The sequence below is a fragment of the Lissotriton helveticus genome, chromosome 6 (genome assembly GCF_964261635.1).
Source record: "Lissotriton helveticus chromosome 6, aLisHel1.1, whole genome shotgun sequence".
Lineage (NCBI taxonomy): Eukaryota > Metazoa > Chordata > Amphibia > Caudata > Salamandridae > Lissotriton > Lissotriton helveticus.
Genome location: NC_136067.1, coordinates 400,866,898 through 401,155,255, shown reverse-complemented (window position 1 = coordinate 401,155,255; position 288,358 = coordinate 400,866,898). Strand labels below are relative to the sequence as shown.

Here is a 288,358-nt window from a genome sequence, read left to right as displayed (position 1 = left end):
CAGTAGGACTGACAAACGACAGGAACACCAACTCAAATGCCATCGCTGTGGTTATGATTTCCCTCATACAGAGACTTGTCCTGCATTAGGCCAAAAATGCAGGAAGTGCGTAAGGGACAACCACTTTGAGAGCGTCTGTGGAACACCTCGCAAAGACACCCAGCAAGACAAGTACAGGCAACCCAATCAATCCAACACACGCCATCATGCTAAAGCAGTGTGGGATCGCAGAGATTCTTCCACTGGTTCGTCAGAGTCCAGTTGTCATTCTCATGGGACATATCAATCCCGTCGCTCACAATCTCGTGAGTCAAGATCGCTGTCGCCAATATCGCAAGACAGCGATGAGTATGTCTGCATGTTCGCCGATCCTGACAGGCTGAAGAAATATCCACGCCTACCTATTCAAACGGACACACACTTGGCCAAGTTTGTTCTGGACAGTGGGGCATCGCTCAACTACATTTCCGTTGCAGAATACAACAAAATTAACCCGCAACCAGTCTTGCTCAAAGCTAATGTACGGGTCTACAGTTGAATGTCAAAAGAACCCCTTCCTCATCTAGGGCAATTCCCGACCAATCTCACCTACAAGGACAGGACTATTCCGGCGCATATTCATGTCATTGATGGCCCTGAGGCGGATTGTCTTTTTAGTTTGCCCTCGGCCAAACGACTTCGACTAGTGGAAATATTGTACAAAGTTGATGACGAACCTGACATAGTTCACAAGTTTCCAAAACTATTCACAGGACTTGGAAAGATGGCTCACTGTCAAGTTCGATTGCATATAAATGAACGAGTAAACCCCATAGCACATCACAGAAAAATGCCATTTCATCTTCAACAATCTGTAGGGGAGGAACTGCAGGATCTTCTCCGGGCTGACATCATCGAGAGGACACCAGGATCCACCCCTTGGGTCTCTCCAGTGGTTATAGTACCAAAAAAAGGCTCGCCTGACAAAGTGCGTGTGGACATGAGAGCACCCAACACCGCCATTGAAAGAGAGAGACACCCAGGACCCCACATCAGTGATATGATTGCGTCACTCAATGGTGCGCAAATATTTCCCAAATTAGACCTCAACAAAGGCTATCACCAGCTGGAACTCCACGAGAAGTCAAGATATATTACACCTTCTCAACCCATCTAGGTTTATTTAGATACAAAAGACTCAGTTTTGGGGTTTTATCCGCAGCCGAGATGAGGCCCTCAGGAAGGTAATTCATCACATTCCCAACACCTTGAACTACAGTGATAACATTCTCGTCTATGGCGCAACAGTACAAGAACATGACACAGCGCAGCAACGAGTGGGTCATGCTCTATTGGATGCCAACCTCACACTAAACAAGGACAAATGTGAATTTCGCAAATCCACTCTAAAATTCTTCTGACACATCTTCTCAGGCGCTGGCATGTGACCTGATCCTGAAAAGATCGCGGCATTGAATGATACCCCCAGACCACGAGATGCTGGGGATGTACGGTTGTTTTTAGGCATGGCCAGCTACTGTGCACGATACATGAAAGATTACGCCACGATCAGTTATCCTTTAAGAATATTGACCAAACAGGGTCATTCATTTCACTGGACCACGAGATGTTATCAAGCATTTCAGGAGATTAAAGCATCGGTTGACTCTGCCAACAACCTCGCATATTTCAATCCTCGATGGAAAACCGAAATTACTGTGGATGCAAGTCCTGTGGGCCTGGGAGCGATATTAGCTCAATATGACAAGGACAATGATCAATGTTACATTATAGCGTATGCCAGTCGGAGTCTAACGGATACATAGAGAGTTTATTCGCAGCCTGAAAAGGAAAGATTAGCGATTAGCAGTAGGTTGGGCATGCAAACATTTTCACATTTTCATCTATGGAAAACACTGCACGCTTATTACAGATCATCAGGCCTTAATAACCATCTTTGGAAATCCCCGAGCCAAGATGCCACCCGTATAGAGTGTTGGGGCATTCGACTTCAAGAGTACACCTACACCATCATCCACAAGCCTGGAAAGGCTGCAAATCCAGCTGACTACATGTCCAGACATCCGAAGATAACATCCAAATCCCATCCATCGCTGGCGGAGGAATATATATTCACTTTGTAGTGGCCCAAGCCAAACCACCAGCAGTCCCGTTGGAGGCTATATATATACTTGAAGCCACCAAGGAAGATGTCACTTTACAAAATGTAAAACATCGCGTCCAGACAAACAGTTGGAGGCATCTGGAGGAATCCGGCCAGAGTGAACACATCGACAGTCATGAATTGTCCTCATTTAGACATGTCAAGGATGAACTGTCCATCACCTCAGATGGTCTGTTACTAAGAGACAAACTAATCATCATTCCGAAACTGCTGCGGCAAGGAGTTATTAACTTAGCACATGAAGGGCACAGAGGTATTGTAGCAACGAAGAGAGCGCTGCGGGAGCGAGTCTGGTTCCCTACTCTGGATCAGATGGTTGAACTTACTCTGAAAGACTGCCCACAATGTCAGCTAGTGAGTCGAGACGATCCCCCCGCAGTTTTCCAAATGTCCAGGTGGCATCTGGCAACATGTGGCAATAGATTTCTTTGGCCCTTTGCAATCTGGCAAATACATTCTAGTCATCATGGATGAATATTCACGTTTCCCAATTACGCACCTCATTGCGTCAGCCAAAGCTGTCACCATCATACCTGTGTTGGATGAGGTTTTTGCAGCATGGGGCATACCGAAGATAGTAAAAACAGAAAATGGCCCCCATTTAATGAACAAGACTTTGCCGACTTTGCCAGTCACCTGAATTTCAAAGACCGGAAGATTACTCTGTTGTGGCCGCAAGCAAATGGGATGGTAGAAAGATTCATGGCCACTCTCAAGAAAAACATCCAACAAGCAGAACTGTCAAAGTGTGATGTGCAGGTGGCTCTAAATGAGGTGTTATGAGCTAATCGCACCACACCACACTCTACCACAGACAGATGCCCTGCAACTCTAATGCTGGGTCGCACAGTGCACACCCGAATACCGGCTTTGGAAGTTGGAGCTTTTGGAGTTCATCAGGCCTCGGATCATGAAAAACTAGCAACAAGAGACAGAGTGAAGAAGGAGAAAATGAAGGAATATGCAGACAAACGGAGAAGAGCCACACAGCCATCCATCCAGGAGGGAGACTGGGTACTAGTGCGGCAAGATCAACAGAGAAAAGCAGACTGTCGATATCATGCATGCCCACTGCTGGTGACAAAACAAAAGGGAACCATGATCACAGCCACGTCAGATGACAAGAGAATTACAAGGAATGTAACACACTTTCAGAAATGTACACCCAATCTCAGGGAAGCATTGACTGCACCCAGCAGTGCATCTAAAGGAACACCATCTGATTTGGCAAGTGATCCGCGGCCGTCCATGTCTTCTGATGAAGAGGAGCAGCCGACTCCAGAAGCAGCTCTCTGGCCGCAGCGAACTCACAGAAGACCAATTCGTTTGATTGAAGAAGTGTAACTATGACATTTTATATTGATGGTCAATGTATGTGCAGAAACTTCTCTGAGGTGTTTCTTCAAGTTGTTAAGAAAGGGGGAGATGTAATATTGCAAGATGTGCTGGGCGTTAGGACCAGCACAGAAGGTAAACGTGGGAGGGGAGAGGGGAGGCAGAACAGGAGGAGCCTCGAGGGACACGAGTTAGGAGTAGGAAAGTAATGAGACAAGTAAGATAAGAATAAAGATCCTTACCACATGCACTTGTCGGTGTCGTCTTTACGTCCACGGCGACATTACACAAAGAATAACATATTATTCCCCAGGAACTCCAGAATGGTACAGCAGAACCATAACCCCTAAGGCAAGAGAACAGACTCAGGTTGTGACAGCCTAGTGCTCACACATAGGAATTCACGACTCTCTGTCCACCAGTTTTCATCCACAAAGTAATGGGTAAACAAAAAGATTGAAGCAGTGTATAACACAATGCTTTCTGTCTTTCCGACAAGATACCCCTTGGTCTTGGAAAGTTATGCTTTGGCTTGCAAAATGTGCCTATAATGCAGTTCCACATTCCTCAACACCCTTTTCACCTTTTTATGTTAACTTTGGTTACCATCTCAGTCTTATCCGCTGCTAATCCCATACAAGGATGAGACAGTGCCTTTTGTCTCCGAACACATCCAACAGCTCACTCAAATCGCACGCCATACCAAAGGACATGTGAAAACAGCAAAAAATAAATATAAACTGTTCTCTGACAAACACTGACAACGCAGACTAGATAATCAAGTGGGGACCAAGGTCTAGTTCGCAAGCTACCATTTATGGTTTAGAAAGCCTCACAAGTTTCCTCCATGATTCATTAGACCTTTTGAGATCCCTTAGAAAATAAACCCAGTTAGCTAACAGTTGATACTGCCGGCACTACGAGAATGCACCTCATTTTCTACATTTCTCTGTTACAGCCGCCCTCAGAAAAAGCTCGCCCCTATCTGCCACCTCTCTTCATCAAGAGTTCATTGGAATCTAAAATCAATGCCATAGAAGATATGCGTAGGCATAGGGCACATGTTTGTTCCTTGATCCCCTGGGCTAATTATGAACCGGAAAAAGATTCTTGGGAACCAGCGCACTCTATTCATGCTCCTCGTTTAATTTGCAGTTTTGCCACCCACAGCTCTCCTCCTGTGTGAGTTGGGCTTAGAAAAAGAAGTACCGTCATAACCCATGGGGTGTGGGCCCATCTTGTCAGGGATCCACTCCACAGGATCCGTCCGCAGTAACAAAGCTCCACCTCCGGACCTCCCGAACACCCCGAATGTAAAATCACAGGGTGTTCAGGCGATACGGCGAGGGATAAAACCCCAAAAGGGGAAAAACCCGGGAAGGGAAAGGAAGGGGGCTGCAGGGAAAGGGAAGCTGTAAAATAGAATACACAGCAGGTTAATACAGCATGTAAAGACTACTCTCTTTATATTTTCGCTACGGGGAAATGAGATCACCTGTGCTTTTTCATCTTTCTCCTCTTCCCTGCAGTGGTCTCTCATCAGACACCTTCTAGTCCTAAAGAGTACAATGACAATTCGTTACCAATCCATTCAGCAACAACACTGTATTTTCATGTGCATTACTAAGACTATATACATACCCCCTAATTCTGTGGTAAGGTCCGTAAACTATATACACCTTGGATCCACTTGAAACATATAGCCTTCAGAATCTGGGACCAAGGTAAAGAAACAAGCAAGGATCCTACTACTCCTCCAAACAAGGTTCTTCGACTGAACCCTAATCGATAACAGATTACCTCATCTGCAATAGTTAGAGTAGGGTGTTGCAATCCGGGGTGGCAATTATAAAACCCAAACACGGTAGGGCGTGGCAACCACCACCGCCGTCCGCTTTGGTAATTGTATTCCACAATAGTGATTTATGTATCACGCCTTCATGACGGTCATGCGGAGATAATTCCCCCTGCACTCCGCCACTATGTTCCAAACAACCTAACGTGTCCAAAGAATAAATATATAATGATACATACAGAGTCACTCGTAACCCGAATGAGCGCCGTTGGAAAGTACTGAACCAAAACCCAAAACGAGGAAAAGTATATACATATAGACCTGCGACTGTTGCCAGAGCTACCCGCTCTCACCATCAACAGCGCAGTGACATTACCAGATAGACGCCTTCCTCCGGACATCCGTCTTCCAGCAGCACAACGAAACACGGAACAGTTCGAAAAGCAAGAGCAGCTGCTCCCGCTCACACGATGGAATCAGGTACGCCTTCCCTACGGGCACGCCGAGCTATATCCGGCCGGCCCGGAGGATCATGGGAGTTGTAGTCGAACCCCCTGGGCCCATGGGAATTGTAGTTCCGAAGTCTAATGTTCAGGCAGGCGCTTCGGTAAAACCTGACAGTATACCCTCCTCCCTAGCGCCTCCTAGGGCCAGGCTTGGAGGGGAATCTCACATAGAAGGAACGAACAGCTCTAGGAGCGTGTACTTGATCCCAAGGCTCCCAGGAATCGTCCTCCGCAGAATACCCCTTCCATGACACAAGGTACCACAGTACCCCCCTACGCAACTTCGAGTCACGGATGGATTTCACCTCATATTCAACACCCCCTTCACATTCTACAGGAGGTGGCACCCTCCGACATGCTGTGAGCGCCCCCTTCAACAGATGGACGTGGAACACCGGGTGGATTCTCAAAGAACCAGGCAACTTAAGCTTGTATGCCACAGGATTGATCTGTCGCACAATAGGATAAGGACCGATAAACCGAGGGTGAAACACGCTTCTGAATTTAAACCGAATGTATCTGGTACACAGCCACACTCTGTCACCCACTCTGAACTGAGGACCCGGAGTCCAGTGTTTGTCTTCCCAACGTTTGTACACTTCCTTGGCTTTTAACAAATGTTTTTGCACACCTTTGTGCACTTTTCTCAAAGACCTAATGTGTTCCAGCACAGTAGGCTGATTACTTAAGTCGGTTGGGATGTGGCCGGGTAACATGTTTGCGTCATAACCATAATTGGCTTTGAAAGGCGATACACCTGTAGAGCTGTGCCATGCATTGTTGTACGCCAATTCAGCCATCCAAAGCAGCTCAACCCAAGACTCATGCGCCTCCTTCGCATAACAGCGCAAATATTTTTTCAGAGTTTGGTTTAGCCTTTCAGTCTGTCCATCAGTCTGCGGATGAAAGCTTGTTGAGAGAGCCGCTTCGATACCTAGAGCCTGACACCATTTCTTCCAAAATCGGGCAACGAATTGTGGCCCCCCTATCTGACACGATCACCTGAGGTATGCCATGGAGTTTTATGACCTGAGAAGCCAGTAGTTGCGCAGTTTGGCAGGCCGTGGGGAGGTTTTTACACGGAACAAAATGTCCCATCTTGGTTAGGTTATCCACCACCACCAAAACAGCCGTACACCCCTGATCAGCGGGTAGTCCCGTTATGAAATCCAGGCTGATATTCTGCCACGGGCGAGCAGGAGTGGGCATGGGCATTAGTTGGCCTTTCTTCTTTGTATTCACCCCTTTTGCTCTTGCACACTCTTCACAACTCATTACCCACTGAGTCACGTCCCTGACCAAGGAGTCCCACCAAAAATACCTCCGAAGCAGACTCACTGTTTTGGTGATGCCTGGATGCCCAGCCATGGGCGCTACGTGACACCATAGAAAAGCCTTTTTCCTTAACTCGATTGTTGGTAAATACAGACCTTCTCCCCTGAAAGGCAACCCTTGTCCCACCACTCTGCCAGGTTCGCTGGCGGCCCATCGCTTCCATTCAACCAACGACCTGGAGCCCTTAACCTCCTCAAGGAATCTTTCCGCCCATACCACACACACCACTTTGGATGCAGGGATAATAGCCTGAGGAACCTCCTCCACAAGCTCCGCTGGCATCACTTGCCTAGACAAAGCGTCGGCCTTCCGGTTGTCAATGCCAGGTCTGTAAGTAACCACAAAGTTATACTCTGCAAAAAAAGCATCCAGCGCATCTGTCTTTGCGTCAAATGTCTAGCTGAAGACATATACTGGAGGTTTCTGTGATCCGTGTAGACCGTCACAGCGTGACACGCCCCCCACAGGTATTGCCTCCACTCCTGAAAAGCACGTTTTATAGCCAGGAGTTCCTTTTCCGCTATGGTGTAATTTGCCTCTGCAGGACTCAGTTTTCTAGAGAGGTATGCCACCGGATGGAGCTGTCCAGTAAGCGAGTTCCTCTGAGATAACACAGCCCCTATCGCTTCATCTGAAGCGTCAGCTTCTACCACAAAGGGATGTTCGATTACAGGATGTGCCAACACAGGAGCAGTGACAAAAGCCTTTTTCAATGTCGTAAAAGCCACATCGGCCTCTCTGGTCCATACAAACTGAGCCCCTTTCCTTAACAACCTGGTAATGGGGACCGCCTTTTGTGAAAACTGCATGATGAAACGGCGATAATAATTTGCGAACGCCAAAAAACTCTGTACCTCCCTCACATTTCTTGGGGCTGGCCATTCCTGAACTGCCTAAACTTTCCTCTCAGACATTTGCAAACCTTTCGGTGTGAGGTTCACTCCCAGAAACTCCACCTCACGGACACCAAACTCACACTTACTCAGCTTCACATACAGACAGTGTTCCCTTAGTTTTTCCAGGACTTTACACACTTGATCTGTATGACAAGATACTTCATGGGAGTATATCAGGATGTCATCAATATACACTACCACGAAGTGGTCCACATAGTCCTTCAGCACATCATTGATAAAAAATTGGAAAGCCGCAGGGGCATTACAAAGCCCAAAAGGCCATATCGCGTCTTGAAGGCCGTTTTCCATTCATCCCCCTCGCGCACCCTGACCAGGTGATAGGTCCCCCATAAGTCCAACCGGGTATAGATCTTTGCCTCCCTCACCTGGTCAAGCAAAACGGAAATGAGGGGGAGAGGATAACGGTTGCGGATGGTGTTCCTGTTCAAGACGCTATAGTCTACACAAGCCCTTAGGTCCCCGTTGGCTTTCGCTATGAAGAACATTGGGGATGCTGCTGGGGATCTGGAGGGTCGGATAAACCCCAAACGAAGGTAGTGATCGATATACTCCTTCAAGTGAGCTGTCTCCGGCACTGATAATACGTACACCCTGCAAGTAGGGATTGTAGCCCCTTCCACCAGATCAATACGGCAATCGTACTCCCTGTGGGGAGGTAAAGTTTCAGCCTTGATCTCACTGAATACATCTCTGTAGAGACAGTATTCCTCAGGAAGCTTAACATTAGTTTCTACCGCAGTTGCCGCCATATACGGGGTGGCCAACACAGCAACATGAGCAGAAGGGCATGAAACCATATGGTCCTGGCAAAAGTCGGGTAAGAACTGGAACGTTTTATTTTTCCAGTCTATCACAGGATTATGGTGACTTAGCCATGGCATGCCTAGGATCACCTCATACTGCGGAGCTGCAATGATGTTTAGTGACAAAAGCTCCGCATGTACGTTCCCTTGCATTACCACGGATAACCCTACCTCTCTTGTTCTCTCCGTTATCTGACCTGACTTCAAGGGCTGCCCGTCTACCGCCAAAATCTCCTCAGGCTTCTCTCTCGGGATACGAGGCAAAGCCAGGCGAGACACCAGACCGTCATCTATAAAGTTGCCTGTTGCCCCCGAGTCTATCATAACCATAACATGATGGTACTCCTGCTCACATTCTAGTGTCATTCCTATCACCAAATGTGATTCGGTTTCTCCTATCCCCACCGTGGATAAAGAAGTGAGCTTCCAGTCTTTTTTCCCTTCCATACCTGAACTAAGATTCTCTGGCAATTCCATCTCTGGTGCAGTGGACGACACAGCCACTCTCTTACTCTTGTTCCCGGTGCCTTATGCCTTGGGTTTGGAGGGACATTCTCTGACGTAATGTCCCTTCTTCCCACAATACATGCACAATCCTTGTGTTCTCCTGACCTCTCTCTCTTCTCTAGATAATGGAGCCCTGAGGGCTCCGATTTCCATGGGTTCAGGGTTATTGTCCGAACCCCCTGATACCTTGCGGGGGAAACGTTCAAAACCAACCGATCCTCTTTCCAATCGTCTCCTACTACCCCCTCTCTCTGACATCCTGCTATCTAACCGTAACGCCAGATTAATCATATCCACACACGTGGTTGGCTGGGGATCAATTTGGGCCACCACGTCTTTTAGATCCTCTTTCAACCCCTGATAGAAAAGAGACATCATTTTCTCCTCCGGCCATTCAGACTCAGCCACCAATCTGTTAAACGTGGTCAAATACGTAATCAGTTCATTTTTACCTTGTCTCAACTCTAGGAGTTCCTTGTCCGCACTGAATGTAGTTGCCCTACGATCGAATACCTTCTCAAATTCAGACCTAAAGGAAGACCAATCTGAGACGAGGGCATCGTTGTTCTTTACTAAGGGCACCGCCCAATTAGCCGCGTCCCCCACCATATAGGAAATGGCGAAAGCCACTCTAGAGTAATTTGTAGGGAAAGATGATGGTTTGCACGAGAAGTGCAACAATACCAGTGTCAAAAAAACCTGAATCTTTCGGGGGTCACCTGAGAACCTTTCGGGATTGGCCAAAGGAATGGGCGGAGGTACCGAGACTTGTATGGCAGGAGCAGTGGAAGAGGTATTAAAAGGATTTCTAGTAAGTTGCTCTACCTTGTCTTTTAAGGCTGCAATCTCTGCTTTGGACGTGGCCAACTTCTGTTGGACCAGTACCAATGCATGCAACACATCCTTCATGGACGCCATTGTCACTACAAACGGACCGGGCGGAGTACAATTCTTGGGTACCTGATTCTGTCAGGGATCCACTCCGCAGGATCCATCCGCAGTAACAAAGCTCCACCTCCGGACCTCCCGAAAACCCCGAATGTAAAATCACAGGGTGTTCAGGCGATACGGCGAGGGAAAAAACCCCAAAAGGGGAAAAACCCGGGAAGGGAAAGGAAGGGGGCTGCAGGGAAAGGGAAGCTGTAAAATAGAATACACAGCAGGTTAATACAGCATGTAAAGGCTACTCTCTTTATATTCTCGCTACGGGGAAATGAGATCCCCTGTGCTTTTTCATCTTTCTCCTCTTCCCTGCAGTGGTCTCTCATCAGACACCTTCTAGTCCTAAAGAGTACAATGACAATTCGTTACCAATCCATTCAGCAACAACACTGTATTTTCATGTGCATTACTAAGACTATATACATACCCCCTAATTCTGTGGTAAGGTCCGTAAACTATATACACCTTGGATCCACTTGAAACATATAGCCTTCAGAATCTGGGACCAAGGAAAAGAAACAAGCAAGGATCCTACTACTCCTCCAAACTAGGTTCTTCGACTGAACCCTAACCGATAACAGATTACCTCATCTGCAATAGTTAGAGTAGGGTGTTGCAATCCAGGGTGGCAATTATAAAACCCAAACACGGTAGGGCGTGGCAACCACCACCGCCGTCCGCTTTGGTAATTGTATTCCACAATAGTGATTTATGTATCACGCCTTCGTGACGGTGATGCAGAGATAATTCCCCCTGCACTCCGCCACTATGTTCCAAACAACCTAACGTGTCCAAAGAATAAATATATAATGATGCATACAGAGTCACTCGTAACCCGAATGAGCTCCGTTGGAAAGTACTGAACCAAAACCCAAAACGAGGAAAAGTATATACATATAGACCTGCGACTGTTGCCAGAGCTACCCGCTCTCACCATCAACAGCGCAGTGACAGTACCAGATAGACGCCTTCCTCCGGACATCCGTCTTCCAGCAGCACAACGAAACACGGAACAGTTCGAAAAGCAAGAGCAGCCGCTCCCGCTCACACGATGGAATCAGGTACGCCTTCCCTACTGGCACGTCGAGCTATCTCCGGCCGGCCCGGAGGATCATGGGAGTTGTAGTCGAACCCCCTGGGCCCATGGGAATTGTAGTTCCGAAGTCTAATGTTCAGGCAGGCGCTTCGGTAAAACCTGACACATCTCGTGCCCTTGGTTGCCTCCTCGTGCATCAGGTGGTCCAGGCATCCATGGATGCAGATAGTGGTACTGTGGGCAATTGCCCATTGTAAGATGGATGCCACATTGCTCTCACTAATCCTGCCCAGTTTAAATTGACCACCATGGATACAATCTAATGAGGAATGGAACATCTCCCGAGAGCGCTCAACTCTTGGTGGCATCTTTAGTCTGCAGGCTATTTAAGGCACACTGGTCCCTTTTCACATGCCTGTTAGTTGCCAAGTTCCAGACAAGCTGAGGTGGCACGTAGGCAGCACTCACCACAGTTATCAGCATGGGTAGGAGAAACCCTACTGTGGGTTCTTGTAAGACCATCTTTTGGCCAGTTTCAATTTTTACACAAACTGAGAGAATACTGAGTGAAGAAACTTGGGATGGTCTACAGAAGTTATTGGCCATGGAGAGTACAGCAAAGGACAATCTGGCATTTCTGTTATGGTAGAAACAGTTCAAAGAGATCTCTGTTATAACTCGCTATCTATGTCTGAAATGTATGTGATATATGGGAGTGCATTAACATTTGTCATATAGGATGAACAGGTTTACATATTTGTGTGATGTTAACAGAAAGTTATACAGTGTTCCAAGATTGGATAAAGTGTACAAAAGGGTACCCTTGTATATTCATACTTGGGATCTACATTCTCCTCTAGTCATCCTCTGTGCACAATCAGTTTTTAGAATAAGAACAAACTTACAGTGTTTTGAAACTCAGGGGAATAGTTATTAAAAAATCATGCAGTGCAGCCAGTCATCTGGCAGAGCTGGGGCAGAGTAACGCAGTGATTTGCGCTACGTTGTGCTACTCTAGATTTATCAAGCTGCGCATGGCCATACAAAGTGAACTTGCATGGCCTGATCAATTTAAATTAAGAGTAGCATTGCTCTTGTATCCCATTGCGTGGAGCAGGGCAATGCATGACTTTGATAAATTTGGCCATCAGTGTATTACTTTTTAGGTCTCCTCCCAAAGCAGTACCCTCCCTAATTTCCCTTTCTCCCATCTGGCTACTCCGAAACTCTGTGGACTTTCCCAATCTGAGTCAGAGCCGATGGAAGATGGGCTTCTGGGAGGTACTGTTCCTGAGGATCAAAACCCCTCATGACAATTTCATTTTCCCTTACACCTCCTGCCTGCCATAGGCCCACTTCGACATTAATTGTTTAATGAATATTCCATTATCTTCTAGATCCCCTGCCTGACATTGGTCTCTTAGACCTTAGGCGCACACCAGCATTAAGTTTTTAAGGATTATTTAAGTTTCCCCTGCACCTCCTGCCTGCCATAGGCACACACCAACATTCATTTTTTAAGGATTTTTTCATTAACCCTTTTTTAATGGTTATCCCATTATTACGCTGTATCCCCTGTCTGCCACAGGTCTCTTAGTTCATAGGTGCACACCAGCATTTGTAAGGATTATACCATTTTTCCCTGCACTCCCTGCCTGCCATAGGTCTCTTAGGCCATAGGTGCACACAAGCATTATTTTTGTAAGGATTATTCCATTATCCCCTGCATCCCCTGCCTGCCACAGGTGTTGCATAGGCCTTAGAGGCACATAAAGTAAATCTGTATTTTGTTATTGAAATACTATGTTATGGTTTGGATTGGAATGGATACACTAAAGCTCAGTAAGCTGGCAATAAAGTGTCGGGCTTGTATGGAAGCCAGTATGTCTTCTGAGCATGTTTTCAGTGCAACTGACACAGTAGTCACAGTCAGAAGGACCAGTCTCTTGCATCAAAACATGGAGAGATTGAACATGATTTAAAATAAAACAACACTTCATACCACAAGATAACATTGTCCCTGAAACAGCACAGAAAGAGGATGTAAGCAATTGGTTGGACTCTAGTGTGTTAACTGATGAACTTCTGGGCGAGCCCCCTGAGCTTAAGGACGAACTATACTTCCCTGACTGAGTAGGCCACAACAGAACTTTCGTTGACTGCTTTGAAAAAGAAATTGTATAGGAGAACCTTTATATAGCTCGTGCTTGACTTGTGCAGCCTGACATTTATTCACATTTATGGACTGGGGTAAATTTGGACCAATATGAACAGAGGCTGCCTCGTGACAGCATGTCTCTCCAGCAATTCGCCTGCTGGATCCCTGCACATAAATACTCTCTCCGAGCGTCCCAAAAGTGAACTTAGTGTCTGTCTATTTGGTCATACATTTATGCATGTCGACGCCATATTGGAGCAGTGTCAAAATCTTAGAAATCCTATTGTTAGGATAGAAAGTTTGTCAAACTGATTGATTTGATGTGGTGTAGTGAAATATCTATATATATAAAAACGAATGTATGTCTGTCTGTCTGTTTGTCCTTTATGCAGTACTACACCATTCATCCGATCGCCATGAAACTTTGGGAAGTTGTTGATCCTCTCCAGCGAAGGTTTCTGGCATACAATTATTTTAAATATCGCCCCCCCCCAGGGCCCTCATAATCTTTCGAATATCGCGCGGAATTGCAAAAATCATCAGTGGCTCAGTGCACGTGCTATATTAGCAGCTACGAACAACTATGTAAATGCCATCAATTTCAGCATTCAAAACGGAATACCAGGCGAAGCGACAACGTATAAGTCCATCGATACTGTGATGAATCAAGACGAAGCTGTCAATTACCCAATGGAATTCTTGAATTCACTGGATTTGCCCGGTATGCCACCGCACATTTTGACATTAAAAAATGGCGTGCCTATCATTCTTCTCCGAAACATCAATCCAGCAAGACTTTGCAACGGTACAAGACTTTCGGTGAAAAAGATGATTAACAATGTCATCGAAGCTACAATTTTGAATGGGAAATTCATGGGGGAAGATGTACTGTTTCCTTGAATTTCCTTTCTTCTGAGATCGCAGCAACGCGCGACGGGTAAGCTAGTATATATATAAAATTGCTCAATATATACAATTATTTGAACAGTTAAGCTCCAAACATAGATGGGATTCATCATACTGTAATATTGGTGAGGTGGGCGAGAATGTGGTGGCATGCCTTTATGGGCTATAACCTACAAGCCGGTTTACCGCTATTTAGCAGGCACCATACTCCTGTATCATTATTAACCTCTACGAAAGGACACCTTTTTTTCCTTCCGGCACATGTAGAGCAATTTTACTCCAGGAACACATTATAGGAGCACTTCCCAGTCTCTGTGGGCGGGTTCCTTAAAATATTATACATGAGCAGGACCAGATACATTGACTCATATGACATCTCTTGTTTTATTTTGAGTTACTTATCTTTGCATTTTTTCACTTAGTCTTGCGGTCTGTTTTGGTCACGTATATGGTTGCATGCTCTGTTTTAACCTTCCCAATAGCTTTCACATACATGCTGCATGCACTCTTGCAATATTTACATTTTTTGTGAGCTATAGATATTTAGGCATGCACACATAACAGTATACATATAATGCAAGAGTATTTCTCAAGATGGGGACACTATGGGGTGGGCTGAAAAGATGGCCACACAGTAGTGAGGCTCCGTCAGCCCTGGAAGCAATATTCAGAAGTTATCTTGAATTCATGGGCGATCCCCGCTAAAACCAGCTCCATCGGATGTGGAAAGGCTTGCTGTCAAGGATGAGAGTCTGCTAGTCGAGATAACCCCGCTGCGCACTGTTCTCAGCTGCGGCCTAGAAGCCACGCTGCCGCCCCTCCGGGGGCCTACCGGACGACCAGCGAAACACTGCGGCAGAGCCAGACACTGATCAGCCGACGAGGCCGGACGAGATCGTGGCACAGGGGACACAGGCCGACTATGTGGCACCGAGGTGAAAACGAGCGGATGCCCTCCTGCCTCAGAGGGAGCGCCTCATATCCTGACAGTGAGTGACCCATGACTGGATTGGTAGCTATGCAAGGCCGCAGATTGTGGCCTATCCCCGAGAGAGCGCGGCCCAACACACAGTCATGGAGGAACGTCCCGTCAACCAGTAACCAGAGCCAAGGAAACACCTGCCTACAAGAAGAGGTCGGGAGATAAGCAAGCGCGAGCCCGGACACTGACACACTAGCGCTGTACTGACTGGCTGATTATGGGCACTGATCAGAGAGGTGAGAGGTTGGGGTCCACACGACAGACGTGGGCAGCGCGCCGCATCCGGCGCTAACAAATATTAGTTGCTGGCATGGACACGCATTCCCGCTAGGCCCAAGTGAATGCCTGCCGGCGCATCTCCCCATACTTCGGGAACCAAATCTCCTCAGTCCTGCAAAACACAGAGGCTGGTCGAAGAGCGGACCTTCACAGTGAGTACACCGTCCAGTTAAAATGTGGGGAGATACAGTAAATTTGAGGCTGCTGCCACTGCCTGTTCTAGCTGTTAATGTTAATGTTATTGTTATGGGTGTCTTATATAGCGCTCGGCTACTCCGAGGAGTGTCCCGGCGCTTTCAAACCCACAGCAGACTAACAGAAGGCAGAAAGAAGAAAGAAAAGAAACATCAGATCATTGCCCATAGAGCCATAGCTGGACATAATGCTGTCCCCGCTACTGGGGAGAGATACCTGTACCCACCAAGCGAGACAGGCCCTATCTGCGTGGTCACGTCTTCTCCGCCCCTCCGCCTCGCGGAGGGCACGGTCAGTCTAATGCAAAAGCTGGTGCCGCTCACACATTATCTGTCTCTTAACTGGCGCAGGGGGCTTAGATGCCCCCCCGAGCATGCCCTCCATTCTGCCATGGGCTCCTTACGGGCTGCTCCGCTTAGCCCTGGGACCCTGGGCATAATCACATGCCTGCCGCACTCAGGACATACGGTGTCTCGAGTACCGCAGAGCTCCCCCCCTCAGTAACATACAGCTAATTGTCGCAACCATCTGAGCTGCCGTAAAGACGCTGCACAGTGCAACCCTTCACGCCTAGAAAGAACGATTGTGGGGACGATCGGGAGCCAGAGGTCACCCTCCTCCTCTCCCTAATAGGTCCCTATAATGGGGAAGCCAAACAGAAGACAGCCTAAACTGCACTTTGATACTCAGAAGACAACCAGGGGACAGCCGCCCGATGTGGAGCAAGTTGGCACGAGCTCTGGGTCGCAAGGCACGGAGGAGTGGACATGAAGACGCTGCTTCACACAATGAAGGTGAGCTTTGCCTCTATTGAGGGCAAGTCGGCCTCTATATGCGCCAGCATGGAGCAAATCACTCCGAAACTTGAAAAACAAGACGGGAGGATGAAGGAGGCTGAAGCGCCCATCTCTTCCCAGAAAGATGATCACTCACAAGCTGCAGGGCAACTCACAGACATTGACAAACTGCTGAAAGTGATCGCCGCCAAAAAAGAAGACATCGAAGCACGCTCTAGGCCGAATAATATTCGCATAACAGGAATCCCCAAGTCCACAAACACTGGAAGGCTAGAGGACTACCTGGAGCGGCTGCTCACCAACTGCTTTGGTCAGGAGGCTTGTTCCAGGATGATCATTGTGGAGCGGGCACACCGCACATTAGCACCCAAAACCCAGGAGCCCCGCCTAGACCCATAGTGGCTTGGATCCTCAATTTCCGTGATCGTGATGCGGCCTTGAGCAGGGCAAGGGAACTGAAGAATGTCGTATTCAAGAATAACGTCATATCACTCTACCCAGATTTCACCCTTAACTTCCAGGAAGCACGGAAGAAATGTTTTCCTATCAAGAAGAAGCTCCAGCAGGAAGGGGTGGAATATGCAATGCTCTACCCCACACGTTTACGACTTACCTTCCATGGAAAACACTTCATCTGCAACACTCCGCAACAAGTGGAAGACTTCTTAAAAAAACACAGTGCTGGCAGCCAAGAGAGCAGAGAGATCCCCGGCGAGAGACGGAGATGGCCTGGAACAACAGGAAGAGGACTGAGAGTGCCGTATACAGCAGATGCAACAATGGGGACAGATTGCTCTGATGGCACGGTAGGACTGGCTGTGCGGCTCAATATGCAGGTAACACGAAAATAAACTGTTATACTGCCTCCCGACCCCTCTTCAGCCTTCTACTAGGCGGGGAGGACCCTATTGGGTACTGTATCGATACTCCAGGGCCCCCTCTGCACTCTTCCTGGGTGCGGGAGGTGCCGCCATGCCCCCTAGCACACACCTCTATAAGGGTGCTCCCCTTTCCACTTCTTATGGGGACTTTACTGTTAGGCTGTTGCCTTTGTTGTGTTTCTAAAGAGACATTGTCACCATGGAGTGCCATTTGCCATGAGCACTGGTTACTAGCTGTAACCTTGAGCATTCGCGCCTGTCTGTTCAAGCACAGTGCTCTATTTCTGCTTAGATGGTCACTTCACCCTGAAATAAGATTAGTGCATTACCTGATAAGAGTCTTGGTGGCACCATTGTATCATGGGTATTTTAATGTGTGTGGAGGGATGCAGAGTGAGGGTTCACTGCATGGCCGTTGTGGGGGTAATGTTGGGGTAGAATGGTAGGCATAGTAGATTTAGTAATGTATGATTACTGCGTGGCTGCTACACATACTTACATACAAGTGCAGACCCAAATTCACAACATACTAACCGGAACTTAGGAAATGGCAAGTGAGAACTGCACACTAGACCCCACCTGACACTTGGGCCTGCTCACCTGGAATGTTAGGGGACTGGGTGATCCCAGGAAAAAACGTCACATACTAGCATATTTAGACAGACACCGAGTTGGTATTGCTATGCTGCAGGAGACACACACCCTCGCTGTCCAGCAGCCCCAGTTCGCTACCCGATGGGCCTCACATTGGTACTTTTCCTCTTACTCAGCTTATTCTAGAGGTGCAGCAATACTGATGAAGAAAGGAGTGCCTTACACTTAAGCTGGACACTCGGTGGATACGCAAGGGGGAGACTGGCCTCCGCCTCTGTTATCCTAGTATGTAGCTATGGGCCAAACGTGGAAGACGAAGACTATTACATAACACTATGGGTGAAAGTAACAAGCATCGGATCAACACATCTTATCTGGGGGGGACTTCAATCTCAAGCTGCAACCCTCGCAGGATTGTACCCACCCACTACCACACCATTATACTAAGGCGCAACGCCAGCTAAAACAAATTATCACAGACAACCTACTTGTGGACATATGGCGCCATAACCACCCGGCACAGCGGGAGGGAACCTTTCACTTTGCAGTACACAACACCTGGTCTAGGCTTGACATGTGTGTCCTCTCGCAAGACATAGCATTACACGCCCTGTCCTCATGTCACCTGGTGCGAACATACTCGGACAACTCTCCGGTACTCATGGTTATACACCCACACGGGCTTTCATCCCAGTCTAGACAATGGCGTTTACAACCCACGGCACTCCTAGATATGGTATTTTGGACAAAACTGGGGGAAACACTGGAGGAATTTTTGCGACTTAACGTTGTATCGATGTCCACTCTGGCTACGGTATGGGAGGCTCTAAAGGTCACAGTCAGAGGCCACTGCATTGCTAAATCTGGGAGTATTCTCAGAGATATACGCACATCTATCGCTAACTTAGAACGCCCGATTAAACAGCATGAAACACACAGGCACATGGCCGGAGATGAATCTACATTAGCCACGATACGGAAACTAACTCCTCACTCATTATCAAGCTGAGGCGGAGAGGGAATGCCTATTTCGTAGCAAATATTACACAGTGCGCATATACGGAGAGGGAGAACGCCCTGGGAAGGCACTAGCCGAGACTAACCGACCACCTAGAACGGGGAATCATGTGCTGGCTATTCGGGATGAGTCAGGAGTACTCCACCGCGATGTAGCTACCATAACGGAAGGGTTTATAGAACACTATCGCAAATTGTACACGACATGTGCAACACCCCAAGCCGAGACCCGACAATATCTACAACAGGTGGAACTGGCCAAGCTCAACAATGGGCAACGTGAATTCTTAGCCTCTGACCTAGAGGTGGACGAAATAAGCTAAGCCATCCTGCATATTGGGAATGGCAAGGCACCCGGACCAGACGGTCTAGGCATCGAGTTCTATAAGACTTATATTTATACGCTTGCCCCCTTTCTAAAAGCGGTCTATGAGGAGGCAGCCCAGATGAGTACGCTCCCGCCTACCATAAGGGAGGCCATGCTGATCTCGCTGCTGAAACCCGGGAAAACCCCCGAATCCACAGACACATATAGACCGCTTTCTCTGATGCGCAAGATCCTGCAGAAGGGCTAAACCCCATGATACGCAAAATTATCACCATAAACTGTGGAAAATCCCAAATTATGTCTCACTAATTGCACTGCCCTATTCCCCTTTGACTACCCACTGCAGTGGTGTGAGGATGAGGTCCGCTACCTGGTCGTCACTGTCACCAAAGATAGAGATGAGTTATTACGAGCTAACCATGGAGTGGTTTACGAAGGTGGAGGAGTTAATCACTAGATGGATAGCTCTCCTGCTCTTCCTGGCGGGCTGGGTGGCTCTAATGAAAATGGTCATCATACCAAAATTCTTATACCTTTTCACAAACATCCCATATGCCCCTGGGCGCCCCTTTTTCACTAGGCTAGAGAGCCAGCTCATCTGCTTGGCGTGGGGTGGGAAGCAACCCCAAATTAAATGGTCCACCCTCATGCTCCCGTTTGCTCAGGGAGGTTTTGAAGCACCCGACCCTGAATTATACTATCTCAGTGCCCAGGAGCACTTTGCGGCATACTGGTTCTCACCTCCCCCTTATGACTCATATAGCCGTTGAACAAGGGATTATGGACCCTACCCCACTTGCTGGATTCCTGGGGACAGACGACAACTGAGCTGGGGGAAAAAGATTCACAGTTGCCTGCACTAACAATGCTTGGAGAGCCTTGGCCAAACAGTCCCAACCCCCTATGCTATATTCACTGCTCCTACCCTTACGTGACCAACATAACTTGCCAGTCACACAAGAAGGTATTTGCAAACGCATGCTCCTCAAACTCGGCATACACACTTGGGGTGATCTATACCATAAGGGGCAATTTAAAGCTGCTGCGGAATTCTTCGGCGACACCGCCCCTCCGTCATGGACCGCTTTCTATATTTTCGATTGAGGCATGCAGTTAAGGCCACGACCCCAGGGTTCCCAGAAGAACCCTACCCACACTGCTCCCACTTCACCACTTGCTCCGCGTGGGGGCATCCCACGCTGTGTCCTGTATATATAGAGCTCTATTCAGGGCGGGGACATACAACACCCTGAAGGCAAAGCAGGGATGGGAAGCCGAACTGGGTCACTCCCTCACAGACGAAGCCTGGGCCATTAGTTGCCAACAAACTAAGCACATCACAGCTACTAGTAGATTCAGAATTATATATTTCAAATATCTCCATAGAATGTACTACACTCCGGTAAAACTGCTTAAACTACATCTGCGAGACAGCAACCGTCGCATGGGAATATGAGTCTGTGGCGCGCTGCTGGATGGAGGTGGGGAATGCCTTGGGGGACATGGTGGTTGGTCCCCTGACACTTATACCAGAAATGGGTATCCTGGGACACCTCCCAGGTTACAGAGGACGTGTGAGGCGCTTCCTAGCGATGGGTCTTCTGGTAGCCAAACAAAGAATAGCTTGCAGATGGGGCAGGGGTAGAGCCCCCAAGTTCAAGGGCTGGTTAACTGACCTTTCGTATTGTCAAGAACAAAATAAAATATATGCTGAGTTACTTCCTGCCCGATCGAAACCCTGTGACATCTGGGAGCCTCTAACTAGCTTCCTGTTACGGATGGCAGAGGGAAGCATAGAGTGTAACTCTGCCCCGACGCGGTCTGACCACCCCGCAAAAGATAACTGGCAGGATACAGTGATTCACCATTGAGGGGGGCAATGTGTAAACTCACTGTGTATACGCCTAAAGAAATGTTTTGGATACTGCACTGCGTGACTATATTTTTACATTGTATTGATGTAACCACGCAGACTTTAGGTAATGATTATTGATAGGAATTTGCTGTAATCTGGCATTCCTAGGGCCAGGGCTCAGCTCTCAACTCTAGTAAAGCATTAATGCTTTTGTTGTCCCATGGTATCTGATCAGACACATCCTTATGTGTCAGCCTCTGTAGTGGCTTTGTCACTGGGGAAAATCTGGGTACCCACTGTCAACAGTAGCCTACCAGTTCCAAAAACATCCTTACTTCTCTCTGCCTATTGGGGAACGTTTATTTCCAGAATGTCTGAGATTCCATATTGTGACACCTTCCTTTGTCCTTTCTCAATGTGACGTCCCAGGTACAGGACTACTTTCTTGGGAGCACTTTATGTCCATTTTTGGTCAGATGGTTCAACAGGGGCATAGTATCTTCTCTGCTACTACTAGCAGGTCATCAATATATTGATATTCAAACAATTAGAGCCTCACCTAAATACAATTGCATCCGTATAGAAGACCGACAAGCAAGGGATACTTATTATTAATACTCCCCGGAATATGTCCAATGACATTAATCCTTAGGTCTGGATGCGTTCTTCACCAATATAAAATCACACAGGACCACATACAATTCACCCAAGAAAAGGTGTGAAGGATAGAGAGAGTACCTCACGGTAGAACAACCCGAGGGGGTTCCCGGTTAACAATTGCCAGTATACCCACTTCTCATCATTGGCCACTCTCTCTATGTGAAAAGACAAACGTGCACTAAAAGGGAAGGTAGTGCGGACGTGAGAATAGTGATGGAAAACACATATAGTGACAAACGTATCAACACTGACACCCACTTGTAGTGTACAGAAACATATAAATAGACCCCTAACCAACCACAAGAAAAATAAATTGTGTGGCAGGGCTTTGCTTGCTTTTACCGTTTTATTCTAACGCAGCAAAACCCCACTATTAAAAAATGGTTACTTATATACCATCAAGATTTATGTCCTCAAGCCGACATGTTTCATCGCTCCTAGTTTTAGCGATTTCATCAGGGCATCAGAGGGGTTGTCTATTCTCAGTCTTTTCAGAAAAGTATGGACCTGTGTGAAGAAATAAAACAGAAAGACGCTCAAAGCGCCATTCATACACCTCTCAGGGGAGGCACTACCAGTGCAGCATATATTGACACGCAGTTTTTCGGGCATATTTACCTTGAGTGCGCTATGTCAGCACGTACCAGCATCACTCATCCGGACACCGTGCCCATTGATCACATGTCCAAAAAGTGACCAGAAGTAGTCACAGCCACCTATACATGTTTAAAAACAAATTCAGCGTAAAATGAAGGTTTACAGGCAAAAACGCTGACAACAGGATGATAAGGAGTTGTTCGTTAATACTGACCCCAATACCAAGCCTTATGCAACAATGCACTCGCAATTAAGTGCTTCAAATCATTTCTCATTTACATGACTCGTAATGCTCCCGGTTGTAAATAGCCAAATTACGTGTATGCATTACAAACTGAGTCCACTACTCCAACATGCCCGGATATTACTCTTACTTAAAGCTGTTCATGAGCTCATGCCCGGACACTGGTCCCTTTTAGACCTCAAACTCGCACTGCGCTTGTCAATGAAATCATTCGAACTTTCATCAATATATTGAACCAAGACTGAGTTACACAGCAACTTTAGAGTCTCTAAATTGTTTTTCAAAACCTGATTGAAGAATGAAGGGCTCACTGTTTACCCTTGCGGGACTCTGCACAATGGCAACATTCTGTTTCTGAACAGGAACACAGAGAGAAATTTACTTGTTTTGTGCAGTGGAATGGAAAAGAGAGCTTGGCATAAATCAACAACTGTTAACCACTCGGCTTCATTGGCATTATGAATCAATATTACAGCAGGCTTTGGTACCACAAGAGAACAGGGGACAACAATGTTCTTAATCTTCTGCACTATAAGATACTTGCCATTAGGCTTCTGCAGGCCCATAATAAGGGCCTCCCCTTGTTTAGCAATTTTAACCATGCATTTTGAACTCATCACCCTCTGGTGTAAGTAAATGGTGCAATTTAACTTGCACAATAAATCATGGCCCTAAAGGCTCACTAGACTAGAGATACAGACAACGAACTGATAGTCGTCTTCGAAGGACCCTATCTTAAGTGGGACCTTTTCTGATACCGGGGTTACAATCTGTTTATGTGCAACACCTCCAATTTGGATCTGTTTTCCGAGAGGGGCTGGTTGGGACTTCCCCTGTTCTAACATTGGAAGGGGGGGATGTACGTCATTACGACGCACACTTTTACAACGCGTTCCATTACAACACGGTTGTAACAACGCTAGTCGTTACAACGACTTGCGTTGGGGGGGCGCAAATTTAAAAAAAATTATTTACTATTCCAACACCAGTCCCCGTGGATAGTAGGGAAGGTGTTGGGATAGTAAATTAAATGATTTACTATCCTTGAGCGCCCCCTAGCGCAATTCGTTGTAACAACTTTCGTTGTTATGACCGCGTCGTAATGGAACGGCGTTGTAACGCTTGCATCGTAAACGTCGCATACCGAAGGGGGTATCACCAGTATCAATCAAAAAGTGCATTTGGTGGCCATTCACCTCCCCTTCTACCAATGGGCCACTTTGGTCTACCTTCGAGACTGCGCCAAGCATGGAGTCTTCCTCCCCAGTCTGGCATCCTCATTGTGATTAATATGACCCATAGTTTCTAGAAGTATCGAAGACCAGGATCTGTTGGAATTTGGCTTGCTATGAAAGGGGATTTAGATTAGCTCTTGGAACTTGGCTCGCATAGAACCTTGGGTTGCCCTTATTTGTGGGACCAACAAGGCTACATCATTGGGACTTGTAACATATCGGCATTCTGAGGTCTCTGCATCTGTACATTTCGCATCTGCATTGGATTTTCATTTGACCATCACCAGGCATTTGTGTTGAACCTACACTCCCTCTTCCAGTGGCCCAACTTATTACAATAATGACAGGGATTGTATTGCTTCAACATCGCTATAACTATTCCTGTGCAATTATCTATTGGAACACCCCAACCTCTACTTTGTGGAATTCCATTTCTACCCTGCATCATCTTTAATTCACTTTGAAATCTAACTCCCTGCATTCCGCCACCAAAACCTTCCCATATACGAGCCATTCTGGAACACTTTCTGGACGAACATGGTCTGTGACACAATAAACTTCTCCTTATGCCTGTTTTGTTTCATCTCTCGCTCATTGCAGCAATATGTTGCATAGGAAAAATTAGCATAAATGGGCTTAATTTGCAAACACATTACATTCTGCTGGATATTCATATTAATCTCTGGACGTAAACCAAGAATGAACTATGATACAAAATTGCTCATAACACCCTTTTCAGGGTTGTAGACACCGCTATGCTGCCTGAATACGGAAACAAGGTTTATTGCAAGTATGCACTAACTCATTAGCTTCCTGCATGGTCTGATTTATTTTCAACCAGTCAATCCCCTTCTGTAGGACCTTTCCCTTCAGCTGATCATATTTCTGTATCACTATAGGAGACAGTGCTTTAGTCTGAGCTACTCTCCGAGGCTCAGCGTTTGGCCACTATACTTACACTTTACATTCAGCCCACAATTCACTAGGAAACACAATGTCAAAAAAGGCAGTCAGTCAAATAACTTTAGTCGATTCATTTGAATCATAAAACTTTACATGCATACATAAAATAATTTAAATATACATAAAAGCGCGGGGAGGAGCTACGCTAGCCAACAAGATGGCCGCTTAGGCTCCCGACTCCGCCGACCTCCGTCTCCTGCCGGACGATCCTGTCATACATCCTGTGTTTACGCCCGACCTCCGTGTGGATGAACCGGTGTACAGTCTGATGATGCAATCCCGAGAATTTTACTGGCTTGGTTGACGGAGTTACATCGTGTTTCAGTTCGCGGCCTAGCCCAGCTTGTGAGCCGGGGCCTCGAGTACTGGCCCAGCCGGGTTACAGTTGAACAACATTGGCCGTGGGAATCAGGCAGGGTCCGGTCTATCGCTGTGGAGGTTGTCTTTGCCCGATTTTGATGGCAGTCATTTGGGTCGATTAACATCGAAGGAGTGGTGACGAGGCACGACTGAGGCTGTGGGCGGAGGTCCCTGACCCAGAGACCCGGTTTGCCGCCCCGCCTGTGCTCGGTGGGTCGGGGTCTTCGCTCGCGGTAGCGGAGTACAGATCTCTGCTGTGGTAAACGATAAGTCGCCCTCCGCTGCCGTCCGTTCCGCTCTTGCCTGTTCCCCCGGAGGGACCGGGCTCTCTGGGGGAAGTGAACATGGTCGATACCGAGCGAGAAGAGATGGGTCAGACGGAGTGTGAACCGTCGCTGAGGACCGTACTGGCAGCCATCGGGGCACTTTACTCGCATGTGGAAGCCCTTGTCCACAAAATGACTGCGGGTACATTTGAGACAGGGCGTGTGAGACCGGACTTTGCTCCATTGCAAGATCTAAAGCGAGCTAAGATTCCCACGATGACCATTTTAACAGAAGATGAGGGCCCCATGCAGCAAGAGGTATCGAAGCCTTTGGTAAGTGTGCTGGTGGATAATCACGAGCTTGACGCTTCGAACGGATCATTACGCCTAACATCGCTGCTGATTGTGGAAGGACTAATCGGTGCTCCCTTCCCGGAGACTCCTGTTGGTAACTGTTCTCGGATTGAAACAACATCTTTTCCCTCCCTGGCAGTTTCACTACGGTCGTGGAGGAAACAACGTTGGGATTTAATGTCGGGGAGGGGGATCTTCTGTGCGGATGGGGTTCTTAAAGACTTAACATTTTTGATTTGTTTCAGACTGAATTTTTTTTAACTCTTTTCGCACTTCGATTCTCTTGTGGATGGGGTAGTTCGACCGGAAGGATCGGAAGGGGCAAGGATGAGACTGATTGACTGGGTTTGATATCGTGGCCTCAATGGATGTGGGATTTGCTACCATTGTGCTTACGGTAGGTTGGGCGGTGTTTACAGCTTCCCCAGTTTTGTTCTGTCTGGGTTTCCTGATAGATTCTTGGTTCTTTTTCAGGGGTTGCTTGTTTCTGGCGGGGGAGGGGGGACCGGGAGCCCATACAAAGATGCGCTCCTCCATTTTCTATTTTTAGTATTTAGTTAGATGGGGCGACAGGCACACTGCTAGTTGGAGTTAGGCGAAAGCCATATGCAGGGGTGCAGGGTGGGGGGAAGGGGTTCTTTGTAGAGAAGTGTGGCTCAATGGTTAGAGCGGCAGACCCTGATGCAGTAGTCTGGCTGGGACCAGGGTTCAATTCCCACCTCGGTGGGTCTCGGGCTCAATTTTCCTCGGACCTGATAATTCTCGCGTCGGTGCCTATTCTAATCATGAGTCCCACTCTGCACCTCTGGGCAATAGCTTGCTTAATCTCTACAACGGCCCCAACAACGCTGAGGATGCCTGACTTCACCTTGGGGGTGCCCAGGAGTGGGCTCCTCACAGGGAAAGGCCAGGAAGGGTTCCTCGGCGGTATTCGTACAAGCGCCGAGATGCCTACGGGTAGTCGAGCGCTATACAAGTGCGTAATCATTTCATTTCATTTGTATTGTTTATGTTTTCGTTTCTATGTTTAATATCCTATTAGTATCCTGATATTGGGGGCCTTCCTGATGGGTAATCCTGTTTGGTGAGTAGACGGGTCCTGGGGGCGGTATTGTTTGCTCTGATCTCTACAATGTGTTGCGTTTTATTGCTGCGTGCGGGTTGCGGTCGTTGTTTAGTCCACTGCTCTACTGTGTTACGCTCTCCTGCCACTCGAAATTGCCCTGCTCATGACAATCCTGTTCCTTTGGGTGGTGGGGTTTGTGATCAGTCCTGGTTGGACTGAACTTCATACTGTATACTACACGGCCGCACGCCAGTTACAATTCATGACTCAGCTTTTGCCTCCGGGGTCATCCGTCTATTCTGCGCTATATGTTTGTATAATTGTTGTTTGTTCAGTGATGTAAGGCACCTGCCGTTGGTTTTTCTTGTTTTCAACTAATAAAAAGATTTATTTTTAAAAAAACATACATAAAAGCTTATGAAAAAGTCAAGCATAAAATACATATATATAAACTTCAGTTTAAAATTTTAAAACACAAAACTTAAACTCCTGTTACAATTCATAGCGCTTCCTAATTACTAAAGCAGTTCGCATAAAGTTGAGCACACCGATACAAATAGCAGCAGTGGATAGAGATCGTAAATAATTAAAACCCTCTTTATAAGAACAGGGACAAATCTCGCTCAACACAGGCTTAATAAAACACGCCCATGGGTCTTTGTAGAGTTTACAAAATAGCATAAAGTGCATCGTGCTTTGTTGGGCTGAGTTACTGCATGGACAGGGGGTTAGTCTCTCACACCAACTTGCCTGTTTAGGAAAGGCCACAAGAAAATGCAAGGTGCAAAGATGAAATCTGGTCATATGGAAATGTGATTGTACATGAATAGAAAGGACAAATAAAATTGGGGATGGTTTTGGCGCCCATCTACACAATCCACGATCCTGATTAGACATACTTAATTCAGCATAATATGCATTTTTTATGATCAATTTCATATTAGATCCAATACAATCGGGATTATCATAATAGTACCCTAGCCCAAACTTATTATAATTGTCTTCAACATATCAAAGCCAGGGGATAGCAAGAGCCGTTTCAAGGTTCAAGCAACCTCTAAGGTTACTCCTTGGAAATGATAAATCCTCTGAGGTTCAAACTTTCCCCCAAAGGATCAGTGGAGCGATGTTTATACTATCTTCTACAAAATCCAACCCCACTTCCGAGTGGCAGAAAGATGTTGGGGAACTAATCCGGATCATTAATAATCTTTTTAAGAAGTTATTTTCCAGAATTTGTATCTGAGAACTTTTATGATGCCCCCATATGCCTGCCCCGTATGTAGCTACTGACAGGCATTTGGATTTGCATAGGGTTATCATTTCTGCAACCGGCTTATGTCCCAATTTACAATCAAAACGAAACAGCCCCTTTACTATTCTGCTAGTGTGTTGGACACTGGTCGCAATCAGTTGCTCCCAACTCAGCTTATTATTAAAAACATTACCCAAGTAAGTAAAATTGGCCACCTTATCGATAATCTTTTCCTTCACCACAAATGTCCTTGTTTTGGTTCGGTTAGGACCACACACCATGATAAAAGATTTACAAAAATGTACTTTTAGATCCAATTCCAGCATGAAGCCAGTGAAAGCATTTAAGGTTTTTTGGAGGCCGTTGGCCGTCAAAGCCGTCAAGACAGTGTCTTCACCATATGATAACAAAGGTACTAATTTGCCTCTTATGCTGGGAAAATCTAATTGCTGCTCTAGCAGAAATGACTCCAAACCATTTTTGTATAAAAAATAAAAGGAATAGAAAAGGGGCCAATATACAACCTTGGAGAGCCCCTCTGTAGGAGCAATAGACCTTGTCTTTCGCCCCCCAGGACCGTAACGAATGACAACCGTAGTAGATTCATACAACCTGCTCAACAATGTGATAAGTGGTTCCTCAAAGCCCCTTTTTTCCATTAATTTCCACAGCTTCCCCCGATTTACTGTATCGAATGCACTGAATAAGTCCATGAAGGCCAGGTGGATTGACCCCCCCGGCCTTCAATATACTTACCCATAATCAGTGATACATTGAGGCACTGTTAATTTGTTCCCATACCCCTTCTGAAGCCATATTGTGTATTGGAAGGAAGTCCAGAGGCATTGGCCCATGATTCCAGGCGTACAAGTATCACCCTCCCCAGGACTTTACATGTGGCATCGATTAAGGAGATGGGTCTGTAGCATACGGGATCATTCCTGTTACCTTTTTTATAGATTGGCACTACTGCTGCCTCTTTCCATGATGAAGGAATGCGACCCACTATTGCTGCTTTAAAAACATTTACCATCAAGGGGGCCCATAGTTGGGGATTGCTTTTAAACATATCCAAGGGCACCTCATCAGGGCCTGGTGCTTTCGAGGAGATACCCTTTGCCAAGGCATCATCAACCTCACTTACAGTCAGGGAAGAACTACGTTGGTGTGCCGTATCCAAATTAATTACTGCTTCTTCCCTTTGGTCTTCTGGTGAGATGTGGTTTGGGTTGAATATTTTGGAGAAGTGGAGTTCCCAAACTTCCCCCGATATTGTCGATTCCATACCCCGTGCTTCGTTAGAGAAAAGGGGACGGTTAATAACTTCCCAAAAACTCTTAGAATCCCTGAGATTGCTGGCTCTTTCAAGATCTTCCCAGGCCAGTCTTCTCAGTTCAACCTTCCTCTAGCCAATAACACGTTTATAGGTTTGTCTTGCTCTCTTAATTAAAATGTGGTCCCGCTGGGTTATATGCAAGGCTTTCTTAAGATCTTTATGTACCCCGGATCATCTTGGTTCCTGAGATTCCCTCATTTTCACTGACTTTGTTAAGTCTTTAGCAACATTTTTACAAATTATTTCAAAGTCCTGTATGATCACATCTGGGGGTGAATCATAAGATAAACATGACATGATTTGGCTTAAATTAGTTTTAACAATATTCTCTTCAAATTGAGAGGGATTTATCTTACTCCATTTTAGTCTCACTCCCTGATTGTGGTTATACTTCAGTGGGTACTTATCAAGCTTACCCACCTGCGCCATTGCATAAAAAGAAACAGTGAGGGGATTGTGGTCACTGGCAGGGTTTGGTTCAACTGCAAAACTATCTACAAGATACACATATTTTCTAGAGATTAACAAAAAAACAATTGTACTTGTCTTGCCTCCACCTATATAAGATGCATACTGTATGAGTGGGGTACTAACCAAGGAGTCGACCAAACATAAATCGTTTATGACAATGATGGAATTTAATGCTTCACCCTGCGGAGTATGTTTAAAGTGTGACAAGGGTTGATTCTCAGTATCAAGTACCACACATACTTCATTTAAGCTATGCCAGCATAATGTGCAATTAAAATCGCCTGCCCAAATTATACACATAGGATAACATTTCCCCGCAGCCTTGTCGATTTCCTTCTTGAGGGTATTAAATACTCCATAGTTATTCGAATAAAAAATATTGTAATACCAGTGAACCAGTAATATTGTAGCATCAATCAAATCATAGATCAGAATAAGCTAGTACCAAGGGGAATCAGATATGTTCTCTATTTTCACTGACCCATATTTAACAGAAATCAATGTCACCAATCCTCCCTTTGCTCTCCCTGCGAGTGATGGTGTTGCCTAGACGTTAAAGGAACAATTTCCATCTATGTCGATATCGTCCCTACTCCAGGTTTCCAAGGCAGAAGTAATGTCAAATATCTTAACATATTGTAACCAGGTCTCATCTATTAGTTTTGAGGAAATGCCCGCGATATTCCAAGAGATGAGTCTAAGAGGATGGATATTATGATCATAGGCCGCTGTAACTTCCCCAGTGATATTAGGAATAACTGGAGCTGCAGGCAAGATATCTATATTCAGTCCTACACTTCCTTCTCTCCTAATACCCAAGGGTAAAGGAGGGTATAAACTATTTTCAGACTCATGGTCATATGTGTGAAGGGAGGCAGCTATGCTATCTGTTACATTAGGGACATTCTCTGGTTCCTTATTAAGGGTGTCCATTTTCTCCAAATTTCTCTCAATGGGAATTAGTCAGTCTATATCTGCAAGTCCACTCAGTGCCTCAAAACGATTTGGGTCAAACCAAGGAGGGTGGAAAGGGCGCTCGTTTGCCCACGTGAACCTCTCCCCCTCGACAATATGCCATGAAGTTCTGGGTGGTTGGTAGAAAAATCCCAGGGGTAAGAGTGTTATCCCCCTTGAACGTGCGGGCCAATTGACCATTTTCTCTAACATTGTCTTGATCAAGCCTGGGGATCTGATTATAAAACTATACAGTCTCCAGGGAAAGTCTTAACGGATTGCCCCACCCACCCAATCCGACGCACCATCTTAAATTCTGAGAATAACAAATTATTATTAATCCCCGTACTTGCACTCAGGAAGTGCATTGATTTATTCTTCAATGTTGACCAATGCTCTGAATCCCTGGGCAACAATGGAGGAACATTGGCCAATGCCACGGTGTATGGGGTTGCTTCCGGTGGTAAATGCAAATTGTTACGAGGGTCAAAAGAGCCTCTATGGTCGGGGATCTGTCCTTTTATGGGGCTGATAGTCAGAGATCTCTCAACCTAGCGAGAGACTAATCTTATTAACACGGGCTCTGCTTCGGTCGTCTGTGATCTGCCCCTGCTTAATGGTCAATCCTTCTATCTGATGTGATGTTTCATTACCATTTAACAGAGTACATGCTGCCCTAGAGCCTGGCAAATCTTCTCAAGGTCTCAGAGGTGGTCCCGGGTGATGCAAGCCCCCTCACGGCAATACCCTGAGGTGGATCATTAGGGGAAATAACCTCTACCCTCTCTTGGGAGTGATCATGCAAAGTTGGGATGGATCCACTAATCACTCTTTTTTCAAGGCTAGTTAGTCTTGCCTCGATTTCAGTTAACTTTTGCAATATTGGATCAAAAAGGGTTGAGACCGTTAACTCCAGCTTTTTCAAAAAATCTTCCTCCTCCTGGATTGGTAGTGCTCCCTTAGATACCACATCTTTTACAATCGGAGAAGGCCCCTGATTATGTTCTTTCTCAACTAGTTTACTCCTACGTCCTAATGATTTAGGCAAGAGGTAGTTTTGTTTACCAGGGGCCTGCCCTTTCCTTTTCTTGGCTGGCGGTGCCTGGCTATTCCCATGCTTGGATTTTGCTTTTTGGCCCTGTGTCACTACATTTGGCATAATGGAACTATCAGATTTACCAATAGTATCAGCGGCAATAATAAATTTCGTATCCCAGACCTTAGAGTGTAGCATGCTGATATGCGATTTATTTACTTCCAGGTTAGGTTGTAGCACAGGGATAGTGGGAGCAGATCTGTTGTGTGAGTTTTGGGGCTCCAGGGATCATCTACGCACTGTGAGCTCGATTTCATGAATGAGCGCGGACTCAGCCCTCAACAAAAAAGCGTCCAGAGTCCCCACAACCCCCTGACCATTTCCACCTCTAGGCCTGCTCATTTTTTTTCCCCCTTGGGGCACAATCATGAAAGTAATGTCAATATAACAGTCCTTTAGATGGTAATACAGGTTAACCTTTGGTCCATAGATTTCAATAACGTGGCCCAGCCCAGCCTCCTTCGGTCCCCAACAGGCACAGATGAGCCCGTCCTTGGCCTGGGCTTTGCCCGGCCGTGGCCCGGGCACACCCTTGCACGTCCCGCGCTGCGGAAGCCCTGGCCAGCTTATAAGCGCCTCCAGGCGCTCTTCCCCTTATGTTGTCGGCGTGCGCGCCGTGTGGGCTGCTGGGCAATGTGGTCCAATATGGTCCTGGGGTGCGGCGGCAACAAAGTATCTTTAGCCAGAGTTCAAAAGGCTCCTGTCGCCGGGTTATAAGCGCCTCTGGGCGCTCTTCCCCTTACGTTGGTGGTCTGCGCGCCGCATGGGCTGCTGGGCAATGTGGTCCAATTTGGTCAAGGGGGTGAGGTGGTAACAAAGTATCGTTAGCAAGAGTTAAAAGGCTAATTTTTCTTCTAGTAAAGTAATAAAGCTCTAAAAATAAGCAACATTGAAATCCTGAATATCCTACAGAGCAGCAGGGCTGGGAATATATGTCATTCTATTGAGTAGGGGATTTATTGTCAGTAACTTGTGAACATTGGACTTTATTTGAACATGAGAGAAAGAATTCGACCACCAGGAATGCATCGGTCGTGTTGCACCGCAGAGCAGCGGTCATCTTGAAGTATGCAGTATAGGACGGACAATCGGGGCCACAAACACCAACATCACATAATCCTTCACCCACGTCAGCCTCTGCTCTGTCGAACGTCTTAGCACAGCTACTCTCTTCCTCCTTGGACCCCGCTGATGCTGCTGTTCATCCTCTGTTAACAGCAAAGCTGATGTCAAATTCAGCCGTTACTGTTCTACAAACCTTCACAGATGCGCCAATTCCATTGTCACTATCCCGCGGTCAGCGGCAACCTGCCCCAAATTTCTTCCTTGCTTCTCTGTCTCCTCTGTCAGGCATTCAAATCCCCCCACAAAACATTTGATACCTTCACAAATCCATCAGCCTGAGTATATCATAAGTGGAGCTTTTCTCTTAATTTTGGGAATTGTTTTGTAAAAGTAGCAATATCACTGTGATTTAGGAGCACATGTACATATCCTCCTCTGTGTACTTTCCTGAAATGGAAATCATCTATATTGTGTCCTTCCATGGGGTTAATTTTTGTGCCCCGTGTTCTCCTTCCTTTTCCTTTTCTGTTCCTTTCTCATCCATCTGTCTCGTATCTTGTCCAAGTTGCACCATTTTTGTATGCTTATTACCATCTCTTAATGTGGATCTTCATCCCAGAAGTCTTCATAGTTGTGATCATCTCTTCATCGACATAAAGGTCATTTACAAATAAGGACTCTTGATATATCAATATCATACTCATTTGCTAACTCCTCCAATTTCTTGTGTGCCTTTGAAGCAAGCTGAGTTATTTGTTTACTTAAAAATGGGAGCTCAATTTTTTAAACGTGTCCAGATATGATGTATCCAAATTTTCCTTAAGGAGTCCATCCAGTTCCACAACCAGTCTAGAAACATCATTCGAGGCAAAGGACCCTGATGCACTTCTTCTATCTCTCCATTTCTCTGGAATACCCGCCACTTAGGGGCTGTGCTCCTAAACCAGAGAACCCAGTAGCACCCTGAGCAATCAGTGTCATAAACACAAAAGTTGGTTCAGAAGCTACTGCTCCTTTAAGCAGTTTGGGATTACATATAACCACTTACGAGTTCTTAGTCGCGGGAACAGTAGCAGTAACAGACCCTCCTGTAACTGCACCTGAGATCACAGGGATCGAGGCAGTGGCAGGCAGGGTGGTCACCACAGGAACATTTACCGTCTGAGGTGTGAAAAAAGAGGTAGTCACAACTGGAATCTTCAAGACTGGGGCAGTACTAATAGAAACTGTCAGAATGAGCGTTATCTGAGGTGGGGAAGTCACAACTGGAACTGTCTGGACTAGTTCTCTGTTATGAGTTCAAACAGCCAACAGGTGCAGTTGCACAATTGCCATTACTTTGGGAATTACCATTATCGGGGTGAACTGCATTGTAGGGAGATGTTCAGAAGGAAAGCAAGTCCTCCAATCACTAGAATCGCTATCCATGCTAGACTTGTTCTGGGCATCAGTGTTCCTATCTCCCTGTGCTTTTCTTTTATTGGGCCTGTTATTCTTCAATACTGTGTACAATCTAGCTACCTCAATCATGTGTCATCTCCACACCTGCTGCCAGCATTCCACTTGGGATTAACCCAAATGTGAACTTTTCTCTTAACTTTATTCCTATATTTTCTTTATTTTAAGCATGTGCAGCCTGTTTCCAAGCATTTGAATTCTGTGCTGTTCTAGGTGTAGGTTTCGTGTCATATAACTTTTGTCTCAGGTTCTCAATTACATTTAGATTAAAGGTACAATATTGGGGAAAAAGCAAAGCCCCTAGTTTCTCAGTGATCTTGTTCCATTGTTTAAGCCAAATGCATGTATGGAGCTCAACATTGATAGCCATGTTAGGATAGGATAGGATTTAAGTTTATCCAGCGCTCGAATGCCGAGGCGTCTTGGCGCTAGAGTGAGAGAAGAGATCTAAGAGTGTTAAAAAACTAAACAGTTAGGACGCCGGAAATAGCCATGTTTTTATTTGCTTCTTAAAAACAGTCATGCTTGGTTGATGTCTGAGTATCATGGGCAGTTGGTTCCACAGCCTGGCTGCACACAATGACATACTTCCCCCCACCACCTAGCTCTGCGAACTTTAGTAGTACAAATGAGAACGGAGTTTGCCGACCTGAGACTTCTGGTGGGAATATACCACTGGAAGATTCTTTGCAGATCGGTCTCCCGTTCACCATATAAAGTCCTATGCACAAGGCATAGGACCCTAAATTCCATGCGTTGCTGTATGGGAAGCCAATGTAATGATTTAATAGCCACAGAAGTGGGGTGACCTTTTGGAATATTTAGGAGTATTCTTGCAGACGCATTTTGTATGGACTGCAGTTTGATCTTCTATGCCTTATCACTGCCCACGCAAAGAGCATTGCAGTAACCTAATCGGGATAGGACTAAGACCAACACCACAGTTTTTCGTAGCTCCTGCGAAATAAAAGGGAACACCTTTCGCAACAGCTTCAAAATATAGAAGCAAGTGGAGGTTACATGGTTAATCTGCGCAGAAAAACCCAGTTGATCGTCGAAGATGATCCCCAGGTTATTTACTTTTATGGATGATGTTGGGCACATACCCGACTCTGCCGGCCACCATGTGTGATCCCACAGGGACGGACCGCCACCAAACTCCATGACCTATGTATTATCAATGTTGATCTTAAGGTAATTATTACTCATCCAGCTCATGATGTGACTCAGACACGCATGGAATCTAGCGACTACCTGCTCTGACTGTTTTGAAACCGAGATGATGATTTGGGTATCGTCGGCATACGACACAAATGAGAACCCATGCTGTGTAATGAGACTGACGAGAGGGGTTACATAGATATTAAATAGCGTCGGTGACAGCGCCAAATCCTGTGGAACTCCACACAGCAGATGGAAGGTTTTTGACTGCAGACTTTCCCAGTGTAGAGTTTGTTCCCTATCATGTCCTGCCATTCCTTTCGGAGTAGCTTCTATGACCTCTCAGACAGGAACTCTCACATCACTGCTCACAGAATCTCTAAAATATCCTAAAACATTTCATTTTAGCAGCAATTTCTTGACAATTGGAAATGAACTATCGCAGTTTAAACAACTGAGGATTCTCTACCAATCACAATGTAATAATATCAATGCTCAATTTCAGTGCAGCACCTTGTATGCAAGCTTTTTACAGTGCTGCACTTGATTACACAGCAACCAATCCAAGCACGGCATCCACACTAACCAACCAATACCCATGCAGAACCTTATGAAATAGGTTGCATTACTTTGCGGCTCTCCCTCCTTTACAATTCCTTAATGCGAGTAAAGCTTTTAGAAAGACACTACAAGAAGTTCAACTAATTCCTGTCTGTTTCACTAAAGAAAATGAAAGTTATCACTTACTCAAGGGAATAACAAGGGATAATGCTTTCCAATGATATCACACACACAAGTGAAATCTTGACCAGCAGAACATACCCTGACCAATGTAGCTTCTCCTCTGTGGAACAGGATCTACCAACACCAATCACTATTAGTACATTCACAACAGTCAGTTACAGTTCCCTATCTCAAATGTGTGGCTTATGGCACCCTCCAGATCAACACTTTAAGCCTTAGCAGACAAATTTGACCACAATATACTTCTTATCTATCCCGGGATCTTGGACTGTGATAAAAATTTCAACTCATCAACAACAAGCAGTTATTCCTTTACATTAGCAGAAGTATACACAAAAAAACAAACTAAGGTTTCAATTCTGCTTTCCAGCCTTCTTAGGCTTACAATGGACACCACAAAGTGAAATATACACAATCTTGACATACTGAACCGTGACATACACAATTTGCGATGTGCAACCCTACTTATACTAACTCCTCGAACACCACGACCACCTTCAGAACTCCAGAAAAGTTGCTGATACTCAGGGTCACAGACTTTAGCGACGTGGACAAGACTTGGACAAGTTCTGGATCTTTTCTGGAATGTACTAGCTCCCTACACATCAGTGGCAAACCATCCTAGTTCTGTTTCCACTTGATGGGGTGGATTTTCTTGTGCCTAAATATTTTAGTGTTGTTGTCATACAGGATCCTCCAATGGTTGTGCTGACCTTTGGTTGTTGACTGAATGCATCTGGAAAGAGCTAGCATCAACAATACTTTTCAATAACAGTAAAACCAATTTGGTTCTACAATAATGAGAGGATGGTGTCCAAATCATGAAGGTTTATTAGCCACATTTTGTAAAGGTTACAGGAACCATCATTCAGTAAAATCAATGCATTCAAAAGCAATCCATATCAATATAATTGAGCCATCTGAATTTGTAGATCATTCAAAAGAAGATGCAAAATATAACTAGGTACAAAGCAAAGAATACATAGTGAACATAAAAAAAAATCCCTAATAGATACAAAGCTTCAAAAGGGAGAAGGGAAAAATTGAAAACATAGGTGTCAGCCTCAGAAGAACCAAATTAAGGTTCTGGGGAAAGAAAGGGCATTGAAGCTTGAATCTCAAAACCCTGAGCAGACAAAATCAGCAGAGTTTGATCAAGGTCTTCTCTCAGCAAAGTCAGGACAGGATCTGCTAACTATTCTAAAAAAAAGCACAATTAATACACAGTTGAAGACACTGTAAAAGGCAGCACCGGCTCCTCCGTTAAGGCGGAGGAGCGTCGCCCCACTGCATTTTGAGAGGTGGATAAAAGCAAAATAAAATGATAATAACACTAGGTTATTATCATTTTATTTTTCCAGTTTATTGGGCGGCGTGGAGCTTGGACGTGTCACAGCCAGAAAGGAGGAGGAGTGGTGGGCACTTAAGTGGGCATGACTGCTTGGCCCGGTCATACAGTCATGAGCACTTGCTTGGTGCGGAACACGTAAAGGCTCCTACTGCCTTTCTCAGCGCCGAGCCACGGCGCTCAGACCAATCACAACGCTACATTGCAGTGGTGTGAATGGTTGGGGGAGCCTGTATGTGAGAGGACGGTGCGAGATGAGGCTGCGGTCAGAGAGCAAGGTAAGTAATTTTTTATATTTTTATTTTTTTATATTGATTTTCCTATGCCGCGCACCCGTGATACAGGGCAGTACCTGTCACTGGTAGAAGGTTCTGAAAGCTGCATCTGAAGAAATATAATCCTCTTAAGGGGTTCACTGATACACCTGGTCCTTTTAACCAACAAAGAAGAGATAGGCAAAGAAGCTGTAATATAAAAATAATGCATTTATTAACCTCAGATGAGGGAGACTACGTCACACAGTACCCTCAGGCCACTGTACGAGGCATTTTAAGGAGTACAGAGAACAGGGGCCTTATATATGCATAGGTTACATTAGTCAGCATAAAACCAAGGGGAGGTCCTGGCACATAACAACATGCGTACTGACTAATATGGGTATACAAAATTTGCTTGCTAAACAAAGTGGGAGGAGAGACATTTCTCCTTACATCAGCAAGAATAGCCTGACAGTTCTATACTAGGAGCAGGTGCATTCTAATAGCTAGGCCTTTCTAAGCATGTGCAAAGCTCTGGAAGAGGGAGAATGCACATGGCAAGCACATGGCTAACTAAGATGGCTGCCAAGTACAAAATGGCATTCAGCTCATGCTAACAGCGATCCCTGCAATCTTTAACACATCCACCAACTCCCTCTGAAGGATTCAATCAGAAGACGAGGTTCTCTGGGAGCAGATAGACTCCCGAGGTTCCCAGCGTCAACAAGGAATATACAGCTGTAAGGACTTGAAGTTTACAACAGTTTGGTCTGCCTGGTACAGGAAGATCTTTCTGATTCCACATACTATAGGCCAGATTTAGCATTGTTTTGCATCGCCTTGGCGACACATGGCCACAATAAACGTACTTTCAGATTTACCAAGCGTTAGCTTGCGTGGCTTTGTAAATCTTGTGTAATGCAAGGCAGCGCACGTTGTTATTTTGTGTTAAACTGCATGGTGGGGTCATTACATGGGGCAGAGCATGAGTGTTCCCAAGCATCCTGACGCATTCCCAGATTTATCAACACTGGTAGACCTGGGATGCATCACAGTTGTATGCCTTCCCACCAGAGGCGCAACAAGGAGAAATATTTTTATTTCTTCTAGTTGTTGTCTCTTTGCAAGTGTGCTGCATTCTGCAGCACACTTAGAAAGAAGAAAATACCTCTAATGATTGTTTTTGTGCAGGAAGGTGCCTACTGTGGCGCAAAGTATCACATTGTACACCACTACAGGCAGAGAGAAGGAATGAGACATGCATTGGTAAATATGGTGTAATACTGTCCTCTCACTTTCACACAGCATAGCAATTTGTCTTGCTGCATGACAGTATGGTAAATCTGCCCCTACTAGTCCACAGCCACATTTCAATTAGTTGAGCTTCATCTAACAGTTCTCTAAAATAAACAAATACCTTATTCTAACTAACGAGCAGTCTTGGATAACGCACCGGCAGAGGAAAAAAAAACATGCAATGCGTTTATTAAAGAAATAATTAGAGTGACTGAGGCCTATGCACAAGTTATGTCAAATGCAAGACAAAAAGATGGCAGCCAACCGAGTACAGTTTAGCATAAGTAAATGCATTGTTTATAATTGGTTATACATGTCACTGCGGGTAAATGCAGCCACCTATTGTTATTTGACTAATACAGTGCATACAGACTAACATTTTTATTGTATAACATGTAAATATGATGCATATGTGCTTAAAACGCTAAAGTGCGCTACACCAGCAGCCTAAGGATCCGTGTCAGTAGCATGATGTAGAAGATAGTGTTTTAACCATCAAGGATATTTGAAGATGAAAAGAAAGAGTCATGTCGAACATACCTCTGTGTACTTTACTATAGTAGCTGCATGCCTTGTAGCTTGTACGGGTTGAAAAATGTCAGACAGATGTCTCTTCTAAGCACTTAGGTTATAATGCTTTTCAGCCATTGATAGTACTCAATCCAGTGATCCATATCTATTAGCAGCATTTACAATGCAATAGGTCTCACAATTGTGACTTTTCGAGCTAATGGCATTGTAAATGGCAATGTCTTTTATAAAAAAATTAAAGGCATTGTCATTTACAATACAAAGGCAACACCTATTGCATTGCAGAACAGTGTCCATGAGGCGGTTGATGCGCTCATTAAAGTTAAAAACAAAAAAAAAAGAGCGGGGTGACCCTGAAGCAGGTGCCATGCTCATAACTAAAGTAAATAAAAAAATAATGAAAACGAGCACAGTGTCCCTGAAGCGGGTGCCCCGCTAGGGATTAATTAAAAAAAAAAAAAAAAAAATAGAGTGCGGATCCCTGAAGCGGACCCCACGCTCGAATTAAATAAAATATTATAAAAAAAATAAACAGAGCGCGGTGTCCCTAAAGCGGGTGCTTCACTCAGCAAAACAAAAACAAAACAAAAGCAGCCTCCATTGTCCCCAACAGTGTCCTAAAACAAAATAGTGCTCACTCACTAGATAAAGCCGACCATGTAACAAACCATGTAACAAACCAAGTAAAAGGTCCAGTCGTTATGGGCGGCAACAAATGCAAACAAGGCGGTACCAAGGCAGGACTAACAAGTCTATTTACATATCAGAAGGCACTATTTAAGAAGGACAATGACACAAAGCCAATGCCAAATGTGGGCGGAGAATGGGCAGGGCTGCTAGTGCATACCCTACTACAGCATGCCTCGCAGAGTGAGCAGTGCATGGGCACTGCGGCTAAGCTCGACCTAAAAATCAAGTGTAAAAATCAAGAAACATAATTTCAAAGACAGGCAGCAAGTATGACTGCACAGGAACCAAATGTCCCAGAAAGATAGCAAGTACTCCATCAGGTTACCAATTGTCAAAGACATTTTGAAATTTGGAGGCAGATCGCGGAGCACATATGGTTCTATTCTCCCTTGCAATCTCCCTCTGTATTTAAACAAATTTGATGGAATACTGGAGAGGTTTGAAAACCCACCTCCTATGATCTGCACAGGGCCTGCGTTTACTCGCCTGCCCTTGTATGCTGTTTCTTTCCACCTACCTCAAGTAAATGGCAGGGTGACTTGAGCATTCTATAACCATAATAAAATAAAAGGCAATCAAGGGTCAATGACAAGAAACTAAGCCCACAAGCCAATAGTCCATTGAGTAATACCCAGTAATCCCATATTCAAAACAAGGACACAAGCATCAATGCCAGACAAAGTAGCTTCAAGTGCCAAGCAACCAAGCTTGAATGCCCATTAGACAACCATTAACATTAAGCAACTAAGCATTAGCTTAAGACACCCACGAATATAGCCAAGTAACCAAATGTAAATGTTGTGCATCCAGTGTCTATAGCATGCAACCAAACATCAATTTCAAGCAACTCAGAAAGTAGACAAGTAACCAAGTATCAATACCAAGCAATCAACTGTCAACATAAATTGTAAAGCAATAATATCAAGCAACCAAGTACACAGGCAAGTAATCAAGTCATTGCCAAACAGCCAAACCTCAGCAATCGACCAAAAACACATAGACAAGAAACCATGAGACAATACCAAGCAGCCAACTGTCAACATCAAGCAACCAAGCATTAATATCAAGCAATGAAGAAGGCAACCAAGTGTCCATGCCAAGTGACCACTACTCCAACAACATATAACCAAGTGTCATGTGTTAATGCTCCAACACAGAGCATCAACTTCAACAAGTCACTTGTCAAAGACAAGCAGCCAGTATTATTGCCAAGAAGTCTCCATATAGCAAACAACAGCTATTGGCTTTTAGAAATGGTCTATTAAATGAGAATACTGGTAAAAATAAAACAGAGCCATTTCTCATCTATTCAAATTTGGTTTCCATCCAGAGAAGCTCCCAGTCATCAACTGGACATGGCAAAGCACTTCCTACCTTCTGGGTAGGCCTGCTTTCCAGAAACAAAGGATGCACCTAGCACCACAAACCCTGGATAACATGGATGGACCCTGGCAGTACCATGACTAGTAACAGACATTGAGCACAGCATATCTGAGACAGGGTAAGACCCTAAGAGCTCCAGATCAGCGATCCGGAGACTATGAGCTCCATGCCCTGAGAGCTTATAACTGACAAGAGCACCCCAAGGCTTCGGGTCAGACCCGGTGATAGCCTCACAAATCCTGAAGATTAGAGGCCACACACTGAGAAGTCCTGGGAGCAAAGACAAAATGGCAAAACCCGAAACCGAAAGCGTCAGAGCGTGATAACTCCTGGGTGAGCTGACAGCTCTGTCCACCCTGGAGATTAGTATAGGTATGCAGGTCACCCATGACAGCTGATAGAAAATACCACTGTGGCGAACCCTGCACGTGCATGTGGAGAGGCGCCTCTGCTAACCTACGACTGAGGGTCAGACCCAGAGAATGTCTGTAAAGAGAGGACTCAGCAATACCTGTGACTGAGTCAGACCCTCGGAGTGTCTGTAAATAGACAGCTCAGGGTATCCTGTGACTGAGGGGCTAATCCTGAGAGTGTTTTTATAGAGAGGGGTCATCAATTCCTGTGACGGATGTTCAGATCCAGAGAGTGTTTTAATAAAGACAGCTCAGCAAATTCTGAGACTAAGGGTAAGATCCTGAGAGAGTGTCGATCTAGGGATAGCTCAGGAGGGAAGCTGAGAGAAACAGCAGATCCTGGGATTTTTCAGTCACGCTCGCTCTGACTGGTCGCTTGGGGAGGGGGTTGCTGTAAACACCAGGAAACATGAGCTTGGGCTGGGTGGCAGAGCCCCTCTCCAGTCAGACCATGCCAGCCCAAGGGAGTGGGGGCGGGGAGAGCTCCAGTACACGGAGGATGCTTCCAGAATGCATCTGCTAACAAAGAAAACGTGATTAGAGCGGTCCATAAACACCGGATGATGCCCAATTCTTTCCCGGCAATCGCATTAAAGGGGCCGGCGGCCCATTTAAGGAGGGGAAAAACTATCCTTTTAAAAAATCTATTAGCAGGGCTCCTCCTAGCTCTCTCCTTCCTCCCACCCCCTCCTCTCTGCGGACCCTCCTTTCCCTCCACCCTGCCCACTAACATCCCCACTGAGGGCCCTCTACCTCCCTGCGGTAACGCCCTCTCATCTTCCTCTGCGCCCCCCCACACACACATACACCCTTCACCAGGAGCCTTCCCCTCCCCCAGCTGCCTTTATGAAAGGCAGATAATGCTATTTGTATTTTAGTTCAATTATTGTCCAGATCTCATCCGTCTTCGCTCAGATTTTCTATCAATTTAAAATGCGGGTGAGTGTGTTTGTGTGTGTGGAGGAGGGATGTACATGCATCCGCAGAGAGAGAGATAGAACGAAGAAAGTGACAGGAAGAGAAACACACATAGCGAGACCGAGAGAGAAAGAGAAGAGACAGAAGCAGGCAGGTGCAGAGGGTGTGGGGTGACATAGTGTGTGGAGAGACTGGCAGATGGAGATACCGGAAGTAGAAGGACAGTCACAAGACGGTGGGTTAGAGGCAGGGACAGAAAGAAAGACGGACACCGTGGAAGAGAGTTAACTGCGGCAAGCATAGTGCAGGTTAGACAGGGACAGGCAGACAGTGAATTGGGGCAGTGACAGAATGGGGGAGGGTGGCAGGGTGCGTATGGCGGCAATATACTCAGAGGCCCAGAGACACCGCCACGGAACAGGCATTTACAATGGAATATAAAACAAGCATTTGCAATGCAATAGGACTCGCATTTAGGCGAGACCTATTGCATTGCAAACGGGAGTGCGGGCCCGGGGCAGGACGGCGGGAAGGCACGAACAACGGGAGTGCGGGCAGGTGGGGTGGGCGGGAAGGCATGGGATAAAAATGGTGCTCACAATGTAAATAACACATACCATGCAACACTCGATGTAAAGATGCCAGTAGCCATGGAAGGATACAAATGACGACATGGCCATCTTAAGGAGGGACTAACAGCCTATAAACCAATCAGAAGGCAGCATTTAGAAAGGACAAAGACACAAGCCAATGAAAAAGATGGGTGGGGGAGTGGGCGGATTTTCCACTCCATACTCCATTACTACATTCCTCGCAGAGTGAGCAGCGCATGCGCGCTGCCGCTATAGACTCGACCTAAAAAAGGGATTATATTGTTGATATGTTCCTCAATGTTGTCAAGACAGATGCTGATATGTACTTTGTCATGGGAGAATATGTAATACCCCCAACAGGTAATGCACCATACATATGTTGATAAAGATATATTATCACATATTATTACATTCATTTGATTGGTTTATTAATACATTACTAACCATATGAGTCATTCATCAAACTTTTCTTGTCTTAATCAGCAATATAGGTATCAAAGAAAGTAGGAAAAACCACCCTGAGAGTGATTGTGCTTAGTGAATACAGAACAGTGACTACAATTGAGAAGCATGAGGGTTGAAAACATTTATGCACATTGATTTGTCTGATAATTCTCACACAAATACGTACACTCATAAAAAATCATGGGACAATTGGATTTATTGTTTTGAATGTCCCTTTTTGCGCATATAGGATGCTAAGGACATGGACTTGCAGTGCTTAATTGCAAGTTAAGTATGTTCCACACGTTGGTTTTACAGCTCTTTGTCAAGTCCACTGATTGTTGATGTGTTTCAACACTCCGTGGATTTGTGGTCTCCTTTGGACTACGACTTAGTGCTGTCTGTGTTAAAAAAAGAAATAGAGGCTATTATTTAGGCCTGCTGCGGTAATGAAATGGTGGATCAAAAAGTAATTCAGGAGGTGGCAACCCTATGTGCTTAATGTGGCATACTATTCTCAACCGACATAAGATTTAGATCACAGAGTAATTCAAACCAAGTCAATTGAAAAAAAGAAATAGATTTATAAGGTATAAGAGCAAGGAAAAACGTGTTTCTTTAAAGGTGCAATCTGTAGTCCATTGCTTGATCTTCGTATTCGTTTTTCACTATTTTGTCACATCAACTGAGCAAATTGGCATTTTTTTGTAAAGATACTTTAATTACATTTTTTACTGAGAACCTCATTATACCATGGATGCCTTCATACATTAGATACTGCATCATTCATATTATCATAACAACAAGTATACCTACCCACCCCCATCCACCTCTGGCACAGTATTACTTATATGTATTCGCCTTTATAGATATATTATATTTCTGTGTACCAAATTCAGTGATAATAATGCAGTAATAGCCACACTTACTTCCCTCTGATAATTTCATGTTTGTTATTGATTCTCAAGCCGTAATGAACCTTTCTCAGGACTCTTAGTTAGGGAAGGCATGTCACCCCTCGATGTAGATCAGTCAGTACGGATTACCAGATTCTTAAAAAGTTATCCCGTTCTTTAGTGAGAACCACTGCCAGCCTTTCCCCTGAAAATAGTCCCAAATCATCCAGGATCCTTTGTGCTAGTTGGGCTTATTTTTTGTTTTCGATATCTGGCTATTTTTATTCTAGCTATATGTTGGTAAATTCGTTTTCAATTCCCATGTGGGATCTCTTGCCACATTGGGCGTCATAAGATTAGTATTGTAACATCTGGGTACTCTGGTATTGGGGCCCCTACTATTTTCATAAAACATGCTAAGATTTATGCCCAATATATGTATATTCTGGGACAAGACAACCATATGTGTAGATGCATTCTCTCCTCTCCTCACATCTTCTAGCACCTATCTGCAGGTCTAAGGAATATTTTGTGGAGTTTGTATGGGGTTAGGTACTAGCCTGTTGTAACTTTTACAGCCGATTCCCTAAGACTGTGCAGACTTTTTATCTGTCACTCCATAAGATTTCCCACCTCTCTTTTTGTATTGCTTTGTCCATCTATCCATGTATTTCCAGGTAATGTCCTTCTAAGGTGTTCTGAAAGTATATATATATATATATATAGCTGACACCCAGCCTGTGGTACCATGATATGTTAAGATCCTTTCCCGTGGTTTAAGCAGACACATGGCTGCCTCTTTAACAGGTGGTTGTAGAACTCCACTGTGAGAAATTGGGTTGTTGGTTGAGTGGGAAGGAAACCCTGCTCAAGCGACAGCCACAATCCCTGTCGAGGTGAACCATTAAAGTCATTAAATTAACATGTGCTCAAACCTTTGGTGGCTTGGAATAAAAGCAGTCAGGCTTAACTTAGAGGCAATATGTATAGAATTTATGACACAACATACGAAAAATCCCACACCAATGTAGAAAAACTGAGTACATTTTAATTAATTATTTGACATCAAAACAACAAACATTAAATCAGTAGAACTTTACAATAATTATTAAACATTAGGGTAAAAACTAGTACCAAAAATAAAAGAACCAACTGCAAACATCTAGTCGTGGGACACTGGGTCAAATGAGAAAAATATGGCCAACTGCAATGGAGAGTGTGTCAGATACAAGAAGTGGATTGGGCCAGGTCAGCACATACTTTTGAACTTAGAAGACATTTTGTGGGAAAATGCCTGAGAAAGTAAAGTTCAGATGCAGCAAAGCAGTCTTCTGATGTACACAGCAGCAGGTACTCCACTGAGAGCCTTTCTGCAGCTCCACAAAGTAAACTGAAGAGTCTGTCACATGGTCCTATTGTTACACCTGTTGCTAGGCTGGCCAGAGCTCATGGAGTTGCCGAAAAACTCTACAAACTTCCGCAGAGTTCCGTGAGTGGGCAGAGTAGACCCACTCGGTGACCATCTCTACTGGCACAGCTTAAGTACTCCTCCTCTTGCACGCGATGTCCCCAAGCTCCACCGAGTCACACTGTTAGTGGTGGCCTCAGCGTGTTCTAGTGCTTGTCACTGCTACTGAGTGAAAGGTTGTGCAAAACGTTTGGGAGCAGGCAAGCGGAGAAAACTTGCTGTTGTGAGAAAGACGGCCCTCATTAACCACAGGGCAGAGACTTCAGAGTAATGGCTAAGAGAGAGAAGGAGCAGAGATGGGCCCCTGTCTCCTGTCCCATCCTTCCACGCGGCAGACAGTGTATAGTGAAGTGACAGTTTGGCACTGACCTTGAAAATCTTCTGTGCTTGGATTCCCACTCAGCATGCAGTGACCATGTGGATAGCTTGCACAAAACCTTTTTTATATATAGATAGTACTGAAATTGTATTAGAGAAGAAACATACAAAGTCATGTCATGCTAACTTGAAGTATTTGACATAGAAACTCAAAGCGCTGGCCTAAACTACGGTATGCAGTGTACACCTGCAGCAGCAGCAGTACATCTCCACTGATAATACTTATCCTTGAGTCTAATTTACATCTGCAAGAGGCAATTTCTGGAGAAAAAAGCTCACGCTCTCCTTCCCCGCCGTTCCCCTCCTCTCTTGCCCTATGTCTCTCTCAAATGCTCTAAAACAAGCTCTACGTCACAGGAATGTGCTGAAGACATAGACAAAGCTGCCAGCTGACCCCTCAGGGGTTAAAGAGTCACGGATGCAGCTAAAGTAATAACAATACCGATTAGGTTAGGTGAATCAAGGTTTGCCACGCCTCGCTGTTTTTGTTTTACCAAAAAGTTATCAGTTGTTATTGCTCAGAACTGGACCCAAACACATATCATGCTGGGAGACTAACAGATTTATTTATCCTAAACGAAAGTGGCTGCTGTTAAATGTTACTATTGCTTAATATACAAGCATTGGAAAGGGCAATATCTGGTCAGTCAAGTTAATGTTTTCAATCTTCACCCTTATTTCTCCACCCCAACTTACTATTACTAGTATTACTATTACTTATTATACAAGCATTAGAAAGGGCAATATCTGATCAGTCAAGTTAAGGACTCAATCTTATTTCTGAGAGGCGTGAATCAGAGCTGCCTCTTTTGAGAGCCATCCCTCAGGAGAGTTATGAGAGCGCCGCACTCAGACCCAGCTCGAGGTATACAGGCTGCATGCAGCAACAGTTATCCAAATAGGAAGGTGCTTGCCCTTGATTTCAAGAATGCCACCTTATTCAGCAAGAAGAAACCCACAGGCTGCATCACCCTTGGCAGAAGGTGCTGCACGTCCAAAGAAGCCCCATACTAAATGTGCTGCAATGCAACGCGACTCCTAGCATATTAATGGTGTTGTGCTTCTTACCATTGCCTGCTATTATTACACAAACCTTTCTTGGCTCGGCTCTATTGTATCCAATATGCTGCCATTGGTGCCCTGTGGCACTAACAAGGGGTCAACCCTCCTCCAAACACTGCCATGCTATTGCGCCTATTCTTAAAGAATCTTGGGGTGCAAGGAGCAGAAGGACCGCCAGTTTCAACATGACTGCAGAATACATTCTGCCATGAAATAAGCTGTCAAGCAACTCGGAAGTACTAACGTTAACGCCAAATTAAGGTGAGCGTGCCAGCAAGCTCCGCTCCGAAGGCAGTTGCGGAGTTTGTGCCAAACTCCAAGTGAAGTGAGGAGTGGCAAAACTCTGCGTACCCCGCCGGCGGAGTGGAATTTGCCGCCCACCCCCTCTGTTGCCTGCTTTGGGAGATGTTTCTAGAGATTCACTCTGAAGTTCTTGGAATTTCCTGCCTCTCCTGCCCTGGCTACTGACTGGCTGCAGGCACAATGGACTAGTGTGAAGTTCTTTGTGTGAAGGCAGAGCACAGCTTGTTGACTTCCAAGTGGGGCTGAGCCCTGCTCCGTCTCCATCCTGCCAGTAATGGTCCATCCAGACAAACCTAGTCCCTCCACTGTGTGGCTGTCTAGGAGGAATATACAAATTCCAACAGTCAACCACACTCTGTCATGTGACCCAGGACAGGCTGCAGGCATCAAATAGTTAGGGCAGGAAAATGCCAACTGTTTAAATGTTAAATTTTTTCTTAATTGCAACTTAAAATTCGACTTTACCATTAAAGAGGAATTAAAATTACGATTTCTCAGACACCTAACAAACATGAATTTACTACCTTTTCACAATCAAATGTTAGCACTTATTAAATGGTATACCGCTCGCAGCCGAGACTCTTGCCGCCACACTAGCCGGGGACTACCAGGACCAGCAGCCCCTGCCCATCAACGCACCTGTTATCACTTGTGCTTGCTCCTGAATATGGCTCGCGGCCCCCGCTTTGCGGGAGCCGCTCGCAGCCGAGACTCTTGCCGCCACACTAACCGGGGACTACCAGGACCAGGACCAGCAGCCAGCAGCCCCTGTCCATCAACGCGCCTTTTGTCACTTGTGCTTGCTTCTGAATACGGCTCGCGGCCCCCGCTTCGCGGGAGCCACTCGCAGCCGAGACTCTTGCCGCCACACTAGCCGGGGACTACCAGGACCAGCAGCCCCTTCCCATCAATGCACTTGTTGTCACTTGTGCTTGCTCCGGAATACGGCTCGCGGCCCCCGCTTTGCGGGCGCCGCTCGCAGCCGAAACTCTTGCCACCACACTAGCCGGGGACTACCAGGACCAGCAGCCCCTGCCCATCAACGCACCTGTTGTCACTTGAGCTTACTCCTGAATACGGCTCGCGGCCCCTGCTTTGCGGGAGCCGCTCGCAGCCAAGACTCTTGCCGCCACACTAGCCGGGGACTACCAGGACCAGCAGCCCCTGCCCATCAACGCACCTGTTGTCACTTGTGCTAGCTCCTGAATACGGCTCGCGGTCCCCGCTTCGCGGGAGCCGCTCGCAGCCGAGACTCTTGCCGCCACACTAGCCTGGGACTACCAGGACCAGCAGCCCCTGCCCATCAATGCACTTGTTGCCACTTGAGTTCCTCTACATCACGGCTCAAGGCGAGAGCCGGGCGAAGCCTGGGCCAAGGGCGGACCCGTTTGAGCCCGTTAGAGCCAGGTAGAGGCTGGGCTGGGCCACCCCTCTAAGGTCAGTGATCTTATCAAGGCACTGCAAGTGGTAGTAAGACCTATTCATTATTATCGGTGTGCTAAAGTCATCTGTTCCTGATCCTGATACGCAATGTCAGCTCGTGACGGAAGAGGGAGGAAAGGAGTGGGAACCAGGTATGTGGCAGGGACTCTCGATTAATTTATAACAAGGGCCACCTCAGTACTGGCACATGAAATTGCCCTCACAGAACGTCGCCTCTCCAGGGACCCAGTATTCTCTAAAAGATCGTCGTTGGGGGATAAACATGGCCAGAACACTGTGGCAAATGTGTCACAGGCTGTGAACATTAGCACACAGGAAATTTCAGCTACCTCAACTCCGGGTAGTATAGGGATGAATTCGCCAAAGAACATAGTAACGAGTGTAGTAGCAGTTCATGAAGAGCCCCGCCAACCAACTAATCAACCGAAGGGGGCCGCTTCGAAAAGAAAGCGAGGAGTAACACGAGGTGGCACTCAGCAGAAAGGAAAGAAGTCTAAGAACTCTAATCAAAGTACACAGAAGGAGATTGCCAACCCTGATCTCTCAATTACTTCAGCCTCACAAGTAGCCCAGTCAGGGGGGAATGACCCAAATATGGCTGATCCCGTAACCACAACAGGACTATTGCAGCATGACGAATTGTACAGGAGGAAAATAGGGGCCCTGCTAACATCTCATTTAAAGCCCCTAATGGAAAGACTTGCTGCAATTGAGAACAGACTTGGGAATGCAGAGAGACTGATAATGCACACATTGGGGAATATTGATGACAAAGTAGCAAAGTGGGGCCATCCCAAGAAGTCAGGGAGGGAGGGTGAAATGGAGGGTTGTGCTGGCGTGATTCCCACTGTTCCAGCTGTGGTGGATCCCAATGTACATTCAATGGCTATAGATAAGTCAGGGGGGGAAACTGCAGGCAGTGGAAGGGCAGATTGTGCAAGGCCATGTGGAGTATTAAGTAATGAGGATGAGGAAAGGAATATGGAAAGGAAACCGTATCCCCCTTTAGATTTACCCCCAGATTGTTCGCCATATGTTGCTGTCCTGACAGGGGTCCCTGAATTAAAATTGGGCACAGAGGAATCATATGACCAACTTAAAAATAAAACAACATATTGGTTAAATCAAAATAGGACTCTGCCCAGAGATTTCCATTGTAAGATGTTAGGCGAGTGAGCTGGGTGGGACATAGGCCAAAAAATGCACCATCAGCAGACTGTATTGTTGTGAATTTTAAAGACCCAAAGGCAGTGCACTATGTTACACAAGGCCCCCAGACAGGCTCATGATTTAAAATCCAGGTGCAGGATTTAAGCTATTTCTATAGGCCCGAATACTACAGGCCTAATTGTGGGCCTTGGGAAATTGTTAGCGGGAGGAGGGCACAGCCTGACAGATTGAGAGGAGGGGCAGACAATGTGAGGAGTGAGATTGTGGAACTAGTCACATTGGGAGGACACATACATGATAGCCAGGTGGCCCCTTACTCCCACTATTCAACAAATATGCTCCACTTGGTGAGGGAAGACACCTCAGCGAAGTGGATTGACTACAGGACGAAGAGACCGGTAAAGAAAGGGAGCAAAACCCAGCACCACAAATAGGGCACCATCTGGAAAGCATAGCTCTGAATGAAAACCAGTTGTCACTGAGTAGTCCATATCTAGCTAGACCAGAGGGTGCCCAAACCAGTAATGGTCGTATCACGGCCATTCGTCCCCTCACTAACCGTCAAGGGAGCTCCATTGAACTTATATCCTGGAATGTGGCCGGCTCATCTGCTAAAATTTAAAATACAGAGTGGTTGGAATACACTAACAGATTTAATATAATCTGTATGCAGGAAACCTGGGAAGTATATTATACTAACTTCCATTTAGCCGGATATAAATCTTTCGGGCCCCCGCAAATAGGTCCGCGGCGGGAAGAGCGAGGGGTGGTTTGTTAATACTAGTAGATCTGGGACAGGAAGGGGTTTGGACTGACCTAAATTGGAACTCGGAATGTATGATAGGTGTAAGGTTTAAGAATAGAGATTTTAATTTAATTCTGGTCAATTTTTATAATGCGGGAGGATGTAGAGCAAGAGAGTTGGAGGAAAGACTGGGGTTACTGAGAGAGCAGGATCAGGGTGTAACGGTCCCGCTGATTTTAATAGCTGGGGTTTTTAATTGCCATTTATGTCCGAAGCACATACGGTGGAAGGTAGGGAACTGAGCAAGGTAATGAATAGATATACAATGGAACACTCAATGGACCCATTATCCATCGAAACCAATAAGCAGGTTCCCTCCACCTTTAAAGGAAGGGGATGTAGCTCATATAAGGATTTCATATTAGTGTCCCAGTTGCTCAAAAAGCGGGTCCTGGGTTTTCTGATTGAGTGGAGTGGCTTTAGTGACCACAACCCACTAATACTGTCGGTGGCAGTGACAAAGGCCAGTAAGGCTATTAGGAGTGGGGTGGGGCCAAACAGGGAGAAGGTCAAGGATCAAGGTAGGCGCTTGAAATGGTCTACCCTTAATGGAGAAAGTTTTTACAAGTCCTTTGCAGAGGGGAAACAGCTTTTGGAGGTGTGTTTAGATTTAGCAGTGGAAGGATCCCCGTTAGTGGAGGCATTTGAAGAGATAGGGCGTCTGATAGATGGTCTAATGCAAACGACGGGGTAGGGTAAGAGCAGAAACGAGCCCAAGTGGTTCGATATAGGGTGCTCTTTAGCCCAGAGTTATTTGAGAGCAGCACTTAAACTTAAGCCGAGGGATAAACAGAGGGTTATGCGCTGCAGATTAACCTATAAGCAAGCAGTAAGGCGTCGGAAGCACGCACTCCAAACTCAAATGTGGGAGGACTTGAGAGGAGCGGCGGAACGGAAAGACCTGACCACTTTTTTAATATCCCCTGTTTTCAGGACAGAAATAGCCCGCAGATAGCGTCAAATGTGCTCCCTGAACAGTGGGTGGAACACTTCAGAGGACTACACAACTGGGGGACCCCTGAGACCCAGGAGAATGAGGACTGTGGGGGGGTGGAAGGGGGTGCTAGAATTTACTCTAGAGGAGATCACGGCGGGTATTAGAGGCCTAACTCGAAACAAAGCCTTGGGACCAGATGGATCCCTCCGGATCTCTTCCTAAGTAAGGTGGACCTGTGGGACCCAGTCCTAACAAGAGTGATGAATGCTGCCATAACCTCAGGGCTCGCCCGCTCATGGTCAACAGCCACACTAGTTCCAATTTTTAAAAAGGGGAATAGAGATAGTCCCCAATGCTACCGCCCCATCTCTCTGATAGATGTGTCTGCCAAGGTGCTGGGCCGTGTAGTCTTAAACCGTTTGATGAGCTGGGAAGAAGAACATCATATCCTGACTGATGTGCAGTATGGATTTAGGGCCAACAGGTCAACAACAGACCAATGTCTAAACCTATATGTACTGGTCACAAAATATACCATAGCTAATAATGAAGCGGTTTAGTTAGCCTTCATGGATTTGTCCGCAGCTTTTGACTGCGTGAACAGGAAGAAGCTGTGGGCCATAATGTCTAGCTTAGGGGCGGATACGGATCTTATTAAAATTTTGATAGCTTTACACTGGAATACGTCAGCCAAAGTTAGGTACAATCTGGAAGGAGGTAACACCGAGCCTTTCATTGGCACCAGTGGGGTTAGACAGGGATGTATTATGGCCCTGTTCCTGTTCTCCCTGTATATCAATGTTTTGGAACAATCACTAAGTAGACTAAAAGTGGACTCTCCCAGAGTAGGCAGAAGAGCGATCCCCGTCTTTCTCTACGCAGAGGACGCGGTCCTGCTTGCACGCACTCCACTGGGACGGCAGTGTCTGATAGACGGCTTGTGGATTTTATGACCAGTTTAGACCTATCTGCCAACTTGACTAAATCATACGTTATGGAGGTGGGACCTAAACCCAGAAAAAACTTTAACTATAAAATAGGTGCTTCTAGCCTGGCGAAGGTACAGTCTTTTTCATACACAACAAAGAGAGGAGTACCCCCTGCAGGTGTAACAGAGAACTTCTCTGTGCCTAAGGCTTAAGGCTTCATAAAGCTCTTGCGCCCAACCTTTGCGCAGGACAAAGCATGTCCTTTAAGAAGACCCCTCACTCAGGTTGGGCACAAGCGCTTTATGAAGCCTTAAGCCTTAGGCACAGAGAAGTTCTCTGTTACGCCTGCAGGGGGTACTCCTCTCTTTGTTGTGTAAAAATCCTTAACAGGGGACCGGGAGTTCCCACCTTACATTTCTGTTAAACACCCTTACTCTCTCTTATTGTTTGCAATACAGTCTTTTTCATACCTGGGAATTTTATTTGATAGGGGCCTAAATTTTAAATCATTGACTGAGGAACAATGTAATAAGTTAATATCTAGCTCAGGGGAAATAATGAATTTTGGTCGCAGATTGGGGCGATGGTCGCCTGAGCAAATGATGACCTTATACAATTAAATCTGCTACTCAAAAGTGGCGTATGGGGCAGAACTGTGGGGGTTTGTTGATGTAGGTAAATTACAGATAGAGGAGAACAAATATCTGAGAAAGCTCCTCAAAGTCCCACAGTGTGCATCCTCCTACATCATACATGAAGAACTGGGTGGAGTGTTCATAGAGGATAGGGTGGGGTGCAGGCCCCTGCTAGCATGGTTAAAGATTTGGGTTAACCCAGAAGCCAGACTGACAAAACAAATAATTAGGGACTGTTTGGGGAGGGATAGAGGAATGAATATCCCATGGCTTAAGTATGTAAAGGGTGTATTGGAAGGCATCGGCTGTGAGGACCTTTTTTTGACGCCGGCTTGTATAACAGGGCGGGATCAGGCTAGGCAAAGGCACTGTTTTTCAAACATAAAGCCAAAGCCCGAGCAGTGAATGAGGGGGACAAACAATCAGTTAAGGCACATGCTTTAGTCAGGTCCTGTGAAGGAATGGAGCCTTACCTTGCCCTCATACATAATGCCCAGGACAGATAATTACTCATTTTAGGCTCAACTTTTTACATCATTTATTAGCAGGTTTTACGAATTCGGTTGAGTCAAAGGGTCCCTGTGGCTGCGATCAACGATCTCCACAGGACACCCTTCATTTTGTATTATTGTGCCAATTTTATACATTGCCCATGTGTTGTTTTTTTTGTTAGTTTGCTGAAAAAGGCCAAACTTAGGGGTCGATTAGGATGGCGGACGGAAACGGGTATTGTCCGCCATGTTCAGGGAAATTTTACTCCCAGCCGCGCCGCGGAGAATCCGCGGTTGCGATTAGGATATTCATGTCACGAAACTCCGAACGGCAATGACCGCGGAAAAAGACACATTTACCGCCATACCTGTGAAAACTCCGTGTCCGCAATTAGGATAAATCTGCCTGTACCACGGTACGCACAGCCATCCACGTCCGCGGCGGAAAGAATGCAACGATAAACAGTGCATCACTGCGGGAGGCCAACACGCACAACATCCCTAACGTCAAACAAATGTCAGAAAGTGTACCGCAAGTAATTAGCAAACACACGAAAATTGACAACCCCCCCACCTGATACACCAACACCAAGCCCAAGCCACCATGACACCCCCCAAGTACCCGATAATGCACACTAGTCAACACCCCCACCTACCACCTGACTGCCAACAACCATTGAGACACGACTATAAAATGACACCCACCCACTACCACAATCCTTTGCATCACAGCATTGCTGCTAGCAAGAGGCCCTAATCGATATACAGCACCACCCTACCACACCCACCACACAAACACCCACCACACCATTCCTACACATCACACACCACACACCTGCAACCCCCAACTCACTCAACCCACACACTGAGCACCACACACCATGGCACCCAAAAAAAACCTAAATTCACGGAGACTGAGTTGAAGGTAATGGTAGATGAAATCATCCGTGTTGAGCCCCACATCTTCGGGGCCCAAGTCCAGCAGACCTCCGTGGCGCAAAAGAATCACATGTGGGACAGAATCGTCAGTCGGGTGAATGCGTCAGGGACCGTGCCAAGGACGAAGCACGAAATTCAGAGGCGGTGGCATGACCTGAAGACCAGGGTGAAAGGCATCTGCGCCAAAAACTATGCAAGAGCCAATCATACTGGCGGCGGAACACCCCCGGAGCCCATACCCTACACCGATTGGGAGGAGAAGGTGCTGGTTATACTTCACCCAGAGAGCCTAGACGGACTTGAGGAAGGAGAAGAGGCTGGTAAGTACAAACCAAGCACCACGATCAGTACGACATGGTCAGGCTCACACAACTGAGAAGACACATCTCCTACGCCCCAACCCATGCACGTCGGACACATACTCACCAAAATGTACATGGCTACCAACAGGCCCCCATGTTCACAGGGAGGGTGGTGGTGGTGGGGTGTGTGAGAGCTCACAACTACAACTCCCAACAGGCCCCCATGTTCACGGGGAGGGTGGTGGTGGTGGGTGGGGTGTGTGAGAGCTCACAACTACAACTCCCAACAGGCCCCCATGTTCACGGGGAGGGTGGTGGTGGGTGGGGTGTGTGAGAGCTCACAACTACAACTCCCAACAGGCCCCCATGTTCACGGGGAGGGTGGTGGTGGTGGGTGGGGTGTGTGAGAGCTCACAACTACAACTCCCAACAGGCCCCCATGTTCACGGGGAGGGTGGTGGTGGTGTGTGGGGTGTGTGAGAGCTCACAACTACAACTCCCAACAGGCCCCCATGTTCACGGGGAGGGTGGTGGTGGTGGGTGGGGTGTGTGAGAGCTCACAACTACAACTCCCAACAGGCCCCCATGTTCACGGGGAGGGTGGTGGTGGTGGGTGGGGTGTGTGAGAGCTCACAACTACAACTCCCAACAGGCCCCCACGTTCACGGGGAGGGTGGTGGTGGTGGGTGGGGTGATTGAGAGCTCACAACTACAACTCCCAACAGGCCCCCATGTTCACGGGGAGGGTGGTGGTGGGTGGTGGAGGGTAGGGTGTGTGGGGTGTGTGCGACAGGACACAGAAATGTTTACAAATCGATATGAACATGTAATGTCCACATTACTGACCAGCTCAATCTTGTCCCTCAGGTGATCGTGAACTGACTGGGGAAACCAGCACCCGGCCGCAAGACTCGCCTCCCACACATACCGGACTCTCTGGGGACGATGACACAGGCAGCTCCGGTGCGGAGAATGGTGCGGGCCCAAGCAGACAGCCAGGGCCATCTGGCTCACAGGGACTCCCGGGCCCGACAACCGTCGCATGTGTGACTCCAGCGACACCTGCCTCAGTGATCTGCAGAGTCCCCACCACCACCACCACCACCAGTACCACCAGTACCACCACTCCTGCCTGTGCCACCCTGCCTAACCCAGCGCACGACGCAGGTCCATCGGCCTCACACCCAAGCAGGGTGAGTGGGCCACAAAGGAGAGAGGCGACGGCACATCAGGCAATCAGGCGACCCACACTCCGCCGCACTGAGGAAGGACACCTACCCCATCCTGTGGCAGAGTCCCTTGAAGCCCTAGCCAGGTGCCAGGCTTCATACGACTGTTCCCAGGAACATGCAGATCGTGCACACCAGGACTCGGTGGACAACACGAACATGTTGCGTGAAATTTCGGGGTACCTTGGCCAGATAGTGCACATCATGGGCCAGCAGACAACAATGTGGAGGGAATGGATTGGCCGGAACAACCCCACCCCCCCTCCACCAATTGTCGTTGCGCCACCGCCACCGTCACCTCCACCTCCACCGCCACCATCACCACCACCTGTGCCCCTGGCGACGGATGTGGCCCATGAACAACCTGCTCCCCAGCTGACTCAGTTCCACCTCAAAGACGGAGGGGCCGCCCGAGGCTGGAAGTGGGTGAGAGCAGTGTGGGTGCGCTATCCACACGCTCCAAGAGGGGCCGCCAATGACTTTGTCACTGCCTGAGCCAGACATTCACCCTGCAAAGTATCCTGTCCCACATAGACAATCATTGGCACTGGTCTGCTGGACTAGCCTGACACCCCCCAATGTGGTGTCAGCACGGACATTTCATCTGCCATTACCTTCAACTCCAACTCCCCCCCCCCCACTTACTTGTAAATATTCACCAGCACAAATGCACAACCCGTAAATAAATGTCACTTACACACTCAATGATGTTTTGCCTCCATGTTTATTCACATGATTGCCTTCAGAAACAGACGTAAACAGGTGCAGGGATCCTAGTCGTACATAATCATGGCGCTGCGGGAGTGACCTAGGGAAAATCAGAGACAGCAAACACACGTCAGGAAACAGATTCACACACATCACAACACACTGCACAGCAACATTCCACAAACTACACTCATCACAAAAGCATGGGATGAGAGGACACACATCATGGAGACTTGTATGTCCAAAGAAATGAAGACACACATATGCAACCATCACAAACCAGAACACACAGCTGATGCACCCCACATCCACACAACACCAGCAAACATACATAAGGCATTGTCAACCGGCGCAAGAGGTAGTTACTCACATTCAAGGGAAGTAGCGATCAATGAGCTGGCGCCTCTGGTCCACACCTTCCTCCTCACCACTATCCTCATCAGTCGACATGGGTGGGATGTGAGGCCGAGGAACTTGTTGGTCTTCAGGGTCCAAGAGCAGTTTAATGTCATTGCGCACGGCCAGGTTGTGGAGCATGCAGCAGGCAATCACGATCCTGCATACTTTGCCTGGTGAGTAAGGCAGGGCCCTCCGGTCTTATCCAGGCACCGAAACCTAGACTTTAGCAGTCCAAAGGTACGTTCAATCACTCTCCGTGTCCTTCCATGTGCATCATTGTAGCGCATTTCACCCGCTGTTATAGGATTACGTATGGGACTCAGGAGCCAGGGCCGGTTTGGGTACGCCGAGTCGCCTATGTAGGGGGATGACAGACACAAATATCACAACAAGATATGGTGGGTACCCCATGCCACACAGAGATCACAAAAGTCCCCACTGCACACTCACCAACAAGCCACGCTTGACCGGGTCGCAGATTTGCCATCAGTTGGGGGACAATGCTGCTCCGCATGATGTGGGCGTCATGTGCGGAGCCTGGAAATCTTGCACACACATGGGAGATGATGTTGTTTGCCAGGCACACCACCTGCACGTTCAGCGAATGGAAGTGCTTGCGATTCCTAAAAACCTGCTCACGTGCCCGTGGTGGAATGATAGCGATATGTGTGCCATCAATTGAACCCACTACGTGTGGTATCTGGCCCAGTGCATAGAAGTCTGCTTTGACTGCTGGCAACTCTTCCGGCCGTGGGAAATGGATGTAGTCATTCTTGTACAGCATCATAGCTCTTAAAACATCCTGAAGTACCGTGCTGAACATGGACTTGACATCCCCCCGGCATGTCCAACTGTGTACTGAAAGGTGCCAGTAGCAAAGAAATGTAGTGTCGCCATAACCTTTGCTGTGGGTGTAATAGAACCAGGATACGTCCTTCGTGGCTGCAGATGAGGAGACAATTGGGCAACAAGCTCCATCAACTGACGTCGATCCAGCCCGAATTTCCTAATCACCTCCTCGTCAACCATATCCTCCAGCACAGTGTATGGCCGATGCACATTTGGAGCCCTCCTGTGTGGGAGAGAGATGTAACTTGAGTCAACTTACAAACGACGCATACGTGTGCAACTCCATCACATGTAAGCCAACATTAGCAAGAACAAAAATGTTTGGAGAATGGTCATATGTGTGACATCTCGGATAGTTAATACAATACGGAGTGGCCCTTTAACAATGTGCAGCCACTTGCAACAGGAAGTGTGTCAACACGTACAACGCAACTTAGTCACATGTGAACATTACTGACAATACGTGTGTCTTGACCCTAATGTTTAGAAGCCACATCACAGACACACATGCAAGTGCATGCACACAAACGATAATGATACACACACACCATGTCATCATGCACCAATGCCAACACCAATAATGTTGAGCATACGGTAATTACATGCATGGTGACACAACATCCAAGACACATACACTGAATGCATGTGTACCACCACCATTGTAGTCACCTCGCCAGAACCACACACTGACAACAGATTCATAATTTGGCCATACAGCCACACAGTGTAGTTGTGAAGATGTAATAACGTCTGTAGGGTCACACCCGACGTCAACACGTCAAAATGCACATCTGTTGCACATTGTGTGCCCACCGATGGGCATAGTATGGACACACATGGAATAGTGAATGACATATGACGTTTCCCTATCACGCTCACAACCCTCATGACGCAACTGCAGACAACACATCACGGTGCAGCGTCTGACAAGATAAAATCATTGGCGCCGCCATGGCGGTGCACAGCTTCCGCTACTTTCCAATGGCCATACGCGGCCAGCGTCCCTCTTCCCATTGGCTGCATGTGCACGACCGTCACGGGCACACATCGGCAACCGCACGTGCAAGCTTCCTGCACGGAAGCTTCAGTTGCATCAATGTTCTATTAGTGGCGCCACCATGGCGGTGCACGTACTCAGCGGGGGAGGTGCAGGCCTATACACCCTTTAGATGTACTCAATGGACATGGCAGTTCATGTCCCCTCTTACAGTCACATTGCATCATCCACCGTACACCGGCCGGAGCGGCCGGGCCTAGGACGGCCGTGCCAGCCATGTCCACAGCGGTTGTGGACATGGCCGGAAAGGCCGTCCTAGGCCCGGCGGTTGTGGACATGGCTGGCACGGCGGTTGTGGACATGGCCGGAAAGGCCGTCCTAGGCCCGGCCTGGCACGGCGATGTGTGACCGTGACGGTCCGTGCACATGCAGCCAATGGGAAGAGGGACGCTGGCCGCGTATGCCCAATCGAAAGTAGCGGAAGCAGTGCACCGCAACACCAGGGCCAGTCATTGGCCCTTTTACGAACACACATCCAGGGCTGACCAATTGCTGGCGACGTATGCCACTGACACGTGCTGAGGGCCCTATATATGTGTGTTGTCCAAAAGCACACATCCTACCCTGGGAACCAGTGCTGCCTGTTCACCTCGACCTGCTGCTGCTGCTGAGCTGACCACCGACTGCTGCCTGTGACCATCACCTCGACCTGCTGCTGAGCTGACCACCGACTGCTGCCTGTGACCATCACCTCGACCTGCTGCTGAGCTGACCACCGACTGCTGCCTGTGACCATCACCTCGACCTGCTGCTGCTGCTGAGCTGACCACCGACTGCTGCCTGTGACCATCACCTCGACCTGCTGCTGAGCTGACCACCGACTGCTGCCTGTGACCATCACCTCGACCTGCTGCTGCTGCTGAGCTGACCACCGACTGCTGCCTGTGACCATCACCTCTACCTGCTGCTGAGCTGACCACCGACTGCTGCTCTAGTGCCATACTCCGTGATCTTGCCATGTCGAGAGCCAAAGAGATCCGGTCTCGTCCCTTCACCGCCGCGGAGCTTGATGTCCTCGTGGACGGTATGCTCCGCAACTATGGACGGCTCTACGGCGCACCCGGACAGGTGGTAAGTGCACTGTTTGACATGTTGGTGTGCATGAGGGGGCCAATGACTCCTGGCTACTGCAATCTTAGCTGTGTAGTGTGGGCTCGACATATTTTCTGGATTGTGCATGGCGGATGACAGATACGTGTTGCCCCTATCTGTGTGACAGGCCAACTGTCCACTGACTTACACCCTTTTGTCTCCCATCATGGTAGGTCAAGCTGCACCTTCGCAAGGACGTGTGGAGGAGCATTGCACGTGAAGTACGGGCATTGGGGGTGTGCAACAGACGACATACACACTGCCACAAACGCTGAGCAAGAATGTAGCGGAAGTGACACTGGGGATGATTCCAAGGACGCCACGTCTGGCCCGACGCTCCATGACCCCTCTCATGCACCGTATCATTGCTGTGACGCATCCTGACCTGTCCAAACGGCTGAGTGTCGATCAACAGCAAACTAGCGGTGAGCATACTGTCTGTGTAGGAAACTTGGGAGTGCAATGCATGTATTGGTGCACAGACACAGTATTGAGTTCCGTGGTGCGTATGTATCTCTGCGATGCCATGTTGGTCCCATTGGGTGGGTGTAATTTGACATCCAGGTCCGGCATGTTGACACGCCACTTGCTTAGTAGTTGAGTGATGAAGCACATGCCGTAGTGGTCCGTGGCCCCATGGCAAGACATGTGTGCAGATGTACATGCTCCTGCCCTGTCCGCATGCTGTACATGTGTCACGGCCACCAACGCTTATGTAATGTGAGGATGACTGGTAGAGGTGGACCGTGTGCAGGATGGGGGCTACAAGAACTTTGTCAGCAATGGAATTAGGGAATCCTTGTCCTTCTGTACGTGAGTGTGCCCATGACTTACACCTCTTTTATGTGCATTTCAGCTATGACAGAGGACACTCAGCCACAGACGGAGGAGATTAGTGGAGGCAATGAGTCCGGGTCAGACTTCGCACACACGCAGACTGACACAGAGGAGGGCAGCGCCGGAGAGGGGGACAGGACCGTCCCTGAGGACTCGCATGTGGAGTCTCATCTTCGGAAAATCTTGGTGAGCCAGCACTGTTGTCACAGACTGGGAGTGGGCAATCAACACCTTCTGTCAGAACACAGCACACAGGGCCCACACTTCCGCCAACTGCACCATGTACTGTTCGTGCACGCAGGAGTAGGGGGAGCAGAGTGGCGTTCGGTGCAGGCACCGCTGCCCCTGCCACGGTGAGCCAAAATGCACTGTGTGCTGAGGCCGTTGATCTGCTGCGACAGCTGTGTGTGGGGCAGACCAATATGACAAATGCTTTCCAATACCATGATAGGAAGTTGGGGCAGGTGGTGGCATTCATGGAAGGGATGCATGGCGATCTTGCTGGTCTACACAGGACAGTGCAGTCATTGGCAAGCAGTGAGTCATCTGCAATAGTACAGTCGCATGGACAGGGTGCTACTTCTGTTTCCCCATCTACACCACTGGATGTCTCAGGGGGTAGTGATTATTCTGAGCAGGACTCTAATACAGGTTATTGCACTAGAAGCAGCGTCAGACAGCACGTCAGGGCACGGAGGTTGTGCCCTCTCCTGTTGCAGGTCCTGGCAGTGTATCTGGGTCTATGGCTCATGTGTCAGTGAGTAGATCTGTGGCTGTGTCGCACACTCCTGTTTCTGGTGCTGGCAGTCTGTCTGGGTCAGTGGCTCACGTGTCAGTCACTACATCTGTGGCTGTGTCTCACATTCCTGTTGCTGGTGCTGGCAGTGTGTCTGGGTCTGTGGCCCATGTGTCTGTCACTCGGGCTGTGGCTGTGTCTCACATTCCTGTTTCTGGTGCTGGCAGTGTGTCTGGGTCTGTGGCCCATGTGTCTGTCACTCGGGCTGTGGCTGTGTCTCACATTCCTGTTTCTGGTGCCGGCAGTGTGTCTGGGTCTGTGGCCCATGTGTCTGTCACTCGGGCTGTGGCTGTGTCTCACACTCCTGTTTCTGGTGCTGGCAGTGTGTCCGAGGCAGGTAGTTCACGCAGTCCACCTGATTCTGTGATGTGAGGTGCTGATCACTTCACTCACTTGTTATTTCACATGGTGTGTCCATTGTCCATTGAGAACAGTCTTGCACTGTTGTGGTCCCTGGGACGGTTTGGTTGGGACACGTACTTGTGCTGCCTCTGATGTACATGCTCTGTTGTCCACAATGCCCTGTTGCTGTTCTGATACTGCATTCTGCCCTCTCGTTTACTGCCTCTGATGTACCTGCTCTGTTGGGCACAATGCCCTGTAGCTGTTCTGATACTGCATTCCTCCCTCTCACGTGCTGCCTCTGATGTACCTGCTCTGTTGTCCACAATGCCCTGTTGATGCTGTGATACTGCATTCCTCCCTCTCACGTGCTGCCTCTGATGTTCATGCTCTGGTGCCCACTTTGCCCATGCTCACGCATACACTGTGATTATACCCCTATTATGTGCAATAAAGGTAGTCAATCATGTCTCGTGGTTTGTCGTTGTCATTCATGCTTGCGTACTACAAATGTGTATTTCTATTTGCTTCTCATCAGTGGTTTCGGTAACATGACACTCCCCCTCCCTACGTCACGACCCTTGCAGGTATTCCCCTCCATGAAGCCAATGGTTTGTGCCTTACCTGCGTCGGCGTCCATGGTGGGCCAAGACTAGGACGTGGTGGATCGCGAAGAGCATCGGGAAAGCGTGTAGCGCTGGGTCCATGGTGGCGAGCAGCTTGTGGTGGGTATCTCTGCTATGTATCTTTTCTTCGCTGTGGGGAATCCGCCGTGTTCAGACAGGTTGTTTTTCCGCTGCGGTTTTATGTGTAATTTCCGCCATCTTGATTTGGGGGACGGTCTTAGACGTCAGTACGTACGGCGGAGTCTCAGGATGTGTTCCGTCCGCCGCGTGGTTGGGTGTAGTTGGGCGGCGGTGCGTGCTTTTCCGTCGCGGACGGAAATTTGACACTGTTTCCTATCCTGATATGGCGGACGGAGTGTCCGCGGCAGGCGGACACGGAAAAGGCATTTTCCGCGTACTCCAGGGCCGCGGTAGCTCCTCCGTCCGCCATCCTAATGAGCCCCCTAGACATGAGAAGGAAGCACTTTTATATTTACAAATGGCCCAAGACCCCCTGACCCTACTTTCTGTGACAAGTTTTTTAAGATTAGCCGTCAAGTTAAGAGACACCAGAGGGGCATGCTGAACTAAATTCTACTCTGATGTTTAATTAACAGGTGAGGTGAAGTATCAGTTTTTGTATCCTTCTTGTTTCTGTTTTAGACTGTATATGTTGTTGTTTTAAATTGTACTTTTATGGTGTTAAATGTAAAATGCCAAATGAAGATTTGGAACGAACGACAAATTGTAATAAAGCAACCCAAAGTTCTCCTATGGGAGAGATAAGCCTCTCAGGAGTGAAAAACACATTTGTGAGTTATTTACTAGCAGGAAATTAAAAACTTACAAGTACATGTCACACCTCTTAATTGCAATACAGACTGTTCTATGGGCTGCCTAGGTCCTACCTAATAGGTGAATTATATGTACTAAAGGTCGAGCTTAAGGCTCGGCAAGGGGGTTATTTTGTCAAGTCAAACTGGCAGTTTAAAACTGCATTCAGGCTTCAATGGGCATCCTGTCCCAATAGTGCTCAATGTGTTGGTGGCCCTGTAATCAATGTGCCGACTCTGTTACGCAATTCCTCTTAGACCTCTCTATCAGAGACATGGATCTAGGGTGGGAGGGGGTGGGACGGCGAGGGGCTAATATGAGGATCTACATCCTATGGCTGTACTCAGTAAATGAATGTACCACAGACAGCCTTAATCATTGGAAGTTGGTCCTGCATTTTATAAATTTGCCTCTTGTATGTGTATTGTAATCTAACAATTTCAGTCATCTATTCCTTTGGGTAAGTTTGGGGAATGTTAATGTCTGAGTAAACATTTTTGCAACCATAATTGCGGTTGCCATCCATTTCCTCCAATGAGAGGAGGCATCTTCTGTGTCAGACATGTCATGGAGGAAATATAGTTTGGCCATGTTCCCAAAGTGGCGTAAGCTGATGTCCCGCAGAGTGCTCCAAATGCCACTCCAGTTTTGGCCCAGTCATGTGCATGACTATCACAAGTAGACAAGGCTGCATTCCAGTAGTGCATGTCCATCAATGTTTGCAGTTTGCATCGGGGCCAATACCTTATTAAGCACTTTGAAGTATGAGTGCTTCAGTCTGATTTCTCTCAAAGTGCAGTAAGGATAGTCCATGACAGTTGCCCAGTCCTCGTCGATGTATTCTAGCATTAGTTTTGTCTGCCAGAGTACTTTGATCTTGTGTCTCATGGTGAGTGAGTGTACCACATCAATTAGGATTATTACATACTGTGCCTCTTGATTTCCTACATGCTACCAAGTATTTCGGGAGCGGTGATTCAGGCAAAGTGGTGGGATCAGGCTAAAGCCTGCTTTTCAGCCAGCATTGCATTTGTTGGTATAGCAGTGGTGAGTGTGGATTCTTGTGGTCTTAGCAAAGGGTTTCAAAAGACATAATGGGCTCTCTGTCATATATGAAACCTATAGTTTGTATACCGCATCTATCCCATTTAGCTCACAAGATAAATGTTCTGCCTGTTCATGATACCTGTATTGGACCACAAAGGTACTTTGGTTTGTATGCGGCTATGTATGAACAGAATATTCTGTGAGTCTTTCAAAGTCAGCAACATAAACTTGATCTGAAGGGAGCCGACAATTGTGTTCAGTGGCCTGTCCCTGTTAGACCCAGGCCAAAGAGCACCTGCACTGCAAGGCACTCCATGGTTACCCAGATGGTTAGTTCATTGCTACCACCTAACAGATATACCAATTGGGATAGATGATGTGCCAGGTAATACAAGCGGTACAAAAGGGGGTGGTGATGGACGGAGCATCTGAATCAATCAAACACTCACATCCAGTCAAGAGATCTGGGTTTAATCCATCACCGTTCTTTAGCCCACTCTGCCACCCCAGTTCAGACATGGCTATATGCAAATCAGTCTGACCCTGTGCCTCATGGGAACAGTCCAGCCCGAACTGCCAAGCCATGTCTTCCCTGGACCGGAAACAAGCTTCCGAGGACCGGTTTCTGGCATTCCAGCCGTCTTCAGCCCGGCTTGCTTGAATCCAGTGGCAAAGTGAGCAAGGGACTCACGTCTGAGCATACCCTGCCACACTTATGGCGGCCAAAAGCGGTACAAAAGGGGGTGGTGATGGACGGAGCATCTGAATCAATCAAACACTCACATCAAGTCAAGAGATCTGGGTTTAATCCATCACCAGTATTTAGCCCACTCTGCCACCCCAGTTCAGACATGGCTATATGCAAATCAGTCTGACCCTGTGCCTCATGGGAACAGTCCAGCCCGCACTGCCAAGCCATGTCTTCCCTGGACCGGAAACAAGCTTCCGAGGACCGGTTTCTGGCATTCCAGCCGTCTTCAGCCCGGCTTGCTTGAATCCAGTGGCAAAGTGTGCAAGGGACTCACGTCTGAGCATACCCTGCCACACTTATGGCGGCCAAAAGCGGTACAAAAGGGGGTGGTGATGGACGGAGCATCTGAATCAATCAAACACTCACATCCAGTCAAGAGATCTGGGTTTAATCCATTACCGTTCTTTAGCCCACTCTGCCACCCCAGTTCAGACATGGCTATATGCAAATCAGTCTGACCCTGTGCCTCATGTGAACAGTCCAGCCCGAACTGCCAAGCCATGTCTTCCCTGGACCGGAAACAAGCTTCCGAGGACCGGTTTCTGGCATTCCAGCCGTCTTCAGCCCGGCCTGCTTGAATCCAGTGGCAAAGAAAGCAAGGGACTCACGTCTGAGCATACCCTGCCACACTTATGGCGGCCAAAAGCGGTACAAAAGGGGGTGGTGATGGACGGAGCATCTGAATCAATCAAACACTCACATCCAGTCAAGAGATCTGGGTTTAATCCATCACCGTTCTTTAGCCCACTCTGCCACCCCAGTTCAGACATGGCTATATGCAAATCAGTCTGACCCTGTGCCTAATGGGAACAGTCCAGCCCGAACTGCCAAGCCATGTCTTCCCTGGACCGGAAACAAGCTTCCGAGGACCGGTTTCTGGCATTCCAGCCGTCTTCAGCCCGGCTTGCTTGAATCCAGTGGCAAAGTGAGCAAGGGACTCACGTCTGAGCATACCCTGCCACACTTATGGCGGCCAAAAGCGGTACAAAAGGGGGTGGTGATGGACGGAGCATCTGAATCAATCAAACACTCACATCCAGTCAAGAGATCTGGGTTTAATCCATCACCGTTCTTTAGCCCACTCTGCCACCCCAGTTCAGACATGGCTATATGCAAATCAGTCTGACCCTGTGCCTCATGGGAACAGTCCAGCCCGAACTGCCAAGCCATGTCTTCCCTGGACCGGAAACAAACTTCCGAGGATCGGTTTCTGGCATTCCAGCCGTCTTCAGCCCGGCTTGCTTGAATCCAGTGGCAAAGTGAGCAAGGGACTCACGTCTGAGCATACCCTGCCACACTTATGGCGGCCAAAAGCGGTACTAAAGGGGGTGGTGATGGACGGAGCATCTGAATCAATCAAACACTCACATCCAGTCAAGAAATCTGGGTTTAATCCATCACCGTTCTTTAGCCCACTCTGCCACCCCAGTTCAGACATGGCTATTTGCAAATCAGTCTGACCCTGTGCCTCATGGGAACAGTCCAGCCCGAACTGCCAAGCCATGTCTTCCCTGGACCGGAAACAAGCTTCCGAGGACCCGTTTCTGGCATTCCAGCCGTCTTCAGCCCGGCTTGCTTGAATCCAGTGGCAAAGTGAGCAAGGGACTCACGTCTGAGCATACCCTGCCACACTTATGGCGGCCAAAAGCGGTACAAAAGGGGGTGGTGATGGACGGAGCATCTGAATCAATCAAACACTCACATCCAGTCAAGAGATCTGGGTTTAATCCATCACCGTTCTTTAGCCCACTCTGCCACCCCAGTTCAGACATGGCTATATGCAAATCAGTCTGACCCTGTGCCTCATGGGAACAGTCCAGCCCGAACTGCCAAGCCATGTCTTCCCTGGACCGTAAACAAGCTTCCGAGGACCGGTTTCTGGCATTCCAGCCATCTTCAGCCCGGCTTGCTTGAATCCAGTGGCAAAGTGAGCAAGGGACTCACGTCTGAGCATACCCTGCCACACTTATGGCGGCCAAAAGCGGTACAAAAGGGGGTGGTGATGGACGGAGCATCTAAATCAATCAAACACTCACATCCAGTCAAGAGATCTGGGTTTAATCCATCACCGTTCTTTAGCCCACTCTGCCACCCCAGCTCAGACATGGCTATATGCAAATCAGTCTGACCCTGTGCCTCATGGGAACAGTCCAGCCCGAACTGCCAAGCCATGTCTTCCCTGGACCGGAAACAAGCTTCCGAGGACCCGTTTCTGGCATTCCAGCCGTCTTCAGCCCGGCTTGCTTGAATCCAGTGGCAAAGTGAGCAAGGGACTCACGTCTGAGCATACCCTGCCACACCAGCACCAGTGTAGAAACCAGTAACGGGGAAGAGATAATGAAAAATACGCACTCAGAAGGGAGTATGAATCACCAGGTGTTTAATCCATATCGTTACGCGTTTCGACACTCAGCGGTGTCTTGGTCACACGATACATTGAGTATACACAAACGTGCTTAAATTAATAATAAACATAAACGAGGCACTACATTCCTGCCTGTTTCTGCATCTTTCATGGTCGCCATCTTAGAACAGGTTTCTTACAATGTTAAACATAGCTTTTGCTGTAAACATTATACTCATTCAACAATACCCATTAAACATTGAACATCTCAGCATAGGTAATACAAGTACATGTCTGGAAGCCTTAATCTCCCAGCTCATGCAACTTTGAAAGTGTCTTGCCCGCCTACAAAAATGTTTTGATGCCCTTATTTAATACGCGGAGCATCCTTTTAGGTATCTGTAATAACATTATGCCAAAGATGTAGTTGAGTCTGGGGCCGTTACTATCTACACCACTTGAATTCTGCTCCATAATGACAATTGGAGAGGACTACCTAAGGAATTCATTCTGAATTCACATCACCTCATCATAGATTGTAAGTTGTCTGTCACAAGACTAGGGGTGGGCGTAGTTCGCGAAGTAGCGCTACGCGAAGCTACGCGAAGTGCACTTCGCACTACGCGAACTTCACGTAGCACTACGCGAGTTGCGTAGTAGCATGTTCGCACTGTGCAAGATGCATTTTCAATGATTGCACAGTGCGGACAAGCATCCGGCACTGTGCAAGCATTGAAAACGCATCTTGCACAGTGTGAGCTGTAGTTTTCTGCTGCTCGAGGAGATTATTACTCGAGCGGCAGCTTTCTCAACGCGAACAGGTAGTTTCTCATTGAGAGCGGTCGCGAGCATGCGCAACCACTCACAATGAGAAACCTGACCTCCTCGCGTTGAGAATCTCGCCGGGATGTCATTTTGCTTGCTCGCGGTCGCGAACATGACGTTCAGGACCGCGAACAAGCAAAAAATTAGCACTACGCATGTTCGCACTGTGCTACGTGCCGCTCGCGTAGTGCGAAGTTGCAAAAACTTCGCAAACTCCGCGAGCGGAGCGTAGTGCTTCGCCCAGGCCTACACAAGACCCCTGTTAAGTATAACCCAATATCTCAGATAGGATATCTTTAAGGTAAACGCATGGCTGTTATTGACATGTCTAGTTGTGCCTTTAGTTATGGGCAGTGCTTCGCTCTTATTCCAACTTAACCTATATCTAAAGAACATAGAGAAAGCACCAATTAGGGATATGAGGGGTGATATCGAAACATCAGGATCCCTTAATGTTAAGAGGATGTCGTCTGTATATATTATTGTTTTAGTTTGCCCCACTGCCAACTCAATGCCCCTAATTTAGTTACTTTGGTTGAATGGCAGTTCCAGAACCAGTAGGAACAGAAATGGTGGCAGTGGACTTTCCCAGCCGTGTGCCATATTTAATTTTAAAGATCTGTGAGATTTGTCCTCCTCAGTTGATTTGTGTTTAAGGGTCAGCAGCAAGCCGCCTTCTTTTGGCCAAATATTTTGGGACCACCCCCTGTCCTTTCCAGTGTACAGAATAGGCCCTCCTCATTTACCCAGGTTGAATGCCTTTTCCGCGTCTAGGGATATTAGGATCTTATCATACATGTCTGCTCTCACCAGCCATAGCACATGCGTTATTGTTCTCATATGGTTTCTGGAAGAATTTCTGATACACAATGGAATGTGAGTCTAGCATGGGGCTTAGAGGCACCCTCTTTAGCTGGGTGGCAGTTCCCTGGCCAGAATTTTCATGTCTGTGGTCTCAAAAAGCTTTGACGATAAATAGGACACTAGGTGGGATCCTTGTCCATTTTCAAAACAAGGCTGATCATTGCCTTATTTTACTCAGTGTGCAGTCTGCCTGAGTCCTCAGCTCACCTGACGACCTTATGTAGTGGGGGGGGGAGGGGAATTATCTGCTTGGTCAATTTTATAAAACTAAGTGAGAAATGCGTCATATCTGGGTAACTTATTGAAGGGAATGTCTAGAATGGGCTCTGAGATCTCTTGCAGTTACTTCTCCCTCCAACATCTGTTTCCTCCTCTGTTATGTCTCCTTCTAACATCCGTCTGTTGTTTTCAGAGAGTACGGGTAGGTGTATCCCCTCTAAACATGCTTACTCTCTCTTATGGTTTTTGGGAGCCTCTATGCTGTATAACTCACCTAAGAAATGGTCAAGTGCTTCTGCAATGACCACAAAGAAGGTAACTAAGGGATTATTCCGGATGCCTATGGGTGGTATGGCTTCACGTTGGGGGAGCTGTGCTGCCAGCAACCATCTCACCTTTTCACCTTCCTCATGCTTTAACTTTAAATGCAGTAGAGCATATTCCGCTTCCAAGGTAAAGTAAGAGTTTAGTTCACACTATACTTTTTCACATTGTAGTAGGAGTGGGTTGTGGGATTGGGTGGTCAGTATTAGGGGTGGATGGTTAACTCCACTCTGCCAGCAGAGTTTGCAGACTTTTGCTACTGAGTTTGGAAAAAACTCAGCCGCATGGAGAAGTTTATCACCCACTATTTTCCAAAACTAAATTATTGCTGTTCCAATATGGCTTCTTTCTTAGGAAGTCTGTCTAGTAGATCTCTAGCTGTTTTTCACTGTTTATTGTTCAGCCAACGTCACATGTTGATTGCAACTGTAGTAGTAAGACTGTTATTCCTCTCTGTGCTACGCAGCTACGGTGTGACGGAGGCACCTTGGAGCAAGAGAGAAGAAATGGCAAAAGCAGAGTGAGAGTACATTTTGGGAGCTGCTTCTTTCCAAAGAGGGATAGGGGCAGAGTGGAGAATTGTCCGAGTGAGGCATTCTGCAGAGTACGGGTGAACTATAAAAGTGTCAAATGAGAAGGGCTGCAGTGTTGTGCTTATATCTCTAGGGATGCATTTTAGAAACATGATACCTTAATTAACACTAGGAAAACTACTGTTTATTTCTTGTTTAGAATGTATCCAACGCTCAACCTTTGACCCTGCCCCTTCATTTGTGTACTTGTCCAAACACATCATCATTCATATTACCCTCCTGGCACCACAGTGCCTTAGGTACTGTGGTGTCGGGGTATGGCAGCCCTATTGAGGATGGGAGGCCTAGCACCTAAATGTCACGGACACAGTAATGAGTCTGAGGAGTGCTGTCCGTGCATGAGTCACGAGCGACCCTGCGCCATTTATTTATAGCTGAGCCTGGCCCCTTGGGTGTATGAAGCTACAAAGTATGGTAGTGGCCGGATGGCTCACTACATCCCTCCTAACCTTGAGGGTTGAAACAAAACAACAAGTAAATTCACAGGTGTCACATTACAGGGTAGACCCATTGTTTTTAACCCCTTCGGCGCTCATGACGAGCTCAGCTCGTCATGAGTGTAACCTGCGCTACGCTGATGACGAGCTGAGCTCGTCATGTAACGCGGGTTTTTTCAAATCGCAGCGCGCAGCGGGAAAACCGCTAGCGCGCATGCGGTTAACATACAATGTCTTTTAACCGTTGATTCCATTAAGGATTGGGTCTCAACTGGTACGGATGCCCTCGTGCTTGCTCCGGCATTACCTCAGCATGACTTGCCCCTTCCGGAGAACTGTGTGTGAACTGCCCCAGTTCAGGTGACTCAAAATCACCCAGTTCATCTTCCTCTCCTTCATAATTGTCTCAATGGGTGACTACTGTACTGAGACACTCGGCTCTGAGTTCTTCACTGGTCGAGGGACTCAGTCCTTCTTGAATCCTCACCCTCCTGAATAAAGAACTGTTTCTTGACACTAAGACATTCCCTCTTTTCACAGTGATCATCGTTCCATTGATTTCAATAACTTCCCACTTTTCAGTATCAAATGGAGTCTGCTACTTCTATCCCAGACGGCGGTCTTTAACTTCAACTGAATCACCTATGCTGAAGTTCAGCTCTGAGATTTCCTAGTCCTGCTGGCTCAGTCATTGGTGACTTTTCTTTTCTCCTGGGCCACTTCTATGTCAAGGTTAGCTGGTGCCCACTTTAAGCAGACAGGGATGAGGTCTCTTACTGATCTCCTTATGAGCACGTCACTGGAGGCGCATCCTGTTGTGGATTGTGGCGTCTGTCTGTATGCCATTCAAAACTGGTGTAGACACACTTCTGGATTTTCACCTTGGTTTACTCCTATGCGCAAAGCCTTGTTTAGAGTTTTCATAAAATGTTCCACCTCTCCCTTTGCTTGCAGCCACAGAGGGGTAATCTTTTGGTGTCGCACATTGAGGCTGTGCAGGTAATCTTTAAATTCCGTCCCCTGGAAGGGCAGACCGTTGTCTGTTTTGACTTAATCTGGAATCCCGAGCATTGCGAATATCTTCTCCAGAGCTGGTTTAACAAATTCAAAATCAGTTGATAGTACCAAGTCCACGGCAGGGAATTTTGAATGACTGTCAATCACCACCGGGGAGAGCCTCCCATCTGGAAAACTGCCTTCCGCTCCTGTTATGAGGCATGAATGGCATTCCCTCACTGTTTCTTCCACCACCTTGTCTGCAGCCACAAACCACACTTTTGCAATGCCTTGATGTCCCTGATGAGCCAACTCAACTATTCGCTTCCACAGGCTTCTCAGAACCACTATTTGTGGGCCCCTTAGTACCAAACCTTCAGCACTCTCACTTAACTCATTGCAGCACTTCCACAGGCTCGTGAGCATTTCTCTCTCTTCGTCAACAAGATCCCTTGCTCCTTGTAGAAAATCCTTCCACTGGTGCGCTCTTAAGGCTGCCTTGACTTTCTGTAATCCACTGTCCAGTGCTGTGTCTTCAGCCAACTCTTCGATGGACATGGCTCTCGGGCATGCATTCTCAGTCACAAACTTAACAAATTCTTCCACCCCGCCATCTGTTTTGGGTGGCGCCGTAGGGTCATCTGCCATAGGATGTCTTGAAAGATAGTCTGCCCGTTGCTGGCTCCTGGGCGATAGGCCACCTCAAAGTCATACTGTTCTGTTATGTTATTTTGAATTTCTAATGCTCACGTTCATCTGCAGGTCTCTTGGTGGTGGAATTGATTGTGGAGTAACCGGTGTCAGAAAATTTCAGTCTAATTGGGCGCTTGAGTGAAAAGCCAAGTCTTCAGCATCTTTTGAAATCACAGATAGTCTGTTTCGAGTCTTAAGGTAGTAGGTAAGGAGTTCCAAAATTGGGGGCCTAGTATTGAAAACCATGACCCTCCTGTCCGTTTGCATCTGAATCTGGGGACTACCAATAAATTCATGTGCATGGATCTTAAGGAACGCTGGGGGAGGATTTAAGAATTCTTGAAGATAAATCCTTGGAACCAATGCCATGTATAGCTTTAAACAGGATGCAACCTGTTTTGAACAGAGAGTGCTGCTCCACTGGGAGCCAGTGAAGTTGAAGCTGTACCGCCCACCTTTCAATGCGTGGTGGTCTGTTTCATGTTGATCCATTAAATAATGGAACCAGGGGCTTATGACCTGTGATGACTTTGAATGTGTGGCCAGAAAGATATATGTAGAAATGCTGGCATGCCCACTGAATGGCCCGGCCTTCCCTCTCAATCTGCCCGTACCAAGTTTCTATCGCTGTCAGCGCCCGACTGGCGTACGCAATTGGCAGCCACTCATCACCTTCTTTATGCTGTAGGAGGACGGCTCCTACCCTACTGGGTTGGCATGCACAATGAGTTCCCTCTTTCCTTCCGGCCTGGAGTATGCCACAGTTGCCCCTCGAAGCAAGGCTCTTTTTACTTCATTAAATGCCCGTGATGTTTCCTTCGTCCACTTTCACTGCATGTCTGCATTTTGTTAACTTGCGTAGAGGCTCTGTTAAGGTTGCCATCTGTGGAATGAAACGTTCGCAGTAGTTGACCATCCCTAGAAAGCTCAGCATTTCCGTAGGGTTGTGGGGAATTGTTGCCACCCAAATCACCTCCGCCTTTGCTGGATCTACCTGCAGACCATCCTTTGAGGATCGATACCCAAAAAACTCCACCTCGTTTGTGTGAAATAAGCACTTGTTCTTGTGAAGTGTCAGCCCCTGTTCCTCCAATCTTTGTAGTGTGGCCCTCAGTCTGGCATTGTGCTCCTCGAGGGTCTCTGAGAATATCAGGACGTCACCGCTTACATTGATGACGCCGACTAATCCAGAAAGCGTTTCCCTAAAGCCACTCAGGAAAACTTCAGCAGCAGATGAAACTCTGAAGCTCAGTCTTTGGAACCGATGTAGCCCCACATGGGTAGAGAACATGGTGACATATTGACTTCCTTCATCTAATAGGAGCTGATGATAGCCAGAGTTTAGATCCACCTTTGAAAACTACTTGGCTCCATTGATGTCTGTTACAGTCTCATCGATTGTTGGGGTGATGTGTCACTCCTTCTTTATTGCTTTGTTAGGCATTTGCATATCAACACAGCCTGATAGCCTCCGGCTGCTTGAGTTTAGGGGCTATGACGAGAGGCGAAAACCATGGAGTTGGTCCAGATACGTTCTCAATAACCCCTTCTCTCTCTAAGCGATCTAGTTCCACCTCTACATGAGGCAGCAGGTGAAATGGCACTCGTCGGTGCAACAGCACCACCTGACGCACCCTTTTGTCAATGTGTAGCTTGACTTTACCTCCTCTTAGGCATCCTAAGCCTTGGAATAGATGTGGAAAATCCCTCATGATGTCTTCGCCGTGTAACCGATGTACTTGGTTCGCAAAGAAGACCATACCCAAATCCTCTGCAGTGTGACACCCTAACAGCGTACTTGCGCTCTCTTTTGTGACGTAGAACTTGGTGCATACTTGGGTGGGCCCTTTTCGCACATCCACCTCGATGACACCTTGAAGTGGACAGTCTCCTCTGTAATTGAATAGCTTGGCTTTGGTCTTTGCTAGGGCTGGACATGGATTGAGATGCAAATATTGTTCGCCATCAATCACATTCACTGACGCACCAGTGTCAATAAGTTATGTCATTCTGGCCCCACTCATCTCGACAGTACAGATGGGTGGAGGCCTCTTCTGGTTCTGACTGCCAGCAAAGAATACAGTGAACATGTCCCCTTCATTGTCTTCCTCCTCCTTTAGCTGCATCATCTGTCTTTTGAATCTCGCTGGCGAGGTTTGATTTTCCTTCCTTTCTGATACTGCTCTCACTTTTACAGCATTATTTGCAGTGCCTTCACTCCGGCACACTCTCCCAGACTGCAAACACATTTTGCCTTTAGAAGGACAGTTTTTCAATGGATGACTGGCAAATCCACAATTCCTCTAAAAAAAGAGAGAGGGGTCCAACACTCCAAAGGGACAGGACACCACAAAGACGGTTAGGTCTGAAAGAAACTCCCTTTGGGGTATTATGTTAGCATACCAGCCATGCACTCACAGCACACATACAACTCAATATCAACACGGGTCAGTGTCTTAGTTACTAGTAAGTCAATTCTCACTAAAATTTCTGAAAAAATATATAAATGTTTTAATTTTATTAAGTTAGTTCAGGAAAAAGTATATTCATAAAAACATCTATTCGCATTAGAAATCATACATCATGATGCAAGTTGAAAACAAAACAAATAAAATGATGTTAAAATTTTCCTTTTGGGACCAAAGATTTACAGGTTCTACAGAACGCAATAGTATTCAACAATAGATTCAATGTGTTCTTAGATTCTATCGGCTAACACAAACACAACGTGTATTCATAGGCCAAGAAAAAGCGACGCGTTTCGGAGGGTTTACAAAGGTCCAACGTCCTTCTTCAGGCTTCTCAACACTTGGTCATGACAGCAGTATCTATATACAGAAAGACATATTTACAAATACTGCAATTTATAACAACAAGTGCATATAAAAACATGATAAAACATGACCCAACCATCGATTATCGTCCTATATCTAAACAATATTATTACCTAATATTATAGCAATCTTGAGTGGTTTACAAAAGAAGCTCATAAGTCTGAACCCTTGAATTGCTGGTACTGAACATTACTGAAGACCCTTCAACCAACCATCTCACTAGGGCCATCTTGCCCACTTAACATAATTCACAACCATACTTATATTTATTCATTCAACCCAAACCACTGTACCAAGATGGGCTAATTATGCTCCATCCTAGCTGTGTAAAGTTATTTATACAAACTGTAGGATCCACATAGCCATGCACCTGTGTTCCTATCAACTTTGATGGTAGGTTATAATTTCAGTACTTATAGGTACCTATTTAATGCATTGTCTAAACTGTAGCAGACATGCTGCTTCAGACATTGATGCAATCGAGAGTGAATATATGATGTAAGTATTGATGGAGCTTTTTCTATTATAGGACACATAGAGTGTGGACTTAAGAATCCGATGAAAGCAACGGGCACTAGCAGCAATCTTTTAGGCTGATTTAAACATATTCCTGCAAGGACAAAAATTGACTTAAAGATTTAGAGAACATGACACATGGATTGAGTTTTTATCCGGTGGGTATTTATATGCTATAGTGCACCCCCATATTGTCAGAACCAATGTACAAATGGTATCCCACTGATAATGTATTACTAATTAGTGATGAGATGTCAGGTTGCAAACCCACTTGTCAGTATACCGGTAATCTTGACACAGATATATAGGTGTATCTGTTGACTTCTACATGTAAAGAGAGGGGAGGAGTATCTAATCTAGCCCAAATAGATCGCTGTCATTCTAATTAGAGCATTTTTATAGCAAAAGGTGTAAGGATATGCCCGCTTTGTAGATCGGCACAATATGGTTAAGATGGAGTGTAATTATCCCATCTTGCTGAATGAGGCTGTTCTGGTTAGACAATGCTCTGAGAGCATGGAGGGGGAAGAGAATTGGGCTCTCTCGCTTTATTAATCCGGCACTCTAGGAACACAGGTGCATGGCTATGTGGATCCTACAGTTTGTATAAATAACTTTACGCAGCTAGGGTGGAGCATAATTAGCCCATCTTGGTACAGTGGTTTGGGTTGAATGAATAAATGTAAGTATGGTTGTGAATTATGTTAAGTGGGCCAGATGGTCCTAGTGAGATGGTTGGTTGAGGGGTCTTCAGTAATGTTCAGTACCAGCAATTCAAGGGTTCAGACTTATGAGCGTCTTTTGTAAACAACTCAAGATTGCTATAATATTAGGTAATAATATTGTTTAGATGTAGGATGATAATAGATGGATGGTTCATGTTTTATCATGTTTTTATGTGCACTTGTTGTTATAAATTGCAGTATTTGTAAAAATGTCTTCATGTATATAGATACTGCTGTCATGACCAAGTGTTGAGAAGCCTGAAGAAGGAGGTTGGACCTTTGTAAACCCTCCAAAACGCGTCGCTTTTTCTTGGTCTATGAATACACGTTGTGTTTGTGTTAACTGATATAATCTAAGAACACATTATTGAATCTATTACTGTATACTACTGTGTTCTGTAGTAAATGAACCTGTAAATCTTTGGTCACAAAAGGAAAATGTTAACATAATTTTTATTTGTTTTGTTTTTAACTTGCATCAGGATGTATGATTTCTAATGCAAATAGATTTTTTTATGAATATACTTTTTCTTGAACTAACTTAATAAAATTAAAAAATTGTTCTATTTTTTCAGAAATTTGAGTGAGAATTGACTTACTGGTACCTGAGACACTGGCCCGTGTTGATATTGAGTGGTATGTGTGCTGTGAGTGCATGGCTGGTATGCTAACATAATACCCGACAGGGAGTTTTTTTCAAATCCACATTTCCCACACACTTTTGGCGTGGCATCTGTTGCAGCTTTGCCTCAGCCTCGTCCCGTTCCGCTCCAGATGGCATCCACCCGCTCTTCTTTGATAGTGCATGTCGTCGCCACAGTGTCCGCTGTCGTCCTGCGGCCTAGCGCTGTTTCAATCTCTCCTGCTCTCACATCAGCCAACTCATGTGAGCAGCCCCGGACCAGTATTTCAACTAGGAATATTCACGCCTGGCAAAGGATCAGTTTTCTCAACTTGGCTGAAAAGCATTCCTGAATGAGTTGTGCCCTTATTCCCAGTTGCTTACCGATCCCAGTGCATACACTTGCCAGTTTCCGTAAACGTGCGAAAAACTTGTCGTCAGACTCCCCTTCATGCTGTTGCGCCTGCTACTGCTGTATTGTAATCATTCTGGTTTCCTGTGTTTGGCAAATTTTGGAATAAGTCACAAAGCTCACCCCCCCTGCCCCCCCCCCCCATATGGAGCATAGTAGACCTTTTGACTGTTCCTTCCGTTTCCTGTTCTGCGAGAAAATGATTTTCTAATCTACCAATCCATTTTCTCCATTGGGGCGCCCCTGTTGCAGGATCAGCCAACTGACTGAATGGTGATAACTCTGATAACATGGACTGAGCACCCCTCTCGTGATGTCAATCCATTTCTTCATTCTCCTGCACTAACATGTTCCTTCTACTGTATGTTTGTTGTTGTTTTGTTTACTTAAATGTAATGTCTCTTTATTGAAGTTGATTCCTAGTGCCGCGTGTAGGTAAGCTTTAAATGGCCCCGTCTTCCGAGTGCCTGATCTGTGTAATTGTGTGGTGCGACCCTTTGTCCTTCTTTCCTTTCCTTTTCTTATCTTTTTTTTTTTCACTCTCCTTGCTGCCACCCACCCCTCTCATCTCCCAGCTGTGGCACCTTTGCGTCCACGTGCAAGACTGCGTTGCTTATGCGGCCTGCACACACCTGTACTCAGTGCCGTGTAGAGGCCATGCCTCCTCCGCAGTACGTGCATTGCTTGGATATCCTGCCCGGCTTCCTCGCTCTGCGCTGCTGCTCCCCAACAACCTCCAGTTGCTGCCAGTTACTACCTCTTCGGTGCAGGTGTCGTGTTGCAGCTCACTCCTTCAGGCGTCACCACAGTTGCTCACTCCTTTGACTTTGAGCGAGCGTGTTTCCTGACTCGGACGCATCAATGAGATCCCACCATAATACTTCAGGTATAATTTTGATGATCAGATGACATTAGCTTTCGTGAATTTAACACGTCAAGGCGATAAAGAGCCAAAGGATTGTCTTAAACTGCAGACCAGCACAGATTGATTTCCGCTACTGCTGTCTACTATAAATGTCTGTGGATATTACAGTGACAGTGAGGACTTCACTGACTCTTGAGGGTCAATCATTTTCATTTGTTTAGTCCTGAAGATGGTCTTACAGACGTCAGCATAAAGACCGAAACGTCGACAGTTGCACTTTTTTTCTGTTGAAGAACAACATAAGCTGAATTCTTCTGTATTTATCAGTTGATTCATAAGATTTGTATTTGGAAAAAGTGTACACAATTGGAACTGTGAAGTCTAACATTTGGATTGTATGATATCTTCTTGTTTCATTGTGCTTTAAATCAATCAGTACCCTTTCTCTATTTTTGTTTATGATAAAAATCTGCTTTTTAACATACACCCGTGTGTTTGAATTGACAATTTGTTACAATATTGTTTTGATATGATTTGATACATTGTCACATTTTCATCGGAAAAATTATAACTGTTTATAAATTGTGTTTATATAAATGACCAATTCTAAACAAAAGAAACTAATCTGCAAGAAAGTTAGACAAACTTGCATCTTATATAAAAAGAAACTAATTTGCAAGAAAGTTATATAAACTTGCATCGAGCAAAGAACATAAATTATTGAGAATCAAGTATTAGAAAAATCCCTTGAAGGCACACTTACCAGTCATATTACTTTGCCCAAGCCGTCAAGGGTTGATTGGGTAACCCCTTTTCATTTTACACTCCTCCTTCAGGCATCAGCACAGCCTCCTCACCTGAGGGACGCCACAAACGTGCGCTCCCCTCTGCACCGGCTCCCGGTCGAGAGTTCTCTTGCCCCATCACCATGCTTACCACAGGATGCTCTCCTCACCACCGGGCCACACACCGCCAGTGTGTACGGCCGCCTCACTGAGAAGCGGCAATGAAAGATGCTCCTGTCTTCGCAATGCAGCACTTTCACAGCTGCTGTCGACAGCTGAACCCTTTGTGCCCACAGGGTAAGTACCCCTTCATCCTCAATGTGGTGTCAGGGTATGGGAGCCGTATCAGGAGATGGGAGGCCTGTCACCTAAACGTCATGGACACAGTAATGAGTCTGAGGAGTGCTGTCCGTGCATGAGTTATGAGCGACCCTGCACCATTTATTTATAGAAGAGGAGCCGAGTCTGGCCCCTCAGATGTATGAAGATACAAAGTATGGTAGTGGCTGGTTGGCTCACTACAGGTACCATGAGACAATCCTCTTGAGCTCTCCTTTCACACCAGGAGCCTACAGTGCCAGAGGATAAGCCCGGCATTCTCTCCTCACCCTAGCATGTACAGCGACAAGCAACACCCTCACTGTCCATTCATGCTGACGCACTGCATGTAGTCCCAGAACACAGTGCCTCTCTTTCCTTCACCGTAAACCCTAAGGAGAAGAAAAGAAAACAGTTCTCACGCCTACCCAGTGCCTGTACTGTCAAAACACTTCCCTTTTCCTACTTGACCAAGAACCTTTGTTTCCCCTTCACGGAACTGCCTAATGATAACACATCTAATTGTTCCTGTACGGTAGTGCCCGAATGAATGATACATCTCCCTTGTTCTCACGTCACCCCAGTGCCTGCACTATTGGAACACACCCCTTCTCTAGCATACTTCCTAAATCCCTTTGATGTATGTTCTAGGCTGGTGAAAGCTGAACTTTAAATGCAGTAGTAGGGTGATGCTCATGTTCCCAAATCTTCCATTAAGTCCTGATATTGTTTATTTATAAATCACCTTCAGTTTCGAAGAATAATGACATGTGACAACAATGCTGTCAGAATTGAATGACCCTAAAGGCATGAAAAACGGAAAACTATACTATTTGAAAACAGCCGCTTTCTATTTGCTATTGGTGTGAGCATTGTAAGCACACCTTATAATACCAAACCAGATATTGCACTTCATTCCACGACAGATTACATTTCAGTGTTTTACAGATGAAATATGCAGAAGATAGCACCTGGACCTTGGTCCTCTGGTAGGGTACTGAGTTATCATCACCGTCAGCACGTGGCTCTTCTGTTATTGTGCTCAGAAATGTTCCAGCCTCAGCGAGGTCATTACTGGAAGTCTACTCCTAAAAGAATCCTGTCTATGTGTTGCCCAGGACTCTATCTCTCAATCCTTTGTGTAGTTTTTTTTTTTTAATTGGAGTCTCTAGCACGCAAATTGTGTCTCACTTGGCTTGTGTTGCTCTCTGTATGAAGGCAGCAGTCTAGACCTCACCATGGTACTATAACAAGCAGCATCTGGCAACAGAGATAAAGGGGATTTGCATGAATCCCCCATACTCCACCCGCTTGCGGAACTCCATGGAACTTCACAGAGGTATTCGGTAACTCCACGGAATTCCACAAACTTAAATTCTGAGTTCTGCCTAGGCTTAGTCAGTATATTGTATAGTCAGTGGGCTTTTGTCTAGTTCTATTTGTCTTTGTTGTTCCTGTGTCTTCCTAGTTTTCGCTAGGTGGAGTCCCCCATCAACTCCCCTCATTTAACCAATTTTCCTGTGGCGCAGTACTTGAGATGACTAGAGAAAAGTCTTGCTTTCCACCAGGTACTTGTGTAAGTGAGCAGTAAGCTTCTGTCTTTTGTTGTTAATTTATAGTGAGACATATTTAGTCTCAAGCGGTTAGGGGAAGGCAAGATGTGACAAGTTCCATTTTTAGAATCACTGGGGGTGGTCTGAAATACCCCTCTTCTCTAGTCTGTAGTCTCTCACCATGGTTATTGAGTGGTTCAGAAAAAAGTAATCATCCTAGAGCACATCCCATGTACACACAAGAGTAAGGTGTATTATTTTTCTTCTGAGTGTGTCAGGAGGTGCGGATCAGTCCATTTGTTTTCCCTCATAATGTCTGTCAATACTGCTTTGTCTTTAGCATTAGACTTGCCATAAGAGATGGTCCTATCTATGTAGGGTTCTAAGGCTATGTTCCAGACCCCACCGACTATTATTGGCATTTGGCAAAATTCGTTCTGGAGTATAGGGATGATAGGAGAGTTACTATGTTATTGTTAGGCACACATATGGATTCGACCACCATGATCATTTCCACATTGTTATAATCTTTGCAAAGACATATTGGACCAACAGCTTGGTCCACACCTTCTTTACTGTGAACTGCAGTGATTTAAAACAGAATGCCAAATAAACATTTTTGGGGAGCGGATCTAAAAGTAGATACACCAGAAGGACTTCACTAACTCTTCCATATATATAATTTGCAAAAAAACATAAATTGCATCAAAGACTGCTCTGCCATCCCATCACAGGAGCAGGCTGACAACCAGCTCTCCCAGGGCTTCAAATCACCAGGGAAGTACAATAGGCACCAGACTGTACCTTCCCTAAATCTAAACAAAGTGACTTTCCCCACCGCGAAAGTTCCACATGCAGATAAATTCCTTGTAGCTAAAAGGATATAATAATCCAGTGTATGGCACTTAATAAAAACACTGTCCATTCTTTGTAAGCTACATAACTCTAGGTGATGGGACTTAACTAACCTCCTGTCAAACTTTTTCTAATTTGTTGGGCGGTAAACATTTCATGGAGTCCTATATCTGAAAGCATCTTATTAACATATTTCAGCCCGGGTATAGATGGACCCTTATCTAGACTGAGATAATCTAAAACACTCTCCCTGGTAAAGCTTTGTTCCGGGTTTCTCGATAATTTAACCCGCAGTAAAAGCATCATCAGCTTAACTGCGTCGGAAACATAACATTGGTTAAGCTCAGAATGCAGAATAAAGTTGGAGCTAATTCGGGGGAGGTTTAGTAGTTGCCTACATAGCTGAATTCCTCCACTTGCAAAGGGGAAGCATTATGGAACCCCCACACCCCTGCCCCATAAGTCACTGAGTAGACCTCTGCCTTCCTTATGAGTAAGGTCAAATAGGGACCCAGCAGCCCAATTTCACCTAAGATGAGCAGCATTGACCTGGTACTGTCAAGAGCCTGTGGAATCAAAAATGACACCCAGGTAAGTAACATTTTGGACAGAACTCAAGTGCTGATCTAAAGCCCGCAGAGGGTGCATACTTCTCTTCCCCTCTGCCACATGTCAATATGTGAGTCTTCCCAAATATGGTTGCCAGATCCAGGCTCCCCATGAACCTAATGAAGGATTCAACCAAAATACGCAAGGCATTGGTAGTGTGAGCCATCAAGACAGCGACATCGGAGTACGGGAGTTTAGTGGCTATGCATGTGAGACCTTATTCCTTTTAATGTAATGGGTCATACCAGGTAAATTGAGTGATAGTTTGTGGAGATTCTTCGACTGGGAGTATGTAGTCATAGTATGGTCAGGCCTTTTGGTAACCAGCAGCTAGGCAACTATATGATAGGTAGTACAGTCAAAAGGATGCTAGACCTGGAGGTGTGTAGGTCCTTACCCTGTAAGCGCACAGTACTTCTTGATTTCTGGGGTGCTGTGTGCCCAGCCTGGATGGTTAGTCTAAAGTGTGTCCTGTTTGTGAGAAATGTGGATAAACCATGGAAATGTGAGGCAACAGGGAGTAATGATACAACACATAAAACTAGCTAGTATCAGGAACTTTTTCAGGATATGTCTTAAGTTGCTATTTGCAAAACTATAAAACTTTCTTACCATGTAACTTTCTTTATACAGACAATATCTACTCATTCCACTCAGCTCTCCCAGCACTCGTAGTACATCAAAGTCTCTGGGACTCATTTCTATTCTGCACATTAGCATTAAAACCAGCAGACAGATGAGGGGAAATGCTAGCCCAACAGTATGTGACATCGTTTTTGACCATTGCTAAGTTCCGTGCCTCTGAAGAGGGTGGGCACAATTCAAGTCCTGCTTGCGTTCCAATGTCAGTATTCATATTTTGACAGATCTTACCCGGTATCCTGTGGTGGGTGGGTCTGTTCCTAATTCATTGGCTCCCTTTTTCTTTGTACGGCCAGTTAAGCCTTTAAAGGGGAGAGCAGTTTATTTCTGTCTCTCAGGTTTTCTTTGAAGGAATCTCTTTTGTCTCTTCCTTCCCAATATTTTGTAACATTTTCTAGTCTCTGCTGCTCCAAACAGGGGTCATCACTGACAGTTGTGCTATCTGAAGCTCAGATGGCTCCTTGGTCAGTCGTAGAAGCTGGAGCGTCTGTAGGCCATGATGAATCCATCTCTTTATGGTTGAATGATTCTAGAAAATGTTCCTAGTCTGCTGGGCCTTCAAATTACTCGTGTGTCATGTTGAAAGTGATCAGTATAGAGGAGGGTTTTAACAACCCATTACAGGTGCCTGGCTTTTAGAGCAGAGGTCACAGTTCAAGAAATCTTTTGCTGTGAATCTTTGTTTTCTGGGGAAAATCTGATGCATTGTATATGTCAATATCTTTGCAGATAAAAGGGCCATTGTGCTGTTTTGCAGCCACAATGAGCTGCCTGGCCTGCTGAGTCCTCAGAAGGCAGGTTGTAATTGGCCGGGGTATCAACCTGTCTCTGTCTCCTGGGGAGCGGATTTAATGAGCTCATTGGAACTCTAGCACTGCTGTAATGTAAATGTAAATGTAAATGTGTTGGACTTCTAAAGCACACGGCTGCCCGTAAGCGTCCCGGCGCTGGGGTACCCATCCTGGCTTTCCCTGTGAGATGGTCCTTTCTGGGTATCTCCAAGGTGAAACCAGGCATCCCCGGTGTCTGTGGGGGGCCGTTGTAGAGATGAGGCAAGCTTAATGCCCAGAGTTGCTGAGTGTGATCCCTGGTTAGAGTAGGCACCGAGGCGAGAATTGTCGAGTCCGCTGACCCTGGTCCACGACCCTGCCGCGTCGGGAATTGAACCCTGGTCCCGGGCCGTTCTCTGCTTCCGGGTCTGCCGCCTCTAACCAGTGAGCCACACCACCCCACATGTAAACATGAGGCCTGCGAGTTCAGGGAGGAAGGATGCTAAACATCTGTTCATATCATCTGGTCTCTGACCTCTTCGGGACACCCATAAAGCGAACATTATTCCTCCTATTCTGCTCCTCTTTGTCTATTAGTTTCAAGAATCCTAACAAAGCAGGTATCCGATTTTCACAGGCTGGTACCTTACTTCACATTTAATCAATCTTTGATATGCTCATAGCGATTTTAGTTGGCCGGCTGCTGTTTAGTGTCTTTGCAGACCGAGTCCGTCGTCGTTTTAATGGTAGTAAGTTTTCTCTTCATGTGAATTCAGCATAATTCTTCTTGCCACAGATGTTGCCATCTAGCCACCACTTCAGGGATTAGAAGTTGGAGTGTCGCCTTGCCTTTGGGCATTTGTGGTGGTAGGAGGGGAAGAAGAGGGCAGAGAGAGGATATTGTCTAGGCCCCTCTGATGGTGTCCTCCTGCCAACCTCGGTAAATGGTAGTGTTGTATAAGGCCTCACCCCACCTTCTTCTTCCTTTACCTGAGAATTAAAGTGTGACAGCTTAGTTCTGAGTGCTAGAGTTCACACAACAGGCTTGCACAGCCCTATTCCTCCAAAAGAGAGGGGGGGGGGGTGTTTTAACCCAGAGTTTCAAGTAATATATCAGTCCTCTTCTGTACTTTCATGAGCGTCTCCTCATCCCTCGTTGAGCCAACTTCCAGTAGGTGGAACTGGGGGGCAACAGGAGGGCTAGATTTTCTGGTTCAGTGATGGGTCCTCAATGCTTTTGTTACAGCTCTCTAATGAATGGGGCTGGGTTAAAGAGGCTGCTTAGAAGTTTAAAAGGATTAATTCCTGTTCACAGCACCATCTGCCAACTTCGACAAGTCTTCTGCTTGCTATGATAGTGTTCATCCATTGGACTGCAGCCATCTCTCAACCCCCTTGTAGGCAGTTCTGCATTTAGGGCCTTATTTTTTTTTAACTATGCCTTTATTGATTTTCAAGAAATACATGTTCGTCCAACATGTTGGGAATACATTACCATACACAACTGTACTGTAGTAATAACCACGTACAAGAGAAGAGGCATAAGTGATAACATCTCTAAAACGCATTGATAGACATTTTGCAATGATATCCAGTTCTATAGTGTTTGACCAGCAGTCGGTTGAGTATGTGCAGAACAAATCTGTAACATTTTAACCTGAAAGCACGAGGGGTGGGATGAAACTCCTGTTTTAGGTTCTTTTATCTGTGGTGTGGAGGAATAAGAGTCAAGAAACAGTGTGATGTGTGGGGGGGGGTACATGGTGATTGCATAACGTCCTGTAACTGAAGCCTAATTATTGTGGGGCATGGGATAGCTTTAGCTCGATCACCGCAAGGTGTGTCTTCCAGTCTTGGGAGTTAGAGGCAGCAGGATTGCCTGATACTGTGCAGCAAGATATTTCGGTTTCAGCCACCAGGGCTCTAAGGAGATCAGCAAGCCTCAGCTGAATCGAAGGGGCTAAGTGAGATTTCCAGGACATAGCTAGTCTCTACTTGGCTAAAACCAACACTAAATCTATGAATTCATGAGGGCTTTCCATTGGGCAGTGCGTTGCATGACACCCAGTAGGAAATGTATGCCCTGCGTGGTAATTCTCGTGTCTGTGGTCTCCATGAGTGTATCCTCTACTGACAGCCAGTATTATTGTAATTGTGAGCATTCACATACCGTGTGTTCAAATTTGGCGTTTGTGAGATGGCATCTAGGACAGATGTCTGACATGCATGCCAGTCTGTGAGAGGTGAGGTATGTATGATAGAGATAGTTGAATTGCATGTACTTGAGTCTGGCATTTGTAGAAATAAGCTTCGGACCTCCAAACATTGCTCCCATTGTTTGTCAGTCAAAGTTGTGGAGAGCACAGAGTCCCATTAGCCCCTTCGGGGCTCATGACAAGCTCAGCTCGTCATGGCATATATCTCTCAGGTGCTCATGACGAGCTGAGCTCGTCATGACCACACCTGTTTTTATTACGGCCCAGCACTGCAGGAGAATCACTCGAGCAGCCATGAGGTTAGTTCTTCAGTCCCAACAAAGGTATAGTGTTTTCTAGTCATCGCCAGGTATATAGCATAGTGATAGCCTGTCTACCTGGGCCGTGGGTGAGCAGGGTTTGGAGTGTTCTGTATATCGCTGGCTCGTTGTGTGTTTGTTTCTATATCCTGTGTAGCTGGCATGAGAGAGATGCAAATAATAAAAAGGAGCCTGGGGGTATCCCGTAATCATCCACCAGGTTCTCGAACTTACAGAGGATCTGTAAACAGATCACCCCATGTAGTGATGCCGGCCCTAACCCAGTCTGCTGTTACAGGCGTGAGTGTGTGTGTGTGTGTGGTGTGGCCTGGGGTTAGCCAAAGGGGTAGGTCAGGGCATGGGACTGGGAGAGAGATTATTTTGACATAGTGGGAGCAGGAGGATTGGGCCGTGGTCATTAAGATGTTCCCTGCTCTATTCGGGAATACAGTTGCGAATCCCAGTAGCCCCTATAGTATGGTGTGTTGAGGTTGCCTTGTCGCTATTATCCCAGTTCTGTTGTGTAGAAGTAGTAGCTAGCCAAAGCATCAGCCGTTGCAGTTGTAAAGCTGCATAGTATTGTTCATAGTTGGGGGTTAGAAGTCTCCCTTCTGAAATAGGGGATAGTACTTAGTAAGTGATACACATGCTTGGTGTTGGCCCATATAAGAGAGAGAAACAAGGATCTAAGGCCACAGAACAGCTTTTGGGGTAGAGTGAAGGGGAGGGCTGCAAAAAAATAAAGGAGTCTGGGCAGTAATATAATTTTGGATATATCTACATGGCCCATTGGGGAGAGCAGGAGTTCTGTCCAAAATGATAGGGTGCCTGATAATACTCTGCCCAGATTACCCTCTATTAGGTCAGGTGCCGAGTGAAAGACTTGCACCCCTGGGTATTTAAATGAGTCACAGAACCAGACAAGCGCAGTAACTGGTAGATCCGACCACTGTTAAGGAGACTGAGGTATCATGGGAAATAGGAGGGATTTGCCCAAGTTTTCTTTCAGCCCAGTTATTCTACCAAAGCGGTTCAATAACAGCATTAATGCAGATAAATATGGCCCTTTGTGTACTATCCTTTCAGTTTTTGATTGTCTTGGGTGGAAAATCTACTTCCTCTGGGTATTTTCAACGTGCTTCAGATTTCAAGTCACAATATTGCATTGTATTGTAAATGCATTTATATAGCACTTACTACCCCTGACGAGGCGTCAAAGTGCTTTTTCGGCGAGTAGCACACTACCCCGGAACCCATAAATGATTAGTGTTGAATTAGTATAGTGAAATATGAAAGTAATTTGAGTGGTGGATAGGTTAGTCAGTTATTTGGATTCAGAAGGATAGCGGAAGGATAGAAGAGGGAAAAAAAGGCTTGCTTTATATAGTGCTTGTTACCCCTGATGGGGAGTTAAAGCGCTTTTTTGGCGAATAGCATGCTACTCCATAACCTATGAAGGATTAGGAGTGAATTAGTATAGTGAAATATGAAAGTAATTTGAGTGGTGGATATTAGTCGGTTTTTTGGATTGAGAAGGATAGAAGAGGGGAAAAGGTTTGCATTGATATAGCACTTGTTGACCCTGATGGGGTGTTGAAGCGCTTTTTTTGCGAGGAGCACGCTACTATGGAACCCATTAAGGATTAGTGTTGAATTAGTGTAGTTAAATATGAAAGTAATTTGAGTGGTGGATATGTTATTCAGTTATTTGGATGGAAAAGGGTAGTTGAGGAATACAGTAGGGAAAAAGGTTTGCATGTATATAGTGCTTGCTACCCCTGATGCTGAAGCGCTTTTTCAGTGAGAAGCATCCTACTCTGGAACCCATAAAGGATTAGTGGTTAATTAGTATAATGAAATATAAAATTTAAGAAGTGGACATGTTAGTCTGTTATTTTGATTGAAAAGGATAGTGGAGGGATAGAAGAGTGAAGGATTTAGACTTTTTTGTTTGTTTTGGAGGTCATAGCAGTAGGAGGAGGCTTGGGATGAGTAAAAAGGGATGTGGAGGGAAAGAGTCAGAGGGTAGAGTTTAGAAAGGCTTATTTTGGGGGATCAGACTTGTAAAAGGTGTCAGATGATGCAAGGAGGGCTAGAGTAGGGGAGAGCCTAGAAAGGGTTATTTTGGGGATCATAGTTGTGGTATGGGGTTTGGGATGTATGAGAGAGTGGATATAGAGCAGGCCTCGAAAAATCTTTAAAATGTTACTAGACCTAATTATAAAGCTCCTGATTCATAAACTGTTTTCTAAGTATGTGATCCTGGGCAAGTATTTTAATTCACAGACGCAATTTTCTTCCTTATCAGATATGACAGCACCTTTAACCCCTCTCACGCTTATGACGGAACCGCTCCGTCATGGCCCTCGGGTGGGCTGTGCTGGTGACGGAGCGGTTCCGTCATGGCCCGCTCGCCGCGCCTGCGCGGCGCTGATTTCGCGCCTGCGCTGACGTTCTAAAGAACGGGCGAGGTCATGATGGAACCGCTCCGTCACAAGCACAGCCTACCCGGGGGCCATGACGGTGCGGTTCCATAATAAGCGTCGGAGCGCCGTGCGGCCGCCCCACCCCCTTAGCGCTGCGGCGGAATTGCCGCCGCAGCGAAAGGGTTAAATGCATAAGTTCAGCGCATCTGCTGTACAGAAAACTATTTTGTTTGATTTAATAAATTAAACATTAACTCCATATAGAATACAAATCTAGCCACATAAAGGATACACATGACCGCTGACTTGCCTCTTAGTTCATTAACTGCATTGTCATCAGGGCGGGGGCACATATGTTTCTCAAATCATGTTTAAAAACTATCACTTTTAATAAATACATAACTAAAGCATAAAGTAGCAGCAAACTGTCATGTGCTGTCAGCAGATTTTACAACGAAATGGCCACAGAATCTGTCACTGAAGTGGTTTTAAAACTATATAGTGTACAGTGCTTGTAAATAAAGTGTCTGCCAATATTTGTCATTTGCACATCACTAAGAAAAGTATTCTGATTTACTTTACTCCCATTTAAATCTTTCTTTGGATCACACTTCTGAATTAGTTATTTCATAATTCCAGTTATATTTTGAAATACTTGTTTTATTAATTTACAAGCAGTTTTAAATGTTGTTGGAGAACTAACTGGCATTTTTGTTTCACAATTCTTGTCAGCTCACTTAACAAGAACAATTAACTGTGATAAATAAGAGAAAAAAAAGTTTCAACCATTTTCCAGGAACAGATAAGCAACAATAAGTAAAAAGTCAAACTGACATTTGACCTCTGTCCTTGAGCAGTCAGAAAATGTGTCAAGATAAAAACTTAAAGGGGTTTTAATTGCCCATTTGCATTCTGAATCACCAGAACACCTATTTCTTCCAGCTTAAGTATACTCGCCAAAAAGGTTGAGTAAATGCTAAAAATAGCTCGACCTGATAAAATCTCACTCGCAATTGCGAGGGGATTTTTTGAGGCCTGTAGAGGATATATTGATAGCGGTATAGGGTGACAAATAAGGTAGTGGATTGAATATTCTGAATTAGAAGAAAGTGATAAATATATAGATGCATACGTACATGGAAAGTAAACAGATGCATAAATGAAGTAAGTAAATGTAGATTGAAGATATTGGTAGAGGTATAGGATGAGAAATAGAGTAGTGCATTGAATATGCTTTTTTAGGAGAAAAGTATTAAATGTATAGTTCCAAGTACATGGAAGGTATATAGATATATAAAGGAAGTAAGTATATGTAGATAAAAGATCCATTAGATCAACTCTGATTTTCAAGTGTTGTACTTAAAAATAAAAAATAAGTGAACATGAATTATTCTATATGTTTATACAAAGCAATATACATATATATTTGTACATATTTATGGTAAAAATACATGCTTATATACAGAGGGATATGCTGTATATTTCTGCTTGCGTATAGTGCTTATGTGGGGAAGAGCCAATAAGGTTATGTCCTCTATCCTTTAATGTCCTGTCTGTAAGATTGGATTGTGCAATGTTTGTGGAATGGTGTTCATGTCGTTCATGTGTGTACCACTAGTCAGTGATGTAACTGACTAGAGGTTGGATTGAGCTACTGTCATAATGCTTATGGCGATGTGTATTACTGGGGAAACTTCTATTACAACGCAGTCATTACATCTCACTGCTTTTACAACGCAGCTGTTACAACACAACTACCCCTACACTATCCAACACTTACCCTACTGTTGCACTCAGTGAGAATAGTAATTTTAACCCCTACACTATCCAACGCTTACTCTACTGTTATCCTAAAAGTATTATGTGTTGTAATGGTATGCGTTGTAATGGTATGCATTGTAATGGAATGCGTTGTAATGGTAGTTTTCAAAAATGCGTTGTAATGGCATGCATTATAAAATCATGCGATGTATTGGTAGTTGCGATGTAAAAACCGCATGTGTTGTAACGCCATATATTCGTATTAGTTTTGTATACAGAAGTTATTTATTGAAGCAATGCTCCTGCAACATGGTTTGACTTTACTTTATAAACCCACTTGCTTACTTGATTGATTAATCTTCTTTTGTATTGCCCACCTATATATAATTAAGCCTCCCTGTTTTCCGTTTTTACTGATTTTTACAGATGAATATAGACAGAAAACCATTTTTGGGTTTCGCCTGCCGAAAGGCTGCGCTCTGCGCAGACTTTCAGCGCAGGTGAAATCCTATGTCTACACTAAGCACTTCGGGAACGTCCCCCGGCTCTCATTGGCTAGCTCCATAAATGGAGGCTAGCCATTGGGTGCCGGATCTGTCCGTCAAGGCCGGACCAGATTCGGGGGCGTTCCCGAGATTTTTTCCCAGGGCGGAGTTACGTTTTTCCCCGTTCCCTCCCCTTTCACTGAAAGGGAATTCAGATGCGCTGTCCATTCCCGCCCCCTCCCGCCGTCCGTCCGCCCCCTCCGTGTGCCTTTCCGCCCCCCCCCCCCCCTCGCTGCCCTGTGCACGTTTCCCGCCCCCTCCCGCCGTCCGTTGCCGGAGACTCCCTTTCGCGTCGGGCAGGTTCCCAAGCCCCGCCCGCGGCCTCCGTTAATGTGAGATTGCCCGGCAGTCCATTCCCGCCCCCTCCGTGTCCTCTCCCGCCCCCTCCCGCCGTCCGTCCCGCCCCCTCCGTGTGCCTTTCCGCCCCCCCCCCCCCCTCGCTGTCCTGTGCACGTTTCCCGCCCCCTCCCGCCCCCTCCCGCCGTCCGTTGCCGGAGACTCCCTTTCGCGTCGGGCAGGTTCCCAAGCCCCGCCCGCGGCCTCCGTTAATGTGAGATTGCCCGGCAGAAGGCTCCTGACAGTGGCTGCGTGAGGCTTCAAAGGCGGGGGGCTGACCCCTGCGTGCCTGGCATTCCTGCGGGCTGCCCTCCCCGGGGCCAGGGAGCATGCCATGGTCGGGCCGTGCGCCGCCGGGGGAGGTGGCCGCCCCTTTTCTCACCGTCAGACTGAAAGTGCGTTGTCATGACAATAAAGGCAGGATCGCTGACACAGGGAAGAGATTCGCCTTATCTGCGCCTCGCTTCCTGCATACCAAGTGTACAAGCCAGGAAGAAGTGTTCGTGCGGCAGACGAGGAGTGACTCGCGGCGCTCGAGTCTGCGGTCTCTGCCACCGAGACGGGCTGTGGTTTGCTTCAGAGAGCGGGCCCGCTTGGAGAAGACCATTGCACCCTCTGAGCCGAGCGCCAGTCCGCGGTTTATGAAGGATATCTATCTATCTGTGTGCGACCTCTCCTCAATCCTTAACATGTCGGATGTTTGATCAAGTCCATCTTAGAGCCACACTGATGTCATACGTTAGGCCGAGGGCGTGAAAGTCGACCAGGCCTTACATACTATTGCCACTGCCGGTATCGACCACATTTAACCATTTCTAGCAATCTGGTATTAAAATGCACCGTCTGCCAGTAGCTCCTCTGATGCTACTGTTCATGGGAGCGAGCAAAAGAACTGTCAGTCAAACAGTACGTAGTATGTTGTGTGTGGACCCTGAAACGTTGAAACATCACTATGGTTTGCCAGTATGGACCCTGAAACGTTGAAACATCACTATGGTTTGCCAGTATGGTACAGTACACCACCATAACCATCGCCACTGGAATGGTCACTGAGGACAGTTACACGACGTCAAATTACATCACTAGTGACTAGAGTGACTCCCTTGGGAGTGGCTTGTGCCATCAGCTCAGAGTAGAGCATACTTGTCGTGGCTTCTAACTGTACATACCCTGTGCTCGTTACATACAAGGGCACCACTAATACAGTCAAGCACCGTAGGTACTGTACACAGGATATGGCCTTTTCCCATTATATGCACTGTTATTGAACATTTCTAGAACGACCCAGTCATACCCCCGTAATGATTTACAGGCGAGCAAAGTCCATCTGTGTATGGACTTTTAACACTGGCTTTTGCATCCCAAATACCCAACCAAATGTGGGTGACTTGATAGATAGCAGTGTATCCAGCATGTGGCCAAAGGTCATGTGCATTATCACTCGATTGATGATGTGTAGCTTGCTGAATTGAACACTGTCATTGTTGTCCTCAGTGGTATCGTTTGAGTTTTCATCATTAATGGGGGAGTGCGCTGTGGGTTTAAAGTATTAATAAAGGCACTTCTAACCCGCCCCGCTACGCCGCAGATCCAGCTATAGTATGTTTGAAGTGGAAGTGCAGGCACTTCTCGGGTGCCCTGCTATACACCTGATATGCCAGCCCTAGCAGTTCTTAGCGGGGTCTGCTGATGTACGTTCAAAGTAGTAAATCAAGCACTTCTCAGCTGCCCTGCTATACATATAATAAAGTAGACCCAGCACTTCTAACGAAGGGTGCCATGTGCTTGGTGGGGCAGTTCAAGGAAGTCTCGCCTGAGCTGCCATATGTTTGGTGGGACAGAAGTAAACCGACACTTCTCAGCAGCCGTAATGTACAACAGTGTACATACTTCTCCGTATGGCTGCCTATACACTCACTAGTTGAGAGCAACAACACGTCTAATCAGGGGTTTTAAGACATAGGACAGAGGGGCAGCAGTGTTACTGTGCTTTCAGGTGCATAGACCCAGGGCTTCTTGGCAGACAGCTGAGCTATTCGTTTACTGGGGCAATATACACTCAGTGTTGCTATAAGTGCATTCGGACAGTAGTCGCACTTTATGCGTTTAGTAGGACAGAGAAACACTCCTCGCCAGGGCTGCTCTTTATCTAGGGGTCACTGAATGTCCTCTCCAGCTGTCTTAGTCTGCTTTTCGTTCGATAGGAAGCACGTCTCACTAAGATTAAGAACGTCCAGCACAACAAAGCCTGACACCTCAGCAGGGAAGCTCTAATAGGATTTTTTTAATGTAACAGTAGGGGGTTCATCCCAGATGATCGCATCTAGCAATCCAAGACAACGCCACCCGTCACCGCTCAGAAGTCGAGGCATTATGTGGGCCAGCAGTCACGCGGGAGAAAGGGCCATTTCCTACAACAGAGTCCAATCCACGGTCAATGCAAACTACATTATTGCGTTTCACTTAGCTTGTTAAGGTACGCTTATAATTTCATATCCGATTGCCCCCTCCCGCCCCCTCCCGCCGTCCGTGTCCCCTCCCGCCCACTCCCGCCGTCCGTGTCCTCTCCCTTCAAGAATGCTTCGAAGGGCTCAGGTGCCGCGGCGTCAGGCAAGTCAGCAGAGTCCTGTGGGGCAAGGGAGGGGAAACGGGGGTTAGGGTGAAGCACCGTTGGCATGGTGCGTGGGAGAGAAGTCCGGAAGTCCCGCCCCCGCCCGGAGACGCATGGAGCCCCGGAGGAGAAGTGCTGGATGGTGCGGGGCTCCCGTGTGCTGAGGGAGCCCCGGGGGAAGAGACGGCAGGAGCGGAGTTGTGTTCCTCCAGCTGACGGAAGTCCCGCCCGGAGACGCATGGAGCCCCGGAGGAGAAGTGCTGGAGTTGGGCTCAGCTGCCACACGAAGCCATTGGTCATCAGAATGAAGTATGTACCAGAGAGAGAGAGTGCCGGTATGTTTTAAAATTAAGACTTCTGTGCCATATGTGTGTTTTTAGACAGCCTGCATGACACGCACTGGTGCAAGTACTCTTAGGTAGAGGCGGTGACATACCAGTAAACCATGGCCAGGGCTGACGGGCGTGCAACTATTTATGAATATAACTGCTCACTCTCTCAAAAAGTGTATTTTTTTTGAGAATACAGCTTACAGTCGGGCTCTGAACTAGGCTATGTGTACTTCAGTCAGCCTCTCTTCCTGAGGCTTGCCCTGCCCCACCCCCCTCCCTCCGATGCCTTACTGTGTCGTATGGTAATGGCTTAGAATAGCAATAACATGTATTTTCAGCCTCGGGTAAATAATAAATAATGAGCGGGGCTGCGAACCCTGCTATAATCCGCAAATTGATTTTTTATTAAACTGCTCATTGTGTCTTTTTGAAATAAAGTACAGTCTGTGTCCGGGTTGTGACCCCTATGGGTGTAATGTCTGATATTTATGTTTCCCTCGTTCTAATTCCATGGTTTTGATTTGCGGAAAAAGTGTCACACCTAGTTTTTGAAATGTCACTCATAATTACGCTGAAATTATGAAAATGTCACACAAAGCAATCTGAAACCTTGGCAGCTATGAACCACTACTTTAAAATCCCTTAGTTAGGCATCGTCCACTTTACCACAGAGGGGGGAGAGAAGTAATATACCCATAATCCCTCCTATGCAGGCAACTTTTCTATTCACGAGGAAGGGTGGAAATATTGACACAATCTGGATCTCAGTGGTGGGCTTTTATGAGCTAGATTTGTGCAAGTCGTTCCCTGTCACCCTCCCTTTATATCTTAAAGGGCACAGTAATATTGTAGCTCATTCCAAAATCGCTTCACCTTACACCCTAGTTAGTGAACTCCGTGTGCCTATAAAACAGGACTGACTCATGGAAAGGTTACCAGTGTCACAATAACACCAGTCATCCAATCAAGGCTGCAACACTGCTTCCTGGTCTGTTGTTCTTTAATAATAAGATGGCTGCCACACAATGGCGGGGCCTGTTATTTTGTCTCTTAATTGTGCTCACCGTCCTTTTTCCCCAGCACCCTCCCCTCTTCCAAGGGGCGGCAACCTGAGGGATAGCCCCGGGCGCCACAAGCTCTAGCTACGCCCCTGACAGGTCTTGATGGTAATAGATATGAAGCTTGTAATCTAATAATCTAGGAGAATATTAGTATGAATATTTACCCCTTTGGTCATTTCAGAACCTGATTTTCGATCAAGTAATACAGATTCTCACATTACCTTGTACATAAATCGGAATCCTGGTTATGGTAAATACATTCTTTTTAGTCCTTAAAAGCCAAATATTAATATTCTGAGTGGGTGTGTGTGGCTCTGGGTGGGTGTGTGTGTGTGTGTGGCTCTGGGTGTGTGTGTGTGGTAGTAATTGCTGTCTGCTGAGCTCGTCCGTAGGGTACAATAGGTTGCAAGAGATTAAGCTAATGGCAATGTAAATGACAATGCCATTTATTTATCTGTTTTCAAAACCAACACATAAATACAAAATTTGTCATTTACAATGCCAATAGCTCTAACTTTTCCAAAGGCGAAACCATTGCATTGTAAATGCTTGTTTTCTATTCTGTATTTATATTTGAATGTGGATAAAAACAGAAATTGGGTGCATTTTGAGTGATTCTAAATACACTTTGCCATGACTGCCAGGACAATAACTGCCTGGACTGATATGTAAGGGGGTCTAAAAAATAAAAGGAATTTTAGAGAAGAGGCTTAAACAGCAGTAACTATGCACAAGGCTGATACTGAAATGTGCATATTTTCATATAAGTGCACTGATTTATCTTCTGTGGGTGTTCATATCACTGAAACTTGGCAGACATTCAAACATCTATGGGTCAAGTGAACGCCGACTGGTCTCCCATTATCGCTAAAAAACATGAAGGGGATGACAAACGACTCACGGAAGGAGTTAGTCTAAAGATATACATTTTTTAGAACTTGACTTCACAACCGGTATGACAAGCAATGGCCGGTTGAGGTTGTGAAGCCTCGGTGTCCAAGGCAGTGGCTTAAGAAAGTTATATGCCCTGAAGAAATTGCCAGAAAGCGCTATGGCAATGAAACATGTCGGCAAGTAGAAATATGGCTATATAAATAGTAGCCAGTTTCACTCTTTTAACATATACAACCAGCACGAAAGAACTAGAATAAAATGTATGTGTCGGTGCTGTTTGTATATATATATATATATATTTATTTTTTGTATGTTGTGTTACACCAGTTTGTGTTGTCTGTGTTGTTCCACTGCACTACTTTCACAAACACACATTTGTTTTGTTTGGACACCTGTTGTTTTCAGCTTGATGGCACCAATGATGATAACAGGGCAATCCTGGTGAGTACCTGCCAGGTTCCCCATCGGTGGTGCGCCCGTGAGGTGCCATCTCGCTTACACACATTTTTTCACTGTTGTATGTGGTTTCACAACGGTCGTCTTAAAGGGACAGGGTATTTTTAAATTGGGCACGATACAGATGTTCCCACTACCCCCTAAAATCTTTAAAAGAGGGGAGGTAGTTGTAACTGATTGCAACGAGTGGGATATTAGTTCAAAAAAAGTAATGTGAAAAGTGCCTTTGGGACTAGGTCATAACTGTTATTGTGAGACATTCAAACTTGAATGCATATATACTGGTTAAATAAATGTGGAAATATACCAGTTTCAGCTTTATTTTTCTCACAAAACCCATAATAAATATGGATAAATACGGATAAAGTTGACAAAAAATAAATATGGATAAATACAGATGGAAATGTCAAAAAACTAAATACCATAAAACCGGGAGCCCTATGTATAATGTCACCATAATCTGTGTCCAAAATATGGAGGATGATATACATTCTCTTCTGCCTATAAACAGTGCTATTCTTAAAGTCTTTCAGAGTAATGCAAAACACAGTTTTGTTAAAATTGCATCTGGCATTGTTGGGACTGAAGTTCCAATGAATATTTCATGCTCTAGGATCAGGTTTGAGCATCGTTTATGAGATTTTATCTTTATGCAGTGTGACATCCCTTACTTCAGGTCCTTAGTTGAGACTTTGGGCCTGATGTGCAAAACAAGATGTTCAAAGCCATCTCTGTGTTTGCAATCAACTGGTTTGCGAACTAAGGCTACAATTTTTACCACCTTCTTTCGTATGTCAGGTTCCAATCAACAGTTTGCTACTGCAATTATGGTTCCAAACCATAATGATATACGTTTTTTAATCGTTACGAAAGGAGGACACACATTGTGACTTACACAGATAGTATTTGTACTTGATACTGATACTTTGCAACTTTGGATTTTTCTGGTGCAAACCATGTGATTTTGAGAATCATAGGCTTATGGAACACAAAATCAATTGTAATTGTATTCATATAGCTCTCATGAGGCGTCAAAGTGCTTTTCAGTGAGTAGCACGCTACTCTGGAACCCAAAATGGACTAGTGGTGGGTTAGTATAGGGAAATATGTGTTAATTTGAGCAGTGTGTGTCTGTTAGTTGGATAGAATGGGATAATGGAGGGATAGAGGAGGGACGAGTCTGGAAAGTGTTATTTGTGAGATCATAGTAGACGCTTGGGGCCTCAGTTACAACCAGGCTGGGCCGCCTTTGCGTCAAACTGTTTGATGCAGTGCAGGCCGTACGCCAAATTTACAAGGTGACGCATGAGTGCACATGTGTCACTTATAGTAGCCCCGCATCGGAATGTAGCTTGCACCACAATCAATCCTCTGCTTGACGCCCAAATTAAAATATGCAAAGTAAGCGTTCCCACTCTAAAACTCACATAAAACTGACACTGTCATACTTAGGGTTTTTGGAAAAATGACGCATCATCAGCAAGCGGTGCGGTGAGGGTGAAATGAGTCAAAATCAATGTGCCTCAGTAACCCAGGCTTAGAGAATGACGCAGTGGAAGAGGTATAGCAAAGTGAGCAGCTGAAGTCACGCTGCTTATGTGGGTGGCAGGCCAGAGTTACATTTACAGGCTGCTTATGTGGGTGGCACACTCAGTGTTGCAAGCAAACTAGCAGCATTTCAATTTCAGGCCCTGGGCACACACAGTGCACTGTACCAGGGACTGACTAGTAAATCAAATCTGCCAATCATGGAACACCAATCCATAACAACAATTTACAAATTGACCAGAGATCTGCTGAAGCTGTCTTGTCAGAGGAAAAAAACAAATCCGGTGGTGATTAGCATGCTACGATTGCTAGAGTCAGGAACACAAGAAACATTTCTCATAAACCCCCATCTGAGACTAGCTCTACTAAGAAAGATTTCACTTCCAAAACCAAATTGGGTGGGGACAGAAAATGTTTTAGGTGTGGGAGCAAGTTTCACTTAGCGAATGACAAGAAATGCCCTGCACTCAAACAAAAGTGTTCTAAATGTGGAATTGTAGGGCATTTTTTCAAAATGTGTCAAAGCTATTCAATTTGAAATTTGTGAAATCTGTAAATCTTGATGACTCTTATTCCTCTGATGATGGAAATAGGAATCTTTGTGTCTTACATGTTGATGATCAAATTCTCAATAAGCAGAGTAAAAGTAGGAAATTCATGTGCCACTAACCATTGATGGTGTTGAAGTCTCCCTTGTGGCAGACTCTGGTTCACCATGTACCATAATTAACAAGAAAGTATAGTTGGAAGAATGTGTACCTGTTATTGGAAAACATTTAGTGAACCCTGACATCTCTCCCAAAACATTCACTGGCGAACCTATCGATTTATTGGGCTTTAGGGAACTGCGTTTTCAATTCAAAGGCGGAGAAATGTTGGGAAAACTATATGTGTTAGCTATTGGCCATTCTGTGCTTGGTTGGATGTATCAGGGTAAATTGGCATAAGTTTGGATCCTAATAGCTGTGCTGTTCCTATAATCTGAAGAAGAGTATCAGACCATTATTGCTAAGAGGTATCCTAGAGTTTTTTCAAATAATATTGGAAAATTACAAGGTTCCACACAGAATACAACTTTTTAAAAATGCCGTTCCTTGTATACACAAGCCCAGGAACTTTCCCTTCTCCATTAAGGGTGAGGTGGAAGTAGAGCTGAGCAAATGACAAAGGGCTGCTATAACAGAACCTGTTGAGTCTGCAGAATGAGTCACACCCTTAGTTGTTGCTAAAAAGGCTAATGGGAAACTCCATTTTTGTGTGGACCTTCTTAATCTTAATAAAAATATTCTTATTGATCAGTTTCCCCTACCGAACATTTGTGAGATGCTCTCACGTACAAGTGGCATCAAATGGTTCTCCACAATTGATCTTACAGCTGCATATTATCAGGTAGCACTATACCCTGACAGCAGGTGTCTCACCACCTTTGTGACATCTTTTGGATGTTTTAGATTCAAGGGAGTACCTTTTGGGTTGGCCTCTGCAGCAGCAATGTTCCAGAGATTAATGCAGATTATCTTCAAGGATAAACCTAATTTATAAATTTTCTAAGACGACATTATGGTCATGAACATGATGCTAGGCTGTCCAAAGGTTTGGAAATCCTTGAGGATAAAGCCCTCACAGCAGATATTAGCAAGTGAAAATTTGCTGAGACCACTGTCACTTATTTGGGGCCCTAGATTTCTGGAGCTGGCATTAAACCCAAGAAAGAGTTATTGTCAGCTACAAAAGAGGGTCCATCCCCCAAGAATAAGGATGACGTTAAAGCCTTTTTAGGTCTCTCACAGTTTTATGATTTTTTTGGCAGGATTACTCAGTGTTGAGTCTAACTGATGTGAAAGGTAATGAAAGGGCCATCGTATTTGCCTCCCGTTCTATTACACCTACCGAAGAGAGGTACTCCGTCATTGAATGGGAGGCTCTTGCATGTGTGTGGGGCTTGGAGCATTTCAGACAATACATATGGGGGTACATGATCAATCTTAGAGGTGATCACAAAGCTCATGTAAACGTTCTTATCACTAAAGGACTGCAAAGTGCCTTGTCCCGCTTAGAATGCACGTCTGTCAGAATGATGGATTTTAATTATGTGGTACAATATGTTTCAGGTGTAAAAAATATTTTAGCAGACTTTGTGAGTCGTTTGCCTTTACCTGATGTAAGTGAATCTGTTACGAATTTGGAGTCGTTTTGTGTGGTTAACATTCTGGAAGAAATTCCCTGCATTTCACTATCTGAATGGATGCTGATGCAGTCTTGTGTGAGGTGAGTAGCTAAGTCAAGGATGGTTGGCCTACAAAAAAAGACATCCCTACCCAAATGCGTACTTTTTGGGAATTGAGACAAAAATTGTCTTGTGAAGGTGGTCTAATTTTGAGAAGTAGAAAAGTAATACGCCCCGGTTTGCCTGCGGTCAAAAATTCTGGCTATTTTCATGGGGGACATTTAGGCATTGACAAAAAAAAGTAGAGTAAAAAACTTGTACTGGTGGCCAGGGTTGGACCTCGAAATTGAAAGAAAAGTAAGGGATTGTTCAGCTTGTGAAAATTCTGACAAGCCCCAACGTACTTTTAGACCACTGCTGCAACCCTTTCCCAGTCCCAGTATGCCTGGACAAGGTTGAGGATTGACATTTCTGGCCCCATTTGGGAGAAAGGAGAACAAGTGTACCTCATCGTTTTGGTTTATCACTTTTCCAAACGTCCAGAAATAGACGTTGTACATAAAACTGATACCAAGACCATTATTTGTTTTTGAAGAGGTTTACCTAAATGCGTACTGAGCGACAATGATCCTCAGTTTGTTTCTGATAACTTCAAGAAATGTATGAAGTATAACGGTATCACTGACAAGACTACCTCTCTGCACCACCCAGCTGGTAATGGTGCTGTCGAGAGATTCAATTGAGTCATTGAAGGTATTGTCCAGTTAGCTAATCACAATGATCTATGTTGGAGGAAAGAATTGATGCACATGTTAATGAGGGGTAGAACCCCCATCACCAAAAATAAAGTGGGGTGGTTATTAGCACCCAAGAAACTATTTGGTTCTCAAAGGGGGTTAAGGAGAAACTTCTACACTTACAATATTACAATTCCAAACATGGATGGAAATCTGTCAACATTCGTATAGGTGACAAAGTCAGAGTTAAAAAGAGTGGATTTGTTATAAAAGGACAGAGTCATTTTTCACAGCCCATGGCGGTTGAGAAAATATTCAGCAATTCAGCTCTTTTGAGTGATGGTAAGATTTGGCATTTTTCGTCTTTGTCGTTGTGTAAAGGGGAAGAAAAGATGGTGTAACAGCAAACTGGTTCTGTGTGCCACAGGCCTTCTGGCAACCTCAATTTTGATTGGCTTTTGGATAAGACTAGGGAGGATAATAACCTTGAAGGTGCTGGTGGTGGATCTTTTAGTGGAATGGTGGTGCAGAATGGAAACTGTTGTAAATATGTACTTCTCTTAACATGGTTCCCTATCTTTAGACTTTCCTTTGTGTCCTTTCCTTCCTGTCCTTCCAGAATACTTGTTATATTCTAAATGCATCATTCTCAGCCAAGCTAAATTCCAGACTTGTCAGTTGGTGTCTGATCAGCTGGTGAGGTGTACTTTTAACCTGGGCTCTGCTAATAAATCATCCATCCACTATCCAGAGGCTCCTGTGTTATACATCGCTTTACTTACATCAGAAACGCTGTGCAGAGTGGTAACAGGAATGATGGTGTCAGTGATGGTACTGAGGATGAAGTATTGAATGATCCAGTTGTGGGTAGGGAGAAAGATATGCAAAGCAGGGATGATGAGACTGTTGAACAGGATTGTTCTTATCACAATAACTCTCATAAGGAGAAAAGAACCAGGAGGGAATCCCACGTGAGCAGAGGAGGAAGGGAGGTCAAAATACCCGCCAAGTTGCGGGACTTTGTGTGAGAATAAACCTCACCAATCCCTTGTCCCACCTCCTCATAGGAAATTGTTGTATTAATCTACAGGAACCTATTTATCTTGTACTTGCATTGCTCTAGTTTTTGTTCTCACTTACATACATCCACGCTCCCCTCTCCATTTTGCACCCTTTCCCTCTACAGTCACATTGTTTTCCTGTTAAATTCCCATGCATTGCTCCCCACGTTTCCCATGGATAAAATTGTACTTAATTGTTTGATAAAAAGGAGATGTGTTGTGTTTTACTGTATGCCTTGGGCTACTTTTCCTTGCCGCGTGCATATGCCCAAGTTTCTATGACGACCATACATTCTGGAGTAGAACCCTGAGAATAGGGAGCAGTTGGGGAGAAAGTTGAGGTAGACTTCTTGAACAGACAACACGCTGTATTGGTGTCAGGGCATTTACTTGAGTAAAGACTTACCTTCTTCAAAGCAAGCTGCTTCCTTTGAGTCTTTACAAATTATCCCAGAAACGGAAGCATGATGTTCTACATACTATGGAGTATTACAATCAAATATGTATTACTTGAGCCAGACCCTAAGTGTAATTGTGACTCCAACTTTGATGATGGCTCCAACCCCACAATCAAATTCTTAGCCACCCCCGCCCCCAGAGTTGAAGTTCGTGTCTAGTTGCCCCACTGATATTTACACATTAATTTACTAATACTTTACATTTAAAAACACTAACATGCAGCCGTTCCTTGAAATTCCCATTACACCAACTTACCATTTTTGTTTTGCGTTTTAATGTATAAAACGTTTAGTTTGCAGGTTTCTTTACTATACAGTGCGCTTGCTGGTGTTTACGCCGATCCGTGCACGCAGATTTTCAATAGAAGAATCTGCTTTGGGGAATCACACAGACTGTTAAAAGCGGTCATATTACACAATGGCTAACGTAGCCAATCACCAGGTCGCGAGGAATCTGCGTTTCTCGATCACAGACACTGAGACTGCGCCTTGTACTGTAGCTTGCAGTGCTGAATCTACTTGTTGGCAGTCTGCGCTTGTTATTATCGTCCATCTGGTAAGAAAGATCTCCTTGTTTTGTGTTCTCAATTTCACTTGTCTTTTAAATATATAAATTGCGAAGCGAAACTGGAGGGTGCCTTTTAAACCTCCATTTAACATTTGCAAATGCTGATTTTAAGAGCAAGCGGAATACTGTTTCATCAGTTATATGCATGCAGCAAGAGACTCGGTCACGTAGCAACGTGTGTGAGGAAACCAATAGTTTCGTAATACAATTTGGAACAAAGCGGCGTCTCGGATATTGTGGCTAAAGTAGTATACTCTGGAATTAGCGTGACAGTTTAAATGTGCTAGGATTGCAATCATGGGAACGCAAATTTGTTCACAGGACGCTCGTACGAGCTTCTGAAATCATGATGGGGCAAGGACAGGTCAACACGTTGTTGTCCATGTGTGTTTCTGCAGAAACAATGTGTTGCCTCCTGCTGGTTTCACGCTGGGCCATTGTGGATATATATTAGCACTCAAATATTCCATAGCACGGTCATGAATATTTCCCATGCCTGTCTGAATTCGGAGACAATTCAGCCAATACCTGCAAAATATGCACACGCACGACTATCTGCTTTTACGTTCTCATTTCAAAACAAGCATCTGCAATACCATCGCTCTCGCCTTTGGGACCCTAGGAATATTTAGCGATCAAACACGTTATCCTACTTGTGTCCTAAAATATTTATAACAACCATCTGTACCCTTTAGAAACAAGCATTTACAATGCAACGGTCTTGCCTTTGCAAAAGTTAGAGCTATTGGCTTTGTAAATGACAAACTTTTTATTTATGTGTTGGTTTTGAAAACAGAAATAAATGGCATTGTCATTTACAATGGCAATAGCTTAATCTTTCGCAAATGCGAGACCTATTGCATTTGCACACACACACACACACACAGAGCCACACACACAGAGCCACACACACACACACACACACACACACAGAGCCACACATACACGTGTTACAATCCTTGTGGGGACTATGTGTGAATACCTGTATTGTGGGGACTAACCTTTCCCAATGTTTTTACAACACACTAATAACAGAAAAATGTTAAGAAAAAATTCATGTTACAGGATTCTGCTTCAAATTTGAAAATATATTGTTACTTAATCGTGCGCACAGCACCATCCTTGTGGGAACTTGAACACGTGCTACCATCCTTGTGGGGACCTAGTCCGTAACACTATTTGTGATTGAATATAGTCGAAGGCACATGGCTAAATGTTTATTTTATCAACAATATACACAAACAACATTACAATCTATTCATAAATCAATTGCTGCATATATACCAGGGGTATACATTCAAGACAGATTATGTTAATGTGCCTGAAAATAAAGAAAGAGACTTAAAGCTGTATTTAACCTATTTATTAGTGCTTAAAATCTTAGGAGATAAGGGAACTAACACATAAAGCATATGGAACCAAGGAATATGGTCAAGTGGAAACCAGAACTTGATTAGCTGCCTACATTTTTGACAAAATAGATGTTCAAGTTCCCACAAAGATAGTGGGTGAAGATCATTGTGTTTGTCTCCATAGAAATAGTGTGTACATTCAAAGATTACACCCCATTATAAAGAGTGTGAAGCTAATGATGTTCAATTCTCCACAGAGATGTATGTTATTATAGAGCTGTTTAAGTCCCCACAGATATAGTGTGTTATCATAGAGATTTTCAAGTCCCCACAAAGATGGTGTGTTATTACAGTGTTGTTCAAGTCCCCACAAAGATAGTTTGTTATTATAGCGATGTTTAAGTCCCCACAGAGATAGTGCATGAAGGCGATTGTGTTTAAGTCCTCATTAAAATAGTGCCCCATTCACAAAGGGAAACTTAGCCAAAAAGTCTAACTTTACTACTTTTTTCAGTATTCGTAAAGGTAAATTAGACCAAAAGTCTAACTTTAATACTTTTTGGTTGGTTGGCAAGGTATTTTTTAAAGTTTAGGATGAGTATAGGTTTTTAGGTGATAAGGGCTTTTTTAGGGTTTAGGGTTAGTATGGGTTTTTAGGCAAGGGAATTGTTAGGGTTTGCGGCAGGTATAGGTTTTTGGGTGGCAAGAGAAATTATATGGTTTAGAGAGGGTGTGGGTTTTGGGGGGCAAGGGAAATTTCATGGATTAGGTTGGGTATCGACTTTTGGGTGATAAGGAATTTTTAGGGCTTAAGGTGGTTATGGGTTTTAGGGCTGTGAGGTTTGTTTGAGGGTGGGTATGGGTTTTGAGTGGCAAGGGTATCTTTAGTGTTTAAGATGGGTATGGTTTTTGGGTGGTAATTAATCTTTTAGGGTTTAGTGTGTGTGTGGGTATTTGGTTGGCAAGTCTCTGTAGAGATCATGTGTGATGTCAGTCCTGTCCATGTCCCACAAAGATAGTGTCTGATGATAGTGATGCCCGGGTCCCCAACGAGATTGGGAGTGATGATAGCTATACCCAAGACCCCACAGAAATTGTGTGTTGGTATATTCATGTTCAAGTACATAGAGATAGTGTGTGATGATAATCATGTTGCAGACACAAGAGATAGTGTTTGATGACAGTGATGCCTAGGTCCCCACAGAGATAGTGTGTGATTATAGCCATGAACAAGTCTCTCTAGAGATCATGTGTTATGTCAGTCATGTCCATGTCCCACAGGGATAGTGTGAGATGAAAGTGATGCCAAGGCACCACAAAGATAGTATGGGACGATATCAATACCCAAGTCCCCACAGAGATAGTATGCGATTATAATTATATTCAAGTGCCCAAAGAGATAGTGTGTGATGATAATCATTTAGAAGTCACTAGAGATGGTATGTTATGATATGATAGTGATTCCTTAGTCCCCACAGAGATAAGTGTCCTTAGAGATCGTGTGCAATGTGAGTCATGCAATAACATTTAATTTTAAAACTCCTAATGCTGTTCTTTGAACAGAAGTTCTAGTCAGTATTCCCAAAGATAGGGATTCCTTGGATTTTCGCTCCCAATAAGTTATACCTACGTAGGCGTAATGAAGTGGTAATAGGTAGGGAAACAAATATAGGGGCTCTACAAGCCCCTTGCGCTATTCATACGTCACTTTTTCCCATATTAAACGTGCTTTCTCCCCAGCTATTTTCACTTTATTACGCATACGTAGGCATAACGGCAGTACTTCATTTTTGTTAAAATTAAATGTGTAACAAACTTAACTATACACTGCAATACACAGTACACATATAGGCACCTATTACGATGTCGGTTAGAGTTGCCTCCAATCGACACCGTCTTGGTGTGAGAACCGACCATCGGTAGGTTGGTGGTTCGAAACACCGTATTTCAATGCAAAGACACATGGTGCAGTCGCTAACTCCCATTTCTCCACAGGAGCTTGTGCGCCGAGAGGAAACTTCCCGCAGCACTAGCTCCGATAGAGAAATGGGAGTTTGTGTAAATCCCTACACCGTGTGGCAAGCACCACATGCACATGGTGCCTGCCATACAGTGCAGGGATTTAAAGGGGATCACCATAGGTGCCCCCTTGGCCCACAACCCTAGGCCACACGGAGCCCCGTAGGGGCCCCCCATGTCACTTTCTGACCAGCTTTCCATGTTGAAAGCCCGACATGGGAAGCCTGTCGGAAACCAACATTATAATCCCGACAGAGGAAAAGCCGTCAGCACGGTATTATGGTGGTTTTCCGACTGGCCGACGAGCTCCAAGAGCCAGTAGGAAGCCAGCCAGAATGACCCAACGGTTTGAATTTGACTGCAGTAATCCTAATACTGCAGTCAGAATTTTAACAAAGGATGTTGGTCGGAAAGCTTCCGACCAGCGGTCAGAGGCTTTCTGATCGACCTCCTATGTGAGGGCCAAAGTGTACTACAGTATATTTTTTTGTTTTTTACATATTTAATTCTTTACAAAAAATGTACAGAGTACCACATTAAGACATACAAATTACCAGGCTACTTAAACATAAAAAAAACGTTTTGGGGGTAAAAGATTATAAATACACTGTACTACATTAAATTTCACTAATATAGTGTACTACATTTTATTTTTTATTTTGTTTTTATTTTTCCTGTAACTATTGTGGTACATAAACTGTTTGAAAAATATAGCAAAACATTTAAACACATTTTCAGTACCTTTATCTACTTTATTATAGTGGGAATAGGTAGGGTACAACAATACAAAATGAATACGTACATGTATCTAAGGCCCTAACACAGAATGGAGCCAAAGTGTGCTAAAAACTACATGGATGCCGAATATGTTTTGTAAACACAGCCATTAGCCAGTCATATGCTACCTTGTTTTTACAACGTTATACCGCAAAGTTACCGTAGTGTACACCAGCACAATATATAAGTAAGTATTGGTAGATTTATAACTTTAACACTACCTAAATTATTTACACCTACTACCCAAAATTACCATTTACGCTCCTTAATCTATATTCCGGGCACATTACAGCTACATCCGTTCACTCACTTTCTCACTACATCTGTTAAAGTACCACACTCCACTCTCTGCCACACCACACTCTGCGGCTCCACTCAATGACATTCCAATCTATGCTATTCCACTCTATGCTAATCAGTTGTACACCAGTCCACTCTACCCCACTTCAATGTACTCCACATCACTCCACTGCACACTATTACACTCTAAGCCATTCTACTCTATGACACTCCAGTCTATGCCACTCCACGCTATTCCACTCTATGCCACTCCGCTCCACTGTACGCTATTCCACTGAACGCTATTCCCCTTTATGCTAGTCCACTATATGCCACTCCACTGTACCCTACTCCACTATGATATTCTACTCTAAGCCACTTCACTCTACTCTGCTGCACTATATACCACTCCACTCTACAGCGCTTCACTCTATGCTATTACACTCTACGCAACTCCATTCCACATCACACAACTATATGCCTTTCCGTTCTAAGCTTATACATTTTACGCTATTACACTCTATTCTATGACACTCCAGTCTATGCCAGTCCACTCTATGCTCCGCCACTCTATGCTATTACACTGTAAGCAGCTCCACTCTAAGCCAGTACACTCTACGCTAGTCCACACTGTCACTACACTCAATGCACTCCACTCTATGCCACTCCAATCTACTCCACTCTACGCCACTCCACTCTATACTAATCCACTATATGGCACTCCACTCTGTCAGTCTGATTTATGCCACTACAGGCAATGATACATACTCCACTCCACGCTACTCCACTATATGCCACTCCATTCTATGCCAGTAAACTCTAAGCTATTTTACTCTGCACCACTCCACTCTATGCAACTCCAATCTACACCACTCCACTCTTCACTATTAGACTAAATATCACCACTCCCTCCCCTATTCCACTCTAACCCACTCCAGTCCTCAATTTCTCCAGAAAGATATTTCAGGTGTTAACACCTCAATTAACTGGCAAACGGGTTATCAGGAACACTAACCCTGGTCTTCAAGGATTCCTGCACAACTATGTGGAGCAATACTTATAAGCGTGAAGTCCTGGAACAATGACTGAATGCTTCATTTCTCTTCTTATACTCCAGAAAGGGATTGTGGCCTCCTTATCTGTACTTTGAAACGAATCAGGCCTGACGATCAGTTTGTGTATCCACCTTTGGTCAATCCAGACACATTTTTTGTCTTTGGGTGATGGTAAAAAGGAAAGGTGACACTACTTACATACTCCTAGAACAGAGGTGCAAAAAAGAGAACAGCCTTCGCAGGTGCACTTAACTTCTTGGGAGTGACATCTGGAGAAGAACAAAAGCACTGACACAGGGCAGGCCTTGCATCAACTTCAAAAGAGACCTCAAATTATACCTCCTCAACAAATATTGGGGTCAATAATACCTACCTCTGACACCGTCTCCCGCTCTTCACCTCATCAGGCTTTCCTCTTTTGCCCTCCAACTCTTTCAACTCCTCTTTCCACCTTCTTTCGCCCCTCCTTCACGTTACTACTTCCCCTCCCCATACCACCCTCCCCGCCCCTTCCTTCAAGTATGACATCTAGACTCTAGCAAGGCCTCCCTCTGATCTCCCACGACCCTATCCCTCTAATCTCCCAATCTCCGTATCTCCCTCCTTTTCCTCCCTTTTTCACTCCCTCACACCCACCCATATCTAATCACACTCCATCCACATTAGCTTATCTTTGCACTCTTTTATTTATTGCACTTGTATTATCTGCTTTTCCTGTTATATTGGTTTGTATGGCAATGTTATTGACCAATTGTATCAACTACTGTACCTCCTTGCACTCCTGTAAAGCGCTCTGATACCTCTGGCTCTAGCCAGCGCTATATAAAACCTTTAAAAATAAAAAAATAATTCCAAAGAGCAAACTGTCTCCATTCTCCCAATCAATAAGTATTGCAAGTTAAACAAAACACTTTGCTTGCCTGGTAAGCTACATACTCTTGTACAAGTTTGTGTAGCATTTCTTTTAGTGGCTATCCAAGATGGATTCATTGGGCCACTGTCAAACAGAACATCTGGCTCACACTACCAGGCACCAGCTCTACATACACATGCCACATATAAGCTTGAAGAAGCAAAAGTCCTGGGACCAGATGTATGACCGTTTTTGCAGTCACAAACAGGTACTCAGCCTGTTTGCAACCGCAAAAAGGGTGGTGGCATGTACAAATGCTATTAAATAGTGTTTGCGAGTCGCTATCAGGAAGGGGCGTGCCAAGGGAGTCCCTTCCTAATAGCGAGTTAGAATAGTATGTATCATTGATGTGCGACCGCATTTGCAGTTGCAAAACACTCGCAGTTTACCCCCTACTTCAAGGAGGTGGTAAGCCACTGACAAACAGGAAGGGTTCGTCAGGAGACCCTTTCCCTTTGTGATTTGCAGTGAAAATATTTTTTAAGAGCAGGAAGTGGTCCCACGGACTACTGCCTACACTTAATAAATGAAACCGAAACGTTACATTTTTCTTTTTTAAATGCATCCCATTTTCCTTGACGAAAAACGGGCTGCATTGTTTTAAAAAACAACTTTATATAAAAAGCAGTCGCAGACATGGTGGTCTGCTGACCCTAGCTGGCCACCATCTCTGAGTGCTGGCCATTCCCAATGGGGTTACAAATTGCAACCTGCCTCATGAATATTGATGAGGAAGGTCATTTACGACCCCATTGGGAATCGCAAGCAGTGTCGAAGACACTGTTGTACATTCCATTTTGTGAGTCGCAAAATGACGCAATTTACGACTCGCAAAATTGAATGGTTGTGCACCTGGCCCCTGGTTACATGAGGCTGGGCAACACTTTATCATGGCAGGGCCTGTAGACAATTTACCCATGGCCAGTAGTTTGCAGGCAGGGCTAGGCACACACAGCTGCTCAGCGCCGGAATACCCTTACAGTGTGTTTAACAAATACACATAGCACCACTGCTACTTTCAGGTGAAGCTCATAGTAGTCGCACTCGCTACAAGGGGCATGTTTGCTGCTCTTCACCAGATTACAGACACCTGCCCGGGGCTGCAGTGTCACAAACTAAAAAGAGTCACTAGCGTGCACACTTAAGTATTGTGTGTAATGAGGAAGGAAAAAAGTTTGAAATGCAACATTAATTCCTGCTCTCCATGCATTTGTACCCGGGAAATGCTGTTCTACTCAGTTTTCCCGGTGGTGGAATATCCTCAATAGTGTCTTCATCATGCTTGTTCTCTGCATTTAACAGCTACCGACTTGTACAATAGCAAGAAAGTTTGTTCACCCAGCTCTAATATATGTATTTGCGTCACGAGCTGTACATGTTTGTTTACCCATATAAAATGTAGTTCCACAAGTATCAGAAAGAAAAGATGAAGCCATTCGGCTACCATTTTCGTTTTAGTGTCACCTATTTTCCTAGCCTCTTCCAGATGAGGCAACATTTTTCATAGCGGCGAAGGAAAACTACTGTAATATAGTTTCGCCAATAAAGTTCTGTGGTGTTCTTATTTTGTTAAAGAAAAATCCTGCTGAGCTCCCACAGCCTCGATGAGGAGCTGACATTGTACACTCATACTTCATGGGATTTAATATAAATAAGGAGCAGCTAATGCAGCTGTGGACAGGTTATTTGAAATTCAGCAGAGAATTACCCGTTTAAAAACAATGTGAATATCGCCAAAAGCCATGCGTGAAAAGGGTTTCTGAAAGTCAATTATTCCTTTCATTGAAAGCATTTCCTTGGACAGGAGAAGTGGTTTCTTTAAATATAAAACGTATATTTTTCACAATAACTGTGTGCATATGCACACAGAACTTTGTATGGCATTTTAATTGTTGCGAGTGAAACAGCTCAAAGCTGGAAGCTTTGCTGAAGGAGCGCTTCCGTTCAGGTGTCTCTATTCTTTCGTTCCTCAGGCGCAAGTAAGTTACACACCATGCAGCAGCCGGCGCTCAACTATGCAAAGGTGTGTTCTGTTGCAGCTAGGCACATCCCCAGTCTGGAGTCTGCACCGGCCACTCCAGTCATGCTAATGGAGCCATTTGTTATCCGTGATTAGCACCTCTCTTGCTGCCTGTTCTAAACAGCTGATTTGGGTGTGTTCTCAGTAACTCGAAACACTTGCAAGGAAAGAATTCAGGTTTTCTCCTGCAAATTTTTTTCTCGCTGATGCACGTGTTTGAGCTGGCACTTTTAGGGATCTGGTTAACTTATAGTCTTTTCTCAGCTCAGAAAATCAAGTGAATCCGAGAAAATGATTGAATGCACTTTATCTGCCAACATTGAGCGTTTAGCGAACTTTGACACTGACATTTATAGTTTTGAAATATAAGTAGTGTGTTGCTTTTCTGTGAAACTCTGTTCTATTAATATAACCTGTGCTATCTCAGACTATTTTTTTTACAAACAGACACATACTTCATTGCGATAGCTCGAATTTACATTGCTCACCTACCATTCCTTTATCTAGAAAATATATATAACTCGGCCAATGGCCATTGAAACACAAGGTGATTGACTGCCAAAGTACATTTTTGGTTCTAGGAGCAGGCAAAAGTGCGTAATTTTCCACCCCAAAGATTGGGAAATTATGATAAATTGCACAACCTTTGTTTTGCCTTTATTGCGAGTGAAATTCTCACAAAAGGAAATACCTCCAGTGACTTTTTAAATAAAAGATGCCAGCAGAAATAGTCTCATGGGTGAGATATCGTCTGTGCAGTCACAAACAACCGAATTTTACTAATCAGTGCAACAAAGAATCACTAAATAAAATGTGTGCACAGATATAGTTTAACCATCTCAATAGTCATGATATGAACTGAGAATTTAACTGTCATTGTATTCTGTGGTTTCACTAAACACAAGGGTTTAGGTCAGTTAAAAGGGGTTATTTAGAGAGGTTGAATTTGCATTTTTAACCTGCGCAGACAGGTTACTGGCGGCAAGCGGCAACCATGTTTTTCATTCTCACTCTAGTGATGGCTCATGTGCTACAGTCCACTTGTGACATTTAACTTGCAGGCCATGGGTACACTTTGTGCTTTATACTAGGGACATATAGGTAAGTTAAATAAGTCAATGAGTACACTGAGTCCGAGATTTATTAACAGAATGCACAGGCATCTTGCCTCTTATGATGCAAACCCAGCTCAAAGTGTTGGGGTGGGATATGCTATCCAACTCAAACCTGATTTTGCATTGCAAAGTATCCCAAAGTAATGCAAAGTTGTGCTATGGGTTACTTTTTCTTGCTTTGTGTCAAGGGAGTGTTCCATGGGTGGTACATGGGCATTCTCAGGCACAACCAACCATGGGTTTTGACACAAATCCCTATCTACTAACATTTGTGGAGCGGAATTAGCCCCACAAACATATGCCTTCTCGGGGCAGGCTTAACGTGGAAAAATATTTACATTTCACAATATTTTCCCCGCTTTGCTTGTGTGCTGCAATGTATTGAAATACAATGAAAATAGTATTTGTAAAACACAGCTACTATCCAGAGATGTCTAGTTGCTAGCTTTTGAGGTGCAGATAGAAATTAATGACCCTAGAAATGACTAACGACCAGGTTTTTAAATTTTTTCTGAATTCCCCTAAGTTTTGCTTGTTCTTAATCATAGGGGGTAAAGGGTTCCACAACCAGATGGTGCTGGAGAGAAAACTCTTCTCACCCCATCTGACAGCTTTGGATTTGGGGATGACAAGATTGCCACTCAATGAAGAGCATACAGAGCTGGATGGGAGATATGGTGGATAAAACTGTGTTAGTTGAGCTGGACCAAGGCCATGTGTAGATTTGAAGGCTATACACAAGGCCTTGAACTTAGTCCGCTTATCAACTGGCAGTCAATGTAGCTGGACTAGAGGCTGAGCCGCAGATTTATGTCTAGGAATACCTAGGAGAAGACAGGTAGCAGTCATTTTGAAGCGTCTGTAGCTTATTTAAGCCTCTTTTTGTGAACTTGTGAAAAGGACAACAGTAGTCTGGATGACAGGAGTGCTATGACTACTGTTTTCCATTGGGATGTAGGGAAGGTCATTCCTGAGAACTTTTGGGATAAAGAAGCATGTGGAGGTAAAGTCGTTGGCATGTCCCTCACAAGATAGTTTTGCACACATGCACATGTATAGCACACATAAAAAGTGGGAATAGTTTCAAAAGATAGTTAATGTACTGACTGGGTCACCTTTCATTACAAAACCTATGCTTTAGCGAATGCACATACCCTTGTGTGATTTGGCAATGCAGTCAAAATTGCACTAGCTCTGGGGGAAAGAAAAAATGTACCATATCTTAGTAGATGTGGTGCATTTTTCTGTCTCCCTTTGATAACATAGTGTAGAGACTTTGTAGGCTGCTCCGGGTTGTGTCATAGATTGGTGAATCTGGGTAGGAGTCTTTTCACACAGGGCATTGAATTGTACTGCAGTATTTATATAGCGCTTACTACCCCTAAGCAGGCCCTGAAGCGCTGACCTAGCTGGGTCTGTGTTATGCATTGTGATTGTTTGAGCCCGGGGCACATTTTAAAAGGTGCGCCAGGCACAAACAATCACAATGCACCCTATTATGTTGTATGTGCTGCCTCCAGGGCAGCCGTGACCTCCAAGTGCTCTGGCGCAGCACATTCATGTGAAAACACGGAGCAGCTGCTCTGTGTTTTCACAGTGCAGGCAGCATCCGCCTGCACTTTTACAGGGTACTAGAGATCCCCTTGTAGGCTGGAGCAGTCAGTGACTGCACCAGCCTACAAGGGGATGTTTGGGGTGTCCATGGAACCCCTTCACCCCCTGCAGAGGGCTGTTTGTCAGGAGGCGCACTGACAGTGACCTTTTAAATGACGCACTTTCAGTGCACCTCCTGAGGGCTTCTTTGACGCTGCGCCCGCGTCTGGAATATGGCGTGTGCACAGAGTCAAAGGAATTCCCTCATTTGCACAGGGCATGACTCTATGCAAATGTGGAAACACTCTTTATTGATAGTGCTGGCGCTATAAGTGCACCAGCACTATCGGCATTATAGACGGGGACACACAAGCATCTGCGCCCCCCTTCTATAATACAAAGGTGCCCCGGGGGTGCTGCAGGTATTTGAGCCCGCTTTGCACTTATTGCAATATGGCCCCTGGGCAGCATTCTACACCATGTGGGATGTGTGGCTGAAAGGGTGTTGTCTTTGTATGGCTACTTCGTGGGAATCGTTTACAAGTTGTGTGTGATAGCTACCGATGTGCTGTTATCATGGAATGAAACAGAACAGTGGATAAAGAAGTGTGAGAGACAGGCACGGAGTTGATGGTTTTCAGTAAGGTGGTAATGTGAGCTTATGGTATATCTTAAAATCCTAGTCCAGAGTGAAAAAAGGAGTATCAGTAAGAATACAACAGAATTCTGCTAAGACAGAGCAAGAGTTGGAAGTAAAAACATTACTCTGGAAATGTAGGGAAACAATAAATATTAGTATTTAGGTATACACCAGTCCTTGACCACAAACTCCATGAAACACCTCTTAGCAGGAATCCCTTTTTAGGTCTCGCTAAACGTAAGCAAAAGCAAAGCTTTTGCTGTCTAGCGAGACAACTAATGTAGTTACTTTGCGGGGAATGAGGACTGCAAAGTGCCACGCGCATTTGCAGGCCGAGATTCGACCTCGTGAGCGCGCACGCCCAGCCCGGCGCCGTGCACGTCCCCTGCCACAGACACACACATGCACACGCAGGCAGGAAGGGCCACACACACACAGACAAGCGCGCGCACCCCCCCGCACCCACACACACACGCACGCACACACACACATACATACAGAGACACCGACACCACCACCACCACCACCCCCCCACCCCCCTCCCCGCCGCCGCATACATGACGCCTCACGCCCCTCCTCTCAATTCGGGACTCACCGGGTCGGCTGGCGCTCGGCGGCGGGCCGGTCTCTCCTTCTCCAGCGGGGCTCCCTCTTCTGCACGGGCCCCCGCCATGGCTGGCACGGCATCTCCGGTCACAACAGGCAAAGCTTCCGCAACGGCAGTGGGAGCGGACACACCTCTTCCCGGCCCCGCCCACAACCAGGCGGTGGGCCGGACATCTGCTTCCTGTGTTTTCCTCCGGGCTGCGGCGGTGATTGTTCTCTCGTCTCCTCCTGTATTGCACCGTTCGCTCCTCTTGTATTTTATTTGCTCACGATTATCACTTTTGCCTCATGTAATGTAACATTTGCTTTTGTAATTTGTTCACTTGTTTATTTACTTTGTTCACAAGTCTTGTTGGCCCGTTATTGGTTAATTAAGTGATTGAAAGAAAGGTGCGGTGTTCTGTTTTTCACCTGGCCTCTACTTGGTTTCCACTGCTGCCATCTAGTGACCAAAGGTGGCGATGTTAAAAAAAAAAAAAAAAAACGATCAGAGTCGTTTGTTTTCATTTGCCGTCTGATGTATTCATCTACGTACTTTTGCAGAATTTGGATGTTACACAGTGGAGCGGATGTTTCTAATGTATGCATGCATTGGTGCAGCCTGTCAGTAAAGGGTTGAGTGTTTAGATTATACGCCCTCTTTTTAAACATGCATTGGTTTAGCTAACCGGTCTGAATCTGATGTGCAACGCATGTTTTTATTTATTTATTTAATGCGATTTTCTATAGCGCGAGCTTTACCCGAAGGTGTCAGATACATATTTACACAGCATGAGCTTCTGGCCATTGTCTGCCAATTTAAAACAAGCCTGTAGAAGAATGCGTTTGTGCCTGTGCATGCAACAATTACCACTTCCCGCTCGTCGCTGCCTGTTAATTTTAGTGCTTCGGCACTGGTCACCGTCACTAGCTGCTGCGCAACAAGTTAGTTAATTGTACACCTGTACTCTGTTTGCGTTTATATTACTGGTGACAATGTGCAGGGCATCTGCTGTATTGATCCATAGTATCTACGTTATGCTGCTTCACAGCGTGTGGTCATTACATGCAGAGAAGGGAAATTGCTCCATGACCTTTGCTTTCTCCGTTGCTCTTCTGCCTTCAGCCCTCTAGCTATCAAACAAGCTTCCAGTTTGTTTGGTGGCAGCAGACATACCAAACACTCTCATTAATACGTTGACCCTTGACCTGCAGTAATCCTTCGCAGAAGTGCAAGTGGTAGCACATTAGATGTTTGCAAGTGTTTATAAATACATTTTGAGTATTCCTTTGTTGAACATTTGTAATACATTCTCAAAACCCCACACTTTTGCATGCACATATTGATTTACAGGGATGCATTTTTATGATGAGTGAAATAAAAAAGCATTTGCAATGCAATAGGTCTCGCAATTGTGAGAGTTTGAGCTATTGGCATTGTAAATGGCAATGCCTTTTATTTACGTGTTGGTTTTTAAAACATAAAATAAGGTATTGTCATTTACAATGCCAATAGTTCAAACTCTCACAATTGCGAGACCTATTGCATTGCAAATGCTTGTTTTGCACTGTCAAAGGTTTCACAGGACAAGTGGGAAAAAATTCTCAAAATCAGTTTTTACTAAATTGTATGGCTAAAAAGCAGGAAATAGCCAAGATACATCTTGTGGATGCACACATTTACAAAACCGAATTGGTCTTGCCGAAAACGTGCATGTGTGCAGTTTGAGTTGTGGATGCACAACTGGCAAAATGTGAGCTTGAGTCTTGGCCAGGGTGTGTCAGGTGTAAATTGAAACCCATTTCATTTATAGTGAAATGGACGGATATCTATGACATTACAAGCACAGAGCTGCCAAGCACAGAGCTGCCTAAATGACAGACAAACCGGAGGCAAGGGATTGATAGGAGACTGAATGCAGATCCTGTACTGCAACAAAAAAGGAAATACAAGTGCATAGAAGGCAAATTTATATCGCCACCCATTACTTACTGCTGGATAATATAAATAAAGGGCATGAGAAGTATGAGCCCTCTATACCTGAACACAATAATGTGTTCGCACAAAGATGTGGCTACACGGACTGGCACCTGCTGTCTCAGCTGATTCCCATCCTCATCCCTATGTGTTTTGTGAGCCTATGCAAAGTGCAAGAAGGGAGTGCAAATCAGTCACATATGCCTGGCCTTCCTCCTGTCAGGACATCACTTTCACAATAACATTTTAAAGGGACGCATGGCATGGTTCATGTGAAGCGGTTCTGGAAATGTTAACTTAAGAGAATGTTTTTCAAAGAGCAGGATGTGGTTAATGGAAGTCAGCGCCTTATCTGCTAACATCGTCTGCAGAAGATGCTTCATTTGAAGGGCAGACATCAGCAAACACTTCGTCCCATTGGAGCCCCTCACCCAGTGACTACAGCCTGGGGTGCAGGGGCTGCCCATGGTTGTCTCTCTGCTGTGCGGACGGGGATGGTCAAGCTCTCGGCCCTTTGTTATGTTGAACCTCGGAAGGAGCGTGTGGACACCTGATCTGTCAGCCATTATTATGCAGCAGAGGTCGATAAAAGAGGGAACAGAGATATGGGGGAGGGTTGCAGCAAGGGATGGGACACTGAAAGTGTTCTGTTTAAAAAAAACTCTCTTCCACAGTCGTTGGGTACAATTTATTACATCCAATACCTGTTAGTTTGTTAGCAGGGACAGGGAGAAAGGAACTTTCCTTCTCAGGCTGGTAAAAAAAAGCACCTCGAGATCTTTGAAAATGTAAAAATCAGCTGGCAACAATAAGCCACTTTTAGAAATAAAATGACATTCACATTTCTGCATAAGATGTAAATCCCAAGAAAAAGGAAACCTGTTTAATTTCAAGTCCCCAAACAGTTATTTAAAAAAAAAATGTTATTTGCATTAAAGATGTGGTATAATTGAAATGTGCACAATGTGTACCAGTTTATGTGTTTGTACTTTTGCTCTTACTTTTAATTTTACATGTGCAATGTTTCTGGTGCTTCCGGCTTGACGCCTCCACATTCGGTCCTAGGAAGCAACTTCTTGCTATATTCAGCTTAAACAGTGCACACACCTCTAAGTAGTCTCTCAAATTATGGTTTTATTCTTTGTATTCTGCAAACGGTAGCAGTGCTTTTTCAGTTACAAATGCAGGAGTAAAACACTAGAATGCAAAAAGAAACCAGATGTGGTGAGATATGTTTTTTAATAACATCAGAACTGTATATGTGGATATTTATATATCACATAGCTAGCCAATGGCAACTCAGGGAAGTAAAAGGTAAAAGGAAAAAAATATAATCAGAGGTTATAGGGTGAACATCTGGGTTCAGGGAAGGGGACTTTTCTAAGGGTAGTGAGATGTAGTGCTGTCTATGAGCTGTCAGGTCGTATGTAATGTTACAGTAAAGAATAGATTATGGTGCTGCACTTGCATGCTGAGTGTGGGGTTGGTCAGTCTTGATTTGTTTTGAATAGCGTTCCACTTTAGTTGAGCTACCTCATTGGTGGCATGGGTTTTTGAAATATGAAATAATCAGTGGATTTGCCTTTCTTCCATGGTTTCTTTATTGAAGAAGGGAGCGTTTGATGTCATCAAGGTCTACACCACTGGTACTCATAGTATGGCCCGCGGCCCGACGCGCCATCACTGGCGGCCCGCTGACCTTGCCTTGCAGTTTACATGGCCGGCAGTAAACACAGAAGATGACGCAGGAGCATATGTAGTGAATACGTATTAAATAGGTATTCACTACGTATGCTCCTGCAGCCATCTTCTGTGTTTACTGCCCATCTCTGTGATGTAAAGGCACCTTCAGAAAGCATCCTAAAAGACCCTTTAAAAGTCAGCTGTAAGCGCTTTCCCAGCGGACTTTTAAAAGGGCGTTTGGGGAAGCTTCCTGTTTCGACAGAGACTGATGAGACACAGAGACTGATGAGACACAGAGACTGATGGGACACAGAGACTGATGGGACACAGAGACTGATGGGACACAGAGACTGATGAGACACAGAGACTGATGGGACACAGAGACTGATGGGACACAGAGACTGATGGGACACAGAGACTGATGGGACACAGAGACTGATGGGACACAGAGACTGATGGGACACAGAGACTGATGGGACACAGAGACTGATGGGACACAGAGACTGATGGGACACAGAGACTGATGGGACACAGAGACTGATGAGACACACTGATGAGACACACTGATGAGACACAGAGACTGATGAGACACAGAGACTGATGAGACACAGAGACTGATGAGACACAGAGACTGATGAGACACAGAGACTGATGAGACACAGAGACTGATGAGACACAGAGACTGATGAGACACAGAGACTGATGAGACACAGAGACTGATGAGACACAGAGACTGATGAGACACAGAGACTGATGAGACACAGAGACTGATGGGACACAGAGACTGATGGGACACAGAGACTGATGGGACACAGAGACTGATGGGACACAGAGACTGATGGGACACAGAGACTGATGGGACACAGAGACTGATGGGACACAGAGACTGATGGGACACAGAGACTGATGGGACACAGAGACTGATGGGACACAGAGACTGATGGGACACAGAGACTGATGGGACACACTGATGAGACACACTGATGAGACACACTGATGAGACACACTGATGAGACACACTGATGAGACACAGAGACTGATGAGACACAGAGACTGATGAGACACAGAGACTGATGAGACACAGAGACTGATGAGACACAGAGACTGATGAGACACAGAGACTGATGAGACACAGAGACTGATGAGACACAGAGACTGATGGGACACAGAGACTGATGGGACACAGAGACTGATGGGACACAGAGACTGATGGGACACAGAGACTGATGGGACACACTGATGAGACACACTGATGAGACACAGAGACTGATGAGACACAGAGACTGATGAGACACAGAGACTGATGAGACACAGAGACTGATGAGACACAGAGACTGATGAGACACACTGATGAGACACACTGATGAGACACACTGATGAGACACAGAGACTGATGGGACACAGAGACTGATGGGACACAGAGACTGATGGGACACACTGATGGGACACACTGATGAGACACACTGATGAGACACACTGAGACACAGAGACTGATGAGACACAGAGACTGATGAGACACAGAGACTGATGAGACACAGAGACTGATGAGACACAGAGACTGATGAGACACAGAGACTGATGAGACACAGAGACTGATGAGACACAGAGACTGATGAGACACAGAGACTGATGAGACACAGAGACTGATGAGACACACTGATGAGACACACTGATGAGACACTGATGAGACACACTGATGAGACACACTGATGAGACACACTGATGAGACACACTGATGAGACACAGAGACTGATGAGACACAGAGACTGATGAGACACAGAGACTGATGAGACACAGAGACTGATGAGACACAGAGACTGATGAGACACAGAGACTGATGGGACACAGAGACTGATGGGACACAGAGACTGATGGGACACAGAGACTGATGGGACACAGAGACTGATGGGACACACTGATGAGACACACTGATGAGACACAGAGACTGATGAGACACAGAGACTGATGAGACACAGAGACTGATGAGACACAGAGACTGATGAGACACACTGATGAGACACACTGATGAGACACACTGATGAGACACACTGATGAGACACAGAGACTGATGGGACACAGAGACTGATGGGACACAGAGACTGATGGGACACACTGATGGGACACACTGATGAGACACACTGATGAGACACACTGAGACACAGAGACTGATGAGACACAGAGACTGATGAGACACAGAGACTGATGAGACACAGAGACTGATGAGACACAGAGACTGATGAGACACAGAGACTGATGAGACACAGAGACTGATGAGACACAGAGACTGATGAGACACAGAGACTGATGAGACACAGAGACTGATGAGACACACTGATGAGACACTGATGAGACACACTGATGAGACACACTGATGAGACACACTGATGAGACACACTGATGAGACACAGAGACTGATGAGACACAGAGACTGATGAGACACAGAGACTGATGAGACACAGAGACTGATGAGACACAGAGACTGATGAGACACAGAGACTGATGAGACACAGAGACTGATGAGACACAGAGACTGATGAGGCACAGAGACTGATGAGGCACAGAGACTGATGAGGCACAGAGACTGATGAGACACAGAGACTGATGAGACACACTGAGACACACTGATGAGACACACTGATGAGACACACTGATGAGACACACTGATGAGACACACTGATGAGACACACTGATGAGACACACTGATGAGACACACTGATGAGACACACTGATGAGACACACTGATGAGACACACTGATGAGACACACTGATGAGACACACTGAGACACACTGACTGATGGGACACAGAGACTGATGGGACACAGAGACTGATGGGACACACTGATGGGACACACTGATGAGACACACTGATGAGACACACTGATGAGACACACTGATGAGACACACTGATGAGACACACTGATGAGACACACTGATGAGACACACTGATGAGACACACTGATGAGACACAGAGACTGATGGGACACAGAGACTGATGGGACACAGAGACTGATGGGACACACTGATGGGACACACTGATGGGACACACTGATGAGACACACTGATGAGACACAGAGACTGATGAGACACAGAGACTGATGAGACACAGAGACTGATGAGACACAGAGACTGATGAGACACAGACGAGACACACTGATGAGACACAGAGACTGATGAGACACAGAGACTGATGAGACACAGAGACTGATGAGACACAGAGACTGATGAGACACAGAGACTGATGAGACACAGAGACTGATGAGACACAGAGACTGATGGGACACAGAGACTGATGGGACACAGAGACTGATGGGACACAGAGACTGATGGGACACAGAGACCGATGGGACACAGAGACTGATGGGACACAGAGACTGATGAGACACACTGATGAGACACACTGATGAGACACACTGATGAGACACACTGATGAGACACACTGATGAGACACACTGATGAGACACACTGATGAGACACACTGATGAGACACACTGATGAGACACAGAGACTGATGAGACACACTGATGAGACACACTGATGAGACACACTGATGAGACACACTGATGAGACACAGAGACTGATGGGACACAGAGACTGATGGGACACAGAGACTGATGGGACACAGAGACTGATGGGACACAGAGACTGATGGGACACAGAGACTGATGGGACACAGAGACTGATGGGACACAGAGACTGATGGGACACAGAGACTGATGGGACACAGAGACCGATGGGACACAGAGACTGATGGGACACAGAGACTGATGAGACACACTGATGAGACACACTGATGAGACACACTGATGAGACACACTGATGAGACACACTGATGAGACACAGAGACTGATGAGACACAGAGACTGATGAGACACAGAGACTGATGAGACACACTGATGAGACACACTGATGAGACACAGAGACTGATGAGACACAGAGACTGATGAGACACAGAGACTGATGGGACACACTGATGAGACACAGAGACTGATGAGACACAGAGACTGATGAGACACAGAGACTGATGAGACACAGAGACTGATGAGACACAGAGACTGATGAGACACAGAGACTGATGAGACACAGAGACTGATGAGACACAGAGACTGATGAGACACAGAGACTGATGGGACACAGAGACTGATGGGACACAGAGACTGATGGGACACACTGATGAGACACACTGATGAGACACACTGATGAGACACAGAGACTGATGAGACACAGAGACTGATGAGACACAGACTGATGAGACACAGAGACTGATGAGACACAGAGACTGATGAGACACAGAGACTGATGAGACACAGAGACTGATGAGACACAGAGACTGATGAGACACAGAGACTGATGAGACACAGAGACTGATGAGACACAGAGACTGATGAGACACAGAGACTGATGAGACACAGAGACTGATGAGACACAGAGACTGATGAGACTGATGGGACACAGAGACTGATGGGACACACTGATGAGACACACTGATGAGACACAGACTGATGAGACACAGAGACTGATGAGACACAGAGACTGATGAGACACAGAGACTGATGAGACTGATGGGACACAGAGACTGATGGGACACACTGATGAGACACACTGATGAGACACACTGATGAGACACACTGATGAGACACACTGATGAGACACACTGATGAGACACACTGATGAGACACACTGATGAGACACAGAGACTGATGAGACACAGAGACTGATGAGACACAGAGACTGATGAGACACAGAGACTGATGAGACACAGAGACTGATGAGACACAGAGACTGATGAGACACAGAGACTGATGAGACACAGAGACTGATGAGACACAGAGACTGATGAGACTGATGGGACACAGAGACTGATGGGACACACTGATGAGACACACTGATGAGACACAGACTGATGAGACACAGAGACTGATGAGACACAGAGACTGATGAGACACAGAGACTGATGAGACTGATGGGACACAGAGACTGATGGGACACACTGATGAGACACACTGATGAGACACACTGATGAGACACACTGATGAGACACACTGATGAGACACACTGATGAGACACACTGATGAGACACACTGATGAGACACAGAGACTGATGAGACACAGAGACTGATGAGACACAGAGACTGATGAGACACAGAGACTGATGAGACACAGAGACTGATGAGACACAGAGACTGATGAGACACAGAGACTGATGAGACACAGAGACTGATGAGACTGATGGGACACAGAGACTGATGGGACACACTGATGAGACACACTGATGAGACACAGACTGATGAGACACAGAGACTGATGAGACACAGAGACTGATGAGACACAGAGACTGATGAGACACAGAGACTGATGAGACTGATGGGACACAGAGACTGATGGGACACACTGATGAGACACACTGATGAGACACAGACTGATGAGACACAGAGACTGATGAGACACAGAGACTGATGAGACACAGAGACTGATGAGACACAGAGACTGATGAGACACAGAGACTGATGAGACACAGAGACTGATGAGACACAGAGACTGATGAGACACAGAGACTGATGAGACACAGAGACTGATGAGACACAGAGACTGATGAGACACAGAGACTGATGAGACACAGAGACTGATGAGACACAGAGACTGATGAGACACAGAGACTGATGAGACACAGAGACTGATGAGACACAGAGACTGATGAGACACACTGATGAGACACAGAGACTGATGAGACACAGAGACTGATGAGACACAGAGACTGATGAGACACAGAGACTGATGAGACACAGAGACTGATGAGACACAGAGACTGATGAGACACACTGATGAGACACACTGATGAGACACACTGATGAGACACACTGATGAGACACACTGATGAGACACACTGATGAGACACACTGATGAGACACACTGATGAGACACACTGATGAGACACACTGATGAGACACAGAGACTGATGGGACACACTGATGAGACACAGAGACTGATGAGACACAAAGACTGGTGAGACACAGAGACTGATGAGACACAGAGACTGGTGAGACACAGAGACTGATGAGACACAGAGACTGATGAGACACAGAGACTGATGAGACACAGAGACTGATGAGACACAGAGACTGATGAGACACAGAGACTGATGAGACACAGAGACTGATGAGACACAGAGACTGATGAGACACAGAGACTGATGAGACACAGAGACTGATGAGACACAGAGACTGATGAGACACAGAGACTGATGAGACACAGAGACTGATGAGACACAGAGACTGATGAGACACAGAGACTGATGAGACACAGAGACTGATGAGACACAGAGACTGATGAGACACAGAGACTGATGGGACACAGAGACTGATGGGACACAGAGACTGATGGGACACACTGATGGGACACACTGATGGGACACACTGATGAGACACACTGATGAGACACAGAGACTGATGAGACACAGAGACTGATGAGACACAGAGACTGATGAGACACAGAGACTGATGAGACACAGAGACTGATGAGACACAGAGACTGATGAGACACAGAGACTGATGAGACACAGAGACTGATGAGACACAGAGACTGATGAGACACACTGATGAGACACACTGATGAGACACACTGATGAGACACACTGATGAGACACAGAGACTGATGAGACACAGAGACTGATGAGACACAGAGACTGATGAGACACAGAGACTGATGAGACACAGAGACTGATGAGACACAGAGACTGATGAGACACAGAGACTGATGAGACACAGAGACTGATGAGACACAGAGACTGATGAGACACAGAGACTGATGAGACACAGAGACTGATGAGACACAGAGACTGATGAGACACAGAGACTGATGAGACACAGAGACTGATGAGACTGATGAGACACAGAGACTGATGAGACACAGAGACTGATGGGACACAGAGACTGATGGGACACAGAGACTGATGGGACACACTGATGAGACACAGAGACTGATGAGACACAGAGACTGATGAGACACAGAGACTGATGAGACACAGAGACTGATGAGACACAGAGACTGATGAGACACAGAGACTGATGAGACACAGAGACTGATGGGACACAGAGACTGATGGGACACAGAGACTGATGGGACACAGAGACTGATGGGACACAGAGACTGATGGGAAACAGAGACTGATGGGACACAGAGACTGATGAGACACAGAGACTGATGGGACACAGAGACTGATGGGACACAGAGACTGATGGGACACACTGATGAGACACAGAGACTGATGAGACACAGAGACTGATGAGACACAGAGACTGATGAGACACAGAGACTGATGAGACACAGAGACTGATGAGACACAGAGACTGATGAGACACAGAGACTGATGGGACACAGAGACTGATGGGACACAGAGACTGATGGGACACAGAGACTGATGGGACACAGAGACTGATGGGACACAGAGACTGATGAGACACAGAGACTGATGAGACACAGAGACTGATGAGACACAGAGACTGATGAGACACAGAGACTGATGAGACACAGAGACTGATGAGACACAGAGACTGATGAGACACAGAGACTGATGGGACACAGAGACTGATGGGACACAGAGACTCATGAGACACACTGATGAGACACAGAGACTGATGAGACACAGAGACTGATGAGACTGATGAGACACAGAGACTGATGAGACACAGAGACTGATGAGACACAGAGACTGATGAGACACAGAGACTGGTGAGACACAGAGACTGATGAGACACAGAGACTGATGAGACACAGAGACTGATGAGACACAGAGACTGATGAGACACAGAGACTGATGAGACACAGAGACTGATGAGACACACTGATGAGACACACTGATGAGACACACTGATGAGACACAGAGACTGATGGGACACAGAGACTGATGGGACACAGAGACTGATGGGACACAGAGACTGATGGGACACAGAGACTGATGGGACACAGAGACTGATGGGACACAGAGACTGATGGGACACAGAGACTGATGAGACACAGAGACTGATGAGACACAGAGACTGATGAGACACAGAGACTGATGAGACACAGAGACTGATGAGACACAGAGACTGATGAGACACAGAGACTGATGAGACACAGAGACTGATGAGACACAGAGACTGATGAGACACAGAGACTGATGAGACACAGAGACTGATGGGACACAGAGACTGATGGGACACAGAGACTGATGGGACACAGAGACTGATGGGACACAGAGACTGATGGGACACAGAGACTGATGGGACACAGAGACTGATGGGACACAGAGACTGATGGGACACAGAGACTGATGGGACACAGAGACTGATGGGACACAGAGACTGATGGGACACAGAGACTGATGGGACACAGAGACTGATGGGACACAGAGACTGATGGGACACAGAGACTGATGGGACACAGAGACTGATGGGACACAGAGACTGATGGGACACAGAGACTGATGGGACACAGAGACTGATGAGACACAGAGACTGATGAGACACAGAGACTGATGAGACACAGAGACTGATGAGACACAGAGACTGATGAGACACAGAGACACAGAGACACAGAGACACAGAGACACAGAGACTGATGAGACACACTGATGAGACACACTGAGACACAGAGACTGATGAGACACAGAGACTGATGAGACACAGAGACTGATGAGACACAGAGACTGATGAGACACAGAGACTGATGAGACACAGAGACTGATGAGACACAGAGACTGATGAGACACAGAGACTGATGAGACACACTGATGAGACACAGAGACTGATGAGACACAGAGACTGATGGGACACAGAGACTGATGAGACACACTGATGAGACACACTGATGGGACACAGAGACTGATGGGACACAGAGACTGATGGGACACAGAGACTGATGGGACACAGAGACTGATGGGACACAGAGACTGATGGGACACAGAGACTGATGGGACACAGAGACTGATGGGACACAGAGACTGATGGGACACAGAGACTGATGGGACACACTGATGGGACACACTGATGGGACACACTGATGAGACACACTGATGAGACACACTGATGAGACACACTGATGAGACACACTGATGAGACACACTGATGAGACACACTGATGAGACACACTGATGAGACACACTGATGAGACACACTGATGAGACACACTGATGAGACACACTGATGAGACACAGAGACTGATGAGACACAGAGACTGATGAGACACAGAGACTGATGAGACACAGAGACTGATGAGACACAGACTGATGAGACACAGAGACTGATGAGACACAGAGACTGATGAGACACAGAGACTGATGAGACACATAGACTGATGGGACACAGAGACTGATGGGACACAGAGACTGATGGGACACAGAGACTGATGGGACACAGAGACTGATGGGACACAGAGACTGATGGGACACAGAGACTGATGGGACACAGAGACTGATGGGACACAGAGACTGATGGGACACAGAGACTGATGGGACACAGAGACTGATGGGACACAGAGACTGATGGGACACAGAGACTGATGGGACACAGAGACTGATGGGACACAGAGACTGATGGGACACAGAGACTGATGGGACACAGAGACTGATGGGACACAGAGACTGATGGGACACAGAGACTGATGGGACACAGAGACTGATGGGACACAGAGACTGATGGGACACAGAGACTGATGGGACACAGAGACTGATGGGACACACTGATGGGACACACTGATGAGACACACTGATGAGACACACTGATGAGACACACTGATGAGACACACTGATGAGACACACTGATGAGACACACTGATGAGACACAGAGACTGATGAGACACAGAGACTGATGAGACACAGAGACTGATGAGACACAGAGACTGATGAGACACAGAGACTGATGAGACACAGAGACTGATGAGACACAGAGACTGATGAGACACAGAGACTGATGAGACACAGAGACTGATGAGACACAGAGACTGATGAGACACAGAGACTGATGAGACACAGAGACTGATGAGACACAGAGACTGATGAGACACAGAGACTGATGAGACACAGAGACTGATGAGACACAGAGACTGATGAGACACAGAGACTGATGAGACACAGAGACTGATGAGACTGATGAGACACAGAGACTGATGGGACACAGAGACTGATGGGACACAGAGACTGATGAGACACACTGATGAGACACAGAGACTGATGAGACACAGAGACTGATGAGACACAGAGACTGATGAGACACACTGATGAGACACAGAGACTGATGAGACACAGAGACTGATGAGACACAGAGACTGATGAGACACAGAGACTGATGAGACACACTGATGAGACACACTGATCACAGAGACTGATGAGACACAGAGACTGATGAGACACAGAGACTGATGGGACACAGAGACTGATGGGACACAGAGACTGATGGGACACAGAGACTGATGGGACACAGAGACTGATGAGACACAGAGACTGATGAGACACAGAGACTGATGAGACACAGAGACTGATGAGACACAGAGACTGATGAGACACAGAGACTGATGAGACACAGAGACTGATGAGACACAGAGACTGATGAGACACAGAGACTGATGAGACACACTGATGAGACACAGAGACTGATGAGACACAGAGACTTCTGAGACACAGAGACTGATGGGACACAGAGACTGATGGGACACAGAGACTGATGGGACACAGAGACTGATGGGACACAGAGACTGATGGGACACAGAGACTGATGGGACACAGAGACTGATGGGACACAGAGACTGATGGGACACAGAGACTGATGAGACACAGAGACTGATGAGACACAGAGACTGATGAGACACAGAGACTGATGAGACACAGAGACTGATGAGACACAGAGACTGATGAGACACAGAGACTGATGAGACACAGAGACTGATGAGACACAGAGACTGATGAGACTGATGAGACACAGAGACTGATGGGACACAGAGACTGATGAGACACACTGATGAGACACACTGATGAGACACACTGATGAGACACACTGAGACACAGAGACTGATGAGACACAGAGACTGATGAGACACAGAGACTGATGAGACACAGAGACTGATGAGACACAGAGACTGATGAGACACAGAGACTGATGAGACACAGAGACTGATGAGACACAGAGACTGATGAGACACAGAGACTGATGAGACACAGAGACTGATGAGACACAGAGACTGATGAGACACAGAGACTGATGAGACACAGAGACTGATGAGACACAGAGACTGATGGGACACAGAGACTGATGAGACACACTGATGAGACACACTGATGAGACACACTGATGGGACACAGAGACTGATGGGACACAGAGACTGATGGGACACAGAGACTGATGAGACACACTGATGAGACACACTGATGAGACACACTGATGAGACACACTGATGAGACACAGAGACTGATGAGACACAGAGACTGATGAGACACAGAGACTGATGAGACACAGAGACTGATGAGACACAGAGACTGATGAGACACAGAGACTGATGAGACACAGAGACTGATGAGACACAGAGACTGATGAGACACAGAGACTGATGAGACACAGAGACTGATGAGACACAGAGACTGATGAGACACAGAGACTGATGAGACACAGAGACTGATGAGACACAGAGACTGATGAGACACAGAGACTGATGAGACACAGAGACTGATGGGACACAGAGACTGATGAGACACACTGATGAGACACACTGATGAGACACACTGATGAGACACACTGATGAGACACACTGATGAGACACAGAGACTGATGAGACACAGAGACTGATGAGACACAGAGACTGATGAGACACAGAGACTGATGAGACACAGAGACTGATGAGACACAGAGACTGATGGGACACAGAGACTGATGGGACACAGAGACTGATGGGACACAGAGACTGATGGGACACAGAGACTGATGGGACACAGAGACTGATGGGACACAGAGACTGATGGGACACAGAGACTGATGGGACACAGAGACTGATGGGACACAGAGACTGATGGGACACACTGATGAGACACTGATGAGACACACTGATGAGACACACTGATGAGACACACTGATGAGACACACTGATGAGACACACTGATGAGACACACTGATGAGACACACTGATGAGACACACTGATGAGACACAGAGACTGATGAGACACAGAGACTGATGAGACACAGAGACTGATGAGACACAGAGACTGATGAGACACAGAGACTGATGAGACACAGAGACTGATGAGACACAGAGACTGATGAGACACAGAGACTGATGAGACACAGAGACTGATGGGACACAGAGACTGATGGGACACAGAGACTGATGGGACACAGAGACTGATGGGACACAGAGACTGATGGGACACAGAGACTGATGGGACACAGAGACTGATGGGACACAGAGACTGATGGGACACAGAGACTGATGGGACACAGAGACTGATGGGACACAGAGACTGATGGGACACAGAGACTGATGGGACACAGAGACTGATGGGACACAGAGACTGATGGGACACAGAGACTGATGAGACACAGAGACTGATGAGACACAGAGACTGATGAGACACAAATACAGATAGAGACAGAGACAGAAACAGACACAGACACAGAGACAGAGACAGACACAGAGACAGAGACAGACAGAGGCAAACAGAGATAGTCAGGATAGACAGAGATAGGGACAGAGACAGATAGAGATAGGCAGAGACAGATAGAGATAGGCAGAGACAGATAGAAACAGGCAGAGGCAGAGACGGGCAGGGGCAGGGACGGGCAGAGGCAGGGACGGGCAGGGGCAGGGACGGGCAGAGGCAGGGACGGGCAGAGGCAGGGACGGGCAGAGGCAGGGACAGATAGAGACAGGGACCGATAGAGACAGAGTTAGAGACAGAGACATTTAGAGACAGGCAGAGACAGGTAGAGGCAGAGACGGGTAGAGGCAGAGACGGGTAGAGGCAGAGACGGGTAGAGGCAGAGACGGGTAGAGGCAGAAACAGGTAGAGGCAGAGACGGGTAGAGGCAGAGACGGGTAGAGGCAGAGACGGGTAGAGGCAGAGACGGGTAGAGGCAGAGACGGGTAGAGGCAGAGACGGGTAGAGGCAGAAACGGGTAGAGGCAGAAACAGGTAGAGGCAGAAACGGGTAGAGGCAGAGACGGATAGAGATAGGGACAGACAGAGGCAGAGACAGACAGAGACATGGAGATGGAGAGGGAGACATAGGGAGGCAGAGGGAGGGAAGATGAATGGAGACAGACAGAGGGAGACAGATGCAGGGAGAAAAGGCAGAGGGGGACAGAGGGAGGGAGACAGACAGAGGGAGAGAGAGAGATGGAGGCAGACAGAGGGAGAGAGAGAGAGAGAGGAAGGAAGACCGACAGAGGGAGGAGGGAGACAGACAGAGGGAGACAGAGGGGGGATGGACGCAGGGAGATAGAGGTAGGGAGATGGACAGAGGGAGGGAGACCGAGTGACAGTGACAAATATTCTAGCCGCCGAAATATAAATCCCATTATATCCTTTGGGATTTATATTGCAGCAACAGGATAGCCATCATCATTATGACTGGGTGACCCGTCTGCCAAAATCTAAATCAGGTCCCTTGTTAAATAATTGACAGTTTTAATACGAGGTAAAATTTGAAGGTGCATCATAGGAAGCTGAATTTCTCTACGACTTGCCTTCTGTGTATGAAAATGTCTCTATGACAAAGCACTGCTAATTTGTAGACTGCCTGAATATAAATGTGGTTTGCTTATATTTTAGGGCCATAAAAGATTTTGCACACACTCAGCCAGTCAACATAGATTAAACTAACTTTAAGTGCATGCGATCTAACCAGCTCCTACATAGGAAACCCATCATTTTCACAATGCTAACTTCTAAATGAAAAAGCAGGAATTCAGCATTCTGTTTAACTCTACAGTCATATATGGAAAAATGTTTTGTGTGCTGACCTACTACAAACTTATGCTGTAGTTAAAGCGCAACTTTCAACTATGTACTGATTTTGCACTGAAAGGCATTAACTTGTCATGCACTGATGTCAAACTGCATATTGCTCTACTCTTTAAATCACTCAAAATAAATCCTATGGTGATATTTCAATATCTCTTTACGAAGTTCACTAATTTTTATAAGAACATGCCTTTTCTGTTAAATGTATATTTAGGCATTACAATGTATTGTAGGCATGACTTTGCTACAGTGCACTGTCTGTGAGAAAGTAGCCCCCATTGCAATGCAAAGCCAGTCACTGGCTTATCTAGATATCATCAAAAAGAACATATTCCATAGTGCATATTACTATGTGAACAAAGACAAAGCAACATAAAGACTCTGAATTTCTGGTACAAGTATTAAGTGTACCAATATGCACTGATGCCTCTAGGTTATTAGTACAAAAGAGTCAGATCAGATTATGTTGTATTGCAGTACAGTGTACTGTCATTTTTTAATTACACATACGGATCAAAATCAAGGTGAAGCAATTTAAAACTGACCCTAATTAATGTTAGAAATGTTTACAAAACAACTAACAATTTACAGGCACAAAAAGGCTAAATTTAGTAGCTACATGTAAATACTGTTTTATTTGAATACATAGAGAAAAGGTTAATTTGCCTTAAAAATATTTGGATAAATACTCCCAGGATGCTTGTTTCCGGTCCATGGAAGACATGGCTTGGCAGTTCGGGCTGTACTGTTCCCATGAGGCACAGGGTCAGACTGATTTGCATATAGCCATGTCTGAAATGGGGTGGCTGAGTGGGCTAAAGAATGGTGGTGGATTAAACCCAGATCAGTTGACTGGGGGTGAGTGTTTGATTTGCTCAAACGCTCCGTCCATCATCCCCTTTTGTATCGCTTTGTTCGCCCTAAGTGTGGCAGGGTATGCTGAGACGTGAGTCCCTTGCTCACTTGGCCACTGGATTCAAGATAGCCTAGCTGATGAGGATTATGAATCCGAAACCGGTCCCAGGATGATTGTTTCCGGTCCATGGAAGACATGACTTGGCAGTTCGGGCTGTACTGTTCCCATGAGGCACAGGGTCAGACTGATTTGCATATAGCCATGTCTGAAATGGGGTGGCTGAGTGGGCTAAAGAATGGTGGTGGATTAAACCCAGATCAGTTGACTGGGGGTGAGTGTTTGATTTGCTCAAACGCTCCGTCCATCATCCCCTTTTGTATCGCTTTGTTCGCCCTAAGTGTGGCAGGGTATGCTCAGACGTGAGTCCCTTGCTCACTTGGCCACTGGATTCAAGATAGCCTGGCTGATGAGGATTATGAATCCGAAACCGGTCCCAGGATGCTTGTTTCCGGTCCATGGAAGACATGGCTTGGCAGTTCGGGCTGTACTGTTCCCATGAGGCACAGGGTCAGACTGATTTGCATATAGCCATGTGTGAAATGGGGTGGCTGAGTGGGCTAAAGAATGGTGGTGGATTAAACCCAGATCAGTTGACTGGGGGTGAGTGTTTGATTTGCTCAAACGCTCCGTCCATCATCCCCTTTTGTATCGCTTTGTTCGCCCTAAGTGTGGCAGGGTATGCTCAGACGTGAGTCCCTTGCTCACTTGGCCACTGGATTCAAGATAGCCTGGCTGATGAGGATTATGAATCCGAAACCGGTCCCAGGATGCTGTTTCCGGTCCATGGAAGACATGGCTTGGCAGTTCGGGCTGTACTGTTCCCATGAGGCACAGGGTCAGACTGATTTGCATATAGCTATGTCTGAAATGGGGTGGCTGAGTGGGCTAAAGAATGGTGGTGGATTAAACCCAGATCAGTTGACTGGGGGTGAGTGTTTGATTTGGTCACACGCTCCGTCCATCATCCCCTTTTGTAAATACTGTATTGTGCAGCTTTCCCTTTGAAATGTCTGTCCTTCCTGCTGCTAACTTGCCTTTCTGGTGAGCAATGTGTGTTTAAATGCAAAGTGTGTTTAATACTGCTGTACCACCTCCTGCCTTTGGGGGCAGAGCGAGCACAAAAATAAACACACCATGAAACACAGGTCCCCACAAGGCAATTTTTTAAAAAGTTGTAAAAATTGGCACAGATGTTCCTGAAGTCATTTTATATCAGTTAGAAGACATTACCTTGTGGGGACCTGGGTTCAGGTCCCCACAGCGTGAGTGTGTTATCACACCCAAGTCCCCACAAGGATAGTAATACAAACCCACATACACACACACAGAGCCACACACACACACAGAGCCACAAACACACAGAGCAAAGAGGCCAAGGATTGAATGGGCACTATTGAGAATCTTTATGGCATCTGTTATATAATCAGAACCAGGGACCCCTCCAACCGCGAGTGCGGGGTGCTCTCTCTCTCTCCGGGAGCAGTGGTACCAGCGAGCTTACATCACACCAGGTCCTTGCATTCATGACAGCCCAAACTCCTCCACGCCCTGCTCGCAGACCCCTCCCTCCCAGCACTCACTCCCTGCATTCCTTCAGGAGACCGCGCGACACTGCAAACATGGAACATACAGGTGCATGCAGTTTTATTTGTGCAGATGTATATAGCGCTAACTCGATCCGCAGGTATTGGAGCGCTTTACATAAGCACCAGTTACGTTACACAAGGGCTCGTTCATTTTTTGGTTGGCACCGGGAGATAAAGTGATATGTCCAGAATCACAGGATGTGAACTCGCCAATGAGGCTCGAACCTTGGTCTCGAAGTCCACAGCTCGAGCCGTGAGACCACATCCTCTCCCCCAAATAGTGCTCCCACCCGAGCTGGCGCAGCCCACACCAACAGATCGAACGATGATGTGAGTTTGCAGACGCACTTGTAAACCTTCAGCTAATAATACCATAGGTAACCACCGCACCAGCAAGCCTACATTTAAAACCCGTCCCTATATTTCCCTGCGCACACGTTTACATTGGCAGCTGGTTCCAGTTCTAACACAGCCAGTCTTGGGCGCGGATTTGCAAACGCTAATAATTGCTTTCTGGTGCTTCGCGCCTTTGGACGCGGGCAGTGAAATGTGTGTTTGCGGTGAGCCGAAGAAGAGCCAGGCTCATCCGTGGACTGTATAAACATTTACCAACGCACGCCTGCAAAGGAGAAATCGATCTCACGGCAGACGGCGGAACCAGCGCTTCCCGTCAGAGCCACAGAGCATTAAAGCACGCATATGAAACCAGAAGACCGCATCACGTATCGATACATTACATGCTGCCCGGGGCACTATGGACCGACCGCATTTGTTTGGAGCAATATTTTGCAGATCGGATACAAACAACTACTGATCAGTCGGAAGGGCAAGTTGCATAATCATAATGTTGGAAAGATGGGTCCCTGCGAACAACCGTGCGCCTGTGCTGCAACCTGCGGGTTGATTCAGCCATTCATCCCTCTCAGGTCCAAGTAACACGCAGCGCACTGCTTCCGATTCACTACAGCCGGAGGTATTTTATTTAGCAGTTAAGACTGCTTAGGGTTGGAATGGAAGAAAGAGGCACGGGCTGGCATTGTATAACAAGTGCTGACACAGGGGCGCATGCTGCTAGCGTCCTCTGTGCCTGCGCTCGCTTGCTATGCCTTGGCGGCCCCTCATTCTCTCGGCTTCGAGAACTAGGGCACGCACCACACGTGGGGCATGAGAGAAGACAGCCTTCGTGGCCCAGGACAGCAGGCTGCCCGGAGGGCGAGGGGGGTACAGAAGCAGAGAGAAGAAAGCAGGCAGAGAATGAGGAGAAAAAAGAAAAGGGACGAGAAAGAATAAGGCGGAAAGACGGCAGCATCGGAAACAGTAGACCGAAGCCATCTTGTATTATCCTTATTTTAACAATTAACTATTTTCATTTTTCTAAATGGGTCTGGGCGTTTTAAGGAGTGGGTTTTTGATGTAAGTGTTGTGTTGTGCTAATACAGCTGAGTCTTAATAGACATTCTCTGAAGTCGCCTTCCGCCTTGGCCATGCCCTAAGGTACAGAAGAGACGGCCTTCGAGAAACGGGGTTTTCTTGAGTAGCAATTTATTTTGCACAGTGCTGACAGAATTTGTCCCACTGGGCAACCCGGCTCCCCGCACACCACCAGCAGGACACATAGCGTCTCCCTGGAATCCGGGCGTTCCCAGAGACACATGCAGCTGAACATGAGGGGGATCGAGCTCAGCAGAGGGGCTGCCAATTCTGAGCAGCTCTGGAAACACCACCACGTTTCTCCGAGGCATTAGCAGGAATGCCTCGGAGAAAGCACGGTAATTTTCGCATTCGGGGGCATGGTTTTCTTTTGCTCCTCTTCCCATTGGCTGGAAGGTAAAATTCCAGCCAATGGGAAGAGGAGAGAAAGAAAGTAAAAAACACACCCCGAACCCGAAAAAGACGGGCCTTGAACGGAGTGACGCCCCTCCCCTTCAATGGCTGACCAGCCCCACTCTTTGAAACATCAGTTTTCTCCCAGCGAGAGCTGCGCAAGCGCAGCCTTCGCTAGGCGAAACCTAAAAAGCACAGTGAGTGCGTAAAAACAGTTATGAAAACATACCGATGCTGCCTTTTCAGCAGTAATAGACATCAATGCTACAGTTGTATTTCTTCTGCAATGGCAAACTTCTTACCCTTTGTAAAGCTGCTGTGAGAGAGAGACTTAAAAGCAGATCCCTCTCAGGTCCAAGTAACACGCAGCGCACTGCTTCCGATTCACTACAGCCGGAGGTATTTTATTTAGCAGTTAAGACTGCTTAGGGTTGGAATGGAAGAAAGAGGCACGGGCTGGCATTGTATAACAAGTGCTGACACAGGGGCGCATGCTGCTAGCGTCCTCTGTGCCTGCGCTCGCTTGCTATGCCTTGGCGGCCCCTCATTCTCTCGGCTTCGAGAACTAGGGCACGCACCACACGTGGGGCATGAGAGAAGACAGCCTTCGTGGCCCAGGACAGCAGGCTGCCCGGAGGGCGAGGGGGGTACAGAAGCAGAGAGAAGAAAGCAGGCAGAGAATGAGGAGAAAAAAGAAAAGGGACGAGAAAGAATAAGGCGGAAAGACGGCAGCATCGGAAACAGTAGACCGAAGCCATCTTGTATTATCCTTATTTTAACAATTAACTATTTTCATTTTTCTAAATGGGTCTGGGCGTTTTAAGGAGTGGGTTTTTGATGTAAGTGTTGTGTTGTGCTAATACAGCTGAGTCTTAATAGACATTCTCTGAAGTCGCCTTCCGCCTTGGCCATGCCCTAAGGTACAGAAGAGACGGCCTTCGAGAAACGGGGTTTTCTTGAGTAGCAATTTATTTTGCACAGTGCTGACAGAATTTGTCCCACTGGGCAACCCGGCTCCCCGCACACCACCAGCAGGACACATAGCGTCTCCCTGGAATCCGGGCGTTCCCAGAGACACATGCAGCTGAACATGAGGGGGATCGAGCTCAGCAGAGGGGCTGCCAATTCTGAGCAGCTCTGGAAACACCACCACGTTTCTCCGAGGCATTAGCAGGAATGCCTCGGAGAAAGCACGGTAATTTTCGCATTCGGGGGCATGGTTTTCTTTTGCTCCTCTTCCCATTGGCTGGAAGGTAAAATTCCAGCCAATGGGAAGAGGAGAGAAAGAAAGTAAAAAACACACCCCGAACCCGAAAAAGACGGGCCTTGAACGGAGTGACGCCCCTCCCCTTCAATGGCTGACCAGCCCCACTCTTTGAAACATCAGTTTTCTCCCAGCGAGAGCTGCGCAAGCGCAGCCTTCGCTAGGCGAAACCTAAAAAGCACAGTGAGTGCGTAAAAACAGTTATGAAAACATACCGATGCTGCCTTTTCAGCAGTAATAGACATCAATGCTACAGTTGTATTTCTTCTGCAATGGCAAACTTCTTACCCTTTGTAAAGCTGCTGTGAGAGAGAGACTTAAAAGCAGATGCCATATATTAAAAATGTCTTCTTTTAGCTTCATTGCTTGAAGTGAAGGCTGGACTGTAGCTAGACTCTTGAAAATGGAATCTGACTGCACGAAGCTCTGCACATTGCAGTCTTACCTGTCACTTAATCAGATGTGGCTATATAAAAATAATTAATTTTAGCAAATCTGACCGTGTCCCTTAATTAGAAGTCCAACATTGTTTACTTGAGCTCAGCTGAAATGCTTCGCTGTGCACAGAAACTCTCCATGCTAGGCAGATAAAAACTCAGCTTCTGACTCTTTGAATTGTTAACCATCTAATTAAACTGTATCTCAGCAAGGAAGCAGACATACCCCTAGTAGACCTCTCTGGGATCCCCAGAGTAGAAGACAAACCAAATTGCTTGTAAGCCAACAAATTCAGACTTGAGCCGCCTGCTCAAGGTCTCAAAGGCTCAAGCTCAAAGGATTTAGTCCTCTTCCGTTAACAAATAAAGCAGAAGAGACCCTGAACCCCTTCATTCTGTCTAAGTAAATCAGAACCATCCTACATTCAGCAAATGAGGAGCTGCCACCTCAGGAGACTGAGGATCTGGACAAAACACCAGATGAATCACTTACAGCTGACAATTTAACAAAGAATTCCCTTTGGGCACAAAACCCAGCCCCAAACAAAGAACAAGCCTGTCTTCGAACACACAAAAAGAAAGGAGACAAACCGACAATGAACCCAAATCCCTAAGCCTGCCAGCAGATGTGACAGCCACGAGAAGCAACACCTTCAAGATCAGAAAGCGCAACCCCACAGATGCCAGCAGCTCCAATGAGGGATGCTGAAGAGCCCGCATCACCAGCGGCAAATCCCAAAACGGACTCACCACCTGGGGGACTGGACAGAGATTAGAAACCAGACGTGATCATCCAACACTTTATACATGTATGTGCTAATCTGTTGAGTTTGGTTTCTAGCAGCAGTGGTGTTATCCCATTCAATACTACTAACTCAGCTTAAAGACTTTGCTGTAGAAATGGCAAAATACTTTGTCCCTTTCTATCTCTATGTGGATGGCACTGTGCTAATCCTATGCTTAAATACTTTAATAGAAAAGCAGACATTTCAGGTGAGCAGATCTAGAGTGTCACTGGTGTTGAGAGTGCTCTATACAGGAGCTGTTTTCACATAAACTTGAGAACTACCCAGTGTTCTCTGCTTCTTTTTTGCATAATGCCTGCGTCACTATGCCTGAATCGGTATTGTTTTGAGAGATATATATATATATATATATATATATATATTACCTACTGGCGGTCGCCAGTAGGTATATATAGTTAGGATTTTTTCTCTATGGGTTTTTTGAAAATTCTATGTCTAATAACTTTGGCGTTTGTGGACGGAATCGGCTGAAATTTTCAGGAAAATGGCACATTTTGTTTCTGAGCAGCCCTTGAAAATTTGGGGGGGGTTCGTCCAGTGGGGGCCGAGAAAAAAGGGGGGTCCCAAAACGTGTTTTTAACATTGAGTTTTCCATAGGGCGGTTGGCCTCACTTTTAGCCCGAACGGCTGAATGGATTTGCACGAAACTTGGCAAAATTGTAGGGACTGGTAGCCCGATGTGCCTTTTGTAGGTCTCAATATATGTGCTCCAGTGGATTTTGAGAAATTAACGTTTAAAAAAAGATATATATCTGTAACAGCGGACCGGTTAGCGCTCTGGTTCGCGGACTTTTCGCGCAACGGAGCTTTGTGAAGCGAAGCTGATTGGTTCTCCGGCGTCTGTCAACATTCCAAACAGTCCGTAGCGGCCGCCATCTTGTCTCTCGGTAGGATCGAGAGACAAGAGGAGGTCAAAACAAAGGGGGAAATAACTATAAGGGGGCATAGTAGATCCTCGCTGACCCCCTAGGTTTGATGTGGAGGTTTTAAAAGGGCCCCGCGGGGCAAAAAAAAAACAAAATAATAATAATCGAACGGCTGAATGGATTTGCACGAAACTTGGCAAAATATTAGGGACTGGTAGCCCGATGTGCCTTTGCTAGGTCTCAATATATGTGCTCCAGTGGATTTTGAGAAATTAACGTTGAAAAAAAGATATATATCTGTAACAGCGCTCCGCTTCGCGTACTTTTCGCGTTACGGAGCTTTGCGAAGCTGATTGGTTCTCCGGCGTCTGTCAACATTCCAAACAGTCCGTAGCGGCCGCCATCTTGTCCCTCGGTAGGATTGAGAGACAAGAGGAGGCCAAAGCGAAGGGGGAAATGACCATAAGGGGGCATAGTAGATCCTTCCTGACCTCTTAGGTTTGATGTACCATTTTGCCAAGTTTGGTGTAATTCCGTTCAGCCATTCAGGCTGTAGACGTATGTAAATGTCCTATGGAAAATTGCATGGGGAAAACACATTTGAAAGTGTTGAAATTTAGAACCAATTAAAATGTTACTTTGGTTTTGTATTTGTGTGTGATGAAAGTTAATTGGTTATGTATATATGTCAAATGAGAGGAAACCACAGCCATTTTGTGATACTACTGTCTGAGGTACATTTGTGAGGAATTTTTGGTGGTGAATTTCTGGTGTTTGATTTACACAGTACTAACACTTCTGCTACTTTTAAAAAGGTGAGTTGTTAATTTGTATGGGGAACTATGTTGTACACTTGAAGATAATTTGAAAAATGTTTTCTGTTATTTATTTGCAGTCCTTCTGTTATACTAAATACTTGATAAAGTTAGTTTTATATTATGTATTACTAAAGACGATAAATGAAAGTGATTATTTTTTTCTGCAATTTACAGCAAGCAATTTCAAAATAAAATGGCTCACAATGAAGAGACCGTGGCAATTTCTTTTGAATTGTCCAACACATTGATTGAAATTGAGAGCACCAATAATGAAATATTGTCACAAGGAGGACATGACTTGTATGATTCCATTAGATTGATTGAAATGGACAGCACCAAGAATGAAATATTGTCACAAGGAGATGACTTGAATGATTCCACTACATTGATTGAAATTGAGAGCACCAATAATGAAATATTGTCACAAGGAGGAGATGGCTTGTATGATTCCATTAGATTGATTGAAATGGACAGCACCAATAATGAAATATTGTCACAAGGAGGAGATGACTTGAATGATTCCACTACATTGATTGAAATTGAGAGCACCAATAATGAAATATTGTCACGAGGAGATGACTTGAATGATTCCACTACATTGATTGAAATTGACAGCACCAATAATGAAATATTGTCAGAAGGAGGAGATGACTTGAATGATTTTTTTGATCAATCTCTTGATGGCGAATTTATCGAGTGTTTGGAGACCATAGAGTTACAAGAATCATCATTGGAGACTTTTAATGAGGACATTGCTGATGAGGACATGTTACTAGTTCTTTCAAATTTAGAAAATTCTGAAGAATAAATTTATATTTAGAAATCAAAAATTGTTTGAGACATTATTCATTTTTATTTTTAATTTATGAGGTTGTAGCGAAGTGATTGTAGTATAAAATGAGACTTATAGTATAGAGTGCAACATTTTTATGTTACATGGTAAGTTTACTCATATTTACTTCCCTTCTGCCACTATATTATCTCCAATGTGTATTTGACATGTCTTCTTCATCTCCGGCCTCCTTTCTCTCACTGTGTGTCTCCGATGCATCTTATCGCTGCTATTTTGTGTAATTACAGAAGAGAGTAAAATAAAATAGTTCGGAACGTGAAAAGGGGGCAAAGTAGAGTACTCCTCACCCCCTAGGCCTTTTTAGGCGGTCCCAAAAGGATCAGTTTCTGCTTTCCTGAGAGATTATGGTATGAGTTCCATATACCACAATAACTTGCATTACAACATGCAAGATATCTATCTCCTATTACCAACTTTTGGAGATATTCGCGCTAAGCGCGAATATCTCCAAAAAGTAACACCTGCCCTGAGCAGTTCTTAGCCATGTTATCCAATGGGAGGTGGATAACATGGCTAAGAGTATTAGCTCGGTAATGCATGAATATCGCTGAGTTTTTAGCGATATTCATGCATTGCGGCCGTTTATTATCGCATTTGCGATAAACCTTGATAATAGTAAGGTTTATCTTCGATAATTTCTGACGATGCTTAGTGGTAAAAAATTGGTTGGTAAGCATCGTTAGCGATAAATATCGCTTAACTTTGGTAATATGCCCCAACGTCTGTTAACGTTCGATTCGAAGGAAATGAGGAAGTGTTGAAAAACATTGTCTGCGCCATCTTGCCTTTTTTGAAATGCCACACTTTTGTCGTGCACGGCAGCCATTTTAGATGTCTTGACCAGACTCACTCTCTGCACGCTGTCGATTCGTAGCATGGCTCCTCACCCTCGTAAGCATCTCCCCCAGGCACTGGTCACCACCGCTCTCTGTCTTATGCATGGGCAATAAACCTTCCCCCATCTGCGCTGCTCTTCCCTGAGAATCACACTCTGTGCCCGCCCGACACCTCCCTTTCGCCCTATTCACTACCGCACCCTCTGACACTCCTCTTCCTCTGTGTCCGATTGTCCAGGCTATCAGCTAGCCCTGCAGATGTAGTTTATGGCTCCAGCTGTAAAGATTCACCCCTCTTCAAAGGAGTTATAGTAGATCAAGGCCCACACCCGATGAGATCCGTCACACCACACGTGTTCCTACTATCTGAAAACCATCCTGTATTGTGATTGGTGAGGGGACCGAGCCTGAAGCGGAAGATTCTAGGAATGACTCTTTGTACATCAAAGTTTTTACAATTATGTGTCACATTAAAAATATATAGCACTCCAACAAAGTAGTAGGAATATAAAACTTTAATAACATATAAATATATACAACAAAACAAAAACAGTAAAAACATTTAAACAACGAAGAGACCGTGGCAATTTCTTTTGAATTCCTGATGAGGACATGTTACTAGTTCTTTCAAATTATGAAAATTCAGAAGATGTTGCCTGGGGGTGGGTCGTCAGTAGCAGTCTGTTGTGCGAATAGTTCCAAGGCAGCAGAACGCGCTGAAATCTAGATGGCACGAAAGTGATGTCTAGTAAGTTGCCGCCCAGCAAATAACGGCGTGGGGCGCCGCGGGGGTGAGTGAGTCCAGTAGGCACCACAGCTATTCTTACCGGCATTGCAGAATTACTGCTGGGGACAATGCCTGTGCTGTAGCAGGGTCACAGCAGAAACAAAAAGGATTCTGTTGAAGATGTTGTTGGTTTTCAATTTGAAAACAGTTCTGGTGTCAACTGCTATGCTAATGTAGTGGTTAATGTTTTGTTTTCTCTAGAAAATGTAAAAGAGGGGGAGGCAGTCCAAAGTTCCGTTAAAAGGGCAAAGGAAAGGATCGGTGGTTTGAACTATCAGTCAAAAAGGGGAGGGGGTGCAATAATTTTTCCTACCGGGTCACACTGTGCTTTCACCGGAAGTGAGGTCTGCAGGATTGTAGTAATTCAAAGTGAGGCTGGCGCCAGCATGGGAGCGCCGACGTCCCGCGGATACAGTTTCGTCACTCCACGGGCGATCATGGCAGTCATTCCCCATCGGGGGTCGGAGACTCCCGCGGCTCCTCTAGAATCTTCAAGGTCGTGGAGGACTACGGTGGTGGAGTCAACCAGTGACCGGGCCATTTCTTTATGTTGGGCCCGCTCTTGCCAGGTCGACCGCCATTTTGAGAGTTCGGCAGCTACCGGCGATCGCGGGGTCACATGAGCGGACGGGCTCCACCCTGCCGGGCGAGACGTTGCAGCATGGCCACAGTGGAAGAACCGTTATCTAGGTCGTTCCGAAACTGTGCAGCACTGTAGTTGTTAGGATGCCACCGCCTGGAGCGCTGAGGGTGCAGCTGGGAAGCCTCCACCTGGGGAGGCGGGAGAGGCCTGTTCGCACCGTCTCTCCCTCCCAGTGCACCCCACGGCGTCTCGCTTGAGATTTGTTATGGCCGGACCAGGCGATGAGGACGAGGGGGGGGTCGGAGGCATGTGCAAGACATCCCCCTCCAGTGTTGTCGCAGCCATTATAAAAGAAAGAAGTGTCCCGTCCGTCTTCGGGCCGGGCTTCCGGTGGATGTCGGCCGGACGCCCCTGGCTCTGGCCCCATGAACGGGTTTCTTGGTTTATCGGCTGCAGCCGGATCCCGTCGGCCTCGGCCCCCCGACCGTTGGTGGTCGGACCGGAAGAGCATGTGGCGGGACTACCTGCAACTCTCAAGGGCCACCGCGGCCGGACTGGGAGAGAGAGGGGAGGGTCGAGGAGACATTCCCCCCCCCCTGCAACTGTTCAGCGTTGTAAAGGCAATCCCCTGGCCGGGTCCCGCTGGTCTCGGCCTCTCCTCCAGCTACACCCTACGTTAGGATCTCCTGGCCGAGGCGTGGCAGCAGGACCTGCCTTATATGGGCTGCTCCCGGCTGGGCGTAGCCGGAACCCTGCCCCACCTTGGAAGTTTCCAGAGTGGGGGTGGATGTTCTACTGACTTGCATTTTCCCTAGTCTATCGATTTTTTTGGCGTGGCAGGCGGTGGGACAGCGAGGGGTGATTTGGTTTCTCTTACTGTTTTTCTGGTCTCTCACCACTGGCATATTTTAACGTTTTCTTGTTTCTAGGACATTAATAGGTTTTATCATTACGTTATGTTATCGTTTCTTTGTTCGTTGTTTAATAAAAGTTCATGTTCATCAGTGGCCTACTGATTTTCGTTTTCCTATTTTTTTCTTTCCAGGTTGTTTCATGGTAAAGTTTCTGTTAACAGGATACAGTGATCACTTCGTTATTATTGCATATGTCCTTTTCACTAGGGGTGCTCTCTGGTCGGGCCAGATGACGTATCTCTAGTAAATGGTCCGGGTGAAAAAGGTGCATCAATCAGTGGGGAGTAGATAGGCATGACAGATTACAACGGGGGAGAAAGGTCCGCATTACATACCCTTTCACTACTTGCAAAGATTTTCCTACGTTTATTTGCAAACAGGGAATACCTCCAAAAAGAACTAATTCCCAAACAGTCAATGTTCGGACAATCAATCAATCAATGAGGAATGAAATAGGTACGACGTGTTAAAGGCTTGCGTTACCTACCCTTCACTATCTGCAAAGGGAGATAGAATATTCCTATTCTTCCTCGTTTGCAGGTAGAGAAGATCGTTAAGAGAATTAACTTCGAACAATTCAATGCTCGATTGAAACAATCAACAAGGGGTACTGTGAACACAAATGAACCCCGCTTATATACATACGCATTGCTATTTTCAACAGGTTGTTCCTAATGTTTCTATTTTAGCGAGGTCAAAAGAGATCCCATTAGTGGCCTACTGATTTTGCTCGATTCCTTTTGTTTTTTTACACGATTTTTCGCTATCTGCAAAGAGTAAACAGAGTATTGCGACTCTGTGCTTGTTTGTAAATAGAGAATGAACCAAAGAGAACAATCAATCAAATGGAGAGAGAAGCAGGCACGACGGATTACAAAGGGGGAAAGGGCTGCGTTAACTACCCTTCACTATCTGCAAAGAGAGAGTACTCCTAATAGAAATGAGGGGTGGGGGGCAGCAATCAAAGCAGATCAGTGTGCATAAACACGAAAAAAAAAATTCTTACCACGTACTTGACATTCGACAGCTTATGATATTTGCTATTAAAAAACCATTGAAATTCACTGAAAAAACCATAGGTTATAGACCATATATAGTTAGGAATTAGCATTTACAAAACCTTGAAAATTCACTGAAAAAACCATAGGTTATAGACCATATATAGTTAGGAATTAGCATTTAAAAAACCTTATTTTACTCACACAAAACCATTGAAATTCCATATATAGTTAGTTGCACTAACTATATATTGCGCACCCGCAATCCACTGCTGATGATGTCACATATTACATCATTCATGACATGGTCAGTGACATCACTGATGACATCACTGATGACATCTCAAATGACATCACTGATGACATCACTGATGACATCTCATTTGACATCAATGACCACATCACTGATGATATCATTCATGTGACAATACAATGCATCTCCTCACATTTTAATATAACCTCTGTTTCACCCAGTGTTAAAAACAGAGTATAATTTTTGAAACCATTGACACACCAATACTAGTTACTACATACGTACTCACTGATTCCTACGTCTACACACACATTCACTCATTCACCCATACAATCATTCATACATACAATCACTCATGTTTACAACACAATCATATGCACTCATACACCTATACAGACACTCACACTCTGCCACTCATCCATGGAGTTACTCACACACCTAGTCAGTCCTGTAAAGAATCAATCACACTTCCATTTTCTACTCTATACAGTTAAACATAGAGCACCTTACGTTTTCAACCATATACTAACACATACTTACTCTCTTATACAATCATTGATACAAGTACACATTGATCTGTACAGAGTCACACACCTCCCAGCCAGCCACACACACACTCAGTCTCCCATGCAAATACTTGGGCAATCAATCAATAACCCATATAGTTACTCATATAGCTACTGATCAACACATGCAGCAGTTTACAGAACAACAGACATAATGATGCACAAATTAAGACAGTTTAGTCACTAACCCATGCACTCAGTGAGACACATTTAATCACTCACTCATACATTCAGTCATGCACCTACTAAATCCTTCGTCCAGACACTTATACATCCACTCATTCTTCAATATGTAAGACATATTTTAACTTTACAGAAACATAGTCACTGGATGTTGTCATCAGTGATGTCATCAGTGATGTCATTTGAGATGTCATCAGTGATGTCATCAGTGATGTCACTGACCATGTCATGAATGATGTAATATGTGACATCATCAGCAGTGGATTGCGGGTGCGCAATATATAGTTAGTGCAACTAACTATATATGGAATTTCAATGGTTTTGTGTGAGTAAAATAAGGTTTTTTAAATGCTAATTCCTAACTATATATGGTCTATAACCTATGGTTTTTTCAGTGAATATATATATATATCTCTCTCAAAACAATACCGATTCAGGCATAGTGACGCAGGCATTATGCAAAAAAGAAGCAGAGAACACTGGGTAGTTCTCAAGTATATATATATATATATTACCTACTGGCGGTCGCCAGTAGGTATATATAGTTAGGATTTTTTCTCTATGGGTTTTTTGAAAATTCTATGTCTAATAACTTTGGCGTTTGTGGACGGAATTGGCTGAAATTTTCAGGAAAATGGCACATTTTGTTTCTGAGCAGCCCTTGAAAATTTGGGGGGGGTTCGTCCAGTGGGGGCCGAGAAAAAAGGGGGGTCCCAAAACGTGTTTTTAACATTGAGTTTTCCATAGGGCGGTTGGCCTCACTTTTAGCCCGAACGGCTGAATGGATTTGCACGAAACTTGGCAAAATTGTAGGGACTGGTAGCCCGATGTGCCTTTTGTAGGTCTCAATATATGTGCTCCAGTGGATTTTGAGAAATTAACGTTTTAAAAAAGATATATATCTGTAACAGCGGACCGGTTAGCGCTCTGGTTCGCGGACTTTTCGCGCAACGGAGCTTTGTGAAGCGAAGCTGATTGGTTCTCCGGCGTCTGTCAACATTCCAAACAGTCCGTAGCGGCCGCCATCTTGTCTCTCGGTAGGATCGAGAGACAAGAGGAGGTCAAAACAAAGGGGGAAATAACTATAAGGGGGCATAGTAGATCCTCGCTGACCCCCTAGGTTTGATGTGGAGGTTTTAAAAGGGCCCCGCGGGGCAAAAAAAAATAATAAAAATAATAATTGAACGGCTGAATGGATTTGCACGAAACTTGGCAAAATATTAGGGACTGGTAGCCCGATGTGCCTTTGCTAGGTCTCAATATATGTGCTCCAGTGGATTTTGAGAAATTAACGTTCAAAAAAAGATATATATCTGTAACAGCGCTCCGCTTCGCGTAACGGAGGTTTGCGAAGCTGATTGGTCATTCTGTCACTGGGCTATAGTTGGGCTACATCTGGCTGATATTTGGGCTACATTTGTTTTTTTGTGTGTCTGGCGGCCATCTTTGGGCTACATTGGGCTACATTGGGCTTCATTGGGCTACATTCGGCTAATTAGCAAATAGCTCATCGCAAACTAGGAATGGTAAAGAATCGCTATTTATTCCTTAAAGTTCGCTATTTAGGAAATGCAAATAACTTTGATGATACATATGGCGGTTCATCTCTAACAAGATAAGAAGCATAGGGATAGATTTATGATGACTGGCGCATCACCAGGGATGTGTTAGTCATTCTGTGCCGCTGTTCCGTCACCTATGGTGTGCTGCATTTACAATGCGGCGCATCACGGGGCAAAAACAGCACAGATGCGTGATGTATCTGTGCCGTAAAGGTGGCGCATTGCTGGAGTTGTATCGCAAGTGTGATGAAGGTCCAGCAAGGGTCGGGGGTGCCCCTGTCGCAGGGTTTCTGTTCTCACACAGAACTGTGGACAGAGGATTGGAACCTCGGCGAATTAGGGTGTCCCAAAACTCACGTTAGTAATCAAAAACTATTTAGCAAGCTAGGTACAGTGTCACATTGGATATAACAAACTCTCAATGTTTAGACAATCCAGAATATGAACTTATAGTACCTCAGGATACGTGGAACTCATGAACAGTCGGTCGTTATATATTTCTTAGAAACCAGAACATGGAGTTAAGAAGAACACATGTGTATTTGAAATGTTTATTTACTAATGCCGTCTTCTCAGGCGTAGTACCTTAGATAATAAAAGTACACATATTATCAGTAGCAAAATTACCAGCATAGTTACTAGTACATAAAAAGTGAATGGTGATAGTATGTTAACATGCTGTAAATGAATAAGAGTTAGCAACACTTATAAGCAGCCGCGGGCCGTGGAGGGAGTTACGGTGAGGCAGGGAGGCGGGGAGGGGGAGAAGCAGGGTGGAGAATACAAGTACACATATTATCAGTAGCAAAATTACCAGCATAGTTACTAGTACATAAAAAGCGAATGGTGACAGTATGTTAACATGCTGTAAATGAATAAGAGTTAGCAACACTTATAAGCAGCCGCGGGCCGTGGAGGGAGTTACGGTGGGGCAGGGAGGCGGGGAGGGGGAGGGGCAAGGTAGAGAGGGCTCCACCCTGCTTCTCCCCCTCCCCGCCTCCCTGCCTCACCGTAACTCCCTCCACGGCCCGCGGCTGCTTATATCTCACCCTCCCTAATACACATATTATATTATTTGCTAAGAAGGTCTCTTTGTGTTGGTTTAGGGCGTGCCCATACTTTAGAGTCTTAGATTTGAAGGAATCACATCAGCATACACCAGCTCTCTCTTCATGTGAACCGCATCAACTGTTGTGTATGTGTGTTCGGCAAAGCAATATAAAACCCGCCTCATGCCCAGAATTGGCAGAAGTTGCACTTATGTTATGAGTATGAAGTCGTGGAGATCAGACCTCATAACAATTCTGTATCGTGTTGTTCTTGAAACTTTAGCACTCGCTGTACAGATATAGTTTAACAAGTAAAGCAGATAGTAGACCAATAACATATTATTCTCATGTAAACCACGATGAACTACTAGGTGGAAAGCTAAAGCAACAACTAAATGTCGTGTGCAGAAGTTGCAAAAAAGGAAAAATGGCGTTTAAACCGGTAATGAGCCCATGCTAACTTAACACGGTGTAAAGATATCCAGGACCTAGATGACACCTCCTCATGATCCGGAAACGAACTGAATAAGATAATAGAAGTGCCATCTCATGAGAGCAGATTGCAAGTTTATATGTGGACGGTCCGCAAGGTAAAGCATTAAAAACTAGGAAAATTCAATGCTAAAGAAAAATAAAACAGCCAAGTACTTTATCGAGTCTTAAGCCAATAGGCAAGGTAAATAATAAAAACTTGACAATTAAGTCAATGAATTGTCAATGAAATTCTAGTACTCAGCATATGAAACATGAAAAAGGTCTATGACATAACTGTGTATGCAAAATAAGCTGCAACAGCCTCCAACAGGAAGTCACCGTCTTCATCCGAAAACAGTTCAGCCATCCAATTTAAAAGCGGAAAAGAACATACGTGCTCTCCCAGCACCGGATCCTCTATCACCATCAGAGGACAGCTCGGTGGGTTTTCAAGAAAGCTGTGTTCCAAGAAAGACTGTGCTGCCGCCAGTAAATTCCAGGGACCAAGTAGTCCATGCATCAATGCCACAGCCATAATCCTTTCGCCAGGACAAATCAACTCGTGAGTAATGATAGGAGTCATCAGCTGATTAAAGTCGACGTCAGGAGAAACCGGTCCGCAGAGACACAAATCAATGGCCCAATCGAAATCACAGGTCAGGCAGTGAAATACAGGCTGGACACAGGTGAAGTAGGAGAACCGAAAAGATAATCCATATGCCGTGCTTAATATCGCCAACGGCATTGTGCCATAATATTCTAGCATGCGATTGCGGAACAGTGTCAGCAGCTGCAGGGTCGGAGGTTGCATAGGAGGGACATCCATATTTAAAAATGTAAAAAAGCACAAGAGCGTCCGCTGGTAATGCAAGTAAAAATGCAATCCACGAACCAGAGTGGAGAAAATGGAATGAAAGGGAGCAGGGATGACTCCAAAGATTTTCTCAAATGAAGTCACGAGACCACTGGTAACAACTTTAAAAAAGTGTGCCAGGGATTTTGTGGAGGATGCGTTAAAGATAGTCGGAAACATGTTGCTGAAATTGAAAGGCAAACCTGTGTACGGGTGTTCGCTATGTGAAGTACGAAAGTTTCACGGGCCGAACTCAAGGCCACCTCTCTCTGAGACAAAAGAGCTCTTATTCTTGTCATGCCGTTGAAACGTGTCCCAAGGTTGGTATTTGTGGCCAGATTGAAAACTCCCTATGTTCATGTGTGGGAGGAAATAGAACATTTCTGCAGCAAATAACCCGTTCACTTACTGTTACGATAAAAGGAATACTTTTAATTAACTCAGAACAATCTTCATTATTGAGCATCAAATAACTACCATTTTCCAACAACTTGAACGTGGGGATGATAGCAGGAACTGGCGTGCCTTGCAACACGCAAGCCATATTTGGTCGGTGTTTGTTGCATGAATCGTGTAACTGTATGTGCCTACACATTAGTGAATGATCTGGCGTCTCAGTGCATTCCTCTCCATTCAGATAAACTTCTTGATCATCTTTGAAACATCTGTATGTGTATGGAAGCGACCAGACCTCATGAACAAAAGCACTACCTAAAGGTTCATAAAGACCTATTGGTATATATTTCATACAATTTGAAAACTTATATAAAGCAAAAGGCAGCGTTATTAAACCGTGGATAAGGCATGTTGCCAAAAAACCCGCAATCCTCTGCTGATGATGTCACTGAGCATGTCATGAATGATGTAATATGTGACATCATCAGTAGTGGATTATGGGTAATAGTATCTCTAGTTTACTCCCCTATAGCTGTCTTTCTTTTAACATAAGTGTGTGTTTCCTTCCCTTATACTTACTGTTTTTGGTTCGCTTCCAGTTCGCGTACCAGCGAGCGAACTAGGAAGCGAACTAAGAGAAATAGAGGTTGGCACAGTTCCAAATATTGTACCAATTTTTTAATAACGGGGAGGTAGTTCTGAAAAGAACTTTTTTTTTTATTTTTCTGAACATTTTTTTAATGTTTTTGAATTTTTCGGAACAGTTTTATATTTTTTTGGGTTTTTCTTGGAGGGGGCAATGAAAACGATTCATTGTAAAGGGCTCAACAGGAGCAACAAAACAAAAAAAAGAAGTATTTATTATTTTGGGCGTTTCGGACAAACTTGCATATGATAGTCAATAGCTCTGTTGATCAGAGTGATGCTTCTTTCTCCGTAGGAAATGAATCCATCGCAAAATACGCAGGTGTGTTTTACTTCACCAAATCTCATTTGTATATTTGGCACCATCTCCCTGCCCTCTGGTCCCGTTACTTCCGGTACAACAGATCTTCTGGCCATAATAGGGAGATTATCTAGGTCGTTCCGAAACTGTGCAGCACTGTAGTTGTTAGGATGCCACCTAGTCATATGGCGATGCATTGTGTAGTTTCCGAAACTGTATTTTTTGTCGGTCCCTCTGGACAGTCTATCTTGACATATAAGGCAAGTAACGTATCTTGCATTTACTTTTTTCTGACCTTTGGGAATTTTAAAAAATTGCCAAATGAAGTTTTCTTTCCGGTGAGACGTCTTGGGCTGCTCAGGCAAAAACTGCCTCTCTTCGTGCTCGTCCTCCTGTTCCTCTTCTTCTTCTTCTTGTTGAATTACAACTTGAGCAGGTGGTCCACTCTTCCTTGGATGTGGTGGAGGTGGTGGGGAAGCACCAGCTGAAGCTACTAAAGAAGCCATTGCTCAGTGATCACAAAGGGTCTTTCTCTCACAATGATGAAAGTCAGAGTGAGGAAAGAAGGAGGGATTTTCATCATTTGGGAAAAACAAGAGTTCTCAACCAATCAAAAGTGTTCATTTTAGATTATATGACCTAGTCTTACATCATTAGGAAACCAAAAGTGAAATGAACCAATGAAAAGTGTTATTACCAAGTCACATGACTTGCTGTGTTTACGTTAAGCGCTTTGCAGGGCCTCCCGGTTTGCTTCCAGAAACCTGCGCTTTGGCACTCGCTTCGCGTACCAGTTCGCTAACGTAGCACGTCATATGACGTATCACGCGACAACGTGGAACGTCATGCGGACGGGAGGCGTCACGATGTTGTTTTCTAACGCGGCACTTGCGGTAAAGAAACGTTTACCGGCTCGCGGTCTATTTCGCGGCATCAAGGTCAGCTAACGGGAAGCTTCCCGATTCGCGAAGCGGGAACGAAGAAAAAAAAATATTTTAAAAAAAAGTTATTAATAAACATATAAAATATATTTTTGGATTTAAAGAATACATTTTACAGCTACAGATATTAGCTGTTAAAAAACCAATGAAATTCACTGAAAAAACCATAGGTTATAGACCATATATAGTTAGGAATTAGCATTTACAAAACCTTGAAAATTCACTGAAAAAACCATAGGTTATAGACCATATATAGTTAGGAATTAGCATTTAAAAAACCTTATTTTACTCACACAAAACCATTGAAATTCCATATATAGTTAGTTGCACTAACTATATATCGCGCACCCGCAATCCACTGCTGATGATGTCACATATTACATCATTCATGACATGGTCAGTGACATCACTGATGACATCACTGATGACAACATCCAGTGATTATGTGTTTCTGTAAAGTTTAAATATGTTTTACATATTGAAGAATGAGTGGATGTATAAGTGTCTGAATGAAGGTTTTAGTAGGTGCGTGATTGACTGTATGAGTGAGTGATTAAATGCGTCTTACTGAATGCACGGGTTAGTGACTAAACTGTCTAAAAGTGTGCATCAGTATGTCTGTTGTTGTGCAAGCTGCTGCATGTGTTGATCAGTAGCTATATAAGTAGCTATATGGGTTATTGATTGGTTGCACAAGTATTTGTATGGGAGACTGAGTGTGTGTATTGCTGGCTGGGAGGTGTGTGACTCTGTGCAGATCAATGTGTACTTGTATCAGTGATTCTATAAGAGAGTAACTATGTGTTAGTATATGTTTCAAAAATGTAAGGTGTTCTGTGTTTAACTGTATAGATGAGAAAATGGAAGTGTGATTGATTCTTTTCAGGACTGACTAGGTGTGTGAGTAACTCCATGGATGAGTGGCAGAGTGTGAGTGTCTGTATAGGTGTATGAGTGCATATGATAGTGTTGTAAAGATGAGTGATTGTATGTATGAATGATTGTATGAGTGAATGTGTGTGTAGACATAGGAATCAGTGAGTGCGTATGTAGTAACTAGTATTGGTGTGTCAATGGTTTCAAAAATGATACTCTCTATTTAACACTGGGTGTAACGGAGGTTATATTAGAGTGTGAGGAGATGCATTGTATTATCACATGAATGATATCATCAGTGATGTGATCATTGATGTCAAGTGAGATGTCATCAGTGATGTCATCAGTGATGTCACTGACCATGTCATGAATGATGTAATATGTGACATCATCAGCAGTGGATTGCGGGTGCGCGATATATAGTTAGTGCAACTAACTATATATGGAATTTCAATGGTTTTGTGTGAGTAAAATAAGGTTTTTTAAATGCTAATTCCTAACTATATATGGTCTATAACCTATGGTTTTTTCAGTGAATTTTCAAGGTTTTGTAAATGCTAATTCCTAACTATATATGGTCTATAACCTATGGTTTTTTCAGTGAATATATATATATATATATATATATATATATATATATATATTACCTACTGGCAATAGCCAGTAGGTATATATAGTTAGGATTTTTTTCCTATGGGATTTTTGAAAATTCAATCAGTGTCATTCAATCAGTGTCATTCAATCAGTGTCAGTCAATCAGTGTCAGTCAATCAGTGTCAGTCAGTCAATCAGTGTCAGTCAGTCAGTCAGTGTCAGTCAGTCAGTGTCAGTCAGTCAGTGTCAGTCAGTCAGTCAGTGTCAGTCAGTCAGTCAGTCAGTGTCAGTCAGTCAGTGTCAGTCAGTCAGTGTCAGTCAGTGTCAGTCAGTCAGTGTCAGTCAATCAGTGTCAGACAGTGTCAATCAGTCAGTGTCAGTCAGTCAGCTAGAGCAGCTCTGCTGACCTGGTTCTCTGGCTCTAAAGCAGCTCTGCTGACCTGGTTCCCTGGCTCTAAAGTAGCTCTGCTGACCTGGTTCTCTCCCTCTAAAGCAGCTCTGCTGACCTGGTTCTCTCCCTCTAAAGCAGCTCTGCTGACCTGGTTTCTCTGGCTCTACAGCAGCTCTGCTGACCTGCTTCTTAGGCTCTAGAGCAGCTCTGCTGACCTGGTTCTCTGGCTCTACAGCGGCTCTGCTGACCTGGTTTCTCTGGCTCTACAGCAGCTCTGCTGACCTGGTTCTCTGTGCTCACGATGCACGCATCCGACTTCTCGAAAATATATTTAAAAATAATATTTTATTTTAAGTACAAATATATTATTTTTATGAATATCTTAGATAATTTCTTGCCCTAATATGTATATTAAAGACACATACATATAATTTTGGAACATCATTTTTTTTTTGCGGGAGTTGCGCACCCAGTGTGTCCCAGCACGTATATGACATCACGTGGGACCCGCCACCGTGCAAGCGTCTCGTACCGTAATGCGCATGTGTCGCGAATGCGTGGGAGCAGGAGTCGCGGCTGGTCGCATACCAATCGCGCACATCACGTAATAATACATGTATATGATGTAACTGAAAAACACGCAGCCTTCGCACACCGTACGCGGATCGTTCACGACTTTTCTAAAATGTCATCTAGAATCCACGCACCCACCGTGATGTGTACGCTTTGAGTGCGCGACTCCGAAAAAAATTTGGGAACTTTAAAAAAATATATATTAAAATGAAAACAAAAAAATTAATCAATATTTCAGTTTGAATTTTTTAAAAATATTTTTTGCAATTTTCAGAAAAATATATAATGTTATTTAATGAATAAAATATTTATTAATAAACAGCTAAAAAACTGTGAAAATCAGTACAAAAAATAGGTATAACTACTATCACACTTAAAAATTAGCATTTAAAAAACCTTTGAAATTCACTGAAAAAACCATAGGTTTCAAAGACGTTCTAGTTAGAAATTAGCATTTAAAAAACCTTAGAAAGTCACAGAAAAAAACATAGGTTTCACGGGTGTTATAGTTAGTTGGCCATTTCACTCGTACAAAACCATAGAAATTCCTCCGTTATAGTTAGTTCTGCTAACTATAACTTGTGCGCGCCCGCAGAAAAGCGATCCCATTCCATGTATTACTTTGTGGGTCTTACAAAGTAGCTTGAACGTGGATCTTCTGGCAACCGGTATCCAATGCAGGGCTTTCAAGGCAGGTGAGATATGGTCTTGCGGTTTGATATGAAAGAGTATATATATAATAATTCTTTATTCGCTTTACACATTGGAAAACCATAAAAGCAACATTTGGTAATACAATTTCATATTAAACGAGAGATCATATTATAGGATAAAATTCAGACGCAGACAAGTTAATATATAAAAAACAGAACATCAAGTTATTTCATTGCATCATCTGAGACTAAAACTGGCATGAATTTTACAGATTTTTCCTATGCTTCATGACGCATTTTAGAAAATTAAGGACAAGATAACAAACAAGTTCAGATTCTAGCAATTGGAGGCGTAGCATAGCAGGACGACACCGTCTAAGTTCCCAACGCCTTAATAGTGGTAGTAGCCAAATTTTCCTGTGTGGATGATGGAATTTGCAAAACAATACAGTGTGTAAATTAGTCTGTGTAGATTCCTGATCACAGGGACAGGCAGGGAGAGTTAAGTCCCATCTATTTCTCTCGGGGAAGGCCACTAATCTATGGAAAAAATCTAATCTAAATCTTGTCAGTAGCATTCTATCATGCGTACTAATCTGTATTGTTAAATACGGCTGGATGGAATCTGTAGCCTGGATCAGATTTGCATGAAGGACCGAGGGTTTTGTCGACTCAGAAGTCAACCTCAATGTCTCTAAGTGTCTCAAGGCCCGTTGTTTCAGCACTCTCTTTGGTAAATCAGTAATACCTCCAGGATGGAGATAAAACCTCTCAATACCAAGATCCTTGAGAAAGTTTCTGATATACCGAAGCCATGTTATTTTTGAGTATTGATCAAGAGCCATTATGTCTGCCACGATTGCCTGTGTCAGCGCGTTTTTATCAGAAGCCCAGATGCGCCGCCAAAGCAATAATGGTTGGATCTTTAACAGATCCTCCAAATAAGGAATTCCAAGTTCCAGGTGGGATGCATAGATTGAGGTGCGTCTCGGTGTTACTAGAAGAAATCTGAGGAAGGTGTTTTCTGCCACCTGAAGGGCGCTAACATCTACGTGTCCCCAGACTCCCGCCCCATACAGTGCGATAGCCAGACACTTGGCACTATAAATTTTTAGTAGCTCCACTGGTGCCCTCCTCCCCAATCTCTGAGAAAAGCTCATCAGGGCCACTATAGCTCTTTTAAAAAGATGGCACCTTGCCTCTACTGCTGGCCTTTAATTCAGCCTTTCATCGATCATAATTCCCAAATATGGGTACTGGGGGGTTACCTCAAGTTTTTGGTTTTTGAGATAGATGTCCTTTGCTCGTTTTTTCCCGCTTCCTGCTACCATGACAAACGTTTTTTTGACATTTACATGTAGGTCCAATCCGTCCATGAAATCCGTATATCTATTCAGGGATTTCTGCAATTCACGCGGAGTGCGCGCCAGAATGACAGCATCATCTGCATAGAGCAGAGCGGGAATCAGGCGCTGTTTTACCCGCGGGAGATCCTGGCCCCCCCTCAACATCTCTTCCTCCAAGCCATTCGTGTACAATGAGAAGAGAAAGGGGGCCAGGGCACACCCCTGCCTGACTCCGCGTTCTACTCTAAAAGAAGCTGTCAACTCCCCCTTCACGCCAAAGCGCACCCCTCGCGGATGCTTTAGAATAAAGCTCTCTCAAAAAATCCAGAAGAGGGGGATCCACTCCCATTTGTCTCAGAACCGTCCAAAGGTTTGCGTGCGAGACGCAATAGAAAGCGGCGGACAGGTCTACATACACCATGTAGACTGTCCTTCTTTGCTTGGGTATATTTACCCAATATCAGGCTACGGTTAAGGGCCTGCTCTACCGTTCCAAACCCCTCCCGGAATCCAAACTGAAGATCGGAGATAATGCCTCCCTCCTCAGCCCACTGCTGGAGTCGCTCAAGGACTACCCTGCCAACGACCTTGCCCAGAGAATCCAGCAGTGAGATGGGGCGGTAGCATTTAACATCCTGGCGATCCCCTTTTTTAAAGATTGGGACCATGATGGACTTGGTCCATGATTTTATTAGTCCCACTTTTGCGGCTGCAGTGCAGACTCTGGTAAGAATGGGGGCCCAGAGGTCCAGGTTGTACTTGAAAAGATCCACTGGGACCCCATCTGGGCCTGGAGCCTTCCCATTTTTACTTGTTTCCAATGCCACTAATAGCTCATAGATATCAAACTGCAGTGGTATTGGGTATTCAACTGTTGGAAATGTATTTTCTGTCCCACCTATTGTTGCTGTATTTTTAAAAATTTTGGAAAAGTGGGACACCCAAGTATCTTCCTCTATAGCCACTTCTATCTTGGGACTGTTGTCGTCTGTTAAGTAGGGGGATCTGACAGTTCGCCAAAAAGCCTCGCTATTTTTGGAGACGGCGCTAGTATGTAGGTCGTCCCATAATTTCTGTTTTCATTCCTGTTTTCTTACTTTGCGTGCCCTTCCATATTGCTGTCTCAGAAGTTGGATCTGCTCCGAGTCTCTTGGTTTTTGTTCAGGGCCAGCTTTAGGTTAGTTAGGGCCACAGTACAACTATGGTTAAACCACCCTTTAGTGGTTGGATTCGAGCTCCTTGGTTTTACTGTGAGAAGTCCCTTGATTTTCTCTAATATTTGGGTGAAATTATTTAGGACTTCTTCATCTGTTACTGATAGATCGAGACATTTAATTATGTTTGAGTATACCGCTTTAACCAATTTGTTGGTAATTTCGGCTGGATTTAATTTTCCCCATTTTAATGTATAACCATTTTGACTACCTAACTCCAATTTGTTCTGGGCAAGAGTTTTCGATATAACTGTGGTTAGGGGGGTGGAATCAGTCAGGTAAAGATCCATCCTCAGAGCGGAGTGATCGCTTAGTGCGTTAGTCAGAACCTGAAAGGATCTAACTATACGTAGCAATCCAGACGACAGGAGGAAATAATCAACTGTCGTTTGGTGTCCCCTACCCACATATGTTGGTTGCACAAAGTTTGGGCCTGAGCTTGACCTATTGGCTATTGTAAGATCTAACTCAGATAGCACATTATTCATAGCAATCTCCACCTGGGTATGATCAAAATGCATGAGTGGAGCGTCATGTTCGTCCACTATCCCACAGCGATTTTTCTCAGCCTGTGGGCATGGGTGGAGATTGAAATCCCCTCCCCATAGAAGGTGAATTGCCCCTTTTCCTGCCTTGGATTGATGAAACTGAATTAGTCTCTCCTGGATGTTAGAAAGAAGGGTCAGGAATTGGCCATCCTCTAAGTTATTATATAGGTTGATCAGGAGGATGGACTCCTTGTTCTTAAAGGAAAGAGACAGTAATTGAAAATTTGGGTCAGAATCAACAATGGACACTTTTAAGTGGTTCACAGTGTTTGCAATGTAAGTGGTTAGCCCTCCCTTAGGTCTACCTGCGCTACTACCCAGGGCTGGAATAGAATGTTTTGTAGCCCAAAAGGTGGAGCTCCGTCGTAGACCATGTCTCCTGGAGGCAGAAAATTTTACCCGGCTCAAGGAAATGCATGGCAGTCCCGTCCTCAATTTTGGGGCGTAGACCCGCCACATTCCAAAAGTGGATAGGTAGGGGTTCTAGTTCTGGATTACCCGCCACAGCTTCATTTACTGAACACAATGTTTTTATTTTAGGGGTAACCTTGGGTTGGTTAGGATTAATAGATTCGGTCTCGGTTAGTGGTCAGTTGACCATTTCAAGGCCACTAAATCTATTCCTTGTTGGGATGTTGAACCATGCGTCCCAGCGAGGCGGCTCTCTATGAGCCGTCCTCTGCGTGTGGGGACCCCAGTCGTCCCATCCTCCTCCCTGATGACGTGGCCCCACTGTGTGCCAGGAACTATCATAATCATAGTGCCGAAGGCCCTCTAGTTGCCTTGTGTTGCCATATTCAAAATGGGGCTGCTACAGCCCAGGGGGTATCATGATCATTAAAAGGACCGTTGCGGTACCTTGAAGGGTAAAAAAAAAGAGAGTGGTTTGGTGCCTATGCCTTCATTTGCACTCGAATACTCCCAAGAGCAAATATATTCTGCTACTCGGGGGTCATCGAACGTAACCACAATACAATCTCCCGAGATTGTTTTTCTGCCATTTCCCACCCAGGGAGTCCTACGTACCGTCAAAATCCTACATTGCCAGGTTGATGGAATGGGGCGATTGATGTTTAGCCAGTGTTGGGCCTTGTTTTTCAATGACCACATTGGTTCTGCGTTGTGATCCACTAGCTCGGGCACGCCTGTCCATACCACTACAAAGGGAGATGCTTCCGGTGGCAAATCGACAGGAAATCTAACTTCGGGGGGTCCCCTAGGGCCACTATTGTTGGATACTGGGGCCAAGGTTTTCGGGGCCGGTGTTTTAAAGGCTAGAGTTTTGGAAGCCGGAGTTTTGAGAGCCGAAGTCTTGGGAGCTGGAAGTTTAGGTCCCAATTTTGGGGCCGGGGTCTTAGGTGCAGGTGTTATTGTCGACAGGGGATTTCCCTGTGGTAAAGTTATGACAACATTAGTTCTGTTATTATTTAGTGTTTCAGATAGTGTTGGTTTAGGTGTTACATCTGAAGGTATGGATACGTTTCTTTGTGTAACTGCGGGCTTAGGGAGGGACTGTTTATTCTGTTTGTTTCCCCCCGTTTTTTGAGCCACCAGCACTTGCTTGGATTGTGTGAGATTTGTGATCTTGGATAACTGATTCTCTATCTTCGCGAGTCTAACTTCAACTGGTTCAAGAAAAAGTTTCAGTAAATCTGCAATCTTATTTAGCATCTGTGAATTGTTGCTGTCGGTTATTTCCTTGCTACAGGATAGAAGAATAGGGGATTCCAAACTAATAGAGCCAGGAGTATCGTGAGCTGGCTGATGAATAATCGCAGAAACTACTAGCTGTTCTGGTCTGGGGGTGCATTCTCTATCATACTGGGCGTGTCGCTGATCTCATTGGGGATGGAATTTTTCGGATAGTTCTTTCGTTTTCTTATAGCGCCCTCCCTCCTCCCTCTTGCCTGCCTTCTTTCCTCTGATGTGATTTGGGGTAATAGCTACGGTGTTCTTTCTAGGTCTGAGCTTATCTGAAGGTCGGAGAGCTGGGAAGCCGGCAAGTCTACATTGTTTGGTAGGCTACGCCTACCCTCACAAAGGGTCCTTCGACCGGAGTTATTATCTAATATGGGGGTTCTAGCGTCTGCTAAGTTACCCATAGAGGATCTCTTAGCAAACGCTAGGTCCAAGGACACCCTATCTTCCATCAAAGAGATACTATGGTCAATAAATGAGTTTGCCTTGGTGATGAAATCATCCATGGGGCCTAATAACTTACCCACACCCCCCAATGCCTTGGTTTTGTGTCCTCTAGTTAACACCATTATTCCTGTTTTGACCAGATCAGAAAAATAGGATTGTACACAAACAAAAGGTCAGTGAAACAAAATATTTAAAAGCTCGCAGGTGCAGAATCAGTGATTTAACAGTACGTACGTTTCGATGTAAATTACAGGAGTTGGAAGTTAGAGAGCTGGCCCGGTCTGGTCTCTCGCGGCCTCAAACGGCCCGCCCTTTGCCCGGGCTTCGCCCGGCGCCATCCCGCGCGCGTTCCGCGTGCGCGGTAATTGGGCTGGTTATATATGTGGGCGTGGCTAAAGGGAGAGCGGGCCAGGTGTCAACGATTGGCCTTGCAGGGACTCCTGGTAGTTGGAGTCCCTGCCGTCACGCTCGCAGCCCTCTATGCTGCCACAGACCCCCTCGGAGTGTCCAAGTGAAGCGGGACCCGCGGAGCGGGTCCGGCGAACTGTAGCGTTGAGGTCGGGCACAGGAGACAAATCCCAGCAGTCAGGTCACAGTCTGCAGCTCCGCATTAAACAGCATGCAGGCAAAGGAGAACCCACCGATGCAGGGAGGTGAGGATGCTTTAACGAACAGCCGGTGTAATGCAGGCGTGGCTACAGGGAGAGCGGGCCAGGTGTCAACGATTGGCCTTGCAGGGACTCCTGGTAGTTGGAGTCCCTGCCGTCACGCTCGCAGCCCTGTATGCTGCCACAGACCCCCTCGGAGTGTCCAAGTGAAGTGGGACCCCGGGGCGAACTGTAGCGTTGAGGTCGGGCACAGGAGACAAATCCCAGCAGTCAGGTCACAGTCTGCAGCTCCGCGTTAAACAGCATGCAGGCAAAGGAGAAGATATGAAAGAGTAGTCTGGCAGCAGAGTTCTGAATCTGTTGTAATCTTTTATGGTTGTTAAAGGTGATTTGTGGTAGAGGCTATTGGCGTACTCGAGTTTGGACAGAACAAGGGAGTTGGTAGCTTGGGCCTTGTGTGGAAATCCCAAATGAGGGAAAATTTGTTGCAGCGTTTTTATATTGACAAAGCTTAATATTGTTAATTTGTCCACTTGGGCATTCATCAATAGTTTGGAGTCCATGGTCATTCCAAGGTTTGTTACTTCCTTCGAAACTTTAGGCTGTGATCCCAGTTCATCAGGCCCGTCGGGAAACGGGTCATAATTTTTCCAGACGCCACAGGCGAGTATTTCCGTTTTGGAACCATTCAATTTGAGATGGCTCCAAGTCATCACTGATGCCGATACTCCCTTGAATTTTGCTCCACTTGTAATAGTCTCCCCTCGAGAGGCTGTAGTGACAGCTGCAAGAGAACACCCAATTTTGTCAAAATTGCATCCTCACATGGAGATTGATCAGGGCGATTGATTACATCAATAGGGAGAGTTACTATCAGTGGAGCGGGCTCTCCACTTTCTATGACGCTGGGGGCCGGAATGGCAGATTCAATATTATTGTTAAGCTTCGGGAGCATGGGCTTCCTCCCACGCGAGGCTCCACCCCCTCGCTTCCTTTTGGGGACTGCTCCTTCCAGATGCCCGCATAACTGTCTAGAGTTCGACCCTTCTGCACCAGAAGCCGCTATGTTGGTTTCAGGTAATGTCACCGAATCATCACTCGTGACATCCAGTAACGGAAGCTCACCAATTGGGGGAAGTTTCCCCGGTCCCTGGACTGTTTGCGTACAGCTTCCATTCACACTCCCCTCACTAACAATAATTTGGGGTGTGTGTAATGTGTGCTCTGGTGTGCGGGCGTTCGCCAATTCCCCCAACGAAGATCTTTTAGCAAAAGCTAAGTCCTGAGAGAGCCGACGCTCCGTGAGGGTAATTTCATGTGCTAAGACATTTGTTGCCCTTGTAATGAATTTGTCTAGAGTCCCAGCCACATAGCACCCCATCATCGATTTCTTACTCCGCCCTTCTCGCCCGGACATTTCCCCTCAGTACTTAGAATGACTACTGGTACTCGCAAGATAATGGGGTGATCTTCGGAGGGCCGGGTTGGCGACATTGGAGGGGTGGCCCGGTCCGGGCTACAACGGGCTTAAATGGGCCTGCCCTTGGCCCAGACTTCGCCCGGCGCGCGTCCGCACGCATTCCGCGCAGCGGAAGTGACGAGGCGCTTTGTTTGCGCCGGTACAGCCGGTCAAGCAGGCTCAGCAAGGCTCGACAAATCCAATCGCCCGCTCGCATTTGCGAGGGAGAATGGATGAGGACGAGCTATTTTTAGGTCCTACTCGCCCTTTCTGGCGAGTAGGAAGTCAAACTAACTTTTGTCCTCTGTCTTTGCAAACGGAGCAAAAGTGACAAGATAACATGATTTAAAGGCATTTTTATTGCTCACAAAGGGAATGAGCAATAAAGATGCCTTTAAATCTTGTTATCTTGTCACTTTTGCTCCGTTTTCAGAGACGGAGGTCAAGTGGGTTGCAGTCAGGTTGAGGGGATTTTCCATGCTACTAGACCTGCAATACTAGTACCATTTTTCGGATTTGTGGAGCCCTGCTCAGGTGTGGGCTCTGTAACACGCCCCCTGGGACTTGTGGTTTTCCTCCTGTCTGTGGCCCAAATCAGTGATGCGACTATTCTGTCAACCGTTTTATTTTTATCATGGTTCCACAGATTATGTTGCTTTTCGGAGGCCTGTTGAGATCTGCCCTGCAATGTAGTCTTTTCTTTGTTTCTTATTATCCCACTTCTTCTTGGAGGAAGAATCTGGTGCCTTCTTTGAGTTATCCTTTTCAGAATTACTCTTAATTTGTGTTTTTTTTGGGTGTGACCCCGCAATTATCTCTACCTATTGTTGCATAGGTTTCCTCAATAATTTTTGTTAACTTGCTGTCCTGTTTTCTCGGATTCGAGTTTGTGAGTCGTTGGCGTAATGCCAACGCTGCTGCTTCCCCTTTAATGTTACTTACCACTATGGCTAGATACTGCAGAGGGCGAAGGCGGTGGTAGTAAGGGCTTGGCGACCTACTTCCTGTTACCCTCTGCACAGCTTTTTACCGCGAGGGCAGCCCTCCACATACTCAAGCCCCATTACATGGCCATGGCCCAACTTTGCAGAGCCTTTGTTTTTTGCACAGTTCTTTATGGAGAGCTTACTCCTTCCACACACCCAATGCTCTTGGATGGCCAAGCCCTTGCTAAACTTAGCGTTTGCCCATTTTACAGCTCTTCAAGGATATCCCACTCCCTTCAGACACCTAGGTTTCTTTTTCTGGAGAAGCCACTAGTATGCACAGCCTTTGCCCTGCAGGTCGGTTTTTCTATTTATAATGCATTTACCCTAGAAGCCGGTATTTTTCGTTATAGAATCTCTGGTGCAGCACACACCTATAACGTTGGTACAGAGGGCTGGATTTGGTTAGAATTGGTACAACACAGCTCAGCAACCAAAGTTTCTGTGCTGCTTGTGTCACCCTGAAAGAGTAAAACTGTACTATATCTGCAAACAAAAGGCACAGTTGTACTTTTGCAATGCCATTCCTTCACTAAAAATATCCTTTAAGACTATTTTCTCTATGTATGTATATGGTAGAATGCAGCACACAGATGAGAAAATAAACCGCAATAAAAATATTTCTGCCAGGTTTTGGAGGGCACAAGATTGTGGCTCAAAATCTTTGTAGATATGTATTTACATCAAAATCCATGAGTGTATGCTCAACTTAAAACTAAAAAGGGCATTAAAACTTGGACACTGGGTCAAAACCCTATTTTTTTCCAAACTGGTGCTTAGTAACCAGCTTATGTCTGGTACTTTGTTTCACCCACAACCACCTATTTATGACACTTTGCACAATAAGCAAAAATATGTTGGTAGGCACTGGTAGGGTTGGCGCTGGAGGACTTCAGGTGGAACACTCCTCCAGTGCAACGAAAGGTCATGATTTAGAGGTGGATTCCTCCTAAGCAACACACTGCCACTCCGCTCTTGCAAGGTGTGTGGGATGCACCGACTTCATGCATTTCCACAATCCGACGTTCTGTTCAAGTACTTTTTATCTGGACCACCTTGAAGTCCTTCCCACTTATGTGGAAGTTCATGATTTTTGCAGTAACCTTCTTCTGCCGTGGAGGGATGCTGAAGAACTACCAAAATAATGACTCCTTGACAGGTGGTGGAGTTTGTTGCTGTTCTTACTCGTGGTGATTCCTCGCCTCTCCAGATGCCATTTCTACTGGAATCGTCTCAAAGAAATTCTCAAAATACAAAAAAGCAGGAGGATGCAGCACAAGATCTGTTAAGAGCTAAGTGCTAATCCCAAAGGATGTAATCTTTATGTAAATGAAGAAAGGTAATGATTTCAACCCATCAGATGTCTTTCATTTGTGGCATAGGTCCTGCAGAACTCCAGTGGGACTAAAACACAGAAAAATAAGGAATTTCACAAAAAGACGCATGCAATCCTCCTAAATTGACCAAATTAGAAAAGCTTTAGACTAAAACCTAAGTACAAAACAGTCTTTCAACTAAACACAACTTTTTGTTGTGTGTGTTCACCCTTTACAGAATCCCTTTTCGGCTAGCTGACCTCTCATGGGCAATGAACTAGATAGAAGTAGGAAAGTAACATCTGCGATCAGCCTGCGCTCTTTGCAGAAACCCTTAACGGAAAAGCCTGCACTCGCTAGACAACCAATGCCTCTTAGATAGTGAAAACTCTACTATGCATAGCCTTCACCCTGTACTGAAAAGTTTGCAGATAACCAACCTCTTGTGGGCAATCTAGCACACATGATTGGGCAAGTAGCACTCTTCACTCCTATGCACTTCTCATGCAGAGCCCACGCCCACTCCCACTAGACAGCCAAGGCTCCCTAGGAGAGTAAGCATCTGCCATGCACAACCTTCATCTTGTAGCAAAACTTTTCAGATTGCATTCCTCTTGAGGGAACGAGAGACCCAAGTCTCTGCTGTGCATTGTCTTCAGCCTGTGCACAAACTATCACAGAGAGCTGGCTCCCTTTACACACCAAACACCCATTGGAAGGCCAAACATGTTGCAAAAGCTTGCATCCATTAGCAGTAAAGATGCTATAGAAAATTAGGTCTAAATGTGACGTGCTTTAATGTTATGTTATGTGCTTTTATTAGGCGCACAGCTGCTCCAGCGAAGGAGCGTCCTGGCCTTGAAGTAATAGAAGTGGGTAACAAATGGTCACATTGATTGGAAGTCATCAGTGAACATGTCATGAATGATTTAATATCTGAGGACAAATGCAATGCATGGTGGGGTGCAATTTATAGTAGGCTTCTTAAGCAATAACTGGCTAATTGAATTTCAGAATTTTTGGGGGTTTATAATGTCATATTATGACTGACATTTGCACCTCACTATAACATCCCTTTAACCTTTCTTTTTTTCACTGAATATGCCTTTCTTAATGTAATGTCTGACAAATATTGTGTTGAAGCCCATTTCTCAAGTAAACTGTTATGCTACTGTTTAACATATCTTCATTTTTATTGTTGCAGACTACATTGCAATGACCACAGCAAGGTACAGGCCAACCTGGGATTTGGCTCTTGACCCTTTGGTGTCTTGCAAGCTTTGCCTTGGGGAATATCCAGTGGAGCAAATGACAACAATATCACAATGCCAATGCATCTTTTGTACTCTGGTTAGTACGACATTTCTTGCCATTCTTATGGACATTAACCATATATAGCATATTCTACTGCATATGTGAAGCATTAGCTAAAGTCATAAGTCCAAAGCCTGATACATGTTGATAGTAAGCTGTATTTCTTGATACACTCAGGAGGAGTTTTATTGCAGTGGTGTCTGTCGAAATAATTGCTCTGTCCTTTTAGCAATTACATCACTTCTGTGCTCTGTACAATTTAATTGTAAGCCTGTAAATATGGCTGTTTTTAGAGTTTTTATTTTAAAACTTACATTGCAATCATTTCTGAAGGAAAGTATACATAAAACTAAAGGACGTTTAGTGGGTGTGGTTAATCTTTCGAAGATTAGTTTATTTTCCTGAGCTCTCTGTTGCTAAAGAAGGGTACTGTATTGCAGTGATTTTATTATTCGTCGAGAAATTTGCTGCATTTGACTGTTCAGGCCGCAGTCTACCACACAGCGCAGCTGTCTGGTTTGCTAAAGACATCTTGGGGACTTTCAGAAAGTTGACCTAGGAATACATTCCGCCCTTTGATTACCATTGGTTTTGTGGTTTGTAACTCACAATTTCTGGCTTCCTATTTGCTGGCTTTATTTGCTTTAGGCTCTCCAGGTTCAGTTCGTCCCTCCCGTTGCCTAAAGCGTGTTTACTGTATTCTTTCACAAGGTCCCTTTTTTGTTAACAGGCCTTTAAATCATATTTCTCTCTTGTAGCAGCTAGTGTACATTCAAAAACTGAGGTCAAATGTTAGGTGCTGTCTTCCGAGGGCGCTTGTTTACTTTTCTTTGTTTGACTTCAAAATGAGAGGATTCATGTGACAATCTTGGTGGAGACTGGGGGTAGGACAGAGGTTTTTTCTAGCACACGACAATATTGAAATGAACTGTGTAAGTATTTTAGAATATATCAGAATTAGGAACACAAATGAAGCACATTTCTGAAGTGTGTTGGAAACAAATACTTTCATATGATCAAAATAAGTCATTACACTAGGTGACACAATTTTAACACATTTTCGTGTGTTATTAGTAAAAGTATATGTCTGTGCAAATGCAAGGGCCATTTCAATTGAAAATGTGTTGTCTGTATTGGCAGTTGGCTACCATACCATGCATACTCCGCTCTACGCCACTCCACTCTTTCCCCACCCCACACCACTGAACTTTAGTCTGCACCACTCCACTTTGCACCACTCTGCTCCACTTCACTCCACTCTACACCACTGCATTCTATGCCACTTCACAGTACGCCTCACTACTCTATCATGTACTACTCTACTCTGTGTCAATATACTCTTCGCCACTCTACACCACTGGACTCTGCACTGCTCCAGTCTAAGATACACCGATATACTCTGCACAATTCCACTCTACAACACTGTACTGTACGCTGCTCTGCAACACTGCACTCTATTACACTGCACTCTATTCCACTGCACTCTGTCAATACACTCTACGCCAATGCACTCTCCTCTGTAACATTCAACTCTGTCGGGCCACTGCTCTCTGCACCACTCTACTACACTCTACACCCCTGCTCTGTTACACTCTACTCTGCAACACTCCACTCTGCACCGCTCAACTCTGCGCTATTCCACTCTATGCCTGCACTCTGCGCCACTGTACTTTACCGCATTATACTCTACTCTGCACCACTCTATGCGTTCTACTCTACTCCATGATACTCTACTCTGCACCACTCGAAGCTACTCTACTGTGCACCACTCTACAGCACTGCACTTTACGCCACTGCACTCTGCGCCACTGCACTCTGCACCACTCTACTTTGCAGCACTCTATATTCTATGGCGCTGTATTGTATGTTGCTGAATTCAATGCGACTACACTCAATGCCATCGCACTCTATGCCACTATACTCTGCAACACTGTTCGGCAATTCACTCTGCACCATTCCACTCCAGTGTATGCCAGTCCACACACGACACACTCTGCCACTCCACAACACCCTACTCCACTCTTCGCCATTCCATTCTCCTCTACGCCACTAATGTTTAGCCAAGCTGAACAGCAGCCACGCTAGTCTACAACATGGCTAGAACACATTGGCAAAGCCATTAGCTCTTGCATAGGTGGGTCTGGTTGGCTTTGCCAGTGCTTGTTTTCAATAGTTGTCACTACCTGTCTCTGGCCTTGCATGCCAATATAGATGACAGTACTGATGCAGAACTCTGCTGACGTGTGACACATATGTAGAATTTGACCTTTGACAGCTGAAATGGGCCCTACACTAACACAGAGTGAAAGAGAAGACATCATATTCATATCATATCACTCTGCATTGCCCACAAAGTTCTGCACGGAGTCGGTCCACCCATTCTGGATGAGATGGTCCAGCCCTACAAGGCCTCTCGTTCACTTCGCTCTGACCACCAACATCTCCTTCAGGTTGGCAGGGTGAAAAAGGCGAGAACTGGTGGCAGAAGGTTCTCAATAAATGTGGCTTCCTTGTGGAACTCATTGCCCTTACATCTGCGCTCGGAAGCTAGTCTTCTTCGTTTCCGTAAGCTTTTAAAAACTTCTTTGTTTTCCGTTTAATCCCTGCATCTTCTTAGTAGTGTTATGTTCTGGTAAGCGCTGGGATGCCTATTGGTAACCAGGCGCTATACAAAACTCAGAATAATAATAATAATAATAATAATATTTGTCCTTCCTCTTCTTGTGTTTGTCCCACCCCTGGGACAGAAATGAATTACTATGTCTTTCCACTGCTTGCTTTTTCAAGAGCTACTTTTTTCTTTTGGTTTAAGCATTCTATGATAGTGCATGTGTTTTCCCAATGTCCTCCATGTGCACTTCTTTGTCCTTCCTTCCATCATGGTCCGTGTTCTCTCTCGTCTCTGTGCTTCTCCCCCGTTTTCCCACATTGCCTTCCCATACAGGCCCTTTCTCCCGATCAGCTCCATGTTGCTCTCTTTCCCCCATTTGATACCACTCGCGACCCTTTGATTCTTTCCCTCACCTGCTCCTGCTATGTGGCTTCCCCCAAATGCACATCGTGTTGCTTCCACCTTTACACCCCTGGTGTTGCTTCCTGTCCACTTTAAAAAATAAAACCCTTCCCCTTTTTTTTTCTTTTTGTTTACCAACCAAACTTTCATTAAAAAGAAGAAAAACAAGCATTGCACAAGCTGATCAACCTTGAAGCGTGTTCACAGACCTGGGTCGGCTTGTGCCCAGGTCTGTATCGGGCTCGTTCACAGCTGTTACTCCCTTGACAGGGATGAAGGCGGCTATAAGTCTCGTTGGCGGCAGCGCTTCGCGCTGCAACGCCAGCGAGACCTAAAAACAGGTGCACAATTTTGTAGCCTTGTAGCCTCAACTATGTGTAGTGCACCAGAGGCGAGACCGATTAGCTTTGCCACTACTTGTTGTTGAGCGTTTCCCTCCACATTCAAGCCAATATGGGTAAAGCAAATGTGGCTCCATCAAGCAGCACTGAGGTTATTAATGATACAAAAAATGCCATTCCTTTGGAGAAAGTGAAGTAACTTTAACTAGAGCCACTGTCAGTGACACTGTAATAACATCTAAGCCATTTGACAATACTGCTCAAAACCTTATAGCTAAATGGCATAAAAGGCAACGTTTTGACATGTAATTTTTGTGCAGCTCCGTCTGAGGAAAGATTAAAAAGGGTCTGAAAATCTGTCTTTTCAATGTTAACTGCAAAAGGAAACTTTTTATTATAACACAAATTGCTGGACTATATTACACCATATTACCTTGAAACTAGAACTTAACATAGGCAATGATCCTATTTTTATTTTGGTGTAAATTAATTAAATAGTTTCTGATTTATTTGCTTTACAAAAAGGTGTCAGGGAGGCTTTAATGGGTTACGTGTGTGTATATATATAAAACTCTAATATATTCATACTTTTTGCATCCAGTGCTCAAACCTTCACATAAGATTTTTGGAAGGTAAGTTAATTTGATTGGCAGCTGGGCCTTTTTCTCGTCCGATCTGAGGTTTATGGATCCTTTGAGGATTCAAGGATCCTATCAATCTGAATCCATGACATTAACTGAACATCTTTGTTGCAGCAGCAATAACAGGTTTCCATGCACTGAAGCTTGCATTATTAAAACAAAGTGTCAAGTCATATAAGGGGGCTCTGTGAACATCCCCTCACCCCTTGATGATTTGGGGGAATCCCAGAGGACATGTTGCACACGAAATCAAGAATTTGACCCTTTTTCTGGCGGGATTCATGGATCCAAATTCAGGTTCATGCGTTTGCTGGTAGATCCAAAGTTGTTTTTAAAAAATAAAAAATAAATACATAAATCAGTGTTAATTTCCTTTTTGCAAGCACAGAAAAGAAGTTTATACAGCAAGGTAAATCCACTGTGCAGCTAAGACCATTTGCAGTGAACACCGGGTCCCCCAGGGTCGGCTAAGGGTTTGGCCACAGCTCTGCTTGGTCAAACGCTGTGCACTGCTGGTTTAGTGGTACACCGGCCAATAGGGTCTTACTTTGCCATAGGCCACATTCCCTGACCCTGCAGCTCCTCTTTTATAACATGTCTGCAACGTGCATTGTAGCTGTCAAACGATGCAGATGTTGTACTGGTGCCAGTGAGTATTGGTGAGGCGCCACTTTGGTTTATAGTGCAGTTATGGGGATCTTTTTGCAACCAGCTGTCCCTTTCATTTGGTTGTTATCAATGAAGCCTATTCTTAGTTAGGGTTGATGTCAGCACCCACCATGTTCTGATCGTACCTCTCACCCTGCCCTATCCTTAAATAGAAGGCGTTTAATGACAATTACCTTTTTAGATCCAAGCAATTGTCCTGTAAAACTGATTTCAAATTAGTGAACACCTATGATGTGTAAGACATATTCATCTACTTTTGTACTAGTGCTAACTTTGTTTGTTTCTTCAACAGTGTTTAAAACAATATGTTGAAATTTTGATCAAAGAAGGTTTAGAAACCGCTATCAGCTGTCCAGACTCTAGCTGTACAAAGAGAGGACATTTGCAAGAAAATGAGGTAAGGAACATTTTTATAACACGTTAGTGATATAGTTAAATCAGTAATGACTGAATAAATGGTTAATTGGGAGCGTTAAGGGAGGATTTCGACTGGGGGAGAACGGAGGGGTGTGGGCATGCTTCCTGGCCGCATGACTCAGATGGCAGACACAAACTAAATGAGCTCCCAGGGCTGGCCCTTTACTCTTACCGTATCAGGTGCAGTGATCCTTAATGTCACCCTGAATCAATGATGATTGATGAGCAACTGTGGACCGGCTTGCCTGGATCCTTGCTCACCGGATGGCAATGAAGCCACTGCCCTAAAAACCCCACTAGGTACGTGGCGGCAGCATCCTGGTTTTGTGGGCAGCCGCCACTTAAGCCCTGTGGACGTAGTAGCATATTGTTGAGGGCCCTGGGTCCTGTTTGTGTCCATGGGGCACATCTCCTGACCCTCCTCCCTGTTTTGGGGGATTCATTTTGAGAGGCGCTTTGAGCTGGAACTCCTACTTTGGCAAGAGCCTCAGTCATCGATGTCATAACGTACTAGGTTGGGGCCTACCCTATGACTTTGTCCTGAATACAGCCTTCTGGCAATCAGAATTGCACATGTGGCCTTAATTTACTTACGATTCTTGATTCCTTGACCTGTGAATATTTTATGAAAACAAGACTTAAATTAGAAAGGGGACGAACGCAACTCGCTACATCGAATCCTATCTTCAACAGAGGATCTCTTCACAAGACCTATCAGCTAATGCTTTTGGTGGAGTGGACACATTGTTTCGCAGCTAGGAATCGCCCTCTTGTGGCTCCCCACACCCATTATTGTGAGGATCCTAAATTTCCGTGCTCTAGACTACATCCTGCAGAGGTTCAAAACCAGGATCCCGATCACTGTGGTCTGCTCTCTATTCCTTATATTTACAGACTTCACACCTGTTGTCCAGCAGCACAGGGCCTGCATTATGATCGTCATAGAGAAGCTCCAATAACTCAGTCTGAAATACGCCCTCCTCTTTCCTGCCCATCTTAAAATAATTACAGGGCAACATACACAATTCTTCTCTGAATCAGAGAAGGCCTGTTCCTGGATGAATCAATACCAAGTTAACCCTTCATGTGAAAAGATAAATTACCCACTCACAATTACAATTAATGTGCTAGTGTAGCTCCCATTGTATTGAGAGACCACTATCAATGAGTATCATGTTCTGTGAATCTTAGATGCCACCTTTACTGCAGGGTAAATGTTCTGTGATTTTTAGGACTAGATGGGTGACTGTGATACAGTAGAGGCCACCCATGGTCTGATGTAGACTAATAAATTCACGAGGTTGCTGCTGTGTTTGAACTAAAAGAAGTGGCTTTTCCAAAGTCATTTGTCCTGTATTCAAGATGGTCCAGTTCTTCTGCATTACCTTCTTGATGTTGTGCCAGAAGCTGGAAGATTTAACACAGGCAATTCTGTTAGGCATAGGTCTGACATGCATATCAAGTAGGGCAAGTCTTTTGTTCTTACGAGCTCTCCTCCTAGTTTGATACGAAGAATAGGATCTCTGTAGACGCTGTTCAATACGTTTCATGGCCTGTGCCTTAAAGGGCTGGAGACTGGAACAATTTATTTTCAGACGGAGGATTTGTCGGATAGGGAGATTATCCGTTCGGGCTTTGAGATGGAAACTAATAAAGTAGAAGAGAGATTTGGTCTGTGGGCTTCCTATATAGTTCCATTGCCAGCTGTCCTCTGTCAGGGTCAATTAACAGGTCAAGAAGGGAAAGCAGTTCTTTGCTAAACTGACCTGAAACTTCAAGTGTTTATGTTACAGCTATTGAGCAATAGGACCAATACTGCAGTAAGTAGTGTCACATTACCATATTATCAAAATATTATCCGTGAGAAAGTGCTTCTTTTGATATGTGCAATAAATGTCTTACAGTCCTCTGTGTTAGGCTTAAGGCTGCTCAACCGCACTACCAGTAATAGAGCACTTTCAGTTTTACATTGAGCCCTGTGCACTTTTGGGGGAACCCCTGAACTCTGTGCATGGTATAACCACCTTGTGGCATGCCATATACAGAGACAGCTTCCTACATTGGTGGTGCACTGGTGGGATTGAAAACTTTTTCATTTGTTGTACCACTTGATTGATCATTGATTTCACAAGAGGAAATCCCAAATTGTCTTTAGTTAGAATTGTTATCAATTTTTTTCCAGATGTATTAAAAATAATGTTATGGCCTTGGCTAAATCCCCGACTGCTGGGAAAATTAAAAAGTCTGTAAAGTAATTCAGCCTTAGAAAACCGAGTTTTAAAAAATAAATCTCTTAATAGGACCCCAACTATTATTAATCTGGGCCCCTATGCACATCTAAGATTGACCCAACTCAAAGAACTGTGCAAAGCATGGAAACTTGCCAAGGGTACTACACCTACTAAAAGCCATCTCCAGCAGTTGCTGGCAGAGAATGACAAGGCCATGGCAAGTCAGACCCCCCCCCCCCGCCCCCAACTTATGGTGAAGAATATAATGATTCCCAGGTAGTGATGGAGTAGGAGGATTCAGAATCAGCCACTAGCCCCTGAGATAGAAACACCACTAGTGGAAGTGACCCCAGTAGTATCACAGATGAGGTAGAGACTGAAGATTCAGATCTGGCCAAGAGGATACCCCTAGAGGCTAAACTCCTAGCCATAGAAAAGGAGAGAGTTGAGATGGGCCTAGGACCGATCTCTGGTGGCAGCAAAATAATAAATAGGGAGGTAGACTTTGTTGACTCCAAATCCCAAAAGGGATTGTCCCAAAATTCGTTGAGGGTGATGATACTACTAAGCGGTTCATTGCATTTGAAAGAGCCTGTCTTGCTAGACAGGTCCATGGGAAGTTGTGGAGTGCTATCCTGTGGGAAATGATTTCAGGAAAGTGCAGGGATAGACTTCTGCATTCAATGAGAAATATGCTACATCCTATGACCTCATGAAGAGTACTCTGATTGAGAGCTTTGGATTCAGCACCGAGTAGAGTAGGATCAGGTTCAGGGAGGCTAGGAAAACTCAAAGCCAACCCTGGGTAGATTTCTCAGTGAAAACACTAGGAAGTTGGTTAGATGGTTACAATGTACATGATTTTGAAGGTTGTATAATTTAATAATGGAGTACCTTTTGAGTAATTGTCACCTAGAGAAACTACATCCATTCCTGGTAGACCTAGGTCCACTTTCTCCTCAAGAATTGGGACAGAAGGTGGACCACTGGGTCAAAACAAGTGACCAAAACTACATCTGATGGGGGAGACCAAAAGAAAGATGCCAAAATGCCGCCCCCTCCTCCAGTGGAAAGAGGGTATCCCCAAAAACAACAAAGAGTCTTGTACTTGCCCCCAAAAACCTTCTCAGGAGGGTGGGCCTAGAGCCTCTTCACAGTCATAGGGTGAGTACCTGGGGAAGTACTGGGATCCCATGAAGGCTTGGTGTCCCAATTGACAGACATTAGAACAGCAAACTGGAGGCGTTAGCTATAAAAATAAGAAACATGCCTCTAGTCCACCTGCTGTTACTAATATCCAGATGGGATCCCAGGTGTGGCCTGACCATGGCAGTGACCTCAGTGAGGCAATAGTAGTCTGTGGGCTAGGGGTAGATGTATCCGTGCTACCTGGCCATCTAATATGAAACAATACAGCCAGTTTCCCTTGATTAATGGGATTAGAGTAGAAGCCTTGAGAAATGCTGGGGCTAGTGTCGCCATGGTGACCCAGCAACTAGTTCACTCAGATCAGTACCTGATTGGAAGGACCTATCCAGTCACCAATGCAGACCGTGCCACCACAGTCTATCCCATGGCTGTGGTATCTTTGGACTGGGAAGAGTAGTTGGAAAGCAGAACGTGGCAGTGTCTTCCACTGTCCCTGTAGGCTGTCTGCCTAGAAATAATTTGGAGATGTCCCCCCTGGGCTGAAGTCGAACTGAGGACCCATGCCAGCATGTTTGGTCTCTCAGGATGGGGTAGTGTCCCAACTAGAGCAAAGAGCAGAGTTCAAAGTGAAAAAGAGGTGCTGGATTCTTAAAAAGTGGACCAGCCCTCCAAGAGAAAGGGCAAAAAGACCGTGGGGGGGGGGGGCAGCTTCTAAACAGATTCCAAGTCAGAACCTTTCTTCTCAGGAAGAGGACTTGTTATCTTCAGGGGGAACTGAGCCTGAACAGATTGGACCTTACCATGCACATCTCTTGGGTCCGGTGGACCCTCTAGGATGGATCTGTGCCAGGGACAAGAAACCTGTCCAGTCTTATGAGCCTGAGACAGCAAGCAGCTACATAGGTAAAAGGTGATATCAGTGGCAGCTCCAGGGTTTATTGGGAGGATGGACTCCTGCACACTGATGCCAAAGATACCAAACCTGGTGCATCCAGGAGAGTGGTAGTACCTCAGAGGTTTAGAATTCCTTCTTACTTTGGCCCATGTTATACCCTTAGCTGGGCACCTTGGACAGGATAAAACCTGGAGTAGATTAGTTAATCACATCTACTGGCCAGGGATGTCTCAGGAGGTGAAGGACTTTTGTCAGTTCTGTGTCATATGCCAAGCCAGTGACAAGGCAGGAGGCCACTGGAAGGCCCCCTTAGTTTCACGTCCAGTGGTTGGGGTACCCTTTGAAAGGGTATGGGCTGACATTGTTGGCCCCTTGGACTCTCCAACAGCCTCAGGGAACAAATATATTATTGTGGTAGTGGATCATGCCACTGGGTACCCTAAAGCTATACCCCTAAGGGCCACTACTGCTCCAGAAGTGGCAAAGAGCCTCCTTGTTGTCGTTACCATGGTTGGTTTTCCAAAGGAGCTATTATCAGACAGAGGAACAAACGTCATGTCTGCACACTTAAAACACATACAGTCGAAGAAAACTGTATCCTTGACCCCTCCCAATCCGGCTTCTGCACCAACCACAGCACCGAGACAACCCTGATCGCCGCCACCGACGACATCTGTATGTTGCTCAACCAAGGCCACACCGCAGCCCTCATCCTCCTGGACCTCTCCGCAGCTTTCAACACCGTCTCACAACGCACACTAACCACCAGGCTCCATGACGCAGCAATTCAGGGAGATGCCCTCAACTGGATCCAATCCTTCCTCTCTAATAGAACACAGAGGGTCAGTCTCCCCCCCCCCCCCTTCCTCTCCGAACATACCAACATGGTACTCTGCGGAGTACTCGGACCCCCAACGACTCCGACGGACCACGCTCGTGAAGTACTAGAAATCCTCAAACTCCTTCTTAGGGGTCTTACCAATAAGTAGTCCATTCAAAAGCAGCAAAGAAATCAATAGAGAATCTGAAATATGAAAATACATCTTTATTACAATTAATTGTGAGGCTACGTCGCCCAGTCACACCTAAAGCAACTGAATGAGGCAGCCTGCTGAATGGTCTCAGCGCAGACTTTTTATACCAGTTATTATGCCCTGGGCACACATTTTCTCTTTGGAGTACATTATTGTTGGTCACTCCCAGGACGTGCACACAAAAGCACTGTATGATGACAAACCCACTTTTCAGTTTGTCCAGCCCAAAATTAATCATCAAACAAACCCATAATAAACATTCTTCTTTAGACAAGCTGGACAAGACCCATAATGAAAAGGCCCGCAGCCCACATCATAAATAGACCATAAAGAAGGAACAGAAACAGATAGGAGCAAGATAAAGGGTGTGTGCATGTACAATAAACATTGCAATGTCCTGCTCTTTGATCTCTATCTGACCAGCTGCCTAACAAGGAACTGGCTCAACAAGGTCAGCCTCGGGCAAGGGAGTCAGCTTTTGCCAGGTCATGCAGGAGTCAGCACAAACCCATGCTAAGGTTATGTCCTTAAATACTTGTTCTGCCACAGTTAGGGCCTACTGTAAGGGCAATCCACAAAATGGCTGCCGTTCACAAAATGGTAGCCAAGGGTTCAGTACGAAAATGTTGATTTCGAGGTGAAATCGTTACTGGAATATGACGAAAATGCTTGTACATAGTGTACTAGCCATTCTCGGTCTTTTGATATAAAAATCGTCATGCTATGAAAAAGTTTATTACACGAGTCCAGAATTTTCAGTACCACAGACGCTCCTTTTGCCCTTACATTGGCAATAACCTATACTTACGCTAGTCTGAGTCCAGGTCTATATTTATCAAATCATCAAGATGTTGCTGAAGCATAATCCTATTACTTAGCGACTCTCTCGGGACAGGTCTCCTTACACACGCAGTAGCACAAAGGCCATATATGGCAGGACCAAATAGGAATGCCTCCATCTGTAGTATGTGGTATAAGACCACACACCCAACAATTAGTGATGTTCACTACTAACTGGTGTCGATGCAGAAACTGTACAAAAGGAATTATCAGTAAACTCTGACCTTCTAACTAGTCCATGTTCATGTAAAATCTGGAAAGGTTGCAAAGAAGTAGAAGTAGGAAGAGACATAGGTTGGGAGGTGGGTACAGATGTGAATTGGGCAGCAAAAACAATCCCACCCATAAAAGACAATGCCATGTTTAAAAAACACTAGAAAACACGTCATTAAGAACATATAGACAAAGTAGTGACCGCTATTACAAATGAAAACATAATTTTTCACAACCCTAAGCAAAATGTAGATCCTAAAATTATCTAGTAACATTGTAGGTTTTCCTATGCATTTTCTGTAATTTATTATATGTTCAAGTGAAACAGTGGTGACCCTCATTAATGCTCTGAGGTGAAAAGGGGATACTCTTCCACAGAAAATGGACTTTATTCTGCTTTTTCTAAACAGAATACTACTTAAAAATAAAGCCAGTTGAACAATAAAATCATTCTCCTAACACTTAGTCTATACAATCACACGGAAACCTCTTGTGAAACCAACTATGCCCAGAGTCTGTTCAAAAAGCCTCTCTGGCAAGCTTCTATTGTCCAATCAAGTCTGCTCCGGTTGTTGCATGGGCCTTTGGATTCAGGCCTCCCATGCTCTGATGTTGCAGTATCTGTTGGAGTGCCCTCCTGGCAAACACTCATAGCTCATTCGAAAAGTCTCAATGTCTCAAGGCAGTGCACCGTATCTCTCCTCTGCGGCAGACACTACAGATATGGGCACAGATCATCTCGTGCAGACGCGGGACCATTCTCAGACTCCAACACCCATCATTCAGTGTCAGAGGACGCTCAGGCTGCTCTTTCATGGGCACCAGAATGGAGTGCCTTTTGCCGCTCTTGGATCCTCCGGTGCACTGCACTTCCGTTGAAGCAAGGGAAAAAGGGGGTGCGTGGCCACACTGTCAGAGGTTAACCAGCACATAACAGGTGCTCTTTTGCACTGAAATCTCAAGGGACTGCACACTGTCAGAGGTTAACCAGCACATAACAGGTGCTCTTTTGCACTGAAATCTCAAGGGACTGTGACAAAACCAGCTCCTTCTTCTTGATGTTGAACGCCTTCTGATGAAGCAAGTGCGGTGCTTTAAACAGTTCATTGTACAACAAGGGGACTGCAAACAGGTGGCCTGCGATCTTCAAAGGAGTGGCCACACGCCATGGGACAATTCTGTGTTGGAATACACTGTCATTCTCGAAGGCAATACAAAAACAAAGGCAATAGGCAAAACAGTGCTCTAGTCTCTTCAATTGGGTTTCCGTTTGAGAGCATATCTTTCATCATCATAGCGACATGGGAATTCTATCTGAATGATGTCCTCACACATAGTGGCATCGTCTAATTGGGTTAACACATTTTATCTCAATTATTACATATAAGTGTTCCTAAAATCCTCATCTAGAACATCTTAAAAGCGGCATCACATACATATTATCATAATAATTGTGCATCAGGTGGGACTATGCAATACAAAAGCTAATTATCAAGATGTGGAAACAAAAGCCAAGAACTAGAGAGTCCTGGTATTTCCATTATTTATAATACATCTGGGCCATCAAAAATTAAAGCAGTAAAAAGGAACTAAAAACCAATTTTAGAATAGGCATTCAATTTAAAAAAACTTAATGTGTCTCCTATTGAGGTGGAAAGTTTCTTAGTATAGTATTGAGTCAGTTAATCAGTCCTAACAGTCAGACTGGAAAAACATCAGAATAGGCCTAAAGAAAATTCTTAGAAATCAGTCTAGTTATGCAACAGGGAATTATACATAAAATGGGGGTCCATAGTACATCACTGCAATCTGAAAATGCGAACCTGAACAATACACTGATAATAATAAAAGCTGACTGGTGAAAGGAATACGGAAAAGAGAATAGGACACAGCTAAAATCTCCAATAACTAGGCCTGATGCGCTTGGGTGATAGTCAGGCATGTGACACAACTAATGTTCCAGTTCCTACTTCAGGAAAAAATGAAACCTGGTTTCTTTTACGGTCCAGAGCCATAGGAAGGCCACTTAGGAAGCAGAATAAAACTGACTAATGTGAAATAGAAATTAGGTCACCATGTACAAAAGTCACAAATCTATAATTTATCCTTGCGTCCAATCAGGATATATAATTTTAGGGCTGCCTGTTTCCTTACAGGAAAGGGCAGTATCGTGACTACAAATAACACAATTTGCTGTTTATTTTTCTTTAATACTTATAGCCAAATTTGACATACACTGGTGAAGTGTTGTCTGTCTGGTTCACAATATGAAAAAAAATCATATCTGTGAATTTTAGTATCAGCGAAAATGTTACCCAACTGTTGACAGCGACACGTATCGTCATACATGTCCCTGATAACGACACGGGTGAATTTGTAATAATTTTTGAAGCAGCAACATAAAACATGCAAAAACGCACAAAACGGACGTCAAGCCATCAGATATACTCGCTGTAAAACGATAGCACATATAAATGAGCGGTGACGCATAATACCGTGTAAGGATACCCTCCTGTTTGACAGTAGATCACCAATAGTGGGTATCTGCTGTCAAATACAACTTTCGGACACACAGAACCAGTAAGAATAATTCATGATAGAACAAAATACACAAACATGAAAAACGCATGGACATTTCTTTTTAAAGAAGTTGCTCAAAAACACATCTTTGTCTAACCAACCAAACTCACGTGTCTTGTCTTCTTTAAATCACCCAGAACAATCCATGAATGCTCTGTAGGCAGAAGCAACACAAAAAACATACACAACACACAAGAGAGACATTTCTGACAACAAGCGAATTTCAATTATAACTTTTAATCAGAAGACAAAACATTATACACATTAAGAAACACAAAAATAAATTTCCATTACTTAACTGTTACCATCTTGCCAGTCACCTTGCAACATGAAGCCCTTTTGACTTTTTAGAGGTAAAATCCTTTCCATGACACCTAAAATTAGCCCTGTGCCACAATCTCTATGATAAAAAAACTTCTTTATTGGCAAATCGTTCTTACTTATTCATGTAGGCTTCAAAATTTTAGTAAAAGGCTGCATCCTATTTTTTTGTCTAAGACGTAATGCAACACTTCGTTTTCGTTTTTTAGAGCAGAAATACAAATGTCATGATGTTGGGACTTTTAAAGAAACCTTTCAAGAAACCTTTTTTATATTTCTCTTTGGAATTAAGTCTTTAACTTTAAACCAGAAATTCTACCTTTCAGAGGCCTGTTTAGCAAGGTTATTCTGCATTTCACAGAGACAAGGCTCGAATTTAAAAGGTCACAATGTCAACATGACAAAGACAGAAAGCCTACTACATTTACTGTGAAGAGTTCACACATACCAGTTTTTAGAACAAATGTTTGCTACCACCCTATACAATGATACTCATTTTAGCAACCTAACATTGATGAACGTCTGAAATGGGCCCCGCTAAATTTAGAACCTTCAACCCTGATATTAAACACAAACCTCTGCACCGGGCACATTGGCTCACCGAGCTGTGAAAAACAACCTCAATAACAACCCACAAGTTTGTATTATACCCAAATGTATGCATTTACTGAAGCCAGAGACACTTTCACTATGGTAAATGACAAGAATCTGTGTTAAAAAACCATTTAACTCAATTTCGACTTTTATCTTTGGGGCACTTAAAAATAAATATCCTATAATTGTTTTACATATTAATCATCCTCAGGATGTTATTTACACGTTACAGGACAAGACATTAGTCATATCTCATGTAAATCCTTGGAAAAATGAGCTTTTTACGCCTGCGCCAATTGAAAACCAACATGCAAATCACCTAATTACACCGTAACACATAACTTAAATCAAATTTTAATACTGGGAGGTCATAGTATGAGTATTAAGCTTTATAAATATCAAAAAACGATTTTAAAAAGCATTTATTTTTTTCTCTAATAATTTTTCCATAATTAATAATTTTTCGTTCAATTAAACCAATTATCTGTTTTTATGCTAACTCCACATATAAAGGTAAGCTGCATCCCTTGCCTATCATTTTTAGATGCATTCATTTATGCGCCTACGCGCAAAAAGCCTAACTTAAAACATGACATTTTTCGCGCCATTTTTAAAGGGCAATCAGTATTTAACAAAAGAACCAAAAATATAGTTTAAAAAAATTGCTTAAAGAGAAGAAAACCCCATTTGGATGTCTTCCAGTGATACAAAGTAATGAACCTTATTTTTGTAACCCTCTAAAACACTATTCTGAAATGAAAAAAAAATACAACTGTGCTAAGTCCTGGGCCTAAATAAACGTTCCAATTCTATTTATGGCCTTCGAAAAACAACATCTGCTGCCTTAAGGCAGGAAAGGCTGAAAACCTGAAAGAGTGCTGAAACCTGAGCTGGAATATGACGAAAATGCTTGTACATAGTGTACTAGCCATTCTCGGTCTTTTGATATAAAAATCGTCATGCTACGACAAAGTTTATTACACAAGTCCAGAATTTTCAGTACCACACTCGGAACCTCTGCATAATCCTCGACTCCTCTCTCTCCATGAACCGCAAAATCAACGCGATCTCCTCCGCCAGTTTCAACTACCTCCAGATCCTACGTAAGACCTCCAAGTGTATCCCCCCCAGACTGCAGAAAGACCGTCACCCACGCAATCCTCACCAGCAGGCTCGACTACGGCAACGCCCTCTACGCCAGAATCAACAAATCCCTACTACGCAAACTCCAAACCATCCAAAACGCGGCCGCCAATCTCATCCTAGAGATACCACGAACACATGACTCCACACCTGCGAGAACTCCTCTGGCTCCCCCCAAGAAGAGGGTCACCTACAAGCTACTCACCCACGCCTTCAAATACCTCAACGACCAAATGAGCTTCCAGGCACCCAAGAGAACCTCCGTTCAGCCGACCTCGCCCTACCAGAGGTCCCACGCATCCACCGAAGCAGAGCTGGAGGAAGAGCCTTCTCCTACACCGCAGCCACCGATGGAACACTCTCCCAGTAGAAATAAGACGTGCGCCAACCCTGCACACCTTCAGACGAGCTCTCAAGACCTGGCTTTTCGACTGACCGGAGCAACCCTACCTTTCCCTCCCCCAGTGCCTTGAGACCCTCACGGGTGAGTAGCGCGCTTTACCAACTCCTGATTGATTGATTGATGCAGTGTCTTACAAGTTCATTACACCATACCACCCACAAACCAATGGCTTGGTGGAGAGATTCAACCAGACATTGAAATGCATGATTGGTGGACTCCATGAAAAACTCAGAAGGAGATGAGGTGTCTTACTTCCATGCCTGCTTTTCACCTACAGGAAAGTGCCACAGAAGGGAGTGGGGTTCTTACCCTTTGAACTTCTGCTTGGGAATCCTGTTAAGGGTCCTTTGACTCTAGTAAGAGAAGGTTGGGAGAAGCCTCTCAAAGAACCAAAACAAGACATAGTGGACTATGTGCTTGTCCTTCGTTCCAGGATGGCTTAGTACATGGAAAAAGCAAGCCAAAACCTTCAGGCCAGCAAAGCGTTTCAAAAGCAGTGGTATGACCAGAAAAATGCCATGGTTGAGTTGAAACCAGGGCAGAAGGTATGGGTATTGGGCCTGTGTCCCCTACAGCTCTCTAAGATAAGTGGAGTGGGCCCTACCTTGCCCTTTAAAGAAAAGGGTAGGTCACCTATCTAGTGGACCTTGGTAGTTATAAATACCCCAAAAGGGACATGTCAACCGCCTGAAGCCCTAATATGACTGAACTGAGGTGACCATGCTTATGGTTACAATTGAGGGACTGGAAGTTGAGAGGGAACCTTTCCCTGATCTCTTCTCCAGGAATCCCAATGATGGGTCTGTGGATGGAGTGGCCTTGTCAGGCACCCTCACTGACCATCAGCAAGCGGAATGCGGGCAAGTCCTAAGTCAGTATGCTGAGCTCTTCTCTCTGACCCCTGTTCAGACTAGCTGGTGTAGGCAGTCAGATCATGTCACAGAGAGCATCCAAACTGAAGTAAGCAAGATGCTGGGATTGGGTGTCATAGAACCCTCAGAGAGCCCCTGGGCTAGCCCAGTTGTCTTAGTCCCCAACCTCCAAGAGTGAAAAGAAATAAATGAATTTTTGTGTGGACTATAGGGTCCTCAATGCTGTGATAAAGGCTGATGCTCATTTAATTCTTAGGGCAGATGAGTTAATTGACAGGTTAGTGGCAGCCAAATATTTTTATCTCACGTCAGCATACTGGCAAATAGGCATGACCCCTGGAGCAAAAAACGCTGTATTCTCCAATCCGAGTGAGCACTTCCAGTTGACTGTGATGCCCTTTGGACTAAGGAATGCCCCTGCCACCTTCCAGAGATTGGTGAACAAAGTCCTTGCTGGCCTGGAATCCTAAAGTGCATTTTATCTAGATGTTATTGCTGTCTATAGCCCCACCTGGCAGGATCACCAGATCCACCTTGGAAAGGTCTTTGAGGCTCTTAGAAGTGCAGGCCACACTTTCAGGCAAGCAAATGCCAGATAGGGCAGGGAAAGGTTCTATGCTTAACCCACCTGGTGGGTGGAAGCCATGTTCAGCTACTCCAACCCAAGATCCAGACAATTCTGGACTGGGAAGTGCCAAAATCCCAGACTCAAGCCAGGGCCTTCCTTAGATTGACTGGCTATTACAGGGGGTTTAAGAATGATTTAGGGTCCATTGTGAGATCCCTCACAGAACTCACCTCCAAGAAGATGCCAAAGAACGTGAACTGGACAGTGAGCTTTCAAAAGGCTTTTGACACTCTGAAGTATGAAATGTGCTCTGCCCCAGTCCTGAAAACTCCAGATTACTCCAAGCAGTTCCTTGTACGGACAGATGCCTCTGAGCATAGAATAGGTGCAGTCCTAGCCCAATTTAGTGATGAGGGTAATGTTCTACCTGTTGCTTTCATAAGCAGGAGACTATTCTCTAGAGAGCAGCATTGGAGTGCCATTGAGAGGTAAGTCTTTGCTGTGGTCTTGGCCCTGAAGAAGTTGAGGCCATACCTGCTTGGCACTTTATTTCCTAGTTCAGAAAGACCACATGCTTCTCGGGCGATTACAACAGATGCAAGATAGAATCCCAACATGCTAAGGTGGTCAATATCCCTACAGGGAATGGCCTTTACAGTGGAACACAGATCTGGAACTGCCCATGCCAATGCAAATGGCCTTTCCATGTTCTTCCACTTAGAAGATGAAGACTCTTCAAGGGAAGGTTAGTTTCATCCTCTTTCGTTTGTGGGCCCTGTGAAAAAGTGCTTCTTTTGACATGGTTAGCCCTCCACTTTTTTCCTGGACATTGATGTTGTTTCGATTGTAGTGCACACGGCCCCTGCCAATCTGGTCCCCTGTGACCGTGTTTCTTCCCTAAAAACGATCCCACAGTTGACCAGTCACTAAGTCCCCAGTAAATTGTACCTGGGTACCAAGGGCATTGGGACTGAAGAGGATCTGCTATGGCCCCCTCACGTAGACCATTTTGACTGCCACTGCAGCATGTACCATGCCAACTTGCACTGCCTAAGATCTAGTTAAGTCCCCTCTAGCAGGCTTTAACAGGCCTAAGGTATGGTACACTATATCACAGGTGTGGGCACATCTGCATGAGCTGAATTGTGCCTATAAAATCAAGGTATATTCCTTAGTGTTGTAAGTGCAAGAGAATCCATAGAGAGTACATGGGCTGGAAACTCATCAACTCGAGTTCCACAGCACCATGATGGCTTCATGGTACCAAACAACTCCTTGCAATAAACCCACACTGATGACAGTGTGAGATTTATTAAGCATGTACTCAGAAGTGTCCCCTACCAACCTTGGTGTGGTCACTGACTGGCTTTTGGCAGCTGGCCAGACACCAACATGTTTCTGGACCCTGGGTGGAGAGCCACTGCTCTCTGGGACCAGAAACAATGCACATCCTGGGCAGAGGTGTCACTGGACATAAAAGTGGACCCAATAGATCTCTCCTCAGAACACTATTTGACCTGTGCAGAATCGGAAGGACTGCCCTGCTGTCTGAAGAACCTGAAGGACTGGACCTGCCTGCCTTTAACCCAGGCAGGTACAAGTGACACCACAGGGACGAAGCAAGCTTCCAGCGGCCCTTCCCTAAAACTACCCAGCTGACCTGGACCTTCACCGGAACCTGCTGCTGGCCTATTTTGGAGTGACTCCTATCCCCCAAGTGGTGCCCCCAGGTTGTGCACACTCAGCTGGTTTTGGAGTCAACTTCTCCTTTCCCACAAACTGCATGATGTGAGACTTAAAAACATTTTACCAACTTTCTGCCTGGAAAACCAACGGAGATCGGGATCGCCCTCAACGTTGTATTGAAAGTTAGCCTTATCTTGCGGGTTTGTCCGCATGCCCCTTTACCCCTTTCCTACACCCCCTGAACCCACCTCTTCCCCCAAACCCTACTTTTTCTCAGACTGTGTTGACACAAAATTCTGGTGATAAATAGTCCGGTATGATGTGATTCCACTTCATATCACACCACTCCTTCAAACCCTTATTTCAGTAATGTGAAAGCTCTGCATAATTCTAGAGACTACACCACCTGTACTCCCCGCTAATGTCATCAGGACCACGATTTTCTGTCTTTCTAAACCACACCAACCAACACAGTGTGTGTCCTCGCCTCAACATTCTGAAGCATATGGCAACCAATACAAGAAGTCAATTTACTAATATTTGCCCTCACCGTCACATTTTAGGTCTGACCTCGAGACTGCTTTTGCGGTCTTGCCAGATCCATTTAATAAAAGTTGTAAACAAAATGGATCCTTACATGTGTCAGCCTTCTTCAGCCGTTGGATTGTAAACTGAAATTAACATTTTGCTTTCATCCTTTGCCCCCTACAGTATGGAACCGTGGTCTCTGCCACCTTAGCCATTGATTTTCTTGCTTTGTGAATTACTGTATTTTGCCTGATCAAATATGCACACCTACCTTAAAAGAAATACTGTTCATTGCCAGGGCTGTTGGGCCAATACTTTACTTTGCTAATGTTTTTGCCCTTTAAATTCTTTATCCTGTTTGTGTTTTATGCCATTTGTGTGTTTATGCTGTCTTCGGATTACCGTAATTCAAAGATAGTAGGAACTTTCCTTTGCTCCAATATGAATCACAACAGTGTAAGTAAACATACAAATTGTTCTGTTTAAAATGATATGCAGTAGTTAATTATTTTTTTTTAATTCAATTTGTTTAGTGTAAACTTACTGCCCCTACGTTAGGTGACGTGTTTTAAAAAAAAAATCTTTGTGTGATATGGTTATAATGAAAAGAAAAAACAAGTCACAGCCAGACCTGTTATCTTTACTAGTGCTTGGTATTTACTTTGTTTCTGCACCTTGATGCAACTAGGCTGTGTTACTTAATGTACTGATAAATTAGCCTAACCATTACATAGGACTGTTATACCCCTATATAGATCTCAGAAGTTGTTTTCTAATTTGATAATGATTTATTTTTATATAGATTGAGTGTATGGTTGCAGTGGACATAATGCAGATGTATAAGAAACTACAGTTTGAAAGAGGTTAGTAGATATTTATTTTTTGGGTGGCCACATTTTTACAAATTTAATGTGTGATTTGACATTGATCTTGGACTCAAAAGCTGTGTGCAGCCGATATTCACATTTCTTGAACCTAACCACTAAATCATCACTGAAGCCTGATGATCACCCAATGCAAATGTTTTTGCGCCAAGTATTAGGGCAGTCCTGTTCGACCTAGTTATGCAAGCCATATGATCTTGTCTACATTCTGCGGCTATCCTGTCCTCAGCACCATCATTGTGTCTAGTTCCTCCCTCAACACTTGCTTGGTGCAACTTGATGCCCATCCCATAGACCTGCACACAGCCAGTATACATTAGAGAAACCCACAGAGTAAGGCACGGCACAAAGTGTAAATGACATTGGAAGATATATACTTGGTAAACACTGCGTACACATAGTAATATTGAAAAGCACAAGAACACTGAAACAAATAGGCAAAGACACAGTTACTGGAAGGCACAGGCACAAAGTCAGGAAGACGTAGAAACTGAGACAGGTAATAGCAGCACTGAGCCTATTGCCTTACTGAGACAATACTGACAGTAGGACATCAAGAAACTGACAATGGAACAAGGATATGTAAACACTGGTAAAGGGTATCCAATCCGTCCTATCCAGGCAAGTTTGGTTAACATGAAGCCATCAGAACATACCCTAGGCCCAATCTAGATACCAGTGTGGGGCTGAGAATGTATAATGCCTCTGTCTTTGGCAACTGGGGGAAGAAAAGAGGATTATAGGGGTCTTTGAGCAACACTTGCTCATCAGCACACAAAAGTCAAATCTTTGAGTATGTTGGCAAGTTTTTTTCTAGCTGAGTACATACATACTGTCTACTTTTTGGTGCCATTGTATCTGCGTTTAATCAACTTTTAGGTTGCACAGGAGCCTAGGAATCCAAAATGATCATTAAAATCACAGCAAACAGTATAATCTTCTTGCCAGTGTTATTTCACATCAGAATTCTTCAGTGATCAATTGCTGATCAATGTGATCCTAGAGTGAAAAAGCTCTGTTGTGAAGCATTTTAGAATGAAGCGTAAATTTACCCATTCATGCCCTTATATAGGTATAATTCACATTGCCCTTATATAGACATAGAAATCCTACCCATATTTAGCATAACCCATCCAGTCCAAATACAGGCATAGCTACTTCCACAAGTTCCAAAAAGCCACAACAATTTCTTGGAAAACTCGGCTTCAGCAGTCGGGGACATCCCCTTACTTGAATATTGATTTGTCCTAGAAATCATGGCTTTTTCAAAGAACTACCATTCCCTTGGGGTTCTTTGGTGACTTTATTATGTCCGACTTTACGTCAAACAAGGCACCTTCAAGGTATAAGTATGCCTACACTTGCCCCAGCAAACACATGGTGGTTCGGAGCAGCTGGACTATCTACTTGCCCGACGCAGCTCGCTACAGCAAGTGACGCACTGACAGAGAGGCTGCCTTTCTCTCTCTGAGAATCCAGCTCCAGTGTTTCCAAGCTCACCTCGCGGTGTGTTGGGAAATTGAGTCCCGAGACAGAGATACCAGACCTCATTCATTCTAAAACCAAGGTACGGAGCTGATTAGACCCTAAGAGAAATCTTGGTTAGATTCTTGGCAAAAACAGACTAAACCTATGCTACACCTCACTTACTTCTTCCCTCGTACTAGACTCAGGTTAGGTACATTGGTGTAGGCGTATTTTAGAAGTACCAGTTGAGTACTTTTAGCCTTTATTATTTATGTATGTATTTATCTATGGTCTATGAACCTTACAATGCTTTTACAGTATTATTTTATAATACTCGTCTTACTGTACACATTATACTTTGCAACCAGTATTACGATTGTAGCAGTTCACTTTACTTGCATGAGAAAGAAGACTATTCAATAAACCCTTTTATTGAAAACGCCTATCTCTCTCTTTCTCTGCACCTCTGATGAAACGAAGCATGCACGATTGACTGAGCAAAATATCTATCTATTGTTTCCACGACTCTGAAGATCAGTTTTATTCTTGGGGAAACGAAATTGTCATGTTTATGCGGTTGTCAGAAACTAATCCCTTCTTGTGAATTCGAGAAAGTTTCTAGTGGCCTCTGAGCTAGCTGGCACTCACAATTAAGTCTCATACATTCGATAGAGACCTAGTCGACCTAAGTCCTACGTCAAATCTATAGGATATATTATTCCAATGCGCAGAGCCTATTGGGAATATAGGAACTACACTACAGTTCAAGGAGTGCTAATTATAGTAATTGGGATATGGAACAGATCTGGGATGTTCCATGGAGAAATTATTTTTGAAATACTAAACATTCGAGTTCGAATTAGGATTTTTGTTCGGTCAAGCAAGTGCAACTGCTAAAGTCTCTTAGAGTGCAGCCCAACATAACAACTTGAACGCAATGAGTTCTTCCAGCATAATCTTACCACAAAAAGGAGATTCTGAGTTCCAATGCCGAAGACTGCTGGTGCGGCATAAATTGACACATCTGGAGGTCCTTTGAGACCACAACCATACTGCCTTACATAGGCCGATTCATGATAGCATTGGAGAATTTCTTGTGAGCTTGAAATCTGAGCGCTAATGAGTTTCCAAATATTACCAAGTGTAGAACAGAAGTATACGAGGACCTATGAAACCTCCTACCCTCGCTCCTTAAACTACTGGGTAGCAAATGTTCTACCTCAACATCATGTGAATGTGGCCATGTGAGGAATTTTCTGCTACCACCCTTGCCCAAGCAGAGCGAAATGTATCCCCTTATTACAGGTACCTAATGTAGGCTCATTGGAGCACTGAGGGGTAGTGAATAAGAGCATGATGATCCAAAGTTTGACAAAAAGGCAAGGGGATATGCAAAGGGCCACGGCTGGCTCACTGGAGATGGAAGTGTGAATCCATGATAAAAGAGGACGGGAACATCCAGACTCTGGTTAAGGTTGATGCAGGTGCTTTGATGTAGAGGTGCAAACCCTGAAATAAAAAAAAAGAAAGTGACACCCAAACCAGGACTTGAACAGAACACCATATAATATTAAAGTTTGAAATACCAACATACACAATTGGACGGGAAACATTAACAGGAGCATATGCCAAGACTAAAATACATCTTTGATGTAGGATTCAACCTCTCCATTGTTTATCAACATTCTCTTCTCTTCTACAGTGGCCTACAGCAAGAGGGGGGGCAAGGAGAGATAGAGGCAAGAACATCACGAAACACAGCAGTGGAGCTATAGAACAGGAGATCAACGGTTGATGAAAGGTAGACTCAGACACTTGGACTGGAGAATATGGAGGATTGTTAGACACTGAAAAACTGATATTAGAAGGCACAGGGTTAGAGAAGCAGAAAGTCACGAAAGTTGCAACAAAGAGTGATCCACTTTCAGAAATTGAATTTGGAATGTCTAAAGACCCAACACCTATACACATTTGGATGTCTTTTTATGTGTTGTACTCTTTAATGTCCAACTATTTAAAAAGTGTAACAGCAGTCAAACAATGTAAAGCTCATCTATGTTTACCACCCTTAAGGAGAACACAGGATGTGGACTCATTAGAATAAAATTGCTATTATTTACATTATTTTTCATAGAGAATAAACCAGATGGGAATATGCCCAATCACTAATGATGTTATGTATGGGCACAACCCAATAGCATTCTTTTTCGGGAAATGTTATTTTAATGAAAAAGTAAAGATGTTCCCATCTAAACGAAAATGTGCTATTTTAATGATAATGCTTTCTAATCATAATTGCAAGATCTGACATTTTTTAAAGGGATAGCAGATTACCGCCATCCACCCCTAGATCTTGATATTAACTCTACCTGGATCTGTACACACACCATTAACTTTATTACTTAGGGAAGCAGGTTATGGCAGGTGTACTAGCATATCAATTTTGTTAAGAAATATTAATAATGTACTTACCTTGCCTGACCAGAGAGGTTTGTCACCCAAATGGTAGAATGGGTTCAGACCCATTTAGCCTATTTATTTATGTTTCTACATGATTTGTGGTCCTTAGCTGGAAGTGAGTCTCACTCACTGTTAGCGCTGTTAAAATGGACTGTAAGGGCTAAACACTATGGCTTCTGTTTGAAACAAGGTGTGCTGCTGCAAAGCGGAAGAGAAGTGGTTGCATAATAAAGTACTTTTTATTTTTATAAGAAGTAGCACTAACTGGACAGTGATTTATTGCATCGCCTTGAAGCCACAAAGCTGTCAGATTGGTTGCAGGCAACCTCATAGATTTTTTTATATTCAGGCTAAAGTAAAACTTTACAGTGCTAGACATCCGTCGTAAAACCATATGTGGCAGTGCTCTGTACTTTAGCAAGCTTCAATGCTACCAACCCTTTTGAACTCTTACAATTCATCTTGGACCTATACTGATCTGAAAATGAAAACAATAGCAATGTGGATCTTTTTCACCACTGTTAATACAGCAGGTGCACCTTGGGATGCCTTTTACCCAGGCGCTATGAAACTCCTGCAGTCTTACAAGGACTCTTAACATAAGTACTTTTGAGGTTCATAGAGTGTATGACGTACCAATTAGTTAGTGCTGCAAGTAAGTCCTGGCTGGTTCACACTGCTTAATGCAATATTCACTGAAGTGCTAGCTATGCAGCGATCAAAACCTGTTTGTATGAATGGTGTTCTTCAGGCTACTTCTTATCTGTCTTCATTACCATTACCTCTCCTTGTTGCCTCTGCATGCAAAACATAGTATCAGCTAATTGCTGCATGGCTCAGTCAACAAGAAAATACTTTGACCGGTACTGAACCATTTACACAGATACCTTGTGTAATGCTGCATCCACTCAGCCACCAGAACTCACTCAAATTGGAGGTGTCCTAATATTTCCAGATCCCACCATATCTTTCACCATCCCCGTGAGATATCCCCACGTAAACATTCTGCCCATTAGGTTTCATTCCAAATATTTATTAATCCCATGGAAGAACATGCATAGCACAGTTCATCGCTATGCCGGTCATTTGACTTCCTCAATGACTTGAATTCTTCCACATTGATCTTAGCAATGTCTCATAGGTGTGACTACTGTGAAAACCATGGTGCCCTAGCAAATTGTGACAGTAAAACTATCTGGCAGATTTACGCAATTTCTGTTTCAGTGCATTAATTTGAATTGCATTGTAAGCGATTCGCCTTCTTCACATCAAAAGCTCCACAATTATGATGTGCGAGTGGGCTTTGTAAAGTGCATTACATCAAGGGATGCGAACGAGAAGGAAAGAACCTTTGCACACCTTGTGCACTTAAGGGGTAGATATGTATGCTTTATAATTCTTTATCTTTTGAAACAGTGTTGTGTTTTCTGTGCGTGCTATTAACTTTAGTACCATGCTAAATTGGCCATTCTATGTACATAGTGAATGGACTTGAGAGGCAGATACTAACATTTACAGCCTCAACAGCAGCAAAACCACACATATTGCAGTATTAAATACAGACAATTAGCATGTAAAATTGAAACTAAAACGTGCTAGTAGGTAAAGTGGGATGCTTTCTGAGTATCACCTGCTTCTATGTTTCCTTTTGCCTTGTTAGAGAATGCTGATATTATAAATGTTTTTGGACTTTCTTTTTTAGAAATTCTTTTGGATCCATGTCGAACCTGGTGTCCATCTTCTTCCTGCCAGGCAGTCTGCCAACTTCAAGAAGCAGCACCTCTAAATCCACAACTAATACAGTGCAATGCTTGTGAAATTGAATTCTGTTCTGTATGTAAAGCCAACTGGCATCCTGGACAGGGCTGCTCAGATAACCTGCCAATTACCTTTCTTCCTGGAGAAGCTAGGTATTTATTGTATTGTATGATAATGCCATTAGCATAAACGCATTTTATATTTCCTGTGACGGTATACTGATTACCCTTATTTGAAAAAATATTTATGCAAGAAATCTAATTTTTCAACAAAATACAGGAGTGACATTGAATGGCTTGATGCCTAGACAAGAAAAATGTTGATCTTTATTGATGAGTAGTCTCTTGGAAACAAGCAGTACATGGTTTTAGGTATGCAAGCTAATGCTTGAACTTTAATTGCTTTGGTTGTACATGTAAACATTTGACAGTTATGGTAACCATTCTAAAAGAGCTAAGCAAGATTTGGGGGGGCCTAGTAATTTGTCAAGCCTTTGTCTACAGCTCTCTGCTCGTCCCCATTTGTGTCATCACATTATGACATATTTTCCTGCCCTCACTTTTGTCTCATCCCCTACCTTCCCTGCTGCTCTTCAGTCGAAACCCCTGACTTCCCCATCACTCTCTTGACCATCCTCTCGTTGTCACTTCCACTCCGACTAGACCCCCGGTCCCACTCGACTACTGAGCCGCATTAATCTGATAGACTACTAGCCGCAGATTCCTTAACGTAGAATTATCCTCAGGTGCTCGACTGGATCCAGAAAATTTTTCTTTGCCGCGCCGGGGGGATGGTACCACGTGACTCTGCCTGACGTCGTCCGCGGGCGTGACGTCAGCAAGGTCACATAAGACCCACCCCAGCGCGCCAACGTCAGTTTTCCTTTTTTCCGCGTGCAACACAGATCCGGAACGTGTCCTGGCCTGTTTTCCGGCCTCCTTTTCACGCCTTGCGTTTAGGAACAATGTGCGTATGCCTTCGGGCTTCAAGACATGTATGGATTGTGCATGCCAGATGTCGGCGACGGACGCTCACCCTATCTGCATGTGGTATTTGGGCGAGCACCATGACTGTATGGACTAAAAAGCTTGTCAGCACCTCAAACCGAAGTCCCGGCCGGATGAAATTGCTGTTGGCCCGCTTGTCCAGGTCTGTCGTCTCAGCGTCCGTCCTCTACCTCGGAAGCCAGGAACCGCCGATTCCGTCTGCGGCATCGGCCTGCGACATGGCCCCAAGGGCGTCGCTCGCCAGCTGATAGGACCTGCAGCTTGTCTTTGAGGCCTTGTCCTCGTTCGGCAGCGGGCGCGGGATCCCCTCTGGACAGTCGCCACCCTACCCGCTGTTTTCCCTGCGTTGAGGCAACTAGGGCCCAGATGAAAGCCTATACTGCGGCTCTTCAGGCTTCTTTGGCCCCTCCGGCTCCTCCTAAGATGCCTGCGGATCCCTTTGCTTTGCGAGGGCCGTCCCCGGCGCCGATGGGTCCGGCTTCAGGTTGTAGGAGAGTGGTGTCGTCGGGGCATGGTCCTGCGGGGCTCCCCTCTTCGACCCACGGCATCCCTGCCTCGCCGCAAATCCCTTCGAGGCTCCCTGTGGCGTTGCAGGAGATCGTCGGGACTCGGGGTTTGTCCCCGAGTTCCCCTCGGCCCACTGAGCCTGCAGCTGCCTCGCCAAGGGCCGAGCCTGCGCAGAACGCTTTCCTCCCTGGCCCTGGAGGTGCCGCGGGTGGAGGCCGGGGCCTGGGGTGCTTTCCAGAGTCCCTCTCAGCCCTCTACAGGGGTGGCTGACCTGTGTGAGGTCGAGCTGGCGCCTTTTCGTCGCCGTTCCTTAGCCGAACCGGTTCCAACCCTGCCCCATTCTCCTAGGGAGCACATGGTGGTGGAGGTCGGCGCCGCCAATGTCCACTCCAGTGCCGATAGACGTCGAGCCGGCGCCTGTGGCGGACTCCACGGCGCCCTGCCGGCGTTGGGTCCTTGATTCATCTTTGGAGGTTCCTTCCTCTGTGGAAGGTTGTCATCTCCTGGTCTCTTCCTCTCCGGAAACAGGCCGCCACACCTTTGCTTTTTCACCAGTGTCTTCCGGGGAAGGCTCTTCGCTGTCCCTGCAGCCTCAATCCTCGGACCCTCTTTTCAGCAGCTCGCGGTTGGCTACTCCGCCTTCCCCGGTGGTCCCTCAGGTCCCCCCTGGATTCCCCACCATTCAGGGGCTGGCCACTTCCCCCTCTAGCTGGACTTGGGGATGGACGGCTCAGTTTGCAGCCGTCGCCCACAGAGGAGTTGCTTTCTCCCCCGCAGCGCCCTATGGATGCCAGTGTTGCCTTTGTTTGGGCTATTTCCATGGCCGCTGGCATTTTGCAAATGGGTGACCCCATTACCCCTTTCCCTACGGATAACCTCTTGGAAGTTCTCCACCAGGGCTCTGGTGGACGGGAGCTGTTCCTTCCTTTCGAAGCGTCGCTCCACAACTCTCTTTTGGGGGCGTCCTGCCACCGGTAATCCGGTACCTCAGCCGCTCCTGCATCACCACCGTCCTGCTCCACACGACCCAGTTTGCCTTTCCTTCCACCCTCCTACTCGGGGTTTTCTTCCGTGGACTGCTTTTCCATCCTTGCCTGTTGTATTGTTTCCTCCGTCTCGGGAGGCCCGGTGGTTGGATTCATGGGGGCGTATCATCTTCACTTCATCCAGTGCTGCTTTGCGGGCGCTCAACACACTTTGTGTGTTGGCCAGGGCTACCTCTAGCCTGTGGGATTCTGTGGAGTCCCTTCTTTCCTTCTTTGAGTGGCTCGTTTGTATGTTCTGTGTGGCGTGACCTGCCTTCGGGGTTCCTTGGTTGGCCCCTCTCTTCGGTTGGCTGCTGGTTCAGACCTTTTGGCAAGTGTGTATTTTTTGGCTGATTGCTAAGCCTCCTGTGGTTCCTACCGCAGGTCTTATGTTCTTGTTCTCTGATACGGGTTTTTTCCCTAAGACTGGTTCCCATGTTTTCTTTAAGACGTGTCATACCCTAAGTGGGGTACTTGTAGCTATTGTATACCTCTGTCCTACGCTGGAAGGGTGTGGACTCCTTTTTACGAGTTACTCACCTTTCCTGGCATTGCTGTATACCGCTGGTGCGGTTTCTTTGATCTTGTCGTAGCTTGTGCTGCTCCAGGTTCTGTCTTTCCCAGTAACTGCTGCATCGCTGGACCAGCTTTGCCTTGCCATCTGCGGTGTTGTATTGTGGTGTTTCCGCCCTTATTTGTCCGGCGTTTCGGCCTGGTCCTCTCTGGTGTTCCAGGGGGGATAGGAGTCCTGATATTTTTCCTGTGTTCTGGCTGACGGCTTAAGCCCGTCCTACGTGTTTCTCCTCCTTCTTTTCTGGTTGGTCCCACTTCTTTTTGTGGGTCGGTTTACGTCCGGAACGGTCTCCCTTTGGGGGTTGTTCTGGATTTCCCTGGCTTTTGCCTTCGTCTTGCGCTCTGCTTGGTCTGGGCGCTCGGTTTCATGGTATTGGCTGGCTGCGTCAGCCTGCTCTTTCTGGTCCACGGCTGGGGGCCATGGCGTGGGGCCCTTGTGCACCTGCCTCTTGTTCTGTTGGAGCCTTGCAAGACTATGTGTTTTTTCTCATGCCTGTCTTTCTTGACTGTGGAGCCATTTCTGCCTTGAGGCTGTGGCCGGTTCAGCTGCCCCCTTCACTGTGTGTGTTTTCCTGTGGCTGGCTTGCCTTGGGGTGATTCTTTCTTCCCCGGTACTCCTCTGCCATTGTCTGTCCCTCCGGGGCTTTCTGGCGGATGTCCCTGGTACTTTGGCTGGGCTAGGGGTAACCTGGCCTTCCTTCGCCTCGTCCTTGCTTCCTTCTGCTTGGTGCGGGCTGGGCCGCCCTTCTTGCCCCCATTACACATCCCCTGCTGGGGCCCTGTGTTTCTTCCTGGGAGGCTCTCTCGCAGACCCTCCTCTCTTCTGGGTGTGGCTAGGGTATCTATTCTACTTTAAGGAATCTGCGGCCAGTAAACTCTATCAGATGTACGAGTTACTTACCTTCGGTAACAATGTATCTGGTAGAGACGATTATAGCCGCAGATTCCTTCACAACCCACTCTTCCTCCCCGGTCTTCTGCACTCGCCTGCCTCCGGGTGGTTTTGCCTTCTGCGTGTTTCCTCTCTCACTTCCTCCCTAATGGGTTGCTTCATTCTGTTTGTTTGATCCAGGCCTTCCTTTCTGGTGATTGGTTGGTGGTTTCCTGGGTACTTCTGCGTCTCGCACCCTGGTCTTCCAATGTGGGACCTACTCACGCTCTTCCCCTTTTTTCATTGCTTGAAATTTTTGACTCTGTAGGCCTCTGGGATGGGGTCTCTTGGCTGTGCCTCGGTCCTTGGCTCTTACAGGGGATGCACCTCCCCTTTTTGGGATTGTCTGGGGGTAATTCTCGTTACACTTCTGTTCTGGCCTTGTTGTCCTTCACTGTTTATGGACTGTGATTGCAGGCCTTTTTGTCTGCTGTGACATTTTTCACATACTTTTCTACCCTCAAGGAGTATGTCGGATTTGCTTGCGGGGTTGCTTCGCAGTAGCTGTGCTCTGCTCTTCCCTCCTATGACTATTGTGTGCCACAGTGCCTGGCACTTTCCCGAATGGTGCTGTTCCTCACCACTTAGTTTTTCCTTTCTGTTTATCTGATTTTTTTTGCACACTTCCTATATTCTCACAGTTTTTGTTTGTGCTGGCGCTGCGTTGTGGCACCGAAGAGTTCTCCAAAGAAAACTGAAGGCGGCGCGCCAGGGTGGGGCTTATGTGACCTTGCTGACGTCACGCAGGGGACGACGTCAGGGCGGAGTCACGTGGTACCGCCCCCTGGCGCACAGAGATGCTGTGGCAAAGAAACATTTTCCGGATCCAGTCTTGCGCCTGGGGATAACTCCACGTTAAGGAAACTGCGGCTAGAATCATCTCTACCAGATGCATAGTTACTGCAGGTAAGTAACTCGTACTTCCCCACCCCCCTTCTGTTTCAATGTAGGTGCAATATTGAGCACCCGGGAAAATGGGGATGGCCTTTAAAGCCCTGCCCTTTGTCCAATCACTTCAGGTAAAGAGCAGTCAGAAGGAATAATATGCTCTCATGTTTCTTCAGTGTGACAGAAAAAGTCTCAGTTGTTCAGGTTCTGAGAAACGAATCCCAATCAATGAGCCAGCTGCAATCATTGTAGGAATAGAAATTACATTGGAAATAAATAGCTTTCTTTAGTAGTAATACATCACTTTTCTCTAGCCAGTGCTAGGATTTTTCTTTAGAAGGTAATCTTGAAAGAAAACGATAATGGCTCATGATCCGGTCTCTGTCTTAGGGAAAGTGGACAATATCTAATGTGCGTGATCAAAGGACACATTTGTAGCTCTGTCTGCAGAATTTGTTGCTGCTATGATAGCCTCCTTGAATAATTTGCTAAATCATGGGATCAAATTTTTTTAGTGCTCGCCTTCGGCATCCTTGGGTATTCCAACTGTTCATAGATTGCAGTGTTGTGAACTGTCTTTACACTTTGGTCTCAGGACTTTCAGCTGACTTTTGTTCTTACTTTGACTCTCCTGAGCAACTGATTAAAAGCAGACATATGAGACCCAGTGTCTTTTCTGGATTCAGTAAGAGTAGACTGGCAATTATCTGCTCTGTCGGTTTTATAAGTCAATCTCTTGGTATGAGGGCCCTGATCAGCTTGAAATTTGTTCATTGCTGTTTTCTCCTTTAATGTGGTTTTAAGAAAGGTTTTAATAAACACTGATGTTGCAGATTAAGAACAGGAATTCATTTGTTTCCTCTGAAGCATGTTTTGTGTACAGCATATATCATCAAGTACTTCTGTGTCTTCCCGTTACCCTTTTAAGTTCTTTTGTGAGTTATGTCTCCTAATCACTCAGTTTGGGGACACAGAGGACAATCTAGCAATTGATAGTGATTCAGTCTTTCAATTTAAGTTGCAGATTGATGAGTCTTCCCACTCGATGCATAGTTTGCATGCTCTAGCTGTAAGTGTACTGGGGCAGGTGGCTGGGTTAGTTGGGCTTTTGTTTGCTAGAGAGGATTGATTTGCTTGCCTCTTGCTTTAGACAATATTATGTTTGCTCTAATTTGTCCAATCATGTTGGAATCCTGAATGCAGATCGAGTTGACTGGTCCAGTCGGCCAAGCATTGCTTCGCAATAGGGTTAGCAGTGGAACGATCTCCTTAAGTAAGACCTGGCATAGGGCCTGGGTGGGTTTCGCTCCTTAGTGCATTAAATCATATTCTGGGGGGTTGGCCGACCATGAGTGGGTTAATATCATTTTTCTTGTCTCTGATGTTGCTTCTGGCCCTTCTCAGTTTGTGGAGCTGACACAACTTGTCCTTTCTTTGGTTCAACTTGTCATCCGTGCTGTTTTGTTCTTCCTATTGGAGTTTTTAGCTTTGTAATGCTGTTGATGTTGGCAGTGCCATTGTTGATGTGGGGGCTTTTTTAAGCTTATGGATTGTTGAAGGGAAGTTTGAGATGCTGTAACATCTGGGATTAGCAACGCAGACTGCAACTGCTCTGGCTTGTCTCCAGTTTGCTGCCAAGATGAGTTGATTTAACATTTGTGTATACAGAGGACAGTTAATCGTCTGAAGGTTTCTTCATGTGAGCCCCCACATCTTCTAGGTAGAAACGTTTATCCTGGTCTAGATCTCGTGAAAGTAGAATCTCTATTGGGTGTCAGCGTGGTAGGGGATCATAATGGGTAATTTTGTCGTCATTCTTTTTTTTTTTTTTTGTTCAATAAGTTTATTACATTTTAAGAAGTATAAGAAATAGTTAAATACAATACATAGTGATACAATCGAAATCCATTGAATCAATTACAAATAATTCCCGCAAACAATATAAAGGTGAAATATAAGAAACTCATAAGGGAAATGTCAGTGAACCAAAATATCCGTAAACGGTATCACTATTATGAATGGAAGAAGTAAAAAAGAGAGAAAAAGGAAAAAAAAGAAAGAAGAAAGAAAGTAGAAAAGAAGACAGCAAGAAGAAGGAAAAAGAGCAAGGGAAGGGAAGGATCCACTGCAGTACTACAAACACACATCACACAAATAACAAACAGCAATCAAGTAGATGACACAAAAGGATACTGGTCCACCAAACCCTTCGCGGCCAAGTCCATATAAGCGTCCAGAGCTTTCCAAACATTACTAGAGATAGTAGGGGTAAGATGAGCCACATCAACTGAAATGTGTGCGCTTCGTAAAAAAGAAACCCATGCTCACCATGTATGATATGATACGGAAGAAAAAGATTTCCATTCCATAAGAATTACCTCAACAGCAACTGTCAATAAAAGATCAAGCAATTGCAAATCTAAGGTATCCAAAGGCAAAGGTACTCGGGAAGCTAATGGGCCCAATAGGACCAATTGGGAAGGAAAGCTGAAAAGCAGTATTAAAAATTAATATAAGATGTTTATTTATGAGATCCCAGAAGGGTTGTAAAAGAGAACAGGTAAGAAACATATGCAGATAATCGCCAGTAGCCAGACCACAGCTCCAACAGAGATCATCATTCTTCAAGTTTAGCGAATGCAAACGCACAGGAGTCCAATGGAGAAGGTTGAGAGAAAAAAATTTAGATTGGGTTAAAGAAGGGGCGATCTTATCACGGAGAGAAAATTTCCCAATCAACTGCCAGGTTTCCGGCAAAATATGGTCAGTAAGATCGTTATCAAAATGATGTAACCATTTTTGTTGGGTAACAGTATGTAAGGCAGATGAAGTAGAAGACAGAAATTTATAAATTTTTAAAGCCACATGACCAGATCGAAGCCACAAGGAAAATAACATAACAGTAGGAGAATTGGGCTCCAGGCGTACTTTAGCAAGAGCTACTTTAATTTTTAGAAAAGTATAGAAGTCTAAATTGGAGAGCGAGAACTGTTGAGCTAAAGAGGAAAAGGGCAACGGATCATTATTGGAGTCATACGAATGACGAACTCAAATCACTCCTTTAGAAGTCCAGTAAGGGATCAACGTGGGATCAATAACAAATTTTAATCTAGGATTACGCCATAAAGAAGACCACCTCGATTTATCAATCGGGGTAGCCACTTTCTTATCCACAGACTTAACTTCTGCAATAGTATCTAAGATAATTGAGCGGGAAAAAGGAATAGATAAATTGGATGTGGTTAAAAAGGAAGAAAGTGGTAAGGGAAATGAGAGATGTTGCTCAATAAACACCCAAGAAGGCGTGTGAACAGGAATCGAGGAAAACCACAAAGCACCTTGGGAAGCTAAAAAAGCCACCTGGTATCTCTCCCAATCAGGAAAATTACAACCGCCCATCTCATAAGGTTTCCTCAAAGACTTATACGCAATTCTAGCCCTCTTATCACTCCAGAGACACTTAGAAGTAATGGAGTCAATCTCACGAAAAAAGGAAGAAGACAATTTCACCGGAAGCATAGAAGAAACAAAGTTAATAATAGGAGTAATCATCATTTTTAGAGTTTGGATACGACCCCACCAAGAGATATGTTTAGGGGACCAAGTATCTAAAAGTTGACGAACTTTGAGTAGAGTTTGCACCTCATTATATGCCACCGTATCATAGAGAGTACCACAAAACCAAATCCCTAGATATTTGAGATGTTTAGATTGCCACTTAAAGCCAGCGGTACCCATATGCGCTGGGAAGCAATAAGCATTCAGGGGGAACATCTCAGTCTTGTCTCTGTTAAGCGTATAACCAGAGACCTTAGAAAAACAAGCAATAATATCTGTAAGCGCGGGAATAGCCGAAACAATATCATCCGAAAAAATAAGAACATCATCCACGTAAGACGCTGTTTTTATGCAATGCGGACCAAAAGTAAACCCCTTGATATCCGGATGGAGATCAAATAGTCTAAGAAGAGGATCAATAGCTAATAAAAACAAAAGCGGGGATAAGAGACAGCCTTGACGGGTACCTTGACGAAGACTGAAAAACTCAGAGGTAGCCCCATTGACACGGATATTCGCTCTCGGTTCGGCATATAAGGACATAACCATGTTAACAAAAGAGTCACCAAGATTATGTGCACGAAGAACAGCATGGAGAAAAGGCCAAGATACCTTATCAAAAGCCTTCTCAGCATCTAAGGCTAGAGCAGCAGCTGGAAGCGTAGACCCCTTAGCTGTACCTAGAATATGGCAGAAGGTACGGATATTATCTCTAGCAAGTCTACCCTTCACGAACCCCATCTGAGATGAATGAACTAAAGAAGGAATATAAGATTCTAACCGCTTGGCAAGAATCTTAGCAAAGATTTTAGCCTCCATATAAAGAAGGGAAATAGGGCCACAAGTTTTTAGGGTCTGAGACATCTTTCCCGTCTTTTGTAATTACTACAATAGTAGCATCCGCCGCAGTACCTGAAACCGCGCTCTCGTGAATAAACACATCAAAAACAGCTTTAAGACGAGGAACCATAGAAGGGAGAAAGGTCTTGTAAAACATGATGGGAAAACCATCTGGCCCAGGGGCTTTACCAGACCGAGTAGACTTGATAGCATGTATAATTTCAGCAGATGTGATTGGGCCAACCAATTTCTCTCCATCCGCTATAGATACAGACTGAAGAGGAATAGTTTAAAAAAATTCCTGGCAAGCTTCAAACGACGACTGATTAGTGGGGGTATAGAGAGAACTATAAAAATCCCAAAACACCTCAAAATTTCCTTAGTCTGAAATTTTTTAGTACCAGATCTGTCAGTAATAGAAGAGATTTGAGAGGATTTAAAGCTAGACTCCTGAAATTTCAAAGTCGCGGCTAGAATCTTACCAGCCCGATTCTTCAAGAGTAACCGTTTGGATTTCTGGGCCTGAACCCCAATATGAGCTCTCTTGGTAACGATAGTGTTGTAGGAATATTTCAAATTTTTAATGGATTGCAACAATTGTTTATCATTAGTACGCTGAAAAAGAAGCTCCTGTTGTTTAATACTATCTGCTAACTCCGCGAGTTCCCTTTTGATGTCTGCATTTCTTTTCGCCATAACTTTAATAATGTGTCCCCGGAGTGTACACTTAAAAGCGTCCCATAAAACCACCGGAGAACTAACTAGCCTTCATTATCAGAAAAGAAATGTTCAATCTCATATTGTATATTCTGAACTTGAACAACGTCATGGAGAACTTCCGTATTGAGTCTCCAAGAGGAAGGTTTTCTCTTAGGGGCGAGATTTAGGAGAGAAAAAGAAACAGCCGCGTGATCAGAGATAAGAATAAGATGAATGTACGGAGAAGATGAGTGCTGCACTAAAGACGAATGAACTAGGAGATAGTCAATACGAGAAAAGCTAGAATGAGGGGGGGAAAGAAGGAAAAATCACTACCTGTAGGGTTATGGAGACGCCAAATATTTTGGAGATTTCAGAAGAGCACATATTTAACAATTGTTTATGAGATCTAGGAGGGTGGAAAGAGAAAGCCGAATTTCTATCCAGCACTGGATCAAGTGGTAAATTAAAGTCCCCACCAACGATCAAATTACCATTATGCGGAGTAACAGCTAATTGTTTAATGATCTTTTGCCAAAAAGAAGGATCATCAGCATTTGGAGCATAAATGTTCAAACCATAAAGATCAGCAGAACCATTAGACAATCGAAATAACAACCAACGTCCCTCAGAGTCATGGTCAGCAGAAATGACTGGCAACCCAGATTTTTTAGAGATAAGTGTTATGACCCCATTCTTCTTGCTAAGGGCATCCGAACACATCACATCACGAGCCCACTCTATCTGCAATAACAACGCTTTTTTATAGGAGACCTTCGTTTCTTGTAAGAACACTAAATCTGAAGACAGAGATTTACAATAATCAAGAACCTTAGCCCTCTTAACCGGATGGTTTAATCCCTTAACATTAAGGGAGACTACATTCAAACCAGACACAGTCTAACATAGAAATAAAAACCGAGCAAGAAGCATGGTAAAGGGAGTAAGACGTCAAACAAAACACTTACCAAAGACCAACAGCTCTCTACACAAGAAGAAAGCACTACACGAGGATCCAGGAGGAAAAAGAGACAGAAAGGGAATGAAGAGAAGAGGAAAAGAAAAGGAGAAAGAGAAGCACCAGAAAGAATAGAAAGAGCAAAGGAAGAAGACCCACCGGGGGAGGTCTAAAGAGGACCAAACTCATACCAGGGGGGACATGGATGCGGGAAGCAAGCGGAGTGCCGGGAAACAGACAATCTTAAAATTAAAATGAACAACCCTATAATAGATAGAAAAGTAGGTGATGGGCATAGAAGGCAATAAAAGAAGCAGAGCAATGCAAAATTTAGAGAGAGATAGAAGGGAAATAAATCTTGAGGGGCCTCTGAGCTTCTGTCTCTTTGACAGAATGATAGAAATAGTTGTTATTTTATCGCCTTCCCTCCTTGCCCTTTTTATCTTAAATGTTTAGCTACATCAGTTTTTTTGGGTTGTGCACCAACCATTCTTCATAAATGGGATTTAACCGACAACAGCAATGGTGATCGCAGCTGTTATGCTTTTGCCAGTCCCAGTTTGCAGGTTTTGTTTAAAGGGAGACTTCTTTACTAGCTATAGCATAATGTTAACATTATAGTGGATAGCACAATGGGTGCATCATGCCACTTGTGATATTTAACCTGCAGGACTTGGGTGCACGTAAATGGGATCATAGCTTGTTTGTTTTTTTATTGTTTTAGCTACCACCCTCTCCGCACATAAGGAAATTAGACTGAGTCTAGTCATGCTTCTGCTCTTCCCGTAAGAGTAATGAGCTAATAAGTCATTGGTAGGTCTGTGTCAATGTCCCTTTATCTCTGTGTCCTGTTTTGGACATGTGAGTGAAGATAGTTGGATGCCATGCCTGACTTTGTTGGAAAGAGGCGTCAAAGCCCCACCCTACCATACACAATAACCATTCTTGTACAGGTTTGTGTTTCTAAGTTACGTTACTCGTATTTCCATTTTGGGCCATTGTAATCTCCTAGTAGGCACTAATGAGCAGAGCTCCAATTGCATCATTCCTTCTAGCAAGGATTAATGAGCAGAGTCCTATTTATAGCACACTTTTCTTGGCAAAAATGTGGCAGAGGACAAATGTGAATAAAGTCACTTCAGGACTACGTGGTATGGTTGAATGGGTTATTACTACACTCCATTGACCGCAGAATATTACAACTTTCTAAAAACACAATTTTTGGCATTTGCACTAAAAAAAAATTCCTTCGAAATTGATTTTCCCATTTAAGTACAACTTAAGAAGGAAATCTCTATCATTATTTTTAAAACTTGTTCATGCTTTGCCAGGGGAGCAGTTTCATAGGCCTATACTGCAATTCCATCTTGGTATCCCTGTTACTGTGGAAACATACAAGTTAGACAACATTTCATGTTTCTCTTTTGAATGGTATGTAGCTGGGCCTTGTGCCTACAGAAAGTATTTTAGAGGTAACGTTTTTAAACTCAGTGATAGGCCTAAGAATGTCAAAGTGGGTTGATTTTGATATGTGCAACTTGCAGCCTTACCTGCAATGGCCCATGATTGATTGTCAGCCATTTTGGTCTGTTTTAAAGCTTACCTGAAGGTGCCATACTGCATCCTACATTGAACATATTAATACCACCCTGAGAATGATCGCACACAGACTTACCTAAAAGTCAAATATGCTATTTCTGTCTTGCCAGTTAGTCTCCACATTTTACAGGTAAAAGCACAAACAATGGGAGGTGTTTAGCATGCTCTTATTGTCTAAAGCCCCAACGATAAAAATCAGTAAATACGAGAAACCTTGAACAAGTTTACATCTATCCAAGCAGTTTTATGTTTTTTTCTGTTGTGACTCAAAGGTTTATGGTATTTTCTTAAGCTGTAAAAAATCTTTTCCTAAATAGAATATTACAAGAAATGTTGTTTGCTGATTAAAGGGACGTTTACTTACACCAAGACGTGACTCAACACGAATCCACTACCTATTTATAGATGCTCTAATTAGATCTATAGCATTCGAATATATGTTTTGTAGATATTCTGAAAATGTTGCTTAGATAGGGGCCTCTAGCACCAACATTGAATAACTTATTTACAGTACTTTTCCTAAAAAAATAATAATAAGGCAGCTCTAAAGTTAAGAAATACACTGTTATCATATTTATTTTTGGGTGCTGATTTTTTTTAATGCCGATGATTTATTTCTGAACAGCTCTGTTTTTAAAGTAGAAGAGGATGATGATGTGCCAATCAAGCGCTGTCCAAAGTGCAAAGTTTACATTGAGCGAGATGAAGGTTGTGCACAAATGATGTGTAAAAACTGCAAGCATGCCTTTTGCTGGTACTGTTTGGAATCACTAGATGTGAGTATACCGGGCAAGTGTTTAACGATTTTTCACTTGCTTTTATTATGTTAGAGGTTGCTAAAGAAGTTCAGATCTGTCAAGAATGACCTTTGAATGCAAATTGTAAAATTGAAATTGGAAAAATGAACTGCTACTTATGCATAACCTCTGTCGTCCTGTTGCTGGCCATTGTCAGTGTTTCATTCTTTGTGCAGGTGTTGGCAGGCAGAATCATGCACTTTAAAGGGGTTTGCACAAATTCTTCAGTTTCAGAATTCCTAGGACTGAGGCAGCTACATGTTGACATCATGACTGCACTTGAAAGTGGGTCCTTGTGTGAATTTGGGCATGCCGTCAAAGGTGGGTGTTGAAAAGCCAGAAAGAATAATCCACAGAGACCTCAAAGGTGCATCAGCATGAATGTATTCCCTATAATGCAGGTACAAGGAATAGTGAGTAAACACTGCGACAGATGAGAATATCTTGCCCAGATGACATTCAAATCAAACCTATTATGCACATTCTGCACTCCACCTCTCACATCAGTCATGCACATGCCGAATCAACTTAGGAACCGACCCGTTCTGTAAGCGTTCATAGTCATGCAACAAAACATCACCACAAGGGGCGCTAGAGAGTGCGCACGCAGAATGGCCGCACTGATGTGAGGCTCCTGCACTCTGGAACTCCAATCCTGCATTTATCCTGAGCAAACCGCTATATATTTCGCCAATGTAGGGTGGAATTGAAAGAACTGCTGCCATTCAACAATCGGAGCAAGTCTCAGCGCGATTGATGCAGTGACACCGAAGCTACGACCGAGTGAGGTGCCTGGCCTTGATAGACCGAGGCCTATATGGACGTTTCAACCAAAGGCATTACTGGATTTGGTATTTCGCACGGAACTAGAGGAGGAGATTAAGGACTTTTTCTTGAGAAATAAGGGATCGGTGGATAGCATCGAAGTTATCTGGGAGGCGTTTAAGGTCACCATACGTGGCTATTGCATCTCTAAGAGTTTTGGAGTCCTGCGGGATATACAGCGCACATTGACTGCTTTAGAGCGTTATTTAAAGGAGCTGGAGGAGCGTATGATGGAGGGGGAAGAGGGGACACTGCAGGAGGAATTCAGAGATAAACTATCTGCATATGAGGAGGAGGCCGACAGGGAGGCTAAGTTCTGTAGTAGGGGATCTCTGTATATAGTCATAATCTAGTGAATAGTCCCGCCCATGTGCGTGGACCCTGGAGCAATCAAAAATAATCTCTTACAGTGTCAAAAAATGCAGAAAAGCATAGACACTTAAGCGAGAATTTAAAGACAGATAATGCAGCCTAAAAAGGCTACACTGTCCAGTACTTCAACTAGAAATTCCACCATAAAATCCACAAAACAGCAAAAGCCTGTACAGATTTCCCTTGCTTTACCAGCAAAATCCCTCAGGAATGATAGAGAGAAGAACCTGGACAGACAAGCACCATAGGCTGCCATTATGTGGCTCAAAACAGGATACTGTGCCTTTAAGAGAATCTTCCAGAACCTTCTCCCAGTATCCCAGAATGCATAGCAGGTCCAACTTAGTTTCAGTTCTTTTTTCCGGCTCCTGCAAGCAGGACCCTGGAGCATTGAGCTCTCCCTTTTCAAGGGTTTTGTTGGTGTTTTTTCACTAATTTCGATTTTGTGTACTTTGAAAGTACTTTGGTGACTTTCTTCTTGGGTTTCTGCTCTCTTTGGCTGTTCATAATGCCTGCATTATTTGATAAATGCCCAGAGTGCTCCAGGAAGAAGGCCAAGTCAGACCCCCATGAGGTGTGTATCCTCGGCCTTCCCTCTTCCCACATCCCAGAGGAGTGTGTGATCTGTAGAGGCTTCTCTGGCAGGACCCTGAAGGACAGGAGAAAAATCAGACTTCAGGGACTTGAAGAAAGAAGACTGAAGGCTCAAGGTGGGTCTGGAGGGGCTTCTGCTGCCCATGCTGAGGCCTCTGGGGGGCTCCCCAGGGGCAGGAAGTCCAGCAAACGTCCAAGGTCTCTGTCTGGTTCAGTTGCTATGACCACGACGTCGAGGAAGGTCCACGGCCAGTTCCCGGTCTCCCCAGGGCTCTGGGTCGAGAAAACGCCGCCCGTCGAGGGACGTTTACAGGCCGCCGTCGAACCCGGTGTCGATCTCCTCCTCGTCGGCGTCGAGTGGACGGCATCGAAGGGCCCGGCGTCGGCGCTCGCCATCGAGGCGACGCCGCCGAAGATGAGGACATCGTCGTCGTCGAGGGGATCCTCGTTGTCGAGGTCGCCGTCGAGACGGAGGAGGTCTCCGGCGCCGAAGAAGTCGACGTCGAGACGTTCGAAGAGGTCGATGTGGAGGCGTTCGAAGAGGTCAACGTCGAGGCGTTCGAAGAGGTCGACGTCGAGGTCGCCGTCGAGGCGTCATCGCCCGTTGTCGAGATTTAGAGGTTCATCCATCTGGTCGGGGTCGACGTCGAGGCGGAGAAGCCGGTCGACGCCGAGGAGTGTGAAACGGTCGACGCCGAAGGGCCGCTCGCCGTCAAAGGGACCACGATCGACGTCTGAGCACCGATCGTCGACGTCAGGAGGTCGTAAGGACAGGCCCAGGACTGTGGGGGGCTCCCCACAGTCAGGACAGGATGGTGGCTCGCCGGGAACGGCATACTCCGAGGTGTATACCCCGAGGAAGCCTACTGCACCGCCTTCTTTGCCTCCTTTGCCTAAGGGCCCACCTCCGAGGGGTTCGACCCCTCCTCCGTTGCCTCCTCTACCGGCGCCTCAGGCCCCGGTTCCAACTGTTCCTCCTCCTCCGGTTCCACCGAGATCGGTGTCGATGCCAAACCTCCCGACACCTCCGAAGAAGACTCCTAAGTCGAAGGTTCCTCCTAAACCCAAGACTTCCGACCCGGGGAGGCCGGCGGAGCATCCCAGACCCAAGAGATCGAGGTCACGCTCAGGTAGAAGGGACAGGTCGAGGAGTGGACGCGGATCCTCCTTGAGATCCAGGCATCGCCATAGGAGGCATAGGTCCCAGTCTCGTTCTGCCTCGGGGACCCGTTCCTACTCACCTACGTTGTCAGATTCACCGGAGACGAGGGTGTCCCCGATTGATGACATTGGCACGTTCCAGGAGGTTCTCCTGCGCGGGGCGGCGAAGTTGGGGATTGAGGTTACGGCCCCTACGCCCTCAACTTCCGTGATCTTTGAGACATTGCATAAGAAACACCTGTCTCGCCCCCTACTGCCTCTGGTGCCAGGACTCCTTGAGCCTGCGGAACAACTCTTCCTTACGCCGGCGGTGGTGAAAGCTGCGCCTTCCAGGCTCTTGAAGAAATACAGGGCTCCTGAGTCGGACCCGGCTTTCTTGCGGAAGGACCCGACACCGGATTCGGTGATTGTGACGGCGGCTCGGAAGCTCCATGCCACCTCTCCTGCCTCCACCGTGCCTCCCGATAAGGAGAGCCGCTGGATTGACTCTGCTGGACGAAAAGCGTGTGGGACGTCCTCTACTACGATGAAGGCCTCCAGTGACTCGGCGTTGTTAGGACGATACGACCGTGCACTGTGGGACTCCATGGAACGGTTTGCGGACCTCGTTCCGCGCGACCGGAGGGAGGATTTCATGGAGATCGTCCAGGAAGGGATGCTGGTTTCTAACCAGGCCATTAGCGCCGCGGCGGATATCTCCCTGCTGGCCGCGCATGGATACTGCCACGGTATCAATCAGAGGCGCCATGCGTGTTTTCGGTTGACGTCGCTTAAACCTGAGGCGCAACAACGTGTGGCAAATCTGCCGTTTTCCGGGGATACCCTTTTCGGGAAACACGCAGATGACGAGATGGCCAGGATGAAGGCCGAGGCGGAAACCCTGACGGCGGTGGGCTTGGAGAAGCCCAAAGATAAGAAACCCTTCCGCCAATTCCAACGGCGTTTTGGGTCGCAGGGTCGGGGAAGGGGACAGTCTTCTGGGCAACATCAGCAGCAGCAACAACAGCAGCAGTACAGAAGACCCTTCCAAAAACGTCAGAGGGGTAGAGGTGCACAGCAGTCCTCTACCGCGACCAAGGGCCCGGCCGGGTCTCGACCCTGAGCAGTTACTTCCCCTTCATCCGTTACCCACTCCGGTGGGGGGAAGCATTCAATTTTTCCTGGCAGAGTGGAGAAAAATTGCTCAGGACAAGTGGGTGCTGAATATTGTTTGCAATGGATACAGTCTTCGTTTCACCAGCCCTCCTCCATCGATTCCTCCGATCAGCTCGCAGTATCAACTGCGCGAGCTTCAGGCGGAGGCCGACATCCTGTTAAGGAAAAGAGCGATAGAGGATGTACCTCTGTCTCAAAGAGGAAAAGGTCTGTACTCTCGGTTCTTTCTGGTCCGCAAGAAGGACAAGAACGAGTTCAGGCCCATTCTGGACTTGCGACAGGCAAAAAATGGATTCGCAGAGAAAAGTTTCGCATGCTGTCGTTGCATCAGATTTATCCTCAGCTGCAACGGGGAGACTGGCTTTGTGCCATAGACCTACAGGATGCATACTTCCATGTGCCCATCGCACACAAACACAGGAAGTTCCTGCGATTTCAAGTCGGCACCAATCACTATCAGTACACGGTACTTCCGTTCGGGCTGAAGTCTGCGCCCAGGACGTTCTCGAAGTGCATGGCAGTGGTAGCGGCACACCTGAGGAAGAACAAGGTGTTTGTCTACCCGTACCTGGACGATTGGTTGATCAAGGCCTCCTCCTTCTCGGAAGCTCAAGCACACTTCCAGAAGACGTGCGTTCTCTTGAACAAGCTGGGGTTGCACATCAACATGTCCAAGTCTGTTCCAACTCCGGTCCAGTGCATCCAGTACTTGGGAGCCTCCATCAATACGCTGTCGGCAAGCGTGTCTCCTTCGGAAGAGCGACGTTTATCACTCCTTCGGAAGGCTCAGGCTCTCCTGTCCACTCCATCCACGACAGTGAGGACGGTGTCTTCTCTGCTGGGATCGATGACCTCTTGCATCTTCCTGACGCCACATGCGCGGCTGCACATGAGACCGCTGCAGGAGTGCTTGGAAGATCAATGGGACCAGAGGAGAGGATCTTGGGATGACAGGATACGACTGTCTCTACATGCTCTTCAGTCTCTGAAGTGGTGGTGTTCAGCGGAGAATCTCCTCAGAGGGGTTCCCTTCCACAAGGACATTCCCACTCAGACTATTGTGACGGATGCTTCTCTCCTGGGATGGGGAGCACACTCCGGAGATCTGCAGATTCAAGGGACGTGGTCCCCGTCGGAGTCCACGTACCACATCAATTTCCTGGAACTCAGGGCTGTTCACTTGGCGCTGAAGGCTTTTCAACCATCCTTCCGGACCAACTCTCTGCTTGTACAGACGGACAATACGACCACGATGTATTACCTCAACAAGCAGGGGGGCTCGAGATCCCGCACTCTGTCTCAGGAGGCGCAGGCGATCTGGCATTGGCTTCTGGCTCGAGGACTCTCGATAACGGCCACTCATCTGCCAGGTGTGCAGAATGTTCAGGCAGACAAGCTGAGCAGACTGATTCAGGAAAATCACGAGTGGGTCATAAACGACGAAGTACTAGGAGAAGTCTTCGCAAGGTGGGGCACTCCAGACGTAGATCTGTTCGCCACCGCCGAAAACAGCAAATGCCGAGACTTCGCCTCCAGGTACTACCAGTCGGGGACGCTGGGGAACGCGTTATGGATCAACTGGTCGAACAGCTTTCTGTAGACAAATCACCACTGAATCCACTTCTCCTTCAAAAACCCACTGTACACAAGCACGCCCACGGCCTCCCCTGTAGAAGCTGGAACAAACTCACAGCGGACTGTCCAAGCGCCACCACCTGACAAACCCTGCTCAATTTGACCCCATGCACTGCACAAGACAACTACCATGAAAAGCATCCACTTCGGGGCACCCTCTGACCTCTGCGACCCTCACATCTTCCACAGAGCTGCCTCGGCAATCACATCCGTACTACGTTGGACTATCAACTGCTCCCTTGAGACCGCCACCTTCCACGGTGACTGGAAACACGCCATTGTCAACCCCCTCATGAAAAAAATCATCCGCCGACCCAACAGACCTTAATAACTTCAGGCCCATCTCCCTGCTTCCATTTGCAACCAAAGTCATGAAAAAGGCTGTCATCACCCAGCTAGTAAACTTAATCGAAGCTTAGAACGTCCTGGACATCTCCCAATCCTGATCCGCAACAACCACAGCACCGAGACCTCCCTACTCCCCGCCACCGAGGACATCTGCTCCCTCCTCGACCTGAGTGAAACGGCAACCCTCATCCTCCTCGACCTCTCGGCTTCCTTCAACAACGTCTCGCACCTCACCCTAGCCACCAGACTCCATAATGCTGGCATCCGCAGCAAGGCCCTCAATTGAATATGCTTATTCCTCACTGGCAGAACTCAGCGAGTCAGAGTCCCGCCCTACTTCTCGGAACTGACAGAGACAACTGTGGAGTGCCCCAGGGCTCCTCCCTCAGCCCCACCCTCTTCAACATCTACATGCCCCCCTTGCAACCATCGTCCGGAACCACAGGCTAAACATAGTCACTTACGCCGACGACACCCAACGTATCCTCTCCCTCTCCAACGAACCCAATATCACCAAACACAACTACCAAGAAGGAATGAAAGCCGTCGCCACCTGGATGAACAGCTGCCTGAAACTCAGCTCAGAGAAAACACAAGTCCTCATCCTAGGCTCCATCCCCTCTGCATGGGATGAATCCTGGTGGCCCCGAACTAGGAAATCCCCCCCACCCTGACGCATGAAACCTGGGCATCATACTGAACTCCTCACTCACAATGAACCGCCAGATCAACTCCATATTCTCGACCTGCTTCAACACCCTCCGCATGCTTCGAAAGACTTTCAGGTTGGATCCCACCCGAATCCTAAAAAACCGTCAAGCACACTCTCATCAGTAGCAGACTAGATTAGAGCAACGCGCTCTATGCTGAAATCATCAAGAAACTCCTTCGCAAACTCCAGGCCACCCAAAATGCCGCAGCCAGACTGATCCTCGACATCCCTCATCGCAACCAGATCATCCAATACCTTCATGATCTCCACTGACTCACAGTCGAAAGAAGAATCACCTTCAAACTCCTCACCCACGCATACAAGTCCCTGCACAACAACGACCGCCTCTCCTTCCTCGTACCCAAAATACACCTCTGATCAGCCGATCTCTCTCTGGACACCGTCCTACGCATCTACAGGACCAGAACCAGAGGGTAGCCCTTCTCCTTCCTCGCAGCCAAGACTTAGAACGACCGGCCCCTCCAACTCCAGCGAGGCCCCACACTGCCCAAGTTCAGGAAGGACCTCAAGCCTGGCTCTTTGGATGACTCCAGCACTCAATAGAGTTCCCCCACGCCTTGAGACCCACACAGGTGAGTAGTTGAGCTATACCAACCTTGATTGATTGAGCCTGTGCTCCCCTTCAGTATAACCCTATTTGATAATTTGTAGTGCTCTTGGGCTCATCCCTACCCACAGCAAGCAAATCACAAGCAACCAGTCAAGATTACTGAAATCAGCTAGCTTCTTTCAGGGCAAAGTAGTGAGCATCTTTAGCAAATTCACCGCTAATTACTTGGGTAGCTTTGATAATAACCAGTCTCCCGAGGTGGTTTCCAAAAACAAGGCTTTTATCAATTTGAGGCCCCTTCAGTAGAACTACTTGTAAAGGCCGTTCCGAACATTAAATTTGTATCCCCTCCGGATCCTTCAATCAGTCAATCAATCAGGGAATTGTAAGCACGTTAGTCACCCGTGAGGGTCTCAATGCACTTGGGGGGGGGGGGGGGTGGGGGGGGGGGGAGGGGGGAGGAGAGGTGATTCGCAAATCTGTTCAGCCGAAAAGCCAGGTCTTGAGGGTCTTCCTATAGGTGTTCAGGGATGGGGCGTGTCTGATATCTGCGTTCCAGGTCTTGGCTCCAATGTGAGAGAAAGATCTTTCACCTGCTCTGGCTCTGTGGATGCGTGGGGTTTCGGCCAGAGCGAGGTTGGAAGATCGGAGGTTTCTTTTGGGTACTTGGAAGTTGATTATGTTGTTGGGGTGTTTGGGTCTGTTGTTGGGTAGGCATTTGTAGGCGTGAGTGAGGATTTCGAAAGTGACTCTTTACTTCACGTGGAGCCAGTGGAGACTTCGTAGGTGTTGGCTGATGTGTTCGTGTCGGGGGATGCCAAGGATAAGTCTAGTGGCGGTGTTCTGTATTGTCTGGATTTTGCGGTGTTCTGTATTGTCTGGAGTTTGCGGAGTAGGGACTTGTTGATGCCGGCGTAGACTGCGTTTCCATAGTCCAGTCTGCTGGTGATGAGTGCGTGGGTGACTGTCTTCCTTGACTCAGGGGGCTCCACTTGAAGGTCTTGCTGAGGATGCGGAGGGTGTTGAAGCAGCTGGAGGTGACAGCGTTGACCTTTTGGTTCTTGGTGAGTGATGAGTCGAGTACGATGCCAGGTTCTTGGCGTGGTCTGAGGGATAGGTAGGCTTCCAAGGGCGGTCGGCCACCAGGTACTGTCCCATGCAGGAGGAGTGGTACCGAGGACGAGGACTTCTGTCTTTTCCGCGTTGAGCTTCAGGCAGCTGTTCATCATCCAGACTGCGACATCTTGCATTCTTTTCTGGAAGTTGAGTTTGGTAGTGGTGGGGTCTTTAGTGAGGGAGAGGATGAGCTGGGTGTCATCAGCGTAGGATACAATGTTGACGCCATGTTGTTGGGCGATGGCTGCGAGGGGGGGCCATGTAGATGTTGTAGTGGGTGGGACTCAGTGATGAACCCTGTGGGACTCCCCAAGTGATTTACGTGGGGTCGGAGAGGAAGGGTGGGAGTCTGATCCTGTGGCTTCTTCCGGTGAGGATTGATAGGATCCAGTCCAGGCCTGTTCCTTGTATGCCTGCGTCGTGTAGTCTGGCGACTAATGTGAGGTGACAGACGGTGTCGAAGGCCGCTGATAGGTCGAGTAGGATGAGAAATGCGGAGTGGCCTTGGTCCAGGAGGGTGCGGATGTTGTCTGTGGCGGCGAGTAGGGCGGTCTCTGTGCTGTGGCTGCTTCGGAATCCGGATTCGGACGGGTCAAGGACGGCGTTCTCTTCTATGAATCGTGTCAGTTTCCTGTTGACTGTTTTCTCTGCAACTTTGGCTGCGAAGGGGAAGAGCAATATGGGCCAATAGTTCTTGAGGTCGCCGGGGTCAGCTGCAGACTTCTTAAGCAGGGATCTGACTATTTCGCGCTTCCAGTCATCTGGGAAGGTGCCTGTTTTGAAAATGGTGTTGATAGTGCGTTGTAGTTTGGGTGTGATGGCGGCCGCGGCTCGGTGGTAGATGTGAGGGTGGCAGGGATCAGTGGGGGCCCCCGAATGGATACTTTTCATGGTCGAGGCGGTGTCTTCGGCTGTGATCGGTGTCCAGTTGGAGATGGCGGGCTGAATGGTGTTTCTGGGGGGTGGGGCCGTCTGTGGCGCCTGGTGTGGTTGTCTCGGGTGAGGGTGAAGTTAAGTTGCTCGTCTGTAACCTTGCTCCAGTTCCTTCTTGCTGGCCGTGGGGATGGTTTGGGTGCCTTGGGTTTATTGTTGGGGAAGTGTACGCAGTGGTGATCGGTCCATGGTGGCTGCGTTGTGTGGCTGATTTGGACGCTGTTTCCTGCCACGAAGATGGGGTTGAGGGTGTATCCTGCTCTGTGGGTTGGTGTATGGACGAGTTGTTCAAGTCCGATGCTGGCGAGGTTGTCACAAAGGATAGTGGAGTTGGGGTTGCTGGTTTGTCGAGGTGCAAGTTCAGGTCTCCAATGAGTATGTAGATTGTTGAGGCGATGGTGTGGGGTGCGAGGAAGTTGGAGATGGTAGTGGCGAAGGGTGTTCGGGAGCCAGGGGGTCTGTAGACGAGAGTTCCCTGGAGTGTGGCTTTGGGGGAGGTCTGGATCTGGAAGTGCAGTTGTTCGGTAGAGGGGAAAGTTTCGATTGAGGTGGTGAGGCGGAGGGTGCTCTTGTGGACGGTGGCGAGGCCCCCTCCTGGGTGGTTGGGGCGGTCTTTCCTCTGGATTTTGTATCCGTCTGGGATGGCGTGCTGATGTCGGGGGCGGAGGATCCGTTTGTCCAGGTCTCTGTGAAGGTGGCGATGTTGGGCGAGAGAGAGTCGAGTAGGTTCCAGATTTCCATGGCGCGTTTGTGTACGGAGCGTACTTTGAGGAGGATGCATTTTAGGGTGTCGCCGGTGCTGGCGTCGGCGGTGTTGGAGGCCGAGGTGACGGTGAGTGTCTGGCGGCAGTGGAGGCAGTGGAACTGGCCTTAGGTCGGGTTCGACGAGGACTGTTGGCATTCTCAAAGTCTTCCAGGGTTGAGTGCAAGGAGGGTGTGGGTGTCGTAGCAATGGGTAGTGGGAGGTCCAGGGTTCCTGGCGCTGGGCACGTTTGGGTCGGTGATGGGCGCAGACGGGCTTGCCTTTGGCGCGTCGGCAGCGCAACCACGCAGTGGCCGCCATTAAGTAGGGGAGGTGGGAGAGAGGAGAAGCTGGGAGGCGTAAGCGGGGGAATTCCATCGGGGGGGGTGGTTCCAGGAGGGAGGGGGGCAGCAGCGGCGAAAGGAACAGGCAGGCACAAGAAAATAAAAACAGTGGTGGAATTAGAGCAAGACACAGATGGGCACAATAACAGTGGCACAACAGGGAAAAAATTAAGAAAAAGAAACGGCCGTGAAGGGTTTTGGGGGTTGCAGGCAGTCTGATCCCAGTTGGAGCGGGCAGCAGCCTCGAACCTCCCAAAGTGGAAGTTGTGGTCTGGAGGCAAGAGACGGCACAGCGGACCTGCGGGGAGAGATTGAACCTAGACTGAGATCCTTGCCCCCTTAAAATAGTCCATTTAGCATCTGAGGCAGTAGCACTATACTCGACAAAAATGCATTCTGCAATGTTTGAGACGGATTTCTTTCCTTCCCATTGGAAGCCTGCTTCCGTTCTCTATTTATGAAAAGAAGCTAATGTAAATATGACTGATTTAAATAACTATCATCCAATATCTTGACTTCCCTATCCAGCCAAGGTAGTGGAGATGGTGATGAATGAACAACTCGCCTTCTTCGTAGCTATGAATCATCTCCTTGACGACACTCCGTTTGGCTTTAGGCAAGGCTATAGCACGGAATCCGTGCTAATAGTAGCTACTGAGGAAATCAGAACAGCGCTGATTGGGGGCGAAAATGCAGCCCTCATCTTGTTAGATCTGTCATCAGTGTTCAATACGGTCAACCATGTGCTCCTGGTTGACATTATGCGGACTCTCGGGATAGATGACTCAGCACATGCACTATTGCAGTCATTTCTCTCTGATCTGCAACAAGTAGTGTCTCTGGGTGAGTTCACCTCAAAACCTTACTCTTTTCCTTGTGGAGTCTTCTGGGATCTTCACTGAGCCCTACGATGTTCAACCTATATGTAACACCTTTGGCTACACTTTTTAAATAATTTAGTTTATCATTAGCATCCCATGCTGATGACATTCACAGTGTAGTCTCACTCCAAAAATGATGTAAACTCTAGTGACATATTCAGAAACTGTATGAGTGCACTAATTAAATGAATGGACTGCAATTACTTTAAACAAAATTCATCTAAATTGGAGGTTATTCTGTCTGTAAATATCTCACTTTTTTGGTCCCCATTACAGTGGCAATCTGATCTCGGATCACTTCCTACACCAGTTTTGACGGCAAAAAATATTGGGATGCTAATAGACAAATAACTGAAATATCAAGTGAATACATTTTCCTCATCCTCCTTCCACGCTCTCAGAGTGACAAAAATAGAGAAATGTATACCCTTTGATCTCTTGGTCATCGCTCCTGTCTAGGCAAGACTGGAATATTGTAACAATTTTTAGGTGGATCTGCCCAGGGGTACTCTAAATAAATTGTAAACTCTCCAGAATGCTGCTGCTTGGTACCTGTCAGCGAAAGCGGCCATCAGTAAACTACTGCTTGTTAGGCTAGAGCAGGCTTCTTCAACCAGTAGCTCATGAGCTACTGGTAGCTCTACTGTTACTTGTAAGTAGCTCTCCTGTGTGCAGCCCAGCCTAATAAATTTGAAACTTTTGTTGGGTTGAAATAATATACGTATACAAAAGTTGAAAAGCATGTATACGACATGGAAATTTGCTTATTTTCTGAACTCATAAAATGACATTTGAAAAATAAACACATCTGATATTAGAGTGATACATCATGTGACATTGGGAAGACAATTACTCATAATATTACCTTGGTGATGTGGATTTGCATCTACTGCTGTTAGAGGCATTCTCAGTTAAAAACAATTTTGCACATTACTGCTGGCAACCTTGCTTGATGCACTGAGGTGATCACTTGACGATCTTGCTTGTGGTGGCCACTAATGTTATCTTGCCTGGTGTGCTGAATATAACACTAATAATATCAGTAGCTCAGGATGACTTTCATTCAATGTAGGTATTACAGAAAAGGATGGAGACACCTGGGCTAGAGTTATCTGCAAGGCACTATGCATGGCCTATAAGAACCTGCATGGCCAGGGTCCTTCTTATTTTAAGAAAAATCTGAGGTGGTACATGCCTGGTATGACTCTGTAATCCAGTTCCACTAAACACTTGATGATGCCATCCTTCAAATGCTCCTCCTGGAGTGGCAGAAGTTTCTTTAGGTCCACAGCACTACATTGGAACGGTCTTCCTTATTAACTTAAAACAGCTGTCTCTATCTTAAGAATTTTTGTTTAAACTTGGCTTTTCATCCGCCAATATAATAACGGAGTCCCACTGTTCCTTGTTTTGTATAGGACCAAGATGCCTCCGGGCAATCGTTTACGCTTAATAAAACTTCCCATTCATTCAATATCGCTTGTGTTCTGAGCCGATTTCCTCATGTGTTGTGGCATTCGGTCTTGCGCCTTCTCCCTGCACTCTCGGATGAGATCCGGAGCGATCTTACTCAGTTACTTTATGATGGCTGCCAAGCAGCTGAATTGATAATTTGAGGTGGCATGGATACCACAGATTCTGTCGCGCGAGCCATGACCTTTCAGTGGCACTTCACTACGCACCTCTGGTTGTTCGGAAGCTGTTCAATCCACCTTGGTGGACATGCCTTTTGATGATCAACAACTGTGCGGCACACACACTGATTTTATTTTACACTGCTTATGGGACAGTCAGGGTGGAGCAGACTCTTAAACCCTGTTTTGCTGTACTGTATGCTCCTCTTCTTCCACCCATACTGAGCTTGTACGAGGTATGGTCTCCTTGATTTCTTTCGTATGTGAGCCTCTCTAGGGCAGAGCACTTTTTTCTTTCAGACTTCACCTACAGGTAATACCCGATGAGGTGCTCTTGTCTCCTGCAGGTATTTTTTTATTACTTCTTAAACTGTCAGTGACCGGTTGTGGTCACAGTTATTTGGGACACATATTGTTTTATAGCCCTATTGGGTTTCGACGCCTGATCATGCAAGGTGTTCTTTTTGCTTTTCTACCCAGGTTCTCAATTGGGTAATATTGCTTGTATTTTGAGGATGCACTGTGGCCTTGTTCCCTGTCCTACATTGTATTTCGTCTGTGTGTTACAGGCATTCCTACATATGTTTCTGGCACTTTAGTACCCCTCATAAGAGACTTCAAATTGTGTTTTTAAAGGAAGTGAGATCTTGTCTACTCCTCAGCGTCAGCGGGAGGGTGTTCCAAAGATTAGCGGCCGTGAAACTAAAAGCACGGCCACCCATCCTCACTCTATTGATCCTGGGGACCGTCACTAGAAACGCGGAGGAGGATCTTAGAAGTCTGGTAGCATGGTACCAGGAAAAAAGATTTTGGAGCGGTATTGGCCCCTGTCCATGCAGGGCCTTAAAGACAAGGCATAACGCCTTGAAGGAAATTCTCTGCTGGACGGGTAGCCAATGAAGATCAGCCAATGCATCGGAAGAAGAGGCAGAGCGAGGGCGGGATAGAGCCAGTTTAGCCGCCATATTTTGGATCCTCTGCAGCTTTAAAATCAAAGTTTTAGGGGCTCCCAGAAGTAGTGCATTGCAGTAATCTAATCGACTAAGAATAGAACTGCGCACTACCTCTGCCCTAGCCTCTATGGGAAGGAGCCGTAAGATCTTACGTAGGGCACGGAGTAAGCCCATACAAACCGCTATAGTCCTATTGACAGAGGCATCAAGCTGCAGGCTGGGTTCAAACAGAACTCCCAGATTGCGGGCCGACTCAGCAGCCTCTACCGTACCTAAGATGGATATAGGCCAGAAGTCGTCCGGAAGCGGCCGCGGGGTACGGTCTAGGGAGCAATGAAGAACCTCCGCTTTAGATCCATTAAATTGAAGCGAGTTGGCTCGCAACCACTCAGCTGTAGCCGACATACAGCAATGAAAAGTGTCTCTCGATACTGCCTTAGTACCCTCAAATGAAAAAATCAGTTGAGTGTCATCTGCATAATTGATGACAGATATGCCGAATGACTTTATCAGATCCACCAGAGGTCGAAGATACAGATTGAACAAGATCGGGCTGATCGCCGACCCCTGGGGGACACCCTGATCCACTTGTTGTATGGCAGATCGAAAAGGTGGTAGTGCCACTGCTTGCTGTCTGTTGCTGAGATAGGATGTTAACCATCTCAAAGCCAAGCCAGTTACTCCTGTACTCTGAAGACGGCTCAGTAGTACTGCATGGTCCACCGTGTCGAACGCGGCCGACATGTCAAGCAGCACTAAAAATGCTGACTTGCCCATGTCGACACGCGTTCGTAGATCGTCCAACACGGTGACCAATGCAGCCTCCGTGCCGTGAGCCGGTCTGAAGCCGAATTGCGATGTATCCAGGCAGGAGTTGTTCTCCAGAAAGCTGGATAGTGTTATCGTGACCCACTTCTCTACAACTTTTATTATGAATGGTAAAAGTGAGATGGGGCTATAGTTGGCCGTGCTCGAAGGGTCCAAAGAAACCTTCTTCAGCAGTGGTGTGACAATTGCCAACTTCCAGCTATCTGGGACTACTGCTGTACTCAATGACTGGCAGCAAATGGTGTGGAGCGGGGGAAACAGCTCATCTTGAAATGCCTTCCAGATCTTATGAGGCATAGGATCAAGTGGTGATCCTGAAGACACGCCATTAGCCAGGAGGCAAAATTCTCCAGAGAAGGGCTAGGAAAGCAGGACAGCTGAGCCGCCGTGGGAGAGGGTTCTACAAGTGGAAACAAGGAAGATACAGACTGACCAGGGATCCGAAGTCCGTTCAGAATTTTCCTAATCTTCTCCTCAAACGCAGAGGCCAACGAATCACACAATTCCTGGGAGACAGGGATAGCCGAGGCAGTACAAGGCGGGTTGGCTAGATTGTCGACCAATTTAAACAGTGCCTGCGATTTGTTAGAGGCCTTAGCCAATGTGTCTGCCAGAAATTGGGCTTTGGCCTTCTTCAGCTGAGTCTTATATTCCTGCAAGGTCACTTTATATGCTGCCTTATCTGACTCCATGTATTCTCTCCTCCAGAGTCGTTCCGCCTGTTTGCAGCGAAGTTTATGCTGTCCAAGGTCATCAGTGAACCAGGCGTTAGTTCTTCTAGGCCTATCCCTCACTTTCCTCAAGGGAGCCAGATCGTCCAGGGATGTCACAATCTGCTGGCACAGAGCCATATAGCTTTTATCCGCACTATCCTTCAACATAAATGGTCTGGACAGCAAGGTAGGTCTAGTTGGTTGTTTCAAAAGACGAGACCATTGCCTACAGATCTTAGTGACACCTGGGTCACCTGTCCTTAACAAGCCGGGCAAGAAGATAGACAGTAGGACTAGTGCATGATCAGTCCAGCATTGATCCACGACCTCTCCCACTGAGACTAGATCTTTATCGGCAAATACAAGGTCTAAAGTATGCCCTTTAGCATGGGTAGGTGCCGTAACCAGCTGTGCAAGTTGTATGTTGCTACATGCTTGGCAAAGTTCTCTATATGCCAAATCTTGAGGGCCAGAAGGCCAAAGGTTAAAATCCCCTAACACTAGTAGTTCGAAAGGTCGTAGATCAGATCAATCAGTGGCTGAAGAACCGTGGTGGTTGAAGAGGGTGGTCTATAACATAGAAGACCCGTTACCAGAGTGCCGCCCTGGGCCTTGATGGAAAAGCCCATGAGCTCAAACCCTGGTGCCTCTTTTACCACCAGCTGTGCAAAGGAAATTGAGTCTTTGAATATGTAGCCTATTCCACCCCCTCTGCCACTTGTTCGAGGGGAGTGTTTTATAAGATAGCCCGGAGGACAAGCCCACCCAAGTTCCACTCCGCAGTCTAACTTAGTCCAAGTCTCTGTTACAAAAAGGACGTCTAGATGTAAAGAGTCTATCAGAACAGCAATTTCCGCGTGGTGTTTTACAAGAGATCGAACATTCAGTAATCCACAAGAAAGAACTGTGGAAGGGAGAAGGGTCATAGTACCGTTTTTACCAGCATTAGTATCCATCTGGGGGTCCTGAGAATCTACCAAAGGATCCATTGAACGAGGAATGGAGGAGGTAAACGCACCGGACGCGCCCGGGACGCGAACGGGCTTACCTCTGGCGCACCTCCGGCGCGCACCCGTTGCGCGTCGTCACTGCACTCCGACCGTCTGCCCATTAGTTATAGCCCTACACGTGGGAGGAGTGTGAGGGGAGGAACTAGTCCCCTAGCAAAGATGGCGCCCGTAAATCGGCTGCCACGAATGCCCTCTCAAAGATGGCGGCCGCAAAAGCACCCAGAGTCGGTCCCTAGCTGCCCTGATTCCTGCAAATGCAGGGTGATCCAACCTTTAACGTGCAGATAAGAACTAGCACTATGCTAGACGTACAAGGTACACGGCGCGAAAATGATAAGCAGCGCAAATACTATTAGGGAAAATATTAAAGTAACAATAGAGTTTAAAACATAGCAGCAGCCAGCGCGCTACAAACAGCAAGTCTACCTGCGCGCGATCGTTCTGGCGGTTAAATACGCTCCTGCACGCTCTTCCAGACGTGGGAGGAGTGTGAGGGGAGGAACTAGTCCCCTAGCAAAGATGGCGCCCGTAAATCGGCTGCCACGAATGCCCTCTCAAAGATGGCGGCCGCAAAAGCACCCAGAGTCGGTCCCTAGCTGCCCTGATTCCTGCAAATGCAGGGTGATCCAACCTTTAACGTGCAGGTAAGAACTAGCACTATGCTAGAAGTACAAGGTACACAGCGCGAAAATGATAAGCGGCGCAAATACTATTAGGGAAAATACTAAAGTAACAATAGAGTTTAAAACATAGCAGCAGCCAGCGCGCTACAAATAGCAAGTAATAAACCCCAGAATTGAGAAAAAGTACAAACCAGCACCTGGGGACCCTACCTATATCAAGGGACAGTTGCCGTTGGACTCTCTGGTTGTTTCAAATGCCCGGAAGAGGGCAAACTCTCAAACAACGGATGATGCTCCTCCCCCTGACAAAGAATCTAAAGTGCTAGAAACATCAGGGAAAAGGGTGGCAGCTCAAGCGGCCAATATCTGGCGCATTTCCAAAACTCAGGCACTCTTAGCCAGATATGACAGGGCTCATTACGATACACTTGAAACCCTGTTACAACACTTGCCAGATGAATATAAGGAGGCAGCAGAGATGCTCATACAGGAAGGGAAGCTTATATCAAATGCATCTATCAAGTGTCCGCTGGACGCAGCAGACACCGCGGCCAGGGCAATTAACACAAGTGTGATGTTGCGCCGACATGCCTGGCTGAGAATCTCCGGTTTCAAGCCCGAGATACAAACCACCATACTAAATCAGCCTGTAAACCCTGATCACTTATTTGGACCAGAGGTGGACACTACCCTGGAAAAGATCAAAAAGGACACTGAGACTGCAAAGTCTATGGGGGCTCTCCAGTCCCAGCAGTTCAGGGGTGGTTCTTTTCGTCGCTCAAACAATAGAGGAGTTTCCAGAGGCCAGCTGTCACAGCAGACACAATACGGTAAAGGAGGCGCGCAATCCACCTACACCAAACAAAGTAGAGGTGGCTATCGTGGAAACAGCACTAAGGGCAGAGGTCGTGGAAACAACAGCTCCCGATCCTCCGCCACTAACAAACAGTGACGCCTTGTCACTGCCCCCCGACCATGCCACACCAGTCGGGGGAAGACTGCAACAGTTCCTACCAGTCTGGACATCCATCACTACAGACAGGTGGGTGAGAAAGCTTATCCAGTACGGTTATTGTCTGGAGTTAACATCCACTCCACCCAGCATACCCCCAAAACACCGTCCTATGTCCACAGAGCATTTGCACTTATTGCAGCAGGAGGTAGTCGTCATGCTGCAAAAAGGAGCAATAGAGCTCGTGCCTGTGGAGGAAAGAGTTACAGGGGTGTACTCGCTGTACTTCTTAATCCCAAAAAAGGACGGGTCCCTCAGACCCATACTGGACCTCAGGCCCCTAAACCAGTACATCCTATCAGAACACTTTCACATGCTCACATTGCAGCAGGTTCTACCGTTACTCAGTCAAGGAGATTTCCTAGCAACATTAGATCTGAAGGATGCATATTTCCATATTCCGCTACACCCGTCACACAGAAAATACCTCAGATTCACCATTCAACATCAACATTATCAATTCAAGGTCCTCCCTTTCGGAGTGACGACAGCACCCAGGGTGTTTACAAAGCGCCTAGCGACAGTGGCTGCACAACTACGGAGACAGAACGTTCACGTCTACCCTTATCTGGACGACTGGCTTATCCAGGCGAAGTCTGCCAAGCAGTGTGCCGCACACATGTCCCACACCATTCACCTTCTTCACGATCTGGGGTTTTCACTGAATTATCCAAAGTCCCACCTGCAGCCCGCCCACGTACGGCAGTATCTAGGCGCGACAATAGATACGCTGGCAGCCAAAGCACAGCCAAATTCAGTGAGAATCAACAGCATTCAATTGCTGATACAAAAATTCAGACCACAACACTCGCTTCCGGCACGAGTGTTCATGCAGTTGATAGGCATGATGGCCTCCTGCATCTTCATAGTCCCGCACGCGAGACTACATATGCGTCCGCTTCAGAATTGCTTAGCACGTCAGTGGAACCAGGCTCACGGACAGTTGAAAGACCTAGTGTTGGTGACCGGTCGTGCATACAACTCTCTGCATTGGTGGAATCCACAAAACCTTTGCAAGGGCCGACCGTTCCTAGAGCCTGTGCCATAGATTATTCTAACAACGGACGCATCTCTCCAGGGATGGGGAGCTCATGTACTCCACTACACAGTGCAGGGACTATGGACAGCGCAGCAAAAGAAGATGCACATCAACCTTCTAGAACTGATGGCTATCTTTTTGGCAATGAAAGCATTCAAAGTACATCTGTGCAACAAGGTTGTGTTGAACCCGGACGGACAACATGACGACCATGTACTACATACAGAAGCAGGGAGGTACACACTCTCCACAGTTGTCTCATCTGGCTCAGAGCATGTGGAAGTGGGCCATTCAGAATAACATCTTCCTCATGGCGGAACACCTCCCGGGCAAGGACAATCAGATGGCGGACCTGCTCAGCAGGCACAGCCACCAAATGCACGAGTGGGAAATACATTCATCTGTACTCCACCCGTACTTCCAGCAGTGGGGTCATCCGCAGATAAACCTGTTCGCCACAAAAGAAAATGCCACAGCTTTGCCGCCAGGTTTCCACACCCACAGTCGCAGGGCAATGCGATATGGATGAACTGGTCAGGCATATTTGCGTACGCTTTTCCCCCAGCACCTCTAATACCGCTGGTGGCACGCAAGCTGAAGCAACACTCGATGACACTCATCCTGGTTGCTCCAACGTGGGCACGCCAACCATGGTACACCACTTTTCTAGAACTATCCGTGGTACCGCATCAAAGGCTGCACCTCACACCCAGGCTTTTGACGCAGAACCATGGCGACATTCAGCATCCAGATCCGCAACAGCCCAACCTGGCGATCTGGCTCCTGAGGTCTTAGAGTTTGGCTACCTCAACTTGCCTCCCGACTGTATGGATATCATAAGAGAGGCAAGAAAGCCCACCACCAGAGCATGTTATGCGGCAAAGTGGAAGCGGTTTGTCATTTATTGTGCAGACCACAACATCAACCCGCTAGATGCATCATTTGTTATCTGTTACATCTATACAAATGCAATCTGGCCTATGCTTCCATTCGTATACATTTGTCCGCAATAGCAGCTTATCTCCAAAACAAGCAGCATCTCTCGCTTTTCAGAGTACCTGCCATTAAAGCTTTTCTGGAGGGACTCAAACAAGTTATTCCTCCCCGGAACCCACCAGCTCCTGAATGGAACCTAAATGTGGTCCTCACCAGACTGATGGGTCCACCTTTTGAGCCTCTACACTCATGCGAGATTCAGTTCTTGACGTGGAAAGTGGCTTCACATCGCTGCGACGCGTTAGTGAACTCCAGGCACTAACTATCCAGGAGCCATTCATACAGATTCACTCCAACAGGGTGGTACTCCGTACTCACCCTAAGTTTCTTCCTAAGGTGGTTTCACAGTTCCATATGAATCAGACTATAGAACTGCCAGTGTTCTTCCAAAATCCGGAGTCAGTGGCGGAGAAAAAGCTCCACACACTAGACGTCAAGAGAGCTCTAATGTACTACATAGATAGGACCAAAGATTTTCGGAAAACAAAACAACTGTTTGTTGCCTTTTCGCCACAACACAAAGGCAACCACATTTCCAAAGCAGGTATAGCCAGGTGGATCGTTAAGTGCATTCAAATTTGCTATCAAAAAGCCAAGCTCACATTAATGGTTCCCCCACAGGCCCACTCCACGCGAAAGTTGAGGTCCTCTATGGCTTTCCTTGGAAATATTCCTTTAGAAGACATATGTAGAGCAGCCACATGGTCTACCACACACACATTTACAAAACACTACTGTGTAGATGTGCACTCCAAACAGCAGGCAGCTGTAGGGCAGGCTGTTCTAAAAACACTTTTTCAAACTGCTGCAGCTGGCACAGGCGGCCGCCCCTAATAGAGGGACTGCTATGTATTCTATGCACAAGATATGAATTCAGCAGCCCACATGCCTCGAACCGAATATGCTACTTACCAGTATGCATCTGTTCTTGGCATGTAGGGCTGCTGACATTCATATCGCCCGCCCTCCTCCCCGGCGCCTGTAGCGGCTGCAGCACTTGCGATTACTCTTAGCATGGTCATCACTCACGGTGTTACACTCCATCTTCTCCACAATGGCGAAAAACAATCTGAGGATGGAGTCTATGCCCATGCGCACTGTAGTCCAGGGGAGGAGCCACCTATCTCGTGATACTTCGAAGACTCTTCCAGGACAACAATGTGCAATCATTCCGGACCCAACACTAGGCGGCGATCTATGCACAAGATATGAATGTCAGCAGCCCTACATGCCAAGAACAAATGCATACTGGTAAGTAGCATATTCGTTCTAGAGGGTGCTGATAGCGGATTGGTTGGAGCTGACCTTTGGTTCTTTTACCATAATGAGGTAGATAGGCAACTAAGATTTAGGCCTCAGGCCTTTTTTCTTTGGGCCCACTACTATTATTTACCTTTGGCAATACTTTTGTAATTTACCGTGGGACTCCCTCCTCTGCGAGTAGGAATGATTCCGGTGTGAATCTATGAAAGATTCCAATACTGGATAACTGTAGTTACAGGTAAGTAACTTGTTTTCTTCTGTTACATTCAAGATTCCTTGTGGGCATACCTTGTCCGTATCTTAGAATGGGTGGAATACTCTACAGACTCTTTCTCTTCTATGCCACTACATGGGCCATTTATAATCTGCTTTACACTTTTGGGAAATGTTTTTGGTATTGTGGGGAACATTTCCATGACACATGATACCAGCCCCAGTATTTGGTTACGGGTCTGGTTATACTTCAGATGATCTTCTACCCCTCTTAGGGGTTTATGGCGGTTTCTATTCTTGCGTTTCTCCTTGAATTTGTGTTCCTTGACCACACTCTCTTCAGTTTGGTTCATAAGAAAGTTTGCTGATCCATCGGATTCTTTTCCGGAGAGTTTCCTTCTTTCTTGCGACCTTAGATAAGGTTCCAGTCCAATGGGGTTTGTTATTCCTGAACTAATGAGAATGGAAAATGATGATCTTGGGTGACTCCAAGATCCTCACTCATAATGTCTGATGAATTGTTGACTGTACACAGGTTGTCTGATGGAAACTGGAGATTTCTTTTTGCTTTTGGATTTTTCTCTTCCCTTCCAATGGTAAGCTAAACGTTTCTTGCTGTGTTTAGATTATACCTTCTGGACACTTTATGGATCCTGTCTTCTATTGAAACATTGTTATATGGCCTCCACACTTTTTATGCTGCATGTACTATCACTCCATCTGTTTTAGTTCTTTATACTGATCCTTGGTCTTAGACCTCCACTTGTGGTGTTTGGTCTTCCACAACTATTTACTCTGTCTTTTATTCGCTGCTTCAGTCCAGTCCCTTTTTAGGTTTCGCTTGCACAACGCGTGCCCTGTGCTTGTGAAATTTATTGCTTTCAGTATACATCTTAAAAGGGACTTAGATCCCGCCTCCTCGCTTGCCTGGCTTTTCATTGGTTCCTGATCTAGCTACTCACTTTTCCTACAGTTGCTATTGGCTGTAGCATGTTTCCTGCATTTACCAATGCTTATTCCTCTTCTGCTGCTCTTATCAGTTTCCTGTGGCCAAAATACTGTTAACATCTGCTTTGGCAGAATGATTTCTTATAAAGTTTTGCCTCTTTCTGCTTTTTTGTCTTGTGGCAGATTTATATAGCACAATTTATCACACAGAGTGATTAGTAATTTGCCCGGAATCGCAGGATGTTGCGCCTCCAAACCGGGATCCTCAACTCCTGATTTAACAGCTCTGGCCGCTGCATCACATCCTCTCCACTCTTGTGATTCTTGTTTCCCATGGTATTATTTTATGGACTGTGTTGATGTACAGATGGTTTACATGCATTCGGGGGACACATAAACAAATTCCTTCTTATTGTTTGTTTTTCAATGTATGCCTTTTGTTTAGTTTTCTGTGTAGAGTTTGTCTAGGAATGTCATTTGCACTCAAAACAGATTATTTTTGTGTGAGACTTCATTTAAAACTTCTGCGAATACACAGCGCTAAACTCTTTGTGAGATTGTTTTAGTATTATTGCAGCTCAAATTGTATCTCACTGTGCCCTTTGATAACCCTCATTGCTATGTCACTTTCATCATATGCCAGCTCTTGCGTGTTTGGCGAGAGCATGGGGCCGAGTCAGTCTAGTTTTGGCAAGGAGCCAGTGTCTTTTTAGCCGTTCCCTTGTGTAACCTTCTTTCTACTGCCACTTTCAGCTGTTTCCTGCTCTCTTGCATGATTAGGGAGAGCATGGGGCTGAGTCCGTCTAGCTTCGGCATGGCACTCTTGTTGTTTGAGCTTTATTTCAGTTAATATTTTTCCTCACGGTTTTCAAATGTTACCTTCCATCTTTTCCTGGCTCTCTTCAGCACCGGTAGTATCCATAGAGGGATGTGAAATTCCTGAGGCCCAGGACATATTGTTAAGGGTCAAGGGCAACAAGTTTTCATGTGTATTTTGTCCTTGGGACAAGTAGGCCCAACCCCCTACATCACAGCCCCTTTGGCTGCCAGTTTGCAGTACCACATTATGGATCAGGGAAGGGCACTGTCTGCAGTTAAGGTAATATTTTTGTCCACATGTTAATGCTGTTCAAACTTGTATTCATGATTCATTAATTGAAAGCCTTTATTATTACGGAAAGCGCTCTAAGTAAATGTTGTAAGCTCTGACTTCACTACTGACAGTGGTTCCAGTATACAAATGTATACACACGTTTTCAAAGTTCAGCAATATGAGGCTATGTATAATGCTCCAAAATGCTCTCTGATTAGATGCAAATATTTGCAGAAACTTGAAAGCAAGATCGATGATTCTTTGCTTTAAAAACAAATGTTTGTAAAAAAAAATGAAAGCAGAGAAAAAAAAATGTCACTAAACTACTGTAAAATGTAGGGTACCATTTCTTTGCAGCATCATTTAGTAACATGTGTTGATGCATGGTAGTATTTCCCAAAAATATTCATAATGGAAAATCAGTGTAACCAGTTTCAATAAGATTATGGGAAACAGAAAAAACAAGCATTGGCAAAGCCAGTAGGTCTGAAATTGATGGTCAATTTTTTAATTTGGTCAATGTGGGACTTGTTTTTGCATGGTTTTTGTACAACTTAATTGGTGTGGGAGCTGCGGGGTCCCCACCATTATAACAAACATTGACAAAAACATAAATTGTTTCTGGTCTCAAAAAGCACACACTGGCACTGAGCAAAACTACTTTGTGTGCCAATGTGCTCCTTGTGAAAGAGCAGAATACTGTCCCCACAGTGAAGCCAACCGATACAGAGAGACATAATTGTTTTTAAACGCAAAAGGTCATGGTCCACACCAGACCAAATTAGGGGCCCACTTATTAAATAAAGTCTCAAAAGGTCACCCCATGGTATATGTCCTTGCATTAAGTGCAGCTATACAGCTTTTGTGAATTCCCTAGAATTTACAGAAGTAGGACAAGAAATAGTACTCCTAGAAAATATTTGTGTACTGCATTTTAGCATGATCAAATATGCATGTGTAGATTTGCTCATGCGAAAATCTGGGTGTTTGCAAGTTCCCTTTCCCTCCAGCCACTTTTTCCCAACTCTGTAAGAAGGTTTACGCCTGCCATTGTCAGGAGTAAATTTCCAACATTTCTCAGTATGGGATTAGATTAGAGAAAGGTTTTTGAAAACCCTCAAAACATGAAAGTTAGTAGGTTTGAACAGAATCAAAAGGGCATTTTAATCCTGGAACTATTCCTTACCACTACCTTCAGCTGCAGTATGTAGATCTGCGGAAATGTGGCAACATAAGGGGATTGCAAGTATTCAAACACTACTATGGTATGAACCCTGGCATAATCAGAGAGGCTATATCAGAGCTCCTATATAATGAGGTCGCTGCCATAATTTGTTGCTGCACTACATGGCACCAGAGGGACAATTGGATTTTGTTACAGGGCAAGTAGATTTAAGAAGCAACCTGTCCCATGGACAAGTAGATATTTTATTAAATTTCACACCCCTGTATCTATGATACGTTGGATTGTAAATAGGTTTTTTTACCCAGTGTAAGATGTGCTTTTATTGATTTCACATAGGCAAAAGCGATGCATTTCCAATGTTTGTTCTGTCTGATATTCCTTCTTTAGGTTGGAAACTAGTTATCTGAATAGGCCTTCCCTATGTTGGCCTGTGTTCAACTTTATATTTTTACAGTCCCAGATAGTGGTCTTCATTTCTCTATTTTGCTGGGTTGTTTTTCTCCTGCTGTTTTCTTTTTCAGTTATCTCTCAGCACCTGATTGCAACCATTCAGTCGGTAGTGTGATTGTAGCCATTCAGTCGGTAGTGTTTTATATCCGATTGGTTTTAGTTTTCTGGGGGGTGTGATATCTTGTATACGGTGCAATGTGGCTGTTTCCAGTTCGCCATTGTCACCTCTACGGTCCAGAACCAATGTTGTAAATGTTTATATGTACCTGTTTTGGGACTATGTTTTGAGATTTTAAATATATATTACCTACCGATGGTCGCCAGTAGGTAGTTATAGTTAGGACCCAGTTTCCATAGGAAGAGCATTTTTTGTGTTGCTTATAAATTTGGCGTTGTTTGATGAATCTTCATGAAATTTTCTAAATTAATTCTTTGTTCATATCAGCTCCTATGTTGAAAGTTTGGGGGTGATTCATCAAGGGGGGCCGAGGAAAAAAGGGGGGTCCCGAAACGTGTTTTTTCCATGTTAATTTCCATAGGAAACTTTAGACAAGGCTACAGGTCGAACGGAATTAACCCAAATTTAGCAGTGAGAAGGGTCTTGGTCTAGAAAGCACGCTTTTGTTTATTTGGTGTAAATTTGTTCAGTAGTTTTGGAGAAATATTGAAATGTACAGATATCGATATTTGGTAATTCTGCCATCTGATTGGCTGAGGCGTTACGAGCACGAGCTTGCTGCTTATTGGCTGCTAGCGATTGCAACTAGGAAGTGTTGGCCGCCATTTTGTGATTCCTTTGAAGCGAGTAAGGGGAAAAAAGGGCGAAAAAAGTAGGAAAGAGGAGGGTAGGAGTGCTGTGAGCTCTGTAGGGTGGTTAGGGTGTGCTACAGAGGGAGTTTGAAGCGAAGTAGTTACCCATAGAGGTGTGAAAGTGGTGTTTTGCCCAGAGTAAGATGGTGGTGAGGTGAGGTGTCGGTAAACTCGAGGACGAAAGCGTGCGCCTAAACCGTGAGCTGAGTGCTGTAAACTGATGTGCTGAAGTATTTACCCCTACCGGTGTGAAAGTGCTGTTTTGCCCAGAGTGAGATGCTGCTGATGTGAGGGGCTCGTACACTCTGGGATTAAAGCCTGCGCCTAAACCGTGAGCTGAGTGCTGTAAACTGATGTGCTGTGGGCGCTGTAGGATACTGGCCGCAGTACCATACCTGTGCAAGTAGTGTTAGTATGCGTTTACACTAGACAGGGAGTGGGAAGCGAACTACTCACCCCTACCGGTCTGAAGACTCGAATGCAGTGTTTTAGCAAGCAGGAATAAGATAAGAATCAGGTGTGTGTAAGAAAGTGCCTGTGTGTAATGAAGCCATGGAGTTTGAAAGGTATATAAAAAGTGTCTTTATTTAAGTGCCATAAATGGACCCACTGGTTCAATAGCTAAGGCATCCAGCTGAGGCAAACTGTAAGCTGTTTTGCTGGATTCAAACGTAAGCTCCTGTATCAGTGAATTCCACATAACATGTTACAGTTCCATGTGACATCAACAATACCTATTAGAGTTGAATGACTCTAAATTCTATAAGGAAAATAAAGGTAGGATACAATTACCACATGTATCCTTTATGAAAACTAAGAAGAATTTTTTTTGGGGAAAATGTAATCATCACACTCTTTAAGTACCCTGGTACTGCTTTTTTGTAACACACAATTATCAACAGTAGAACAGTCCGGAATGATCTGTTGTAAAGTAGGTTCAATCTGGTGCGTGTCAGAATTGGTAGTAGTTCTACCCACATTGGAACTTTGAGGAGGAACACAAACATTGTGCTACTGAGAAACACATTCAGAACCCTTCTGGTCAAACCATACATTAATGTCTTCAGCTCTTTCAAAAAATAATTCCTGTGCAGAGAGCTAAGACATCGAGCTGAGGCACACTCCAACCGCTTCTGCTGTATTAAAACCGAAGCTCCTGCATCAGTGAATTCCACATTACATGTTACAGTTCCATGTGACATGAATAATAGACATGAATGACTAATTGTATAATGAAAATAAAGTTAGGATACGATTACCACAGTGTGCCAACCAGTTCCTAAATAAAGTCCTGTTTTTTTATCAAGATCGCCAGCTTGTGAGCACAGGCTGAAGAAGAGTAAATTTGTGTGAAAGGGCTTTGTGGATAACAGGCAGTCAGAGAGAGACGTATGCACAAAGAAAAGAAATGGTTTCAAAATGGATGATGGGTTTAGGCTAATTTAGCAAGTAAATAGCGTATTTGCATAGGCCATACATCACCGATCCCTGGTTAGAGTGGAGACGTAAGGGGCAATAATGAAAATAGAGTTCAAATGTGTGATCATACTTAGAAAGGTATTATATGAAAATAATTCAATTGAAGTGTATTAAAACAAATGTAAAGGAAAAAGTCCAAAAAGTTGAAAAAAATCAATCCAAGAATAACGTGAATTTCTTACAAGTCTTGGAGATTGCAGTCCGGAAGTTCTTTAGCGGCTTAAGATGCGTAATGTTCCAAGAGTTCATTGTTGCCATCGTGTGAGAAAAGCAAAGCGATATAATTCATTTCATTAAGGCTTTATTGCGATTCTTCATCATAAAAGACAGTAAATAACAAAATTAATACAGCTTTCATTCTCTTATAAATACACCATCATATTCAAAAATCTAAATCTTGATACTATACCACATCAAAAATGATTAATAAATACATATATATATATATATATATATATATATATATATATATATATATATATTTTAAAACCGATTTGAAAAAAGGATTAAATATATAAACCAGCAAAGAGACTTAATCTACATCAGTTAATTTTACAAGGGGTGAGTACTCTTCTAAAATAAGGTATTACTATACCAACTCCAACCCCTGTCTACAAGGGCCCATATTAGATCGTTACACAGCTACTTTGCCTCCCCCACCCCCATTTTTATTGCGTAAGGCCCAGGCCCAGCTCAAGAACTTTCTTACGCCAATTACAGCGAGGTTGGAAGTGTCAGATATCAATATTCTCCTTGCAACCATCGCCGATCTTGTATTCATGGGCAAACATACTGGTTTCAGCCAGATACTCCTCGGTTGATGGTATGCAGGACATACAAATAAAAAATGATCAATAATTTCGATATGATCTTGGCAGAATACACAGTTATCACTACTAGCAGGGTTCCATTTGCTAGTAAACCATCGTAAGGGTAATGTACCTATCCTGAACTGATGGTGAAGTTTCCGATCATGAGGCTTCGTTATAAGATCCAAATAACCTTCCAAAAGGGGTTCATCCTTAATATCAAGGAAATCTCTCGACAATGAATGGCAGATATGGGAGGAGAATCTCTTAATTTTAACCAACTGCCAGTATGCTGCTCTATAGGACCTTTTCGATGGAAATTTTGCAGCCTCTGGATGTTCCCATAGGTTCCTCATCCCCATATCAGTCAACAAGGACCTAATTGCAGTCAACCATGGGATGTTATGTGATCGACTTAACCCCCTCACTACCAATAGGGCTTTGGCATACAAGGAGAGTTCCGGAGTGATCCAAAGACGCCTCCAAAATGCCAGCTGTCCATAGCGTGCTACATCTTCAAGTGCATAACCGCCAAGATCAAGAAACAATGGTATTAGGGGGGGTGATTGCGGCAAGCTTACTATCGATCTCATAAACTTATTCTGGGCTGAAGAAAGTGCAAATAAATTACAAAATCCCCAGAGTTCAGCCCCATATAATATGGCTGGGAAAATTTTGGTTTTGTAAATCTTAACAATAGGGGCAATGGGTTTGGTTAGGGACAACCTGTGCTCCTTAATCAGGGCACTGGCCAGCTGGGCGTGCTTTAGTGCTAGCATTTCATCTTGGGGCTTCCAGCTTAATTTATCATTGAATGTAACACCCAAGTAGTTAAAGACATCTGTTTGCTCCAATAGATCGCCATCCATGTAAACACGTGCTTTGACTGGCTTAGACCCATGGAGCACCATAAACTTTGTTTTCCCAGTGCCAGCTGTAGCCCCAGTCTCGTTTTGGATATAAGCAGGGTGTCATCCGCGAACATGAGCAGTGGTACTTTCATGCCACTTAACATTGGCGCATCGGTTTGGTGATTTGCAAAGTACCTGACCACCCTAGTTATAAATAAAGAAAACAAGGTGTGAGCCAGCACGCACCCCCCCCGTCAAACCCCCTTGCTGACCTTGAACCTTTCTATAAGCTCACCTGGTTTGCCCCAACAAACCTGCGCATAAGTGTATTCATGGAATTTGACCAAGAAAGTAACCAGATCTTGGGGCATCCCCATTTTCAATAGTGCTTTCCACAGTTTTCCCTAGGAACGAGATCGAATGCGGATTTTAAATCCACAAATGCCACGAATAGCATGCCCCCACCTAAGACCACCTCCTTCCAGTAAATTAATACAAATCTGAAGGCCTGGTCGAGGGTCCCTGTATGAGACCGAAACCCTTGCCAGTAAGGGTGTTAAAATATCGGCTTCTGTCATCCATCCCTGTATGCTCCCTAGTACTAATCTCGCTACGATCTTTTGAACAGTGTCGATTAGACTGATAGGTCTATAATTTGCTGGTGCAGAGCGATCCCCCTTCTTATAAATCAATATGATCTCTGCACCAGACCAGGAAGCTGGGAGCGGGGCTACACTAGCTATGACATTTGCTAATAGCTTTATGTATGGGACCCATAGATCTTGATCTTGTTTAAACAGATCTGCAGGGATGCAGTCTGGCCCCGGGGCCCTGCAACTCGGGATTATTTTTAACACATACTCCACCTCTCTTTATGTGAACTTCAGTGGATCTTATGATAACATAGGCAGGACAATTTCATCGCTACTATATGCTGCCTTAAACTGTGCTTCGAAATATGTCACCCATTGTTGAGGTTCAACATGATTACTCTGGATCTGTGACTGCGGATTGTTCCGCCATTTAAATAGGTGCCAAAATTGGGTCTCCCATTACATGCCTGTAACAAGTCCTTCCATCTTCCTTCATCCCAGTCTCTCTTCGCTAGTCTCTGTGAAGCTTTGTAATTAGCTCTACACTGCTTGATGTTACCCTGTGACCTCGATCTAATAGCTTCCACCAGGGCTTTCTAAGGTGTTGTTGTACCACGAATTTGGCTTCAGGAGTTTAATCTTTTTACAAGAGTTTTCTTTAATGAAAAACTTTTTCAAACCCATGAAAAGTTTGTTGTGGACACCCAATAAGGTGGCGTTTAATGCCTCCTAGGACTCGCAATCAGAACGTTTTGACAAGGAACCCGAGACCATGTCCCTAATGTGTGCAACATTGCTGTCATTATTAGCTACCCTTGCCCACCGAACCCTTCTTAGATCATTGGTAATAGTTACCGTTTCAGAGATGATGTCACCTTCCCTCTGTAAAAAACTACAAAAGCTTCTGTTATTCATTTTTAAAACCAGAGGGTTGTGATCACTTTCTGGCCTCCTCTGAACCTCCATGTCCAAAACTGAAGGCCATAGTTCCACATTCACAAGTATGTAATCTATACGACTATCAGATCTTCCATTGTCAAATGTCTTTGCGCCCTGCCTATCAGACTGCGTCCTCCCGTTAACCGCCCTCAAACCCCTTTCCAAGCACAACCCCTTCAATTTAAGGGCGGCCTCAGACCATTTCCTTATGAGTTTAAGGTCCAAATGAGGGACACCCCATAATGCATCCTCATCTACACTGAGCCTTCCATCGTCAAAATCCAGGGGTTCGAAACAAGTGTTTAAATCACCAGCAATGATCAGGTTACTATTGTTTACATCTTGAGTCAAATAACTTTCAAGAATTGTAATAACATTGGAACTCCTGCCACCCGGTTGGCCCAGCGAGTAGACATTATGTATGGTTATGTCAAGGCCTTTTGGTGAGCTAACCCATCTGGCCATAATGTCCGGGCTATCAATGATTAGCTCATCCACCCTTATCCCCTCAAATCGTCTCACCAAACAAGTCAACCCACCAACTGGTCTACCCCTTGGTCCCCTGGTCGCTCCTTTAAAGAAGTTTAGATAGCCTACATGAAAAACTCCTTCTACAGACCACGTCTCTTGGAAAGCCCACACATCAGTAGACTATATATGATGACCAATCTGTGGACTTTGTTTTTTATGCTAATCCCGATATATTCCAGGAGGATAGAGTCATACATGGTTTCGAGGAACTAGGGCCTTCATTCAGAGTGCTTATCAAAACCTCCTTTATATTCACATCAGTTGTTAAAGGCTGACCTATGCTAGGGGTTCTTAAAAGGGGTTTGACGTCCAATTCGGTGGGCTTTTCCCATGGTTCACTGCCAATGCGGGCACTCCTTGTGCCAACTATCGGAGTAGCCCGTGGGGAAACGCTCTCACTTCCCAGCATGTTACTACTACAAGTTGCTAGGTTCCTATCAACCATCTTTTTAGCCTCACTGCCTACAAACCACTGTATGGTGTCACTGCCTCTCAGTCAGTCGATATCTTCGAGAGTTGATAGTAACTCCAAACGATTATTGGTTTGTATGGGATAATCAAGCAAATTGTGAACCCTATTAGGGACCCACGCTTCCTTATATCTAGGCATCTTCCGTGGATTATAGAAGAACCCTAAGGGAAGTAGTCTGATTTCATCTACTACAGGGGGATAGTGACCAGCCATCTCTAAAATATATTGTACCAAGGAGGGTGACCCAAAACTCAGTACCACACAATCGCCAGTCATGGATTTATATGAGTGGCCTACCCAGTTAATTAGTCGCACCATTTTGAATTCATCAAATAATTCATGTCTAATGCCTGTCTATTTGCTCACAAAATGGAGAGCCTTATTCTTAAGCGTTGACCAGTGCTCTCGAGTACCCGGGGGAAGTGGGGGCACGTTGGCTAAGATAACCGTATAAGGTGTGGCTTCGGGGGGGAGATGAAGACTGGTTAGCATGTTAGAAACCTCTTCTATACCCTGCTCAACCTGCCTCCTTCTGTTACCTTGACCCCACATTGCTGCACCAACGGTACAATTGCTTGAACTAGAAGTATGAGTCTAATCTTTTAAGTATTGGATCAATAAGGGCTACTATGTGTTCTCTTAATAATAAGCACAGTTCCTCTGGATTGAACTGAATATGTGTGCAAGTTGCCTGCTTTGGTTGGGAGGCTCTTAATATCGGTGTTGTGTTAGCAACGGGATTAACATCCAAGATGTTAACACCCGGCTTCCCAAAGACATGTACCCTACTAGATTCATTAATGGCGGCCAGTGAATTTTGTTTAACTGTACTACGACCTTTCCTTTTATTAATAGGCGGTTCAGCCCCTGATCCCCCCCCCCCCCCATAGCTTTCTTCCCCCTAGTCTTTACCATAGCAGGGCTCTGTGTGCTACACTGGACTTGCGGGGTACCCGGGGTGGGGGACGTAGACACTTCACATGTGAAGTTGGGAGGTGTTATGTCACTAGCAGGTTCTGATTCAATACTTGACAATGGTTGGGGTATCTGGGCACAGGGCAAGGAGCCTCCCCTAGATGGTGCAGGTTCCAGCGAGAGCCTTCGCTCTGTTGCCTGGATCTCATGCATTAATACAGATTCTGCTCTATTTAGGAAAGCATCTAATGTGCCTACCACCCGTTCCCCAACCTTTCTTTTGCTCATATTTAAGAGACCTCAATACCACACAATTGACGGGAACCAGGCTAGCTTACAAGCGAATAAAACATCCAAGCAAAAATATAATGCTTACAGTTCACCGCAATAAGTGTCAATAACGTGGCCCAGCCCGGCCTCCTCTGGGCTCTGACGGGCGTCTCCTTGTGCTCTGTGGCAGCGGCGTGCACGCCGCAAGGGATGCTGGGAGGCGTAGTTCGCCTCTCTCTCGGCGTCCGACCTTCCAGAAATGGTGCCAGTGACTCTCGGCTTTGACGGCTCCACAACGATGCCCCAGGAATGGTGTTAGTGACTCTCGGCGGTGGCGGCTCCAAATCAATGGCCCAGGTAAGAGTACAGCGTTACCGCGAGCTCCCGGGCCGCGGAAGCCCGTCAGTCCTTATGAGCACCTCCTTGCGCTCTGTGGCAGCATCATGCTGGGAGGCGTAGTTCGCCTCTCTCTCGGCGTCCGACCTACCAGAAATGGCGCCAGTGACTCTCGGAGGTGGCGGCTCCACAACGATGCCCTGGGAATGGTGTTAGTGACTCTATGTGGTGGCGGCTCCAAAATCAATGGCCCAGGTAAGAGTACTGCGTTACAGCGAGCTCCATATTCATATCCTCAAAGGGACAGTAATGTTCCTCGAATGTTGGAGCGGCAATTTGAGTTGGCAGGCAATCTGCGATGTTGTCAAAAGGTCGCACGTTGCATGAGATCTTTCGCGGCTGCGCAGAAATCCCATTCCGCCACGATATTTTTTGCGTTGCATTCGCCATTGCTCCACTGCCTGAACAATCAAGTTCATGGTTTTCAAGATACTCGATTATTTGCTGGATATCGGGAGCGATTGTTGGGATGTTGGCAAGGCATAGATCCATTAGCCAGTCGAATGGGCAAGTTTTGCAATAAAGAGATGGCTGTACGCAAATTGCATATGTGTACATAAATGTCATGTTGTAGCTGGCTCCGATTATAGAGAGAGATGCAGGCAGCTGAAAAGTTGTTCCATTTTTAGACAGTGTTGATGTAGCTTTGCGTAGAGGCGTATTCTGTCGGACATTGTTGTTAGCACAGGAAGCACAGCCATTCTTTAGAAGCAAAAATAGTAGTAGGATGGCCGCAAAGAGAGCGAGAATTATGAGCACTGTTCCCATTATTCCATTGATGATCGAATAAATGAAGTCTGGTATTATACCAAAAACGGTTTGAAAGATTGTGAGAAGGCCGGGGGAGACCCTGTTAAAAAAAAGTGTACCATACCTTGAGTGTGAGATGTGTTGAAAATTGTGTAACAATTTACAAAGTATAATGGGAGGTTCGTATTTAAAAGGGACTGTGTTTTACTTGGAGTTTGTGTTATCTGAAGTCAATACATTTCTTTTGCAGAGGTTAGGGACATTTCTGTTCTGAACAAAAGCTGTTTCAGTTTGGTTAGTTTAATGAAGTCTGTTTTTAAAATAGGTTTTGAAGGTCAAGTTGAAGTTTGGGAGTTAGTTTGTGTGGGTGGGAATAGACATTGCCACAGGAAGTTACTCAGTTTGAAACAGTAAAGACAGACGATATGCCAGCTCATATTCTGTAGGAGTGCATGTGATTGAGAAGCAGATAAGTGCTGTTAGAAGGCTGTGTGAATGTTGGTATGATTGTGGTAGTTGGCGTGGTTTTAAGAAAGCACGCAAGATTGGGGGCTGCAAACTTAGAAGCGTTGTGCAGTTGGACATTCTTGGATACTAATGAATGAGTGCCATTGTGGTCGAACTTTTCACCTGTGAAAAACAAGTTCTGTATTCTCTTTAAGACAGCGATATGTAAATGGGAGAAACCACTGCTTGTGAATAAACGCGGTACCTTTATATAATGACATGACAAACAACATGTACACCTAGCAGACACGACGACAGTACGTACTGTGGAAACCGTGGCTAGCCATGTATACAAACCAAACATGGCATGGCACCTCTGCCACACAATGCAGAATGCGGGGAGAGATGAGAGCAAAGTATGTGCAAAGGTGGGAAGTGATTCTCTGTGATAAAAATATACAATGCAAAGTGTTGAGGGGTTGTCCCGGACAGACTTGAGTATGCAGAGCACAGACATGTACATGTGAACATACACTTATGGTCTATTGAGTGAAGTAGACAGTGGACGCAACCATGATAGTACAGACAGGAGGGAAGATTGCAAAAACATAGCGCGTGCATGTCCCCTCCCTCCCAAATTCTTTAGCGTAGTGGGCTGGCTCGACCTGTGAGCGAAGGTGGGTGCGTGAATGATGCTCTCCGCCTGCTGGTATCCAGAAATCGTCATGGCCGCTACGACGCACATATACCCCACAGTTCACCTTTCGCTACCGCATTATGTGAAAGAGGGCCCACCACGTGCCGGCGGAAGCTCCTGGGCCGAGGTCTGCAAGGTCAGAAGGTTCCTGAGATCAACGCTGGCTACCTCGACACAGGTACACAGAGCCCAGCCTGAGGCCCAGCACAGTGGAGTGCTCTGTGAACGGTGTTTTGATACCATAGTGGACTATGTTAGAACTATATCTGAGAGTGGAGTTGAAGGTACTCTCTCCAACCAGGTGCAACCAACTCTAGGTCCCAACAGTGGACCGGTGTCTTGATCCCACAATGGACGATGTTAGAGCTTCACCTGAGAGTGGAGATGAAGGTACTCCCTTCGACGAGGTGCAACCTACTCTAGGTCACAACAGTGGAACGGTGTCTTGATCCCACAATGAACGATGTCCGATATTACCTTCTGCTTGGTTTTCATAGAACTCCCTCCGTTGAGGACTCGGTGCTTGCGTAGCTACCTGTTGCACATGATTATTGTGCTTGGTTGACACCAGTCAGTGGAGTACACTGCGGTACAGCAGGTCCGAACAGTGAAACGGGGTGTTGAGTCTATGATTGAGGATGTCAGAAGTTCAAGTCTGTGATTATTTCTGTGTAGCCCGTCCGATCTGGTGCAACCAACTCCATGCTTTCGAATCAACGGTACGTGGCTGTGAGGCGTTGAATAGTGCCTCTGGCCTACACTGCAGTCAGCAGGACTCACAATTTAGATTGAGTGGTGATTGTTTAATTACAGAATCCAGTAGTCAAGTATCTAGAACGTCTATTGAAATATACACAATATCCTTTTAGTATACTTGCTTGAAGAATTTTTTTTAGATGACTTATAGGTTTACTACAATGACCAAATTCATCTTGCAAGTCCAAAGGAACACTGACTAGTCTACACTGTGGACAGCAGAAATCATTATTCAAACTGTCTTGATTTATTTATTGTACAGTTTTCTGTAATTTAGGTTTTATTTTGTGAAGAAGTGAGAAAACGTATTCATGGTTATCTGTGTGAGTATTGCCTTCAATTAACACTGCAGACAGCAGTGTTCACAATTCAGATTGAGTCGCTATTGTAGATGACGCAGTACTGTAGGAAAAGACATTGCTCCAGTGCGCTCTGTTTGCACCATGCATATGTATCATTACAGGCTCTGCACATGCTTTCTTTTGGTTTGCGTATGAGAAACTGGGCAGCTCAAGTCAATGCCATGTGGCTGTGGGCCCTTGCTGAACGCTCTCTCTGGCCTACACTGCTGACAGCAGTGTTCACATTTGAGATTGTCGGCATTGTAGATGACGCAGTCCTGTAGAAAAAGACATTGCTGCAGTGCGCTCTGTCTGCACCACTCATACACATCATGGCTGGGTCCGCACATGCTTTTTTGTTGCTTTGCGTACTGCAAACTGTGGAGCTCAAGTCAATGCCACGTGGCTGTTGGCCTTTGCTGACTGCTCTGTCTGGCCTACACGGCAGACAGCAGTGTTCACAATTCATATTGAGTCGCTATTGCAGATGATCCAGTCTCGATGGCAACATATGTTGCTCCTAGTACGTCCGGCACGCATCATCGCTGGCTGTGCACATGATGAATGCTTTTGATGTGGCTATGTGAGTGCACTAGAACTGATGGAGTGTTTATGATATTATTTCAGATCTATTGATTGTGACTCAGATAACTACAAGTTGTGGTTGTTTTACGATAAAAACAACTACTGTCCCTACCTTACTGCAGCACAAAATATTGATTCTTTTAATATTGAATCTCTGTGTGTGATCTAATGATTACTGTTGTAGTTGATGCTAGCAGCAACCATTCCCTCAGGGCTGCTTTACACTCACCCCACACGCACCCAGCACAGACGTCACTGGATATGTGACCCTGGTAATAAAAAGGTGTCGAGCGCATGTGCCCTTACCCCCTTCCACTATCGATCTGTGTCCCTGTGTTCATTATCTATGCATAATACTGCCTCTGGGCCGTACTACATTACATTGTGGTGTGGACAGCGTATGCAACCATGTTACCTCTGGTAGTGGAGAAAACTTTGGTTATGTAACTTTTAGGTGTATGGCTATCACTGGTGGAAGGCTACTTTACAAAGTATGAATACTGATGAAGATGATTGTTGCATGTTGTAATATGTCACTGACCATGTCATGAGTGATGTAATATGTGATGTCATCAGCAGTGCATTGCGGGTGCACAGGTTATAGGTAGCTCAACTAACTATAACTAGCGAATTTCTATGGTTTTATATGAGTCAAATGTCCAACTAACTATAACGTTCCAGAAACCTATGTTTTTTTCAGTGAATATATAATATTGTTTCTACATCTTTTGTATAGGTGTCTCTATACACAGTCATGTTATGCTGGCTTTCTTAAGAGAGAGTGCATTTTTGCCTACGCTGCTGTGCTTTTCCACATGTCCTAGAGGGTCCTTCACTTGTTTGTTGCTTTGCTGTTGTTATTGTTCCCACTGCTTTTCTTAAAGCTTTTATCGGTGCTCTCTACATGATTCTATGGCACAAAGCTTTGGCTCAGTGGTATTGGCTATTGTGCTTGGCCTTCTGTGGAAAAGTAAATTTTGCCATGTTCTGTGTCCCTACGCCTCATCCATCATATGTTATGTGTGCATGACCAATATGCATATGTTATTCCCCATGTCCGATTAATGACGCAATTACAGTTGTGTCCACCTCTGGTATGTCATTTTCCAGTCCTCGTGAATACTACGAATATCAGGCCTATGTAAAGTAATGTTGCCACGTCTCCCAGTGTGCACGTTATTCCATTATAAAGTCCCCGTTTCCAGGCCTCAAAAGGGCCCGGACCCTGGATTCAGCTCCTGTCTCCTGAAAGCCTCGCTGAGGAGCGATACAGCCCCCACCTGTATCCTCGACCCTTCACTTACTTCCTGCCTCGCAGTGCCCGGTGCAGCTTGGCTCTGCCTCTGAGTCTGCCAAAAGTATGTTATAGTTCCAGCTATCAGTTCAGTCCTCCTCTTCTGCATTCCTAAGCTACTGAACTGCATCAATAGTTTCCGTCATTGTCTAGCCTCCTCGTCTCCATGTTAGAGAAATACTGTATTTAATGGTCATTTAGTATTCTTCATCACGCACTACATGTAGAATAATGCATGGTCCAGTCTTAGAATCAAGTTAGCTTTTCCCCTCATGACTCCTAGTTTATATCAACATGTTCCCTAAACATCAGATACCAGATAGGGTTTAGGTACATGTCGTTCCGACCCTCCAGACTCTAGTCTCTGCTCCTAGCACAGAGTTCGTAGCCCCCAGCTTCTCCTAGTAATACGTCATTGCCAGTTTTCGCGCACCATTAGGTTAGAGGTCCCGGCTCCTTAGGTAGCCCCCTCCTATGTTTCCGCCCATTCATGACATATTCTGTTACGTTTGCACCACATGTCTATGTATACGCCCAGTTACACCTCTTTTCACTGTTATCTTTCGCGACTGCTACGCGTCACGTCTTCTGCTCCACCCACTGCTACACCTACTGCAATGTAATGCTATGTGTTTGCGCTATGTATATAAGTCAATGTATTGTTATTAAAAGTTAGCGCGCTCATCCCAGACCCAGCCCCGGCAGCTGCCGGGCCTTATTGTCCTATTCCTATGCAGGTTGTCCTGGTCCTGTCCTTATGCTGTAATAAACCTGCAAAAACTCCTACTACCTCGAATCTTGACTCTTATTTTATTGAGCTATCTGTTATTCATTCATTCATCCAAAAATAGATCCGGTATTATTTATTTATATACCACATAATGGCGCCCGAATAGGGACTTGCCCTTTCCCCACGCGTCGGTGAAGCCACGCCGACCCCCTGACCCTCTGCAGTCGTGACGGAACTCTTCTGCGCAGTGGCAGATATTTCTGCTCAAGTATCCCTCAGGCCCACGGAGGAGACGGAGGAGGCGGTCCAGCATCCAAACGAGACGGTGGAGGAACGCGGCGAGTCCCGACCAGAGCCCAAGCCGAGAGTCCAAGGTCCGAGGTATCCGGAGGCCCACCCGTAAACTGAAGTCCGAAGTCAGAAGTCCGTCGTCGTAGCAGTCCAGTCCCGTCCGAGGCCTTCCGTTCCGTGCTGCCCGGTGAGTACCATTGCTGGGGTAGTATCTAGACAGGACCAATCTAAATTGACTCCTGGTCCGTGGGTTGGTGGTGCCCAGACTCACAAACGAAGTGTTCACCTAGGTGGATACGGGTCTTGATGCGTCCTTTTATGGGACCGGTATGTTCCGTACTGTTACAGCAGTGCATCCAGTAACTCTAGTCTGTTCCGTTCTCGAGAAAACCTGTTCTATTTCTGTTCTCAGTATTCCAGGTAATATTCTGTTCGAACTGTTATTTATAATATTCTTCATGTATTTTACTGTTGTGGTATGAGTGCGATGTGATTTCGTGTTTTTATTGTGTATTGTATTTTGTCCAGATTACAGTTCAGTCATGCCTATATTTTCCAAGTTACGTCAGTTAAAAACTAGAAAGGGTCTGTTAGAGGAAGCGGTTCCTGTCCCACCTAGGGACAGTCCAGGTCATTTTATGTATCAGAAACATGGCATAAGCGCCATATTATATCTAGATTTATGGGTAGAGTATACCAAACAGTTAGAAGAAAAGTATAGATGGCCCGTATCGGGTACATGGGATGCCGAATGTATCATGCGAGTAGAAGAAGCATTATGGAAAAAGAAAGCCAGACAGTCACAGAAAGATGCCATCGAGTTATGGCGTAAGGAAGCTCATAGAAGAACGGAAAAGGAAGTCAGAAAGTCAGAGTTAAGTAGAGAATCCCAAGAACGAGCCCAAGAAAGAGAATTAATCGAGATAGGTGAACAAGTCAAAGCCGAACAGTCAGACAGACAGAGGCATGCCCTTATTAAGGGTATGTATCCTCTTCTTGCCGAAGGTGTGCCAAAAGCGACCCCAGAGGCATCCAGTAATTTCCCGCCACCATTAATTCCGACCAAGCTACGTCACAAACCGACCGCAGCTGATATTTTTATTTCGTCCTATCTGGACGACACAGTCCCCGAATATGCAAATCCTGTCCGCGCTCCGCCAGTCCCTGTAAACCAGGTAATTCATGCTCCTCCAGACACCGGGGTGCCCTTAACAGCTCCCCCGGCCCAGTCCGCCATACAAGTACAATTACCGACCCTGCCAGGACGAAGAATGTCAGTCGACGATTCTAGTCTAGGGGCCGCAGGAGGAGGTCTTCCTCAAACCCCGCCGCCACACAAGCGTTTATCAGCACTCGAATTACATGCTCAAGCATCACAGCGTACTCCTAAAAGTAATAAGTCTGTCACAGAAATCAGACAAGCCCTTAACGAATGTGTCTATGACGCAGTCCCAGGCGAGTATAATATGGTTTTATATTCCGTACGTATAAGGAGGGTGACCGAGTATCTAGTCACCTTACCGAATATGAAAGAAGATCTAGACAGAATATATCGTTTCATCCGTACAGGGGATGATCCAGAAAGTATTGGCGAGATTATGTCTCAAAGGAAAGCCGAGATTCAGCTCATGATATTAAAGTTCCTGATCAATTGTCTAATAAGAGAACAAGATTACCCGTCTAAAGATCCCGCCGAAATGAGAATCCTGACAAGGTGGAGTGATAATATAGCCGAGGGTAAGCACAAGACCGTCAGTGCCATGGAGAGTATGTACAAGAAAATCCGTAAAGAAATAATAAGGTTACACGACCAGCGTAAAGCAGCACAAGTAAGCGAGAAAGAAAGTATCTCTGATCCTGAAGAGGAAGAGAACGAGAATCCCGCCAGAATAGCGTATGTAGGAAAATCTAGATTTCCAGATCGCCATGTACGTCTAGAAAGTAAGTCCACTTTCCATCATCCAGCACCAGAACTAGGTTCTCTGGAACAAGTATTTCAAGCTACCGATCACATTCTGAAATCACGAATCGGTTACAGTGAGTTAAGTACCATGCATGAACAAGAACTAGCCCGATCAGCAGTCCGATGGATTACTGATTCTACCACTTTTCCAGACGAAATAGTGGCACAAATGTTTCTGAAACTGCCCCCAGCCGAGCAACGACTGGTGGGTATGTATATGATCCAGCACCTCATCACTCTGTATGAGGGTCAACATTCTGATCCAGGCCCGTTACATGATGTTCTGAACGAGTTACTCCAGTATAGATGGAGAGGTCTAGGTACCGATTTAATAAGTGTCATTCTAGAACAGCGTCACAAGTATAGAACGTTTTTGAACCCGCATTTTGTTCATGTCTCACCCCCAGAAAGTAAATCGTTTTACATAGACAGACAGAATCCGTTACGAGAAGTCCACCCAGTCCAAGGGGCGGGTGGCGTAATGCAACGAGTGTTTGTATACACTCCGATTTCAAAGATGGAACTTCTTGAAATGAAGAAATTAATTCCCTGTCATGACAAAGATCCAGCAGGGTTCCATAGAGAATTAAAAGACATGCTCCGTATGGGAGAATACACTTACCCAGATATCATTAAAATGTTAAAGGTCCTGTTACCCGCAGGGGTGTATGAAAAGCTAAAGGAAAAAGAATGGGAGGTGGGAGAGAAAAAGATCGATTGGGCAGCTCTAGAAGCTGAAGACAAGGCACGAGTACCAGGTACCGGTCTTGGAGATAAATGTAAAGAATTACCAGAATTACTGATTCAAGTTTTACCCAGATTATTGACAACAAGGAAGGAAGACTGGGATGCAATCTCAGCCTGTAAACAGAAACAAGATGAAGATATTAGTGATTTTTATTCTAGATTTGAGAAATGTTTCAGTATCAATAGTGGTCTCAAGACAAGTAGTGAGTCATACCCTCATCTTTTTGTTACTAAATTAGTCGAGAATTCAAGTCCACAAATTAAAAATCGAGTTTTGAAAGTCGAAAGCACCTGGCAAGCAAATACTCCGTCCCAGATGCTCCAGATGCTTCAGTACCACCAGAATAGAATCAGGGAAGAGCAAGAACACGAGAGAAAACGTATGAAAGACACGAAAATGAAAGTGCTAGTTGCACAATCTATTCCTCAAGACAGTCAGAAGAGGGGTCCGAATCAAGCCAGTCATCCTGCAGCTCCCGTTAAAGGGAACTGCAATTATTGTAAACAGCCAGGTCATTTTATAAACGAGTGTGCAGTTCTGAAACATAACATAGCTACTGGTAAGACTAAAGAAAGACCACGTCCGCCTAGACAAGAACAAGTTTCACAGATTCCTCAGTCACAGAATGCACAACAGACAGTTACCGCACCGCAGCCTATTGCTGCAACACAGCACGTTACATCGCAGATGTACCAGTATGCACAGTCCGAGTATCCAGAGTACCAGCCATATTCATGAAACAGCCTAGAGAGGGAGGTAGGCTTGCCTCTCATCGAGATACCTGTAGATCAAGAGGGTCCCTATGTTCACAGTCAAGTATTAGGGAAAGACAGAAAGTTTTTGATCGATACAGGGGCAAGTAGGACCACAATTAGTCATGCCGAAGTTCCAGGGGCTCCGCTCTCAGGCTCAAGAAATGTTTCCCTTGGATTTTCAGGAAAACCCATCGTTAACGAGATATCAAAGCCAGTCACTCTAGAAGTAGGTCCATTGTCCCGTACTACTGATCTGTTACTTACTAAGTCATGTCCAGAAAATCTATTAGGCATTAAGACACTGAAAGAATTAGGTGCAGTTATTTGCTGTTCCCCAGAGGGAATACGTCTGTTCCTACGTGACTTTAAGGGTCACTATGTATTACGAGATTTTGATTCAAGATTGTCTAATGTTCCGCAGCACTTATGGGCGCAAGGTCCAACTGATGTAGGTTACATGCAAATCACACCCCATCGTGTGACTCTCAAGCCAGGTGTAGTGTTACCACGAATCAGACAGTACAGATTGCCACCTGAGGCTGTAGCAGCCTTATCCAAAATTATTGACTAGCTCATGGCTCAAGGAGTAGTTGTAGAAACTGACTCCAATGTATGCAATTCTCCGATCATTCCAGTCATGAAACGTACTGATCCGAATGCACCCCCAGTATATAGATTAGTGATTGATTTACGAGAGCTTAACAAATGTATTATTCCTCAGTACCCAGTTGTCCCAGATATTTCTTCCCTGTTAACAGCCATTGATTCCGAAGCCATGTTCTTCACTGTCATAGACCTTAAGAATGCATTTTTTAGTGTTCCGATTCATCCAGACAGCCAGTTTCTTTTCGGATTTTGTTTAAATGGAAGGAGCTATATGTTTACACGCGCTCCTCAAGGTTTCACAGAAAGTCCTAGTATTTACAGTCAAGCACTCAAGAGACAACTAGACAATATTCACATGCCAACTGACACTGCCCTGCTCCAGTATGTCGATGATCTACTGATCACAGCCCGTTCCGAACGTGCTTGCGAGCGAGCATCCCTTACAGTTCTGTATTTTCTAGCCGAGATGGGGCACAAGGTGTCACCTTCGAAGCTTCAATTCTGTGTCCAGCAAGTGGTATACTTAGGACACTTGCTGTCCAAGAGGGGTAGGCAGTTGACACCCGACCGTATCCAGTTAATAGCGAGTCTTCCCCAGCCCAGAACCCAGAAGGAGGTACGTGCCTTTATCGGCCTTACTTCTTATTGTAGACAATGGATTCCCCAGTATGCATTTCTAGCCAAGCCACTGATACAGTTAACGACACAGGAGGCAGCCGTATCGACTGTCCTCCCTTGGACATCTGAACATACACTTAGTTTCAACGAGTTAAAGAAAGCCCTATGTCAAGCTCCAGTTCTAGCCACACCGAACTACAGTAAGCCTTTTACACTTTTCGTTACTGAACGCGAAGGTACAGCATTATCTGTTCTTACACAAGATCAAGCAGGACAATACAAGCCCTGTGCTTATTTTTCGAGCACATTAGATCCAGTCGCCCAGGCGTTGCCTGCGTGCCTCAAGTCAGTTGCAGCCACAGCACTAGCTATCAGACAAAGTGATTCCATAGTTTTAGGACATTCCCTGACAGTACAAGTCCCGCATTCAGTAGAAGTTCTTCTAAACCGAACACAAACACAGCACTTGACAATTGCACGTTTAACAGGTTATGAATTGACACTGTTCCAGCCACACATAGAAATTAGACGCTGCAACGTTCTGAATCCTGCTACACTGTTACCATCAGTTAATTCAAATTCTGATCCACATGACTGTGTGGAAGTAGTTAACATTACGACAAAGCCAAGACAAGACCTGACAGACATTCCGTTACCAGATCCCGACCTGACACTTTATGTAGATGGTTCATGTATGAGAACTAGTACAGGAGAACTAGTCGCCGCATATGCAGTAACTACTGACACCGAAGTTATTGAGACACACCGTATTGACACCCTGTCCGCTCAAGCAGCAGAGCTAGTCGCTCTGACACAAGCCTGTATACATGCCAAGAACCTGAAAGTTAATGTTTACACAGATTCACGTTACGCATTCGGAGTTGTACACGACTTCGGAGTGCTCTGGCAGGAGAGAGGTTTTATGACTTCTCATGGAACCAAGATTCAGCATGGTCTCCTTATTCAAGCCCTGTTAGATGCCATACATTTACCGACATCTATTGCTATCATGAAATGTAAAGCACATACGAAAGTTACAGACATTATTTCTCAAGGTAATGATCTAGCAGACCGCACAGCCAAGCTTACAGCACAGACTCCAGACATTCCAGTTAACAATACACATACTCCAGATCCGATTACATGCATGACAGTTAAGGACCCTACACAAGATGTCATAGATATCCAGTTACATGCTACTCCCGATGAAATCAAGAAATGGTCCGAACAAGGAGGGGTCCAGACAGATCAAGGATGGTTAACGAAGGGTAGAGCCACATGGTTTCTCCCCGATTCTATGGTTCAAGTCATTATCAATACCGCACATAGTCCAGCACATTTAGGAGAAAAAGCTATGTTAGACAGTATCCAGAACATTTGGTTCAACAAGCATTTACGAGCTGCAGCCAAGCAGAAAGTCCGTACCTGTATGATATGTTGTCAGTTTAATCCAGGTAAAAGTGTCCCGGTGGAACAAGGTGGTTTCCAGCCCCCTGACCACCCTTTTGAGGTCCTCCAGATGGATTATATTCAGATGGAGCGATGTCGAGGTTTCAAGTATGTCCTTGTAGTTGTATGCGCTTTGTCCAGGTGGACAGAAGCATATCCAGTCCCAGATTACACAGCCGCGACCACTGCCAAGCAGTTGGTTCGTGAATTTTTCCCTAGATATGGACTCCCTAGAGTCGTATATTCTGATAACGGCCAGCCATTCTCATCTGAACTCATGAAGCACGTTTCCCTTTTGTTAGGGTACCAGTGGAAGTTTCATTGTGTCCGCCATCCTGAAGCAGCCGGTCTGGTCGAGAGACATAATCAGACCCTGAAAATCCGTATTGCAAAAGTCTGTAAAGACAAAGGTGTGGACTGGCTAGTAGCTCTGCCAGTCGCTTTATTTTATATGCGCATGGTCGCACATTCCAGATCAGGTCTGTCCCCGTACGAGGTCGTATTCGGCCGCCCCCCTAACATGTGGGGTACTCCTAGACCCCGAAGTATTACCGATGTTTCATGTAATATGCTGACAGATTACCTAGCTTCCTTGATGTCTGCCCTCAACTCATGTCGTTCACAGGTTGCCGCCGCATTTCCAGACAATACCGAGGTGGCACCGCACGAGATCGTTCCAGGCTCCCTAGTGATGATCAGAAATTTTGACAGATCAAGTCCGCTGGAACCACGTTGGAAGGAGCCACGCCAGGTCCTCTTGACCACCCGAACTGCCGTCAAGTTGGAAGGCAGGAAGGGGTGGGTCCATCTTTCTCATGTAAAACTTTTCAATGGATTGAAATCCGTCTCCAAGAACATTTCCAAGGATTTCCAGGATTCGAAGGACTGCCAAAACATTGTTTTCAAGGACTGTCCCGCAAAAGACATTATTACAACCCCTCCCTTGTTAGAGAAAACTCCGCAACAGGAGTATAAGTTAAAGCTCAGGTCTAGTAAACTAAGTCAGTCAGTTTGATTGTATAAGTCCTCCCCTAGGTGAAACGGTTAGACTGTTTCTGACATGTATAAAATAGACCCCCATAATGAGAGAGTCAGTCAAGGTTCAATCAGATGTATCGTTCTTCTAAGTTTCATATTATTCATCAGCATTTTGATTTCCTGCACCAGTTATGCCTTCTATCTGTATTTCCCAGTTCCTCATGTAAATATGTCTGCTAATGCTACAGTAGAGCACACGTTTAGTGATCTGCCTCCTCACGAATATTCTTACCGCCTCGCTATGCGCAACAACACATTTATCCGTATGTTACATTATTCACACCAGACCAGCAATGCCACTAATTGTTGGGTGTGTGGTCGACTCCCCCCTTTCCAGACACCGAAGGGAGTTCTGCCACTTTTTCCTTATCCTTTTTCACATAATGGTTCATGTGGAGCATGGTCCACGTTAACGTCGTCCTCAACAGATATGTCTTTTCTTAACAGTACATGTTTTCCAGACAAGCAGGGTTTTCCCCACAGAACAGGTTTAGATCTAGAAAATGAAGTTTATAATTTAGGTAATTATTCGTCGAATTTCATGGTCCTGAATGTTCAGTCTGATACTACTCCAGACTTACCTGCTATTTCAGTACTACCTGTCAAAGGCGAATTATGTGTCCGTAATTATGGTTCTGTACATGTAGGTCATAGTGAGTGTACTACTGTTATCAAGTATAGTGACAGTAGGAAATCTATTTTCAAAGCTTCACGTCATTCTTATTTTATTTGTGGTCAAACTGCATATGTCCGTCTGCCCCTCGATTGGGAGGGAACCTGTTATATTGCTTTCCTACTGCCACCTGTTTTCCTAGCTCCATCTGATTATCACAGAAACACACATCTAGTACACATTAGACATAGAAGGGAGTCCCCAATTGTCGATTATACTGAAACTACTCTAGAACAATATACAGATTTCAATAAAGGTTTCTTCTTCTTTGTAGGACCTGTCCAGAATAGTAAACTGATCCGTAGGTTAACAAGAACCCTTGAAGCTGTAGTAAATGAGACTGCCTCTGCTCTAGGTAACCTAACCGAAGAACAATCTGCTATGAGATTTGTCGTTTTGCAAAATCGTCTCGTCCTTGACGTCATACTGGCCGATAGGGGCGGGGCCTGTAGAGTCATCGGATCTAGTTGCTGCATTTTTATTCCAAATAACGCGCCGTCTGTTTATTCAGCTATAACCAGACTCCATAAAATTGCCCATCTGTTACATCAAGATCCAGGCACCTGGACATGGTCAGGTTGGTTCTGGAATATAATTTCCGCATGGGGATGGAAAGTCCTGTCCTTTTTAAGTATTGCAGTAGCGATCGTATTTAGCTGCTGCCTCTGTATACAATGTGGCCCTGCGATTTGCAGCATGTGTGCTACCTCTTGTATTCCTAGTCCCAAGCCCCGTTCTAAATCCCGTTCCAAGACAATTCGAGACGAGCAAATGGTACTGTATGAAATGATAGATGGTATCATGAAAATTGATGTTTCCTGATGGAAACGTAGTGACAAGGAGGGAATGTGGAAAAGTAAATTTTGCCATGTTCTGTGTCCCTACGCCTCATCCATCATATGTTATGTGTGCATGACCAATATGCATATGTTATTCCCCATGTCCGATTAATGACGCAATTACAGTTGTGTCCACCTCTGGTATGTCATTTTCCAGTCCTCGTGAATACTACGAATATCAGGCCTATGTAAAGTAATGTTGCCACGTCTCCCAGTGTGCACGTTATTCCATTATAAAGTCCCCGTTTCCAGGCCTCAAAAGGGCCCGGACCCTGGATTCAGCTCCTGTCTCCTGAAAGCCTCGCTGAGGAGCGATACAGCCCCCACCTGTATCCTCGACCCTTCACTTACTTCCTGCCTCGCAGTGCCCGGTGCAGCTTGGCTCTGCCTCTGAGTCTGCCAAAAGTATGTTATAGTTCCAGCTATCAGTTCAGTCCTCCTCTTCTGCATTCCTAAGCTACTGAACTGCATCAATAGTTTCCGTCATTGTCTAGCCTCCTCGTCTCCATGTTAGAGAAATACTGTATTTAATGGTCATTTAGTATTCTTCATCACGCACTACATGTAGAATAATGCATGGTCCAGTCTTAGAATCAAGTTAGCTTTTCCCCTCATGACTCCTAGTTTATATCAACATGTTCCCTAAACATCAGATACCAGATAGGGTTTAGGTACATGTCGTTCCGACCCTCCAGACTCTAGTCTCTGCTCCTAGCACAGAGTTCGTAGCCCCCAGCTTCTCCTAGTAATACGTCATTGCCAGTTTTCGCGCACCATTAGGTTAGAGGTCCCGGCTCCTTAGGTAGCCCCCTCCTATGTTTCCGCCCATTCATGACATATTCTGTTACGTTTGCACCACATGTCTATGTATACGCCCAGTTACACCTCTTTTCACTGTTATCTTTCGCGACTGCTACGCGTCACGTCTTCTGCTCCACCCACTGCTACACCTACTGCAATGTAATGCTATGTGTTTGCGCTATGTATATAAGTCAATGTATTGTTATTAAAAGTTAGCGCGCTCATCCCAGACCCAGCCCCGGCAGCTGCCGGGCCTTATTGTCCTATTCCTATGCAGGTTGTCCTGGTCCTGTCCTTATGCTGTAATAAACCTGCAAAAACTCCTACTACCTCGAATCTTGACTCTTATTTTATTGAGCTATCTGTTATTCATTCATTCATCCAAAAATAGATCCGGTATTATTTATTTATATACCACACTTCAGCCCCGTCCACTAATAGTCCGGCTACCATTGGAGGAACTCTGTAGTATAATGGTTTTATGAATTGTTCTTTCCAGCACCTCTTTATTCTTTTACCATGGTGTCTTTTCATGTTTTTCCATTGTTTCGGACTTCGGTTCCGTAGAGTTTTCCATAATATTTCTGGTGATGCGTCTTTTTTCCTGACCTACCTTCCTGACAGCCAGTCACTCTCTCTTATAATAAGCCAGTTAGTCCTACCGGGGGATCTTTTGTGGCATTACTTCGCAGATCCTCCTCCGAAGATGGTATTGCTTCGGTATCTAATTCAAAGGTAAGGAATCTGCGGCTAAATGTCGCTTTCAGACGAATACTTTACTTACTTTTGGTAACACTTTATGTGGAAGAGACCGGATCTAGCTGCAGATTCCTTGCCGACTCACCCATCATTTCCACTCTACGAACTGGTTGATTCTTTTGTCTATCAGTTCCCTTATTGCGCACTCCTGTGCCTTTCATAAGGTTTCATTTAAATAAATAAAAGAAAAATGTAAACATTTTATCAAAAGCAGATTCTTTTTGGGTACTCTGTTTCCATAAGCAGTTTCCATGAGTGGCTATGCGTTTTTTTGTGTGGAAAATAGTCACTAAAGAAACTGACGTAAGCGCATCAAGGAGGGCTTATATGGACTTTGTCAATGTCACATCCGGTGGACGCCGCGACTAAGGAGTCGCACAACGCCCTCTACCGAAGCACGTACTGCTGTTAAAAGAAAAAATTAAATCCAGATTCAGTCTGGCGCCTGGGAATAATTTAAAGAATTCAAAAGTAAGGAATCTGCTGCGAGATCCTGTCTCTACCAGATAATGCGTTACCAAAGGTAAGTAACTTATTCTTCAATTCCAGGTACTACAATCAGAAATGCTACTTTCTATTTCTTCAAGCATAGACTAGTTGCTTTCACATGCTTTTCAGAAGTTTGTAAAATTTCTCCAAACGTAAAGTGTAATCACTCCTGCTATACCAAATGAAAGAATCTTAAAGTATGCTTTCAATTTAGCTCTTCTTAGTTCTATTGGGTTAAAAAAAAAAGAGTAGCAGTAAGAAAAATATACAGGTAACATGCATGGGGTTTATGAACAAAAGAGCATTCTTTTCTCTTCATAATTGAACCTAAGAACACGTGGCATTAGAAGAACACAATAAACAATAGAGAAGTATGCCATGCCGTTCCCAGCAGAAACATCCTGATGTTGCATGACTTTTATTGACTAGACAGCTGAGTGCGGCTCCCGCAATATTGTTTAATCTGGTTTTTTTTCTTTGTAATATCACTTTCCTTCGTCGCAGACAAACGACTACTCGATTTTCATGAATTTCTAATGTATGTATGTTTTTAAATGTTTTGTAGGATGATTTCCTTCTAATACATTATGACAAAGGTCCATGTCGAAATAAATTAGGCCACTCTCGGGCTTCTGTCATCTGGCACAGGACGCAGGTAAGCGCTGTGTTCTCAAACCAAAAATGCTAATAACCAGTGCTAAAGGATTGGAAGTGTTTAGAGTTGTTTATAAATTGATTTTGTTTCTTTTGCAGTGTTTCCTTTCAGGGTATCGTCATGAGATTGTTTTTATTATGTTTATAGAATGTAAGCATAATTCTTAATTGCAGACGTTTTTAGTGTTTATGTGGTTGTCTGTAGTTACCCTAAGATTGCTTGTACTGCTTGAGACATTTCTAATCAGCTACATGTGGCAACACTAGCTAACAGGTGTCATCAAACCCGGATCCTTTGCCATTACAGGGAATTAATCAAATGTCTCTACCGCAAGGGTGCCAAAGCCCCCCAGACCTTTGCATGACTCCAAAACATTTCAAAGAATCAATTTTATGCAGTGATTTATATCTGTGCTTGTTTTGGTTTCGGCTACAGAATTTTCACCCTAGTTAATACATTGAAGGTCAACGTCCCTTACTCATGATTGGATGGCCGTAATGTCTCTCAGTTCCATGCTCCTGATTCAGTGGCTTCTCTCCCTATTCTTCTCTCCCTATTTTTTTTTTGTGCCGCCCCTAGAGCATTCCTTCGTTATGCTCCTTTTGCTTGTATGATCTGTATCCTTTCACTGCTACTTTTTTGTTTTTGCCTACAGACTGCTTTTAACTGTCTGTTGTCTACAGTACTTATACTTATAGTGGGATTCGAGTCGGTTTACTGCAGATTGGCTTTCCTGTCTTTTGATTGCTTCTTATTCAATGGCTTTCATTGCCGTTCTTGTCGCTCTGCTTGAGCATAGTTGTATTACCATTCTTTTCATTGGATAACTTTCACTATGCTTCCACCTCTCACATTCAGGAAACTCATTCATCTTTTTCTGTCAACACTCCATGAGGGTGCATTTGTTTTCTTGCTCTCTTCCTGATGCGGTGCTTCTTCCTTCAAGTCCCTGCTCCAGGTCCTGCTCCCTTCTTCCCCAACACCCAGCTTATTGGTTGCATCTCATACATCCCGTTCAGTGTTTTTTTCCCAACTCTGACTTTCCTCCTATCCAACCCACCACAAGCCCCGCTATACTCCCTCAATTACCCTGTTGCTGCTGGCTCCCTCTTTACTCCACATTGATTACCCTGTACTCCTTCCTTTTATTCAAGGTACTTATTTATTTTTGATGGCCCAGCTGCTGCAGTTTGCTGCCTGGCCTCTCCTTTTTTTAAAAGGTGCTTTTAATTATTCTTATGCTTTCAGAAGGAGCAATCTTTAACATTTGCACCTATGGAATGAACTTCCTGTATGTCAATGGGAAATGTATTTAAATGATTTGTAGCAGGACCTTAGAGATTGGGAAACGTACTCAAACTGTCTCATGGTCAGATAGCCATCCAGGCTAGGCCAAGTAAACCAGGCTACCTTTGTAATGGAAAAGATGCTCAGTTGGATAAGTCTCAATTCTCAAGTACTCCAAATCGCATTGGTCCGAAGGCTTTTCTCACTGCAGTGGAGTGTGGGAGTAGGATGAATCTGAGAACTGCTCCACGGCCCTGGCTGCAGGTGGGTCGTAGCTCTCTGTGGAAACAAATTCATACATTTTAAAAGCTTTCAGTTGGTCGACATGCTTCCGATGGCTGTCGAAAACTGTTGGAATTGAACCCTTTTGGAATTGAACCCTGTTTTCTGATGGATTTTCACTTTTTCCATTAAGATAATGTAGGCAAGAGAAAGCAATCTTTTTACATGTGATACATCTATAAACAGGTGCCTACTGGAGATAGAATATAGTATTACTTCAGCACTCTAAATGTTGGTTTAATATTAATTCACTGTAAACTAGAATTGTCACTTACTGCTAAATTGTGTTAGTAGGAAATGTTTTAATTCTTTTTGTAGGTAATCATTCTTTATTTTTCTTTATTCTAGGTAGTGGGAATTTTCGCTGGATTTGGCCTACTGCTTTTAGTAGCATCGCCTTTTCTTTTACTTGCAACGCCATTTGTGCTGTGCTGCAAATGCAAATGTAGTAAAGGAGACGACGACCCCTTGCCTTCTTAGTTAAAGATAGAATGGGGGTTTTCACTACATCTTGCACTCCATAGTCTGTCCTATATTTTACTCGCATTCTTGCATTGTGCCTATCAGACTTTGCATTATCAGGCTTTAAAGTGACACAGCTGCGCTGTAATTCTGCAAACTCTTTCTACAAGTGCTGCAGAATCCCAGACAGAGGAATTCCAAAATTCAAACTTCACCCGAAGAGGACACCATAGCATGTTATTGAGTGGCATGCCAGATGGAAGTTAAAAGATTAGGAAGAATTCGAACTTGAAAATGTGCTGTTAACATCCACAGATCATATAAGATCAAATGATGTATCCAAACATCAGTTTACTTATTAATTTAGGTGAAAACATCACCAAGGGCTCTTTTTCCACCTACTTTTTAATTTGCGCATTGTTTTAAGCTCATGCGTTTCTTGTCAATAACTGATCAACGTATCTGTTTCTTTAACTTCAGTTGTTAATGTAGGCGATTGTGCCATATGTGTAATGCATTTCAACCCAGTACAAGAATTGCCCAGTGATTGTGAAGCCTGCCGCAAGCTGTTAAACCAAATAAATTCTCAGCGAAGTACTGTGCATAAAAGAAACATTTGGCACAGTGGCACACCAACATCCCCAGTTTGGCTGCATTCCTTTGCCGTTCCCTGTTAGCTACCATCATTGTAGACTTCGTAAGATTCCTTGCACTTTAAATTGTTTTATTCTTTTAGGAAGACGTTAACCTTGCAGTATTTGTGCTGTTTTTTTCTGACTTGAAAACCTTATGATGTAATAATTGATTCCAATTGCAGTTAGCCGCAGATGACACACATGCACGTGATGCCTGATTTAGAGATTAAGGGCCCGATGTAGGTAAATGGCATTTACCGATTCGTAAATACAGAATTTTACCGATTCGGTATTTACAAATCGACAAATGCTATGTAGGTATTTTTACCGATTTTTTTTTTTTTACCGAATTTGTAACATTCGGTAATTACCGAATCGGTATTTACCGATTCGGTAATTGACATTGGTTCCAATCCATGGCAAATACCGATTTGGTAAAATTACAGAATTTACAAGGGGGACAGGGTGTCACTTTGACACCCTGTTGCACCCCTGATTCAGGCTTGTGTGCCATGTGACAGACATACATGCCCTCAGGGCATGTATGTGTGCCACATGGCACAGATGTACATGCACGGATGTGCATGTACACAGGAATTCGTTATTTACCATGCAATAGTATTACATGGTAAATAACAAATTCTTAGGGGCCTGTGGCACTGTTTCCAGTGCCACCTACATATAGATTTACCAATTCGGTAAATTTACCGATTCTGTATTTTACAGAATCAGTAAATTTACCGAATCGGTAAATTTACTGATTCTGTACAATATAGGCCCCCTACATCTCAATCACCAAATACCGGTCGATAACGGCCGAAATCGGCTGTTACCGACTGGTATTTGGTGTCCTACATCTGGCCCTAAGTCTGGAGAAACCACTTACCAGAAATTTTCTTCACCATAGGGAGAGCAGAGTGGAGGCATTTAAACCATCCACCTCCTCCAGAACACCTTGGATTCTCTATTACCAACCAACTTAAAAACAGCCCCTTAGTCTCCAGTTTAGGAAAAAGGCTTTTTGTTTTCCATGTGATACAATATCTGATAATTATGTCATAACCAGTTTTCTGGGAATGCACAGTAACTGTGGTCTTTTCTCCCATAAAACCATTGATTTTATTTTTTATTGACAGAATTTTCAGGAGGTCACCGTGCAATAGTCCTTCTAACCTGGTGTCAGTTTCCTGATGGTGAACTTAAAAATAGTTTATTGGTTTGCGTCTAGCATTAGAATACTGCCCTTCCAACTCAGTCTTTCGTCATCACGGAATATGAGATTTGATCAGAACCTAGGATGGTGCAGGATCTAGCTGCAGAGATCTATTTAGCTATGTCACTGGCCTTGGTGCAAATAAGTTACTTGTTGATTAGGTGGATTAAGAGGCAGCAAACATATTAGAAATGTTACTGTTGAATACATAATTATTGGAGGTTCCTTGCACTTTGAATGGTTTTATTCTTTTAGGCAGGCGTTAACCTTTTGGCGGTTGTGCTGCTTTTTTCAGGCTTGAGAAACTTATGATGCAATCATTGATTCCACCCACAGTTGACCACAGGCGACAAACACATGTACTTGGTATCTGGTTTAGAGATAAAATCTAAGTCTTTAGAGTAATACACTTCAGGAATTTTGTTCGCCATAGGGGCAGCAGGGTGGGGGTATTTAAACCAACCACGTCCTCCATAACCCCCATGGATTTTCTGTTATCGGCAGCATAACCTGTTTCTTTTATGCTGACTAATATCAAGACTGAATGGGGGATATTTATTTTTGCTTGTATGAAGGGTGATTAAATGTCAATATTTCCCTTTGTTTTTTTGACCAGCTGTGATAGATCAGTACATGATTGGTATCGTCAAGTTTTATATACTGAGCAGTTTTATTTACGGAGTTCTTTTTTTCTTTCTGAGGGAGTGTACAAATTTTTCCCCAGCGGGGAATATAGTTTTCAAATTGTCTGCATATTAGGTTGTTTATTTCAGACTAGAGTAGTTTTTCAAAAGAATCTCTCTATGTAACTCATATGACTTGGGTTGGAGACTTTACAGTGTCTTTTTCTCGTAAGAACGTTTATGCTGGTTTCATCATCCTCAATCATGTTTTTTCCGTTCCAGTTTATGCATTCAAGGAACGGACAATCTCACCTGTGAACTAAATTATTTCTGGCAAATGCTGATGGGTAGTTGTTTTTCCACTTGATATAAACACCTGGAAAGTCATGTTGAACTCATCAATGAGTAAAACTATTTCTGCAATATGCAGTCAAGTCCATCTACTATTATAAACATCGACGATCCTAATCGGTAGAGTGAAGAAGGATTTAGACTATTCACCCTCATCAAAAGTATGTAGGCACTGATGCAAACAAAAAAAAAATCACACCGCTAATGTCCCCTTCGCATCCAAACCCTGGTGTGCTGTTATTATCGTGAATACACATAACGATGCAGGTAACCCATGCTCTATTAGCTGTAACCATTTCTTGCAAAGAAAGATAAGTTCACTTTATTGGTCCCGGTGTTCTGGGATGCCTTCGCATCTTCTTGCCTTTTCCCCTGCCACGCCATGTCTTCAAAGCTTTTTTCTCCACAAGTAAAAGGCCGCAGTAATTGCCATTAATTGAGCATAGGTGAAAACCTATTTCAAGTAATTAGTCTAAATAGACCTTCACCTGTCCACCACAACATCATTTTGGCCCTCTGTTACTCTACCTCTGCACTGTATTATGTTGAACTCTTAAAGGTCCGTCCAAAAAAACACATTGACAATTGAGGCAGCCAAGCAGTGCCTTATATTTGTCAAACAGTTCACAGATACTATGTTAAGCAATATATTCATGGGTGGTTCCAACTGGATGGAGGTCTACTGCCTAAATCCATTGCTGGATTTAGGCAGCAGACCTCATTTCATTGGCTCCTGGTTTAATCTTAGACTTGCTGCGTAGCATCAAAACCTTCTTCAACCCTCTCTACTCAAAGGGTTTTGCAAGTTTGGAAGAAAATATTGCTTGTTCAGTTGTTGTTTGCCTTCCACAGTGCCCGTCAGATCTCGGAGTTCTTACAAGTTAACACAAGATTTCATATTTTTCAAGGCTGCACAGACTTTTCAACCAGACCATCTGGCAGGCACCTGTTTCCTACCTAAAGAGGAGAGCTAAAGATTTTAATGTTAGGCATTTAAACCAGTGTTCTAGATATAGCTTCCATCTTTTCGCACAAGAGGTAAACATGGTTAGCGATACCTATGTGATGGTTTAATGATGGGCAGTACACATCAGAATGCATATCCCATGTGATAATCTCTGTAATTCACAGATGTGTTCCTTGGTCTTGTCCAAAACAATTAAGTTTTTTCAGATTTCTTTTAGACACTATTGTCCACTGGTGATTGGAACAAAAATTACACGAAGCGCAAAATTGAAAATGTTCCAGCTAAAAGACACCTTTATGGATTTTTATGTTTCATTTTTGTGATCGGGGGAGGGAGACATACCAGTCCTATACTACTCAAGAAAGCAGAGCAGTAGAGATACTCCCTATTTTTATGGGCAGAATTGTAGGCTGGTGCTTGGGCTATCTCAGAGAAAATGTTTTAATTACAGTTCATATTGTGTGAAAATACAGTATAAATCGATAGACACTTTGCCATTCCTCCCACATTCACACCAAAGTAGGATTCGAACTAGCAATTTCTCAGTCTTCGCCTCCAGATTTGCAGGATCTGTCCTATTAACCTGTGTGTGATCAACTAGACAGCTACATTTCAAGAATTGGCCACTGTTGATAGACTCTGAGTGATATGCCTGATATGCCTTCATTATTTGTTGTTTAAATGGGCTCATTGTTTTTCTATCATACACTCTGATAGGAGTACATTGAAGGTCCCAAAATATGAGGTCTATTAATTATTGCTTCAACTTTGCCTGATTCTGATTTTCAAAGCTGCTCCTGGAGTATTTTTATCCATGTGTCTGTCCACTCTACACCCCTTTTGACTTGCTGGGTGTATGGCATGACAATATGCCTCTTTCTACAATCGCTCAGCTTGAATTTCTGGTCCCTCAAGAGTGCCGATTTGCATACTTCGTCAAAATGACTGTCATTGCATCTACTAGCCAATTCTCCCCAGGCTGTAAATAAATGTATGTGACTAAGGGGCCAATTACGATGTCGGTCTGTAAGCCTCCAACCGCTTGTTGGAGGCTTACCGATCGACATGGTAGTTTTACAGTCCGATCACCCAATTATGATGTGGGCGGTCGGAGTGTAAACCAGCTGGTCTTTCAGGCCTGCCTCCGACGGGCTCATGGAGCCCGTCGGCCAGTTAGAAACCGTTAATAATCATAATCCCCCATGAGCGACGTTTCCGCCGCCTGGATTATGATGTCCGTTTTTGACAGTCTTTTCATGTCCGGCTTTCTGACATGAAAAGCCTGTCGGAAAGCGACTTTTCAGGGGCCTCTGTAAGGAGCCTGCCACGCGGGGCAGGAATCAACAGATTCTCCCATTTTGAAATCAGAGCTTGCGGTCGAATTGTAATTGCTGTGTCGGCACCGCCGACCATAGTTCAGTAGGTCCCGAGACTTCGTAATGATGCCCTTAGTGTTTGTCTGTAAGAATTAAAATAGATGTCAACATCCTCTCTTGCACTGTTGTTTTAGTAATGTCTTTAAAAAATGTATTCGAGGCATGTGAGCTGTAGATCACATGCTTTACATACTCCTGCCATCTAGTGTTGAGTCTGGATGTTTGCACTTTGGTTTTTTTGAAGAGGTCTTTCCAATCATGAGGTAGGTGACTCCTCCTTTCGGTGATAGTACACATGGACATCGACTCCATTGTTAGATTGTTTTTCCACCATCAGGTTCAGAGGTATATTGCTGCACTGCGGTTCGGCACTGTTTCTCGGGTTGCCCTCGGTGCGCAATCCACTTTCCCTCAACGGTATTGTTATTCAATCGCATTTCCCATTTTCCACTTAACGTATCGTACAGAAAAGCATCTTTCAACCGGAAACTTTGTGGAATGCCGTTGGGCCTAGCCACGTCAGGCCAGCTTGCAGGTGATGGACCAGACTCCATCTAAATTCTGTTCTTTGTGCCACGCCAAGCACCTGCGCACCGACTCGCACGAAGTGTGCAACTTGTGTCTCTCCCCAGAGCACAACGAACAAGACTGCGACGCGTGTAGGTCCTTCCGATCCAAGAAGATGCCCCCGTGACCGTCTGGCTCCACGTCAGGAAATGCCCCATCAACATAGCGGCTCCATCCCAAACCTCTTCAGAGAAGATTCTGAACAAGACGCTGACAACGCGCAAGGAGCCGAGGAAAATGGCAAGCATGTTTCCCTGTCTGAAGTATAATCCGACATGGATGAAGACATTCCGCACTGTCAGTGTACCATGAGGAGCAATACTCCCCTGCCCCAGACTCTACCCCTGCCTAAGAAAAAGGCTCTGGTCCCGCCTTTGCCTTCAGGCCAAGTTTGCCACCGAGAACAGGTTTCCAATGCCCCGCCTTCGGGACTGACACCGAACAGATATTAAAGCCTTCCGGCTCGGGCCCAGTCAGCCCCATTCGGGCACCAAGCTGTATCCATCGGCACTGAAACCAAAGCACTGTTTTGGTGGCAATCCCTCCGCTACCGAAACCGAAAATTTGTTAGGATCCGAGCACTTCGACGCCGTAAATATCGGCACTGAAAATATTAGCACTGAGACAAAAAACCACTCAAAGGAGCATTTTTTTCGACGTCCCGCCTTCAAACACGTACCCGAAACAAAAGGAACTGGTTATCAATCCCAAAACTGGACGTATTCACGCAAAATTGCCATTGAAACGCCTCTCCTCCTCCTCCTCCTCCTCTATCACCTTCTTCCCCACTTAACCCAAATTTGTTAATAACACCCACAAATTCATCACCACCGCAAATACCTGACAACCAGGATGAAGGGTATGGGGATGCGGTAGACGACAATAGTCCTGATCCATGGACAATTATAATACAGATCCTAACACAGATAATCCAGACTTCTACCGTACAAAACCCTCTCCACCTGATGATAATGTAGGGTACATAGAGTTAATAAATAGGGCTAAATATCATGGCGTTCAGCTTCATAAGAAATCCCTTGAGGAAGATTTACTGTTTGAAACATTACGTTTTTCCCAGAGATCCACTCATACACTGCCTACGCTTAAGGGTATGCTTAAGCATGCAGACAAATTTTTTTAAAGATTCTGTTTGCGCAAGAATCCTTACACCAAGGGTAGATAAAAAATGTAAGTCTGGACCAACAGACCGAGCTTATATCCAGGGTTAGTTACCATTAGATTTCCTTGTTGTTTCTAATGCCCATAAACGGGCAAACTCACAAACCTCTGAGGATGCCCCTCCTCCGGACAAGAAATCAAAACTAATAGAAGCCTCAGGGAAAAGAGTGGCTGCGCAGGCAGCCAATCACTGGCATATTGCCAATACTCCGGCGCCTTTTTTTACCTGACGAACACAAGGCTAAAGCACACAACCTGAAACTAATCTCAAACACTTCCATTACATGCGCTTTAGATGCCGCGGACACTGCCGCTCGTTCAATCAACACCAGTGTCTTGCATCGTAGGCATGTCTAGCTTAGAATTTCAGGGTTTAAACCTGAAGTCCAGGCTTCTATTTTAAATCTACCTTTTGATAAAGAGCATCTCTTTGGTCTTGTGGTAGACACTTCATTAGAGAAGATGAGGGACACTGATGTTGTGAAATCAATGGGAGCCCTGCAGTCTCCATCCAATCGGGGTTCTTTTTGTCGCTCTTTCTACAGGGGGGCTCTAAAAGCATATATACAGACACCTCCTCAACATCAAATGGAGGCAACAGTCAGTCACCCTCTTCAATAGGTTACTTTCGAGGTGGATATAAAGGCAATGACAAGGGTAAAGGTAAAGGTTCCACACCCGCACCTCCCCCTGAACAAATAAACAGTGACTTGCTTCCTCTTCCCTGGATCATTCGACCCCTGTCGGGGGATGTGTCTCTCAATTCCTTCCGGTCTGGCACACAGTAACGTCAGACAGATGGGTCCTAGGAATTATCCAATCTGGTTATTGCCTGAAGCTTACCAACAATCCCCAAACATTTTTCCACGTTCACACAAAATGTGACCAGAGCATCTACACCTTCTCAAACAGAAGGTTCACTCTCTTTTGCAAAAGGGAGCTATAGAGCCTGTACCTTTACAATATCAAGGATCCAGCGTGTACTCCCTATACTTTCTAATACCCTAAAAGGACAGCTCTCTCAGGCCTATACTGGACCTCAGAGAGTAAAGTAAATATTCATTCAGATCACTTTCACATGGTGAAGCTTCAACAAGTGCTCCCACTACTACATCAAGGTGACTTTCTGTCTACTCTAGACTTAAATTACGCATACTTTCATATCCCAATGCATCCCGCTCATCGCAACTATCTCAGGTTTGTGGTAGCAGGAAAACACTACCAGTTCAAAGTGCTTCCATTCGGAGTCACCACTGCTCCCAGAGTATTCACCAAATGCCTTGCAGTAGTTTATTTATTTATTTATTTATGTTTGACATTTGTACAGCGCTCTCTTACCTGTAGGTGTCCTGGCGCTAGAGTAGCCAGTAGTCACTGCACACCTACGAAGACAGCAGATTCATGTCTTCCCATACTTGGAAAATGCCATCAAAGCCAGCTCTCACTCAAAGTGTCGCCAATACACTCAAATAACACTGCAATTACTGCACAATCTGGGATTTCTGGTAAACGTGTTGAAGTCCCATCTCCAAACCTCCAACACACAAACATATTTGGGAGCACTCTCAATACTCAAAGAGCTCTAGCCTGTCCCAGGCTATAATTTCAGAGTTTCAGACCAAACTGTCATTACCAGCTCGAGTGTATATACAACTACAGGGAATGATGGCGCCTTGCATCATGATAGTTCCCCATGCAAGACTTCAAATACGTCCCCTTCAAGAATGCTTAACACGTCAGTGGAATCAGTCTCCAAGTGAAAATTTAGATCTAGTGTTGGTAGACGGCCGCACCCATCGCTGTCTGAAGTGGTGGAATTCACAAAACCTATCCAAAGGGCAGCCCTCTATCGACACATTTCCACCGACAGTGCTAATAGCAGACACTGCTCACTAGTTGGGGAGCTCATCTCCAAACTCACACCATTCAAGGGTTCTGGAGTCAAAAGCAAAACAAATTCACATAAATCATCTAGAGCTGCTAGCAATATTTCTAGCGCTCAAAGCCATCCAGACTCCTCTTGCAGGCAAAACGGTCCTATTATGCACCGACAACATTACAGCCATGAATTACATACAGAAACGGGGGGGGGGGGACCACACTTCCTCCAGCTGTCATGCCTGGTGGGCCATACATCACAGAATGTATCTCCTAGCAGTACAGCAGAAGGAGTAAACAGACCTTCCAAGCAGGCATAGATAACAGATTCACGAGTGGGAACTTCACCCTCAAGTTCTCCCATTCTTTCAAATGTGGGTCTTTCCACGGATGGATCAATTTGCAACACACAAAAACGCAAAATGCCCAAACTTCGCCTCCAGGTATTCACACCCATGGTCCAAAGGCAATGCACTATGGATTAACTGGTCCAGAATATTTGCCCACGCTTTTCCGTCTCTCCCACTCATTCCACTAGTGGTTCGGAAGCTCAGACAAACATCCCTCACACTGATCCTAGTAGCTACCACATGGGCCTGTCAACCTTGGTTCACTACTCTGATGGAGCTCTCAGTAGTTTCTCATCAAAAACTACCTCTCACACCCAGTCTCCTTATGCAGAGCCATGGAAAGAAAAGACATCCAGATCCCAAAGATCTCAACCTAGCGATCACCTTAAATCATGGAGTTTGGCTACCTGAACCTTCCGCCAGACTGTATGAATATCATTAAAGAGGCCAGAAAGCCTTGTACAAGGGCTTGCTATGCAGCTAAATGGAAGTGGTTTGTTATATATTGTAATAACAGCCACATCAATCCCCTAGATGCTTCCATTCCAAATATAATTTGTTACTTACTACACTTGCAGCAGTCAGGGTTGGCTTACACATCCATACACTTACATCTCGCTGCAATAGCTGCATAACTTCAAAACAAGACAGCACCTGTTCCTTTTCAGAGTACTTGTTATTAAGGCTTTTATGAATGGACTCAAAAGAGTTATTCCACCAAGACTTCCACCTGCTCCAGTGTGGAATCTTAACATTGTCCTTACCAGACTGATCGGTCCACCCTTTGAGCCATTGCACAAATGTGAAATACAATTTCTCACTTGGAAAGTTGTTTTCCTCATTGCTATTACATCACCGAGGAGAGTGGGTGAGCTTCAGGTACTAACCATAGAGGAACCATTTTGTCAAGTCCACTAAAGCAAAGTGGATCTTCGCACTACTCCCAAATTCCTACCGAAAGTGGTATCTGCCTTTCATATCAATCAATCTGTTTAGTTGCCTGTGTTCTTTCCTCAACCAGATTCAGTGGCAGAACGAGCTCTACACACATTAGATTTTGAATGAGCATTATTGTTTTACATTGAAAGAACAAAACCTTTTTGTAAAACTAAACAGCTCTTTGTGGCTTTTGCTCAACCACACAAAGGCGATCCTATATCTAAATTGGCTATTGCTCTGTCAATAGTTAAATGAATTCAAACATGTTTTGCAAAAGCAAAGACGACTTTACCAATTCTCCCTAGAGCGCATTCCACCCTCAAAATGGGGGCTACTATGGTTTTATTAGGAAATATCCCCATAGCTGACATATGTAAAGCTGCAACATGGTCTACATCGCACAAATTCATCAAGCACCATTGTGTAGATGTGTTAGCGAGACAACACGCTAATGTAGGCCAGGCAGTTCTTAGAACACGCTTTCAGACAAATGCCATGGCTACAGGTTAGCCACCACTTCGGGAGAATACTGCTGTATAAGCTATGCAAAGCATGGGATCTACAGCTCACATACCTCGAACTGAAAGAATTACTTGCCCAGTAAGCATCTGTTCTTAGCATGTAGAGCTGTAGATTCATATGCGCCCACCTGCCTCCCTGGGTACCTCAACTTGTTGTAGTTCTCTCTTACTTTATACACACACACATGGACATCTCTATTCTACTCTTACTAACTCCTTTCTCACCCTCTGCGGGAAAACAATCTAACAATGGAGTCGTTGCCCATGCGCACTATCAACGAAAGGAGGAGTCACCTACCTCGTGACTGGAAAGACTTCTTCAAAGAAAAAGAAAGTGCAAACATCCAGACCCAACACTAGATAGTAAAAGTATGCAAGGCATGTGAATCGACAGCTCTACATGCCAAGAACAGATGATTACTAGGTAAGTAACATTTTCCTTTTAATATCTTACAAGACACACATGAAAGCAGGACGTCCAAAACATGTTTTTCCAGTTATCGCCAGCTAGAGCAGACCTCCTGAATAATTTTTCATGACAAACAAGGCAACTGAAGGCCTTTTATATTTGTTTCCTTTCTTGCGTTCACTACTTTGTGGCATTTTTTCTTAGTCCTGTCAAGCGTGATGCATAAACGAAGTCAATGATCTAATGGAAACTAGGTGCCTCTCCTGGAAAATTGGTATCAGATACATAATTTACCTTCAAACTTTGTGGACTGTGAACCCCAACCACAGATTTTTGGGATCTGAGATTGGAAAAATAGCAGTTAAGGCACCATTGCAAGATGCATTTTCTTAGGAATTCAACATTGGTATCTCCCACATGGAATATAAACTCTAGAATCAATTTGTGTGTATTCTGGAGAGGGTAAAGAGACACGTTTTGTTCCTCTAGTACCAGTTGTGCTTATCTATAGAATATATGAAGTTTCTGCTAGCTTAATACACTTGGCATATTGTTAAGCAGTGTTTGCCATGACAAGAGGTACACAGGAAACCACTACTTCGGTAGTTGGCTGCTTGATGCTCCCTTTCTCCTCCATTCCTCACATTTATAAACTATCCCAGAGATTGTAAATAGTAGAAGGTCACTACATAGTAGAGTGATATTAAACGTACACTGATTATATATGCTAGGCTCAGGCTTGCTGTTTTTTACTACCCTCCACCTCAAATTAGACCCTAGAAATAAGGAAACGATGAGGGAATGTGTGTGTGCACCAAGCCTGTTCAAGTGCGGTCCTTGGTGAAAATAACTTTGGTTAAAATTGTTCAAAATTGTTAAAAGCAGTATTTGATCTACAAATGGATCTAGTACTCTTGGTAATTGGGAATAGGACAACCTATGACTGATTCATGGAATCATCTAAAATGTACCTTTATCCATTGTTGTTCTTATATCAAATGTGAAATGTTAAAATGAAAATACTTTTTTTCTCGTTTCTTGTACAGTATACATTTTAGGCATTGTTCATTGTTGATGATATTTGAGTGGTCCTAAAATGTTCTACTGAAAAAGCAATGTTAATTAACCTAAGGGTTTATTGTTGCTGTAGTGTATTCATCATTTTAATTGCATCCTCTTTTAAGCAGGAATGTAGGCTATACAGAAACTGTTATACAAATTTCCATCTGGTGTCTAGTTTATATACTTTTGGAAGTATACATTTAAAGTCAGACATTGTGGAAGTCAACGTGTATAAAATGAAATGGTAAAAATGATAAAACCAGGTCCCCTTATGGTGTATTGTTAAGAAATTGATTTGGGGTGTGAGGCGCAAGCAGTACGTTATTGCTTTACATGATACATTTGTAAGAGCACATTTATTTAGGTAAATCGTATAGATTCACAAAGAGAAAAAGTAATTGCACCTTCTCGAGTGGGTTCAGTTTTGAGAAACTTAATCACTGCTTTAAACTTCCGTTGACTGGAAGTACAGGATTTTACATAGGTAAAGATTTTTTGTTGGCAGCAAACTTTGTATCTTGCAGAACCCTCAACTTTTTCGTGGCAGACTAGTATAATTCACGTTGTAAAAGTTAAAGGAGTACAGAGGTTAGGAACGCAATCTTAGAGTGGTACAGATCACTGGCGCTTTGAACTTTAGCTTAACTCTCAGTTGAAGACCGTGCAACCGCATATGAAACATGTAGTTCCATCAGTTTTTTCTTACCCATGATAATGCAAATAAGAGTATTTGGATGCTTATGAAAAAAGTGCCAAAAGTGCAATTGATGATATTTTTAACTTTACGTAATGCTTCAAAACCTCATACAGAAATATTTCACCATTTTATTGTACCTGCCAGTTTAGTAACTAAAAAACAAATTCTCTAATTGAGATCTGGCATCTCCTTTCATTTTTGGCAGTGTAATCGTGTTAATGTTTACACGCTGATTGTCTTAAACGGTCCTAAGTCTGTTGCAATTTTAAATTACTACATTTGATTTGCCTTAATCACTGTTCCGGGTCAGGTTTCCCCCATCCTGCCAGCATACATTGCAAGGACTTCTTTTTCAACCTGTGCATAGTGTCAGATAATGTACTTTTCAGTGGTTGCTAGTAACCACAGTAACAAGCCGTGATATTCAGAAAATATTTCATGTTTTATATTATGTGGGAGCTATGTGATAAAAACCAATACTGGTTGGAAAATAGCCAACCTTAGTGAAAAGCATGCTGAGAGCAATACACCTGTTGCAGATATGTTCTGCTTAGTTCCTGTTTTACAAGTGATCATGTATGGAGAGAAGCTGTGGCAGGACGTATGTGGATCTCTCAGTCCCATGAATATCATATCAAGTATAATATGCTGCATGTCTAAAGGATCTATATAGATCTTAAACTGAAAAAACGTTTGTTTCCAACATGTGCCAATATACTTATTTGGGTGGCTTATACTGAACTGACATTAATGCATCTGTTCAATGATGTCTTTGTTGCTGTGCATTTCAACCTTGTGTTAAAGCATGATATTGTATTTTTATTACAGCCTGTTCTTTATTTTGTACTACTTGTTCCTTCTGGCAGACAGAAATGTAACCCAAATTATTTAATACATGTACAGAATTGTTATACTAATATTTCCTTCGGGCATTTCTTCTTGGTTATGCTTTAATTTGTACAGTGAGCAGCACGAACGCAGTCATGTGTACATACAAAACCATGTGTATTTGACTGGTGTAAATAAAATGTATATGTATTTTCATTGTAAGTTACATTGTGTACCACTAACACTGTGATGTATAAAAGATGTGTTGAATGCCTTTTAATGTTGTGTTTTGTATCATATTGAAGACTTTAATTTGTAATTTTAATAGATATTTTCATTGAGTAAAACCGAAGTGTGTCTGTGTTGTGATTCATGCAGTTTCTCTAATAAGGATTGATTCAGTTTCTTTAATACAGATTTGTATGCACAAGATGTTGTTCACTTTTTGGCTTTCTGAAATGTAATTCTCTTCCATGGTGGTGAAACCACCTAAGGAAGGACAAAATGTGACGTTTTTGAAGATTGTTGATGTGATTGCACCAAGCAGGTAAGAGCATATACTTTATTGACTGTTCGTTTCCACAACTTCCAGGAACTGACAAACTCCTGGGATTCAAACCATAGCATTCCATCGTCATGGCAGGGACATCATAGGCAATACAAAATGGATGGACATCATGCTTAAGGGAAACTACTACAACATCTCCTCTCTTTCCATTGGTACAAAGAGGAAAAGAAAATAGTTGAAGGCGAATGAAAATAGAGAGGACAGAAGAGCTGTAGTGGAAAAGGCAAAACAGGGAAAAGAGAGAAACGAAGGATGTACCTTCATAGATAACAGTCAGTTTGGAAGAAATAAATGGACAAGGTGTCCACAAATACAAGTTCAATCATGGTATAAGAAAAAATAGACTCAAGATTTAAACTATTTGGCGGGACACTCGTCCTACCACTCCTCCATGGAGGAACATATTTCAGAGAAGGTTTCACGACCTGGGAAGGCTGGGAAGACCTTGGCATACTCCCCTTAACAGTAGGTTTATATTTTTGAAGCGATTAGGGCAGAATATTGTTCTCTGATTCAAGACCCAAATGCATCAAAACCTTCATAGGAATCTTGTAAATCCTGGACAGGTTCCACCAATTTTTGCCATTGACCCTTACAGCGAAACTAGAGGTAGCAAACCACCTTAACAGGATGACCAAACTTTGACAGACCCGTGGGAACATTGAGAGGGGACTTAATCCTCACCCAATCCCCCACAGAGACTGAAGACTTGAAGTTGACAGTATCAGAAACAGCAGGCTGTGGAAGCGTGCTACCAACTCCTTGTGTCGGGACCGCAGGTAGTGACTGTCTGTTACTGTCTCCCTGTGTCTCCCACCACCTTGACAGCAAACCCCACTTCTTCATCCAAGCACGACACGTCAAAAAAAGCTTGTCTACCCCGAAGTAAAGCAAATGGACTAGAGCCTGTGGTGGCACTCGGGGTAGTGCGATGTGCCCACAACATATTCTGGACAGCTTCCTTGATGTCAACTCTGGATGAAACAGCCCACTGAATACATTTAACCAGAATACGGTTGGTGTGCTCAATGAAACCATTGGCCTGTGGGTGATATAAAGCCACACGCCGGTAGGTGATACCAGACTGGGACATGAAATCAGACCTCTCTTTGGACGTAAACTGTACCCCATTGTTGGATACAATCTCCTTGGGGAAACCCTCTCTGGCAAAAAGACTAAAGAAACCTGATGCCCTCATGAGAATTAGGATCTGTCATAAAATGTACCTCCCACCACTTGCTGAAATAGTCGGCAACCACCAGTGCAAACTTGTATTTATTGGGCAGCGTATTGAAGGGTCCCACAAAGTCAATGGCTAACTTCAACCAGGGACCATCGGGTGCCTCAACCTGTTGTATGGGGGCAAAACTATTTGTATAACCTTATAACTAATAGAACATGTCACACACCCCTCCACAACTTCGGTGATTCACACAGCGAATTCTTTTTTTAGTATTCGGCTGCCCACGGTGTACCTTGTGGCCATTGTTGATGGTGCGACCTCTGAGAGACTGAGGAGGGACAAACTTATCCCCCAGCATGATCATCTCTCCACCCTCCAAAGTAAGCTCATCAGCGACCTTGGCAAAAAGATTTAGCTCGCTGTCTAGATGTTTTTCCTTGGGCCAACCTGACACCATATATTCCTTCAACCTCTTAAGTACAGCATCAGATTCCATTCCACAAAAGCAATCACGTTCAGTGAAACAACCCACACCACAGGCATCAACGATCATGTTTTCCTAAGGGCAGAGGAGACCTCAAAAGATAATCAGCTTGTGTGTTTCACCTACCAGGGATGTGTGCCACCCCAAAACTGTACTTCAGCAATTTGGAACTCAACCTAGCGATTCTGGGAGTGTGGTCTTTGACAATCTTACCCTCAAGGATGGGAATAAGTGGCTTATGATCAGTAAGAAGAGTAAACTTCTTTCTCCACAAAAAGCATTTGAAACGCTCAACAGCCCAACACGCCAGCAATTCTCTCTCTATAACTGAGTAGTTTTTTTCACTCGGGCATAATGCTCGAGTGGCGAAACCTACAGTGTACTCTCTACCTTTCTTGACTTGAGAGATCATGCCAGCGAGACCGTCTAGACTGGCATCCACAGACACCGTACATCGAAAGAGATGATCAAAGGGGGTAAGAATGTTACATGGCCCTAACTCTTTTTTTAATCTATGAAAACTCTTCCTGACCAGAGTCGTCCCAAAGAAAAAAAAATTCTCTTGAGAAACCCTCTCATGTGAACATTCTTTGCAGCAAAATTGGAAATAAATTTAGTGCAGAATTCGCACAAACCCAAAAATGAGGAGACTTGTTACTTAGAGGTGGGACATGGGGTGTTGGAAATGGCCTCGATGAGTCCCTCTCTTGGCACAATACAATCACCAGAGATGCGGTGTCCCAGATATTCATGGACTCAACAGCAAAAACACACTTGAGCTTGTTAGCCACAATCCCCTTACCCTCCAATCTCTCAAAGACTTTTGCATGGTTTTTGTCAGGCTCAATGGCTCCTGACTCACACGTTTTCTTAAGTTCCAAAGACAGGTCATCCCTGATACTGAAAGGTATGTTATGTAATTTATGCTTGATAAAGTGTTTGAACCCTTTAATACATCCAAGATTGTCTCGAAAAACTTTCGGAAATTTCATGGACCAAGACCCTAAACTCTCTCCATCAGATTGTTCACCCACCACCGAAACTTGTTCAATTGTCCCAGGCTTAAGTGTCATTGCAAAACTATAAGACAATATAGGAGACAATAAGCACAGCCAAAGACTCCCAAATTCCTATTTTTAATCTCTCTGAACACACTCTCTCCATGCAGGAAGTTAGTGTACTAAGTAGGGGATTGTCCTTTGTCCCGAGTACACAACTTAACCTTATAAATTAAATCAAGACATGTTTTCGTTTTTCGAAATATAAGACTGAAAACATTCTTTGAGACAGCAGAATATCGAGAACAGGAACTGAAGGCCTCTGGCTGCAAACCCCCTTCCACTTTTACACCCACATTGGAAATGGTGGGTCCTGAGGTAGGCATTTTCGAAAAAAATGTAATCAAAGAAATAGAAAGAATAACCAAATTCATCCCTAAACTCTTACCCAACCTGAGTATTACAGAAAGGAATGCCCTCAGGACATTACAAGATAACCAGCTTATCACAATTACACCAAGCAGGCGGCATAGTGGTAATGGATACGGAAAGATACATGGAAAAAATCAACCACGTTAGAAAAACCTGAGCATTACAAGAAAATTAACAACAAAGCACTCACAACACTGAAAACCAGAATAGAAAATACAGTACAAAAGGCATTTGTGGATGGTTATATTTGTCAAAAGGAATTGGATTTTTTAATCAAACCCAATCCTGTGACACCTGCTCTTTATGGAGTATCAAAAATGCATAAGGATATCTTGGACCCCCCCCCCTTGAGGCCTATTGTCTTGTCAATTAATTCTTGCACAGAGCCTTTTTCACAATACATTGACACCTTTCTATGCCCGTTAACCACACATTACGCATCTTACATTAAAGATACAGGGCATATGATAGCCACTTTAGAACAGGCCCCTTTCAATAATGAAACACAATTGCTGGTTACTCTAGACATAGAGTCGCTTTACACCAATATCCCCCAGGACCTAGCCATTGAGTCAGTGGCAGCGCTCTTGGCTAGGACACCGGGAGATAGATCAGACCCCTTCATTCTATAGTGCCTTAGTATAGTACTGCAGCATAACTTCTTTGAATTCAAACAAGACCTGTACCAACAGATCAAGGGCACCAGCATGGGGGCATCTTGTGCCCCCAGCATAGCGAACATTTTTATGAGGGAATTCGAACGGCGACATGTCTTTAATGAGGCAGCCCCTTTTTATGAAAATGTAACAAAATGGCATAGATTTATCGACTGCATTTTTTTTTATTTGGACAGGCTCAGAAGCAGATATCCAAGAATATGTGTCCTGGCTTAACTTAGCAGATAGCAACTTGACTTTTACTTGTAATAGTTCCCCCAAACAAGTAGAATTTCTGGATTAAAGGCATGGATGGCTAATTAGAGGTCAGCCTTTTTAGAAAGCCAACCGATAAGAATACTATTCTAGAACACAGTAGCTTTCACCCTCTGTGTCAAAAAGACTCAATCCCCTTTGGGGAATTTCTACGTATACGTAGAAACTGCACACACATGAAGGACTTCATGTACCATGCAGAACAGTTGAAAGAACGCCATATCCTACGTGGGTATCCAAAGAGACTAATACGACAATCCCTAACAAGAGCAAAATATTACAATAGGGATGCTTTGATCAACAATAGTCCAAAGCAGACCACAGACAAATTGGTATGTGTAGTGGATCATTCAAGCATACATCTCTAACTCTAACCTAAGAGATAAGCTGGTACACAGCAGATTCAAATCACACACACAGACTAGACAAACCACTTTTGATGGATTACCACCACCAACAGGCAATTATAAATGTGGCAACTGCCACGCCTGCGAATTCGCCATAACTTCACAGATATGGACATATGGCGAGAAATCAGGGAAATAACACACATGTCAAACTGCAGAAGTTCTAACATCATCTATCTTATACTGTGCCCACGCGGGCTAGGTTATATTGGAGAAACCTCGAGGGAGTTCAGGTGCAGATTTTCAGAACACAAGTCCGCAATACAAAACTAAAAATTTACAGCACCATTGGTAGATCATTACCAACAACATGGACACACAGAAAAGGATATGAGGTGGCTGATCCTGGAACGTGTGAGAGTGATACCAGGAAAGGATCCCACAAAAATAAGAGAAACCTATTGGATTTTTTCTCTGGACACTGGCCGCAAAGGACTTAATGAGGAAATAGTATGGGTAGTAACCACATGAAACTTACCATTACACTTCCTCTATGACAATATGTAGGGACCCATGTGTACTAGCCAAACTGTGTCCATACATACACTGTCATGCCCCTTAGTTCTACCTTCCCTACTGGTACAATCAGGTTGGAGGAGCGAGAGCTACAGTCTCCCTTTCCGCATGACACTGTAATGTAGAACCAGTAACAACACATTATGTTACACCTATCAAATCTCTGCATGACATAAGGTTTCAGTCCCCCTTTCTGTAAAACACTGTATTGCAGAACCAGTAATAACACACTAGGGGCTAGATGTAGGTAAATCTTTTTTATCGATTTTAAAATACAGAATTTTTCCGATTCTGTATTTTAGAATCGGTAAATTAGATGTAGGTAATAATTTGGTATTTTTTACCGAATCGGTAAGATTCGATAATTACCGATTCGGTATTTGCCATTCATTCCTATGGGCCTGGAGGCCCATAGGAATGAATGTCAATTACCGAATCGGTAATTACCGATTCGGTAAATCCCGAAAAAGTCAAGGGTGGTAGGCCCTGTTGCACCCCTGATTAGTGCGTGTGTGCCATGTGGCACACATACATGCCCTTAGGGGGCATGTATGTGTGCCACATGGCACAGGTGTAAATGCACATATTTGCATTTACATAGGAGTTCGTTATTTACCACCAACTAATAGTTGGTGGTAAATAACGAATCCTTAAAGCCCTGTAGCACTGTTTACAGTGCTACCTACATCTCAAAATACAGATTCAGTAATTTTACCGAATCGGAAATTTTACCGAATCGGTAAATTTACAGATTCGGTAAATTTACCGATTAGGTAAAATTACTGAATCTGTATTTTGAGATGCCCTACATCTCAGTATCCAAATACCAGTCAGTAACGGACGAAAACCGGTATTTTCGTCCGTTACCAACCGGGATTTGGATACCAACATCTAGCCCTAGGTCACACCTATTATAACTTTAGCATGTCATCATGCTTGGCTAGAAGCAATCATATTAGCCTCTGATGTTATTTTGTAATACATGGGCCCAGTATATCGGGTGACCAGTATAGCAAGTTTGGCCTGACATTGTACACATATCGGCATTTGGAGCCGTGGAATTGATTGTTCTTTTCCCTTCAAAGATGGCACTTGCTTTTAGAATAAGAACCTTTCTCTTCTGTTTTCGTGGCAGCAAACTTATTTCCTCTTTGTTCAGACTGCTGTTTGATATTTTTTGTCTCCCTGTACTTTCTCATTTATATCCTTAACCGCAACCACAACATTCTTCACAGGTTTGAACTCCTTTGAGGCTTTTTGAGACAACTCTATACTCTTGACTATGGAAATCGATTCCTCCAAGGAAGGATTCATTAAAGGTAGTAATTTCTCTTGAACCTTTTTGTCTCTACAATGTACCACTATTTGATCTCTAATAAGTTGAGAAGAGAAGTGTTCAAATTCACATTCTGAAGCGAGAATGTGCAAACTCGCCACATAATATACTATGCTCTCTTCGCTCTCCTGCTCTCTAGTAAAGAACTTGTGTCTAGCCACAACTAAACTGCTTTTGACATCGAATTGTTTCTCCAACATGCCCACAGCTTGATCGTACACATTTACTTCTCCCTCAACCAGAACTAGAGGAGGTAGATGTTCCAACACAGCTTGCCAATCAAACCCCAGATTATGCTCTAAGATGAAATGCCGTATCTCAGCGCTAAATCTTGAGACCCCTATTGCGACTAAGTATTTCACAAACGCTCTATACCACACTTTCCATTTCACTGGGGGATCACCTGGAAGCTGTAAAAAATGGGGGGAGCTTGTACATCCTGCATGGTGAGCACAAATTAGAACACTTTTGATTCCTATGCTCAGTAGAAAATGAAGAGTCCACCTGCAAAACACCTGAAAAGTAAAGAGGTTAACACTAAAAGAATTCAGTAAAGATAATAGCAGCCCACCTGTGAAATACAGAAGAGGTTACAACCAATGAGTAATCAGAATGCCACCACTTCGATACTGAACTTCCACAGAGAACATAGGTTCCGCCCAAGTATTGCTCAAAGTGACACCAGCGATGGAGATGGTCTGAGCAAAAGGTGTAAGTAAACTAATTATGCCCAGATAATTGCTTCACCTCTGTTGCAGTACTTGGATGGCAAAACGACAGTCAATTACCATCAGATTATACGTGTAGCCATAGAATTCCCCGACCTCAACTGAAGTGCCAGAAGAATAATTTCGCCTCAAGTTTCAGTACTTGGCCCGCAAAACAAATACGTTTAATAAGCTCAGTTGCAGTACTTGGATGACAGAGCAATTATCTTTAAACAGTATGTGTGCCCCATCTCTACTGTAGACGCATACCTTCACACAAGACCTGAATCCAGCTTTAGAATCCAAGCAGGGCTTTCCGCTGTCCTCTACGAGCTGAGAGGACACATCTAGGCATCGTACAGGGCGCGGCGCCTGTCAACACAACTGGAGATGTGTCTGTTTACCAGAAAGCACGCTCGACGTATTGCTCCAGCACGGTGACGCACACAAGCTGGAAAACTGTTCACCAAAGCTTTCTGTAGCTAGGCAACGGTAAACCACTACAAAGCTTGCTTCTTGGGACGCGCAGACCTCCACCGCTGACTTCTGCGGGAGATTCTATCTACCACGTCATCAATCAATCATATCATTTGTAAAGCGGACTACTCACCCGTGAGGGTCTCAAGGCGCTGGGGTGGGGAATGCTGCTACTGCTCAAAAAGCTTGAGGAGTTTTCTGAAGGTCAGCAGGTTTTGGGTCTGCCGTAGGTGGATGGGGAGGGTGTTCCAGGTCTCGGCGGTGAGGTGGGAGAATGATCTGCCGCCAGAAGTCTCTCTTCGGACTGTGGCGAAGGCGAGGTCAGCGAAGCAGAGCTGGCGGGTGGGGGTGTAGGATCTGAGTCGTCTGTTGAGGTACATTGGTCCGGTGCTGTGGAGTGCCTTGTGTGCGTGGGTGAGGAGTTTGAAAGTTATCCTCTTGTTGACCGGGAACCAGTGCAGGTCTCTCAGGTGGGGTGTGATGTGGCTGCGGCGAGGGATGTCGAGGATCAGGCATGCAGAAGCATTCTGGATGCATTGGAGCCATCTCAGGAGTTTGGCCGAGACTCCAGCGTAGAGGGCGTTTTTGCAGTCCAACCTGCTGTTGACGAGGGCCTGGGTGACAGTTTTTCTCATTTCAGTGGGGATCCACTTGTAGATCCTGCGGAGGGTGATGAAGCAGGAGGAGGAGACGGCGTTGACCTGTTTAGTCATGGAGAGGGTGGAGTCGAGGATGACCCCTAGGTTGCGTGCGTGGTAGGTGGGTGTTGGAGCGGTTCCCAGTGCAGTCGGCCACCAGGAGTCATCCCAGGCCGAAGGGGTGGATCCGAGGATGAGGACCTCCGTCTTGTCCGAGTTCAGCTTCAGTCGGCTGTTCCTCATCCATTCAGCGACGGCCTTCATTCCTTCATGAAGGTTGGTTTTGGTGGTGTGGGGGTCCTTGGTGAGGGAGAGGATCAGCTGGCGTAGGAGATGATGTTGAGGTCGTGCCGATGGGCAACGTGGGCGAGCTGTGCCATGTAGATGTTAAACAAAGTTGGGCTGAGGGATGAGTCCTGGGGTACACCACAGATGATCTCGGTGGCTTCGGAGCGGAAGAGGGATGGCGAAAGCTCTGTGTTCTGCTGGAGAGGAAGGAGGTGGTCCAGTCCAGGGTTTTCTCTTGGATCCCGGCGTTGTGGAGGTTGCTGTCTCGAAGGAGGTGTTGATGACTTTCCGGAGATGGGGTGCGATGGATGTGCTGGCTTTGTTGAAGATGTGGTGTGGGCATGGGTCTGACGGAGATCCAGAGTGGATGGTGTTCATGATCTTGATAGTGTTGTCGTCATTGATGTTGGTCCAGGAGAGCAGGCGGTTGGTGCGGAAGATGGTTGTGGGGGTGGATGTCTATGTGGTTGTCTGGGTTGTCGTGGCATTGAAGCTGTCGTGGATGTCTGCGATCTTGCGGGGGAAGAAGGTGGCCAGCGAGTCGCACAGGTCTTGCGAGGGTGGGACGTTGTTGGTGTCATCAGATGCGGAAAGCCACAGCGAGAGAAAGACCTCTCCCCCAAGCAGTTTCAACTGTAACAGCGCAAGAGGACAGCGGCACATGATCGTGTCTGATACAGACACCAACTTTCACTTCCAGAATGAAGAAAAGTCATGCCAGCATACAGGGAAATACCAGTGAGCTACCAGTATATTCCCAACAGTTTGTCTACAGCCAGAAGCTCAGGGCAAATGGGGTGAAAAAGTTATAAGAGGCTCACCAACCATGGAGTGCCAGCAATTTAGGTGTGAAGTGCCAAATGTGGCAAAGGCAAAGCGGGTGTGATGAGTCCCCCTTCTCTGGAGATCTTGTGAAAGTTGATCTTCCACACTGAAGACAACCAGGATGGCTCAGAAGACTTGGAACACAGGAGACCTTCACTGCACACGTGGGTGGAGAGAGGAACAGTCAAACTCGTCACCAGATTTGAAGTGATTACACCAAGCAGGTAAGTGTAAGAGCACATACTTTATTGACTTTTCATCTCCACAGCTTCCAGGAACTGACAAACTCCTGGGATTCAAACCATAGCATTCCATTGTCATGACAGTGACAGCATAGGCAAAACAAAATGGATGGACATCATGCGCAAGGGAAACTACTACAATTGTGTTGTAATGGATAACTCCGAAATTGGAATAACCTGGGAAAGAAATCCATTTTATATCATTCTGTGGAAATGGCTAAGGCCACCCAACTCCTCACGTTTGGTTGTTGCAAACCTAATGCAATAGAAATAATGAAACACTGCATTGTTCCAAGTGCTGATGATTTCTCTCCTGACCCCCTTTTTTTGTGTGTTTTAACGAGGCAGTTCGTTGTTAAGCATTTATAAGTTTGTTACACAAACAGATGCAGGCTAAATTAGCTTTACTTTTTCCCACACCTTCAGGGACTCTAAAGGTACCCCAGGTTGAATGGATTCCCAGAGGCTTAGGTTAGGAAATAGCCAACATGTAATATATTTATTGTTTGAGGGAAAACAGGAAAAAAGTGTTGGCAAGAAAGTGTGTGGTGGTTTTTTCTCTAAATGGAATCAATAAAAAGTTTACTGTGCAAAGATAGCCATCGTCCCAGCGTTCAAACAAAGACAGACTTGCTATTTTCTTTTTATTAAACCACAGTTTTCTAAGTGGTAGTTGATATTTACGATTTTGAGGTTTCTTCCTAATTGCACTTTGGGGTAAATAGATGTGAAACCCCTAAGCGAACCTAGAAATCTGGCATTACTGAAAAGGAGACAAAATACAGAATTCTGCTCAGAATTGTTGGTGTACATCACTCATGGTTTTCCCAAAGATACTAATTGTTAAATTAGAAACCAATCTGATGGAAGTAGACAAAGTAGAAATTAAGAACAATATTTTCATTTGTATTTTTTCAACCAAATGGCCAATCTACTAAGTAAAAGTTACATCAGTCTTCCTCTCCCATTCCCATGAATATATACTGTTTCTTTGTTGTCCAAAATCATGCTGGACCAAGAGCCAACAACTATGCAGCTCATAATTATTTGTCATTATTTACCAACCATGCATCAGTTGTTAAGGAAAAAGCTTCTAAATATAAATAAATAATAATGGGTATGAAGGCGTGCTGGTCATTTGCCCAAGAATCCGACTTTAGGAATAGTGCTAATTCGTAACAGTCATAGGCCCAGATGTAGGTAGCCAAATACCGGTTGGTAACGGCCAAAATTCGGCCGTTACCGACCGGTTTTTGGAATTTGAGATGTAGGTGCCAAAAATTTCCCGAATCGGTAAATAAGAGTCGGTATCATTCCGATTCCACATCTACCGAGTTCTTATTTACCGATTCGGTAAATACGAAATGGTAAAAATGGCCCATTGAGATGTAGGAAAGTCAAAAAATACCGAATTTCGAGAAGAGACGGTTATTACCATTGATTGAAAGCAGGTGGTAACCAGGTGCAGGCTATAAAATAGGCCCCAAAATGCCACAGTTTTGTAAGAATGGCAGCATTCTCCGTGATTGCGAGGTGGCTACGGCTACAGGCAGCAGGAGAGACGGTTTGGAGAAGGGAGGAGCAGGTATACAGACCGAGGATCACCCTATTTCAACTGACTGAGCCAGAGATACTCCAGAGGTACAGGCTACTCCCCAGAACCATCCTGGACTTGATTAGGGACCTCCACCCATACCTGGATCACCCAACACACAGGGCCCATGCCATCCCACCCCATGTGCAGGTGCTGTGCAGCCTACACCTGCTTGCCTCTGGGAGCTACCAGAGTGTGATTGCTGCAGTTGGTGGTGTGTCCCCGAGCTGCCTGTCACGTTTTTTCCGCAAGTTCCTGGAGGCCCTGACGCAGAGAATGGAACATTACATCCGGTTCCCTGGCACACCTGCATAACTTACAAAAACAAAAACTGATTTCTATCAACTGGCACACTTCCCTCACGTGATAGGATGCATAGATGGAGCCCATATTCCACTCTGTTGACCTGCAATCACTGAACACATCTACAGAAACCGTAAGTCAACACACTCCATCAATGTGCAGGTGATCTGCAATGCTGCCAACATCATCACCGACATTGTGGCCAAATATCCCGGGAGCA

General features: G+C 45.1%; 1 protein-coding gene across 1 annotated transcript; it reads left to right on the top strand.

Annotated features, from left to right (window-relative positions):
- Window positions 1–104,942: 104,942 nt before the first annotated feature.
- RNF144A (ring finger protein 144A) lies at window positions 104,943–265,628 on the top strand. The gene is made up of 8 exons (XM_078647844.1): window positions 104,943–105,059; window positions 169,685–169,830; window positions 174,751–174,855; window positions 190,735–190,795; window positions 196,446–196,653; window positions 209,712–209,862; window positions 260,493–260,582; window positions 262,500–265,628. Exons 2-8 carry the CDS (start codon window positions 169,696–169,698, stop codon window positions 262,629–262,631), a joined length of 882 nt encoding a protein of 293 aa, XP_078503970.1. The 5' UTR covers window positions 104,943–105,059; window positions 169,685–169,695; the 3' UTR covers window positions 262,632–265,628.
- The last annotated feature ends 22,730 nt before the right edge of the window (window positions 265,629–288,358 follow it).

Excerpts from the sequence above, each read along its gene's own strand:
- RNF144A (XM_078647844.1), top strand. The coding sequence starts at position 169,696 with ATGACCACAGCAAGGTACAGGCCAACCTGGGATTTGGCTCTTGACCCT. Across the intron at positions 209,863-260,492 it reads ACTGTTTGGAATCACTAGAT|GATGATTTCCTTCTAATACA; the intron begins GTGAGTATACCG and ends AATGTTTTGTAG. Across the intron at positions 260,583-262,499 it reads TCATCTGGCACAGGACGCAG|GTAGTGGGAATTTTCGCTGG; the intron begins GTAAGCGCTGTG and ends TCTTTATTCTAG.